The sequence below is a fragment of the Leguminivora glycinivorella genome, chromosome 11, assembly GCF_023078275.1.
Source record: "Leguminivora glycinivorella isolate SPB_JAAS2020 chromosome 11, LegGlyc_1.1, whole genome shotgun sequence".
In the NCBI taxonomy this organism is placed as follows: Eukaryota; Metazoa; Arthropoda; class Insecta; order Lepidoptera; family Tortricidae; genus Leguminivora; species Leguminivora glycinivorella.
The window spans coordinates 15,408,915-15,646,370 of record NC_062981.1 but is presented as its reverse complement, the minus strand read 5'-3'; the positions used below and the strand labels follow the sequence as shown (position 1 = coordinate 15,646,370).

Below are 237,456 nucleotides of genomic sequence, written 5' to 3'. Positions count from 1 at the left end.
AGTATTTTTCTCTTTTTACCTGACTTTATAACTTCTTATATTATTTTAGTGTTATATTCAAACTAGGGTTTCGATATATTTCAAAGAATTATAATGTAATTATTTTGATGCCAATAAATCAAAGATTTGTATAATTAAAAAATACGTTCAAATGGGTATTAGTAGATTTGGTAGTAACTTTGAAAATTGACTGGTATCCCCAATGTATATATAGTCCTCCACATCGATTTCGATGACGGCGACCAGCAATCAAAGTTGTTTTCTCGTATGAGCTCTTATATGGCTGGCCAGGCCAATGTATGACAATGATGACGTCACTGAATAATGTTGACATTGTCAGTAAGTGCGAGAGGGACACCAGCCCAAACAATGACCTCTCATGTGGACACACTTTTTGACCTATCTACTATTAGATATTACGGATTATAAACGACATTTTAGGCAATAGTAATGTAATATGTATTTTCGAACGCACATTTAGTTTGTTTTCTTTAAATGACAAGTGAGTCATAGACATTGCCGCGGATTTTGAGGAGGCTTGACACTGACAGTTGTTGACGTCAGAGGTTTTTGCTTTGGAAACAAAAACGCCGGTTGTGTTATAGAGATTTTGTTGTCTAAATATTGTTAAACCTATATTATACCTACTTTTGTTCAATAAATATTGATTACAAAACAGTGTGTTTTCCATATCGTCTATTATCAGAAGCGGGGATGAGATTGAGAAGATTTATTGGACACCGACGCCCGCCTAGTGGATATTGTGGAAAGGATGCTATTTTTATGAATTTCAAGCTACAATCAGAGAATCCTATCTGTTATCAATCAAGAGCATCAAGATAATGAAGCCAAGAATTGGAATCAGTGATATTAGGCAGCGGAAAAATAACCTATTAAAAGATGTAGGTATCGTACCGCGACTTGGTGGAGGTACTTTCAAGAGCAAATTTCAGGTGTTTAGTGTTTGTGTGTGCGTTTCTGTGTTTTTTTTATATCTGATAGTACCAAGTGAAGTGATCAATCATATGTGTATCAGTGAGAGTTGATATAGTATTTAAAAATCGAAAGGAAATTGTTGTATATAGATATATAAGGAGGGTGAGGATTTTGATGTACCTACTGTTATCTTATCAAAGAATAATATTCGAAATGAAGTCATAATTGTTCTCGTTAAGTAGTATTCTAATTTACTGGTATCAAATTATCACTCCATTTTCAGCGACATGTATATTAAGTTAAGGGTAAAACTGGAAACGGTAAGAACTTACAGTGTTTTAAACATGAACAGAGAATTATGAGAATTAAACAATAATAGCAGAGAAAGACATAAATGATGTGAGAAAACTAGTTTAATATGCATTTTGTTTTAATTTAATTGGGTAAGAACTTTGATCAGCCGAGTTGTTGCAAAAGAAATGAATTCTTAAACTGTGCGAAGGAGTTCATTACAAATATTAAAATGTTTCACAGTAAGTTAATCCAATTAACAGCAACTAGTGCCTACTAGGTATTATATGATTTGGGTTTTGTGATAATGCTGAAAACGATTATTGAAAATTTATTATTATTATTTAACATTGCTGAGGGACTTGAATTTCTAAGCCTGAATGTGGTAACTGTACAAGTTAGCTATGTTAGCTAGTCATTAATATATTGCAGAGTTTTATATAAAGAATTTCACATTTTAAATATGAACAAATGTGAAAATAGTTGATAACCTGTTGTGATCTAGTGTATACATATTATAAGTATGTCATGTTCAGCTCTTGTAATGTTTGTGTAATAATTTTAAGTAAGCAATGATATACTTGATGTATAACTTAGAGAGAGTTGTGTAATTTCTATCATCAAAATACAACAAATGAATCAGTGAAGGCGAAGGTTATATTCCGAGAGATGTTAGGAATTGACAAATATTAATGATAATTAAATTAAATAGAGAAAGTGATACAAATGATGTATGTTTTAAGTTATTAATTTTAATGTGGTTGTCAAGTTATAAAATTTAATCATAGTTATGATAATAAGGTAAACAAGAGACTGACATGTGTTACATTAAATGCTGTCAGATATTGTACTTTTGAGTTTGCAGATAACAAGAAATACTGTTTTATGGTGTTTTCTTTTCAGTATATTGATAAGTGTAGTTATTTTCAAAAGTTCTGATTTTTATAAAAGTAATTATTGAGTGAAATGGAATCTGTTATACTAGTAAGATGTTGACAAAAATAATGAATGATAGATGCCTGAAATCATTCAGGGACTCAGGGTTGAGAGAAATAAATTACCTGTTTCATTATTATTTGTGATACCTACATAATCCTTGAAAGTGAATTTATATTAGAGAGTTTTTTTTTTATGAGTTTGAGTTTCTTGATTATTTGAGACAAAAATAATGTGTAATAATACAAAAGAAATGTAATAATGAGCCATATAAGTCAGTGAAAATAAGTACATATTTGTAGTAAATAAGTCTTAAGACTCTTAAGTGAATTCTATTGATCAGTGTATTCATGAAATGTTTTCGACGATTTGATATTAAACAGTGAGTTATAGAGGTCATGTAATGATGAACTAGAGAGGTGAATTAAACTTTATTATTATTTATCATTCAGATGCACAAGATATAAAAGTGAATGCAATAATGTTCTTGGTTATTTGATAAATTGAGGCAAAATAGTGATACTGAAAATACTAAGTAAGATATGTAAAATGGCACATACACCCAGCACAGTAAGACTTGCTTGTGAGTTGTGATTTATGATGATGAACAATAAGTTATTGACATGATTTGTGAGTTATATATTGATGTATAAAATGATTAACAGTGAGACAGGGGCCCATGAGTTGTGATCTCTGTATTAATATATTTGATATTTAACAGTGAGTCAATGACATGGGACCTGTGATCTATGTATTGATGTATCAGGTGATTAACAGTGAGACAGTGGCACATGAGCTGTGATCCCTGTATTAATATATTTGATATTTAACAGTGAGTCAATGACATGGGACCTGTGATCTATGTATTGATGTTTCAGGTGAATATGAGATGTTATGTACTGGATGGGGAGGTTCACACGGACACACTAGTGACTAGTGATGTTCGGAGTGAAATGTCATTCAGGTGAATATGTGATGTTATGTACTGAATGGGGAGGTTCGCACGGACACACTAGTGACTAGTGATGTTCGGAGTGAAATGTCATTCAGGTGAATATGTGATGTTATGTACTGAATGGGGAGGTTCGCACGGACACACTAGTGACTAGTGATGTTCGGAGTGAAATGTCATTCAGGTGAATATGTGATGTTATGTACTGAATGGGGAGGTTCACACGGACACGCTAGTGACTAGTGATGTTCGGAGTGAAATGTCATTCAGGTGAATATGTGATGTTATGTACTGAATGGGGAGGTTCACACGGACACACTAGTGACTAGTGATGTTCGGAGTGAAATGTCATTCAGGTGAATATGTGATGTTATGTACTGAATGGGGAGGTTCACACGGACACGCTAGTGACTAGTGATGTTAGGAGTGAAATGTCATTCAGGTGAATATGTGATGTTATGTACTGAATGGGGAGGTTCACACGGACACACTAGTGACTAGTGATGTTCGGAGTGAAATGTCATTCAGGTGAATATGTGATGTTATGTACTGAATGGGGAGGTTCACACGGACATGCTAGTGACTAGTGATGTTCGGAGTGAAATGTCATTCAGGTGAATATGTGATGTTATGTACTGAATGGGGAGGTTCACACGGACACACTAGTGATGTTCGGAGTGAAATGTCATTCAGGTGAATATGTGATGTTATGTACTGAATGGGGAGGTTCACACGGACATGCTAGTGACTAGTGATGTTCGCAGTGAAATGTCATTCAGGTGAATATGTGATGTTATGTACTGAATGGGGAGGTTCGCACGGACACACTAGTGACTAGTGATGTTCGGAGTGAAATGTCATTCAGGTGAATATGTGATGTTATATACTGAATGGGGAGGTTCACACGGACACGCTGGTGACTGGTGTTGTACGGAGTGAAATGTCATTCATGTTGATGTTATAGACTGTAGATGATACATAGACTGATTGAAAAGGACTAAGTTATATATAACTACATTAGAGATAAGTGTAGTGAAGGGTGAAAATGTATGATGCAATTTAGGTTGTTGAAGCAATTCGTTCATATTGGTTCTGAGTATTTTGTAATATATTTTAATATGCATAATGATGATGACTTGTGATATATTTGACAAAATAAAGTAATGTAAACTGCTGTACCAGACAGAGTTTGGGGACAAACTCCTAGATTTGTCAGGTTGGCCGAATATTAGATATTACGGATTATAAACGACATTTTAGGCAATAGTAATGTAATATGTATTTTCGAACGCACATTTAGTTTGTTTTCTTTAAATGACAAGTGAGTCATAGATATTGCCGCGGATTTTGAGGAGGCTTGACACTGACAGTTGTTGACGTCAGAGGTTTTTGCTTTGGAAACAAAAACGCCGGTTGTGTTATAGAGATTTTGTTGTCTAAATATTGTTAAACCTATATTATACCTACTTTTGTTCAATAAATATTGATTACAAAACAGTGTGTTTTCCATATCGTCTATTACTACTCATTCTGGTTTAACTGTAATTCTGTGTACAGGACATCAAAGGTCGACTTCTCTTCTTTCTGAACGAAACGTAACGTGCTGCTACTGCAGATATTTTATTGAGGATACATGCCTGCAGTAATTTGTATTCTTATTTAAAAGGAATTTAATCTTTATCTTATATCTAGTGTTTAGTAAACAATTTTAATGATTTAATTCAGTCACTAAATATACAAATATAATCAATATCAAATATGGTTCAGATCAGTTCAGTTAAATTCTATTTGTTGAATATGTGCCAAACATGTACCTTTGTTTTGTTGACGATACCATAAAAGATCTACCAATGTGTCAAACAAAAAAGAAAAAAGTGGTTGCTTAGCAACAATCGTTTTAAGATGTTTGTCATGTTTGTGGATTTCCCTAAACATTGTGCTAAACATTGGTGTCCTTAAACCTTAAATATTGTATGTAAGCAATTACCGTGTAAAACTCTGGAAGACAACAGTTATTCAGGGAATTTTATTACTCAGAATGGCACAAAGTTCTGTTTCCGTGCGAGATTACACTAGTAATTCCAACGACAACAGTTTGTCCACCAAAGAGTTTTTACAAAATGAGCAATCTTGTGAAAACTTTAAAGACAGTGACGATGAAATCAAGATGATATTGACTGAAATTAACAAGCTTTCTGGTGGCAACAACAACAACAGTCTGCTAGGTGACACAGACGATGTTGATGTGATACTCAAGAGAGCGGAAGACATTGCCTTTGAAACAGAGAACCTATTGAAAAGTAGTCCTATAGCATCCGTTCTAAACGCAGCGCCCGACGCTAGCAAGAATGAAGTACCAGAAATCAAAGTTACAAAACCAGCTGATGAGCTTAAGACTGAAAATAAAACTCCTGTGCATAAGGTAAGTTTTTTTAAATAATCTCTAATAATTTATTGAAGTCACTTTTACTTATATCTAACAATTAAAAATAAATAATTAAATACTGCCTAAGTATCTTGTACAATTTGTCACTTACACAAGCAAGCTTTGTAAAATTTGCCTATTTTAAAATTTTCTTATTTTTCTATGGCATACTCGTCTGTTCTTAAATAATAATAAATTCTCATTTTATTAAATGCAACATTAACCATGATGAATGATCTTCATGAGTGCCCGAAGTCCTGCTAAAGACTCCTTTGCCACAGAATCAATATATGATGTGGGCAAGATGAAACCATAGCGACCGGTGTCGCTCAGTTCAACAGTGTAACTGTACTTAATGCCTTGGGCCTTGGCCCAGTCGTCGGAGCCCCCGGAGGCTGGGTACAGGAGGCCGCTGGACGATCCTACTGAGTATTTGGAACCACCGGTTTCTTCAATAGCCTGAAAATAATATTGCAAATATTTGTAGATTACAGTTAAAGACTATCAAGTTAGCTGAAGCTAGCTTTTTTACATAAACAAATTGAAAGATAAATATAATGCAGGAGTAAAAAATGTACCAACAGTAAACTTAATAAAAAAAAAATTAAATTACAAAAACATTACATGTTCTCATATGGGATTCAAAAATTTTCATATTAAAAATAGAAATATGTGAAAATTTATTAACTTGATTAAAGTTCAAGTAAGTAGGTTTTCTAACAAAACAATTTGGGCAGCTATACATTATACTGATATAACATGACATTATATGTTTTACCATACATCATAATTACCTTAGCAATAGTTTTGCCGACTTCTTCAAGATCCTTGTAGTCTGGCGGCACCACATTGTCATAGCCCCAGGGGTACAGCAGGTACTGACCGTAACTGTGGTATGTCAGGTATGCCGAGAAGTTGGCACCACTGGCTTTGATGAAATCCTGAAGGGAAGATTTTTTCATAAGAATAATGCAGAATACAATATTTGCCACATAAAACTATAATATGCTATGTACTGTACTATAGCTGAGCATCAAACTAGAGGAAATTGTTATGTAATCTAATAATTTTACGACAGTAACAATTCAATAATTATAAGTATTGATAATAATCAATTATTGTTTTAAATATAGTGCATTGATAACAATCTTCGACAAAGACATGCACTTTCCAATTGAACCTAAGTATGCAATTTATATGAAAGCGCGCGCTGCAAAAGCGGCAGATATTTATCACCTGTTATCTTATGAAGTATGGGAAATTGGTTTTGTTATCTTAATAGTGGTTCTCGAATCTCGAGAGGCGTTTGAGAAAGCCTTAAACAGGGGACTCCAAACTTTATTGCCACAGGATCTGCTCTGCCACAGAAAATTCTCATGGGCCACTGTATTGTTTCTAGCGAGACACTTCCGCTCTCGCGCGGGTAGGACCGTAGGAGACTTTGCGCGCCTGATTTGGTCCGCTGGCCGATGTTAGACCCCTGTTCTAAAAGATACATATGGAACGTGTGAAAACAAGCGAAGCAACCTTGATTCTTTAGGGGAAGGGTTTGTCATGTTGATGGGTGACTTATCCGTGTTCTGTGTCCTTATTTGATGAATAGGGTACTCACAGAGAGGGCCTTAGATTCCGGTTCCGAGAAGGCAGTTCTGCCGCGGAAGGTTTCGCTGCAGGGGTTACTGGAAGCTCCTTTGCCTCCCCATCGGTATCTGTAAAGAATAGATGTTGAAATATTTCTTCTGAGCCCTTACATCGGTTGCATCCTCCGCTATTGCTCGCTCAGTGGCGAAGGTTACGCAACTGGCTCTGTCGCACCAATACGGAAGAGCGATAGAGAGAGATATCTAAAGTATGCTACGAAGCGTCAACTGACAGGCCCAAGAGTTCGCTTTCCTGCTTTACGTATTCTACTTTTTACGGTCTTCAGCATCCACACCAGTAAGACCATTAGCAAGCATATCATCTCTAGCAGATTTTATAGTGGGTATTATATTATAGGACGTTTAGAGAGGTTTCTGCCAAGTTATGGATGACGTCGATGTCAAAATCTCGCTGACTTTCTACAGACTCTACTATCTCAGAGCATAAAATACTATATATCGGTGGTTTCTAAATTACGGGTACCTACATCACAATCATATGCGTTGTTGCAGCGAATGTTTGTCTATACGGTCGGTGTGATATATTCTTTAAATTTTAGATTAGGTTTAGTACCCGAAGTTCCTGTTGAGATCTGTGCCCGAGCACACTCTAGCCCCGATGCTCTGTTTCCTGTTCTTCCGCCACAGCCGATCGGTTGTGTGCGTATACTCGTAGCCATCAGGGTTCACCACGGGCAAGAAATACCTGGAAAAATAAATTCATTGGTTTTATAGCAACCAGAAGGTTTCCCAAAACACACCTTTGGATGCAACCCTATTAATATCATTTGTTAGTCGTATACCTCGAAATCAAAAAATCCTTGTAGCTTTTCACCTATTCGCGTTTTGCCGCGATAGCGTATTTTGTTGTAGCGTGTAATATCGATAGTATATTTTGTTACTTGCATATATTATCAATAGATTTTTACAACAGTAGCAGATTTTAATGTAGCGTTTATCACTAATAGTCTATTCAGTTAGCCGCAAATATTTTTAGTCGCATTTTACCTGGGTCTCATACTATTGTATTAATGGTTTTAAAAAAAGGCTACATCACTGGGATATAATACGTGGTCAAATGGACATATATCAACATCAACATTTGCATTAGTAATATAATATTTTATTAGTAATATCAGTGATATGCACAACGAGGTTATAAATAACCAGGAGAAAACCTACAAATGCGAAATGCATTTGCAAAACAAAACTAAAGTGCTAAAAAAAAGGAAATATCACAATATCTAATAACGCATTACAAACAAATATCTATTGAGGTGAAAAGCGACTACAGTGAAAAAAGGCAGAATAATAAATATACTATGAATTTTATACACCATTGTAATTGGCGACCAAAAATCATACTACAAGAAAAAAATATTGTTCAGAAATTTTGAGATCGCGGCGAAACGCGAATAGGTGAAAAGCTACAAGGATTTTTTGATTTCGAGGTATACGACAAACAAATGATTAATATATCCAAATTGTGTTGCTGGACAGCAATGTTGAAAAATTAGCAGGTACCGTAGCTTCAAGGAATAAGGGAGGGATAGCAATAGCATTAGCACTATTTTACTTTTACCGAAGCATATGCGGCATATGCCCAAGTATGCATGCGTGGTGTGACTGTGGTGACTCGTCCGTATGCATAATCATGCAAGGTTGCAAGATCTTTCTTTGACGTTGTATACATTTTCTACGTTTGTGTATCGTCAATACTCAAGTATAGGTACGTCATGCCACGCCCGTCTCTTTAAGAACGGCGCCTCCCGCGAGTCCCGACATTATCGCATCGTACATAAATAATCAATAGGTATCAGATATCGGACCAGTCTGTGTTTTTGATGTCATCCGACTCCTCATCGAAGTTCTCCGCGAACTGGTTGATGAAATAGGTGACGGTCGCCGGACTGATCCACTCCCGGGCGTGAATACCGCCATCGATAAACACCGCCTTGTTTGTTGGCTTGCCGTCGGATATTCTTAACACCTAAAATATAGAATCAGTTGTAGGTAACTTTGCACCGACCAGAACTTAAACAGTTTGCCAAAGTGAAATGTCACCCCCACCCTGATGGGTGGCTCTACTTAATAAATCAATGTATATAGCTATCCATGCCGTAATCGGCAACGGCGACCCTAGCTAGTTACGTTACGAGCGTGTGCTCGGATATGGCTTGCAGATTAGTCTTGAAAACTCTGTCGCACGTGGGGCAGTAAAGTTGTCCAGAGCCATTGTAGGTGTAATAAAATTCTGTTTTGTCAGAAAAAACCATATTTGGACTTTATGTAGGTATCAATCACTCAATCGTAGCACTCAATTTGGTATGTATTAAGAAATTTCCATTCTAGGTTACCCGATGATTATTAGCTGCTTAGTGGATTTAGATACATTTTGTATAAATTCCAAGATTCTTAGTATCGCTTAAAAGCAATTAGATCTTAAAAGGATCATTATTGACTCGCGAGATCACGATCTTGAAACGAGTACCCGCATGTCATTATAAGCAGTAAATAGAAATACCTTCAAATCACGACCTTCATGAGATTTTCCGATTGACTTCGTGCTAATCAGAGTCGGATACGTTTTAGCTAGATATTCCATAAATCCGTGAATGTCCTCCAGCCTGTGATACTGTTTCCAGGTCATGCGATGTCCTGAAAACAAAAAACATACTTAGTCTTAAAATCCTTATCAATATTAAAGGTGTCGAACGAGTTCTATCACACTTGCAGTTAGTTACAAAGTCATGACTTGCCGGACAATTGGGTCAGTGGAACAGAACATGCAACCACAGGCAATATTTTAGGTGTTTTTAGACACAGTAGCTCGAGCCTTATTATCTTTACATCAAGTGATTATCTCCTTTATCTTATTCGATGTTTTTCATTTATATATTCCTTATTGTTCATAATGTAAAGCTGTTTTTGCAAATAAAAGTTCGAATAAAACTTTGTAAATAAACACTCGATGCGACTCATGATCGTGCTAGCTGAATCGTGCAGTTGTGTCTAGCAACGAACCCCAATGGGCTTCCGGCCAATATTCCATGGGTATATTAAGAGAATTATACCCCATATAGGCACCCACTAAACCTAGTCGGCGATGGGAGGCCCTGTAACGCCAAAAAGTGTAAGCTCTAGCTGCAACAGAACGATATGGACCCATCGAATATTGGTAATGTAATGGTTCCCGGCGAAAGTACAAGCAATCTTTGGCCAATGAATAAAGTTTCCGGATATTTAGGCAAGGCTCTTAAATTAATGAATTGATGAATTCTATCATGGCAGCTTTAGTTTTGCGTTATTTTCTATGATAAACAATGATCAGTAAAGTCCATACCTCTTCTATCGTGAAGCTCCATCTCCTCAGGGCTAAGAGGCGGGTTCTCTTCATCGATTCTCTTCTGTAAATCCTCAATGATGACAACATACGAGATGTTTTCCCGCTTGAAAATCCTCGTCACCTCATCTATTGCGTCTTGCCGGACAACTACGTCGGCGGACGAGTGATCGCCTCCCCATGTTGAGAGCACTGTAATTATACAAAAGGCCATTAATAGTTATTTGTTATACAAGGGGGCAAAGTTGTATTTTAACGCCGAGTGTGGAATTGAAAAACGAGCAAGTGAAAGGATTCTATAGTTGAACCACGAGCGAAGCGAGTGGTTCGAGAATAGAATCCTGAACTTGCGAGTTTTTTAACACACGAGAAGTAAAATACATTTGCACCCGAGTGTAACACAAAACTTTTCCCCTCACTATAGCGAGGAAACAACAACGCAAAAAATGCGTTTATCACTGCTTCTAGTAGTTCCACAGGTGGTAAATCATCTTTATTACTAGATTCACCTACTTTTATCAATTTTAAAGCAGTTAATTTGACTTTATTCAAGGTCAAATCACTTTACCCACTAGTGGATAAAATGCGTTTTTACCCGCTGGTATTAAAGGACAAAACACGTGTTTCCGAGCTAGTGAGGGGAAAAAAGATTTATTGCATTGCTGCAAATTGTTTTACGTACCTTACATTATTTAAAATATTGTATGCTAATGTGCAAAATGCGTCTAATCGTGACTTTAACTACTCAACATGTCAGGGTTACAATTGGCATTAATGATTACTTGGTGTACTTTTCAATATGCAAACTTTACATAGTAGAAAACGTAATTACTTACGGTTTCTACGTCTAAGTCTCGTTATAATACCACGAACTCCAGTCCTGTTTGTACTGATTTTCCACACCTGAGCTCCAGTATAGTCGACTCTGACTTCATTCTTTGTCACATCACCTATCTTCGGTATTAAAACTGCTGGTTGCTCTTCTATCACGGGATCTGCGGGTGCAACTGCAGCTTCTTGTGACTCTGTTTTTGTAGGTTCAGATTCGTTTGGGCTATCTAATTTGATAGAAGCTTCATTGGGTAAATCAGAATTTTCCGGTTTTTCTTCAATGGGGTTTACAGCATCAGGTTTAATAGCTGGTTCTGCGGCTACGGGTTCGACTTCTGGTTTCACGGGTGTTTCATGAACTTTGTCAACTATGGAGCCTACAGGCTCAGCAACGGTGCTTGTTATTTCTAATACAGAATTTTTCGGTTTTTGTTCAATGGGGTTTACATTATCAGGTGTAATAGCTGGTTCTGCTGCTACAGGTTTCAGGTCAACTTTGTCATGGAGCCAACAGGCTCAGCAATGGTGCTTGTTATTTCTAATACAGAATTTTCCGGTTTTTGTACAATGGAGTTTACATCATCAGGTTTAATAGCTGGATCTGCTGCTACAGGTTCGACTTCAGGTTTCACGGGTGTTTCGTCAACTTTGTCAACTATGGAGCCTACAGGCTCAGCAATGGTGCTTGTTATTTCTGATACAGATGGTTGAGCTTGATAAGTTAATGCATCTTCTGTGTTAGATGGCTGTCGAACACTGTTTTTCGCCGGGTATTCTAAAAAAAATAGACATCCTTAGCTTTCAAGAACTAAATTTAGAGAATTATATCCGCAATTTCAAGTCATAAAATAAGCTTTTCAATATATTAACTAATAGTTCTTCTACAAAAAAAAGATTGATCGTAAAACCCAGTCTTGTTATAAGTCAGATTTTAAATATAATTAACAGTTGCTAGCGCTAATACTCGTAACGTGAGTATACCTAATATTTTACATAAATATTTTTCTTTTCTTTTTTAAGATCCTATTCCCTCCTAATAACGCCCTTATATGCCCTTATTCAATTGATTACAAACTCTCACTTTTTTTAAAATATTATTGATTATTAATAAAAGCTTACAAGACCTAAGTAGGTATATGCCAATGTAAATGGCGTTGTCTTTACCTAACTCACCCGGAAGGAACTAAACACATTAAAACCCCGGCCGAGTTCAGTGATTCTGGATTTGCCTTGGTACGTGAGCGAAATCTAAACCAATTCCGGTAGTAACAAAATCAAGTTCTGCACCTAACTGTTAAGACAAGATCGGGTGGGCAGTGGAAAAGCACGGGTCTCTCGCCCTCGGTGTTGCATATTTATGAGACGCTCACCAGGCTTTTATTTTATTAAAGCGGTAAACCTATTTAATGTGAGAAGACTGAGAGAGCGACCTTTCATTACAGTTGTAACCAATAAAAAAAAAACCGGCCAAGAGCGTGTCGGGCCACGCTCAGTGTAGGGTTCCGTAGTTTTTCGTATTTTTCTCAAAAACTACTGAACCTATCAAGTTCAAAACAATTTTCCTAGAAAGTCTTTACAAAGTTCTACTTTGGTGATTTTTTTCATATTTTTTAAACATATGGTTCAAAAGTTAGAGGGGGGACGCACTTTTTTTCCTTTAAGAGCGATTATTTTCGAAAGTATTAACATTATCAAAAAATGATTTTAGTAAACCCTTATTCATTTTTAAATACCTATCCAACAATATATCACACGTTGGGGTTGGAATGAAAAAAAAATATCAGCCCCCACTTTGCATGTAGGGGGGGTACCATAATAAAACATTTTTTCCCATTTTTTATTTTTGCACTTTGTTGGCGTGATTGATATACATATTGGTACCAAATTTCAGCTTTCTAGTGCTAACGGTTACTGAGATTATCCGCGGACGGACGGACGGACGGACGGACGGACGGACGGACGGACGGACGGACGGACGGACGGACGGACGGACGGACGGACGGACGGACGGACAGACAGACATGGCGAAACTATAAGGGTTCCTAGTTGACTACGGAACCCTAAAAACATGTAGTTTCAGTTTCTGAACGGGATGGTGAATAACGGTCCACCTTCTTTAAGTTAGCTCAGAAAATGGTCTTGGTATAGTATACCTATACCTAGGTCTAGTAAATTTCGTGGTCAATGGAACTGATCTCTCTCATAAACGAACCCAACTAAAAAAGTAAAGGTAATAGTTTACAAATAATTATAATAAGTACAGTACATATCTCTATTGACTTTTTTAAATTAAAAATATCTACCGCTGCCGCACTTAATTGTTGTACGAAAGCATCTAAATCATCTACTTAATATAGATTTTAAAAAGCTATTACAGAATTTGATGTTTTTGACACGTACAGTTAAGTTGCTCATCGTATAAAATCTGAGGTTACGGAGACTCTTGCGCAGGTGAATGACTTTGACAATATATTGATTTAAACTAATCGACGTCTTTGACCTAAACTACAGTATATGTATAATATAGAATACTATACTATCGTACAATATGGCCACTCCCGCTCCCCGCTGAAAGTGCCGCCCACCCGCTCTCGGATACCTCACGGTTACCGCCTGTCAAAAACGCGACCAGTCGACCTGTCATACCTCACTCATTCAAGTATTGGTAATACGCGTTTACCTACACGAGGTTAGACTGTGTGCGTAGGAAACGCGCCTCTTTCATATATATATGTATTTGAACCCCATTGTCCGAGGTGTGCCTAAACTTTAACGCGGTGTCTAAAAGAGATATTCTAACGTGGAAAAGCACGGAGAAAGTCATTAAACATGTCACAGGTAAAGTAAAGGCTACATTTGAATATTTTACTAAGTGGCGTAAATTAGTATGCCGACCGCGGGCGCTCGCAAATCGATTCAGAATTAGAGTGCACCATTGGTATTGGTATTCGAGCTGGCGGCCAACACTTTTACCTTTGATTTATTGAGGAGCTACAACTAATTTTAATTAATTATTGTTATTTTATTAGACAGATTTTTGCTATAGTACTTTGGTCTATGGGCAAAGCAGGATCCTTTTTGTTTCTTCTTAAGTTCCTTAATTATTTTTCTCAGTATTTTTTCTGCTATTATATATAGGTTAATATGACGAGTGTTTTTTTTCTCGGACAATTGATAATTTCATCGACAAAGCGTTGCTTTTAGTTTCAGCAATCAAAAGAAGATTATGTTTATGGTTGTAAAATAAAAGATTACCGCTATTGAAATTTTCCTTTAATGGCGATAATCTATGTTTAAAAGTATTGTTACCACACCAACTGGTAATGGCCCTCTTGATACTTCAAAAACGAATAGCAAAGTTGCATTTAAGTAATCCACAAGAGTGCAAAGTAATTTCATACATATTTTAACTTGACGCCCATGCAAAGCTGGCTTGAAGAATTGACGTTTAATTGATGACAATGATGACTTTGAGTCAAAAATGTTTAATAAATTCTCGAATGTGATCTTTGAAAGTGAAAATGTTTGTGTTTCACTCGGTCACAAAATTTCCCTAGCAATCTTCAAGATTCCACATTCTGGAGTTTTATTGGAATCTTTCGCTTACTCGAGTATCAATATTGGCACGTGCGGTTAAACAACAACTTTGCCCCCTGTAAATAAATAACCTATTGTTTGTGTGGTATCCATTCAAAGGTAGAGTCACGTAATAAATTAAATAACAAGAATCAGCTAAGTATGAGTTCTCTAATGTCTATTGTGAATAATTAATATTAAAAAAAAAACTAAAATATTTTTGGACATATCGCACGTATCTGCTTGATAAATAATTAAATTTACTTATTTTAGACATGGTTGGGTTATGACAGCAAGTACCTAAGTTAATGGTCAGTATGACCAAAATCACAATAATATAAGTACAATAGAATTTAAATACTATAAAAGCTTCTTCAATAACTTAAACCCGCTTACAAAATTCAGTTCACCAGATAAAATTTGCAAAGTTCTTAACAGAACAATACAGTACCTTAAACAGTTATTTATGAATAAATTTTATTACCTTGTCCCGGAGCGAGTTTGTTGATAAACGGAGTGGCCAGGGCCCCCGAGGCCGCGAGAAGCACGACCAGCAACGTCCACGACTCCATGGCTACTGACAGCTCTTGGCAGTGACCGCTTGCGCCCGCGCCGTAACTTGGAGGCTTTTCAATATCAAGTGGTTTCGGTGTCATTGTTATTCAGCGTGATGTGATGTACAGTCAGCAACAAAGCTACGTACAGCCAAAGTGCCAAAATATTTATACAGAACTTTGTTTCCTGGAGATTAAGGTGTGTATACATGTTTTGCTACTTTGTATTCACAGCTATGTTGTTGACTGTATGGGGGCTTTTCAATATCAAGTGGTTTTGGTGTCATTGTTATTCAGCGTGTGATGTATTTGGGAGTAGTCAATTTTCTAATTTTAAATTTTCTAATGATGTCGATCTAGTTTATAATTAAGATGCCACAAGGTAAAGCAGCAAGGGACCGATTTTAGATCGTCGATAGCTATTAGCGTATTCGTCTAATGCGTTCAATAGTAGCTCTACAAATAGCCGTTTAAATTCTACCCATATAATAAAAAAGAGTAATTAATTCCACTAGATTCCCAATCTATCTCTCTTGTATTAAAAAAATACGATTTTGGGCGTTTTCTACAGATTTTCTGGTGACTTGTGCGCTCGAAATCAACAGTCGAACCCTAGAAGCTCATTGCCAAGGCCGCAATTCTAATCTTGCCACTAAATAGTGGTAGCAGCAGTCTTCGTAGCCTATAGACGCCTACAACTCCATAGGTGTTAGGTACACGCGCGTCGCCGACCCTAAAATCCCACACCCTCGTTGCCTTAACCTCTGGCAACCTTTACTAACTTACAATTTTGCTCAAGAATATTTTCGAAATCTAAATCTCATTTTCATTTAATGGCATTTGGGGCGTAGAATTTTAGTTTTTCAGCTTTGGCTTCCTTGCATAACTGACAACTAACTAGACAAAATAAGGTGGAGGATTAGCGTAAAAATAGAACATAAGGCAACATTTTGTATATTTTTACATCACATCATATATTTAGACATGGTAGGTCAGGTAGGTACGTAGCAATAAATATTAATACGTACCTAAAAATTTTGATTGATTCACGGTTATTTTTCATTATACTATAAGTCTAATTTCTTCTTACTTACTTGACCGGGAACGAAACAAAACATAATCACGGTCTATATCCCGGTCGGTATAAGTCTAATAGGTACCTAGTTTAGTTTAGATACCTACCCTTTAATTTTCTTGTGTTTTTTTGCTAATATTGAAGTTTTCCGATGTTAATGTCCATTTCGGAACCAGAATGACAACAACGTAATGAGGTGCCCGCTCGGTCACTGCCCCCAGTTGCAGTTATTTAACACTGTTCACTGTTGACAATCTTCTCAGGAACGGGTTTTTCTTCTTTTTCGTATTTTTAATATTAGATGAAACCTGATAGAAAAACTGTTTGCTCTGAATATAGTTCATGTTACGGTAAAATGGTGTTAGGCTTCGAGTTACCTACTCACTTTTAAGTTTAAATTTTTATTACATAATTGATTTAAACTTCATTGCACAAATTTAAGTACATAAAAAGAGGAAAGAACTTAACGCCATGGTTTTGTAGGTATTTAATTGTGTTACATAGGTAATTACTTATATTAGTTCATCGATCGATGTATTTCAAATGGGATTTCTTTACATGATGATTTACCTTATTAGGTGATATTATAATATACAATATTACCTAATAGCAGACGAAAATAAGGATATTAGGTTACTTGCAATACATTGCATTATTTTAGGTAGGTATTTGTCATGCAGTAATAAAAGGATTTACCGAATTGTTCACAATAATGAGTGTACAGTCAAAGAAAATAAACTGGGGTAATTCAGAAGTTAGAATAAGCTTTACTTTCCGCATTAGGCTAGGTAACCATTAATTTGTATGTAGATACCCTTTCATAATTGATTGTGGATATCTTTACTTTTACAGGTGGTTAAGCAGACTAGTAAAGAAAACGAAACACGACGGAAGCCCAAAGCGAGGCCTTATTCAGCCGGCGTCATCGATTCCAAGAAAAGAGAGTCCGCGAAAGTCGCCAGGTTCGTCACAAATTCACCAAAACGTGCCGCAACTTGCAAACACGAACATGTCATTGAGGAGCTAAAAGACACCACTGAAAGAGCCAAAAGCCTGGAGCTCGCCAACGTACAATTGACGGATGACAATAAAGTTTTAAGAAAACAATTAGAAAAAGTAAACGAAGAAAAGCATGTTGCTGATCTCAAGTTAGTAGAATGTGAAAAGTTTATAGGACGATTAGGGAAAGAATATGAGAATAGAAATGCTGAATTGAAAGCAGTGAGACAAAATGAGAGCAAATTGATGGCGGAGCTGCAGAGGGAACGTAATGAGAGGAAGAATTTGGCGTTGCAGCGAGATAAGGACTCTGCTATTACTCAGGATTTGCAGAGGCAGGTCAAGGAAATGGAGATGATTTTGAGGAGGAAACATCCGGACTCTGTTTCAGCGTTAATAGGTTAGTATTCAAAATATTATTGTGTACGGCTGTGCTAAGAGATAAGTATCTAACTGAATTTTATTGGTTTGATATTGAAATTTAAATTAGAAAAAAATGCGCGTCATCATTAGTGACTTTAAAGACTCCTAAGCTTTGAAGGTGTCTATAAGGTTTGTAGCATTTAAGTCTTAAGAGCTTTTAATAAACTAGATCCTAAGGTCAACAGAAGTAAAAAAAAGAGGCCAAGTGCGAGTCGGACTCGCCCACTGAGAGCTCCGTACTTTTTAGTATCCTGAGATACATGAGATACAGCGTGGTGACGTGACCGGGCGGACGGATATCTGAGTCTTAGTAATAGACTTACGTTTTTACCCATTGTGTACGGAACCCTCAAATTTACCAAACCGACACCGTCAAATTAAGGGTTAAAAATAAATAATATCTGCCTATAAAGCTCGTTGTTTGAGCTCTTAAAGCTTGACACAGGCCTTCGAGGTTTAGGGGGCTTGAGCTCTCTATGAAGCCCGAGTCTTAAAGACTCACTCTTAAGAGCTCATAAAAAGCTTGAGTCGTTAAGGTTCTGAACCGTTTCTGAGCTAAAACCTTTAACGCTTGAGTCTTTAAAGCGTGAACCTTTAGGGTTTGCAACTCTTTAAGGTTTAAAAGTCTTCAAGACTAGTCTTATAACAACACTATTAGTGACTCGATCCATACTTACTCCTACCAAACGTGTAGGTAATTTATCTGGCAAGAACGAATATAGTAGGCGAATATGTAAGTAGTAGGCTAAAATTACCTTTCGCGGCTTCTAAAAGTTTAAGCAAACTGTAGATTGAATAACTATATCCTTTTTTCAGTTGCTTCAAAATCGTCAACTGTCGAGGATAATAAAAAAAAGTTATTAGAAGAGCGTATCGCGCGTTTGGAGCAAGAACTGAAAGACAAAGAAACGCATTTCCAGGGAATTCTGCTGACCCTCCAAGAAAAGTTTGGTGACATGAAACAAAAGTACGAAAACCACATTATAGACGTAGAACGTCAATTAATGGAGGACCGAAAAGTGAATACTGAATTGAAAAATAAGCTAAATAAGCTTAATTTGGTGGATACAGCTTCTCAAACTGTGCCTAGAGGTTTTCATACTGTTAGTACGCAGACGGTTCTCAAACCTGACAGGGCGTCTTCGGCCGTGAGCAGGATGACGCAAAATTCGGCGCTGCTTATAAACAGACTGAAGGAGGACAGTTATCTTTGTGCTACTATAAAGGGTCTGCAGGCGGAACTGACGGCCAAACAGAGGACTATTGCTAAGATAAATCGGGAAACGGAAGAACTGAGGAAGAATTTACGCAGTCTGCAGAAGGAAAAGGAAGGTGCGTTTTATTTCATTACTTGTACCTATATGTAACATGTTTAGTTTCATCTCGTATATATCTATATTGGCGAAAAACCTGTACTTAACGTTTAGTAGGGACATCACCACGGAAACTCACTTTATAATATTGACCAAATAGGCCTTAGGCCGATAGTCCACTATCATATGTTTATGATAGAAATATGATCATAGGCATCAACATGCCGTCCTTTTTCGTCACGTTGGAGAAAAAGGGAGGCATACAGACCTATGATCATATTTCTATGATAAACATATGACAGTGGACAACCGGCCTTAGTCCTACCTAGTTGTTGTTACCTTTTTCTTTTACTGTTTAGGTATTTAAGCTTTTACTTACGTGTGTTACAATCCTTTACCTTTTACTTATCATTAAATAACTGTAGATGACTGTTTACCTACTTCGCGAGGGCATACGGCTCATACGGGCATGGGCATCTGAAATGGTGTCATCAGCAGTACCGCTGTTAGTCAAGCGTGCAGTCTATAAGACCAAACGCGCATGTGATACGGACTCGTCATCATCGACCAATTGCGTTTTAGCGTTCCACCAAAACGCAACAACTAAAAATGTACAGTCCACTACAAAGACATGTATCCATTTTTTCACCTTATTGCACTGTATTAAGGTGAAAAAGTGTATACATATCTTTGTAGTCGACTGTACCTACAATAAAAATTACGGAAATTGCGCTTTATCCTTACGTTTAAAATCTTGTATGCTTTATTTTATTCCAGTGCTCCTCCATTTGAATCCTCAAAAGAAACCAGGCTACAGGCCAAGCGCGAAATCAGCCGAGAACATTCTAGTCAAAGTGACATCCGAAATGGAAGCGGAACTATCAGAGAGTAAAAACATCAAGAGGTGCTGATGCAGGAAAGAAGCAGTTTGCTCGACTCGCTCAAGCGGACCAATGAGGAGTTTATACTGCTTAAGAAGAAAAGGATTCAGGATGTGAGTAGAAAAGTTTATCAGACCCCATTTTGCGACCACAATAATAAGAGCAATAGCCACGGAGCGTAAACTATTCCATATGTATACACTTGAGTACCTGCGGGCTCTCACTTGCGTAGGTAGTATATCTCACTCATTTAGGGCCAGTTGCATCAACCACATTTGACAGACACATCATCGTCACGCAGCAGACGTATATGGAACTTCCCATACAAATCATACAATAAAATTTAACGAACGCTTTAACCACACCTCGGACACTGGCGATCAAATATATGAAAGAGGCGCGTTCCTAGCACACAGTCTAAGCTCGTGTAGGTGAACGCGTATTACACTTGTATGAGTGACATATGACAGGTCGACTGTTCGCGTTTTTGACAGGCGGTAACTGTGAGGTAACCGAGAGGGGGTGGGCGGCACTCAGCGGGGAGCGGGAGTGGCCATACTGTACGATAGTACTCTTTATTATACTGTGCTTTAACAGTGAGAGACTGTTTGATGCAACCGGCCCTGAATCTTCCGTAGTGCGACAGGGACATTAGTTGTTCGTTCGTCAATTTTGCCTTATTTCAATGGGTTGTCTAAAATGTATATGTTACTTTTACTACTACTGCGTATAGAGGCTATATCAATATCTCTTCTACAATCCTTTAGTACCTAGTAGGGAAGTACTAATTAAGCTTATTAATTGCCCATTATTAATCACTTAATAAAATATTGCATCAAGTTGCATCATACACTAATCGCAATTAACTCGGGAAAGCGTCTTAACTTTACCTATTGTTTTGGAACGTCTTATACGTTCTCATGTTACCAGAAGATTATTTGTTCGTATCGCTATACCAAATACTTCCGTATAGATATAGATCTACTTAAGAAAAAAATGTACCCACCTCGGAACTATCAAGAAAAATGTATGGTCGTCTAGGTGGCGTTATAGAGGCGTTATACCTTTGGTTGATTTTCGGCTAGATGGAGCTAGTATTAATATTTGACAATTTTAACACATATCGAGTTAAGAATATGGGCCAAATGGAGAGATGGCAGTTTATCACAGTGCATAAATAAAAATAAAATAATAAAAAATAAAAATTGTTTATTTCGGACCAATTAAAAATCCATAGACCTTGTTAGTATAGACTTAATATCTAGGTTGTTAGTTACTTAATATCCTAAGAGTAGTTTTACAACTATATTTTAAAATTAAATTAACTAGACTAAACTAAATTAACTAAACATGTATGCGACATGCATAAACTGCCATTTCTCCATTTGGCCCATACATTACATATTTTACTTTGACATTAATCCATACTAATATTATAAATGGGAAAGTGTGTGTCTGTTTGTTTGTCCGTCTTTCACGGCAAAACGGAGCGACAAATTGACGTGATTTTTTAAGTGGACATAGTTGAAGGGATGGAGAGTGACATAGGCTACTTTTTGTCTCTTTCTAACACGAGTGAAGCCGCGGACAAAAGCTAGTTCTCTATTTACTCGATCCTAGGTTATCTATACGAATAAATTGTTGGAGCGTCGTTATACTTTAGTTATACTAATACTACCAATAGTATCTTTCGCTCGAGAACGCCAACTAACAAGATTTTTCATTTGTAGCTCCACACTCTTCAACTAGCCCACGAAAAAGAGCTGATGCAGATGAACATGCAGGTCTACCCCTTGCAAGAAGAGATCAAGCTCCTCACCAGAACCGTGGAAATACTCCAAGAACGTGTCAGGACTGCCGACGACAAGCTTGTGAAGTACCAGGCTAACGCTAAAGAGTATGACGTGCATGCGGCCGGTGACAACCCTAGTTTCAGAAATAGGAAGGATACTGCGCGCTGATTTGGTTTGAAGGAAAGAGTTTTAATGTTAAATGAAATGTAATGTGATAACGTTTGTGCCTCGAAAAAGTACCAGTGATCGACGGTGTCAGACCAATCTTAAGTCATTGTCAATAATGTGGCCTTCTGTGTCATGTCGGGTCATTAGCGTGTCGAGAATTGATACTTTCATCTTATGTACATTACAGCTGAATTAAATGTCGCTATCCTAAGTTAGTGTTGAGGGTTTATATATAACTATAAAAACAAACATTCCATTTGACCCGTCTGATACCGATGTTAAATAGGGACCGAAAACTGAATAGCACCATTTAGTTCAGTTGATATCGTAGATTTAAAAAACGTATTACAGATTAGTCTACTTTTCAAACGGTTTAAATGAAATAAATACGTATTTTTCGTGTTGTGTTAGTTGATATTGCTTTTAATCGGTATTTTAATCATAGCACAAGTGCTCGTGCCTTCAAGTCGTATCTTATTTTACATTAAACTATAAGATTAATATGTATGTATTAGGTAATTATAGTCATTAATAGCTTGGGACCATTGTCGATGATTTGGAGTGCAAATAAAAAAGAAGAATTATGGAGTATTAATACTCGTATGAGTAACGGTTTATCATATAAAATTGTGTTCAACACCGATAGCATGGTCGCGCGATAAATGATAAAACATCAGGCCGTCTCTATCGCACTATTAAATAGTACAAAATTATTTTTCTCAAACATGCAATGAAATATTGTCTTTACGTTCCTTAAAATGGGCTGGGAAGTTTCGCTTTTTGGGCGCAACAACTCGAGAGGACTGTAAAGGGATTTCATATTATTTTTCAGGCCTAGGCCTGCAAAGTAACTTTTTTTTATAAAATATTGTCCTTTAGAGCATTTTTTTTATTTCATTGTATGTTTGAGAAAAGCACTATACATGCCTCGGCGATATACCCACTTGGCCGGAAATCCTCATTTTCCCGGCCTCTGATGTAATGTACTATTGTAAGCCCGATGTTTTATCGTTGGTCGCGCGATCGCTTGCCTGCCAGGTTTAAGGTATAATTATATCTAAGCGTGGATTTTAGAAATAATAAACGTAAAATGGTTATTTGGATGATGGATGTTAAATAGGGTGCCCTCGGTATTTAGGGTACCTACGCTACAAATATATTTTTCCCCTCACTAGCTCGGAAACACGTGTTTTGTCCTTTAATACCAGCGGGTAAAAACGCATTTTATCCACTAGTGGGTAAAGTAATTTGACCTTGAATAAAGTCAAATTAACTGCTTTAAAATTGATAAAAGTGGGTGAATCTAGTAATAAAGATGATTTACCACCCGTGGAACTACTGGAAGCAGTGATAAACGCATTTTTTGCGTTCTAGTTTCCTCGCTATAGTGAGGGAAAAAGTTTTGTGTTACACTCGGGTGCAAATGTATTTTACTTCTCGTGTATTAAAAAACTCGCAAGTTCAGGATTCTATTCTCGAACCACTTGCTTCGCTCGTGGTTCAACTATAGAATCCTTTCACTTGCTCGTTTTTCAATTCCACACTCGGCGTTAAAATACAATTTTGCCCCCTTGTATAACAAATAACTATTAAGAAATCGTATCGTGGTTTGACATTATGTGCAGTAGATAAGCAAAGAGATAGAGTGTGCCTGCTCGTTCACTGAAAAGATCGCTCCCAACTAGCACGATCTCCAAAGTGTACTAGTTCGTTCTTTTAGGACATTTAGTACAGTAGTACACCGAGAGAGCGAGAGACAAATTGTGCTTATGGCGTACAGTAACGCTCGTTCGTAGTAGCCGAGAGCTGAACGGCCATTTTCGCGCGCTCTCGGTCCGAGTCAGTTGGTTTTAGTTCGGTTGCGGTCGGATCACACGGATCGCTTTGCTGTCATTGTCACTCCTCGGCTCTTCGCTCCCATTCTGTTGCGCGTGTGTGAGTGTACTAAATGTACTAAGAGAGCAGAATCATTTGGGAGTAGGTCGGTCTAGTACAGTGCAGGGAATCGTATCTTTTATACTATTAGTATACATGTCCTACACAAGCCCATAAAGAGAATCTAAATTATATTTTAAACTAAAAACCTCAAGGTTTGTCACATTATTAAAATGAGAAAATCCTAAACTTACCTAGCTTCAGTAGGTGGACAGTTACAAATTGCAGTAAGAGATGTGTAATTTTTCCAATAAGTTTTATACAAATGGAGTCAAACAGTTACAGATCTGGCGGTCTAATTTAACTTGCGTTCTCGCGTGAGTCCATACTAGAATTCGCCTTGGTGTATGAAATCTCGCGAGCAAGAACGCAAGTTGGAACGCTGGATTTCTGAAAATTGCGAAATCCTATAGAAATCGGGAAGCTAGTAATTAATGGCCACTTGAAAGTTACTCTCGTTTGTGGCTTTTCTAGCCCAAAGGACCATGGGCAGAAATGTCCCCACCCACCAACAGAAATGAAACATGTCTCATTTAATAGATCTTAGCAACCTGATGATTTTTAGGGTTCCGTACCAAAAAGGTACAACAGGAACCCTTATGGTGCGACTCTGTCCGTCTGTCACATTGTTAAATATCTCGAGAACTACTTATGCTATCGATATGAAATTTGGAATAGTTATAAACATTGTGAACCTCTACAAGTTGAAAGATTTTTTTTTTAAATTAATTAATATAAATGATAGAAAATGGCCAAAATGAAAGGGGGTCAAACTGAAAATTTCAAGTAACTAGGTCAAGTGGGGTATCGTTAGAAAGAGCTCAAACTGTACATATCAAAACTATTTTTTATAATTTTTTTGTTGTGGAAAAAAAATGTTTTTTGAAGGAAAATGTAAAAAAAAATACCGTTCCCCCCCCTTATCTCCGAAGTTTACCAACATAAATTTATGAAATTTTCACCAAACATGGCTATTATAATGAATATTACAGGAAAAATAAAATCGTACACGTATCTTGAAAACTTTTTTTTTAATTTATAAAAAACCTTTCAGATTTACATTTTCAATTTCAACACCCTTGCAGGTGTTTATTGTACCTGTATTTTTTAACACAATAACAATGAAATTACCTGCTTTCAAATAGAGGCAAAATGGTTAAAATCGGTTCACGCAATAAACAATTATTCTATAAAAATCATCTTCCATACTAGCTCGCGCGCATTAGTTTACTCAATTTGCCGATAGATGTCGCTGTACGTTGAACGCTCATTTCCTGATATAATGAGGTCGGTTCAGGAGCGTCCTTGCGACATGTCGTAAGTCGTAAACTATTGAAGTCGAATAGTCTTGATTTTATTTGGACGTTGTCTAACAATAAAATTGTATATTAAAATTAAAATTGTATATTACAATAACAAGTAATATGTGGGAAATTGAGTCTTGAGGGATTTAGTCAAATCTGTAGAGTTCTATGAATAACATTTTGATGATTCAACTATTGAAAGTTTGTACGGAACCCTCGGTGAGCGAGTCCGACTCGCACTTGACCGGTTTTTTTTACTATGACGAGGATCGCCATATGTATGAGGTTTTCTAGGAAAACCGTGTTTTGTTTTTACATATTTTTTGCTCATTGCATTGAAAGTTTTTGTTTTTTTATTGTACTAGTTGATTGATAAACAAGCATGCGGGGCTGCGTGATGGTAAACAGTCACCGGAGCCTATAGACGGATGTAACAACTCATTCTGTCCTAAATATATATTTGTGAAGTATTATTGTTAGTAACATAATATTTTTTCAACCTTCTCTTTGTAACTTTCAATGAGATGAGCAAAAAATATGTAAAAACAAAACACGGTTTTCCAAGAAAACCCCATACATAGGGCGATTCTCGTCATACTAAAAAATCATCAGTTTGCCAAGATCTATTAAATGAGACATGTTTCATGTCTGTTGGTGGGTGGGGACAGTGCCCATACAAATTTGCCCATGGTCCTTTATCATTAGATACATCTTGTATACTATACGATACGAAGAATACGAAATATAGCGGTCGAAATTTTTAATCGGCGCCCAAATTGACCATATATTTGGTAATATAATTTTATCAACGAAGGTTTTAGTCATACTAACATAAGCACAAATTAGAATTTAATGACTGTTCAGTGAGGTTCCTAAGAAGATTATGTATTGTCTAATCTAGTCAGATAATTATTTTTGTGAGTGATGCTTTACGATACCACCGATGTCGCCTTATGTATTGTGGTGCCTTCTAGTATAATAAATGGTGATATTTCATTATGGATCGCGTTTTATTTACTTGACTCCAGTTCGAAAAAAAGAATAGGATCAAATATTTAATCTTCCTCCTGTGTGGGGGAAGTCGGTAATAGTTAACAGTAGGTTGATGAAGTTCTTGTTCCACCTAGGCTTGTTATTTGACATGTAGAATTGTAATGGTATCTTGAACAAACAAAAGTACGGTCCTAAGTCTTATCTAATCATTACGTTTAGGAAAATGAAAAAGAAATGAAACTGATGCCAGTAATACATGTTTATTAACATAGCTCTATATACATTCATTGTAATTTGAAAATATAAATATACTATGTAGAAATTCACAAATTTCATAAAAACGTTGCTATAATAGAACATTAGGCTTGGTGTTTATCATTATTGCTGACGGTCCCGACGGTCTTATATTATTATGACCGATCAATACGGGCACATAAAAAAATAAACGCCACGTCGAACGAAAATCAGCAACACAGATCAATCGGTATCGCTCACACATTATTGCAATCTAATACATATCACAATCGATGCACTTATCATAAATAAATTATAAAATTGTCAACCGAGTCTGTTCAAAATTCATTAAGAGTACCATGTCAAAAGCCGACTCACTCGACGGTCACGCGGTCCACGGTGCTAAAACGCAAAAGTACCGAACGTTTTTAGACACAGCCTCACCGATAAGTCAACGGGTACGACACAGAAATCGTCTAACATGTCTTCTAAGAGTACATACACACTAAAGTTAACGTTCGCGCAGCGCACTCGGCGAGTCCGTTCGTTTGCGGGGGGCTAGTCGGCGTCGCCGTTGGGAACCAGCGGTTCCTCGTCCTCGTTGTAGTCGAGCGACAGCACGGAGGCGCGGCGGCGCTTGGCGGGCGCGCCGGCGGCGTCGCCGCGCGGGCTGTAGGCGCGCTTGTCGGGCGACAGCCGCGCGCCGTTCACCGCGCCGCCACCACCCCGCGCCGCGCGCAGCTCCTGCTGCAGGTACAGCACCGTGCTCTGCATGCCCTCCACGTCCTCGTCCAGCTCTTGTATAAAATCGTCCAGTTCTGAAAGTTAAAGCGGCCCGTTATATTGGTTACCTTACTTGTGAACGGGATTATTAGCACATGATAAAACCGAGACGTCACAATGAATTGAAGGGCAAAATTTACTACAAACATTTCAAGCCATGTATGGATCGGGGGGCCGATTTTTGAATCTCGGCCATTCGATTTCGTGAAATTCGTTCAATAATATCTCCACTACTAGCGATTTAAATTTTAATAACATAATCGAAATCGAGTGGTCATTACTACTAGTTTTAAAATTACTAGCCGTCCTTTTTCAAAAATAGCATTAGCAGACTTCCGAAAGGCGAATTCGTGCGTTCGAAATTCAAAAATCGATCCCCAGATGTTTAATTGAATCTAAAGACCTCTCAGGTCTCTGAAGCCCCAAGGGAAGATAATGACCTCTGAGCTAAGCGTTTCTTAACCGACTTCAAAAAAAAAGGAGGAGGTTCTCAATTCGACTGAATGTTTTTTTTTTTTTATTTTTTTTATTTTTTTGTATGTATGTTCCTCGATATCTCCGAGAATTGTGGACCGATTTTCAAAATTTTTTTTTTGATCGAACGGGTATAACCCCGAGATGGTCCCATTGGCACCAAGTCAGGGTCTGATGATGGGATCCTGGAGAAATCGAGGGAACTCTTCAAATGTTATAGGCACATGTAATGTTTTCAGTGTATTTTTCAAAGGTAAACCAGTATTTACGCCTGATGGTAATAATTTTTCTTAGCGCAAGTTTTTCACATGCTTTTGAAGTTCTGATTGTTGTTAGTTTACAATTCACAACTTCATTATAGTTTGAATTGTCGCACTTGGATTAGTATACATTTCTTACCTGATTGTGACTTTTTAACTTCTTCGCTAAAACTTTTTTGCAACGCGAGATCGCCCTCCAGTTTCGCTATTCGCCCACTCGACGTCATTCGCCCTAAATCTTCGTTCTCCTGATGTAACAGTCTACATTTTGCCATAAGTTTCTTCCCAGTATTCGAGTCTGGCGTGAATTTCCACGCTGATAATTCGTTCTGTGTCTCTTCTAGTCGAGTCTTAGTGGACGTTAGTTCTTGTTTTAACCTTAATATAAGTACGTTGACTGCCGGGTCTAGTAGCGTTGGTCGCCCGTTTAGACTTGCGTGTGATGATTTGAGCTCAGCAATTTGACTCTGAAAATTAATAATTGTTTGAGGTAATAGAGATGTCTTGTTGACCTATGGATAGGAGACAAATCGACTATGCATTCGGAATAATTGTTACTGCAATGAGGATACGTATGCGATAAGGCCAGATAAAGTATAATTAGATCGATATGGGGTTGTTACTCCCATCATTTACGTATCGCAACGCCTCTGGTGCGAGTTTTATTGAGTATGATTAATAGGAATGAATGTCAGTGGTTTTTAGGCCAACATAATTCAAGCAGGAATAGGTACTAATCATTGGCTCTCAGCTAACTTGCCATACCGTTTAGTCTTAAGAGGGCTTTCGTGTGAAAAACAGTGAAATCGCAACCGAGCGCTTGATCATACCGTGTGTGGTATCAAATTAAAGGGCTTTGCGAGTAGTTTACAAATATATATCACATTATATGGACTTTTTCTTCTTGGTCTAACAAAATATGAGAAAATGTCCAAAAGTGGTAATAAATTGTACCGGTGAAGGCTTGTTTTCAAATAATTGCCAAAAATAAATAATAGCAATTTATAATCACTAAATCACTAAGTAAACGTTGCAGATTAATTAAGTACAAAAATTACTTCGATGTGATGTAGATTTTCAAAGAAATTGTCACTTAATTTTAGGTAATTTCTGAAAAAAATTGAATTCGTCTTAGCCTCGTTTATTCTTTTTCAAAACCTTATAATAAAAATGTAATCTGAGAAGATTGTAGTACAGGATATACGAATTATAAATTTACCTGTTTTAGTATTCAAAATTGTCCAAATTTTACAAATAAGATCGACTAATTCAGCTCTATACGTGAGTTTTTCTAAACGTGCATTAGAGAAAAATTCATAATTAATTTAGTGAGTTAGTTTTCAAAAATCCAGTGTTATAAAAAACAAGATAATAAGATGCTCTAACTGAAACTTGAATTAAATAAATCTATGGGATAACGGAAAGTGTAATATTTCACCGACTAAAACTATCAATTTTACATTCTTTTGACGTTTTTTTTTAAAGCACCCTTAAGTATAGGTTAAGCTGGCTAACATTGGAACGCGCAAGTGGCTCCTTACACATAAGTATGAAATATAACAAAATTACAACACTTACAACATAATCTTGGATCTCCTGCTCTTTAGCAGCGAGCCGCCTAACAAGGACTTTCTCTCTATGTTGTGATTCTGCATATTGTTGTTTGATTTTATCTTCTACCTCTTTCGCCTTTTCCAAGCTACCTGAAGATGGTTTACAACAACATTAGTTACAGAGTTTACCTCTACATTCTTTAGGAATAAAATGTATGTGATACAAAAAATAATGGTTAGGTACTTTGTTAATTATGAGATAAATACTTAGGTAATAAAGGTACCTGTTTATAGTTATTTGTTATACAAGGGGGCAAAGTTGTATTTTAACGCCGAGTGTGGAATTGAAAAACGAGCAAATGAAAGGATTCTATAGTTGAACCACGAGCGAAGCGAGTGGTTCGAGAATAGAATCCTGAACTTGCGAGTTTTTTAACACACGAGAAGTAAAATACATTTGCACCTGAGTGTAACACAAAACTTTTCCCCTCACTATAGTGAGGAAACTACAACGCAAAAAATGCGTTTATCACTGCTTCCAGTAGTTCCGCAGGTGGTAAATCATCTTTATTACTAGATTCACCTACTTTTAACAATTTTAAAGCAGTTAATTTGACTTTATTCAAAGTCAAATTACTTTACCCACTAGTGGATAAAATGCGTTTTTACCCGCTGGTATTAAAGTACAAAACACGTGTTTCCGAGCTAGTGAGGGGAAAAAAATATAAACATGTTACGGTAGACAAAATTACATAAGTCCTGGACAATATTATAAAACAAGATTTTGGTACTAAATGAAAGTAAATTTCAATTTAAAATATGACACAATTATTTAGTAACTAAATATGTATATACTTTTTTGTTAGTTAATAATGATAAATATACATAAAATAAAAATCACTTTGTGAATTTGATTTTTAAGCCCTGAAGTAATTAAAAGCATGTATGTACATTTATATTCTGGTTAAAAAGTGCAACATAATGTGACTTTTGGTGGTAAATAAACATAAAAAATACGATATCAAATAAAATTAAGAAAATTCAAAATTTTAAAATATTCATCGCATAATATGATTGGTGAAACTATTTTAAAATTCAGAACATTCTATGATCCAAAAGAAATGACATTGTCCTTAAATATTTTGTAGCAGTAATACAATAATCGACAACACCTTAACAAATTCACAGTAATCTGTTTTTCTGCCATCTTATGTCTTAAACCACACAAACTTTTGGTTGTTATAAGAAACTTAGTAGGGTTTACAACATAAAAAGGCAGTACTTATAGTAAAGCTGAATATCGATAATAAAACATCAATATTTAAAGGAAACTTGCCTGCCTACTTTAGATTTTTTTATTTATTACTTATTCCTCTCTCTCCTAATTTTCGTCTCTAAACATAATACATTTTTTTTACAACCAAACCAGTGCTCTATCGTCTGATTTTTGTTTATACTCTTATTAAATTTAGTCAAATGATCAGAAAAACTCAAATAAAAGGGTATAGCTAAGGTTAACACATTCACTGCCAGTAGGTATGATTTAGTACGAAAATGAACACAAGGTACTATCAACTGCAAAAGTGCACGGCGAATTTACCAAAGAATTCATTCACAATTTCTCCATGCACTTTTGCAGCTGATAGTACATATGTGTCGCTGGTAGAGAATGTGTTAATATCTATCAAATTGCATAAAAAAAATTCAATATTCAAATAAGTACATGGGGTCTGTTTGTATACAGAAGTGGTCATCCACTTTTTAACTAGGCTGCTCTCTTACACTTAAATATAAATGTAAAAAAACAGCTTTCTCATTAAGAGGGTTTTCTATCTCTAATCATACATGTAGATAGGTATATATAACAAGTATGAAAGTATTCACAAGAAACTAATAAACATTATTCAAGAAAAGAAATGGTAGGTAATTTCTGGGATCTACAAGTTCCCTTTAGAATGATGATGACAGCATTGGTATTATAAGTTGCACTAATTCATTAGTATTAAAAAAAAAAATTTCTTTAACTCCTCCTTTGTAAGAGAAAGAGATGCAACTACTGCTCTTTGCTAAATAAATCCAATTTGGAGACTACTAGTAAGAAAAATTCACTTCTCCCAGGTTGTATCTTCCTCAGCTATAGCTATAGCTGTGGCACAGATTATTAATAAGTTACTAACGTAACAGATCCTTCACTTGCCCGCAAAACGACAAATGCCTACGATTTATTTAACTAATACTAATAAGTTACTTCGTAAAACTCAGAAGAATAGTAGGTACGTGCCACGCCACTACACAGGCGGGCGCGTGGCGCCTCTCAGCCACTTCTTGTTACCTCGAGGCAACTGCTAGCGGGTCCACGAGCGAGTGACGTAGGCCTGGCTGTGGCTATGGTTATATTGGATCAATTGGATGTGAACATGTTGATTATCATTGTAAACATGACACATATAAGGAAAATAAGAATGCAGCCATTTAGTGACCAACAGATATGTTACAGTCGGGTATTTACAATCCATTGTTAGAAAGATGTGCCATCGCACTCAACTTGTTTAATTTATAAAAAATACATGCATGTCAAAAACAAGACAACAAAAATAAAATCCAGCTGTACAGTGCCATCTGGTTTGAAGCAAAAAATGTCATACAATTAATACAACTCTAGTACAAACGAACCTCTATTTAAAATATTGCACATATTGAGTTCGTGAATGGTTCAAAATATACATATAAAAAAAAGGATTATGTTGATATAACAGTAGACTCCAAATTTCTTTAACCTTCTGTATACTCTTAACTTCATGTCAAACAAAACCAGTTGGACTTCAGTTTTCGTTAAAGGTAAATGTAATGATAAAAATTTTGACCACAGTATACAAAGTTCTTTTAACACATTCACTACCAGACAATAAATGGCGCACTATATCAGAAACCGCTTGTAATTTACAACCGCCCGCTTGAGTATGGCGCTGGCATCTGAGCAAAGTTCTCGAGTGCCCACCAGGCAGGTGTCAAAGCATGTGCGGATGCGGTCATGAGGGTCATGACCCCCCTGGAGCCTAGGTTGGCCATACAAATAGACCACGTGACCCCCCCCCCCCGGGCACGAAGCTGAATCCGCGCTTGTGCCAAAGTGTTAAATGTTCATAAAGATTGTTGGGTTTCTTTAGGGACAATTTGTAATAACATTTTTTTATAGCAGTAGCACTTTACACAACTAGCAAAGTTGCATCTGTTTCTTAAAAATAAAGAAGTATGTTGATTTTCAATCTTAGAACAAATTAAATTATACTCATAGAAAATAATTTAATTTGTATAGTTGCACTATTATTAAAATTAAACGATCAACTGAAATATTGTATATAAATACAAAGAAAAAATGACCAAGGCCTCCCAAGTGTCCAAAGCTGGATTTTTTGTGGTTCAGGCATCCGTCGGGAAATGGAGGATGCCAGTTCAAATCCACTTTTGGACACTTGGAGCCCTTAAAGGTCTTGGTATTTTTTTCTTTTTTATGACATTTATTTCAGTTTTTATTTTCATCTTAATTCATATGGGTTGGTATGTCTAACTCAGGCAAACATTGTAGATTTTTGGAGTAAAAATCTCATGAAGTTCAGTTATCATAAAATTAATTGGATTTTTTTAAAACTGATAAAATCCATGTTTGTCTGAATTATTAAATTATGTAGTTAATATTTGCTTTATTGAAGCAAAACTAATTTTGAAACTTGAATGAAATTTCTGATATCTCACTCAAACTTCTGTCTATCCTGAGAAGCAATATTTGTGCAACATGATTTAAAATGCACCTCTTAACTAAAACAAATTGTTTACACAAGTGCTTATTAGCATGCAGGACAGATTTAAAGAAATGCTTCATGTAAGACTGACCTTCTATATTCAGTCATGTTCTAGAAAAAGGAATGCTCCTGCGACTAAATTAGTTTGTGTCCCATTTAATGAATGGTTGTTGGGAACAGACACATTCATATGGAACAATCACATTCATTCATGGCAGGGCATATAGGGAATGCACAAAATACAAATTTATTTGGCAACAACCCAGAAATGTCAATTACAGGGTACCTTGTTTTGTTCCAGAACTTTAAAAGAAGGAAGGTCAGCCTTAATATACTACTAAATTTATAGTATAAATAAACAATATCTTAGTGAAATTTGACAATTGGTATCACAAATTAAAATAATGTTGAATCAAGTGACATTTACAATAACATTTGGAGATAAGAAATAAATATACAAACAAATAAAGCTTGTAAGTACCAAATAATCTTATAAATAGAGCAAAAGAAGAAAAGAAAATCATATTTACTTTTTCATGTGAACATAAATCAGATGAATCGGCACCAGGAGCCCCGAAGGCTGCCATCTTGGACAGAGTGAAAGCACTAAAACACTGGCACAGCTCCGGCTTGCGGAGAGCACTAGACCTCAGGTCGCCTACACCATGACCATTGTAAGCACTTCCACTGAACACTCCACTGCTAACACAGGACACCATCTTCTGAACCACCTTGTTTAAACTTAAAACACCTATATACTCCCTTGTACCACAATTTTTCAGCATAACATTCCAATTTCACAGTAACATTTTCATTTAACATGTGTCATAACAGTATCACTAGAATTTTAGTTAAAGCATTGTCGATATACAGAAGAACTAAGTAATGTTTGCACATAAACAATCCGCGGGCGGATCACAGGCCGACCGCGACGCTACCAAGCCGATGAAACTGTCGTAAATACCTTCCAGCTGCTTGTTCAAAGTTTCGAGGTGGTCAATGTATGAGTCCTGCGAGGCCCACGCGGACCGAAGCGTCTCCGCGGCAGCGGCTTCGAGTTGGTGCGCGGTCAACACAACGCGCGCGGCGCTCGCCCCGCCGGTGCTCGGTGACGCCGCCGCCGACTCGCCATGCCGCTCCGACTCCTCGGACATTGCACTCTTACAAAAACGTTTAGAGGGCTTTTCGACTGAAACCAAATAACTGCTGTTAACGCCGCAAATTGAACACTCATTTGCATTTGGCCGCCGTTATCAGAAACCTGGAATTGACTTTCATATACAACGAGAGGAGCTAACAGACGAAGTACTTACACTTTTTAAGCGTTAAACATAAAACTGTGAAGAAAAACTATACATTAGTTATTATTTTATCATTTAAATCGTAATTGAAATAAAAAATTACGAGGACACCGAACGGTACTCTATAGACGCCATTTTATCACGTAGCACTATAATGTTGCCATGCCAGATTGCCGACATTTAAAAAGTCAATGATGTTGTGCATTACAATTTGTTATCTTTTCGGAATTACACTAATTAATAAACAGGGACTTCTATTGAGACGACTGATAGAATCTATTCAAAAAATATAATTCAAATAATTTTTTAATAAAAAATTTTTAAATTTTATTTAAAAACTGTTTTTTTTTACCACTAGCAACACTGTTGTTAAACAGTATTTATTTTTATCGCCATCTATCTCAAAACCTAAAAATTGATTTGGAATGGACAGTGGCTAGTGTTAACCTATCGCCTAAAATACCAATAGATGGCGCTCTGAACCATATCAGTAGTACAGTCAACAGCAAAAGAAACTGATGAAATAGGGTCCTAAAACAATATACATATTATAAGTCGACATCCATGTTACGCAATCAACCGATCGCGTCATGTGTCAAATTGGTATAGAGATCCACCGGGGTGCCTTGGAAACGTCTCTTAAGGGCATCGTTATACTATGTGCTAGTCTGGTGCTAGGTAGGGGGGTAGGGTAGGGTAGGGTAGTTTGATCCTCAAGGCCGCAGATATACTGATAGATGATATACCTACCTAATAACGACAACTTATAACACGACACTTTCCTGCTTTTCTGGGAAGTTTCAGTCTTTTGCAATTTTTTTTTTCTTTACTACATTTTAAGCTTAAATTTATTTCACCCTCCTTCCTTCCTCCTCTTTCCTTTTTGGCTTGGGGCCACACCAACCATACTAACCACTAGTCTGTTTGGAAAGAGAAGAACAGACTCCATCTCCATACTTACTCATAAGCAATTTACTACGGCACTAATTAGTTCTCTTTATCTTTCGTTGTGACATTCAGAGTTAGTTGCGCCCCTAGAATAATTTTAGACTTTTTAACCCCCGACGCAAAAACGACGGGGTGCTATAAGTTTGACGTGTCTGTCTGTGTGTATGCCTGGCTGTCTGTCTGTTTGTCTGTCTGTCTGTGTGTGTGTCTCTCTGTGGCAGCGTAGCTCTCGAACGGATGAACCGATTTTGATTTAATTTTTTTTGTCTGAAAGCTGAGTTAGTTAGGAGTGTTCTTAGCCATGTTTCGTGAAAATCGGTCCACTATGTCGCGGTCGGGGGTTTTTTCAAAATTTTAATTTTGTGGTTAGGTTGTGGGTAAGTACTTATTTGTACTTTTTATGTTTAGTGTAGTTCTTAGTTGTAATTCGATATTTAGAGACCTTCTACATCTCTAATTAATTGTAGTAGAGTTAAATACTTTAGTTAGAACTTAGATTTAGTAGTATCAGTTGTCATTTCAATTCAATTTTAAATCTTTTCTAAATATATATATGTACATATACATGTGACGTGTAAAAGTGCCCTGTGGCATATTTGCTGAATAAATGATTTTGATTTTGATTTTTAGATTTCGAATACTTAAACAAAAATTTGTGACACAAAGGGTTAATCCTAGAGCCTACTGCCAGTCAAATTAGAGTTTTTTCGAAGAATTAGTTAGATTATGGAATGGTGCGCTTTTTTGTTCTCAATATTAGTATGAGGGGTAATCAACATAACAGCTTATACTTAGATTAGGTAGGTATCTAAGGATCGAAATGAAATATTAGCAATATATTTTTATATTTTAATTATCTTACTCATCATCTAATAGATAATCAACATTTTAATTAAGTAATATAATTAATGTTTAACATTAATTGAGCTTAGATTATTTCTATACAGTTATAAATATATATCAACTAAGTAAATATTCTAAAAGTGTGCCCATTTGAGCAACCTAAGCAAGTCAGACATATAATATTGCTCGTACCGATGCGATGCCGCTCAAATAGGGACACCTCTTAACAATTGAACATGTTACATCACAATATGTACAATATTAAGATTGTCTTTTGTTCTGACGAAATGTCAATAGGGTCTCCACACTTGGTCCTGATTGCCACCGTAAAGTCCATGTTTCGCTTCATCATTGCTCTCGCAACTTGGAACTAGCCCGCTGGCTTCACCGCCCTGTAGTTCAGCCGTTATAGAAATACCGCCATCTATATCACTAATTTTGATGTCTGTGGGTATTGTGTACTGTTCTAAGTTATGTTTATCGCCTGCGCTGTGTAAATGTACGTGTATTTGGTTCTGATTTACAGTTGAATAGAGGTTGGGTAGGAGCATCTGTGGGTTCGAGTTTATGTAGGGTGTGTGCGATTGTAGACAGGATGGATTGTTATTTATGTTGTTGTATTGGTAGTTGTTGAAGTTGTAGTTGTTCGTGGGCCAGGAGTTGTAGTAGTTGGGGTCGTAGCGTTGCGAGGTGGTGGGGTTGAGCTCGGTTAGAGCGCCCGCGCCGCTCGGGCTTCCTTTTACGAAGCCGGAGCTGGGGGATTGGAAGCCGCTGTAGTCACTGTGAGGTAGGGGGAGGTCTTGAAGAACTGTGGACAAAAATAATTGATTAATTATTTGTATTGCACATTTTTTAGAGGAGGATTATCGAATGATCTGTACACCCCACATTGTTTATGGTCTCTATGAGACACTAACTCTATATATATCTGTGGTTAGCTGTCACTGCTCTCTTGATTCTCCTCCGCTGAGCCAACAATATGGCTCCTATATTTTTACATTAAATCGTAGTTAATCCATAATACGAATATTATAATCTGACACACAATGTGATGTTTTCAATATATAAACAATATTAAAAACTGCATTGGCTGGATTTTGGGTGTTTCACTTAATCTCATGTAAGTACCAACCATTCTTTATATTTCACATGTCGGCAGCGACGCAAATTCACTGCGCCCTTCGTCTGCTATTAAGGATTGATTCTTGCGTTACTTATAACAAATTATTTAACTAAGTAGGTTTAGGGTCTTAAGATTTACCGGATATGTAGACCCTGACCACCTTTTCGTTTTTGCCAAGCTCCCGATATTTTGACGCAGTTACATGCATCATCGTAACCCGTAACCAATATTGATTGGTCAGAAGAGTATATGAGTATATTGACGACCGGTTTGACTCAGTCGGTAGTGACCCTGCCTGCTAAGCCGCGGTCCCGGGTTCGAATCCCGGTAAGGGTATTTATTTGTGTGATGAGCACAAATCTTTGTTCCTGAGTGGTGGGTGTTTTCTATGTATATAAGTATGTATTTATCTATTTAAGTATGTTTATCGTCGCTTAGCACCCATAGTACAAGCGTTGCTTAGTTTGGGGCTAAGTTGATCTGTGTAAGGTGTCCCCAATATTTGTTATATTTATTAAAAAAAAATATAAGTGCGTTTTCACATTATCCGATCCGATATCGGATGTAGAAAGGATTTCAAAGGCAAAAATCCAACATGGCGGCTTAAATATGAGATATCGGTCCTACATCCGATATCGGATCGGATAATGTGAAAACGCACTAAGCCAGGCTGGGTTTACGGTATGCAACAGTTATAGGGTAGGAGTATCCCGTGTTTTACCTCTGGCCTCACGTGTCTGTACCCCAATGAACATAGAAGATATGTGTCTGGAAGTGATATGTACCTGTAGGTATATGTATCGCTGGCTCAGGCTTGTAATAGGTAGGCTGTAGAGTCCCATAGGCTGGGTACACGGCGGCAGTTGAGGAGTACCCTGTGTTCCATTCGCTGGCTCCAAGGATGTTGCCGCCCGTTTCTGAAAAAAAAAGAAACTCGTGTTACTAAAGAAGTGTAGGTAGAGAGATAAAATCTGTAATTAAAAAAAAAGTCTGTTGACTTAGAACAATTAGGCATTTTAAATAAAACTAAATAAGTATTAAGTTCCGGTATTAAATACAATATACCTTTAAATTATCTGTGGCATTAACATTAATAATTGTTGTTCCACTGAATACTATAATAACTACCCAAAGGAAAACTTTACAAGAATCACACATAATTTCTGAATTCAACGTTGAAAAAGTTCCATCAAGTGTTCTCCTCCAATTTTACGAATTAACTATCCAATCGGACCGACCAGTTCTGAAAAGTAGTAAGTTCGCGTTCTTGCAAGAAGTTCCTTTAATTACAAATTTTCATTAACATAGAAGAATTAAGTATTCTAATACTAATTGAACACTCCTAATAATCGAGAATAAAATTGATTGTTTTGTGAACACACGAACTGACGATTTATGGTCGGGTAAATCAATCGGTTATTGTCAAAACTCATCACTATGGAAGTCACGCGACTGGGCTTATTCCGGCTTGGACCGCTGAATTTCCCGCTTTATCTTAACGTACCTAAAGTGAAACAAGAGAAAATGCACATTATCTAAAAGTGTACACATAAGTTTAATACATACTTAATAAGACTTATATTGACCGTGGGATATAAACCGTGATTACCTTTTTGATTTACATACTTTATGTTTGAGTGTGACATTCATATGTAAACAAATTAGTTAAACAAGTATGTAGAATTTACAATTACGCAAAAATCCTGATAGACACGGGGAATAAACCTAGATCATAATCAAGTAAACGAACTTAATTTATACAACGCAAGCGTAGTTGACTACTCATACATTAGGAACCATAGGAACATGCGTAAAGTACTCACACCATATAAATATAAACATGGAAATAAAGCTAACAAATTTCCCGATTAGCACACACTGCTAGGTAGACATGAGTAGAATTAAAATCCTACTAACAGAGAGGTAAACAAAAGATTACAAAGTAAACAGTGCTGCCGTGGTACAGTCCCCGACCGGTGTTACCCGTTTACGGACCTAATACTACGAGTGAGTGGGTGTAGCTGGGAATGCCGCTGATTCATACACATCACACACACGACAATTCTAACTTACGAGTACACTTATATCGTTACCACATCTAAAAGAATATCATTCAGATATCGGATAATACAGCTCGTGCTTGTAAGAAGTTGTATTAGCACAAAAGAGACGCACGATGACAATCTTTCGGATGTCGATGTCGTTCTGTGCCGGTGTATGTTTGAATGGGCTTGTTAGTCATCGAGGTCGGACATTGCCGAATCTTGTTTATTGGTGAAATTCGCTTGTCAGGGTTATGATACGCAATTTTTAGAGTTAGATACGGTCATGGTTTGCTGACGAATCACGTGACGTTCACTGAGAGGATATGTAAACAGTATCTAAATTGTGAATAAAAGATTGTTAAATAGTTACTAAATATCCAGAGGCACTAAGTCAAGATACGATACAATACCTAATGTTTTTAATAACTTTTTTCACGTGAGAATAATCACGTCTTAGACACAATTTAGATCAGCCGTACGCTCTACTCGTACAGACACTAAGCCCCAATCAATTAGGTTTGACGTCATCTTGCGCGGGAGTACAACAAACGGAAACCTGCGTAACCTGCGCAAGGGCAACGTACGCAATGTCGTATCTTACTCACCAGATAAATTAAAATATCAACTGTAACTCTACTGCGTAAGATCCATTTAAAATGTGAGCAAAACGACGTGATAAGAGGGAGTGCTGACTCTTGGTGTCAATGAGCGCTGCGCTCCTGACTAATAAGATTTGATGTCGTGGACGAAACGCTATGGTAATGAGTAAGTACCAAGCTTTGTATGTATATTTGCGGTACATGTCTCGTGACACGTACACACGCCCTTACTGGCATTAATAAAGAAAAAATCCCATTTAAATTGGGATTTTCGAAGGACAATGGATTTTTGTTACTTGTGTCTGAATTCCGCTTTCACTTGTTTTTTGTAAAGTAATGTGACATGCATTGTATTGTACTTTAAGCATGTTATTTGCCAAACAATATTTTGATTGTATGTGTACTTTCGATATGCTAAAACAACTGTTCAGGGATAATTGTGTGTTACGTATGTGTTAATACACTTATTATCTACCTTACCTACATTGTAGCTTGGTATACATATACCCGATTTAGTAGTGTATGCAAAGCTACATTATCTTTAGGGAAAGAATTATAGGAAGGTAAAAGTCACATTAAAAACTTCCTGTTTTTGACATTCCATAATTACATGTGGGTATCAAAAATATGTATAGTTTTTAACTATACAGTTATATATACATATATATTAATATAAGCAGGTATGCTGAGCAATTGCATTTGTAAATCATTTGACAAAAAATACTATAGCGGTTTGTGGTAAAAATGTGTCAAGCATCGAACTAAAGAGGTGCTAATATTTTGTTTACACACTTACTTATAGGCTCGCCGTAATATATGGCAAATTCATTTAATTACTACAACATGCGGTTTCTCACAAGTGACAACTCGTTATTTATTCAACTTAATATGAGTCAGAAAAACCAGCATTAACTGAACTTGACAACCATAACAAATATACGTAGTCAGAGTTCAGTAATATTTTAGTCTATGTAGATCATATATGTATTACATCACTGACGTAGATATACATATATAGAGGTAATTCCCACGTTTGCAGAAACGCATAGATTATGATTAGACTGTTTAATGGTAAATGAGAAACCTGTTATACGGAAATAACTTGTGATTAAACAATGAGACTTGAAACATACAGGGTTTTACGAGGATTTAGAAATCACGAAGGGGGTTTATTGGCACGAGATGATGGGGATTCTCGATATTTCTTATATAGGTCCTTTATATAATCACCTGCAAGCATTCCATACCTACACATCTATCATATACATAGTATACCTACATATGTATCTAGGTAAAAGTAAGCAACTCTTAAGTCCGTTTTCAAGTGGTCCGATCCGATATCGGATGTAGAACCAAGCTAGAAATGGATAAGGTCATCAATTTTGAATGACTGACCTTGAGATTTCATTTGGAAAGTAAATCTTTGCGTTTGCGATTTCAGTATTGCTCTCTTCATAAATGTTGGCCTTCGAAAAAGGTACCTATATGATCACTCCAAAATATTGCAGGTCGTGTGTTGGCTGTAGGCGCCATGCGCCAATATTACCTAAGACCCATTTTTTAGGAAAGTAATTCCACATCCTATTATTAAATTTATTTACTGAGCGGTAGCGAAAGTACCTAAGGTAACGATGGGTTCGTTACCTTAGGTACTTTCGCTGGACCTAGAATCGGATGAGAAATGTGACCTGCCTGACCTGACCAAGAAGCGTTTTTGCCCAAGCCACAGCACAGTATAATAAAGAGAACTATCGTACAGTATGGCCACTCCCGCTCCCCGCTGAAAGTGCGGCCCACCCCCTCTCGGTTAGCTTAGCTCACAGTTACCGCCTGTCAAAAACGAGAACAGTCGACCTGTCATATTTCACTCATACAAGCATAGTACCCGTCCACCACCACGAGCTTAGACTGTGTGCTAGGAACGCGATGCTTTCATGTATTTGATCGCCAGTGTCCGAAGTGTGCCCAAGCTGAAACTGATAATTACTTATACAACTTTTTTTTTTTAGAATTATGAATTTTAAGACTGTCTGTTGCCGGCCTTAGGCATCTTTCTCTTTAGTAATTCCTTATCTCTTTAGATATTAATCGTCTTTGAGTATCCTTAACCACTGGAATAACTATCAGGATAACTTTATCATTAATTTATTATTCGCGCCTAAACAAAGACTCGCGGTTAAATAGTGGTTTTATAAATTACAAAATGTCCGCTTCTTTGTTTCACGTATCAGTAAGTACGATGGGTGAATCATGGTAACGTCAAATATTTACTCATTCATTTAATTACCAATATTATTATAAAGTCTTGTTGCCTTTTAATTAAAGGATTGTGTTTCATTGTTTAATTAAACTTGGTTGATAGATATCGAGGAATTTACTGAAATTAGCTATAAAATTGTTGGTCTGTGGGTTTTTCAAAGGAGTTACGTTCTATTTCATGAATATAATTAGAGATGGGCCGAATATTCGGTAAATATTCGGTATTCGGCATATTCGGCAAGTTTTTCAATGTTCGTATTCGGCCGAATTATTCGGTTGCTTTGCCGAATATTTACCGAATAAACAAAGTAAATAACTAATGAAAATCTTACGTATTCCATTGGATAATGAGCTCCTATTTTAGTAGCTTTTCAAGGAACTGCTAAAAAGAGAGAAACCTATGCATCAAAATATAAATACAATTGTTTTGTAAAAAAGTTAAAAACCTTAGTTTAAGGGTTGAGAAGAGTTCCGAGTTGTTTTAACTAAGTTTTAGTTATCCATTAAATCATAAAAACATAGTTGTTGTAACATATGTAACCATTATCAATCATTTAATAGTTTTGATGAACATCCTCTTTAAAAATATGGCGTAACCGAATATTCGGCCGAATGTTCGGTTCGGTAAAAGCTGAACCGAATGTTCGGCCGAATATTCGTATTCGGCAAAGTCCATATTCGGCCCATCTCTAAATATAATCATGTTTATGCAAACAGTTCCTTCTATTAGGTATACGTATATACACTGATAATTTAGCTGGAAATCAAAGTAGACAAATTTGAATTTTTCAATTTGTTGAGGTATTAAATGGTTTTGACACGACCTTAGTCGTCTTTGTAATTGGCGCGTTTCTGAAATAATTTCTCTTCGTATTAAATATTTTATTACTGTATTAAAAATATATATATTTCTCTTTCATTTATATTATTAGGGATTTTCGAGTGACAAGTAATCCATTCTAATATATTATGTATTATAAATGAGAAAGTGTGTGTGTCTGTTTGTTTGTCCGTCATTCACGGCATAACGGAGCGACGAATTGACGTGATTTTTTAAGTGGAGATACATAGTTGAAGGGATGAAGAGTGACATAGGCTACTTTTTGTCTCTTTCTAACACAAGCGTAGCCGCTGGCAAAAGCGGGTATAGGTATTTCAATAGAGTACCTAAAGGTTCAAATTATTTGTTACAGGAATTTCCCAAACTCATAGTTTAGAATACGTCCTAACTAATCTGGTTAGAAAAAGCATAACAAAAGCAACCCCACTTGCCACACACCCATATCACGCCGCCACACTAGATTGGAAAATGAAAAACCAATTTTGTTTAGGCAACAACATTCGATTCAACTTCGCAATTACGTGCTAACGTTAAAAGTGTCTGATAATGATTTTCATTCGTGTCGATACCATTGCCGCTCAGTCGGTCGAGTCCACTTCATTCTGCGGTCCGACCGTTCAGTGTTCCTAATTTTGTGCGCTCGGACATGAAATTAAAATCGGGTTAATGTATAAATGAGATATGCACTTAATAAATATTTAATTAGGTGTCTAAATAAAAGCGTTCGGTGCATTGGGGGCTTGCGGTTCGAGCGCACCGCTGTAATATAGTGGCGTGCAAAAACCGCGGATTTTGCTACGAATATCGCTGCGAGAATTGACTTTGATTAATGGTGTTTGATTTTTAGATTTTGTAGTACCTACTGACACACATAATGAAGAAAAGAGGCTTAGGATGCTTGAGATAAGAATGCAAAAAAAAAAAACAGTTGAGAAAGCATGAAAGCGGAAAGACTGAAAACTCACGAAAGTTTTGACCGAATAGGGGTGCAAAAAAGTACAATGTAGGTAGACTAGGTAGACAGTCTTACTATCACTAATAAGAACGGCATCTAATTGGATTTCGTTTATGTACAAAAGTCGTGATATGTGTATACTTGTATGTTGATATCGTAGAGCAGTGTGGCTCAAACAGAAAATTCCCATAAACAATTAACTGAAGAAAAAAAAAATTTTTTTTACGCCAATTGGTACCTAATGCGATAAGATGTTGCTAATGAATAATGATAAATAGAGATATATTACGGTAGGTTAGTGGTTCGCGTGATTTGCTAGATTTTTTAAGGACGAATAAAAATTTAGAATGATAGGTTTTGTTATCCGTCTTAGTGCGTTTTCACATTATCCGATCCGATATCGGATGTAGGACCGATATCCCATCCGATTCAAGCCGCCATCTTTGATTTTTGCCTTTGAAATTCTTCCGACATCCGATATCGGATCGGATAATGTGAAAACGCACATTAGACAAAGAAACGAATGTTGTGTTGACGTCTATCGATAGGTACGTTTTAGCATAAATCAATTGAAAAATATTGCAATTGTTTGCCAGTATTTTTCTCTTGACCTACAAAGCAGTGATTAATCGTTATTCTCTAATAATTGCGTGACAAGTCGTCCATGATTCTTTGGGTTTTCCCTACTTACGCAGAACGTACGCGTTTACGAATAAAAGCTCAAACATGAATAATTTAACTAATACTGTGAAATAATAATCTACATCGTCATCGGCAGCCGAACTGAATACTAAATAAGTTTTTTATAAGTCCATAAAGTATAACTCTTTATGGATGTTTTGTAATGCACTTATTGGGCTGCCATAATACCTAACCAAACGTGTCTCAAATCTGACATAAATACACCTAACCATAACCTACACCAATTCACCATCATCATTATCATACTAGCTTTTTAGGGTTCCGTAGTCAACTAGGAACCCTTATAGTTTCGCCATGTCTGTCTGTCCGTCCGTCCGTCCGTCCGTCCGTCCGTCCGCGGATAATCTCAGTAACCGTTAGCACTAGAAAGCTGAAATTTGGTACCAATATGTATATCAATCATGCCAACAAAGTGCAAAAATAAAAAATGGAAAAAAATGTTTTATTAGGGTACCCCCCCCTACATGAAAAGTGGGGGCTGATATTTTTTTTCATTCCAACCCCAACGTGTGATATATTGTTGGATAGGTATTTAAAAATTAATAAGGGTTTACTAAGATCGTTTTTTGATAATATTAATATTTTCGGAAATAATCGCTCCTAAAGGAAAAAAAAGTGCGTCCCCCCCCTCTAACTTTTGAACCATACGTTTAAAAAATATGAAAAAAATAACAAAAGTAGAACTTTATAAAGTCTTTCTAGGAAAATTGTTTTGAACTTGATAGGTTCAGTAGTTTTTGAGAAAAATATAGAAAACTACGGAACCCTACACTGAGCGTGGCCCGACACGCTCTTGGCCGGTTTTTTAACGCAGTACACACCATACCCCAAATCAGATTTGGAAATGTGGCGAAAAATGTACGATATCTATGAGTTCTATGACAATGGATCTACCAATAATGTGCGCACTCAAGGTCTTTACAGACATAGGTAAGTATGTCTATTACGGCTCAGCCACGATGTCTATTACGTGCGAATGAAAAGAGAATGTATAGCAATGAATAGTTGTTTGTCCGAATATTCGGTATCCGGCCATCGTAGATTCGGCCAGCAGAATTTTACCTACAACACCTACGAATTAAGCAGGGAGCGGGCGCGTCGTGTAGGTTTTGATTTGTTGCGTAGTGAACTTCGCGCGGAGTCCGTTTTAAGTGCAAAAAACTAGTTTTGTTATAATTATTTCGTTCAAGGCAAAATGTATGTTTAAATGTTTATTTTTTAATAATAAAGGGCTATGATTATAAGTATTACAACCGTAACTGTTTTTTTACATTTATTTTCCCCAAAATCATTCAATCAAAAATATCACATCCGGTATCCGGCCGGATTATACGTCACTATCCGGTATCCGGTCGAATATTAAAATAAGGGCCGGATAGGCCGGATACCGAATAATAACCGAATATTCGATGCATCTCTAATGTCTATATTATTCGTAAGTACCTATAGGTGCTTTCGAAGAGAAGGCAGAGACACTTAGGTATTAGGTCCGTGTCAGATATTACTAACATCTTTAACTACATAAGATTTGTAATCTAGCTTTTGCCCGCGGCATCGCTCGTGTTAAATTCGAAAATTGCGAAATGCTTCATACAAACTTCCACCACCCCTTTAAGGGAAGTCGAGGGTTAGAAAGAGACAAAAAGTATTTAGCCTATGTCACTCTCCATCCCTTCAACTATCTCCACTTAAAAAATCACGTCAATTCGTCGCTCCGTTTTGCGCTCACGAAACGCTCACGAAACGAAACGCTCGTAGACGTTCTTAAACGTTCGTAAACGCTCTATCTCCATCGCTCTTGCGTATTGGCGCGACAGAGCCAGACTACCTTTCGCGGCGTTTACCCCTTTCCGACCGGTTTGATATAATCCTGCAAATTATTTAAAAAAAATCTTGACAGAAAGTAAATTGTATTTTCGGGCTCAAACCTATACCGATCGAATCTGCAGACACTAGCAACACGTAATAATAGTAAATACCTTAGGTTGGCCGGGTCAGTCGGTCGCAGGACATGTTTGAAGATGGTGCGGTATTTTGGTGAGAGTAGTGACCCACGTAAGTTCATAATTTCGTATATTTTTGGTGACAAACCTTTTATTTAATGCATGATTTTTACTGTTAAAGAGCTAGTGGTTTTATTAATTATGAATTAAGACTAAAATTAAGTGATTTCGTGTTATTAATAAGATCGTAAAAAAGAAGTGCACGAATTTGTAGGTTCGGTCGTAGCCCGTAATCCGTTTGCCATAAATATCTGCACGTTTATGTGCATTCGGCCTTTGGGCGTAAAATGAATTTCGAACAAATAATCAAATATTTTCGCGGTTTATTACAAATTTCGGTTTGTAATTCAATATTTATATTCTATAGGGCGTCCATTAAGTGATGAACAAATCCTTGAAATTTTGTGCAATGGTGAAATATCAGATACTAAGGAATTTGACGAGGGCCTTGAAGAATCAACTTATTACCTTTTTGAATGGCGTGACAACGAAAGTTTGGAGGTTGACCAGCTGTTTTTTGAACCTTCGTCTTCAAATACTTTAACTGATTTAAAAATACACGATCCGTCAATTGTTTCTGAGACGCAATGATAATGATTTAGCTTTGGTGAATGCATGGAGGGCATACGTACAAAATTGTTTGCGACGCCATGGGCTTCCCTAGACGCAAAGTACTTAAATATACTAGATTTCCGCTTGGAAATCTTTGCAATGCTCATTAAAGCACCAAGAAAACGGCGTAGTGAATAGAGAAGCATGTTCGAATGACGTTTCACATGGTAAAACACCTGTGAGGCCCAGAAAGTGTCAGAGCTCGCCAGCCCTTTGCATCTATCATATTTGATAGTTATTAATCATTTTCCTAAATTTGACGATATGAAATCCCCCAAAACCTGCATTCCCCATTCGAATCCTGATCCAGTCGAACTAATACACGTTGCATCAACGTTGCAACAACGTGTACCTTTGCATTACACGCAAAAATAAATGTTTGAAAGATTTACATACGAAGTAAGTGATAGTTGGAATGAGATTTTTTCGTCAATTGTTTTTTTATAGTTTTTTAAACGTTGTATTATGTAAAAACGAATAATAGATGATTATAAAAAAGTTTTATTATGTAAAATAAGATATTTAGTCATTTTTTTACGTGTCCTTCCGAATTTGCACTTTTGTGCATTTACATATAGGTCCTGAACGTCACTTTCCTGCATGCGATTTTTTTATTGATTAAAGGCAATACAATTTTTTATATTATTTTTTACGAGTATTTGACGACCATTGAAAACTGTTCACATGCATTTTTTATGAGATTTTAGAAAATAATTTTCTCGGTCGTAAAGGGTTACGGCACCAGACACACACACTTTCCCATTTATATTATTAGTATGGATTTCCATTCATAAAAGAGACTGTTAAACAGTTACTGCTAAGCCCAAATAGCGTTAATTACCTGGCGCCTGAATCGGCTGTAACAAGAACGAGGCTGATCAAAGGGCCCTAATTACTCCGTCTAATCAACGACGTCCAGACGTTCGCGCCAGATGCGACTAAATCATATTAATAATATTATATGAGTACCTAGTGTCAAACAAATCATATCAATGAGAGAGTCGGTAAAAAGGAGGACTCTGGGCGTCTTACTAAAATAAAAGCTGTTTTTTGGGCGTTTTCCAAAATAAATCTCGAATATCGAATTTCACCAGATCTAGACGTGTTTGGGCTCATTCTTCTCAGAATCACGAGCTGATTCTATCCCGACAATAAAAAAATGTACCTATCTCAAATTTTCCATACAAAATTCGAGTTTCCAATACGTCACGCACGTAGTAAGTTCATAAAAAGGAAAAAAATAGGACACATTTTTTTTATCGTCAGGATCGAACCAGCTCGTTATTCTGAGAAGACCCAGGCGTAGACACGTCCAGATCTGGTGTCAAACGTTAAATTCGATATTCGAGATTTATTTTGGAAAAGCCTTCTAGAAATTTGGACATTCATGGGCTCATTCTACTTAGACAATACCACACTGAGAGAAAAAACAAAAACAACCAATTTTCATGTTCGTTCAACATGTTTTTTGGTTAAAATAGCGCCTACGTGCTCTTTGGTTCAAACAACAAGTTAGATTTTGTTAAGTGTAACTAGTACATTCTACAAGTTTCATTTTATTTGAATCAACAAGTCGATTTTATAAAAGCAACATGACTCATATTGTTTTAAACATATGTTTGGCTGATTAAATATCTTTTAACAAGTTTGACCTTGTTGTTCGAACAAATTCGACTTGTATCATCAACATTGTGATTTATTCCGTTTACTAAAATACTTTTCAAACGGATAAACCCGCCAACAAGTCGAATTTGTTAAATTCACAATGCAAATTTCTCTCAGTGCAATAACACCATTATCCAATTACAATGTTATTAAAAGAAAATATTATGTCCCAATAATAATAAAATGTGTATGTTATCGGTAAAGGAAAACATCGTGCATGCATCTGCAAAGGAATTCCAAGGTGTATGTGAAGTCCCCAAATCGCATTGGCTAGCGTGGGGACTATAGCCCGAGCCCTTTCATGTAGGAGAGGAGGCCCAGGTAAAGGCTCAATTTTTTTTTAAATATGTCAGTCCTATTACGTCATGTGTTAGGGCCGGTTGTATTAAACCGCCGGTCACCGTTAAAACGTTCGTAAATTTTTTATGTATGGAAAGTTCCATAGACGTCAGTGGCGTAGCATCTATGCAGCTCGATTCCCCACGGGTTTCCTAAAATTCTCCCGAAACAGATCCCGAAAACCCCTCCGGCTTTACCAACGAAAATTTCTGTCAAATGTGGTCGATGCAACTGGCCCTTAATGTGACAAATTAATCGAAGTTTGACGTCTTAAAATAACATTTCAACTTTCAAATTCATCTTAGTTAACCAAATATCGTCATTCCGGTGATAAACAAAATGGCACTTGCCTGAAATTTAACACGATTCACATCCACCGTCCAAAAGTCACTAGCACGTACCTCCCATTGAATTCCGAATAAATTCCCTCTCATTTGTAGCATATTTGTTAACCAGTCCCTGTTTTGACAGCCCGCGACGGCCGGGGGTGTTAATGTGACATTACGCGGGGGGAGGGAGGGGGGAGGGAGTAATTATCTCACGTCAGGCACAGGCCTAGGCGCTCTACCTACGCTAGCCTTCATAATGGTAAGTAAATGCCGGTGGATGCAGATCAACTAATGGGAACAGAATATATTAAGGTTTTGGAATTGATGGGTAAGTTTACTTAGACTCAAAGAGACACAACACAAGCCTTCTTTATGTTAAAGTGACAAGGTTTACACTCATAGAAAAAAAAATTTTGTTTATTTTATGACTTTGACATCATAAAGTACCAGTGCAGTGTCAAGCACTTGTACCTTACTTAAATATAATATCATAATGTATCAGATCCAAATGTATCGTACCAATGAGTTTTTCGGAACTTATGTGCGAAATGTCATTTGATATTTTGCCAGTCTCTTTTCGGTGAAATCGGACTAATTCCAATCAGGCCTAGTTACCCTTCGGGTGGGAAGGTCAGATGGCAATCGCTTTCAAAAAACTAGTGCCTACGCCAAATCTTGGAATTAGTTGTCAAAGCGGACCCCAGGCTCCCATGAGCCGTGGCAAAAGCCGGGATAACGCTATGAGGATGATGAATGTATCAGATCCAAAAACACAACATGAAATTCAACGGATGAACTTAAAAACCTGGGTGGCTAGCCGAATGGCACAATCGCTCACGAAACGCTCACGAAACGAAGCGCTAGTAGATATCTATCTCTATCGCGCTTGCGTATTGGCGCGACAGAGCCAGCGGCGTATCGCTTTCGTTTGGCGTCGGAGAAATGCCATTCGGCTACGGGGCCCCGTACGCAATACGCAATACGCAAGCGCGATAGAGATAGATATCTACTAGCGCTTCGTTTCGTGAGCGTTTCGTGAGCGATTGTGCCATTCGGCTAGCCACCCTGTACAGAAGCCCAATATTAAATCACGTGAATCGTACTCGCATACTTTTCCCATCTTAAGGTTTTGCTCTTTTCAGTATAATAAAATACCTGACTGAAGCTGTATAAATCTCATTAAACTCCCATAAGAATATTCTCACCCCTCGGGGTCTCTTGTTCGTTTTGTACAGTTTTTGTATCCGATCGCTTACAGCGCGAGTCGTAATTCGATACATCCTGTGCAGACGGCCTGCTTTGGAAAGGGAATAACTGCCCTTAAAGATAGGGTTGCCAGTTGATTTCATAGATAAAACCTGTGGAAGATGGGCCGAGAAAACAAACTCCAAACAATAGGAGTTGAATCATTAGTTTCATTAGACTTAAATTGACCGTGATGACCTTTTTAATTTTTGTCGAGCTCTCGATATTTCGACGCAGTTGCATGCATCATGATCACGGAAAACTGAAGATGGCGGGTGGTGCGTGTCAAAGTTGACCCTCCTGACTAAGTACCCTCATTCGTTTGGAGTTAGACTTAAGTATATTCACTGTCTATATCCCGGTCAATATAAGTCTAACTAAAAGCAAAGATTAACATTACCTCACGAATTTTGAAGTAAATGTACCTAACACGTAACAATTCTTGCCTGTTATTAGTGGTTACCGTTTTATGAAAAATTATGCTACTTACTGAAATTATGCAAGCATGCATGCAGTCCATGTTTGTAGGTGGCATATAAAAGAAAGGGCTTGTTAACATCAGAAAAATGCATGTTTGCATAGTTTTGCATAAAACCAACCATATATGGCAATAACAGGGAAAAAAAAGTTGATTCACCCAATTACAAAAAGACGTCAATGGCTTTCTGCCTTGTATAACAATAACACTGGGTTTCCTAGCTCAGCATCTCTGAAATTGTTAATTTACATAATAAACTTTTTTCATCTTTTTCATTATTTAACACATTGTGTTAAAAATTAAATACAAAAGGAGGCAACCCTGTTCAGATGCCCTCTTCCAGCCTCTTATAAAGGGGTCAGCCTGGCCCTACGCAGTCTACGGGTACAAATGGCTTCGAACACTTATTTTCGCTCTTCAACTTTTACATTGCATTGCTTTGGATGAATTTAAACTTAACTGACCTAGGGTACAGCGGGGCAAATATCGACTGGGGGGGAATTGTAACTAATCAAGTTTTTTCCATTATTACACTGTGATGTTGAGTTCTACATGTATAAACTGAACACGCCTACCATATATAACCGGTGGACACTCTATTTAATAATGCAAACATTGTAAAACATGGAAAAAATGGACCAATTACACTTGCCCCGCTGTACCTTATAGTGGATCTTATGTACAGTCGCCATGCGCTCACAAAATCTAAACACGCTTTTATTATCAAGGCTTTACAGTGCGTGTTCAGATACTTTTGAGTACCTCAACAGCTTCGACATAACCGACGTCGATGGTAATAACACTAATAACAATTGAGTATAAAAACCGGCCAAGAGCGTGTCGGGCCACGCTCAGTGTAGCGTTCCGTAGTTTTCCGTATTTTTCTCAAAAACTTCTGAACCTATCAAGTTCATAACAATTTTCCTAGAAAGTCTTTATAAAGTTCTACTTTTGTGATTTTTTATATATTTTTTAAACATATGGTTCAAAAGTTAGAGGGGGGGGGGGGACACTTTTTTTTTCCTTTAATAAACCCTTATTCATTTTTAAATACCTATCCAACAATATATCACACGTTAGGATTGCAATGAAAAAAAAAAATCACTGCCACTTTACGTGTAGGGGGGGTGCCCTAATAAAACATTTTTTTCCACTTTTTATTTTTGCACTTTGTCGGCGTGATTGATATACATATTGGTACCAAATTTCAGCTTTCTAGTGCTAACGGTCACTGAGATTATCCGCGGACGGACGGACGGACGGACGGACGGACGGACGGACGGACGGACGGACGGACGGATGGAGGGACGGACGGACGGACGGAAGGACGGACGGACGGAGGACGGAAGGACGGAAGGACGGAAGGACGGACGGACGGACGGACAGACAGACAGACAGACAGACATGCCGAAACTATAAGGGTTCCTAGTTGACTACGGAACCTAAAAATGCCCGTAAACCGTATCGATGCTGGTACAGTCAAGATATTTAATTTAGATGCGGACAAAGTACCAAAAATATGTATATCATCATCATCATTTTTTTAGGCGTTAATCGCCCACTGCTGAGCACAGGTCTCCCTTCGTGTACGCCACTTATCCCGGTCCTGGGCTAATCTCGTCCAGGGTGCGTAGCCGAATGACACAAACGCTCACGAAACGCTCACGAAACGAAGCGTTCGTAGATTAGATATCTATCTCTATCGCTCGTGCGTATTGGCGCGACAGAGCCAGACTAACTGGCGCGGCGTTTCGTTTTCGTTTGGCGTCGGAGAAATGCCATTCGGCTACGCACGCTGAAGTGCCCAGTGCCCCGCAAATTTTCGAATGTCGTCCACCCAACGAGTCAAAAACATGTAAGATCCACAACCTAAACGCATAAGAAATAAAGTCATGAATATATATTTTAAGCACTACTACTTGACGATGACGAAGATTCGTTGTACCCAGTAGCAGATTCTTGTCGTTTTTTTGTGAGATAAGATTTTATTTACGTCTTCGTAATGTTATACTAGGGATAATGAAATTAATATGTGGTCATGTCGTGTTGCCAATATCACGTTTTAACTTAATGTTGAAGTAGGAAGTATATTTTTTATAGTAAAGAATGAAAGGTACTTAATTTTGTCATGATGGCTAAGTCTAATAAGAATAATAAGTAACAGTCCAGCGCCTATCATTTATTTACTTAAACTTTATTGCACAATACAAAAAAGTACAAATGGCGGACTACAGATAGCATTCTCTACCAGTCAACCATGGGCTAAACCGAAAGATCAAGTTGATGCAGGGTCCTAGTACAATTAGAATATAATATCATGCTTCCAATTTTATCGTCTATCCACGTGGATAAGACATCTGACGCTCTTACACTGACATACTTGCCAAAACGTGACAGATGCTTTATCCACGTAGGACGTAGGTGATAAAATTGGAAGCATAATTAATAGGCGGGCGGTCCATATTAGGAGAATTTATTTAATATTTATTATGGAAGATCAATAGTTGGGTGTTTTTTAATGTTTTATAATTCAAGTGCACCTATGTGCAAGAAGTTGTTTCGTGGTTAAGAAAAACACTGACACTGCCACTTAACATTCATGGATCTTGCCTTTGCAATTCAGATATTTTTATGAAATGTCATTCCAAGATGGATAAGGATATACAAGCATTTTAAGTTTATTTAAAGAACGACACTACAGTACAGTTATTATGATGATACTCCAGTTATCACAAACTTGTACCTTTACTCATTATCTTCTACTTAATATGCCATTTAATATTAAAATTACGTTTTTAGCTACACAGCGACATGCTTAAGCTACAGTTACTTAGCTCGTAATCGCGCGAACGCTGCCCAGAAGATCTTTCAAGCTGATCATAAAGAGACTCTGTCTCTTTGAGAATAAGGTTCGGGATGGAAGGTATTTAAATGGTCGTTGGTCCGAGTAATGTTTTGTAATGATAGCGTACCAACCGCAGCCCGGGAGCAGAGTCTCGCACGTACTTTTAGGATGTGATCATTACGCCTAGAGGAAATTATTCTACGTGGTGAAAGCATGATGATGGAAAAGTGGATGCTTCTTGAATTTACAGGAGCGAAGGAATATCAAGATAGTTTGATGACTTTGCTCTCAATCTCAAATTATTTTCGTTAAATATAAAGAAAAAACCTCTATAGAGTTTTGAATGATTCGCGTTCATTTTCATTAGACTTATACTAACCGGAATATAGATCGTGTTTATCTTTTTGATTTTTATCGAGCTCCTTATAGGTATTTATTTTGACGCATGATCTCGGAAACCTCTATAGATCTAATATTATGTTTGAACACTTACCTAGGATTCGGATATACATATTTGACAAATTTGGTATGAAGTATAATCTGTATTAGAATCCCCGGATAGACGTTTTTTTTGGAAATGACACAGTAGGACGCGACGCGAAGCGTCTCGCGTCTGGGGAATGCTCGCGGTACTGAGTTTATATGTATGAGAATAATTAACGGAAGAGGTCCCTAATACTGTCCCTAGCCATTTCTATGGAGAAACGACATAGACGCGGAGGTCCATAGGCTCCGCGTGATCACTTGAACAGTAACTGTGGGACTGTATTTGGCAACGATGTCCGGTGCTAAACCCAGCCATAGTACACCTACTTTGTTATCTTATGCAAATAATTACCTATGCATTATGAGAAATCTAATGCAAAAACATGAGTTCCAGTAAAATAAGCCGTAAGTGATGTTTAATTTAAACTACACGTGTAAAGTCTGTTAGGTACTCTATTAGTAGGTAATTAGTGGTTTGTCATAAACTTATTGGTTTCAAGAAGCATATTAGAGAGATTGGTCGAATATTCGGTATTAATTAACCTGCTTACTGTAAGTTCAATAAAATTTGAGTTATTGGTAAATATAAACACATAGAAGATATCCATGACTCAGGCAGAAATATCCCACAAATAAATGTCCTTGCCAGGATTTGAACTAAGTACAGTCAACCAATTATAACCCTAGGCCACTATAGAACTATGTCACAGTGACGTTATAAATCAGATTGTAAGAAATCTCTTGCTGCTTGTCATTTTGATCGTAGTATAGCCTAGGGTTCCAATTGACAACGTTTCAAAATTTTCAATGTCCCTAAATCGAAAACCATTTCGAGATATACGCTTGTAGATCACATAAATCATTTTTTTTATTTTTTTTCCCGCATTTTTAGTATAAAAAATCTTAAAAATAGTTTAAAAAGTGACATCAAATAGCTGATTTAGAGCTGCTACTATATCAAATATCTTCTCATCATGTCACAAAGTTTGAATGCCCTTATCACAGTTCGTACCCAGGACCGCGGCTTAGTCTATGATTCGTAGTCATTCACTAGTGGTTGACAGACACTTCGACAGTCAGACATACCGGACTGTTTAAGCTGACTGTTAAAACTATTTTTTTAAATGAATTTGTCGTTTTCTTAGGTTTGAAACAACACATGTGACGTCACGAAGCTGTGTCTTGACGTTTGTAACTTACGCTCTTTCTGCAGAAGCTAATAAATAGTGAATTTCTCATATAAATAGCAGATTTTGGAAAAATAAAAATACGTGTATCTTTTAGCTATTGAGTTCTTTCAAACCAAACAATAAAAAGTAGTACTCAAAAATATGAAATGTTGTCAATTGGTTGACTGTAGCTACCAAGATTCAGACATGTATGTTACATATGTAAATAAAGAGACATTTATTCGCCGCTGTGACACTAAACGTGGGAGAGGAACTCATCAACCTAATAAGCAATTACTTAAATTCCACTGCAAAATAGGAGCTTAGCGACTGAATTCCCTGGACCCGCAACTTTATTGGATTCGTTGCATGTTCAGTAGTTAACGAGTGCTACTCTACAGAATTACTGTTCCGACTCCGAACATTATAACTTGACTTGATATTTTATTGAAGTGCCGTTCTACAGTGCTACTTAAATGAGCTTGGTGCGCTGAGATTGATTGTCTTGTCAAGATTTAAATTGAATGGAGTCCGAGATATGTAACCAGACTTGAACCCAGCTTGACTAAAATCCTTTGCTTCGTTCAGGAGTCAATATAGTCATTATGCTCACTTGTGACGCAAATAACTATTTCTTTCTTCTGTTTTTTACGCTAGTTGCTAATGAACTAGCTAGTCATCAAGTCATCACTTCATCAGCGTCAAATTAAGATTGTTTGAAGCTAGAATAGGCGTCCAGGCCGTGTGCGCGCTCCCAGCCGGCATAATCAGATCACAAGCTTCACGGGACACTCGTTCAAACGCGACTGGCCTTAGGATAGTGGGCCGCTTAAAAAACAGGGGTAAGCAGGGTATTTTATCTAGGGTCTCCCAATTTTTTTAAACAAGCCTCCATGTTGTTTAAAAGAAAACGTCCACGCCCCTCACCCCCGTGACAAATGGAATACATCAAGAATCTGAACTATTAGTTGTCCACTTGTCCCACGACCCCGCGCCCCCTTATAAAGGAGGAGAGTGCCCCACACTTTGAAAACCCCTGTGGTGGATAAATGAGCAATATCTGGAAAACATAAAAACTCAAAAATGCAACCCGCATTTTTGAGTTTTTATGTTAGAGATATAGGTAACGAGCTCATATAACCCGGCAACCTTCAAATCAAGAGTGAACAGGCATCTTCTGGGCGAGCTCACCCCATCGTAGGCCACGTCTTTGCCTTTGGCTAGTCTGTGACCAAGAGTAAGCCCTAATAAAAATAAAATAGGAAAGCCCTCTTAGTAATTACTTAAATATGTTTGTAGATCACAGAATTAGGTGAGATTCGTGTTTGTTAATTTTATCATGTTGATTTGTCCATTTTAGGCGCATTCTACGAGAATGTCCTTTACGAAATACTTTTGCCTTGTACGGCAGCTACTTCAGTGAATTACGTAGGCAAAGCTCGAGAAAATACTGCCAATTTCTTAGCCAAGTCATGAAAGATCGTCATACACAAAATCGCTTTCTTAGCATTTTCAGAAGTGTTAGAAGAATCTTATTTCGTAAGGGACATTCTCGTGAAATGGCTCTTTTAACAGTCGGAGAAATTGTAGTTAATTTTGAGACCGCCTTAACGAGATGAAAAACACACGTAGGTACACATTGCCAGCATGAAGCGAGAATTTGATTACGTTTTATGTTTGAGACTTGTTACTTTGTTGACCTCATCAGAAAACTCTTTAAGGTACAACTGAAAATGCCAGTTACCACAATGATACTGTTCCCGGCCATTAAAAGTCCATCGAAAATTACTATCATCAACTTTTCAGACAGAGCGCGTAAAAACTGTCCTAGAAACTGCTAGTTTAAATCCTAGAACATTACCTATATTGCTAGCTATAACAAAACAGTATACATTCTTGTAGAGCACTAGCCGAGATGTGATACGCGTATCGCGTGTTCACCGTATAGTATTACGCGATCGGCGGGCTGTATCAACGGTCCAATCGGCCGGATCCATTCCGTGTAACAATACCTCCGGGTGGCCATGAGAAGAGCGGAGGAGTAAGCGGGAGAGGGTTTTGCGCGCGCGCCACGCCTGCTTATCTTCAGTGCAGTGGCGTAGCGTCGATACAACTCGATTCCCAACGGGTTCCCTAAAACTCTGCAGTATCTGTAAAAGTCCATACAAAACAGATCCCAAAAACCCCTCCGGCTTTACCAATGTAAACCTTCACGCCTCTCGCCACTGTCAGTGACCCTTCTGGCCTCGCTCCAGTTCAGTTTGACCGCTGTTAGTTCACTCTCATCTCTAATCGTCGACAATCTTCACATGGTTTGTACAGAACGGTTGGAGCCATGTCTCCCGACTAGCGGTTTCCATCCGAAAGCCATTGCATTATGCGTTACCTTCCCCAACTACTTAGTCCAATTCAATAGGTTGTTACGTCTTTGGATCAACATATATCTAGATTTGCCTAATCTACCCTGTAATAGTAAGACATTACGAGCCAAGCGTGCATCATCGTCACAATCAATACAATCTTAAATTTAATAGGCTCATGGCGTCCACTTAGGCAGAATCGAGCTGCGTCGAATCGAGACCTCATACATTTGAATGCGATTCGACGCGTCACTAATGGACGCAGTTTCTTAAAAATGCAAAGAGCGAATTAACGAGGCTTAACTGGGCGAACCTAGTGGACGCCAGGCTTTACAAATGTCGAGACGTAACAGTTTCCGCTAGTTTAGTGGCCTCGCCTAATCTCGGCAAGTCACATTAGCCACAGCGAGCGTGTCTTGAGATGCGAAGCACTGAACCGGGAAATGTTACCGTTTGTATGTTTCTATTGGAAGCTGTCAACGTTTGCACTTTTTATAAGCGATTCGATATTTGGCGACGGAATAAAATTTCTATTTGATTACTATTAATAGTTTGTTTCTATTTGGTTATTAGTTTGGATTCAAAAATCTAACTTCAAATTCTGGTGTCTGTGTAAGAAGTCTGTGTATATATTATGTTAATTATGTAGTTTGTAGAAACCGAAACACTTGAATAGATTTGCACATAAAAGCTCTAGATATCTGTAATTTACCTTATACGAAAGTTAAAACTAAGTATATCTAAGTTGAGACGAGTCAAATATGTTTTAGAATCATATATTTTTCTTGTTCCTCCAATTTAAAAATACTGGTAGTACCTATTTTACTTACGCTACGCGAGAAAGTACACGACTAGTCTGTCGAGCAGTTGCCATACAAATTACATGGTTAATCCCTCGAATTACCTTCCGCCCGTAAACTGCCTACGCAAATTACACAACTTATAATTTTAACAATAAACTTTTTTCCAAACTTCTGCACATTACCGACAGAAGGCAGCCGTGTAACACGTAGAACAATAATTGATTGTATTGAGCACCTCAAAAATGTATCAGATAATATTGAAAACGATTATTCATTCTTCCCTTTCTTACGCTTAAGTTTGAGCGGGAGAGAGAAGTTTGCTGGATGTTATACGATACGTATTTTCCTCTGGATCGTATCCTTGGTACGTGATTCGGTGTTTTTTTCGTGGGTGGAATTATTTGTAAGGTTTCGTTATGTGTTGCTCATTACTGAACAAGCAGGCATCCTGCGGCGACCGCAAATGCGGTGCTTTCGAGAGCGGCTGGACGAACACCTGAGCCCTGACCTGATGTGCTTACTGCTAATGCTCCATACGTGCCGGCTACTACCGATGTACGGTGGATAGTATTTTTTATAGAGCACGGATTGTTAAATGGCAAGGTTGAAGTGCAATCCACTTTGGGACTACTATTTAGTCAAGAAGTGATCTGTGCAGCTTCAGATGTAATTTTCTAATGAGTTAACTGTATAAATAAGTATGTATGTATATATGTATAACCAATAACCATGTCGTAATACGAGTAAATATTAGTGTTATGTAGTCACTAACTAAAGCTCTAAATCAGTAGGTAGGTACAGTCACCGGCATAAATATGTCATGACTTCTGTACCTTATCACATTAACATCTTGTTTGAAATGTCATACGAAATTGTCAACCGATTAAAAGTGACAAGGTACAGAAATCACTTCTTTATGCCGGTGACTGTACCTATCAGTGTTTACCATATGCATAAGAAAGAGGTATCTACTTTCTACATACCAAATACCAATAATACATTATTTACATGTATTGATTTCACAAATAGGTACAAATTATTGAACTATGATTGACTGCGCTGACCTGACTTCAATAAATCAGAACTATTCAATGTCTGCTTCTGCTTTGTATAATTATTTAGGAATTTATAAACACAGTAATATTCTTAAGGAGAGTGATACAAGAAATCCGATTTCTTCGCAAAGCGAAAGAAGCGGCAAAACGTTGAAAAAGCAAAAAGCTCCACGTTTTAGTGCAAAATCGACTGTTTTGCGTTCCCATTCCAGACTGCATAAATAATACAAGACCAAGAATTTCTTCAGACGCGCTCAGACTTGCGGTCGACGCGTTTTACCGCCGATTACAAATTTACCGTAGAAAATGGTAGAAAATGGCCACCGAAAATAGTGGTCGCTAATGAGTGAGGGGAAAGGCACAATTAAATGAATAACTAATAGACATGGTCGGGCCGCGAAAGTAGTTAAAACTATGCTGATTGGTGATTTGTGATATATTATGCAGGTTGATGGACAATGGACTATCTACTATCTAATCCGAATTGAATTGGTATTATATGTATATAAAGTATAGAAACATTAGAAACACACTTGGCTGAACTTTTGACGACCTTATATCTAAAAGCAAAAGGTTTACCAATGTTAACGAAATTTCACTTTACTTTTTGTATTGATGTATGATGACTTGATGAGCAGTTAAGTGATTTTTTTGGTCAATTGAAAGGTCAACGCGGAACCGCAACAAGTACTGGCAAAAAACGAAGAGTTCAATAAGGAATAATAAGGATCGAGAAATACTAGTGTGCATCATATTGACTGGTCAGTACTCACATCATTAAAATAGTTACGCTAGGTAATGTTTCTACGTTTTTTACATAGTTGACGTCCTACCACGATGTTGGGTTTCCTCGTTAAAAAACTAAGCAGACGAGTGCGTTGAATTTAGCACACCGAATGATTATAATAACAATTTTCTTCAAACGCTTTGATTTTTTCGAGAGTAATTCACAATATTCATAATAAAAAAAAACTTTATTCAGTTTAAGAATGACTTACATAATATTAGTTGTGGATACCCCTTTTTAAGTAAACATGTACCTGTGGTAAGGTGTACCGCTTAGGTAAGTAATGTAAACAAGAATAATTTGGATGAAACATTGAAATTTAAACAATTTGAAAACTTAACAGGAGATTAGTAATAAATGAATATTAATAATAATGACTGCTAGTTTGTAATAAAGTATATATATGTAAACCTTTCATCCCCTAAGGAGGCGCTAAGCAATATGTTTCAACGCAAAATACAAATCACATAATGATGTGAATATATAGGATAGGTACATTCTGTCATCGTGATTTTTCTACTAAGTCGTGTTATAAATTTTCATATTAGCTTCCGCGCCTTTCGCCTTTAAACTCAATCATAACATAACATAAATGTAATGCAGGATGTATATTTTTTGAATCAACGAAATTGATTTACCATCGAAGGGCCATTCTAATCACACACAAATGTAACATCTCTATTTGGAGTCGTAAAAACTTCCAATCTTAATCAGAATCTAGCAATAATCGATGTACCAGCAACTTAAGACGCCCACTGACATTCAGTCCGCCGGACGGCAGGGTATGTAGCCAAATGCACAAACGCTTACGATTATTATCTCCATCGCTCTTCCGTATTGGCGCGACTGAGCCAGACAGCTTTTCGATCGGCGTCTAGCATCAACGATTGTCATTGTCATGTTCTTCAAGGCCGGCAGGGCTTGCCAGTTCTGCACTTTCTGCAGCCCTGTACTGCACTTTTTACTTTTAACAACTGATAGGCCTTTGCCGTCCGACTGATTGTCAGTGGGTCCCTTTAGGGGCATTAAAACTATTAAAATGTTGCAAGGGCGGGCCTGCGGGTAGAATTAAGCTCTCGGCCGCAAACCGCAGCTTCTGGACGATCTGGACTGATCCCTATTATCTATAAGTATATCTTTATAATCGTTGAAGGGCTGCTCCAAGGTACCGCTTCGTCAATCCAGTTTAGGATGAGTTTTATAGGATTTTGATGATGGAAATGGGACGCTACTAAGACAGCTAAACTTATAATGCTATTACAATAAGGATTTATAATAGTATCGCTATACATTCACTCGCGATTAAAATATAATAGGTATTCGTATTTCTTGCTAAAAAACGCCTGTTGTCACCTAATGTTGAAAAATAAGCAACGACTAATTTGACTTATCGTCCAATTCTGACCTCGTACTTATCGTCCAAATTGACAATGTACTCAGTTATTATGTGGATATAGACCTTAATAATCACCAAAATTCGTGACTCTTACATCCTCCTAGATGCGGCAACGGAATTCCAAAACTTGACGGTCTAGTCATCAGTCCATTTCGTAAAATTGCAACGCCATCTCGTCTGACTAATCGTTCAATCCTTGTTTCAAAACCTTGTTTGCAGATTGTCAATGTCATTTAGTTCGCATCTGGACACATGCCTTCCTAAATGATCACTTGAATTTTTGGATCCTTTCTGGATGAGCCAACGGAATTCAGCAACTTGAATACATCGACGACCCATCTCGTCAAAATATAATACTATACGTCGAGTTTTTTGAAATCCAAGACTCATGTCATGTCGTCCAATCTAAGCCTGTTTGAAAATTGGCAACGTCACCACTTCGGATCTGAATAGATCAGCCTTCCTCAATAATCAATATAATTTTTAGATGCAAAGGTATCTGTCGAGCTTTTCGAAACCCATCTGACTAATCGTCCAATCTAACCTTGTTTGCAGATTGTCAATGTCATCAGTCCGCATGTCGGGCGCGTGCGGCGGCGAAGGCGGCAAGCCGTTTATTACCTCCCACAGTAGCACACCGATTGAAACCGCAACCGTTGCCCCTCGATTTCTGCAGCCCCATCGATCTATAGTTTCGTTATCAAATTTTCACACGGGCCGCGCCAAGATTGACTTTATTTGAGCAAGTGTAACCACAAGGCTACGCGTTCCATTAATGGATCAGCTACAACGCTCCGATAGTTCCACTTTTAAACAATCTACAATCTCAAGCGTTGTATTGTAAATCGAAATCGTAAATCGTGTTGGATTAGGTTAGGCCGGTAGCCAATCACGGCGCCCGAGTTGATCATCGAAATTGGTCAATCAAATCGAAAATATTGTACCGGAAATAAGGCGCGATATTATATTACACTGTTCGTTCAATTGAATGCTTGACGAAATAGATTTCTGTTTCTGGGAATCGACTATTAAGTACCTAATGATGGCGAAGTGTCAGAAAACGTAGACATTGAAGGAATTAACAATTTTGCTGGTGTCTTCGTAGTACTAATAGGAATGTTATTTCACATTCGTCTAACTTAATATCAAAAACATGCGTGAATATTTTCAAACGGTAATGAGATTGTACGAGTATGTAGAAGTGATGGAGTTGCCACTTTGATTGCTACTTCGCTTTCAGATGATAGACTAGAGAAGATTGTTGCAGAGCAGAATACAGTAAGGCGGACTAAATATTGGTAAATTTTTCAGTAGATAAATATAAATGTAAATATATGCAAAAGAGTGGTGGAACATTTAGTCACAGAAATTCCAAGAGGGTATAAATTAAGACACTAACGAACTGCTACTCTTAATTTCGGGAGGCAGGAGGAATGCCTCACATGTGAGATGCCATGTTATAGCTTTTCAAAGCATCAGACTGATTTGTGACATTTTAACAGTTTGCAAAATTATGGTAAGGTTTTTCTGTGTACGATAAATTGTTATAATGTAGCCTGTTCGTTGAAATGGTTGAGTGCAATGGTCTATTAGTGCGTAGGTCTATGGCGCACGAAGCCAGTAATGACATTGTGCTAGCGTCGGTTTTTTCTCGAGAGTTTGATGTTATTGTTATTATATCGCATCCCGGGTGAACGACCTAAGTCGGCATCCTGATTTCTTTACAGAAAGCCGTACAATTTGACCAAGTTTTTTGTTGAAGCTTTTTTCGTATTATGACGGAACATGTGTTATAATTGGTCGGCTTATTAGTAACTAAATTGTTTATAATTAAATTAAACATCCAAGGCGAAACCTTAGGGATTATTTGTAATTGACAATAACTAGATATGCGTAGCAGGTAATACATAATGTAATGACATTAATATTCTTAGTGGCTTTATACAAGTAAGTATGTATTTACATGACACAAATTTAAGTTCAACAAGAATATATAGAGTCAGATACCAATAGATGATAAGTTTTAGTTATTCCTGTTACAAAAGACTTCGTCTAAAAATTCCTAAAAATAAAAAGGATACCCCAAAATGGCCTAATGAGGTTCAAAATCGGAAATAACGAAATAATCTGATAATCCTTGAATTACTTTGGTTATCAAATGGAATAACCCATTGTCATAGTAATATCCTGCATAGTAATATGTCGAATTGTGCGATTACGACATATTACTTACTCGTACTATGCAGGACGAGAACGCAATGGAGCCAAGTAGTGGGTTATAGGTCTTTCAGATACTGTTACAGTAATATTAATTCACAAAACGTAAAATTAGCAAATTTACATTGTCCGTCCAAACAATCCGTGTCAGCCTCTCAAAACGTTTTTGTTAAAGTTTTTCTTCACAAGGGAACAAAAGAAGCCATTCTGTGCGGTAATGGCCGGCTTCCTGGCTATAAAATATAAAAATCATATCAATTTCACCTCGATCGAATGCCCTGTTAAGTTTTTTCTTTATTACTTGACACGGACTGAACTTACCTATACAAGCTAGTTGGATAACAAATGGAAAATCCTTACTAATATTATAATATAAATGAAATAGTGTGTGTCTGTGTGCTTGTCGGTCTTTCACGGCAAAACAGAGCGACGAATTAACATGATTTATTAAGTGGAGATAGCTGAAGGGGTGGAGAGTGACATAGGCTACTTTTTATCTATTTCTAACCTCCACTTCCCTAAAATTGGGGGTGGAAGTTTGTATGGACCATTCCGCAATTTTCGAATTTAACGCGAGCGAAGCCGTGAAAAATAGCTAGTATTTTATATTTACTTTTAAAATAATAGGCTTCCTTCTATGAAAACAATTTTAACCAATATATTTATTGTTTTCCCAGCGGTTTTAGTATTTTCAGCAATCGCGGTCATTGTAATAAATACATATCGCGCAAACCGAAGATAACGTAATGAATAATGATAAATTTATTTCTCTATTTTATAACTTATTTATAGACTTTGGTACTATTAGTTAGGTCCTTTTGGGTGAATATATTTTTTGTGCACTTAGTTGTCGTCGCATATGACCTTAAAAAACCAAATCATTCAAAATTTTACTTATTATGCAGTCGTTTTTTTAGAAAATAAATTCACTAGCCCTTATGTTGGCAGTGGTTCTAAATTAAAACAAAACACTAAATCAAAATCACCATGGCATTCTAGCGCTAAATTTCCATTACAATACAAGGCAAACAAAGCTATAGGGTTGTTACCGACGCAGACGCCGTACGATCGGAACTGGCCAATTACCTGCTGATCGAACACCTTGTGCCAACCCTAGCGCGGGGATTTATGTTTTGATGTGATGGGTAGGTAATTTATGTCGATTGTCGAATACTGATTTCGCTGAAGGATGTGAGGATTATCATTTGCTGATGTTTTTTTTTTTTTTGTGTACAGGTGAACATTCAATGGGGCTTAATCCAAATACAAAGATGAACAAACTTGCTATATATAGCAAAATAAGGGTCACCGATCGATCTTGAAACAAAAATTATGTAATACATGTTTGGCGAAAATTAAAGTTCAAATCGAGCTGTTATTTAATAGTTTACGTTGACCGTGTTACCGTGTAAACCCGGGCCTTTTAGCCATTACCATGACACGTACCTACTATGATTGTACCTCTATAAATCAAAAATAGGCACTGAATCGATTTTTATGCGCCTTTCAGATTTTCACCTATTATGGGAGTGATTTCTGATGGGATGGGTCTAGAGATGGGCGGCGGGAAAATATGTGTTTGTTACCTCCTCCTCCTAAACGGCTGAACCGATGGGGATGAAATTTTGTGTGCTTATTATAGTTCCTCTCAAGTAACAATTTCTGGTCCTATAGTGGTCGAGGACATCAAATTAAATCACACTAAATGGTCCTATAAATAGTCTATATTGGTACTGTAGAGCCGATTTGGCGCAATTATGCAGCCATTTAGTGATATAATAGGCCTATAGCAGTATCATCCGTGACGTTTAAGGTCTATAATGGTGATGTAATGATGACTATTGTGCTAATTTGTTGACATAGAGGACACAGTAACGCTATTATAGTATCAATTTATGCTATAGTAGCATTTGAGATTCCGTTATACAGGTTATTTTGTTCTATAATAGCAGTTGCCGTCCCTTTTAATGCGAAATTTCTAAAATAATTTAATGTGTGTAATATTTAACAAAAACTGTTCTAAACGAGGAACTTAACGAAAAGTGGCGTGTGAACTTGTGAAGTTTAGTGTCAATTAACATAATTTGGATTTCGTATACTTCCATCATTACTGCAAAAAGGTATGCGATGGAAATTTTACCGTTAAAAGAATATTAGTTTAATGGAGTATTTTAAATGCGCCCTCGATTTATAATGTTTTGAATAAAATAAATAAATATAATTTAATACAATAAAATTATTGGCACCATAGTTTCTACTATGGATCCAAGAAGTAAAACATACGCTTTTATAGTTCGACTATATCACTTATCATACGCATTCACTGCCATAAGCCCGCCATCGTGGATTCAATTAGGGTTGCATGAGAATTTAACTATGATCCAGTTTAACTTATAAGTTCTTTATATAGAAAACAATACTTGTTTTCAATGTTTTACTATAGAAAGATCTTTTAAACAGTATTAATAAATACAACTAGGGAACAAATCAAATTATTTTATTGAATATTTTTCGATTTGTTAGCCGCGTAAGCTGAAGACCCGGGTTCGATTCCCGGCTCGGCCACCAGTGGGCCTTGTCGTTTTTTCTTTCGTGTATGATATCTATTTAAATTTATAGTATTAATAAATGTTGTTTTCTTTTTAGTATGACAAATCTAAACTACAATTGGTCGCTATGTGTATTTTTAAAGTTAATTTCTAGAAAAACACTGTACGGAACCAGATGATCTTTGGCCTGATTTCATAATTACGATGTATAAACACCATAAAGCAGCCTTTTAAGGTCAAAATTGTCATTTAAAAGTAATCGTTTTCTACTCTTATATATCTGATTTGGTTTATAAAACATATAGTAAACTCAGCTATAACGCTATTGTGTTTTAAAAGAGATACCGAAACCATTATTCAACAGGTCTGTGATATTTAAAGAGTCATTGTGGCGTATACGGCGATGAGATATAAAAGGCATTAGAAAACGACTATAACCTTTTCAAAGCTATATAAACGTATCCTGAAAACTTCATTATACAGCAAAATAGCTCTATAATGGTATTCATATCACTACTATACAGTGTTAAATACTATAGCAGTGTTTTCCAAAGCCACTATATCCCATAATAGTGGTATACTTAGGTTTTAAATCTGTTAAAACACAACTACTAAAAATACTATAAGCGGCTTGTTGGTAACCTTAATAGCGCAAATTGATTGCATAACAGTGATTTCTAACACCATTATACAGTAATATTGTTCTATAATAGTCATATTTGATCCTGTTATAGACCAGGCCTATAGCGGCTCTATAAAATGGTGATATAAACGTTTACATCACTTCCTAATAACACCTTTTAGCGGTACAAGCTTATAGAGCTAAAAGGTGTTACTGGAGGCTTTTATACGACAGGCGGTTACGCCGAAAACCTTTATACGACATCTATAGTAGCTTTTAGCGTCGAAAACCAAAATTATAGCACTAAAATGTTACTTGCTGTTTGTTTGGTAAAGCCTATACTATCTAGCCGAAGTCCAGTATCTAGCCGAAGTCACATAGAAGGCATTATTACAGTCCGAATTCAAAGCAAGTGTTAATTAAAATCACACGTGGACGTGGCGCTTGTTTAGCTAAGTACAAACTAAAGTATAAGAATCCCATAAATAAAAATAAAAAAAAGTAACTGACCGGTCAAGTGACTTATTGCACCCTTTCAATACGGATGCACCTACCTGGCGTTTTGCAAAGCTGTGACCTCATTGGCTAATGAATTTGAATTTGTCTGTCCACCGTGTTTACGTTAAGTAAGTTATTTGAATACTTAGTGGGCCTAAAACATCTGGGGAATACAACTTTTTAATTGAATGTGGTAAATTACACATGATATATGGAATATTTGGAATCTCTGTTAACATTTTAATATTAGTTAGTCAAATATATATATTTATTTTAGTAGAAAAATATATTTCATTCATGTAAATTAAGAATAATCTTTAATTTCATAGATTATTTTTTATACCCGCTCATTTGGGTAGATACGGGTAAATACCGGGTAGATTGGGTAGATATGGGTATTTTCCCGGTATTTACCCGTCAGCGCCCATCTCTAGATGGGTCGCTAGATACCAGCAGCGGCTGACCCATACAAGCCCATTCTCACCGGCTAAAATTGATTACTAGCAAAGTACCTAATGTAAAGGTAGGTTTCTTTTTGCTCAGTGTTGCCTAGCAGAAATTTTCACGAGCCGCCACTGCTAGGTACTGAACATAGAGGAATAAATACTGGTGTACCTTTGAAAAATTCACTAAAAACATTGCCTATAACATTTGAAGAGTTCCCTCGATTTCTCCAAGATCCCATCATCAGACCCCGACTTGGTGCCAATGGGACCATCTCGGGGTTATATCCATTCGATCAAAAAAAAAATTTGAAAATCGGTCCACAATTCTCGGAGATATCGAGTAACATACATACAAAAAAAAAAAACATTCAGTCGAATTGAGAACCTCCTAATTTTTTTTGAAGTCGGTTAATAAGTAAGGGAAGAGTTGTAACTCCATACTCCATACATCAGTAAATGCGAGTTATTTGTAGGCATAGTTATAATGACATCTAGCGTAAATCACGCGTCAATCACGCGTCAACTAGCGTAAATTATCAGTACTGCTACTTGTCAATAAATGTCACCACCAATCCATGTCTCACCAATTTTTAGCTACTATCACAATATTATTAATCAGTATTCTGTTTTAAATTTTTTCTGCTTGTAATATAACTTGTAAACTTTTCTAATAATACGTTTTTGGCAGACGAGACACTGTTGACACCTTAGTATCGAGTAGTAGTACTGATAATTCAGCAGTTCTCGAAAAGTTTGTACAAAAATTAAGGAAAAAGTTACATTTGTTTTTATTATTCCTATTTTGTTACCAAGATTTTCTTGATGAATTGAGATTTTAGTAAGTTTTATTTCGTCATTAAGGTTCTCTAGTATTTATCTATTCTTTCTTAATTATAACAATTATCCTGTATATATCTTACGAAAGTCAACTTATATTACTAAATGTTGGTAACAAAATAGGATCAATTAAAATTTGCTGACGTGGCTATGTACAAAGTTGACGGGAACTGTTCAATTACTGCTATTTGACGCGTGATTGTCGCTAGATGTCACTAAACTATGCCTATACAAATAACTCGCATATATTTACTGATGTAACTATGGAGTTACAAATTACAACTCTTCTTTTACTAATTCCTCTATGGTACTGGGGGGTTACCATGACGTGCTAAAGCCGTTCAGTTTAGGTTGAGAGAGAGGGACGGAGCCTCTATAGCTGTGTCCCTTTCTCTCAACCTAACTACGTCTTTAGAATAAACCCCTGAACTACTGAATAAATCTGTGCGCTGCGGGGCGGCGCGAGCGCAGACGGGCTAATAATGTGCGTAATGGCCGCGTCATTAGGCCCAGATTGCCGTCGTGGTGATGAAAGTCCCGAAGCTAGGAACGAAGATGATGTAGAGGCGACGTTCGATTTTTAGTCAACTAATTTTACTTAGAATTTATAATACGTGCCGGTAAACCGAAACCCCAACTTAAATGCACGTACTTTCGAGATTTTATATGTATAACTTTCTTTGATAAAAAAAATCTTTGTTTTCATAATCATGTGTTATTTTGTGAATTTTTTTTTTTTATTAAAAAAAACTTACAATTTGAAATAATCTAATGATGATGGACGCAGTCCGAGGAAACTCTATTAAATATGATAAAATTACGCAACGTAATTTACCTAAATATATATGGTTTGGATTTGTTTGAACTGTCTTTATAGGTACCTACTGCTAATGAGCGAAAAATATAATCACACGGAACTACAAGTGAAAAAAAATTGACAAAAATATTTTCATTTAGTGAATGTCTGTTAGATCTCTGCGCACGCGCAGAGGCTCGTCTCGGCGGCAAATAAGCCGGCAGTCAGTTAGAGCTCGTGATTGTGAGCGTAATGAGCGACCGGCATTAATACATTTAACGCAGGCACAGTACACAGACTAAAATATGCACGTCGGATTAATACATGTTTGAAAATATATTTTTTTTAAAAAAAATATGTTTTTGATAAGTCTCTGCGGTCTATTTGGCCTGTTTACATAGGTAACATATCTTTTTAATATCTTGCAAGAATCCCGTCTTCGCAGGTAAATATATTCGTCCTATTGATTGCAAGTAGATTTTTTTATTGCGTCTTCCCATGCTAAACTCAAGTAACTAATCGTGTAACGGTGTACTGTCTAAACGTGCTGAAATTACTAAATAAATATTTGTCTAAGGCTCTTGACTAGCCTTTGTATAATCTGTTCACTTAAATATTTATAATATCGAAAGTTGTTCATAAGTATAAAGATTGTCTGACACCTACAGATTCAACATTTCTAATAATAAAAAATATTAATAATCCACCTAATGAAATAATAACACTGTCAATGAAAACTTTAACAGTCTCTCGCTTTGCCTGAGAAGTCTGCTCGTTACGTCCGTGCATTACATTTAAGACGCTACGATACCCCTCATTTCTCCATACAAACGCTCTCGCCTGTTTCCTCTCTGGATTTTGAAGCTAGATCAATGGTTTTTTCAATACAGACTTTTATTATCAATATCTGTGTCGGACCGTTTTGCTTTTTTTGATATTTTTGTTTTAAAAGGAATTAGAGCCTCTCAAAGTTGGCCAAAACGGCTTAATTGAATTTGCCAGAAATAAAGGCGTGGTATTCAAAACTGAGATCAATTATCCAAAAAAACGAAACGGTCCGACACAGATAATTTCCTTGTCATTCCGATTTCCAAATTTCGTAACGATTGGTTAAGTTTTGGAGGAGGAAACAGTCGAGAGCGGAACCTCGATTTTTGCAGTTTTTACTCGGGATTTCGCGCCTGAGCTGCAGTTGTCCCTATCGCACCAAATTTAGGGGCGGGGCTAAGTTTTTATATACGTACACTGAAATAAAGTGATGGGAAATACTCGACATCTAATGTCAATAATCTAGTGATGTGAAAAGTTATCGATATACTACGTTGAAATATCGACATACCGTGTTTGACGAACTTTTTAGTTATATGTGTGTGTGTTAGTACTATTATATGTTCATATTTAAAATTGGTGGTCCAAAAAAGACCAGTCTGCTCCGAGACCACGGGGACAATGCCGTCCTTGAAACGTCGGAGGTTAGTGTTTAAAACATAGTAAATACGCGATTAAGTCCCGTTTGCAATTTTAAATATGTGTTAAAATCGTGAAAGTTTGAATCTGTATAGGTACGTAACAATTGCATACAGGTATAGGTTTATTTTATACATGCATAACTTTTCTCGTCATTGGTTTACTAGTAACAATTATAAAGTTATGCTGTATTTTACGATAGATTCCACGAATATTAGGCAACTATTTGGTATTCGGTCTTTTCAGCCATTTTGCCGAAAATTTGGTATTCGGTCATCATTGTTTATTTATTACTATTCTGCCGAACACCAATTAGGTAAGTAGTTATATTAGTCATATATGTACTTATTTACACACAATAAAAACAGACATAATATTAATAATTTAAGTCATGTTTTAAAATATTAAAAAAAACGATGGGCCTTATTTAGTAATACATAGTTTGTTCAGGTTGGTACCAGTACCTGCCCTTAATAAGGCCCAGTGCTTATATTTTTTCTAAGTTTTATCAATCATGCCGTTTTGTATATTTTCTTCGCAGACATAGAATCAAAAAATGCCCTAAATAGTTACTTCTCTAAATAAGGCCCATCGCTCGCTTCTTAAGTTTTATAACTTTGTGTAAACATTGTGTTCATGAATTCAATCATCAATTTTTGTGATAAGTATTTATACTACGGTCTGTCGTCTAAAACACATTTATTCAGGACTATGCATTTAGGATATGGTACTCTAAATTAGAGGGGTTCAAGTCTTAACAAGCAGTGCGTCAAGGTCAATGTGGTCAAGATAGGCAGACTTTATTTCATATTAAGTTTAAAGGGACAAAATTAGGTACTTAATTAAAGTAGTGTGGGGTAGCCTGCTGTCCTACGGGGCAATAAATATTATAATATATTGTGTTTATGTGTATTGTGTATCATAAGTACTGGGCGTTTGCGGGGTCGCCTTCCACTCTGAGGCCACCACTCAAATACTGGCGCTGTTGATAGCTCATCTTTGAAGATTATATCCGATCCATCTCTATTTCCGCAGCGCTACTTCTTGGGTATCGAAGGTTGTGAACATGTGGACACATGGGCGGCATGGGCCTTATTTCATACCTGCATCAAATAAGACCCATAGTTTTTCTGTTTAATAATACTTACTTTTTACTTTTGTACTTCCTGCACGAAATTTTTGAACCATTTACACTTATCAAGTTATAAAATGTACATAACATTTCGAAACTTAATAGCCGGGCCTTGTTTGCATTGACATTACATATGCCCTTAGTAGGTAGATGAAATGAGTATTACCAACGTTTTAATTCTGCGGTAACAAAAATGCTTTGCCGAAAAGTATAAATAAGATCTAAATAATAAAAGTATATAAAGTATCTAAACGTTTAAATAGCCTAGGTTTAAATTTAGCTGGCAAATTAGTTAAGCATTTTTATGGTTGGTATGCATGTTGGTAACCACGAAAAAATGCACATTTTATTACATTATGATTATGGTAAGTAATTAAATAATTAAATAAATATTGGGGACACCTTACACAGATCAACTTAGCCCCAAACTAAGCAAAGCTTGTACTATGGGTGCTAGGCGACGATATAGCGCAGGACACCATCGCGAGCACAGACTTCTGGCCGAAAGGTGTGGTTTTTCGGCGATTCCGGGGCAACTTGCCGAATCCTACACCGGGGCAAACGACGCAACAGAGCCACGCTGTTACGTCATCGCCCAAATAAATTGTTTAGTTTTAAACTTTATTGTTTGTTTTTTTTTTTTCATGTTCTTACTTACTGTTTTTTTTTTCTTTTTTGTTATCTAAGTTTCGTGACGCATTGGTTTTACTGTAATGTCATGTAAACATGTTTTTACTAATAAATAAATAAATAATACATACTTAAATAGATAACATACATACAAACAATCACGCCTGTATCCCATAAAGGGGTAGGCAGAACACATGAAACTACTAAAGCTTCAGTGCCACTCTTGGCAAATAAGGGGTTGAAAGAAAACGAAACTGTGACATTGCAGTGACAGGTTGCCAGCCTCTCGCCTACGCCACAATTTAACCCATATCCCATAGATAAATACAAAACCATACTTAAATAGATAAATACATACTTATATACATAGAAAACATCCATGACTCAGGAACAAATATCTGTGCTCATCACACAAATAAATACCCTTACCGGGATTCAACGAACGACGACCGACGACGGGAACAACCGAAGACAACATTAAAATTAGGTAGTTAATTAAAGTACTTTGAAGTAACCTGCTGTCCTACGGGATAAATATTATAATATATATAGGTATCCATATATTTTTATTCTTTTCCTTCCGGCGACCGTCCTTTGTCACCCATGTTTCACAACTAAAGAGTAAGACGAAATTGACGAGTGAAGATTCTCTGACTGAAACAATTACTTTTCATATTATTAATGTTTACCATTACACACAGAGCACAATCTCATCATCGGTAAATATTGTCAATTTTACTTTATTTCGACGTGCGTTTATCATAGCGCTCTTGAATAATACGATTTTGTAAAGAAAATATCTCCTAGATACATACTATCAATTGTGTCGCTTAGTTTCAAACTTGGGTATTTAAATCCATTCTGCTTTAAGATTGAATATATAAAAAATATATATTAACCTTGTAGCAGAATGGATTTATCCAGGTTTGAAGTTAAGCGACACAATTACGCTTAATTCGGTATGTAAGAAATACCTTATTTTTTGTTAAGTTACTGATGGGCCTTATTTCATACATGCAGCAATTTGGGAAAAGTGCACCTACTTAATGCACAATTGCACATGGACCCAATTTTTTGACCCATTTACACTTATCTAATTATAAAATGTACATAACATTTCGAGACTTTTAACCGGGCCTTAATTGTATGTAGATTACAGATGCCCTTGGTTGGTAGATGAAATGAGTGTTATATACGTTTTAATTCTATGGTAACAGAAATGCTGATATGTAAGTATAAATAAGTTTTAAATAATAAAAATATCAAAAGTATCTATACGTTTAAGTACCGATACCTAGGTTTAAATTTAGCTGGCAAATTAGTTAAGCATTTTTATGGTTGGTCTTGTTCTGTGCTAAGCCTAGTATTTCTAATGCTAGGTAGGCAATATGTATATGTCGCAGTAAGATAGATAAAGCCGTTATATAGTTATAACCCTAGGGATATAATTATATGTCGTAACATAGTTAAACGAAATCAATTTATTGCTATCTTACTAGGAATATAACTATAATACGTTACTAGTTTAGTCAAATAATTATTTGACTGGATTCAGTTTAGTGAAATGATTGTAGACAGGAGTGTGGCGGTGCGGCGGAGGTATAGTTATAACCCTAGGGATATAATTATATGCGTTAAACAAACAAACCACAGTGGAGAATTGTTTAGGGCAAGAATTTGTTAATTATTTCCAATTCAATGTGCTTATTCTCTCTAAACACCCAGACGGATGGACAGAGTCGCGACATAAGGGTTCCTTTTGATTTTTTTTGGTATAGAACTATAAAGAACCGGGACTTCCGGTTCCAGTCCCACTTAGAGACGTATTATAATTATATCCCTAGATTAAGTTTAATCCAGTGATATAATTATATAACTAAACTAGTACCTACCGTATTATAATTATATTCCTAGTAAGATGGTTATGAATTGCTTTTGTTTAGCTATGTTACGGCATATAATTATATCCCTAGGGTTATAACTATACCTCTGCCGCACCGTCGCACTCCTACCTACAATCATTTCACTAGACTGAATCCAGTCATAAAACTATATGACTAAACTAGTAACGTATTATAGTTATATTCCTAGTAAGATAGCAATTAATCGCTTTCGTTTAACTATGTTACGACGTATAATTATATTCCTAGGGTTATAACTATATAACGGTTTTATCTATCTTACTGCGACATATACACAACCCTAAAAAATTAGAAATATAAGATGCATATGTAGCTTTCCATCTGAAAAAGGTCCTTATGCTTCATATGCAATAAGATTTTGTTTGGCAGATTTTTTGTTAGAATTCTGCTAAAAAGTTCTAATTACCTTGGAACATAATCCGGTGTCAGGTAAGTATAATAGGTACCAAATTGTTACCTAGTTAAATTTTCCTACGCTGTCACTTCTGTCAAACATGTGCAAAAAATAAGAATAAGATTCACATACATTTTTGGTAGGTAGATACTGTCAACCAATTATGTAGAATCCTAGGCCACTCTAGAACCCTGTCGTATTGACACCGTCCTTTATTTGCTACAGAGTCACTTTTACTTTTACTGTGAAAGGGTCTAGATTGGCCTAATATGACCTAGGATTCAAATTAATTGGTTGATTATACGTACCTACTCCTATAATATGGCTTCTCTTTGAAATCGAAACGGTTTTAGCTTTTTACATACCGAATAACTTTATTTCGCTAACAATGTGACTATCTTAAAATAAATCATCTTTTAAGATAATCACATTATGTGTAAGACAAGGAATTGTTTCTACCATTCCTTAAAACATTACAAATTTGCATTTTAGTCAAATCATTACACTTAATATCTTCACGGAGTCCAAAACATTATGCATCAGAAGTCCGAAACTAGACAAATATAGAGAGCACTTGAGCGCGAGTAAGTACTCGCGCCGGCGGCGGACGCGGGTGTGTGCGTGCGCCACACGCACGCACACAGGGCCTCTCTGTGGGTTCCACCCCCGTCAGCGCGACGGCGATAAAGACCTAAAAATCTCAAATTTGAATTCGTGCTTCGGTATCGTATCCTCTTAATGCACGAATATTTCGATCTGACCATTTCTGACGTCACATGAACTTGTGGCAGTTGGGCGTGCATTACACGTAATGCACGAGCAGTCAATGTGTTAATTCTGTGTCCTACTGTTTTCAAGCGTCGAGTGTGATAAGCGCAATCGCAGCTTCGGGACACTTTACAGTTATTTACGATATAATTAAGGCAAGAAAATTAGTTATCTGCCTACCAATTTTTGCCAGAATAGTTCTTAGATTAAATTTGCAAGATGACAGTTGAGTGGACAGGAAAGTAATGTAATTTTAAAATAATTTAATTTTATACTATGAAGTGAATTATCCATCACATTTGTTGAAAAAAAAAAACAAGTTTCCTTACGTCGTCGTCTTTCACCGGAAACTGGTAAATGTTCAAAGACATTTTGTGTGTACGTAAATTCTCAATGAGGTTCAAACTGTTCAAAGTGAGCATAGTATCCTAAAGCGAGCACAGGCCAAAATAATTTGCAAAATGGCTTGATTTGCCCGATTTAGGCTGCGCACTGAGGTTCAATTGGCACTCATAATTTTATTGTATAATTTTCAAATGACTAAAATATTAAGAAAAATAATAAATAATCTACAATAAGAGATATTTTTCTGATTCTACTTTTTTATACTATCAATGTGAATATAAGCGTCGAGGCGTAAACTACAAGACTAACGGCAACTGCTGAGTCTACATACAAGCCTCGAATCTTAATCTTAAATCCTCAAGTGTATACCTAAGTGTATACTTTAATGTTCCTGTCATCTAATCTAAGGTTAGCTGGAAGAGATCCATTATAGGAATAAGTTCGCATTTGTACCTCTGTTCCTGTAAACTGTATATAAATCTGTTGTGCACAATAAAGTGGCCACTACTACTACTAAGCCTCAAACTAAAATGTTCGTGTTGCTGCTTAGGAGCGCTGAATGATAACCAGATTAACCAGTGATCGGAACTATGGGAGCAAAAGTTTAACAAAACTTGCTAAGTGGACATTATAGAGTGCTTACATCCCTGAAATTATTAATATCCTTGTAGTAAAGTATTGTAAATCTTGGATTCAGGAATATAATCAAATTTAAAACTGATCTGAAAATAATAATCTTAGTTTGATTTTTAATTTACGTTTGCTCTAAAGCTTTGTTTAAAATAACGTCTGCGACAAAGACCACTTTGCAGGCTAGCATGCATCGGGCCCAGGATCGAGTGGCGTGGAGATAACTGGTGAAGAGTGTCCACATTCGTCACGTCCCTCAGCCATGAGGATACGACAAAGAAGAAGAAGGTTTTGTTAAAGTTCCACTCCCATAGTTCCGATCACTGATGATAACCGTATCTCTATAGCGTCTCCTCCCTAAAACCTATAAATTTTAGAGTTACAACTCACCTCCAACGGGTAGGTTGGCGTTGGTCTTGTACTCTCTCTCCTCGTGTGACAAGGACCGCAAGCTCCTGGTGGCACTCTTGTACTCCATGTCCCGCATGGGGAGGGACGTGTCTAGGAACTGTCTGTGGAAGCCTATGCTTCGGATTTGGTGCGGTGATACGTTTGTACCTGGAAATAATCATTGTAATAAGAATCAGGCCTTGATCCTAACATAGTTTTTGAAGCTAAGATACCTATACTCTAATAAATAAAGTAATTTTACGTTTTTCTGTAAACATCTATTAAAGCATTATGGAGTGCAAAAATAGCTGAATGGTTGAACTGCATTGAGATCAATAAATGCGCACACATGTACTGTACGTATTTAGAATGGTAGGTACATGTAGGGACAGAAAATGAAAAAAAAAAAAGTTCAAATATCTGAAGCCGAAAAGAAGGTCTTATTGACTTACCTATACAGATGTTGTGCGAAAAGAATTTCCTTATTTTGGCGGAAACGCACGAACATGTCATGCTGTTTCAGTCAGTCTCAGTACAACACGTGCTAACACTATCTGAACAAGTATGACAAATACGATCGTTTCCGGAAAAATACGAAATAAAAGCTTTTCGCACTACATCTGTATCAGTGATGAGATAATAAATCAAACCTGACTAAAAAAACATTATTATGTTAGTGGGTAATTTTTTTTATCATTGATGAACATTTTCTTGTAACTTTATTTATAAAACATACCATTTCAGGTTCTACGAGTTCTCTCCAGTTTATTAATTACGTAACAAAATAAGCTCAACCACAAAACAGTTTAATATTTCATATTTATTAAATTTCATATTTATATTAGTTTTTGGTTTATAGTAGAAAACTTTTGTGAAATAGTCTTTTTGCTGATGATACATCACTGCTTTTTAATGTTGACCGAAAATCTACGGATTACAATGTAATTAATAGCACATTAGCTGATGCACTGCAGTGGTTTACTGTCAACAATTTACTTCTTAATTCTAAGAAAACCAAATGTATTCGATTTTCTCTTCCGAATGTTAAACCAAGCGATACAAAAATACTTTTGAATGATGAATGCTTAGAGATGGTAGATACAACACTGTTCCTTGGTTTAAGATTGGACAAAAATCTACAATGGAGTCCTCATATAAGGAAACTAGCAAACAAATTAAGTTCAGCCGCATACGCCGTTAGGAGAATCAGGCAACTGACTAATGTTGAGACAGCTCGCCTAGTGTATCATAGTTATTTTCACAGTGTAATGTCATATGGTATTCTGGTTTGGGGCAAAGCAGCTGACATACAGACTATTTTTGTATTACAAAAGAGAGCCATTCGTTCTATTTACAACTTAGGAACACGTGAATCAGTAAGAGAACTCTTCAAAGAAATTAATATCTTAACTGTAGCTTCCCAATACATCTATGATAGTATCATTTATGTTGTTAAGAATTTAGACTGTTTCACTAAGAATTCTGATATCCATAATTATAACACTAGAAACTAAAATAAGCTTGCCATAAAGAAGTTTCGTGCCCGTAAAGTACAGAAGTCATTTGTTGGGCAATGCATTCATTTTTATAATAAGTTACCTGACACTGCTTTGAGATTACCCCTCCCAGCTCTTAAGAACTACTTAAAAAAATCATTGATGTTAAAGGCCTATTACCAGAGATCGGACGGATTTGCGACATTCTTAGTGACTTACGTCATTTTAATGACTTTTAGTATGAGATGACGCACAAAAATCCGATCTCTGCTTATTACAGAGTCGAGGACTATTTGACAGACAAACATGCATGGCCCGAACCAGAAACTACAAAAAACGAATAGCAATTAAAATAATTGTATTATGTCTAGAGCACACAGTTCAGATAAGAAAGCACATCAAATATTTTATATTTTATATTGTGTAAATTACATATTTAATGACATTGAGATTCATATTATCTTTTTCTTCTGTGACAATTTGATATGTTTTCTCTAAAGAAGAACGACGTATTATTAAGCAATAATATAATTTATTGAAATTAATTTCCATAGAGACCTATAGTCTGTTCATATTCTTTGATGAATACTTTTGCATGTTAAATTGTATCTTGTTATTTAATGCATGTTAATTATAAGATGTAATGTTTTGAAAAGAAGTTGCCCGCCGAGTTTCTTGCCGGTCCCATAGTGGATACCCCCCTCCCAACTGAGGGGGACTGAAATCTTCTCGAGGCTGAGGCGTAGGGTTAGAGCCGGCGTAGCTTTATTTGACGTTCATATGCGCATTGTAATATGCCTACTTGAAAAATAAATGTTTCATTTTCATTTTTATTTTCAAACGTTCCAAATATTTCGTATTTATAAACCGTTTCAAAAAGCAACCGCTATTCCGTTACCGGATCTGCGTAGTTAAATAATAAATGGCAAAAATTAAACCTTCTAAAGTTTCAAGCTCGCCCTTTACGCATGCTACCCAAATTAGAAGGGCATTCTATCCGCATGCCGGCAAACCTTGTGTCAATCACCTTATTAGGGACAATAGATTTTTTTCTAATTTTTTGTCCGAAATTGCCCACCGGGCGCTGTTAGAAGACGAGCTTGCCAATTACTCTTGAGGCAAAAAAGCGTAATTAGATTACAAGTTTACACAATGCAAGCAATCTGTGGTTTTAATAGGATTTTTATTAGCTGTGTTTTTTTTTTCAGACGGAATAGTAGTCAAAGTTTGTATAAATATTAAAAAAGCAATTAGTAGGTAGGATTTTTAAATGGGCATCTCTTTACATTTATCGATATTTTTTGGAAGTAAGCGCATAAGGAACATCAGTTTGTTAAATTAAAATGTGTCAGTCGCAAAAAAAGTGCCTACAGTGCAGCAGAATAAGGCTATCGTGTAGCAAACTGGTAATCTTTTGGTATTTTACGAGTAGGTATTATTTGACTATAAAACACGCAAACACGCAAACATATTTAAAAATATTTTAATCAGGTTACTCACGTGTTAAGTCGATATATGTAACGTTCGACACGTTTCGATCCTCGGAAATATCTTTCTCAGGAGTATCGAACGCTATATCGACTTAACACGTGAGTAACCCGCTTAAAATATTTTTTAAATAGGTATTATTTGAGCTAATTTTTTTTTTATGAAAACAGATTCATTTCAAAGTGTAAAAGAACACATTGTTGCAGAAAATATAATAATTGTATTAATCAGTAAAAGCGAGAAGTATAGGAAGCGGAAGTGATAATTTGTAAATATTATTGCTACGCTAAATTTCCAACGGATGTAACTATAATAATACATAGAATTTGTTAAGGAAATTAAGTAATTTAATGTATTTTTACTAACCTAAATTATGTGTATGTATTTAACAAAAAAAATGCTTTTGCCTTAATACCTAGGTATTTCAGCAACTATTAATGAACGTCGTCTGAATACTAACATACATAAATAAAACCTACAATAGTGTTGTCTCGTTTTTGATTCTAAATTATCGACAACATGCATTTTTATATCATAATTAATACAATTAATTAAACGAGAAATATTGTCTAATACAAAGTTCGAATCTATTCCAAAAATTCAAAAATCATAATTGCGTTTTTTTTTTCATGGGCCAGCGGCATCATATTATACTTATAAATTATATAAATTGAGATCGGATTATTGTGCGTCATCTCATATTAAAGTCATTAAAATGACGTAAGTCACTAAAGAATGTCGCAAATCCGTCCGATCTCTAATATAATATATAAATATCATCTCGCTCGAATCTAGAGCAGAGCCCAACTGGGGTAGTACCTTACAGAAGACCGCAGCCAAATAGCACTAGACCCTACTCATAGTGTTGTGTTCCTGCCGGTGAGTAAGGCTGCCAGAGCTCAACGAGGGTGCGGTGTGCTGATAACGGGAGGACTTACGGAACTGACTTATTCCGTCTATTGTCCTTTGAGTCGTCGGCAACCCGAACCCTCCTTTGAACTTGTGCATTCCTTTTTACTGTGTATTTAACACAGCAAAAGGGAATGTACAAGTTTCTAATGGGGTGGCAATGCGCATGTGACACTTTGTGTCGCAGGCGTCCATAGGTAATGGTGCCCGCTTTCCATCAGGCGGGCCGTACGCTTGTTTGCCACCGACGTAATATAAAAATAATTTTTAAGAAAAAAAAAAACCGCCTTCCTTTGGGGTTCTGGTGATAAATACTTTCAAATGTTGGATTATGTTATCAATTCGTCTGTATATTTTTTAATGTTTGTTGTTCGATATCTCCGTCATTTCTGAACCAATTTTGAAATCTGGATGATTCTGAAGTACTTACAGATGAGAATGATTATCAGAACGGAACTCTAACCATGGGCGGCTCACTCTTCATCAGCAGTTCCACTGCACCAAATGTCACTGTTCTGGACGTAAGTGCATGCTGTTCTTATAAAAATACCAAAGTCACTATAAGTGTGCCGTTCAGATTTGAGGAGTTCCGTTCTGACCATCATCAGCAGTTCCACTGCACCAAATGTCACTGTTCTGGACGTAAGTGCATGCTGTTCTTATAAAAATACCAAAGTCATTATAAGTGTGCCGTTCAGATTTGAGGAGTTCCATTCTGACCATCATCAGGAGTTCCACTGCACCAAATGTCACTGTTCCGTACGTAAATGCATGCTGTAGTAGTAGGGTACCCCCGTTAACTGAGTTTCACCTACTTTTACTTTTATTTCTATAAATGTAGGTATTTATGAAATGTATTATAATTACGTTTTAACTTAAGAACTTCTGAGTTACATTTAAGTTTATCCAAATACCTAAACTTAACGATCCTATCTAGCGTATCTTTCTTTTTCTCGAATATTTATGATATCTTATACCTATTTCTATCATACATCTCTTTGTTGTATTACCAAATTTGTACATATGATTAATAAGTCAATTTTTTGATTACGTCTTAATAAAAGTTAATTTCCCATCTTATCAAACTTTTTTTTTTACATATATTTCAATGTTTTGTATCTGAATAAACCTCGGTAATTTTGTGAAGTTGCGTTTTTGCTTAATTGCTTTATTTATTGTACCTTCTTTGAATAATTTACTTACCTATGTCTATTATTATTTTTTATGACTTGTGTATTGTTTAAGAGAATGCATACTTTCAATAAACTTGTTACGACGTGAGAAACTGAGAACCGGTTAAAACATGTTTAAGGCTAATTCTATGTGAATAAAAATGTCTTTTGTGCATTTTTAAAGATAATATATATTTATTGTTTCCGTTTATTTGAATAATTCGGGTTTTAGGTAAAGAGATCCTTCGACGAACATGTCAAGGCATGATACTTTCTATTCATATTTAACAAAGAGCATTAACTGGTGTAAACATGTTTTAGACTAACGCACCGGTAATTCTTGTGACTTGAATTTATTATTGTAACAACTTAGTTGCTTTATTATAGATGTTTATTGTATTGTAAAATGACAAAAAGTTTATTGTTTGCGTTCAGGTATAAGATGAACTGGTTGAAACAAGATTTATGGTACGTTCCCCTGCTCTCTACCATATTACGAGTATAAAAGCCAAAGAGAGTCGAGGCTGAATAAGTATTCCTGTAGAGGCAGCCTTCTGTACCAGAGCTCCTTGTATCTAGTGTGGTATATAGAGAAGTGGAGTGTGCGTTCAAAAGTGAAGTGTTTATAGACAGATCCAACAATGGACGTGAGTATGTTTTTCTTTTTAAATTACTGTAACCCATATTGCCTTTTTATAATATTGTTTCGTCTAGTGTTCTTTGTATTTAATTAATAGAATTGTTAATAGTGTTTAAAATATTGTCTTTCATTGTTTCAGTTCTCTGAAAATACTTTCAAGAACTATTACTACCCGGAAAATCAGGGTGATTCAACCGATGAGGAAGGTACAGCTGGTTTCAAAGTTAAGCAAGCCCTCGCAAAGAAACGTCCTGGAAATAATATTGACAGCTTCTTTGAACGACCTAAAAAGCAGTGTAAAACCTTGAAACGGTCTTCGAATGTAAGCAAAAGTTCGCCAGAAGGCGTGGCTAATTTATCATCTGGACAAGATGATGAGGCGTATTCATCTCACTTAATTAAAATAGAGATATATGATATGCAAACAATCAAAAACATCCCACCCACGGAACACTGGAAGCACGCGGACGTCAGACTGAAGTATTTTGCGTTGGAAGACGACTTGGAATTACAAAATACGCGAAATATTGTATATAATATTACAAAACAATTAGCTTCTAAGGACACATGTGTAAAATATTTTATAGATAATAAGAAACAGTGATAAATATAATTTTTAACGATAGCAGTAGGATAGTGTTAAAGTGTTTCACATTTCTTATCTTTCCTTTTTATGATTTAAGTAAATTTCCTTGTAAGATATTCTTTTGCATTGTTTCACATTCCAAACAAAATAAATAAGAAATAAAATGGTGTCAAATGTCTGTAGTTTTATAAAGGTAACTATGTGAGAATTAAAAATAAAAATCATTATTACCAGTACACGTATTTTTATTTATTTCACAAAAAAGGTCTTAAACATATTTCGTAATACTAGATCATTACATAAAGAATTATCAGAAAACAAGTTAAGCATATGTTTCATAGATTTTCCATGAAACTTAAAATACAAATAAACTAAACAATATTCACCACAAACAGAAGTGAAATGGTTTTGAAGTGATTTATTATTGTAAAACCACCGTCTCGTATTTCTATCTAGAAATGACTTATGATAACCGGAAGGTTTCCTGCCAAAGGAGTCAAAATATTCACCTACACCATTTACATCAATGTGTATAGCAACCCAATGGGAACCCGGTTTTGAATCAGGGTCCAAATTACTGACAATAAAGGTAGGTAGATTAACCCGAATAGGTATTTTGTTGGCAGCAAAAACATTTGAATTAAACAATGGGTTTAGTTTCCTCATACAAAATTGAATTTCTTTAGTATCCATAGTTAAGTAACATATACAAATTATTGATGATCATGCAAACAATGATGAATTCCAAATAAAATAAATTAAAGAGAACGGGGTATTTATATGTTTCTTAACTATTGTAATCTACAGATACATCACGATTTTTATTTATTTCAATTATATTATCAAATTCTGCATACACAATACAGTTAATGGTACTAGTTAGAGCGGAATCAAAACGTACTTCTATCCGAACGCTACCATGTCTAACAAGATTCCAGTGTGAAGTTGAATTAGCAGATAAATCAGGAGTTAAATCAAAACACAATAAACAATAACCTTGACCAAAATCTGTTCTGCTTATTCCATTACCCTCGTTATGGAAATGAATACCAGTTCCAGAAAATAGAGTGTGATATGCTGCTGCTATTGTACCAGAACTAAATGAAGGTTGTAATGTTTTAGAAGGAACTTCATGACCATCTACGAACAAACTAAATGAATTCATATTATAATGTTGAAAATTAAACGGATTTAATGCTAAATTACCATTAAAACCTGAATTTGATACAAATCCAATAATACATCTTTTAGGAATTTGTCCGAGAAATATATTATCTAATGTTTTACCCTGAACCCCCGTCGGTATTGTGAGAACCTTAACTTCTGCCCTCGTAATGGGGTACTTCGCAGTTGTTGTGGCTAATACTTTTTGATGGGCTAACAAAACACTAGGATTGATTCTCGTTCTCCTTACAATGAGGCTGGCATCCATTATTTGTACTTTGAATTTTTTATCTTGGTGGCAAATAAGATTGAATGATTCTTTTGAGCGAACTAACTTAATACGTAGTTCTACACCATTTATTAAGAATTTCTCTTGATTAAATATATCACCATGTAAATGACCAATCATTTCTACTTCCTTACTCTCCTTGATAAATTCCAGCCTTTTGTTAAACCCTTTGTTGTTAACGTCAACAGTATCCATATAGCCCGGCGTATCTTCATACCACAATCCACAAGTAAGATGAGTTGTTTTGGCTGCTGGTCCGTAGTTGAGAAGATTTTCCATATAAGCACGGTAGGCATATGTATTGTTTGGTGGTGATATGAGTTTTTGATTTAAATATACATCAAGTTGATTAAAAAGAGAATGTAACCAGTTATTGGTGGGTCCAACTGCAGCATCTGCTTTTAATTTAGTACCATCTTGGTTCAAGACTTTAGCAGTAATGTGTATCATTGTGTGTGATAGATCTATGTAGTCATCACCTGATCCAGGTACTTGAAATTCGATTGGACCGTCATCGCTTAAAGATGAAATTGGTTTATAATGAATCCACTGTCCGCTTTCAATGCTTGTTTGAGTTGATGGAAGGGCAAATATATCTAATTCAGATTTCGCACACTCACATGAATGATTATGTAAAAATGACATTATTTAGTTTGAAAATATATCGTTATTTATATCTTTTTTATTTTTTTTACTTCCTCTTCGTCGCGATGCTTTTAGAGCAATGAGCGGTTCCCTTCTTTTATTGGACATTTTATACCCAGATCCTGACATAAGGGAATCAATTTTTTCATCGGCCTTTCTTTTCAGGTTTGCACTTGCTTCCTTGAATCGTGATCGTATGGAACTGTCTATAGGGCGAGCATTTACCATATCAGATAAGAGTCCAACTCCTGCTCCTAAAGTTTCTTTTCCAATGGTTCTTAAACCACTAGATAATAAAGGGAGTACGGATCTAAATAGGCCTCCCAAAAACTGCCTATACCATGTCCTCTTTGATATGGAACTCCCTTATAGACAATTCCTACACCAGAGCCGGCTTGGTGTGAATAATAATGTTCGTAAGGACAAGAGGTTGATGATCTGTTATACATCATTTTACACGTTGAAAGTGTAGTTTCACGCAAGAAGACCCAAATTGAAATGGTACTCTAACACCGGTTGTTGTTCTTATATCTATTTCAATTGTATCAAACTCTCTTCGTAAAACTGGTACATAGTGAGCAGGTGAGAAAATATGTGTTTTATAAGCTCCATAAATGAACTTAGTTGGATCTAAAGGTATTATTCTAAGTAACGATGTTATAACATCTCCAACTACTTGTGGATGAATGATATCTGTATAAACAAATATTTGAGATGGTAAACCTAAATATAAATTTGCTGGGTTTTTTCCCAATGTGATTTGTTTCAAATTTGTTCTTGGTTTAAAACCCATTTGAAGACTTAGTATTGGGGTTGTTATGATAGAAGTGATATCTTTATTTGATGTTGTTACTCCTATCATTTTTGTTAGTTCATCATAACGAAATTTTACATTATTTTTTAACTGAGGGTTTTCATTAAACGCTTGAAGAAAGTGATCTATATTATCGTAAGTAGTGGCTGGTATATGAGTTTTTATATCCACAATTTTTGAAGTCTTGTCAGCAGGCGAAAACACTTTTTTCTTTATATAAATTATGTTTTCATGCTCTTGTACATTATACATAGAACAAGGGTATTGAAATTCCACCAAACCAACTACCCATTCTCCATCCAATTTAATGGTCTTTGGTAATTTTGTTAAAAAATGTGCAGTCGTATTATCTGTGTAATAATCGGATGAACTATTACTTAACAAAGTTAAATAAAAGCTATTATCACTCATATTTTCTTTAAGCTTGATTCAGGTATCCAAGAATTAAATTTATTAGGATAACCTTGCCACTTCACTAGTATTTCCTTTCTGCCAGCAACTCGACGTGAACGTAATATTTTATCAATTTTATACTCGTTGGAGGGGAGGTAAGTTACTTTTTGTAATTCTTTTGAATAGAACGTCCCAATTATGCGTTCGCCTTCCAAATCCCTTAGTGTATAAACAATCCGAGGAGATCTTTTAATAATTGAATTAATTATAAATATTTCATCACTCCAATTACTTTCGTAACCTTTTTGAAATATATGTTTGTATTTAGTGATTCTAACATGATCTCCTACGTTTAGTTTTGCAGTTTCTAGTGAGATTTGTCTATCTGTATTGCGATCATATAAATTACACCAAACAGTCATAATATTATTAGAGTTAACATCAACTGGACACATTTTTATGCTTGAATGATAGCTGTGGTTGTAAGAATAAAGAAGATCTTGTAGAACATTTATGTAATTATATGTATTCTTATGAGTGAAGTAACGCCACATTTTCGTTTTAAGAGTTCTCTGGAACCTTTCTACTATACTTGCTTTAATATCAGGGTTATTAGTGGTATAATAATTAATATTTTTACTTTTGAAATAATCTCTTACCACCTTTGAAACGAATTCCGTACCTTTATCAGATTGGATATGACGAGGAACTGAGTTGGCTTCAGTAAATATGCTTTCAAAACAATGTTTAACTGTTGCTGAATCCTTCTTCTTCATGGCTCTTGCAAAAGCATATTTACTGAATACATCGATAACACAAAGAATATATTTGTAACCATCATTAAATTGACTATATGTACTCATGTCACTCAAATCAGCTTGCCAAAGTTCATTAAAGTTAGATAGAATGTATCTATTTCTAGTAAACCGCCTGTGAACAGGTTTATGTAGTGTATACGTGTCTTGAGATTGTAACCATTTTTTTACATCTTCTTTATTCATTTGACCTTTCATTTCCTTTGTTAAATTATTTAAACTGCTATAACCAGCGGGATGAGAGATATCATAGTAGATTCTGTTAATATCTAATAAGGAGTCCATCTTTCCCAATTTATAGTTTTTGCAGATGATTTTTGTACTCGTGTAGTAAGAGGAGTAGATGTGTTGTTTTCTTTATCTAACGAGGCTCGTGTTCTTATAGAAGTAGAGGGGGTAAAGGGCTCAATCAAAGGAGTGTCATTAATAAATGCTAAATTTGTAGGATTACCAATGCATGACTTAGGAACTTTGATATCTTTTAAAAGTAAAGCAAACACTTCCCACCCAATTGGTTTAGGACGTTTAAGACATCTAACCGTGTCGCTCACCAAATCGGTAATATTGCTATTTTGAATAGTCTGGTTGTTTATAACAACTTCACCAGTCTGCTTCCACCAAATTTTAGGTTTACTTAAAACAATGTAATCTAATAGCGTTCTAGCTTTTTTTCATAAGATTTAGGTAATATCTCTATTATTTTTGATGGACTGATCGGCATTGATTCTTGATTTATTTCACCAGGTGTCGTGTTAAACAAAGATGGTGCAGCTATCTCAGTTACATCACCTTTCGCTGATTCCTTATATTCTGTCTCCTCCTTTTTGGGTATCTTTGAATTTATGATATCATTACTTTCTTTGTTGAATTGATCGAACCCCTCCATTACTATAGGTATCTTAAACGGTTTTCGATCTGTTTCAATAAAATGTAGAAACCGCTGCAATGCTTGAGAATAAAGCATCCATTTTTCACGATCGTTCATTTTACTTTTGAGAATTTTTTGCATTTCTTCATCTAGCCGAGATGAGGAATTTTCAGGAGGGTTCTCATTGCGTTTCAACTTTTCAATAAAGTCCGATTCAACTAATAACATTTTTTTCGTGTTTTCCATTTTGTTTATTTATGATAAAGAGTTAACTAAGGCACTTAGAACTGCTCCTAAAATAATAGGTAAAAAGGCACCTCCTTTTTGAATTATAACCGTTTTTCTTAATTTATGTTTACCTTTTGAAACTAATTTCCTTAATATGTCTTTGTACTTTTTTAACTTTGTTTTTTCCTTTTTTTCTAAAGGAATTTTCCCATTCAGAACATTATAAATGCACTCGCATATAATGTTGATCTCTTCATCATCACAAGATTTAAGTAATGCAGTACGATATTTGGGTTTAAGCAAGTGCAATGCTTCTAATAAATGTTTATATGTGTTTACTCTTGCATGCATCATGTAGAACTGACTAAAATTTGTTGATTTTTATCATATTTAAATCCTTTTTTGGGTACATACACTGTGCAATGTCCATCAAATGGAAATATTTTTGTTTTAAAACGACATATGTCATTTGTATTTTGTTTCAGATCAATCATAAGGTAACCATGAGCATCCTTTGTAGCATCTTTGTAGGCTTCATCCACGAATTTTGAGTTTTCAGGACAAACTTGTCGTGACAGGTATCGTATTTGAGTTTTATCTCTAGGGTTCTTAAAAAATACAATGTAGCTTGTGTTCAGTGAAATATCACGTTGACCTCTTCCTTGATGAAATATGTTTTGTGTTATATAAAAAACACTTAAATTTCTATGATGACTTCCTTTAGTAAAAATATCAACAACTCGTCCATCTGATTCTCTCATTAAATCATCTATTATTAGAAGTTTAGGTTTTTTCCCATCGAAAATTGAAAAATCTGGTATTCCTTGACTATAATTTACATTTTCTAGATTATAAAGAGGTTGCATTTCATCATAACACCAAATAATTTCATCAAATTCTATGTTACATATCTCTTTAGTATTATTCAAAAAATTTGTAACAAATTGAGTTTTGCCACACCCACTGGGACCTGCGACAATGGTAGTGAAAGGATGATAAAAATGAATCATCTTTGAATGCTGTAATATGTTTAACAGTGTTGATATGAATGCGGATAGACATTAAATGGTGCTATTCAATAAACATATTACTATTTAAACTAAAGTAGAGTAAAAAAAAAAAAACCTGATAAAAAATATGTATATTTATTTTGATATTAACACTTTTCTTTATAATCTATTGTTACATTTTATATACCCAACCACCAATTTAAATTTAAACATAAAAAACAATAAATCTATGTTTACAATATTCTTATGCCAAAACACGAATAAATGTTAAATTAGACAATTAATTAAAATATAATTTACAATTAAATTTAAGTTAACTATTCAAATTTACATAAAAAATATATATTACAAACAATAATTCGAATTTGAATGTTCTGTCATTTACATGACAAAATTTAAATTATTTTTTTATTTTACAATGTCCCCACGCAAGGGTGTCACAAGTGTTTTCTAATAAGTAACGTTTTGTATCATCATGAGATAATGATATTTTATTAATTTTTTGAGTGAATATTACATGTTTTATAGATTTAAATCTTAGCATTTGAGCACGTTGCACATTTTTATTAAATAAACATGTTTTGAAATTATTTAGAGTAAATTTCTTTGTAACACATACATTGACTCCTTTAGCTTTTGATAAAACACCATATTTACCTTTTTTGTCATCATTCTCATCATACTTTTCAACATCTAAGGCATACATTTTAGATTTTAGACCAACGAACTCTTTTAAAATTCTACCATTATTTTCATCTTTGAAAAATCCTAATCGCTTTTTATTTATAAGTGGGAAATTATATTTATTGATAGGAGGATAGTCAGATGTATCAAAATAGAAATTAAGATCTTGTTTTATATCTGCATAAAAATTTTTAGTGAAAATTTGATAAATTAAACTATCTGTATCTGTATAAAGAAGTTTGAGTTTGTTAGGATATTTGATTTTCATGTAGTTGTAGTGAAAGTCATACATTAAAGTTTTTGATATATCTAATACACAAAACCCCAAATAAATCGGTTTATTATAAAAGACTTTAGTTTTTTTCAATTGAACAGCTACTAAATTCTCTGAGAATATGGATAGACTGTGGAACTCAGGTCTAGCTATCAAAGACTGAACCCCTTGCGATTTCCCTCGATTTTCCCAGTGATTTAATAATTTGACGTTTACACGTTTTGCAACATTTTCCATAGTCTTACCGAACACTGAATTGTTCATTAGTTTAAAAAAATCTTTTTCAAAATCAGATGATGCCAGCGATCTCATGTGGGTATTTAAATCTATGTAACTTTTTAACCACATAGACTGCTGAAATTTAAGAATGCGATGTATTTTACTTAATACCAAACCATTCTTCAAACACTGTTTTAGATTTCGATAATGAATTACATAATTAGTTTTTCTATTTAAATTAGGAATCAGTTTTTTTCTTTACTATTACCCAAACAAACGTTTTCAGGACAGAATGGTAAATCTGAATGTGAGTCATGAATTTCGTTAGGGTATTCGAGGTCAACTTCTAATATGAAACCATGATCAGCGTCATCGGCTATATTGAAGTCTGTATCTACATGAACCCATTCAAATTTACCTGTAGGGAGACATTGAGACATAGCCCATCCGTAAAGGTTGTTTGCATCAAAATACATAAGATAGGACGATGGTATGTTTGAATCAAAATCATCCATAAATTTATTATTAGCTTTCGCATATCTGTTACTACATTGCGATATGCCACCTCGAATATTTTTTGCAATGAATGATATTTTATCTATATCAGTTAGGAGTTCTAATTTTATTTTTGTAGTAAATAACATTGCATCCCAACTTAATCCTGGAGCAGTATAATAATGAGCGGGATCTAAACCATAGGTCTTAAGACAAAGGTTTCTAAAATTTTCAAATACGTCAGCCAGTAACAAAACATCTGTTTTTAGGTATAAATCGGAATAATCGCCCATATTTTTGCAACGAAAGTGGGACCAAACATCTTTTGCATGATTATAATCATCTTCTGAGATGTGACTATCAGTCAAAGAACTAAAAAAATTGTCTTTAGAGGGAAGATCAGTTAACTTTAAAGAATCGTATGATGTCATGTATTCATACGGATACACACCCTTTCGTAATAAGCGTTTAAAATCGTCCTCACAAGTGAAATTCAATTTTAATTCATGAAATTGTTTAGGAAACAAGTTTTTTGCTAGTTTATCAAGACTGCTGGGCATAAATTTAAGTGAATCTACAAACCTCAATTTGATTGTGCGATTATTTATTTGTAACTTCTTAGAAAATGAAATGTATTTTTCTTTGTTCTGTGGAATCAATTCAATGTCCCCTTCCACCAAACCAAGTCCATGTACTATGAAATGACTATCATAGTTACTCAAATTATGAAAAAATACAGGTATAAATTGAGGTGCTTTGTATTTTTCAGAACAAAATGTATGTGCTACGCCTTCGTAAAGACCAGTATGGAAATTGTAGGAAATGATAGAATCACTATTTAAATTTCTATCACAAATGTAACATGTCCTACTCTGAGCAATATGTTTATTATTTTCAGTGGATAAAGGCAATGGAGTTTTTCCGAAAGTATTCCTCTTACAAATGCTTTTTAAATCTTTTTCTATGTACTTCATAAATACCTGGGTGCAATCTTTACCTTTGTATGTTCTATACACAGACAATTTATCATTATAAGAACACTTAATATAATATCCAAAACTATATACCTCATGTTTTTGAATATTTGTAGTAGAAGATGTTGTAGGGTTATTTGACTGTGTTGCTATTGGGTTTAAAAAGGCTTCAAAATCAGCATAAACAACAAAAGGCACCCTTAATTTACGTTCGTAATTATCGAAGGTAACTTCATTGGTGGGAACGTTTTCATTGAACCAGTTTTTCTTTTTATCTTGTTCTGAAGGTAAATGTGTGCAAACATGGAAACAATCGTTTCTTTGATGTTTCATTAAATTTTCATGAGTTGTGAAGTTGGATAAGCATCCATCGCAAATATGAACAGCATGCTGTGTATTTGATAATTGCTTAGATACTAATCTAGATAAGTTTTTGATAAAGCAATAATGTCCGTTACTATTTTTGGATATATACAATAAGTTCAAATGGATATCTTTTCTACACTTTGTTAAATGCAATGGCCCTACTATATCATGTTTTTTATTTTGAGAATTGTATTCAATTCCAAAAACGTTTATGCTCATATTATTATAATTTTCAAATTTTGGAATATCCCCCAATTTTATTGGAAAAGTTAAATCTCTAAAATTCAATTTATTTTTATGAACAATATACGATTTAGTACAGTTTGAACGATGGTTTGTTGGGGGGTATAATCCTGACAATACTGCCCATCTAAAACATTCTTGATCACTATTTTTTACATTAATAACTGCTTTTTTATTTTGAATATCTCGTGGTAACTCAATATAAGAAGAACCGCGCAACGGATTAAATTTGTTAACATTAACATCTAGATAGTTAAATTTTACTAAACCCCACCCACTGTCTTTTCTTTCAAAGTTAGATAATTTTGTTAATATATCCTTAACCACGGACTCGAAAATTTCATCCTTGTCGCTACTAGTATCAATAATATTGTTACATAGTTGGAAATCAAAAGTATTATTGATTTGTTTGCTCTCTTGTGTAAAATCGGCATTTAGAATAAAGTTAACTTTCAATGCAAAATGATTACCAAGGGAACGATCCAATAATGCAAAGATTTTATCTCTATTCTTTTGTAAAATAGTTTCAGGTGTAAAAGGTTGGTAAACTTTTTCATTAAGTAGTATTCTATAAGTGGCCACCCTATTCTTAAACGCATTCTCAATTAATTGAACATCAATCCATTCTAAGTCAGATCTTATAACATTATTTTTATGAAGATTACTGTTTAAATGATTTTTAAAATATCTTTTAGACACTAACTTTTTACATACAGAACATTCAATTTCAGCATTATTATTTGTACTTACAATGACAGAAGGGGTTGGTTTAGATGACGTTGATGATGTAGGCTCAACAGCTAGGCGACTTTTCTTAACAGATACTTCTTCTTCTTCTGTCTCTAAAACTGTAGCCGACCTTTTCAATCCACCTCCTATTTGAGAAGATCTAAAACAACGAAAACATATACATTTATAAATACTCTGATGCGAGATATAATTAAAAATATTTAAATGTTACTTCATTTATACTAACTCAAATCTTTTCGACACTGCTGACAATAGGCTTGCATCATTAAAACACCGTCAATTACATCTTCAGATACAGTTTTCTTCTTGGAATCGTTGATATAATGACCACTACATGGTGTAAAGTATGGTTTAATATCAAAATCTTCCACTAATGTAGAAGGTAACTTATTTTCTGTGTACCAGAGCCTTATACTGTTATGGAAACATTTTAAAATAAATTCTTTACTTAATTGTGCAATCTTGTCACGAGGTAAAGTGGGACCAATATGATAGTAAGTAAAAACCATTTTGGAAATGAACGTCACAAATAAGTATTACAATTATTGAAGCACGGTGGTAAAACACTGAATGATAACAATCTCAGATACCCCGTTTATATATGTGGGCTCTCCCACCTTACCATCAACGTAACAATAAGATCAAGTATCGCCTCGTTAAAAAACTATCCTATTGTTCAGCAGGTAATGGAATAATCGCTACAAGTAGAAACAAGATCCGGTCATAACAAGTTAAAACTCAACATGAAGCAGGTATTCGTTAAATGGTTTGAACATGCAGGAACATGAATATTTTAAGTGAAAATAACTTACGTCTCTCCGTGACATTGGCTCACAAGTCGGGCGGCTTCATATAACTCTTCATCTAGTTCGATTACTTCACAGAGTCTTATAAGTTCCGCATCATAAACATCACAGTTCAGAGAATCCATTGTCAAACGAGGCCGCCTCCCCACATTGAGTTTCTGCGTTAAGTAATTCAATAAAGAGTATACATTTTATAAAACAAAGAGGGTTATTACATATTAACAAATGTAGTGGACCGACTTAACACTTTTCGTCATTTTTAATGTGAAACAATGCAAAAGAATATCTTACAAGGAAATTTACTTAAATCATAAAAAGGAAAGATAAGAAATGTGAAACACTTTAACACTATCCTACTGCTATCGTTAAAAATTATATTTATCACTGTTTCTTATTATCTATAAAATATTTTACACATGTGTCCTTAGAAGCTAATTGTTTTGTAATATTATATACAATATTTCGCGTATTTTGTAATTCCAAGTCGTCTTCCAACGCAAAATACTTCAGTCTGACGTCCGCGTGCTTCCAGTGTTCCGTGGGTGGGATGTTTTTGATTGTTTGCATATCATATATCTCTATTTTAATTAAGTGAGATGAATACGCCCCATCATCTTGTCCAGATGATAAATTAGCCACGCCTTCTGGCGAACTTTTGCTTACATTCGAAGACCGTTTCAAGGTTTTACACTGCTTTTTAGGTCGTTCAAAGAAGCTGTCAATATTATTTCCAGGACGTTTCTTTGCGAGGGCTTGCTTAACTTTGAAACCAGCTGTACCTTCCTCATCGGTTGAATCACCCTGATTTTCCGGGTAGTAATAGTTCTTGAAAGTATTTTCAGAGAACTGAAACAATGAAAGACAATATTTTAAACACTATTAACAATTCTATTAATTAAATACAAAGAACACTAGACGAAACAATATTATAAAAAGGCAATATGGGTTACAGTAATTTAAAAAGAAAAACATACTCACGTCCATTGTTGGATCTGTCTATAAACACTTCACTTTTGAACGCACACTCCACTTCTCTATATACCACACTAGATACAAGGAGCTCTGGTACAGAAGGCTGCCTCTACAGGAATACTTATTCAGCCTCGACTCTCTTTGGCTTTTATACTCGTAATATGGTAGAGAGCAGGGGAACGTACCATAAATCTTGTTTCAACCAGTTCATCTTATACCTGAACGCAAACAATAAACTTTTTGTCATTTTACAATACAATAAACATCTATAATAAAGCAACTAAGTTGTTACAATAATAAATTCAAGTCACAAGAATTACCGGTGCGTTAGTCTAAAACATGTTTACACCAGTTAATGCTCTTTGTTAAATATGAATAGAAAGTATCATGCCTTGACATGTTCGTCGAAGGATCTCTTTACCTAAAACCCGAATTATTCAAATAAACGGAAACAATAAATATATATTATCTTTAAAAATGCACAAAAGACATTTTTATTCACATAGAATTAGCCTTAAACATGTTTTAACCGGTTCTCAGTTTCTCACGTCGTAACAAGTTTATTGAAAGTATGCATTCTCTTAAACAATACACAAGTCATAAAAAATAATAATAGACATAGGTAAGTAAATTATTCAAAGAAGGTACAATAAATAAAGCAATTAAGCAAAAACGCAACTTCACAAAATTACCGAGGTTTATTCAGATACAAAACATTGAAATATATGTAAAAAAAAAAAGTTTGATAAGATGGGAAATTAACTTTTATTAAGACGTAATCAAAAAATTGACTTATTAATCATATGTACAAATTTGGTAATACAACAAAGAGATGTATGATAGAAATAGGTATAAGATATCATAAATATTCGAGAAAAAGAAAGATACGCTATGCTGTTCCTTTAAAAACACAAAAATCACCATATGTATGCCTTCCAGATTTGAGGAGTTCCCTCGATTTCTCCAGGATCCCATCATCAGAACTGGGTTCTGAGAAAAATCGGACCAATCTGTATGCATATACATTCAATAAAAATAAAAAAAAATATAGAGATAAAGAGATATCGAGGAACAAACATTAAAAAAAAAACAGACGAATTGAGAACCCCTTCCCTTGAGATTTGGAAGGCGGTTAAAAATATATAAATGATGCACTCTTCGAAGTTAATAGCTATTTGATATTCAATTGAAACAGGACTCCTGTTCCATTTAATTCATTTTCAGTAATTAATTTGAGAAATGAAAATTGCATGTTGTCTTCTCAGCTCAGGTTTTAATCGTGGGCCGCTCTAGAGTTTTGGTAGACAGTTCGACGTTTACGTTTGATCAGGGGCGGCTCACTCCGCGATTCTATCGCCGCGATACAAGTACATGCCGGCGGCCGTGAGTTCGCGGCCTATTCAGTGGCGACGACCTTTGCGCGGCGCAATAGAATTCAGTGTCGGCTGTACGCGGGCGGTCTGTTTGTTAATGTAGTTAAGAATTTAGAATGGCGGCATTTTGTGAACATGAAAGGAGTGAGCCTTCTGTACTTGTACTATTATAAATTCTGTGGTTTGACGATAAATTCGTTCGCTACTTAATAGAAAGTATTATTTTATCGACAGTCGATAACTAAATCGATGTCGCAGGGGCCAACACAATTACCTCACCCGAAGCGACTTGCCAGTGTCATAATTTTATACATACATATTATTACTCGTAGTGTCAAAATATTTTTAATAATGGTAATAATATCCAGGCCAATAAAAAGGTGTCGATAGTGTGTAAATGTAATTAGTGCGGCTCGTGTACTCTCGTCTTAACACTAAATCACATTTTATCGACAGTCGATAACCCATTTAATTTTATCGATATCGCACCGGCTAACTCAACTGGCCCACCCGAAGCGGCTTACAAGTACCAGGGTACAAAGACCATTAAGTCAAACTTTTAAGTCCATTGCATCTTCCTTTCTTGTTCGACTGAGTTTGGGGCTTATTCGCTAAGTACCTTTTGTCCATTCATTCGTTTAGTGTACCCACTTTGATTGGTGTTTGAAGCGTGTCCCTTTTTAGGGTTCCGTAGTCAACTAGGAACCCTTATAGTTTCGCCATGTCTGTCTGTCCGTCCGTCCGTCCGTCCGTTTAATTCAGTAACCGTAAGGAAAGCTGAAATTTGGTACCAATATGTATATCAATCACGCTGCAGAAATGAAAAAAAAATGTTTATTAGGGTCGGTACCTATTATGGTTAAGTGACTATTTTGATGTGATTTGTTTGAATTTCGAAAGGGGATCGTGATTTAGGTACTTATATCATAAGTTAATAAGAGCCACGTCTAAATAAATTACATGAAGCACATTCTATAATAAAATGCTACGAGAATCGAGAGATTAGTAACCTGAGCATAGAGAGATGCACGAGAGATGGATTCAAATGTGTTACGCCCAAGATGGAAATAATTTTGCTACCATGTGACTCACACTGCTTTTTGCAGCATTACATAGAAGAGTGTACCTTTCTCCCATACAAATGCCATTTCTGCAAATTAGCTGGTGTTGGACGATCTTTTTCTAAGTCAGTGTGCTGAATTATGCAAAGATAAGTGATCGTCTGCTTTAAACGCCAAAAAATCGCTCACACTTAAAAAAAACGCAAATATGTCCTGTGTCATACGCAATAATATTGCGCCAGCCCAGCCCATGCAATGCTCCTTTTACATGGCCTTTGAAAAAAAAACACTCGGGCCCCCCTTTTTTTCCCCTCACATCGGATACCCAGCGGGTAAAATCGCATTTTATCCACTAGTGGGTAAAGTAATTTGACCTTGAATAAAGTCAAATTAACTGCTTTAAAATTGATAAAAGTAGGTGAATCTAGTAATAAAGATGATTTACCACCTGTGGAACTACTGGAAGCAGTGATAAACGCATTTTTTGCCCCTCGCTATAGTGAGGGGAAAAATTTTGTGACACTCGGGTGCAAATGTATTTTACTTCTCGATTCAATTCTATTCTCAAACCACTCGCTTCGCTTGGTTCAACTATAGAATCCGAATGGCGTTAAAATACAACTTTGCCCCCTTGTTAACAAATAACTATTTCCGAATGGGCGTTGTTCTAACTGATATTTTCTCGCAAATCTAGCAATATCTTAGTCCTTTATTATAATATATTTCTTTCGAATTCGCTTTCAAAGCCGGGAGCAGTTGCGGCGTGCGTGAGCCGGACTTATTACCGGATAATTCCGCTTTTGTGCCGGCAGCGCTGCTCCATATGGCGTAACGTGTATTTTTTGCCTGACAGCCAATTTTGTCGATAGTCTTTTGAGTCCTTAGTTTTGCGTGCGTGTACGCAGCTACGCAATGGTCAGGGAGGGCAGCGGGTGCACTTGTGCAGAAAGTCTTAGTTTAAACAAATTAGTTTTGGAGGAAATTGACAGTTAGTTCAGAAAATTATAATTTTGCGAAATTGATAATATTGTCTTGTCAGTGCTATAAATTTGCAAAATTGACAATGTCGCATAGACCTGTATAATACAGCTGCGTTTTTTCTTTTTCGTTGTTATTTGGTACAAATATGTTTTGCGAAATTTCCAATACATTTTTCCTCTTACTACATAAAAAAGGTAGAAAAAATGTTATTGACACACTTTTGTTGCTCCAATATACCTCGGAATTTTCTCACATAAGTAGGGTTTGCAATCCGGATATTCGAATATCCGAATTATTCGAATATCCGCCAATATTTTTATCCGAAAATATTCGAATAATCCAATTGAAATTATCCGGATAAACGGATAATTTCTATAAACATTATTTTTTATTTATAAGTAATATATTTAATAGATAGACGTCACTGAAACCAATTTCGATCAATTCTTAATACGGACAATGTTATTGCTAACAAGTCAACACCTATTTATCTTCAAAATCAAACTAATATTTACAAAACAAAGAAAGCATTCGACAAGAAGTAAGCAGAATGCCTCACCCCACGCACTTAGTTCTTATCAAATATTCGATTAATTGGATGATTTAAAAAACAGAAAAACGTTCAAGTATTATTTTTTAATATGAAAACGTTACCCCAACCTACTTTCATTACTGCTAATAGCTAACGTGAAGTTATCTGTAAAACCGTACTTAATTTTTTAAAGGGAGATTTATACCTAGATTTCCTGGTCCCTTGTTTTTTTGAAATTGAAATTTAGCGCCTCACTCCGAATTTAGCTGTTATCAGTTCCATGGCAATTTAGTACGCCAGAATTCCCTCCACTTCACTAAGAAATATAAGGCATTTTCCTTTTAAGTCCTTAGTTACATTCATACACAAAAATCGGTCTAATTACTACTTATACTTTGAAATCTTAGTCGATCTACTGATCAACTTGGAAACTAAAACCCATCAAATTGCTGCCGAGCAATTTGAGGCGTTTTGGATTTGAATATTTAAATAAGTTCGCCTTTGTACCTCCTCCTTCTTCATTTTTTTTAAATTTATGTCTTGTATATTTTATGTTGGTGGTACAATATTTATTTATCGCCTCTTCCCTTCCATTGGTACTTTGGTACCAGCCACTGTGCAACTAAGGTCTAAAATGATCCACACCTGGATAGGAAGTGTCTTCGACTAATTGGTCTTCTCTTTTTTTGGTTATTCTGTTTTGAAGGAGTACCTATGCTCAGTTGCTTATTCCTGTTCTAAGACCCTAACCAGGACGCTTTTGTTTAGAGCCTACGAAAAGAGTTTTCAACTTTTTATATTAAGTATCCGATCCGGTCCAAGATGGCATCTGGTATGGGCGTAGGCATTTATGCAAATGACTAGTGACTACAGTGGTAGTATTAGCATGGGCAATTATGCCACTGTCTTTTAAGCCGAGACATACGCAATAATTACCTGTGTACATAAGAATATAGTTAGACAAACCCAAGGAAAGAATATCTATATACTCAGCGACAGTCAGGCGGCACTCAAAGCCTTCACATCGCACAGAGGTGACTCTTGACTGGTATTAAACGGCATCCAAGCTCTTAACAAAGCTTGGAAGGCAAAACAAGATACAACTGGTATGGATACCGGGGCACGAAGGCTTCATTGGCAATGAAAATGCTGATGAACTTGCCAAGGCCAGGTCTGAAGACAACGTCACAAGGAACCATTAAAACGGCTATGAAGGACCATACAAAGGCTAATCACAAAAAGAGTGGGATGCCCTGGTAGGTCTGAAGCATTCAAAGCTCTTTATGCGGAGGGTAGAATCTGGATGGAGCAAAAAGCTAGGAAAGCTAGGCAAAAGACAATTCCAAATTATAACGGGGGTGTTCACAGGCCATTACGGGATCAAAGGAATGTTGGCCAAGATGGGACACGCTGACTACACAGATTGTCGCATGTGCGGCGAAGAGGAAGAGACCGTCAGACATCTAATGTGTGAATGTCACGCCCTCGCCAGACAAAGAATGAAGAACTTTGGAGCAGGCTACCTAGTACCAAAGGACATCAGAGAGCTACCCATGAGCCTCATCATCCGATACGTGGAGATGGTCGAGAAGCTCCTGAATAGCTGAAGGATCTTAAGATCTAAGGGGTAATTGCACAAAAGATCCCGATGGGTCGAAGTGTATCCGGAAGGGCCCCGCAGATTTAAGATAAGATGAGTATCCGATCCGATCGAGCGAAGGACCGACTCCTATACATTCTCGAAATCATTCAAGGCGCCATCTTTGATTTTTGCCTTTGACATCCTTCCTATATCCGATATCGGAACGGATAATATGACAACGCTGTATCGCCTATAACCATCATCATATCCAAATTTCCAAGGTAAAGGTGTTGTCAGAAAAACTTCTCGTTATACCTAACACCTAACTAATCACTACTACTAACTGTCTTATATCGACAGCTCACTATCTGATTGCAAGATTCTAGTCATAGAACTAAAGATAAGAGAGCAAGGTGTGTTTTAATTTCTACAGTTTGCTGATTTACGCAAAAAATAAATAAAAATATAGGTAAATTTTGCATTATGGCGCTCATCTATCTCAGCCGTTATCAATTCCACGCTTATACGCACCTGTAACATTAATTTTGTTCCATTTAATAAATTATCCGAAATTATCCGAATTATTCGAATATTCGAATAATAAAAATTGTATTATCCGAATTATTCGAATATTAAAAATCCGTCGGATAATGCAAACTCTACACATAAGGTAACGGCGGCTATCAACGCGGGTATCGAAATCGACGTCCATTACCGCCGCATTTGCAAATACGCATTTTATAGGCAAACCGACCAATTTCTTAAAAAAAGTTACTTACACAAAGGAAGCCTGTTTAGTTGACTAACGCACATATAGGCGATAGAGAGTGTGAATGAAAGAAGACGCTCGCTATTTGACAGTTTTTGCCACGGGGCCGCGAGAAGAGGTTGTGTCATACTAACGTGTGACGCTAAACCTAAGTGAACTCCAATCTCATTTAGTAGTTTACGTAATAATTATGGCAAACAGGAGAAAGTTATGCATTTTAAATTATTGTTTATAGTTTTCTACATGACTTCTGAGTACTTTTTACGTATTGTTTAGCCTGGAAATGTGTTTAAAGTGGAAATTAAAAGACAGCGGTGAAAGGCGCCATTTCGTGAGTAGATTCTATTACTGTGGTATACCACGGTAATAGTTAAAGTAGTGATATTAGTTCTTTTTGCTTTATTTTAAGTATATGTGATCAGTTATATAATGTCTTACAGTTGTTTCAATCTTGATCTATTCACGCTATCAAAGAACTATTTACGCGGTATGAAAATTATTCAACAAAACCTTAATTTTTAGCAAAAACTTCATGACTGATTTCGTAGTTTCTATGAAAACCGTTAATTTGTCAATTTTTTTAAACATTGACATAAAGTCTGATGCTTACTTACCAGTTATGTAAACTTGGTTTTAATATAAGGTTGCAATATTTTATTTTGATTTGTAATGAAAATACATCTGTATGAATTTGTTTTTATGGGTCGGAATTAGATTTTATAATACTCCAATTTATGCCTATTACCGATGGTACGATCAGATAACCCTCGGTAATAGAATATATAAGAATCTATTACCGATCCATGCAATATTTGTTTGGGTCGGTAATGGGTTCCTATAGAAGTATCTATTACCGAGCGACATATTAATCTTGTATCAAAATATGACATTTAGTGTACCGTAAGTACAGATTTCTTAGGTGAAACTGAGTCTTCTGTGGGTATTCATAAAGGAGGATAGTATAGGTATATGTATTTGTCATAATTTGTATATTCAACCGTCGGTATTAAGCTCCGAATTTTGAGATGGGTTTCTATTTACCGATGGCAGAAAAACACTGTCATTCATACACTCGGTAATGAAATCTCAATTCGCGTTAATAGAACTGCAACCTGTTCATTACCACGGTAATAGAAAATTTAGGTATGTTGACTTCAATAATCATTTTATGACATATAATAAACTAAAATGATCCTAAAACTCTTCAAAACTAATAGTTCAATAAATACTTTTCCATAAAAAAAATATTTGTGGTCGTTAATGAGCTTTGATACCCTTAATTTTTTGGTATCTTTTGAAATCTGCCTTAAGTACCACGTTAATAGGCGCCATTACCTTACTGCTAGATATTCTGATTTGAAACACAAAAAAATAAGATGTAGTAAAACTTACATCCAAATCGAGTGAATAGTCTGTTCTCCCTGGACACCGCAGGTATATTCTGCCGAAAGTGTCCTTCAAACAACATGCTTGACAGTCAGGTGAAATGGATCAAATCAAATGACGGTGTTGTCTATGGAGAATCAATTGAGATGTGAAACGGTGGAATTATTAATTGCATTTAATCAACAACTTCTTTTTTTTAAACCAAGTCAACCGCAGGAGCTGAAGCTATTGCTTGCAAAAATTTACTAAACATTTTAAATCTAACAATTTTGATATCTAACACTTTAAGTTCTCGCGCTTTGTACACATATTTAAAGTCACACACAGGTCGAACGCGATTAATTAACATTATTTTTACCTTTTTTCCCAACGTTTCGGCCAGGTTGCACTGGCCGTGGTCGCGGAAGACTGACGTCCCAGCAAAGTGTCACCGGAGATGTAAACAACACAAAACCACCCGATATTAATTTATATAAATGTTCGGGGTAGACAAATAAATATAATCTACCCGCTTTTAGTTATTGTTTATTTCCCACCGCACGACACACAAACACACACACAAAATAATGTTAATTAATCGCGTTCGACCTGTGTGTGACTTTAAATTTTGATATCTATAAGCACTGCAGTGTCTCTGCCTATAACACAATAAAGATGGGCTCTACCTTGTCTCGATATACTCCATACATAATATAATTATGTTGCTCAATAGACCAATCTGTACTTGTAAGTCTGCAATTACTGAAATGACAACAACCGCCCACTCAATGGGCAAACCAGGAAAAAACTCGCGAATCACAGATAGCGTGGGCTCGCGTAAAATATCGTAACAAAATAAACTCAAAAACGTCACGATTGTCCTTCGTCACATTTTTGCTTATCACAACGTCCCGTGGGAAGAAAACATGTTATCAACAAGCCTTGATAACGCGACCACGTCCATATTGCTATCAAATACAGAGGCAAAAGCTTAAATAGTCTATTATAAGTTTGTTATATGACTTCGCATTTTTGTTACGAAGCTTGGGGGTTAGTTATATTGGTTTGCCTGAATGTTTGAATAGCTTCAAGTGAGAATATGTAGCCAGTAGGTATGACTACTGAAATATCATATGAAAATTTAACGATAATAATAGAAATGACAATATAATTTAATTGTTTACGCGTCGTGTGCGGTTTTTATGCTCGAATAACAAATTGGCCCTCGGATCGTGACGTGTCCAATCAAATTATGATCAATTTCAGTTTTGATAGGTAGGGATAATTATGTAAGAATGCTTTTTCTATCGTATTTATTTAAATTGAGGTATTTTGAGAATCCGTTACGGGATCATGCAAGGATAGACTGAGTTAGAGCTTCCTGAACGAACGAGAATTAACAATTATTGTGTTTTTTTTTTCTATTTGGTTATATTTCTTTAGGACCATAATTTGTATAAATGTTATAAAGCCCTATTAACATGTTTAGTTGGTTAGTAGGTCATGATGTTTGTAATTAATTGCCTAAGAAGTTGCCCCTCGAGTTCCACAGAAAGCTGATCTTCGGAAGTGACAAATATTTGTGCGATGAGTATACAAAGTTGATTCAAAAGCTTGGGTATCGTTTTTTTAGAGTGTATTATTATGTATCATAGCCGTAAGGACTATGAATGGGAAAGTGTTGTTGTGTCTGTTTGTTTGTACGTCTTTTAAGGCAAAACGGAGCGACGAATTGACGTGATTTTTATAAGTGGAGCATTGGAGATAGTTGAAGGGATGGAGCGTGACATAGGCTAATTTTTGGAAGTTTGTATGGACCATTTTCAATTTTCGAATTTAAAAAAGCTAGTATAAAAATAAACTTACTAGTTTTAGATCGAGGCTCCCTCGGTCCGTCGACGGTGACTTTGATGGCTTTTTGGTATGTTGCTACTTGCGGCGGTGATGTCGATATCGTGATGGTTAGCGAGAAACTCTTCCCTGTAACAAAAATAGGATTTATTTAAAAATATAGTCATTCATGTCATGTAACATAATCATAAATCAGCCATTTGATCAGATTTTTTTGCTAGAAGATTTGATAGCGATTAGCTTGTGTGGGAATAAAGAAGAGTCGTGGAACTCGTGGAATGTAAGAGAACCAATTGAGAGTCTCCTCCTTTCGCACTGACTCTAATAATGGTGTGTTTGTTTTGCGGTACTGTATTAGGAGCAGCCCATATACTACAACAATGGTCTAAGGGTCTCTCTAATGTTTTACTAAGTAATGGGTACCAATTGGATATTTGTTTTTGCCCGAATTCTTTTTTGTGAAAACACAGTTTAGTTATGTATCCATAAAACACAGTTTAGTTATGGCCAACTTGCACCAACCACTTAACTCAGGGTTAGTGGGCTGTCATCTGTCGAATTCCATATACAATGGTGGATTAACCCTCGAGTTAACCTTCCATTTTCGATGGTGCAAGTGGCCCAAAGCATCCTAACTTTATAAAATTAGTTACTTTTTTTAGTTTCGAAAACCATTTACTGTAACCCGTACATTACTGTTACTATGGGACCAACACCCGAAACGCGAAATTTTACTCTCCCATTTTTACTTAAAATAAAACTACCTAAAACTGTCAGAAATATTTTCAAATCAGCATTATATAATACATCTGTAAATCGTAAATCATTTAGGTGGATCATAAGCCAATGAAGTTTTCACTAATAGGTAACAATTATGTGTAAAAGTATGAACCAGTGCTGCTGGCCAGTACTGCTGTATTGTTATTACTAGTCGTGTAGGGATCAGTATTTTAGGCAGTTGGAACATTTCATATTTGGTAAGTATGCACTATCTGAAAATTTATATTGAGGTAACAGTTAATTATTATATATCAAATGACAACATATTTACTGTTGCAATGTTATTACGAAAACCAGCAATCACGCCGGCACACATTGAAGTAATATTGTCGCCGCAATTTTATCGAAATAATTGGACACAGTTGATAAAATAGAAAACGCATATTTACATGAGTTTGTTAATTATTTACCTGCCAAATGTGTTGGCGTGTTTGGCTGAATGAAATTGGACGGTGTTATAGAATAGCGAACTAAGCGCCAAAATCCGAAAAAAAAGTTATGAATGCAGTTCGGATATAAATGTGATAATCTATAGTATTGATTATTTCTTTGTTGAAAAATCATAATGAGAACATATTCTAAATCGCAAAATCGAGTTAAACGCCATAAAGATGTTATTAATTCGTTTTGGTTTAAAGTTTTGATGATTTATAAACGCAATATCGATTTAACCGCCCTATTGGTGTCGTTTAATTCGTTGTTACATATTTGAAATTGCAGGATATTTCGCTTAATGAGAACTAAGTATCAAGAGGTTTTGTTATATCATAATATCTTATGTGTGTAATCCTGGCTAGTACTAATGAATTATTATTAGTTACAATGCCAATTTTGCCATATATGCTGATTTTTATGACATTTATTAAAAAAAGTTGATTGCAGAACAAAACTAAATTGTTAGACGGATTAGTCCTAATCATTGTGGAGGAAAACATTGTTGTTAATTTATTTACAATAGCACTATTTACTCAAATATATGGAATTTTATTTTATTCCAGTATTCACTAAAGTGAGATGCAAATTGTTAGAGGTAAACCTCTAACAATTTGCATTAAAGAATCAAGCGACAAAATATGTCTCATAGTACGCTACGGCGAAATAAATTAACCTCATCGCAGTATTAGTTCAATAAAGAATCAAGCGGAAAAACGTTAATAACTTCGAAACTTGAATAGGTATGGTGTTATTTTTTTTATCAATTTAAATTATGAACACTTTTATAGGTTCAATGTCAAAATTAACTTTTTTGCTTTATAAATGAACTTACAACTGATTCAAATTTCAAATCTTTCTAGCTCATTTTCTCGATTTCAACTAACTGTCGCTTGATCGCTTATTCCATAACACTGTCCAATTAGTCTTTTCTGAGCGGTGCGCGTACCGGCGACACAGTAAATGTGGATCTTACAGTAGTGATTTTTCTCAGGGTAATTCCTGAATCTAACAGTCAACAGTTAAGATTGCTAAGAACTCTGAGCTACAAAGAATATCACCTAGCTTAATGTATTTATATCAGCAAAGTTTATTTTCAATGAATAAGTATGTACAGGTCCCCACAGAAAACCAGCGTTGAGGATGTCCGCGGCATTATGCTGAGTGGGGGGTCCTATTTTAGCGTTTAATGTTTTTTTGTTTGCATGTGTTCTGTTTTATTTGCACTTTGTTGTGACGTTAAATAAATGTTTTCTATTCTATTCTATTTTAGCCCATGTAGGCAGGTGATAAAAAGCTTTGCAAAAGCTTCCTTGATATTTATTAGGTAGCTATTACAAATTAAACCATTTAAAACCATGCATGTCAACGGCTATTAATAACATAATATGAAAATAAAGTTGCCAAAATTTTATCGGTGAGTGAGAGGGAAAGGCATAACGAAAATATTTTCGATAAATAAAGTAAAATTTTGGCGTTCAATTTTCACTCTTAGTGCTTTATATGAATTAATTTTCACTCTTAATCAGTGCTTTTTATAGTTACTCGCCCAGTGGTGAGCTGAATTATGAATTAAGGCACCTGTTTCTTTATGAATTAGGCGTCTTTTTCTTTCCAGAAGCTAATGTGGTCACAAAAACACAACATTAATAAGATGGCTTTCCTGGGGCAAAAGTAGTAAAGCAAAACACAAGATGGTTTGACAGATAGATGAAGAATTTGATACTGACTAGAACATCTCCACTGTGTCGAAACTATTGCGTAGCGTTCAGGGAAAATAGCGAGCTTTTTGGGCGCCCGATTTGCGGTCAGCAGTAATGAATGCACCGATAAATACGGAATAAAATTACAGTTAAAATGAGTGGATTAACATGTCTAATGCAGATAATTCGGGTGTGGTGCACTCTATGTTTAAATGATTGATTTCACCTGGTTTCGAGTGGTGTTTAGAATGTTCATAATTTAGAATCAGTATCGATCAAAACTCTGTGTTCTGTTCATAAGTTTAGATGCTATCAGAGATGAAGTTTAGCAATGCTTTTGCCTGTAATAAATAAAATAAATATTGTAAAAGATTCTTACACAAATTGACCAAGTCTCGCGGTAAGCTCGAGAAGGCTTGATTAAAAAGTCATTGAATATAAGTAGCGTAGAGAACAAACTAAAAAAAACAAAAAAAAATGGTAAGTATAAAAATATGAAACATGTCTTCGAATGATATCCATAAGATGATGAAGGTAAAAAAAAATCCGTTTTATAGGTTCCCGAAGGCGTCAAAAATAGCACCTACCGACATAAATCTAAAATTGGTCTTTACCCGATTTAAAATTGTAATGTCCAATCCAAGGTTTCAACTAGCTACTTAATTACTAGTAGGTATATTTTATTTACTTAATTTCTACCTACGCTTACAAAATGGAATCGCGTTGACCTAGTTACCGTATACTTATATCAACCCTACGTGGTGTTGTATATTCATGTTCACAATTATTGTAGTCGACAAGTCGTTACATGTCAGTAATATTATCACACCTCGATTTCACGCTTCATTTATTTTGTACATTATATTTACAGTGTAATATGATGCTTTAATAATGTATAGTATGCACCTATGTTGATAAAGGTCGTATTTTATGTAGGTTTATCTGGTTAAATTAAAAACCGACATAAAATAATGCTTAAGTCTTTGACTATTATTAACACAGCTTTAGTGTTTTTCGATCTTAGCGGTAAAGGTTATTTTGAGATCTCAATATCCATGTCGCAGATTTCAAAGGCGCGTTACAAAATCGAGCCGCACTGCATTATAAGGAAACAAATCATCATAAAATATAAGTCGCTAAAGGCGTGCCTGAACGATGTGAAATATTGCTTTTAAAATCGCCATTAAACTTAATGCATTTCGCGTGATCACTCATCAACAGTTTAGGACCTAACACAATGTGCGAGGGGCCATAAAACATAACATTGTAGCCCTACGATGTTGGAGGTGTTGAGAGAGATGCGTGAAATATTCAATTATTCTGCCCAGGCGCAGGTGGAGGAAAGGAGGGGGGATGGCAGCCATCTTGATTTACGATCGAGTGTAAATCCTGAGTGACATTTGTGAGTGAAGACGCACTACGTTTCGTCTCTTTGCAACCCGCTACTACGATGCGCTTTTCAGGAAAAAATATTCGCAAGTTTCATGCTTATTGCTGCTTTTATTTGGCGCTGGTATTGAGAATGAGGTGTCGCAGCGTCAGTGGAAAGCGAGATTTAGCAAGAGTAGTTTGTCTGTGAGATCACGGTTTCTCAATGCAGTATTGTTGACGACCAATGAGCATAAACATAAAATGTTATATGCCCTAGACGGGCGAATGGGTGCGGCGACAAAGAGTTTGTTCCTTTCTCCAATACCTACTTATATGGGTAAAGTCGTTATCTTGGAAACCTAGTAATTTACGGTAGATTATCCGTGATCAGTAGTATCTTTTGGTGCGCTGTCGAAAAAGCCTATATGTTAATGAAATGTTACGGCCGATAAAGTTAATATTAGGTACATTTTTACGCTATCTTAAATTTCGAAATGTTACGTTGGTCCGCTAATGTCTTTATTTCAAAATACAACGTCATTATTATACTAGGCGCATAAAAATATGTCTAATGATAGTAATGATTATTGAGTCAACTTTGTTACGCTATAAGAAGAACATTAAAATTAGACTTTATATGAACCGGGATATAGACCGTGATTACCTTTTTGATTTTTATTGAGGAACCGATATTTCGACGCAGTTGTATGCATCATGATCACGGGAAACATTCAATATATAGTCAAATGAAACTAACCGTGATTCATTTAAAACATTGAAATTAGGTATACTAATATTTGGTACTTTCGCACTCATTCGTAATACATGCTTCGTAACACGACTTTCATCCCTCCGCATCACATGACCGTACCACGCTAAGCGCTTCGCCCTTACTTTCTCTATTATAGGCGCAACTTTCAGGCTTCCTCTAATATAGAGGAAACCGGGGCTAGTTGACTATAGGGGTAGGTTGACTAACTATTAAAAAATTGAGCCAAAAATCAAACTTGAGCCAACCAGTGAGGTACGAAAGTCCGTCACTTCCCCCGAACAGTCACCTCTCGTACCTCATATCGTATCATTGGTAGGCTCAAGTTTTATTTTTGGCTCAATTTTTTAATAGTTAGTCAACCTACCCTACAGTCAACTAGCCCCGGTCTCCCCTACTCATTTCTTATTATATCCTATTTATCCACTCTCGAATGAGTGTGGAAGGACGAATGTGGACGGAGGAAGCGGGAGAGGAAAGCCGAAGAAAAGGTGGATGGACTGCGTGAGATATGATATGGAACGAATGCAAGAGACTGATGATGAGATGACGACCGATAGAAATGTATGGAAGAAAAAGGCATGCTGCGCCGACCCCAAGATTTGGGAGAAGGGCAAGTAAACGATGATTTGGTACTTGCCCCTATGTATGTAACAATTGTAAATGTTCAACTAGGGAACAAATCAAATTATTTTATTGAATATTTTTCGATTTGTTCTTTTTTCAAGTAGTCACACTACTATATATAAATTATAAATTTAAATTGATATCATACACGAAAGAAAAAACGACAGGGCCCACTGGTGGCCGAGCCGGGGTTTAGCCGTGTAAGCTGAAGACCCGGGTTCGTTTCCCGGCTCGGCCACCAGTGGGCCCTGTCGTTTTTTCTTTCGTGTATGATATCTATTTAAATTTATAATGTAAATGTTTTTAAGTTGGTACGAATAGGTTCAGAAATAACTTTAGATATTTACTCAGTCAGTCGAATAATTATTGGTAGGTATGTCTTATTGCATAGTAAGAAAGTCTGGGTTCCAAAACTTCCAAAATCTGCATTTTGATCTGGGCCTAGTTAATGCCATCGTTTTAAGTATTTTACTTATATTTAACGAGATTAAATTTTTATAACAGTATACAGAGCTAAAATTAAAACGTACACATCTGATGACAAGCGTCACACTTTGATGACCGCTACACAAAATGATTTGGTCACATTCTGGTCACGCCATTTACTTCCCGCTCCTAATGTGACTTCACTTTGTATCTCCGTACGGCTTCATCTCGTTTTGAGATGTTACTTTAGCTGAAGACAATTTAATCAACCGTTATTTTTATAGGTCTGTTCTTATTTAAGATCATATTTTAAATTGTCATCCTCCTTGCGTTATCCCGGCATTTGCCACGGCTCATGGGAGCCTGGAGTCCTTGACAACCAATTCCAAGATTTGGCATAGGCACTAGTTTTACGAAAGCGACTGCCATCTGACCTTCCAACCCGAAGGGTAACTAGGCTTTATTGCAATTAGTCCGGTTTCCTCATGATGTTTTCCTTCACCGAAAAGCGACTGGCAAATATCAAATGACATTTCGCACATAAGTTCAGAAAAACTCATTGGTACGAGCCGGGTTATGCATTAAATTTATATGCATTAGCAACTTGTGGTATTTTCTTGGGTTCATGTATTAACTAATAATACTATTTGTGAGAATAATTGTACCGTTTGTACCCAAAAAAAAACATTTAAACATTATGAGCAAAGCATTATATAAAAACAGTTATTCGCCCTAATTTTTACAAAAATAAAAAATAACAACAATCAAACTTAAGAACATAGTTATGATGCCTATGATTAAATTCATCATTAGTGTGTCGTCCTACTAGAATACTTTAAGGGAATTTCCATTGTAATATAAGGTTGTCTGGAAGAAATCGCTCTTTAGCGATAAGACCGCCTGTTGTTTACCTTTTGTATTGTTGTTTTTTTGTCAAGGTGTGCAATAAAGAGTATTTGTATTGTATTGTATTGTTGTAAAATAAATATGTGCTTATGTCATGATACGTGTTAATCATAATTAAATTAACTAATACTAAATATACTTTAAAATATTTCCATTAATTTGCATTGTTTTAAAGTTGGAATATTTTGAAATATAAAATAGTTCAATGTAAAGACATTTCTTTCCATTAAGCAGTTATTTTTAAAATTGCATCTTAGATTGTATAACTTGTTTTGCCTCTGTCCAATTAAAATTTAATTAAATTAGTAATTAAATAAATGGAAGACGGTCATATATCTGTACATAAGCCTTTATATGATTTTCAACTTTGATAAATCGTGTTTAAGTTAAAATTCATATCAAATTGTTGATTTACATAGTGTCTTAAAATTGTTTTGGTAGGGAAAATGTAAAAAGTAATTTGTAAATACTTAATAACAAATTAATGATTTCGCAAGCAGGTTTCTACTTATAGACATATTTTCTGCCTATTATATTTGTTTAAGGTAGAGCGGGGCAAATCTCGACAAAAATCTCGACTGGAGGGCAAATATAACTGGTCCATTTTTTCCATGTATTACAATGTTTGCATTATTAAATAGAGCGTCCACCGGTTATATATGGTAGACGTGTTCAGTGATTATGTAGAACTCAACATCATAGTGTAATAATGGAAAAAAAAATAATTACAATTGCCCGCCTAATTAAATTAATCTAATTAGTTTTGCTTTAGGTTTTCTTGGCTCTTTGTTTAGATATGTAAGTACATACTTAGTTTATGTAAGTTTTTCTACGTAGTGTCGTCAAATTAATTTTATTTTATTGTAGGTTTATTTTATATTATAGTCATAGTTTTAATCATAAATTTAAATAATTTGTGTTCAAAACAAAGTGTAGTTTCTCAAATAGGTACATAATGTTGTCAGAAAACTCGAAATTTGTATCAGACAACACTAACCTCTTGTAAACCACCTACAAAATTCGAAATACGAGACCCAGCGATCACAAACCTTTCCACATAACGCTTTCGGACATGACCTTCTCAACAAAATTCGGTGTCCAATCATACGTATTACTTCCACTTCATTACGAGTTCCGTGCATTAATCACGTCATTGCTTCAAACCAGTTCAAAATGACCCTTTCATACTGTTTCGTTAGTTGTTTAAATCAACATAGAGGTACAATGATAGTGAAAGACGGATAGAGCGTATTGGGTAATGCGACAAAATTAGAACACATTTTAAAGTTACTGGCAAGTTGCGAAAAATAAACTGCATAATTTTGTCGGGTTAATTGTTTTCCACCAGCACCCAGAGTAACGAAGTAACAACAATACGTTTACCACAGAGGTCACTTTGAGCTTAGCACTTTTGAAAAATAGGATTGAAACTAAAAGTTTCATTATGGCCAGCACCGGCCTGAGCACTCAATCAGGGTACAGGAAAATGGAGTTCCAAACTTTTTATCATTTACCATTGTGGCGCCCCTCCTGTAGTATGTCGCCTAGAACGGCCGCTCCACTCGCTCTACTCTAGATCCGGCCCTGATGATGACCAGCCTATTTTATAAATTCTCCCGCCCCATGTCTTGTCCAGTAGATTCTAATTCATGTAAGTCACTAACAGTTTTTATGGGTCCGATCTAGTAATGCTGGTGTCCAAATATGTAACCGGATAGCGGTTGTCATCGGTTGTGACGTGATTATCAAAACAGTGCGTCGGTAATGTGATGAGATGGGTGGAGTTAGTCTCGATTCGGTGGCCCGGGGTATTGACGAACTGTTCAACATGGTAATAGATCTGTGTACTTATATGAATCTGTATACTTGTAGAGGCACTTTGTGTTATTAAAACTGTTTATAATACGAGGCGGGCAACAAGCTTACAACTGTTGTTGCCTTTCGAGTTTGGTAGTTCCATATTTCACGAGCAATATGTAACGTATTAATAGGTCTCTTCGTTCCTGAGTCATGGATCTGAGGGATGGACCCACAACACAAGCCTTCTTGAGCTTACCGTGGGCCTCAGTCAATCTGTGTAAGAATGTCCTATTATATATATATATATATTTTACATCACTCTACACGGCAAATTCCTTATTTCAAAAGATACCTTATCAAGTTAAAATGCGTTTAAGCATAAAGGTATGCGTTTAGTTCAGTCAACTGCTCCGAGCAATCCTAAGTCTTCAATCCTGTTCGACTGAATGGACTTACATAACCGGGATAGTCTAGTCCGGTTTTTAGGGTTCCGTAGTCAACTAGGAACCCTTATAGTTTCGCCATGTCTGTCTGTCCGTCCGTCCGTCCGTCCGTCCGTCCGTCCGTCCGTCCGTCCGTCCGTCCGTCCGTCCGTCCGTCCGTCCGTCCGTCCGTCCGTCCGTCCGTCCGTCCGTCCGTCCGTCCGCGGATAATCTCAGTAACCGTTAGCACTAGAAAGCTGAAATTTGGTACCAATATGTATATCAATCACGCCAACAAAGTGCAAAAATCAAAAATGGAAAAAAAATGTTTTATTAGGGTACCCCCCCCCCCTACATATAAAGTGGGGGCTGATATTTTTTTTCATTCCAACCCCAGCATGTGATATATTGTTGGATAGGTATTTAAAAATGAATAAGGGTTTACAAAGATTGTTTTTTGATAATATTGATATTTTCGGAAATAATCGCTCCGAAAGGAAAAAAAAGTGCGTCCCCCCCCCTCTAACTTTTGAACCATATGTTTAAAAAATATGAAAAAAATCACAAAAGTAGAACTTTATAAGGACTTTCTAGGAAAATTGTTTTGAACTTGATAGGTTCAGTAGTTTTTGAGAAAAATACGGAAAACTACGGAACCCTACACTGAGCGTGGCCCGACACGCTCTTGGCCGGTTTTATATCCTCTATCTGCCCATAGGCCTAAAAAAAGGTCTTCCGTTTTATTTTGTAACTTTAAAAACAAATGGAATTGCCTTCGTCTTGTCAAGTTTTTTTTTGTGCGGGACAAAAGAAAACTTGCTTTGCCTTTTGGCCTATAATTCAATTTGGTACCTAATATAGTTGAATGGTTTTATAATAACAAGGTACTTTATATTGTGACTATTTACTTATTTACTAACAACTATGCATGCAACTGCGTCGAAATATCGGGAGCTCGACAAAAATCAAAAAGGTAATCACGGTCTATATCCCGGTCAATATAAGTCTAATGAAAATAACCGTGAATCATTCAAAACTCTTATTTATAACAAGTCTTACAATAGCACATGATGTTACCCTGTATCTATGTAGTACACATAATATGTACACGCATACATACACATATAGACTCAAAGTCGTTGTCCATGATATTCAGTGAAGACGGAATGATCTCGTTTTACTACTCCGGCGCATGGGGGCCATAATATATCTCCAACCCAATAATATATGTAGTTACTACCTGCAGAAACACTCGAAATATACCCTTATCCGTACACAAGAAGGTACAGAATTGAAAGTATAGAACGATGGAGATATGTAAAATTGGTGGATAAGTCGTCTGGATGCAACACAATAGAACAGTAAAGTGCGAACGTCGTTTATGTGCGGTTTGAAAATTAAAATATGTTCTCGCACAATCCGGGGACTATCGGGGTGAAAGTGGGAAAGGAATCTGCGGGCGTAGCACACTAGTGTGATAAACCTTATCGTCGTCCGTCCCTATCGCACTTACAAAATGAGAAAAGGACGGCCTGACGTGATAGGCTTTGTCACACGACGCGACAGCCCTTGTCCGCCTGATCCTGAAACGTTGATTATTCTTAGGATACATCGAGATGACAGTTTTGACAAAGGAAGCAGGGACCAAAGCAAGAATCGATTTTGATTTTTATGGCGTGAGGAAATCTTAAGTAGGTATTTAATATTTTGACATTATAGAAAATTAGTTTTCTGCGCCAGTGAAATTCAAAGGCCCTATCAGCACACAGAATATATACGTATATGTATCTTTTGTACCACAGTTTGCTATTATCAAAAAGTAGTTTACGTTTGATTTATAATTCAAAACATTTTATAAACGACTATTATTTTTGAAGAAAGTAACATTATTAACTGGTTCACTGTAATAAAATGAATCACATTGAATGAATACCTATTTATTCACAAATTCAAGAATATGTATTGACAAAATTAAACAGCTAAATACGACTATGTAGTGTCTATAATGTTGCACACAGAGTGGCAAAAATACGGGATTACCCAGAGATTACAGAATCAAATAAGTCCTGAAGTATGTACCTACATAACATTTTAAATCGTTATTTTTTTATATTATTCACATTTTTACTTACCTTCTAAACGACTAAATAGTATTTTCTTTAGTTTATTTAGAAAACAAACAGTACCTATTGAGGATGTTATGACCACGTATCCTGGATAATATTTTGAATTATATTTTCGTCGGCTAACATTGACGAACAAAAATTATCAACATAATTGAATACTGGTGGATCAATTTAGGTGTACGGTAATAGAAAATAAATTGATATTCATTTTACAGCACCAATGCTACGCACTCTTCAGACAGTAAACAAGTCAAAAACAGTAAGCGAGAGATGTTGTAAAATTGAATAAAAAAATAACTTAATGCAGTGGGAAAATTTAATACTGTGTAGAAAATAAAGCTGATGATCTTTTAATTTGCATAGAATTTTACAGTAAGATGGTACCAATCAAAGTAGGGTGTAGGTACCTACTTACTGGTAGGTTTTTATGTAACGTCGGAAAGTAACTAAACTTCAAAATTTCCACTTGGAAAATATTCAAAGTTAGTTTAATACCTATTTTATAGGAACAGAAAATTCATTTCCAAAAAGAAAGCCTAATATTATTCTGTAAGTAAAGTTTTCCATAATTTTACTTCTCTGAAACATTCCACAACTTAAGCTATTTGTAGCAAGGATCAGAACTCGGAAATCGGTTATTACTCCACACGAAAATACCGGTATTTTTTTTTGTTCTTTGGTTTATTTTTTTCTAATGAGACAATCTTGTAAGTTGTAATTAGTTGTTGTTACGTAAATACATAATTCAGCCCTATATATAAGCTCTAAATTATCCAAAATATTGGTGTGTTTCGGGGGTTTTTTAAAATACCGGTTAAGATCCCTGATCTGTAGGGTTATCTCTGTGACAAGTTCTGTGTACTGCGCATCGCGAGTTTTCACATTCGTGATTTAGAAACTGTTCGTCCCTCACCGCAGACGATTATTTTGTTCGTCGCTGTCGCGGCGTGACGGGCCTTAATCGCGTGATCGTTTAGCGGAGATTTTCTTTTATTACTTGATAACGGAACGCGCATATTTCATAAATGAGTTGTGCGTGAAAAATATATAGAAATGCGAGTTCTACATCGACTTGTCTCCGCCACAGATAACTAGGAGGATGCGACTGATGCGAGAGGCCAACTTTACTTGGAGAAAGGAAAAAAACCGGCCAAGAGCGTGTCGGGCCACGCTCAGTGTAGGGTTCCGTAGTTTTCCGTATTTTTCTCAAAAACTACTGAACCTATCAAGTTCAAAACAATTTTCCTAGAAAGTCTTTATAAAGTTCTACTTTTGTGATTTTTTTCATATTTTTTAAACATATGGTTCAAAAGTTAGAGGGGGGGACGCACTTTTTTTTCTTTAGGAGCGATTATTTCCGAAAATATAAATATTATTAAAAAACGATCTTAGCAAATCCTTATTCATTTTTAAATACCTATCCAACAATATATCACACGTTAGGGTTGGAATGAAAAAAAATTCAGCCCCCACTTTACATGTACGGGGGGTACCCTAATAAAACATTTTTTTCCATTTTTTATTTTTGCACTTTGTCGGCGTGATTCATATACATATTGGTACCAAATTTCAGCTTTCTAGTGCTAACGGTTACTGAGATTATCCGCGGACGGACGGACGGACGGACGGACGGACGGACGGACAGACAGACATGGCGAAACTATAAGGGTTCCTAGTTGACTACGGAACCCTAAAAATGGATTCGAACAGCAACCTTCCAAGACACCAGTCCAATAGCTCCGACCTACCAACTAAACAACTAAAATCTCACAGATATGTACGATTTTTTTCCCTGCCTTTCCTCAATATTACAAACTAGCTTTTTTCCGCGGCTTCGCCGGCGTACTAAAAGGAATCTTATGCAAACGTTGAACATTGAACTTTGGACCCTCATTTCATCCCCTTAGGATGTGAATTTTGAAAAATCCTTTCTTAGTGCTCTTCTACACCTTATAAGGAACCTACTTGGCCAAATTTGGCATCTCTAGGACCAGCGGTTTCGGCTGTGCGGTGATATGTCAGTCAGTCAGTCAGTTTCTTCTTTTATATATTATAGATAATAACTAACAACAGTTACACTTTTATTTTTATTTTTTGTCAAGTTTTAAACCAAGCAAGTGATATTTTTGATTCTCTTGGGTGAGTGCAGATGCCGTGGAATTGTATCTACCTGGTAACTCGTTTGTCATATGTTCACGTAGCTAAATTACGAACATGTTGTTATAGTAAGGCGGCGGAATTGAAAAAAGTCGTCTAGTTTTGAAGTTGATGTGACTGGAGAGTATACTGCTGACAAGTGGTATCGTTGTGACCGGTAGACTTTACTGAGTACGAAATAATGACTTGTCACATTCTCAGACTGTGGGGGGGTTAACTATGACGTCACAAAGATCGCGGTCCCGGGTTTCAATTTTTTGCCAATTTGTCTAGAACCTCTTATCCAATTTTGAAAAATGAGGTGTCGATTGAAAGCATATAACATGCTCATTAAGATTTCTTATATGTGAAAAGTATACTTTTGTTAGTTATTTTTTAATTAACAATAATGCAAAAAATACTTTTTTTTTACTCTCTTTTTTGATTTTTGTGACTCAAAAAGGCAATGAAAACGGCCACTTAGCTAAAAAATAGGTGATATAAATCATTTAACTACATTATTAAGCTATCTGTTGCTTTTTAAATTTCTACGATCGGATAATAAATAAGCAAACTACAACCACATACATGTAGGCGGGGAGCACCGCTTGACACGCGTTCCCATACATTCGGCGTCTACCAAATTACACCTCGCGCAAAATTCGTTTCAAGCAGATATACCTCTAATCTTATTCATCGTAACCTATCAATATTGGTATCATTTGAAAGTACAATCAAAGTGCTTTAAGATACAATGTCAATCATTTTCTTAAAATCAATAATCGCCAGTATGTGGTGGTTACAAAGGAAAAAAGTGGGTATGCAATTTGACTGGTTTCCTAGGTTTGATACCCTAGACGAGTTTAAAAGGGGAGGTAAAAGTGACATATGGGTTGTTCTCTAGCCTAAAAGCTACACAAAGGGTCAGGGGAGAAAAAACTAGGGTTTAAGTTTAGTTTTAAGTTATTTTTTCTTTTATTTGTTGATTTTATTGTGTTTTTTTTTTGTAATTTTATCAAGGATACACGTTGGTTTCTTTTGCTAAAAATTCCCTTTTTTATGAGAAATGTTAGGAATTTCATGGCATTTTCTGATAGAGACTAAAATTAACTTTCAAATAAGGCCACATAGTCATACTTTTACTTATATAATATTAAGGGTAGCCCCGGCGAAGTACCTAGTGCAAGCGGGACAGCAGTGTAGCAATCCATAGACCTGACTTCACTGGTTCCTCAGTGCCACACATAGTCTCACGAGGCGGCCTGTGTGCCCTGCTCTCTAATATGTGGGTCAATACTGCTTCAACGCAAACGATTGAGATGTGTGATTTTTTTGACACTGAGTGTATTTGCAGGAGCTGCATGTACTTAACAAGTGTACCTCAACAACTATTTCATGTTTCTATCGCATTATTAATAATAAATATGCTCTTAATGTTATCTTGACTTCTGTTGAATAATTATGTTTTGAGAAAAGTGGCTAAAAGTGAGGATTATAATTACTAAAGCATTATAGGTAACTTCATTTTAGTGATTTAATGTTTATAACGACCGAAGCCCAATCGTTTTGATTTTACGATTCCTTTTTAATACCTATTGGGTCAAAAAACCGCACCTCTAAGTCGTTTGAGTTCAAACGGTATTACTTGGTATTACCCTTAATATTATATAAGTAAAAGTATGACTATGTGGCCTTATTTGAAAGTTAATTTTAGTCTCTATCGGAAAATGCCATATAATTCATAACATTTCTCATAAAAAAGGGAATTTTCAGCAAAAGAAACCAACGTGTATCCTTGATAAAATTACAAAAAAAATAAACACAATAAAATCAACAAATAAAAGAAAAAATAACTTAAAACTAAATTTAAACCCTAGTTTTTTTCTCCCCTGACCCTCTGTATAGCTTTTAGGCCAGAGAACAACCTTTACCTCCCCTTTTAAACTCGTCTAGGGTATCAAACCTAGGAAACCAGTCAAATTGCATACCCACTTTTTTCCTTTGTAACCACCGCAGACTAGCGATTATTGATTTTAAGAAAATGATTGCCATTGTTTCTTAAAGTACTTTAATTGTACTTTCAAATGATACCAATATTTATAGGTTACGATGAATAAGATTAGAGGTATATCTGCTTGAAACGAATTTTGCGCGAGGTGTAATTTGGTAGACGCCGAATGTATGGGAACGCGTGTCAAGCGGTACTCCCCGCCTACAGGTATGTGGTTGTAGTTTGCTTATTTATTATCCGATCGTAGAAATTTAAAAAGCAACATATAGCTTAATAATGTAGTTAAATGATTTATATCACCTATTTTTTATCTAAGTGGCCGTTTTCATTGCCTTTTTGAGTCACAAAAATCAAAAAAGAGAGTAAAAAAAAAGTATTTTTTGCATTATTGTTAATTAAAAAATAACTAACAAAAGTATACTTTTCACATATAAGAAATCTTAATCAGCATGTTATACGCTTTCAATCGACACCTCATTTTTCAAAATTGGATAAGGGGTTCTAGACAAATTGGCAAAAAATTGAAACCCGGGACCGCGATCTTTGTGACGTCATAGTTAACCCCCCCACAGTCTGAGAATGTGACAAGTCATTATTTCGTACTCAGTAAAGTCTACCGGTCACAACGATACCACTTGTCAGCAGTATACTCTCCAGTCACATCAACTTTTTCCGAGACCCTCTCGCCGCTCTACTATTATTCCGATTAGTCAAATTATTCCGTACAGAATGGGCAGTTAGGGCCACGGGACACTGCGGGCATTACAGAGACGGTGCCGATTAGGAGCGGCCGTAATGGCCTAATCTCCCCTAATCCGGGTGATTTGCTCCGCCTGTCTAATAACCGGGTTATAACCGTCTAATAACCGGGTTATTGATTTAATTGAGTTTAGATTGGACTGTAAAGTTCGGCTGATTCAGTGTACGGTTCCTACTAGTGTCTGAATGAAGTTTTTGTATGGACAAAATTGGCAAAAAGCAGCTGAATCTTTTAAATGATTGTGTGTGTTTATTATTTAGCAATTTGCGGGGAACTTCTTCAGTTTAGGTTTCCGAGTAAAATCCAGATTTGGTCGCACAGTACTTTTCCTTAATGTGCTTTCTTGACGAAGATTCCATGGTGGTGTAACTGATATGAGAAACGCAGGAATTTCACTTTTTCCTTGTCAGTTCCGAAGGTGACTAGCGTTCTTTTGATGATCATGAAATCATGTCCAATAACTGTGGGCCTCCACCTTTAAAGCCACCAGAGAGGGTCTTTTTTGATCGGTGGAATTAAGGTCGAAGGAATTAAGGAGCGGTGAAGTCGAAGTCGGGGGAAGATTGAAGATTTTTTCTTGAGGGGTAAGATGAAATATGTTGCATATAACGAAGCACTACCGGCGTCCTTTCTTACCCCGCAAGGAAAATCCTTCAATCTTCCCCTTCCTTACCTTACAGCAGCTTTGCTGACGTTCGCTTTTAAACTATAAAGGAAGAATGGAACTCACCTCTCCCGCTTCTCCCAACGAATCGCAAATCATTAAACTTCGCGACCCTATTCTTCATAACAGCAGTGTTATTCCTCAGTTCAGCGGAGCAGTTCTCATCGTTCCCAGCTCGGATAGTGACCAGCGTCCCGTCGATGACGTCACTCAGGGCTACCACCTTGAAGCCGCCGGGAACGGTGGTTGGAGCGTCTGTGGTGATCTTCGCTTTTAAACTATATGGATTAGAACTCACCTCTCCCGCTTCTCCCGACGAATCGCAAATCATTGAACTTCGCAACCCTATTCTTCATAACCGCCGTGTTATTCCTCAGTTCAGCGGAGCAGTTCTCATCGTTCCCAGCTCGGATGGTGACCAGCGTGCCGTCGATGACGTCACTCAGGGCTACCACCTTGAAGCCGCCGGGAACGGTGGTTGGAGCGCCAGTGGTGATCCTTCGCTTTTAAACTATATGGATTAGAACTCACCTCTCCCGCTTCTCCCGACGAATCGCAAATCATTAAACTTCGCGACCCTATTCTTCATAACAGCAGTGTTATTCTTCAGTTCAGCGGAGCAGTTCTCATCGTTCCCAGCTCGGATGGTGACCAGCGTGCCGTCGATGACGTCACTCAGGGCTACCACCTTGAAGCCGCCGGGCACGGTGGTTGGAGCGCCAGTGGTGATCCTTCGCTTTTAAACTATATGGATTAGAACTCACCTCTCCCGCTTCTCCCGACGAATCGCAAATCATTAAACTTCGCGACCCTATTCTTCATAACAGCAGTGTTATTCCTCAGTTCAGCGGAGCAGTTCTCATCGTTCCCAGCTCGGATGGTGACCAGCGTGCCGTCGATGACGTCACTCAGGGCTACCACCTTGAAGCCTCCGGGGAGGGTCTTGTTGGAGCGCCAGTGCTGGGGCAGCATCGAGCACATGTAGTCGGGACTGCCGGTGCGGACTGAAAATAAGAAAATTTTGTTGAATCTTCAATTTTTCGAAGAAGAAATGTAGGTCTTTGAAATCAGATATTTCTCAGCGTTTAAATGTTAGAACTTGTATTGGACAAAGCAATATAACAACACTAAATAGTATAGTGTAGATATATGTTCGATACCACAAGTTACAAAAAAATCAACAGATTTAAGCTAACAATGAGTATCTGAACCTCTTGTCTGTATTATTAAGAGAACAGCCTACATTTTGAATGAAGAAGAATTAAATGAAGCTACTTTATTCTTGTCACATCCTATAGAAATAGAATTTAAAATGCTGGACTGGGTAATTTATACTCTAATAATAAATATTTGCATCTAACTGGGAAAACGTGCACACATCTCATGTTTTAAAAGGAAATATTAATTATAACGCAGTCACACCGAATAAAAATGACTTATACTGTAGAGGTAAAATCAATAAAACTCCACATAACACAGTCGTGATTGACATAACTTGAGTTCGAGTTCAAGTATGCGGTTTACATAATAAAGTATTATCACACGCTTGGGTTGCTACTAATTAACACCGCTTAGATAAAAAGCGATTGTTTGAGGAAAACACTGTGTTTACACTTACAGTAGTAGCCGCAAGCCGAACCGAGGACCGGGGTCATATCATTATAACTCGACCATATTGGTTGACAGCCAAATTACGAGTATATTCATAGAAAAAAAAATTGTTGAACGCCGCTACACACTGATTAAATAATTATTATGATACAAAAACATTGGACGGTTAAACACGATCGCTATTACTCAGCACTTCAGTATTGGTAGTTCCCGAATGTGTTCGGTTGAAATTTAAATTATATGGAAAGAAGAAAGAAAGAACGCATATCGTCACTATGAAAAAATCTCGTATCTCACGCTGCTCCTCAAAGTTAAAACGCAGTAAGTCTATATGCATTCCATACATACTTACTACAATTTTCTTTTCATTGACAGACGAAGATACAAGTTTTTTTTAGTAGTGACGATATGATTAATGGCACAATACAGCTTACCAAAAGCATATACTTACTCGTAGTTATGAAACCAAAACAAAAACATATCACGGATTCCTACTTGGAATAATGCCGCGTCACTTCGTATATATAATTTTGAGTGAGGACTAATAGACTCAGATTCAGATTTTTACAAGTAACACATGCAAACCACACAGAAAAAAGGTAAGCTTCGACCTAGGTCAGGGTGACCTTGAACTATCGGAAGCTTGGTTTTTAGCAATGTTCGCGGCGGCATCAAGTGACTCAACGGACAACGTAACGTTTTTATTTTGTTTTTTTTTTTAGGGAATTTTAGGTCAATTTTACTCAGAATCACGAGTACTTTCAATCTCACTGGGAGACAAAGTGTCCCAGAATTAAATGGTAACAAAATAAGAAAAAATCGTAAGGGACAATTTTTTTAACTACTAGGATTGAAAAAGCTGTGATTCTGAGTAGAAATACCATATTTTTTTTCAAAAATATCACATTTCATAAAAGTGGCGAAAAAAAATGCTCCTAAGTGTTTGTAAAGTTAACTAATTAAATAAAATGTAGTGAGAATCGTATTTAGGATTATTTGTATTTATTTAAAGTTTACTGTGCAAAAAACAAACTTAATGCCATGATGCATTCTCTACCAGTCAACCTTGAGGCAATAGAAAAGATGTAGGTGGTATATTGGAAACAAAAGAACAAAAATAGAAAATCTAGAAATCTAAAAATAAATTAATAATCCCATTCTTATTTGCTGTTGCCGATACAGTAACTACGCAAGGGAGAATGATAAACGTCAGTTTGGCTGACATAGTGGTAGTATTAGGTGTGTATTAAACTTGTATGGATTTTGTGGTCCGAAATAAATGTTGTGAAAAAAATCCGAAATAAGTGACTGATCCGTATCGTATCTAGATAGAATATTTGACGTATATTAAATTGCGAATCGGGCAGATAGTAAAGTCAAGCGTACGCGCATGTAGCGCCATACACGGCCGAAAATATCAAAATATTTCGGCATTTCCGGACCCCAGTCGACCTTTGCCGTATTGCAGAGATAAAGTTGACGATTTGTAACTAAACTCGTTCCTTTATAGAGTTGGTAGATGTCATTTTTCTGAGAATGTACTGAAGTAGGAATCTGTCCTTTTGGTTAAACATTTTTACTGAAAAAAGACTAGGGAATTCAACTAAAGTGATCTACGGTTTAGTATATACCTACGTATTTAATTATAAACTACTGATAATAACATTAATGTACCTAACATTGACTACAATAATTGCGTTATGCTGTGGCACTGACAGGATTAAAATGAACTCATGGACTATCGGAAAACTGTAGGTACGGGAAGGCTATTAAGCGGTATAATTAAATGTATTAGGAATTGATTATTATCCTCCTTAATTTAATTTCGATAACGCGCGGATGTATTTAAATGAAATTAAAACGCACACACAGGTCCACAGACTCTAGAAACTGTAAAAACAAATATCTAGACGAATAGAGAACCTCCTACTTTTTTAAAATCGGTTAAAAAAGGTAGAAGTGAAAAAACTATGAATTACATATTTTCTATATACCCAAAAAAACTAAAATTATCAGGGTACTTCCCGTTGATATTTCATTGTGAGTAATTAGAAACTATAAATTGAGACAAATAAACAAATAATAAAAACAAAGTTAAAAGTGTATATGCTACAATATTTTCTTGTCAAATTTTACAAGTTTCATAATTTAATAAAAATAAAAAGTATGGGTTGTACACTTCGCAGAAGAAACTGTATTCAACTAACTAAATAAGTTATGCTGAGTACACTTAAAATTAAGTCATTTTAAAACATGGACGAAATACATGTAAATGTTATAAGTACATATATAGTCATTACAGGAAAAATATACAGTGGATACATTTTTCCTCTTTTCATATACGTACATATGACGCCAGTTTTCTGGAAATAATTTATTTATTTGCGTTAATGATGGTGAATTTAATAAGTCCATAATTTGATTAATCGAACCAATGTATATACCTACTCTGATTCTGTAGACGATATTCTTTGCAATACTAATAATGAATGAAGCTTAAAATTTGACAAGACTTACTATTGTACCAAATGAAAGCTTGCTCAATATGTCCTTAAAACTACAGGTGTATAAAATTGCTTAAAATTATATTCGAAGAAGAAACATCTCGTCATCTTATTCTAAGAAGCGCTGTAGCCTGTGTAGAGTGCGTATAGGTACAGTCGAGTTCATAAATATGAGTACCTACATTTCTTCATCTTATTGCAAGGAGTTAAGATGAAGAAATGTGCACACACACACAGAAAGACAGATGGACAGACAGACAAACAGACAGAGACGAACAGTTTGACAGAGCCTGTTGCGGTTATTTCGTTTGGGTTATATAGTTGACAAAGCGTGTAGCTGATTTGTTTTATATCCAAGATATTCGAAGAAGCGCTGCATCACGATCAATTTTTTTCTTTATTGTATGGGTTTTGGGTTTAGTTTTAATTTAGGTTTTTTTTTATTGTATTTAATTTGAAATGAATAAATAACTTGACGATAAAAAAAAAGTAGGATATTGAATTTCACTTATATTTAAATTTGCCCTGAGATCGATAAATTTCAATGTCGCAACTCTTAAGATATTGAGTCTTGGATGATTTTGAGCTGATTTTAATATGGGACAATTACATCAGTCTATTTAGGTAAAAGTAGCAACAAAAATATTCCAATATTTCTTACGTTGTTACGTATTTAGCTCGTCAATAATATTAAACAAATATACTTGTAAATATAGGTATGTTTGTTTGCCTGGATCACACACAAACAAAAGTCACTATTTACCTTATTCTTTGGTGTTCATTAAACAATAGTTGTAAAATAGGTTTATTACACATTTTTTGCAAATTGACGCTCTTGCATAGCTCAAGTGACCTACTCTCGAGTCTACTAATCAAAACAAAAAAAAAGCTTTATCTAATGTCGCCATTTCTGGACTTACGCGAAAAATATTATTATGACCTGCGGGCCGATTTTTGACTCTCACGCGTTCGAATTCAGAAAATTGTCACTGAAAATAATAAGCAAGTCACCGTTTTCAACCGGTATTTTAGTGACAAAATCCCGTACGCGAGATTCAAAAATCACCTCCCAAATAATGTAAGACTAAATTTTTCTGACAAACACAATTTATAAACATATTTGAAATACATAAATGCTAGCTGTAACCTAATTATACATTTAAAAAACATGAAAATAAAATATGAAAAACAAATATACACACCACACACACACAATGAAAAAGTACCCACAATGCTTGCCGTGTTATTGCGTTGAACCGCGATAAGTAGGTAACCTTTGCATCAGGAAGGACTCAGAAAGAGATATTTCAATTTCAAAATACCCACAACTCGGTATCAATTTTTAACCAGCAAACTAGTTAGTGGAAAAACTAACTGTGCAAAGGGAAGTCATAAAAAGCATTAATAGTGTAACCGCGGTTTCTATATTTACGGAAGTTGTCTATACAAATTATAGGCCGCAAACCGCTGCGGTCGGATAAGGGCCAGGATGCGCTGGCGACTGTTCAATCACTACACCAGTTCATTCATCAAGGGTTTAATTAATTATTATAGAGGGTAATTATTATACCTAGATATTTTTCTGGTCGAACAAAGTGACACTAGTGACTTCGTCCGATATTTAGTTCATCGATAACTTACATTATAATATGTCATTAAGTATTATAATTATGTCATGAATTAACCACCCCCTTTCTTTCCGTGGGTGTCGTAGAAAACGACTATGGGATATGGGTTAAATTGTGGCGTAAGCGAGAGGCTGGCAACCTGTCACTGCAATGTCACAGTTTCGTTTTCTTTCAACCCCTTATTTGCCAAGAGTGGCACTGAAGCTTTAGTAGTTTCATGTGTTCTGCCTACCCCTTTATGGGATACAGGCATGATTGTATGTATGTATGTGTGTCATGAATTATTGCCGTGGCACTGAATCTTGAGTAGTTTCATGTGCTCTTTAGTTTCCCGTTTAGTCGCGTAATTGTCGCTAGATGTCACTTAACTATGCCTATACAAATAACCCGCATTTACTAATGTATGGAGTTACAACTTTACTAATGTATGCGACCGTCGCCGTCGCGTCTCATACTTCCATATCGATAAGGTTTGATTTCTATGCTTCCCGTCGCGCGACCATCGCGCGACCGTCGCCCATTCCTCTATGGTACGTACTAAGAATGGGACAGGATGGGGCTGCTAAAAGGACATATCTGGGAAGACCAATTTTATTGGTGGCAGCCCACATACCGCTAGGGAAAACAGTGTGAAGCTTCAGGAAGCTTCGCAGGATCGGGATAAGTGGCGTGCTCTTGTTGTGGAGGTCAATATTCTCTTTGGATCACGGAACCTTATTTTGATTTATATATATTTTTTAGAGCTACGCAGAGGATTTCGGAGGATGACAAAATCACTAGTTTTAGTTACCTTAGCTCCTTGGAACCATTAAGTTATATTCTTATGTATAATTTATTGTTATAGAGCCGCAAACCGCCCTGCGGTTGGATAAGGGATGCGCCGGCGACAATTCAATCACTACACGAGTTCATTAGTTCATTCATAAAGGGGTTTGAAGACGTTTAATTATAATTAACTTGGCATAAGAAGACGTGAACTAAGTACATTTTATTGACTGAGTAAGAACTAAGATATACGTTTGCTTTCATCTATTTTGCCTATGTCGTATTAAACATGTGAAATCGGGTAACTACGTAAAATTGTCGAAGGTCGCTCGACATGTTTCGCTCCGTAACGAGGAGCATTTTCATTGAGCACGCACCATGCCGATGGTATCCCGACGCAAACTACCCGATTTACGTGAGTTACCCGATTTTACATTGTCAGTGTCTCACGGTAGTTTTATTATTATAATTTGCCTGTGTCGGTCTGTGATTCTCTACAGGTTCTCGTGAAATTTTGAGAGCAGGCCGCATAGGCATTCCTTAACACTAGAAACGAAACGCAATGGTCAGTGTTGCACTAATGGGGTAAAGTGTTAAAGAGACAATGTGTTTAGTTATCTAATAGCAAACGATGGGGACATCGGATAGACAATGATGACTAAATCCTACCCCTTTCTTGCTAATTCGGCGCTTGTAAAATCACCTTCTCTTATCTGAAATGCATTTATATAAATATATAAAAGAAGAAACTGATTGACTGACGGACTGACTGACATATCAACGTACAGCCGAAACCGCTGGTCCTAGAGGTCACAAATTTTCTTTAAAACCACGTATCCGATTAACTTGTTCTTTGGATATTTTATAGATATATTAGGGATACATCAATTAAAAATAAATGAACTTCCTGACTTTTTGTTAAGTACATTTTTTAAAATTTATGTTTTAAATTATTTTTTTTTACCACATACGAGTTAGCGACACCTACTATATTTTCATATAATAATCGCGATTTTATACTCTATTACATATATTTTTATCAAAAATATTAGTTTGGATCAACAATGTCAAAATAAGTTATTTATATATTATTACCCTTTAGTACTTAGTACGTTGCTCCTGGAAAGAGATGTATGAAAATTTTGGCATAATTAATGGAAGATTTTTTTTTATTGGGATATGTACATTATAGTCCGAAGTTATTTTTCATCAACCCTCCCCACCCCTCCCCCCTCTGCGTCACCCATCTACCCCCCCTTAAAGAGCCGAAAATGCGATTTTTCTCGATTTCTGACAAAACCGATTAAGATACAGAAAAAGCGTGTAGCAACGAAGTAATCCTTAATAAATTTACTACAAATCTCTCATAAACACTTTAGTGCTAGCACTTATAGTTTTCGCGCAATCCGTCACGAAAGTTGCTCCTTTCTTCAATTTTCTTTAATGAATGAAAAGTTTTCTCCTTAAATGCTTACGAAATCGTCGGTTTGATAGTACTAAAATATTATAAACTCAAGAATTAATTTCAGGGGAAAAAATCACTACCATGGGCGGGACTTGAACTCACGGCCTCTAGATTGATAGATATGATAGATGAATAACGCTAGGGGTACCATTGATTCATATAGTAGAAAGCTGAAAGATTCGCTAACTAGAGATGAGCTTTTGGTGGCTCAGTTGGTAGAGCCCTCGAGTTTCTATCCAGAAGCCGTGAGTTCAAGTCCCATCCATGGTAGTGATTTATCCCCTTAATTTAATTATAGCAAATTATAGTCATGAGTTTACAATATTTTAGTCGTATCAAACAAATTTCGACGATTTCGTAAGCATTTTGGGAGAACACTTTAATATTCTTTAAAGAAAATTGCAGCAAGGACCAAATTTCGTGACGGATCACGCGAAAACTATAAGAGCTAGCACTAAAGTGTTAATGAGAGATTTGTAGTAAATTTATTAAGGATTATTTCGTTGCTACACGCTTTTTCTGTATCTTCAACGGTTTTGTCAATAATTTAGAAAAACCGCATTTTGGGCTCTTTAAGGGAGGGTAAAGGGGTGACGCAGAGGGTGGAGGGGTAGGGAGGGTTGATGAAAAATAACTTCGGCCTATAATGTACATATCCCAATTAAAAAAAAATCTTCCATTAATTATGCCAAAATTTTCATACATCACTTTCCAGGAGCAACGTACTAAGTACTAAAGGGTAATAAATACATAAATAACTTATTTTGACATTGTTGATCCAAACTAATATTTTTGATAAAAATATATGTAATAGAGTATAAAATCGCGATTATTATATGAAAATATAGTAGGTGTCATGTGGTAAAAAAAAATTATTTAAAACATAAATTTAAAAAAAAATGTGCTTAACAAAAAGTCAGGAAGTTCATTTTTTTTTAATTGATGTATCCTTAATATATCTATAAAATATCCAAAGAACAAGTCAATCGGATACGCGGTTTTAAAGAAAAAAATAAAAAACAAAATTTCTTTTTTTTAATTTTTTTCATAAACGGAAATAGTTTGAGGCATAATATTCAGTAGTAGTACATGTAGTAACAATACGATAATCCTGCATATCAATATTTCATATTTAGCCAGGGGCGATTTTACCATGGCAGTCCGGCCAGGCCCTTTGGCACGTAGGTTCCTTATAAGGCCTTGAGGAGCACTAAGAATGGATTTTTCAAAATTCACCTCCTAAGGGGGTGAAATTAAGAACACGGGCGAAGCTGCGGGAAAAAGCTAATAATATAGCAAAATGCGACTATTTTTATTTATAGAGGGACGCTTTGGATGCAAATCAGCGGTGATACATCTGTGCAGTGACGATGAACTTCATTAATAAACGGGGTTTTACGTGATACGTGATAATCATGACGTCAATAATTTAACATAGGTACCTAATATCATCTCATTGAATGACGGTCCCATCTATTTCTGTATTATGGCTAATTTAATTAATCCATACTAAATATTATAAATGGGAAAGTGTGTGTGTCTGTTTGTTTGACCGTCTTTCACGACAAAACGGAGCGACGAATTGACGTGATTTTTTAAGTGGAGATAGTTGAAGGGATGGAGAGTGGCATAGGCTACTTTGTCTCTTTCTAACGCGAAGCCGCGGGCAAAAGCTAGTGCTTAATAAACCTATTTGAATGATATCTATACATTTTAGATGTCCTAAGTGATATCAGTTCTAGTGATATCAGTGTAAGTTAGAATTAGCTTGTTCCTCTATCCAGTCATTAGAATCAGTTGATTAGTTTCCGTGACGTGTGTGATGTCGGAACAAATTATCGTTAATGCACCCGCGTAACGAGTTTTTCGCCTCGCTAATGGGCTGGCTACTGATTTTATTCCTTAATTTTATTCGTCTTGTTCTATTTTGATGGAAGTACCTAAAGGCTAAGTTGAATTTGAGAGTCTAACAAATAAGATAAAAATAACACCTCTTTTCTTATATTTCAAGCAAACAGTTCTGAGATTCTTGACCTGAGCTATTGGGAATTGGGTAACAAATAGTTTTTTTTAATAATATTTCATTTGTGTCATGACTGCCATGGTAATAATTTGGTATTTATATATATTTTCTGTCATTTACATTTTGATCATAATAAATACCATTAACCTAAACAGAAAGAATGTACCAATTGCTCACGGCTAATGTCTAAAATTAGAGATGGGCCGAATATGGACTTTGCCGAATACGAATATTCGGCCGAACATTCGGTTCAGCTCTTACCGAACCGAACATTCGGCCGAATATTCGGTTACGCCATATTATTAAGGGGATTCATGAAAACTATTAAATGATTGATAATCGTTACTACAACTATGTTTTTATGATTTAGTGGATAACTAAAACTTAGTTAAAACAACTCTGAATTCTTCTCAACTCTTGAACTACGATTTTTTAATTTTTAAAAACAATTGTATTTATATTTTGACGCATAGGTTTCTCTTGTTTTAGCAATTCCTTAAAAAGCTACTAAAAAGGAGCTTATTATCCACTGGAATACGTAAGACCTTCATTAGTTATTTACTTTGTTTATTCGGTAAATATTCGGCAATGCAACCGAATAATTCTGCCAACAATTAAAAACTTGCCGAATATGCCGAATACCGAATATTTACCGAATATTCGGCCCATCTCTATCTAAAATGAAAAGAAATGATAAAAAAATGAAGTCATAAATGAACTGCGTCCACATAAAACGAATTGAGTACTCGTATGCCTCAAACTCACTGATAGAGAGGTGTGAAATCAATGACATTACATAGGGCCTCTTTTTGCAGTGGGTAAATGACCGCTAGACATCTGGTGGTTTTTCCTTATTTATAAGATTCGTGTACACTTGACAAAAAATATACGTAATGTATTACCGAATATTGTTTAGCGTGATTTAACCCAATTGTTAGTATAGGTAAGTGTCCCCCGGATTTTCTATATACATCATATTTATAAATAAATAAATAAATATTATAGTATTCTGCCTGAAACACAGGAACTATCCTAGCTCAGGCATCTGTATAAAACATCTCTTATATGTATAACAATTCTTAGCCTTTAATGTACAATTATGTTTTTATTAATAAATTATTTGTATTTGTATTTGTATTATTCTTACACAGATTGACTAAGTCCCACGGTAAGCTCAAGAAGGCTTGTTGAAGGTGCCCACTCAGACAACGATATATATAATATACAAATACTTTTATACATAGAAAACATCCATGACTCAGGAACAAATATCTGCGTTCACCACACAAATAAAATGCCCTTACCGGGATTCGAACCCGGGACCGCGGCGTAGCAGGCAGGGTCACTACCCGCTAGGTCGTCAAAACTTTATAAACATTATAGGACAATCTTACACAGATTGACTAAGTCTCACAGTCAACTCAAGAAGGCTTGTGTCGTGGGTACTCAGACAACGATATACAGGGTGTAACAAAAATGGTGGTGATCCGTTTAAGGGCGTATTCAGTATCGTATTCTCATCAGGAAAAAGTAGGATAAAAAATTGTTTCGCAAAAAATTTTTTTATCTTTGTATGGAGATTCGACCGATTCGCGCGGCCCGGCTCATACAAAAGTGAAAATTTTTTAGCGAAAAAAAAATTTTCTTCTACTTTTTCCTGATAAGAATACGATACAGAGTACGCCCTTAAACGGATCACCACCATTTTTGTTACACTCTGTATGTAGGTATATAATTTACAAATACTTATATGCATAGAAACATGATTTAAAGTTAATATTTGATAAATATTTTTATGTAGGTACAGATGGTGCTTTTTTCCCGCCCTAGTGCTAGTGCGCCCTAGTGCATTATCATTTCTTGTCGGGTCGAACTTAAGAGGGCCATCTGCGTGCGTAGCCGAATTCACAAACGCTCACGAAACGAAACGCTCGTAGATATCTATCTCTATCGCTCTTGCGTATTGGCGCGACAAAGCCAGACTACCTTTCGCGGCGTTTCGTTTTCGTTTCGCGTCGTAGAAATGCCATTCGGTTACGGGGCCTGTACTGACAAACATCGTTTGATACACGCGCGGAAAGGAAATTCTTCTTTTCCGCACTTGCATCGTAGTGTACTATTATTTTAAGACCAGGCAAGTTCCATATCAGGCTCTTTAGGATGTTTCAGATACCTACCTAAAGGCCAATAACCTAGAAATAGAAGAGCGAGGCTTACAACTCAGGGAACGATAAAACTAGAGGTGACGACTGGTCTGGCTCAGTTGGTAGTGACCCTGCCTGCTAAGCCACGGTCCTGGGTTCGAATCCTGGTAAGGGCATTTATTTGTGTGATGAGGACAGATATTTGTTCCTGAGTCATGGATGTTTTCTATATATATTTAAGTAAGTTTATCGTCGCTTAGCACCCATAATACAAGCTTTGCTTAGTTTGGGGCTAAGTTGATCTGTGTAAGGTGTCCCCAATATTTATTTATTTTATTTATTATTATTTTATATCCACGTTTTACGAATCGCCTAGTATTTTCACGATCTGCCGGACCTTACAATCGGCCAACACTCGTCGCCTTTCGGAACTCATGTAGAAATATCGACGCTTATGTCGAACAAGCGGTCATTAGGGCTCATTCAGCGATCTCATTACCGTGAGTGCCCTAACCCGCGGTGATTGTCGCTAATTGTAATAGGTTTTGTCTCTTCGACTGTGGAACGGTTTTTGGACTTGGGACTAATTATACTAGTGTGATAGAAAACAGGTTGGTAATTAGGCGAAAATAAAGTTCAGGTGTAATAGAATATCGAGTTATTAGTGCAAATTATATAAGTGAACTTTAAGGTACAATACGTTTTTTGCAAAAATTTCATTTTTGGCACAAGCTTTTATCGCCGACTGTACCTTTCTTTCAAGTCATCTACTGCTCTCCGAGACGTTTCTAAAAACCCCTTACTCGATGGGGATACGACGTTTCATAACAGAGTTCCTATGACCATCTTTCTGCTCCATCATCAGATCAGCTCCATGATACCACAATATTGCATTGTCACGTGATTTACATATGTGTGCAAAATTTCAGCTCAATCGGAAACCGGGAAGTGGGTCAAATTTAGCTTCTACGTTTTGACGCACACTAACATTACTAACAAGGCAAGTTGAATAAAACAAATTGTAAAAAAATTTGGACTTTGGACAATTATATTAGGATTGGGGTACAAAATAGGTTTACAAAAATAGGCTTCAGAGAGTTTAGAGTAATAAAAACAAGGGGATTTAGTTACCAGAGACACCGATAAGATATTTTTGACACTGAGGGATCAGCATCATAATTGCAGTACCTACAATTGGAACCCTAAGCCACTGTAGAACTATGTCATAGTGACGTTATAAATTAGATTGTTAGAAATGTCTTGCTGCTTATCATTTTGACATGATTGTACTGTACTACTACTACTACTGTACTGTACTGTACTATACTTACTTCAACTGATCGAATAAGCAGCCGGTCAATAACGTCGTTTGATCGTTTCGTTAACATATTATTATTTTTGGAACCTTTACAACTTGCGTCAATGTTTTCAAACTGTACAAGAACTGTTTAATAATTAAAAAAAATAAGAAGATACAGTTTCGTGTTTTTACTACAGTAAAATATATACATATTTAAGACACGGCATCCACGAAAGATATCATATCAGATACCGTCTGCGTTGATGTCTTTTCTTTGAAGTAGCTAATATCTTCATCGTATCTGTATATCATTAATTCCTCAAACTCTTTATACATATTATAGATTGTTACATAAAATATCTACTTATAATATTATAGCATAATAACACTTTGTAGAATTTAACGACCGAAGTTCGGGAGGAAATATTTTTCATAAATTAATTTTGTGTACCTAAGTAATAATTTATTGTTATAAAATCGGGGTTGGGTTTTGTCAGTTTTATTATTATATTTAGGTATATTTTATGTGCAGTAATATCCTCAAACTTTAAATATGTATTTGTAACAAAATTACTAATTTTGAAGTCTATATGACGTAATGTACATATTGTAATTTAATACTTATAACAGTAACAACGGATACAATAAATGTAAAATAAAATTATTGTAGACGGCTAATTACCTACCAAGAAAGAGAAATAATTTTTGTGAGTCCATGAACAATAAGTTAGATAAACTGTTCAATATTCTAAATCATTCCCCTCGGTTGCTAATTATAACCTAGCGTTTTCCCGGCCTAGCGCCACATAAATTTGCCCGGTCTTCGGCATCCTGAGGTGAAAGATTAGTTAATTGCAGACTAGTTTTAAATAATAATAACCTAACCCAAACCACAAAATTAAAATTTTGAAAAAACTCCCGACCGCGACATAGTGGACCGATTTTCATATGGCTAAGAACACTCCCGACTAACTCAGCTTTTAGACAAAAAAAAGAACTAAATCTAAATCGGTTCATCCGTTCGGGAGCTACGATGCCACAGACAGACACACACACAGACAGACAGACAGACAGACACGTCAAACTTATAGCACCCCGTCGTTTTTGCGTCGGGGGTTAACAAAATATAGTACATATTACCTAACAATGTCCTTTCTCTAAAAATATTATGGATAGGTATTTATTTATTGCGTAGGTATCCTGATAACACATCATATACTTAAATTTATGAAAATATAATAAACTATAGTAGAAATGTATTGAAATGCTACCACTTCTATGATTTACTTTAGTTACTTACTTCTGGCAAATAATGATAATTAAGTGCTTGCTTTATCTGTCTTATTAATTATGTATACTCGTATAGTTCAGTCTAAAAATATTCTTACATAATTAAGTGTATAACTAGAACTCAACAGAAATGGCAAAAATGTAAACTCTATTTAACTCCGTCACTCTGTAATTAAAAGATAGTCATGGACACAAAAATTCACGAATAAACCATAATATGTATTATTAATGATTATTTAGTACAAGTAATTTCAACATATTACGCTAATAAGTCCACTAATGTTTATGTCCGCCATCTTTGTTTACATGCCCCGCCATTTTTTTTCAACTTTACCTAGATGGTTCTCACCGAGGTCAGGGTGCTCCGCCAGCGTCTCGTCGACGACGGACTGAAGCCACCACGGCTCCGGGTCCATGTCCCGGCGGCGTCGGCCCCGCGACTCGTACGGCAGGTGCATCACTGCATCACTAGACAACACTGATTTGTGTTACTCTGGCGCGGGTAACTAGTCTGTGTCTAATTGTTACTCTGATTTGTTTAATTAGTCTTTGTATTTGATCACTTCGCGGCGTGTTACTCTGACTTTTTTTTGTTAGTCTGTGGATTTTGACTGTTTGGGATCTGTGTATGGCGATACTTTCTCTAATTGTTTTTTTTATGGTAATGTTTGGCGCACTTCCAATTGGATTCTTTTGTTGTAACGTCTTTTGTTTTTCCCGATATAATGAGTATTGTTTTTATTGCTAATTATTCTTTGGATTTAATTAAAATGTCTATTACTTCAGTCTTTAAATAGCAAGAAGTCCGTTACAACTAATTAGTCTTTATACACAACAAACACATAAACTCACAATTAAAAACAATTTTTCCTCAGTTCGTTCACATTCTACGTCGCCCTTGGCTTCAGTTTGACTTTCGTCATCTTAGCTGAGTCACGAGGCGTCTAATAATTTTATACAAATTCGACGACATTCGGATTATAAGTTCTTAGAAGCGCGAGTATCTCGAACGTGCGCGGGCGAGATGCGATCAGCTGTTGCGTCCGAGTTTCCCGGTGCGTCAACTTCGGGTATGTCCGTGAGCGGTCGGGTAAGCTCGTGAGCGCGCGTGGTGCCTCGCCGCCCGACCGTGTTCGACTGAGCCCGTCTGTCACTCTGCGGTCAAACTGCGGTCCGGCCACGCTTCATTTGTTGGGAAAATGCAACTCTATCCTATTCACACTCGTCTCTTTATGCCATGAGAGAGCGGGATGTAGAAAAGTTGTGCCATTAATATTTTTGTTTAGCTCTATTGTTGCGGGGGAAATATTATAAGCTTTTTCATTTCGTAGATATGTCTCGCTCTTCTGCTCTAGGCGTTGCGGTTTGAGTGAAAAGAGACATCAAGAAAGACAGCGTTCGTAATTATTCTCAGATTTTCAAACAGTTTAGTTTGTTAACAAGTGACATGATATTATGTATAATATTTATAATTAATATTTTAAGCTGAATAATATGAATAATTCTAATAACGTTTCACGCTCAACTACAATTAATAATGCTTGTGGTCAGTTTATTATATCAGGGACTTAATTATGTTGTCGACTGAATTTGAAATTGTACGTTTTAATTATCAGTTTACTCTGTACAGTTAATTATTACATATACTACCTACATAGGTACTAAACTAATCCAATTTCCAATGTAAAATGAATTCTACACCGCGCAATAAATATATGTTTCAAGTGCGCGCCAAAATACCGTGAAAAACAAATGAATAGCGCTCGAGTTTTTTTTTTTTTTAACTTAGCGCCATGGATGCTACTCCTTTAAGCCATGGCGAACAATTCTTTTCGCAAAGTTTCGTAAGACGGCGGTGGGCGTGGCGAGCGGTGGGCGTGGCGCGGGCCCGCCCCCGTCGCGAAGACGCGCGGACGGAAAAATGCACCTGTTGCGTCACGCCGCGGACGTCCCGGGTGAGGAACGGAGTATTGGAGTACCTGAGAGTAAAACTAGGTAAGTGCCTTTTGGGGGTTCTAAGGCGGTTTTAAATTTAGATGTTTTTTGAATGACAGATTGGGCCAGTCAATAATAATAATAGGAAGAGTTTGCCACGTATAAAAACATTAAGCCCGTGTGGTGACGGGTTTAGAATTTCACCACCCCCTTTCTTCCCGTGGGTGTCGTAATATGGGTTAAATTGTGGCGTAGGCGAGAGGCTGGCAACCTGTCACTGCAATGTCACAGTTTCGTTTTCATTCAACCCTTTATTTGCCAAGAGTGGCACTGAAACTTGAGTAGTTTCATTAGCTCTGCCTACCCCTTTATGGGATACAGGAGTGATTGTATGTATGTATGTACATATTTATGTAAAAACATTAAACAAAATAAGGACCAGTTCACATTCAGAAAATGATTATTAATGGTACGAGTTTTCTACTTCTCTAGTCCTTTTCAAAGTTACGTAACGTGTATATTTTAGGCTCCTGCTGTTTACAGAAAAAAAAGATAGAATATGATTGCATCACATTAATACCATACTTGTCATATGATAGTAAATATAGTATACTCTAATTGACGAATCGAATGAATGAAAACACGCGGTAAGTATAGCAGTAGTACGCCTCGGTGACCTCAGACCCCAGTCGGCGACCACAATGTTGTTATTTTTCCCAATATCGGGGGCTTACCTTTACCAGTTTATACAGCTCTTTAGTTGTTAATAACAAGGATTATTTATATAGGATTTACAATCTTCATTCTAAGAATCTTACCTCCATTTTTAGGGTTCCGTAGTCAACTAGGAACCCTTATAGTTTCGCCATGTCTGTCTGTCCGTCCGTTCGTCCGTCCGTCCGCGGATAATCTCAGTAACCGTTAGCACTAGAAAGCTGAAATTTGGTACTAATATGTATATGAATGACGCCAACAAAGTGCAAAAATAAAAAATGGAAAAAACATGTTTCATTAGGGAACCCCCCCTACACGAAAAGTGGGGGCTGATTTTTTCCCGTCATCAGCACACCGACCCTAACGTGTGATACATTGTTGGATAGGTATTTAAAAATTAATAAGGGTTTGCTAAGATCGTTTTTTGATAATATTAATATTTTCGGTAATAATTGCTCCTAAAGGAAAAAAAAGTGCATCCCCCCCTCCTCTAACTTTTTCAAAATGTGTATTGACATGATATTATGATATTAAAATAAAGAAATATGTCGTTTGTTTTTATAAAAAATAAAAACACGTATAAATATTTGGGGAACATATGATTTTGGCCACTTCCAGGCTAAACAGCGCCATCTAGTTTTATGCCTAAAAATCTCATACATTTCAGGGGTATGCTTTTTTGTATGGGCTTTGTCAGTCCCGTATTATATCGTTCTGTGCTTTATATGCGAATTGGGCCGTCGATTCAGGCAAAAAAAGTAATTCCCCGCTCAGAGTCATTCCTGGTGCAAAAGCTGTCCATTAGTAATTCAACGCGTTAATACCGCGAGCGTCTTGGGCACTTTTGCACCGAGAACGACAGGGAATAATTTCTTTGGATAGTTTATGCTCACTTCTGGAAAGTTATTTCAACCCCTTTGAATAAGTGAACTGAATTTTAAAGAGTGGTACTGATACTTGAGTAGTTTCATCTGCTAAATCTGCTTTGCCTACCCCGTTTGGTTATGACCAAAGCAAAGTAGAATAGATAAATTTAGTAGATATTATAGGACATTCTTACACAAATCGACTGAGGCCCATAAGGCACAAGCGTCCATGTTATCTGTTTATAAATGTATGCCCTACGTAGAATAGATGAATGAAGCGAATGGGTGACGCCGCATGTTTACTCAAGCACCTGGGTGACCTCAAACCTCAACAGTAACCACAAGATTGTTATTTTTCCCCAATATCCGAAGCTCCATATCTATAATGCTTACATATGTTGTTCAATGTTATCAATATCTACCTAATTATTACCTGAATGAAGTAGGTACCTAAATGATTGAACGACACGTGCTAGGCACTCAACTAGTGACCTAAGTAAAGTCCTCACCACAGTGTTGTTACATTCCCCAATAAGTACCTACCAATATGTGGCTCCATGCTTTTAGCTAGCAGCTAACGATATTTTATCCACAAAAGAATTTTGATATTAAGTAAGTAAATATTCTTTATTGCACCACAAGGATAACAGATTACAAATAGCAGACATTAAACATAGGTAGCAACAGGCGGTCTTATCGCTGTAAGCGATCTCTACCAGACAACCTTAGTTACCTGATTAAGAAGATAATGATCCGGTGATTCGCTGGTAAGCGCAGTACTGTCGCAGTTCCGCGGCGGAGATCACACTCGTCAACTGAAAATTAATAAGATTTTCATTCGTTTTTAACTTAATTTTATTCAAATCGAAATGGATACAATACACCAAAGAATAACGAGGCATTTCTTAACATAACCACAATTTTTTTTTAATAAACCCCCGACATAGTGGACCTATGGTAGCTACGATGCCACAGACAAACACACACACAAACAGACAGACAGACAGACAAGCAGACAGACACGTAAAACTTATAACACCCCGTCGTTTTTGCGTCGGGAGTTAAAAAACGATCTAGTCACTGGTTCCATCCATTCCCTTCGCCACCAGTGAATTTAATCAGTTTTGGTGTATGATATATATTTGGATTTATATTTATAATTTATATATATTTTTTAAATATAGTTGAATAACAGTGTGCATGTGTAGATGTCTGAATTTAGGTAGGTATGGCCAAGTTTACAAACATCGGTACCTATACAAGCTGACATGCCAAAAACATGTTTACACGAATTACTCTTCTTTAAAGCGCGCGGTTGTTTTATGCGGAGATCGCAGCGTCAGACGAATGCGATCAACGGATGCGTCTACCGCGCCTGCGTTCCAAAACAAGGCACCCTTTTCTTTACGGCAAACGCATGCGCTAAACGCTGCTGCGAGCGCATTGTCATTTATTCTACGTGGGTGCTACATAGTGCAATATTGTTTTATGCGTTTAACGCTCCGTTCGCAGCGCTTTTTTAAATTGTTTGCGATTACCGCAGCGATTACTTGACAAGGTTTATTGTTAGGAAATTAGTTTTAATGTGTCTTTTAAGCAGGTGAACCTGTGGCAAAACAAAGAAGTACTAGCATTATTATTATTAGAAGAAGGAGAGGAAGATTTTTATATTTCTTTACAATCATATCGCTACACAGTAAAGTCGACCCTATGTACCCTAAAGAAATTCGAAATCATTTTTATCAAGAACAATGATATTTTTTTATGATTATTTGAAAAATACATAAAAAAGTTTAAAACTCACCAGACTTTTCGATTATTTCGCCTATTTCCATCCACTTTCGGTTGCGATGTTTGATATTTTTGTAATGTTAGTGTGAAAGATCATAGAGTACCGGTCCATTGTGATGCAATTAATAAATAATTAATGTCATGTCACAATTAAACTGAGTTGAGATGCAATGCTAAGTGAATTATTCTTCCTAATCTTCCTCCGTCAAATGCGGGTAGACGCACAAAACAACACGAATATGCGCAAGCGCTAGCCGCTTGCGTTGAACGGACACGTTTCACGCAATAAACAAGGATGCTCCTACATAAACTATGAAGATAAAATATTTTTATATGTGCGTTTGACGCATTGCGTCTCACGCTGCGCTTGCCGCTGCGTTAACCGCGTAAAACAATGGTCTATCATTATATTACCTGATTTGAAATGATCTGCGTCTATCGCATTGCGTGTAACGTAGCGTTTATCGCATAAAACAACCGCGCGCTTTAGACATTGACCATATTTGGAATAATGGTTTGTAAAGATGTTTGTGAACTCGATTTTACAGTGAGAGGTCTGTGATTGAAACCTGAAAGTGTGAAAGGTAGACGATCAATCCCGTAAAACCACGGAGGTCACGACCACAGCTGTTTCCAGTGTTTACTAAGTAGCACACAATAATACTGCATTTTGTTTTTATTAACTTAATGTTTATTTTAATCCATACTAATATTATAAACGGGAAAGTGTGTGTGTGTCTATTTATTTGTCCGTCCTTCACGGCAAAACTGAGCGACGAATTAACGTATACTATTTACTTATAACGAATGCTATTTACTTAATGTTGAAATGAAAAAATGTCATACAGTGTAATCCAGTTTTTTTTAATGCTGCCATCTAGTGTCGACTGGCATAACCACTACACTAAGAGCCCTTATTCCTTAGAGCGTTCATCAATTTCGTGAAATAGCCATTGATAGATGGCGTTGGCGCTAGGTACGCGAGCCACCGGTAACGCAACACACAGGCAAGAATGATCTTGATAGTTTTGAATTTAATTGCTAGTAACAATTCTTTTGGTTTCATGTGTTAACTTTTTTGTAAAGTTTACAAGAGATAAGAATATATTATTATTATATGGTACCTACTAATTGTAAGTAACTTAAAATAAACAGTTTCAAAGAGCTGAGCTGTGTGCAAAAAAATACATGTGTTATTGGCCCGGCTAATGAGATCAAACATGGTCGAGTTACGATAAATAGAATAGCAGTTCTGTTATTCATTTCCTGACTCGATCATGTGACCTTGGACATCATCGAGATCGACGCTGCTCATCAGCCCAAATGTAATAAGCCCAAACATAGTGGAGTTATTATGAGTAAAATAGCAGTTTTGTTGACCATATCTTGACTCCACCATGAAAACCAGAACCTCATCCTGGGGGCCGGTTTTTGAATCTCACATATGGGATTTGTCACTAAAATACCGGTTGAAAACAGTGAATTGCTTAGTATTTTCAGTGACAATTTTCTGAATTCGAACGCCTGAGACTCAAAAATCGGTCCCCTGGTCCCGAAATATAATAATAATTCAAACTCTCATCAGATGTCAGCAGTGTATTTTATTCGAATTTTATGTGCTTTAAAATAGTACATTACGATACAAGTGCGTAAAAAAGGAACTACGAAACGAGTGGCGATAAATTAAAACACGACCGAAGGGAGTGTTTTAAATCGACACGAGTTACGAATTTCCTTTTCGCACGTGTATCGTACGACGTTTTTCAGTACAGATGAGCCTCCGAAGTTTCGACCTGGCATATAATGAACCACTTCTCGCACTAGTGCGTAAAAAAAACACCATCTGTACTGAAATAGTATTTTATGCAACAGGCGTTTAAAGGAGATCAAAAAAGACGAGTGGCGTGGGTAACAATTTGAGGCGAAGCCGAAAATTGTTATTAAGACGCCACGAGTATTTTTTGACTCAGTTAAACACCGTTGCATACAATACTTTTTCTACGACCATGCACTTAGTTTTTAATAGTTTTCTTGAATAACTTTCGTGAAATTCACACTGTTTCCTGTATTTTGACGCAAAGGTTTGCACTGTCAGCTCAGCTGTCCAAAGCCTTCCCGCGCACGCGCACTGTATCGTTATAAGGCGTTGCCATGGTTACAGAGCCAAACAATGCGTTTTCAGTTTTTTCGATACTGCGCGCATGCGCGGAAAGCCGGCGGACGCTGGCTTTGGGGAATAGACTTTTATGTAGGGTTTTAAAGATCTATGCAAGACGCTGTAAATGACGAATAACAGTTCGGGAGTAGAAAAAATATCTATCGACACAAAGGTATGTCTTATATGTATTTTTTTTGTATATGGCAACAAGAAGTTCTGGTTTAGGATAATATTATTATTTAAGAGTTACAATAAATGCAGGAATCGCAGGAATTACAATGAACGCCCCTTAAAGAGTAGTCTAATTATATTTTTTTTGTATGGGTACCTTTCCTTGTTAGTATAAAAGCCGGAGTTATTAAAAATAAAATTAAAATAAGAATGAAGATTCTTACAGAAAGAAAAAAGTAAACAATCAAATAATAGAAAATAAAAGAAACAAAAATAAAACTGCAAAAGCACGCCTCAGCCGAGGTTCGAACTCACACCGCTGGCGCGGCGTCCAGACGTCGAAACCGCTAGGCTACGAGCCCGTTGTAATTACTAGTTAATTTTGTGATCCTATTCACCAAAGTCAAGTGCTAGTACATATATCGTAAGGTCATCGCACTAGTGTTTCATATTTTTAGTTCACACTTAAATTTTAATATTTTACGCAGACAATCTCGTATCACCGTGCACATAATCAAAGGCTGTCAATACAAGTAACAAAAGTTGTAATTTCCTTACTTTTTAGGCACATTACTCTTTTGGTCAACTTATGTTAATTTGAATATTTTGAATTTTTATTATAAGAAAATATAAAGAATGAAATGTGAGACTAGTAATCAATCGTTATTTCTCTAGTCCGACCGTCTACGTATTGAATTTGCTTCTAAAAATCAAATAGCTTGATCGCGCGCCCATCGCCATCGCATCGCGTCGCATCGCCGTCGCGGGCCGTCGTGGGCCGTCGCTTACGCAAGACACTCCCATATGAACACAGCGGTTTGATCGCATCGCGTCGCATCGCGTCGCTTAACATTCGCATGTTCATCGCTAGTTCGTCGCGTCGCATCGCCGTCGCGTTCCGTCGCCCACCTAAGACAAGTCCATAGAGATAGAAGGTTTGATTTCGTCGCATCGCATCGCATCGCGTCGCCGTCGCGGGTTCGTCGCTCACGCAAGACGCGGCGTAACAAACCGAAGACTTGCGGTAAATATGTATATACTCAATTACTCAGACACCCATTTGGTCAGTACAAAATGTGGCAAAATTTAAACGGTATCGTGAGTTAACTCTCCACACCTACAAAATTTGAGTTTTTAACTGTGTGTGTGTGTCTGTCTGTGGCATCGTAGGTTCCGAACGGATGAACCGATTTAGATTTAGTATTTTTTGTCTGAAAGCTGAGTTAGTCGGGAGTTATTCTTAGCCATGTTTCATGAAAATCGGTCTACTATGTCGCGGTCGCGGGGTTTTTTCAAAATTTTAATTTTGTGGTTAGGTTAGTCTTCAGACAATATGTCTTCCTATTTCTACATATAGGTACAGTGTGAGATTAGTGAAACCCGAAAGTGTGAATGGTAGATGATTGCTTCCCGTAAAACCACGGAGGTCACGGCACAAGCGTGGTCGCCCACGGCCACAGCTGTTTACTAACAAAACCGAAGACTTGCGGTAAATAAATATAGTCAGTAACAACCGCTTTGTTAGTAGAAAAATGCGGCTAAAAATGTAGACGTGGTCACGTGAGGCTTCTCATAGAAAACTTGAATTTCGCGAACTTACTTGGTAGATATTCCGCGCATTAGCACGAAGCGCTTTGCTTCTTCTTTTCTTAGCGCACTGCCAAGGAGTGGAATTCCTTGCCGGCGGCTATATTTCCGAGCTCATATAACCCGGCAACCTTCAAATCAAGAGTGAACAGGCATCTTCTGGGCGAGCTCACTCCATCGTATCGTAGGCCACGTCTTTGCCTTCGGCTAGTCTGTGGCCAAGAGTAAGCCCATTTATAATAAAAAAAAAAAACTTTTTAACTGGTATAATTGTGATTAAAACCTGCAAAACCACGAAGGTCACCTACAAGCTTCGGACATGGTCAACCACGACACTGTTTACTAACAAACCGGAGGCTTGCGGCGTCACCGAACCATGTGCTCCGGTAGCGACGGGAAAACCTTTGACGCAACATCGCAACTGGTCTAAAACGCAAAATGTCCCGGTTTAAGTAGGTTAGGTTCGTTAAGTATCTTCAAATGGCCGATGGCCAAACTGCACAGAATACTCCGCTGTCGATAAGTTAAAGTTAAAATAAAAAGGAAAAAATATTGTGGATATTTTGCGTTTTAGACCAGTTGCTGCTAACAGTGCTAACCCCGTAGTAGGTATCAGAAATTCTGGAAAACTGTACCCCGACAATTTGACCCAAGATTAAAAATAATAGTTAAATGGTGACCTTATTTGAAATAGTTGACCTTTAAAAGTCTAAGCGTACCTACAATAAAGAGTCGATGGCTACGCTATGAACAAATAGTTATACGCACTCTTAGTGGTCACCTAACGCCGCTTCAAGAGCTCACCTAACGCCGCGGGGCGTCGTGGCAAAACCTTCAGCTCTGTGACACCCTGACACAGAAACAACGCTGCTTTATTAAGATCCTGTCAACAACACGGCTACGCTGCGACACCCAATTACTAGACAGTGTATAGCCTGGAAAAAAAGAGTAGACATGGAACTTTTTTCTTTACAAGATTTTATTTAACTTGCCTTGTTAGTATGTTAGTGTGCGTCAAAACGTAGAAGCTAACTTTGACCCACTTCCCGGTTTCCGATTGAGCTGAAGTTTTACGCACATATGTAAATCACGTGACAATGCAACATTATGGTATCACGGAGCTGATCTGATGATGGAGCAGAAAAGTGGTAATAGAACTGTCATGAAACGTCGTATCCCATCGAGTAACGGGTTTTCAGAAACGTCTCGGAGAGCAGTAGATGGCTGTTGAAAGAAAGGTACAGTCAGCGATAAAAGCTTGTGCCAAAAATGAAACTTTTGCAAAAAACTTATTATCATAGCAACACTTACTCTTCTTCTACAAAGGTTACTCAATAGGTAATAGTTGCCACATGCAAAACGGTTATAGAGACGATGGAACCCCTTTTACTCTTTTTTGCCAGACTACACTTGCACAACACAGCGATTTGTCTTGCCAGGTCCGATCCAAAGCTTCCGTAGTGCTACGTTTTCTATGGACCCTCCTCCTCTACTGGGGCTACTCCACTGGGACTCATTTTTCGAAATTTATTAGTATAACAATATTAGTGTGTTGTCATGGTAGCCTATACGATTTGACAGTTCGTGGACTAATAATAATATTAGTCTAATAATTTCAAGAAATGGGCCCCAGGCCACTCTGTCACAGTAAACTTACGTTAGCGTCGGAAGTTACGCCTCCTCTTTTGTAAATAACAGCCTTTTTTTATGAAATAGGCAGCAAACGAGCAGACGAGCCGCCTGATGGAAAGCAGTCATCGCCGCCTATAGAAGAAGCCTCTTTCTTAATTCCGAGTAGGTATTATAAGGATTAGGATCTTTTGGTCGTCTTTTATTTGCTGTATAGCCCATATGGATTGGATCAACAATTTTGACCTTTTTTGACCAAAACACATTTATATGAACGTATAAATAACCTAAATTCTGTCTATTTTAATCTAAACATACTAAACAACTTAAACGCACCCTTCAACCCCGCCGCCATTCCCATCCTACGCTTTCAACCCGTCTTGGTCATCATTAATCGGGTTACCCTATCCCCTATCCAAAAAGCACTAACCCCAAACCCATTCAATACACATACGACCTTTCAGTAACCCGTTGGTAGTTAACGAAGGCACGTGGACAAAGCTTTGGTCTTTGATCTTAGTGCCCTTTTGTGCAAGTGCTTTGTTTTGGGATGCAGTCTGCGGTCGAATTAGGAATTAAATTGATTATGTTTTTTTAAGAGTTTTAAGCTACTTAAAATGCATAGGTACGGTTTATAAGTTCACTTAGGTATAATAATTCTGGAAAATAAACGAAACTTTCATTTTGGAAACGAAAAATATCTATTCTCTACAATTCAATACCTAACCAAAGTAACCTACCTACAAATCAAATTCACCATGCCGTGTATAGAGTAACTACTTAGGTATTTACTAGAGATGGACCGAATACGGACTTTGCCGAATACGAATATTCGGCCGAACATTCGGTTCAGCTGTTACCGAACCGAACATTCGGCCGAATATTCGGTTCCACTATATTTAATACCTGGCTTAGAGTTAAAAACTTTTCAATGGTTGGTAATGGGTACTAACTAAGGCTCTTAATGTTCCTATAATTTAGTGCATAAGAGCATTTTGATTTTTGATTCTTAAGCTTCGCTATTTTTACTTTTTTACATAATTATTGTAGGTACTTATATTTAACGCATTTTTAACCCCCTTTAGTCCTTAGAATCCTGAAATAGGATGTTATTATCCCATAAATTACAAAACAACTTGTGCTATTTATTTACTTTGTTTATTCGGTAAGTATTCGGCAATGTAACCGAACTATTCGGCCGAATACGAACATTGAAAAACTTGCCGAATATGCCGAATACCGGATATTTACCGAATATTCGGCCCATCTCTAGTATTTACTTATCTAAGTAGCGTAACTCGTGTCGATTAAAAACACTCCCTTCGGTCCTGTTTTAATTTATCGCCACTAGTTTCGAGCTACCTTTTTCGTACTTGTATTAACGAAATATATTATATTATTTTAGGTTTCAGTGCTTTTCTGTCAAATATCCAATAGGATTCCATTAAGTTTTACCTAATATTAAGGGGAAGGATGAAATTCTTATAAGAACTTACTTAGGATAGATTTTCTAAATTGATTAATTACTTATCAATTTGCAATATTACCCTAAACCTCCTAATACCTAGTTTTTATTATTATTTTGCAGTAGGTAGTTACAAAATACATATTACCTACCTACTTATTTAGGTTCAAAATATTGAATACCTAGCGAATTAATTTTCTTTCATATTTGCTAGTTTTGCTACCTACAAATGAAATACTTACAGTTTAGTAGGTACTTTGTTTTTTTTTTTAGAGATAATGTTTCTTTCTGTACAAAACGATCATGTTTAAAAATATAAAGGTGGTGGTGGTGGTGTTGGGGTTGGAGGAATCTTGTAGCTCCGTCTAATATCAGATCCGGCCGATATGCAGTAAAATAAGGACTATTCCCATTTCCAGAATTCCTAAGGACTAGGGATGTACCGACTAGTGATTTGGCCGACTAGGCCGACTACCGACTAGTCGGCGTTTGGGTGGCCGATTAGTCGGCCGACTAGTCGGCTAGTCGGCCATTTTTGGATCTTTCGCGTTTTCATTTTTTTTTTCAGGTTCAGAGGTCTATGAGAATAAATTATACACATTTTCCATTTTTTAGCTTAAAATAAATAGTGGTCTTGCCTATGAGACCCATAGTCTTAGGCACAGTACCCGTCGATAATGTGTGCACATCGGTTTTTCGTCTTCGTAGAGCGTTGTCTCTTTCTTATGTGACGTGTATCTTGCTGATGTGACGTTAATTGTCTCTTTCCAAAGACGATGTGCATTCTTTATCGCTGTTCACTGTAGAAAATTTAGAATACGTACATAATACGACCATAAATCACCCCTTATTTTATTTTTGTACCTAGTTACCTACTGTTTTCCTATCACTTATTAAGTGCCGACTAATCGGCCTTTTTTGCCGACTAGTCGCCGACTAATCGCCGACTACAAATATGGCCGGATAGTCGGCTTTCCCGACTAGTCGGCGACTAGTCGGTACATCCCGACTAAGGACGCTTCTGTAATACGCCAAAATAAAATATTGGTTGTTATTCTGGTAATCTTTCATAATTAATTTAAGCGCCATCTATGTTTCTTTAACCGAAGCTTTTTAGTTTCTACGCCATCTAGTGTGAATAAGTTAAACTATCTGGACTACAGATGTAACTCCAATGGTTATGCTATCCTTACCAACTTCAAAGTTCTCCATACACTTCATAGGTGGCAGCACTGAGCGTCATGAACAAGAGTTTCAAATAGTTCCTAAGTGTATTCACAGATGGCGCACGGAGTCAAGTAACAAGACAAGTGGCATTTTTATTTTAAAGTTAAGTATATGCATACTTTTTAGCCGGCAGTGCAATGGAGGGGTTAATCTATAGTATCGATTAGGTACCTAACTAATACATTTTACTAATAGTTTAGTAAATAAGTTAAGTAAATAAACTGTAAAGTTTTCGTAATTTAATAAGTATTAAATAAGTAATAAATAAGTATTATACCTTGTACATTTAGCTGTTGAAAAAAGTGTAAAGAAACCGGAGCCGTCAAATTTGACAGATCCAGGGGTAGTGAACCTTTTAAGGCCAGATCGAAGAACAAAACTGTAGATGGCTACTTACTTGGTACTTTTTATTCATGGTGAGCCAATTTTAATGATTATAAACGCATAAATGGTAAGGTGAGAGTAACAATGCGATTCCTTGTATTTTTAGGTATTTAAAAAGGTTATCAGGTAACGTTTGGTTCCTGTTAAAATTTTCGTATTTTAAAATAATTGAGCTCACTACTATAGTCCGTTCCATTCCAAAAACATATACCTACTTTCGCTTAATTTTACCAAGACAAGACGAGTGTAAGTACAAGATTATAATGGGTCGGCAAACGCACATTGCTATTGTGAAACCAGAAAACTGGAGAAGATGCGAAGAACATGTCATCAAGGAAGAGAAGAAAATGAAAGAGTTAGACAACAAAATTGACGATTTGGCCGACACAATAATAATAAATGTGACAGAATCATCTTCGTCTTCATCCTCATCGTTGTCATCGTCCTCACCAGAATAAAATAACGTATATAAGGTCCTAATTTATTAGTTGCAGATATTTTAACACATGATACTTTACATTAAAATAATTAACTTTAAATATAAATTAAGAAATCTTTTCATGTAACTTTTTTGATTTCATTTTCCTAACAAAAAAATTAATTATAATTTCGTCTAAAAAAAATCATCATGTGCATTATCTATCACATGTCACAATAACACTGTCTGTCACGTCAACAATTGTTTGTTGTAAATGTCGTAAAGGTTCGGCGGGAAAACTGCACATGTCATTGAAGTGGCCAGTTACAGTTAAGTGGTACGTAAAAGAGGTACTAGAATCTGTTCAATGAGTTTTCATTTAATAATCACATAAACAGGGTGTTTTTACGTAGCATATTTGTTTTTCCGTTTTCTCCAAAAAAACATCGTAAAAGCTATAATGTTTCACGGTTTAATATACTCCAGAGACCGAGTACTATCAGCTGTAAAAATATCTGCATCTAATAAATTAGGACCTTATATATATAAAGTATTGCGTTTTACTTAAAAATATACATATGTTTTCACCATTAAACACATAGAATAGAACGACATATTTTTTTATTATTTCATGCACAGATAATCTTAATTTTATTTCTATTGCTTTTTTATATTTCTCTGTCTTTCATCAAAATTTAGTGTGATACCTATAAATATTACTGAATCAACTAAACTACCATCTAGTATAAAAAAATACAAAAATATAACAATCATCATCTCATACGGAGAAACGGAGGCTCGAAAACACAAATAATATCAAATTTGGAACAGATGATGATGATGATGATGATGATTGATAACAAGCAATGGAAAATGTCAGATAAAATAAAAATCGCGTAAGGTCTAGTACCTTTATATTTTAATAGTGTTATATCCAGATTAAAAAGCAACCATGAGTTTTAAACCTCTGCCAAATTTGGTACTTTTTGGTTGATGATTCCCTGAAAAAAAAAAAAAATAATAATGAAATGTATTGACGATATGCTTGTATTCATGAAGGTGTATTATGTTTCGTCTAATTAAACGAAATTACATGTTAGTGGAATGAAATGGAAAATAGTAGTGAACTCAATTTATTTTTAAATAGAGAAATTTGACAGCTTCGGTTTATTTACACTTTTTTCAAGAGCCAAAAGTACAAGGTTATAGTTGCGTTGCCCGTGTGGTGACACTCGTGACAGGTTAAGAATTTCACCACCCCCTATCTTCCCGTGGGTGTCGTAGAAAACTGAGGGGTTAAATTGTGGCCTAGACGAGAGGCTGGCAACCTGTCACTGCAGTGACATAATTTCATTTTCTTTCAACCCCTTAATTGCCAATAGTGGCACTGAAACTCGTGTACCAAGTTTTATGTAGTCTGCCTACCCCTTTGGGGGACACTTTTTAGTTATTTGGTTAATTACTACACTTGATATTATGAGAATTTCACTAGATACGAAATATTTTAAAAAAGCTTTTATAAAAACGTGAAAATAATCCGTGAAAAGGTGTGACGGGCAATAAATTTCCCAAGACAGCATAAAATACAAAAGTGAATGTTCGCCTACAAAGAAACGCATTGTAAGTAAATATTTTTGGATTCGGCGATTCAAAACATTTTGGAATCGCGGAACATTAAATCCTTGGGCCGAATGTGGTCACGCCCTCTCTTGGTCACAAAAGGAAGGTCGTAGTTTCACCAAAACTGCAAATTGTTATTTCCGCGCCATAAAATTCTTTAAGGTTTTTCTTTAAAGAATGAATGTAATGAATGTAAAACGCGTGAACTATTAATCTTGTTCGTGAATGGGTTCGCGGCAGATGTTCGCAGTAGGTTTGAGGGAAAAAAGTAACGTCTTATTTTGGTTTTTTGTTAATTTTATTTTATTTATTATACCGCGGGTCGTGTGGGTTATAGGTACTTATGATTTAATCCGAATCCTACATTTACTGGTACAATTGTTCTTTTTTGTAAAAGTGCCAAGTAATATTGAAGATCAGGGGGCCGATTTTTGAATCTCACTTTCACTAAAATACCGGTTGAAAACGGTGAATTGCCTATTATTTTCAGTGACAATTTTCTGAATTCGAACGAAGTGAGACTCAAAAATCGGCCCCCGGGGGACCGATTTTTGAATCTCACGGCGTTCGAATTAAGAAAATTGTCACCGAAATTGCCTACTATTTTCAGTGACAATTTTCTGAATTCGAACGCTGTGAGATTCAAAAATCGGCCCCCTGGAGGGCGATTTTTGAATCTCGCATACGGGATTTTGTCACTAAAATACCGGTTGAAAACGGTGACTTGCTTATTATTTTCAGTGACAATTTTCTGAATTCGAACGCGTGAGACTCAAAAATCGGCCCGCTGACCTCATTCTTAATCCCAGGACGTAATTTAAGAGAACATACCTACTTTGAATTTTGAAACATTAGTTAGCATACCTAATTCAATAAAAAAATTGTATGAAATTTGTAATTTTCACTATACCTGTTTATTTCTTTATGTGTAAAATAATGTCGAGATTTGTAATTACTTATCCCTTAATTCTAATAAATACTCAAAATAACTCATATAAGAATGTACTAAGGTTATATATAATTATATAGCTTTTACCCGCGGCTTCGCCCGCGTAATAAAAGTATTCATTAAGATTTTCATTTGGATCCGTAGGGACCGTAGGTTTCTCTGTAGGTATATTTATCTGCGATTATTTCGATTGCACATAATACTTTTGCTTGCAATGATTGTAGAAATATTACACATCGACCACAGCGTAGGTAATTCTATATACGCTGGGGAAACCTTTATAAACATACCACATAGCCCGTATTTCGACACTATGATCGGTGGGTAAAAAGTACTTTTTTCTATTATCCCTTACAATTTTTTACATTTTGCTTATACTTATCGCAAACGTAACCTTCAAGCAAGCAAACAACGATCGTCTTAGAGCAAATTGATTGTAAGAGACCGCCGACCGATTATCCGTATCCCTCTAACGATACCCATATTATCCGTATCCGTATCCGTATCCGTATCCGTATCGCTATCGCTAACGCTATCGCTATCGCTATCGCTATCGCTATCGCTATCGCTATCGCTATCGCTATCGCTATCTCTATCGCTATCCCTATCGCTTTCCCTATCGCTATCCCTATCGCTATCCCTATCCCTATCCCTATCCCTATCCCTTATCAAGATGTTTAATGATATAACACTTTAAGTTCTCGCGCTTTGTACACATATTTAAAGTCACATACAGGTCGAACGCGATTAATTAACATTATTTTTACCTTTTTTCCCAACGTTTCGGCCAGGTTGCAGTGGCCGTGGTCGCGGAAGACTGACGTCCCAGCAAAATGTCACCGGAGATGTAAACAACACAAAACTACCCGATATTAATTTATATAAATGTTCGGGGTAGACAAATAACTATAATCTACCCGCTTTTAGTTAATGTTTATTTCCCACCATGTTTATTTGAAAGGTAAAAATAATGTTAATTAATCGCGTTCGACCTGTATGTGACTTTAAATATATGTTTAATGATTTCTTATCAAGTGCTAAAATATAAAGTTTCATGGTTTTATCATTTAAAATTAAGAAATCCCATACAAACTTTAAACCTCTTTTTCAACCCCTTCAGCCCTTTTTTTCGAAATAGAAAGTAGCCTATGTTCTGTCTCAGGGTCTAAAGATTGTCTGTTCCAAATTTCATCAAAATCGGTTGCGTGGTTTAAGCGGGAAAGCGTAACAGACAGACAGACAGACAGACAGACAGACAGACAGACAGACAGAGTTACTTTCGCATTTATAATATTAGTATGGATGGATAGTATGGATACTATGATCACCTGCACTATTTTTGAAACTAGTGACTAACTATTTATACATACGTATATCCCAAATATATTAGGCTCTTATTTCTATATAAGTAACTAGCTTTTGCCCGCGGCTTCGCTCGCGTTAGAAAGAGACAAAAAGTAGCCTATGTCACTCTCCATCATCTCCACTTAAAAAATCACGTCAATACGTCGCTCCGTTTTGCCGTGAAAGACGGACAAACAAACAGACACACACACTTTCCTATTTATAATATTAGTATGGATACATCCCAGAACATTATTTCAGAATCATTTAATATATAAAATTCCAAAAGCCTAGAAACTAAAAATAACGGCTGATATCGGATTTCTATTAAGATACAAATGAAAAGTCCAATTGTTCAGGTTTAATTTAAAATAGATTTATTGGTACCTACCTACTCGTTTTAATTAGGCTTTTTCGGACGAGAGCTAATGCGGCTAAATGTGATAGCTGGTCAGTAGCAGTTAAAAGCTTTTAAATTATGTATGTACCTATTTTATTCATATTTCCATTCGGAAAGTATTTATAAATGTACTAGCTTTTGCCCGCGGCTTCACTCGCGTTAGAAAGAGACAAAAAGTAGCCTATGTCACTCTCCATCATCTCCACTTAAAAAATCACGTCAATACGTCGCTCCGTTTTCTCGTGAAAGACGGACAAACAAACAGACACACACACTTTCCCATTTACAATATTGGTATGGATATCTTTTCTTTTTGATTGATAATTATAAATATGTATTTACTCATTATGCTGATGTGTACGTTGTGCGAGGATGTCGCCAGCTCTTCGGTGACCAGGGGCCGTAGCCGAATGGCATTTCTGCGACGCGAAACGAAAACGAAACGCCGCGAAAGGTAGTCTGGGCTCTGTCGTGCCAATACGCAAGAGCGATAGAGATAGATATCTACGAGCGTTTCGTTTCGTGAGCGTTCCGTGAGCGTTTGTGTCATTCGGCCACCAGTTACGCCAACCAGACGCTTTGCGATTTCTGCGACAAACTTCGTGTGCTCTGGAACCCCATGGACCTACGTCCTAGAGACTTGAACATGAACAATCCAATTTATAAACTGAAATAGATATCAAACACGAAAGAAAAAACGACAAGTCCCACTGGTGGCCGAGCCGGGAATAAAACCCGGGTTTTCAGCTTACGCTGCTAACGTCATTAACATTAGACCACCCGCCGTAGTACTCAACGAAATTTAACACTTTAAGTTCTCGCGCTTTGTACACATATTTAAAGTCACACACAGGTCGAACGCGATTAATTAACATTATTTTTACCTTTTTACGAAATTTCTCAAAAAAATCCAATTTATTAATTTAGTAAATTTTGTTCTTAGTAGTAGATTTTTTATTTTTATCCGTGCTATGTACAGATTCTTCTACGCATGTCTTGTCAGTCTTGTACGCGTGTTCGATCCGCTGCTGGAGCTACTGACAGCATTGGTGTGGCTGTGGGTTTGCACCAGGGCTCGGCATTGAGCCCATACCTCTTCGTGCTTATAATGGACGCTCTGACGTCGGACATGCAGGAAGAGGTGCATGCTCTTTGCCGACGACATCTTGCTTGTCGGAGAAGAGGGACTCGAGGTACAAGGCAGGTTAGCGAAGTGGCAACAGAGGCTGGAAAATGTTGGCTTGAAGATCAGTAGATCCAAAACAGAGTATCTTTACTGTGACTTCGGCGGTCTTTCCGCCCCTGTTGCCATGACACTAGATGGCGAAATATTGCCTACCTGCTCGGATTTCAAGTACCTGGGTTCCCTCATTCAGGGAGATGGCGAGATCGACAGAGCAGTTCAGCACAGGTTTAACGCAGGATGGATGAAATGGCGACAGGTTACAGGCACAACCTGCGATCCCTGAATGCCTCTCAGGCTGAAGGGGAAAATTTATAAATCAGTTATCCGACCTGTCGTCCTGTATGGAAGTGAGTGCTGGGCCACCAAGACGAATGATGAGAGAAGACTGCATGTGAATGAAATGAGAATGTTGCGATGGATGTGTGGTGTGACAAGACTGGATATGATTCGGAATGAGTATATAAGAGGAAGCCTGAAAGTAGCGCCAGTGACAGAGAAATTGAGAGGAAGTAGATTAGCATGGTATGGGCATGTAATGCGGAGGGATGAAAGCAATGTTATAAAACGAGTGGTAAATATGAAAGTGGATGGATACAATGGTAGTGGAAGGCCTAAGAAAAAATGGATGGAATGTGTGAACAACGATATGAGAGTGAAAGGGATTAGTATGGAAATGACGGCTGATAGAGAGAAATGGAGGAAGATGATCTGCTGCGCCGACCCCAAATAATGGGAAAAGGGCAAGGGAATGATGATGATGAGTAGTAGATTTTTTATTTATAATTTCCCGTATTTTAGTTTTTGGAGTATTTAAGCTCTTTGATTTTAAGCCAGAAGTTTTTTTGTTAGTGAACCATTCGTATTATTGAGACATTAATCATGGTGAATCAATAGATCAGAAATATCCTAAGATTCACTATTAACTCACATGGTCTCTGGCGTCTCTGCCTCCACACATAATAGAGTTATCGCTGCCACATTGTCTGCCAAGTTATTTCTTTATCATTTCTGATTCCCAGCCGATTGACTATCGTTCTAAATCCACTACAATAAGGGTGTATTAATAGAAGACATATTTTAAAGAAGTAGGCGATAAAGCACGTGCAAAACAAAGTGAATTCGCGGCATAACCTATAAATCAAGCATTATTATAAAAGGGCTTGTTCGAGTGGCCGTATTGTCGCTTTATGGATGTTATGCCATTCATTACAGGCCATTAAACGTATTATAACGCGTGCAGACCTACGTAGACCCCTGGTGACTCCGTTGTTCAACGCAATTTTGTACTGCCAATGACATCGTTAATGTGGACTCATGGGTCTTCGTAAACTGGCCGGGTTACCTCAGCAAGCTTTGTTTGCGCGGAGCGACAAGCCATTCATATATGGGATAATAAATGGCGGAGTGTTGATTGAAAACAGACACAAAGCGATACCGAAACGCCTCCGTATACGCGTTTGATAAGAATTACTGTGTGAACTGGCGAAATATGCGGTATTCCTTGCCTAAAGGATCCTTCTCCTATAGGGACGAATTGCTGTTAGAATTTCAGTTAGAAACAGCCTTATTGCAAGTAGTGAGAGGACACTCTGGACATGGAACGTCATATATTGTGATGTGCGGGGGCGTGATGGTGTAGTTATCATAACTTAGAAAGTCTCAATGAAACTGCTCGATTGAAAAATTGTTATGGGCAGTTTCATAAATAGACTATGTACTTAAGGCGAATGAAAAATAGAATGAGATTTGTTTGGAGGATGTGTTGTGTGGAGGTATATATCAATTTATAAGGCTTAGAAGACGTTTTGTCTAAAAAACATGTGGACGAAAGAAATAAAAACAACTAATTATGTTCGTTTTCGGCAAATAAATTACCATAAAATTTTAACAACTTATTGGAATACTTACAAACAGTCATATCGTCACTACTTTTAAAAAATCTCGTATCTCACGCTGTTCCTCAAAGTTAAAACGCAGTAACGCCGTGGCTTGCGTGGGCGACGGTCGCGCGATGGTCGCGCGACGGCGATGCGACGCATACGAAATCAAACCTTATCGATATGGTAGTATGAGACGCGACGGCGACGGTCGCGCGACCGTCGCCCACGCAAGACACGGCGTAAGTCTATATGCATTCTATACATACTACAATTTTCTTTTCATTGACAGACGAAGATACAAGTTTTTTTTTAAAGTTAGTGACGATATTAAAACAAACATCAATTAAAAGGTACTTACTTTGATTTGATGAATTGATCACTAATGATGAGTAATAAATAGCACAAATTCAAACCATAATGTAGGCAGTAATTAATATTAAAATGTTCGTTGTGAATTTCTATTACGTTTTGAGTTTTTTACTATTGTTGACACTCAAGACGACTTCATTTGATGACACTTACTAAAGCATAGAGTATATGATAGAGTAGGCATTACCTATATGTAGATGAAAGAGCTCGATTGAGATGTCAAAAATACGATTTTACTTTTTGGTTAAAATAACTGTCACTTTGTGAAAAAGAGGCATTAGATTAAATAATTATCCTGGCGTCGGTTTGGCGACGATATAATAAGTAATTCATGTATCTAATGCAAACATAGGATTTTTGTGCATGTTAACTGACTAAAGGTTTAAAAGTTCATAAAGTAAATCGAAGAATATAATCAAACACAAACCAGGTAAGCATCAAACCATATGTTTTGGTTGTGTTTCAACAAATATGGTAAAGGCATCAATGCATGAACCCTGCCATATTGTCAGGATTACGAGCGGCCACAAAGGAAGGATTTCGCGACTGTGATGATAAACGTATCAATGTTTGATCAAGCCGTCAAAGTGTTTGCTCTTTTTATCTCTGCTCTTTAGGCACAGACATATATAAATAATAGATTACGCAAAGTGCCCATAGAGAAGACAGTAGGTAGCACAAAGGTAACGATTTTCATTTGAAGACGTTTATTTGTGAGTGTGCACGAGAAAACGTCGCACTTTGTCGATTGCTATAAAGCCGCTTTGTCAGTTTATTCGTTTAAATATACAAGTAAATCTCGCCTTAATGGTAACCGACAAAGTGGGACGTTTTACTAAACACACTCACATTTTATTTGTATCCATATAATTAATCTTTGATGTTTTGCTATTATCTTAAAAGGTCATTATCCAATTCAAAAATATATGTTTCGTCATAGTTTAGGTAGTAGAATAAAATATTTTAGTGATAGATCATAAAATATAGGTATGTATCTCATAGCCCTGTTTATATAGTGATACATATTTTATGATCTATCACTAAAGTTATTTAAAACAAAATCGATTATATTACTTCAATTATCGACCAAGACAAATCCGGGGTTTTTAAACATTACACTCTTATTTACTCCTTGATATGTGTGTTTTGTCTGTGCGTATAAATTATCAACTTCATTTAGCGCAGCATGGAGAACAGAAAAGCATTTTTAATTTAGAAAACAAGAGCATTTTTATAAACACCATGAAAATATACAGAAGGTCGTCATTTGTGTTCGAGTAGGTACTAGATAAAGAGCTAGTTCGTTAGTTCGTGACAAAGGGCGAAACTCGTGACGGTCGCGAGAACTATTCCCATAAATATCTGTGATTCCCTCTTTTTACCGCACCCCAATCCACATGTACAGCTGTCCATCTCCATGTAAAACATCTTAAAAAGCCGAATAAAAAGTCCCGTATTCGAACAACACCTACGTAACAAGGCATTGTCAAGACAATGGCCGCCAAATGTGACGTGAAATCTGTTGAAGGTATAATCCACTTACGAAGGCATGTTGCTTTTGTTGAATACGGATCATTGAGTTGTAAAAAGACTCCGCGGGAGCCCTATGTGTGCAAACAGAAGGTATTGGAGTACCTATAGATGGTTTTATTCGCGAAGCGAGCTTTGATTCGCTTTGACGCGCTATTATAGCTATAGGGGACTTGCCTGTACTTAAAATAATAAGTACATTACGATACAAGTGAGCAAAAGGGAAAGTTCGAAACGAGAAATTAAAACACTGAATGTTTTAAATCGAGACTAGTTACGAATTTCCTTTTCGCACGTGTATCATACAACGTTTTTCAGTAGAGATGGCCCTCCGTAGTTTTGACCTGACAAGAGATAAACCATTTTGCGCACTAGTGCCGCCAAAAACATCACGTGTACTGAAATAGTACATTACGATACAAGTGCGAAAAAAAAGCGGCGATGAATTAAAACACGACCGAAGGGAGTGTTTTAAATCGACACGAATTACGATTTCCTTTTCAGTAGGTACATAATTGGCCCTCTGAAATTTCGACCTGTCAAGATGAACCACTTTCTGCACTAATACGGGAAAAAGTACTATATGTACTGTACCTACTATAAATTGAATTTTCGGTCGTCAGTCTGGGAGCATACCGCCTATGTTAAGGCAAACAGTGGGTATGTACGCGTTGACCCCTCATTATGTGCTGCGTTTGCATTTCAAAGGTGTCTGCGTCAATATACATATACGATATCAGTATATCTGCATAATATAGCTACGTAGACTTTATTTTCAGGTGTCTCTAAAATATTTTTCCAATTGGGATGAGTTCTGGTAACATTAGTTAATTTCGAATAGATACCATCAAATAGGTACGAGAGAAAAATATTATTACTTTTGAATAAATCATGTAATTCATGTATGTAATTGAACATCCGCACCTATACTCCTATTTTGAATTAGCCGGAATTATTGTAAACAAAAGTGTGGCCAGTGCTATAAAAAAATTGCTCCATTCGAGGTATCAAAATTGCCGATTTTTTACAGGTTTATTAAAAATCTTTACATATTCCATTACACAAATAATGACAATGACAAACGTTTTGGTATATTTATTGAAATTAAAAATCCGTTTTTGTCCAATGTTATTATTGTTAAAGAAATAATTATTTTTATAGCTTGAACCTGCTAGAAATGAATAGGACTGGCAAATAAAACAAGAGTTGGTATTGTTGGCAACTTGGCAGAACCATGAAAGTATGGCTTCAGTTCATGACTCTTGTGACTCTTGTGAGGTAATAAGTTTTTATGTCAGTTGAAAATGACATACCAGGCCCCGTAGCCGAATGGCATTTCTCCGACGCCAAACGAAAGCGATACGCCGCTGGCTCTGTCGCGCCAATACGCAAGCGCGATAGAGATAGATATCTACTAGCGCTTCGTTTCGTGAGCGTTTCGTGAGCGATTGTGCCATTCGGCTAGCCACCCAGGGTGCGTAGCCGAATGGCATTTCTCCGACGCCAAACGAAAACGAAACGCCACGCCAGTTAGTCCGGCTCTGTCGCGCCAATACGCACGAGCGATAGAGATAGATATCTACTAGCGTTTCGTTTCGTGAGCGTTTCGTGAGCGTTAGTGCCATTCGGTTACGCACCCTGTATCAATAACCAAGCCAACGTCACAACCGCTTGCGTCCCGTAGCGAACGAATTACTTTATGACGAAACGCAACTGGCACTTTCGTGCTAAAGCCTGGTGCCGTAGCCGAATGGCATTTCTGCGACGCGAAACGAAAACGAAACGCCGCGAAAGGTAGTCTGGCTCTGTCGCGCCAATACGCAAGAGCGATAGAGATAGATCTACTAGCGTTTCGTTTCGTGAGCGTTCGTGCCATTCGGCTAACCAGAAATATAATTATGACTATTGTCAGGAGGGCGCTGTTATTCTGATGTATGGGATGACAGTTCAGTTTAGTATGAAGAAATTAGTTCGAATGAAATTCCGCAACAGGGCGCGTAGTCATATAATTATTTCTGGTCAGGCTTAAATTCTTTAAAGTGTGATACACACACAGAACACCCCACTAGAAGCCAAATGCAAGCGATATTGTTCGAGACGCAAATCACCAATCCTTGCGGGGTGAGGCGGGCGCGCACGGTGCTGCCATTGGTCGTTTCAAATAATGGCGCGCCTTTATGATTAGCAGTAGGGATGGGAATGGGACATGTCTATTATAGACAATGGTACCGGTACCAGTACTGTGGTGAATTTGTTTTGCAACAAATTATAATATTATAATTAAATTATAATAAGGCCTAGTTACCCTTCGGGTTGGAAGGTCAGATGGCAGTCGCTTTCATAAAACTAGTGCCTACGCCAAATCTTGGTAGTAGTTTCCAAAGCGGACCCCAGGCTCCCATGAGCCGTGGCGAATGCCGATGCCGGGATAACGCAAGGAGGATGATAATTGTGATAGCATCTCAATAAAAATCATTCTAGTAACTAATAACTAAACTGTGCATTTTTACTTACGTTTACTAAGTTAAATAACCAACTAAATATTCTAAACTAATCAATGAACTAAATACCACTACAGACTCTACAGATTCTAGATAATTATTCGCTATTACAAATCTGCTTTCTTTTATATTTCATAAAATGGTAGCACATGGTACGAACGGCAGTACGAAGTTCCCGCAACAGACATAAACTAACATGGCCCCATGCCTAGTCGTTTACGTGAAAGGGATAGCATATCACATTGTTAACTCGGTAAAGAGGGATGGACGCGCCTCGGCGCCGCTCAGCACAACCATATTGACCAGTATAAACGAACTCCGCGGACAATAAACAATATTCAACAAAATAATTAATTTGACTTAACTGTGGAATGTTGTTCCATCTTTTTTACATGTAGAAGTGTTAGAAGACTTGCCACACCACTTTATGCTGTAAGAGACCATTGTTTGCAACCAAAATTGATTATTTAAGATTTTTTCCCGAGCGGACACGGACACTGTTAGTGGGTCGTATACTTGGGCGCTACTGATCGGTGTCGCACGCGTTCAAACTTTTATAAACCTGATTTGTCGTATGCTTGGTGACCGCGAGTCGCCCTGTAAGGGCCATCTTGTTGTATTGATCTGTGGATACACATAATATACCGGGTGCCCGGTAATTAATGGACAACCTTTTAACCACCAAGAGGGCACCTTATACTGGTCACAGGAAAATCGACTTTAAGGTTTAGTAAAAGTCGCCTGGTTTTCGAGATTTTCACACTTTTTAAAATTTTAGGTAGTATTAAAATTTTAAAAATTGATGTCGATTTTCTAAGGGCCTTTTAAGCACCAAGAGGGCCTTGGTGGTTAAAAGGCCTGTCGCCTGGTTTTCGAGATTTTCACACTTTAAAATTTTAATACTAAGGTCAGTGTGGGGAAGACCGTCTACCCGGAAAGACCGTCTATTGACTATAACTTTTGTGTTTATATATCTACGCCTCTCACACCTCTGGAGGTATAGCAGTTTTTCATCCTTAATCCATTGGTCTTCAATACATATCCCTAGGACGAACACTAGTTAACAATAAACTTGTTTCTCGTTTCGAACTCGAACATCGAGTTCAACATGGTTCCGCAAAAAAATAAAATAAAATAGAAGCAGTCGGAATATTTGTATATCATATATGTAACGCAGTCATTTAATAACCGTTATTTCTGACTAGTACTAATATTTTACTCAAAACGCGCTCAATTTCTAGTTTTATGTTCTGAAATATGTAACTTAGAAATTGTGCCTAGTCAGAAAGTCCGGCATAAAAGAGAAAGGCAAGACCGGCATATGATAAACAAGGAGTTGCCAACCTCTTTTAGGCTTTATTGGAAATAAGTCGAGTGTAAACAATATCAATATATAGGTACGTTTTTGGCTTATGATAGTTGTACCGTTTTTGATTTTAACTTCGAAATACAGTTTTGATAATTATTCGTATGGTGTTATTAAAATCATTCGAAAGTATTAAGTAAAAATAAAATATATGTGACATGGTTGTGAAGAATGATAAGAGGTGAACAGAACTAAGTCTACACTGCATTATTCATCATCATATTTAAGTTGGTAGAATTATCGTAAGCTCTACCCGTTTTTTATTATTTTTGTTTAAGTATATTTAGATTGTGCAACATGCGGCGACAAATATTTCAAAAGAGAGTAGGGTTTCAAGTTGGTCATTATTTTTATAATCAGCATTAAACAACAGGGACCGTATGGGTACCCTTTAAAACGGTTTTGACACCTTTGACCGACTATTTTACGGCTACCCGACCGTTAATTGACATTGCTGGCTGTCACTTTGACAAAAAGTCGTCATGGGTGTCGTCAAATAAGTTTTCAGGGGTGCTGATTACTAAATTAATGACCAATTTAGAATTTGACATCGCTGACTGTCACTTTGACACAAAATTTTCCATGGGTGTCATCAATAGGTTTTCGGGGGTGGTAGCTCAGGTAGGTGGTAACTCTGGTAGTAACTATAGAAAAACCAAGCATTGCTAAGAAATGTTACCAAACCAATTCACGTACCTTAATATCCTATTACCTTTTCTTAATAAAAAAGTTTAAAAAACAGATAAGTAGTTGGATTTATATGAGCCTGTAATATCGTGACTAAATTGTATCGCAGGTGTTCGTTGGAAAAACAGTATTATGCAATATCTGGACCTGAAAAGAAAAGGTTATGAACCCCATCTACGGGACTTATGCCGGTCTTGCCTTATAAATAGAAAAATGCTTATATGTTCAAAATTTTAACGTTATTTTATTAATTATCTAGCACATCACATTCTGCCCTGTTATTACGTGAAATAACAATGATCATGATTTTGGAACCTAGTCTCATATGAAATTACGCGACAACAAGCACTAGACGGTCTTTCTGTACTCATCGCGGGAGGACGGTCAACCCGCCCAGTCTTAAAAAATGTGATTTTTATGACTTAAAAGTACCTTATTTCACCAAAATATTATAAAAGCTTGGTAAAAGATAATAGATCAAGAGCCCAGGCCCGCCAGACCTTCCTCAAATTCTCAAGGATGAAACTTTGGGACAATGTAGAGTTCACATCGGCGTTTAATGTGTGCATATTTTCCAGTTCGGCCCATCGGCCAATTTTTTGCTATCAAGTGATGAAGGTGAAAAAAAAAGTGCTTACTTTCCTTAAATTCTCAAGGCTGATTTTTATATATGTGTTAGAGCACGTTGTTAGAAATTGGTTATCATCAATGCCAGACCGTTTCCGCCGGCCATAACTTTTACCAGACGCGACAAAGTTGGCAAAAAACGACTCTAACTTACCTCATTTTCTCAAGCCTGATTTTGATATATGATACGCAGAGACCTATAACTAGACCGTTTGTAAGCAGCCAGACCAATCGGATGGACCCAACCATCCGCCAGACCGACTTAAAGTTTCGATATGAGCATTAGTAGAATTGAAATATTCCGGGTCTATAAAAGCTAAAAACTTGAATTTTCTACATTAAGCTACGTGTATATTGTATACTTGACGTAATAAGCGACTTTCAAAAATTTTACTTCTAAGGAAATAAAAAAATGAAAGTTTATATGTGGTGCAAGATTAATTTTAAGCTATGAATTTTATTTACACTGCGTAAGTACATGTGTATTTTATTATAAATATAACTTTTACCAGACGCGACAAAGTTGGCAAAAAACGACTCTAACTTACCTCATTTTCTCAAGCCTGATTTTGATATATGATACGCAGGGACCTGTAACTAGACCGTTTGTAAGCAGCCAGACCAATCGGATGGACCCAACTATCCGCCAGACCGACTTAAAGTTTCGATATGAGCATTAGTAGAATTGAAATATTCCGGGTCTATAAAAGCTAAAAACTTGAATTTTTTACATTAAGCTACGTGTATATTGTATACTTGACCTAATAAGCTACTTTCAAAAATTTTACTTCTAAGGAAATAAAAAAATGAAAGTTTATATGTGGTGCAAGATTAATTTTAAGCTATGAATAATAATAATACTTGTAAACTTGTATATTCATATTTTCATTTTCATTTTATATTATAAATAACGTAAACAAGGAAAAAACAAATTGGTACAGTGCATTATAAATTAAATATTCAATTCAAAGAAGTAAACAATCAATGTTACAACGGTATATAACTAAACGAATTTCCTTTCTCCTACAAAACATGGTAACATACCTAAGTGACGAACTTTAGAATTACAAGTTTAGGAAGTTTAAACATTTTGTACTCAATACGAACATCATGAACCCCGTTATAACCCATGTCGGAGATGCTGAATTTTCAGACACGAATACATTTTTGGCATTCTTCAAATACATGTATGCCGTTATAAAAAGTTTAGAATACTTTACGTGTGTACACAACATATACACTTATACTTTCCACCTCATTTTAACTGAACTTATATAAATGCTTAAATAACTTTTGTAGTATGCGAGGGATTTGACATTATATGCAACATACACATAGTGCCTTTATACATAGTGTGAGGTCCCTCGCCCACAAATTAAAAAGGATCGATCTTAAAACTAATTTTAAACCACCTTGTTCGACGACCGAAAAAAAAGTTTAATTTACTTTTCTTCTTTAAATTTATAATAAAATACACATGTACTTACGCAGTGTAAATAAAATTCATAGCTTAAAATTAATCTTGCACCACATATAAACTTTCATTTTTTTATTTCCTTAGAAGTAAAATTTTTGAAAGTCGCTTATTACGTCAAGTATACAATATACACGTAGCTTAATGTAGAAAATTTAAGTTTTTAGCTTTTATAGACCCAGAATATTTCAATTCTACTAATGCTCATATCGAAACTTTAAGTCGGTCTGGCGGATGGTTGGGTCCATCCGATTGGTCTGGCTGCTTACAAACGGTCTAGTTACAGGTCCCTGCGTATCATATATCAAAATCAGGCTTGAGAAAATGAGGTAAGTTAGAGTCGTTTTTTGCCAACTTTGTCGCGTCTGGTAAAAGTTATATTTATAATAAAATACACATGTACTTACGCAGTGTAAATAAAATTCATAGCTTAAAATTAATCTTGCACCACATATAAACTTTCATTTTTTTATTTCCTTAGAAGTAAAATTTTTGAAAGTCGTTTATTACGTCAAGTATACAATATACACGTAGCTTAATGTAGAAAATTCATTTTTTTAGCTTTTATAGACCCGGAATATTTCAATTCTACTAATGCTCATATCGAAACTTTAAGTCGGTCTGGCGGATGGTTGGGTCCATCCGATTGGTCTGGCTGCTTACAAACGGTCTAGTAACAGGTCCCTGCGTATCATATATCAAAATCAGGCTTGAGAAAATGAGGTAAGTTAGAGTCGTTTTTTGCCAACTTTGTCGCGTCTGGTAAAAGTTATATTTATAATAAAATACACATGTACTTACGCAGTGTAAATAAAATTCATAGCTTAAAATTAATCTTGCACCACATATAAACTTTCATTTTTTTATTTCCTTAGAAGTAAAATTTTTGAAAGTCGCTTATTACGTCAAGTATACAATATACACGTCGCTTAATGTAGAAAATTCAAGTTTTTAGCTTTTATAGACCCGGAATATTTCAATTCTACTAATGCTCATATCGAAACTTTAAGTCGGTCTGGCGGATAGTTGGGTCCATCCGATTGGTCTGGCTGCTTACAAACGGTCTAGTTATAGGTCCCTGCGTATCATATATCAAAATCAGGCTTGAGAAAATAAGGTAAGTTAGAGTCGTTTTCTGCCAACTTTGTCGCGTCTGGTAAAAGTTATGGCCGGCGGAAACGGTCTGGCATTGATGATAACCAATTTCTAACAACGTGCTCTAACACATATATAAAAATCAGCCATGAGAATTTAAGGAAAGTAAGCACTTTTTTTTTTCACCTTCATCACTTGATAGCAAAAAATTGGCCGATGGGCCGAACTAGAAAATATGCACACATTAACCGCCGATATGAACTGACATTGTCCCAAAGTTTCATCCTTGAGAATTTGAGGAAGGTCTGGCGGGCCTGGGCTCTGGGTCTATAATATTTGCTATCTCATTGGACCATGCGCATTACGCCAGACTACATTAATTATAGAGTTTTATCCACTCAAACTTTATTTCAAATAAGCTATGCCGGTCTTCCTAAAATTTCAAAAAGTATGAAAATCTCGAAAACCAGGCGACTTTTACTAAACCTTAATGTCGTTTTTCTGGACCAGTATAAGGTGCCCTCTTGGTGGTTAAAAGGTTGTCCATTAATATCCATTGAAATTTTAAAAAGTGTGAAAGTCTCGAAAACCAGGCGACTTTTACTAAACCTTAAAGTCGATTTTCTAGACCAGTATAAGGTGCCCTCTTGGTGGATAAAAGGTTGTCCATTAATTACCGGGCATCCTGTAGAAGCGCAAGAAATTGTCACTCTGTAGAGTAGTCCGACAGTAGTATCGGAGTGAAAGCACCTATAGCAGAGCTGCCATTTGGCCAGAATCTCGTGTTACCCTCAATTGCCATTTACCCACACCAACTGAATAGAATGCCAACAGTCCGGCCGCAAAGGCCACGGCCGTCATTCGGCCATTCAGGTCACTAGTATAGTGACTATAGTATAGTTTTTGTCACCTCTAACGTGCCAACGTCTTTGACATTGACGTTAATATCTTGTTTGCGTTGATTTATGGCGATTTCGTGTGAATTAAGCTGGATTTTGGTATTTTGTTAGTTTTTTGGCTTCCGTATCCTAATAAAATTCTCGTGCAGTTTTAAGGTGAGATATTTTTACTAAAGCGAATGGGAGACGACGAAGAACTACTTGAATCACTTATTGGAAATTTGCGACGGTAGAAATTATTGTTGTGCAGGGTTTCACTTTTTACAAGCTTTTATTCAACTTGCCTTGTTAGTAGGATGTTAGTTTGGGAGGTCAAAACGTAGAAGCTAAATTTGACCCACTTCCCGGTTTACGATTGAGCTAAAATTTTGCACACATATGTAAATCACGTGACAATGCTAATATAATATTATGGTATCATGGAGCTGATCTGATGATGGAGGAGAAATACGAAATGTCGTATCCCCATCGAGTGGGGAGTTTTTAGAAACGTCTCGGACAGCAGTAGATGACTGTTGAAAGAAAAGTACATTTGGCGATAAAAGCTTGTGCCAAAAATATTTTTTTTGCAAAGAAACTTATTACCTCACTAGTTAAAGGTACCTACCCTGATAATATGCTGCTATGTTATGTATACCTATTAGTAAACTTTAATTGCTTGATTGTATCTCTGATAGATAGAGAGCCTGCCCTTGTAAATTTATTCTCTTAGTTTCATTTTGAAAAATTAATTCAAAACCGTCAATTTTGGAAGATAGTTATTCACCCGATTACGCGTAGATATTATACATATTACAAAAGCTACATTCCAACATCCTAAAAATGGCTTTAGAAACGCGAACAATGTTTACTAACGTTTTGAGCAGAATTTCACGGCCCTTAAAAGGCTGTGGGCGCTTAAGGGCTATTTAGATGATTAATGATATACTTGTGAATTTATCGCATGGCGTTGATTTACGACGGTGTATTATCATGGGTTTTTGACGTCGGTTACAAGTATGAAATCGAATCGGTCGTTTTTGCGTGTAATGCAGGTACGGACAAGAAGTATTTTTTAAACCAATAGTTGAACATTTCTGACATATTTTAATGAAATAAGGGCAATAATTTAACATATTTATATTTAAATTGAAATAGATTATAATTTATATATGGTAGTGTGACTACTTGAAAAAAGAACAAATCAAAAAATATTCAATAAAAATAATTTGATTTGTTCCCTAGTTATATTTATATTTGATGCTAGCTGGTGCATTTGGTGATTTAGGTAGGGTATAGGTACCTACAACTAAGTGCGTTTATCTGATCCGGTAAGTATCGGATGTAGGACTGAATTGATATCCATACTAATATTATAAATGGGAAAGTGTGTGTGTCTGTTTGTTTGTCCGATTCCGTTCTTCACGGCAAAACGGAGCTACGAATTGTCATGATTTTTTAAGCGGAGATAGTTGAAGGGATGGAGAGTGACATTAGGCTACTTTTTGTCTCTTTCTAACGCGAGCGAATCCGCGAGCAAAAGCTAGTCATTATGAATATTAACCACAGCTAACCCTTTTGTATGCTTTTTTTCAATATTTTAATAAATCTAGAGTTATAAACATTAAAGCTCATATGAAATTTCGCCTCTTACTTTATAATAACAAAAATATAAGTATATAATGTAAAATTGTGATTGTTATTTCTGCCCCCAACTTCATACCAACTACCAATATGAACCTAATAAAACTCCCCGGATCTTTAACCGTTCCAATCCGGTCTTTACCCATAAAACCGAATCCGATACAAATCTGTACCCACCAGTAAGTCGCGCCCAACTTTATGTCGCGCGGGATATCAGTTTTGCGACTTTACCCAATAAAGGGTAACCCCTGAGCCGTTAAGTAAACAGAAAAAGTGCACGACTAAAAATTGTTTTTTGCCGAAACCGAAACAGAAGGTCTTGATTCTAGTTTCGGACGAAACCCAAACTTACATATCGTCACTACTTTTAAAAAAACTTGTATCTTCGTCAGTCAATGAAAAGAAAATTGTAGTAAGTATGTATGGAATGCATATAGACTTACTGCGTTTTAACTTTGAGGAACAGCGTGAGATACGAGATTTTTTAAAAGTAGTGATGATATGTATATTACCGGTTATGAGATATCCGAGCGAAAATAATGCACAACATTTGCTGATGTTGACACTGAAACTTTGTCCGATGGCTGTCGAAACCGAATCCGGTACCGAAACGTCAGCCAGACACTAGAACAAAAGAAACCGCAACTTGCGAGGCGACGCCGACATAACAAATAAAATTCACGGTGAGGCCCAATATAAGGCGAGGAAGGAACTATAGCAAGTAACTTAATTGCCAGATTAAGGAGCTAGCCAAGCGCGATCCGTGCGTAAAGAAAGTATACAATTTCGGCCGAAACCGGTAGATACTGAACTTCAGCCAGACACTAGAAAAAAGAAAAGGCAAGCCTGCGAGGCGACGTAATGAGTAAATCACGGTAAGCTTCAAAACGAGGCGTGGCTGGCTCACTAATACTCCGGCTTAAGTTCCGAAGCTAGTCGGTACGATTCGAGCGAAATGAAAGTACAAAATTTCGGCGGAAACCAAAACCATTGCCGAATTTTCTGTCAGACACTAGAAAAAAGAAAAGGCAAGCCCTCGAGGCGACGTAACGAGTAGGCTGGCTCGCTAAGTTAGGCACTCATTAGCAGACCTCCGCTTAAGTTCCGAAGCCAGCCGGTACGATCTGAGCGAAATTAAAGTACAAAATTTCGGCCGAAACCAAAACCAGTACCGAATTTTCTGACAGATACTAGAAAAAAGAAAAGGCAAGCCTCGAGGCGACGTAACGAGTAGGCTGGCTCACTAAGTTAGGCACTCATTAGCAGACCTCCGCTTAAGTTCCGAAGCCAGCCGGTACGATCCGAGTGAAATTAAATTACAAAATTTCGGCCGAAACCAAAACCAGTACCGAATTTTCTGACAGACACTAGAAAAAAGAAAAGGCAAAGCCCTCGAGGCGGCGTAACGAGTAAATCACGGTAAGCCCCAACACGGTGCGAGGCTGGCCCGCTAAGTTAGGTACCTACTCATTAGCAGACCTCCGCTTAAGTTTCGAAGCTAGCCGAGCGCGATCCGGGCGAAACGAAAATACGAAATTTCGGCCGAAACCGAAACCGGCACCGAAATTTCACCCAGACTCTAGAAAAAAAGAAAAGGCAAGCCCGCGAGGCGACGTAACGAGTAAATCACGGTAAGCCCCAATACGAGGCGAGGCTGGCCCGCTAAGCCCTTAAGCCCCGTAACCCCTTGAGTTCACCTTCCCGGGACATTTGCTCTTTTTCCGTCGACAGAGATAAGTTAATTTTAAAGATTGAAGACGTTGCTTTGGCGTCTGTCAAAGAAGACATTTACATACTTGCAGATGGGTGAATCAACTTTCCTTTGCCAGCAAAATTTCGCATACTTCGACTACATGTGGTCAGAAAATTTAATTGGGATTTAGTCTAATTAATGTATACTTATTATATTAAAGACAAATATACTAGCTACGCAATACAACATGTAATTATAGGATTTCCTATTTTATAACTTTGTTTCGAGCAGTGACCCAGTGGACATAGCTGTCCCTCACTTTTGTATGAAAAAAGTGTCTCTTCCACTGGGTCACATATTGTTTTAATTAAAAATGAATCGTTTTTAATTTTTTCCCTAATTGGTATACGTGAAATAAGGATCTTTATTCACGATGGTAAGGTTAAAAATCACAAAAGTAGACCTAATAAATTAATAATAAGTAAGGGTAATTCTTGCAAAAAGCAAGAAAAACTGAAAAAGTTGATTAACCCAGATAACAATGTTGAAATTGATTTCATTGCATGAGAGCAAAATTACATATTTATAGCGAGGGCTTAAATTGAATCATGAACAAAGCGAACGATTATCAATTGCATCCTGAGCGTAGCAAGGGATTCTAAAATAGAATCCTGAGCGTAGTGAGAGATTCAAGTGTTGAACGAAAGTTAATTCGCTAGCTTTTATCGACTACTCTTGTTTTGTCTTGTCTTGTCTTGTTGTCTTGTTGTTGTTGTTGTTGTTGTTGTGTTGTCTTATCTTGTCTTGTCTTGTTGTGTTGGCTTGTGTCTTGTGTTGTTGTTGTGTTGTGTTGTTTTTGTGTTGTAGCAAAAAGTTGTAGCTGTTGTTGTCTTGTCTTCAACAACAGTCTTTCCATCTTCTTGTCTCTGCTCGAGTCCCACAACCCCTTAACTTTACCTTACTCGGGACATTTGCTCATTTTCCGCGGCGTTGACGCGGCGATGCTGGTTAACGATTAATTAATTTTATCCCGTAATAAAGTAGGTAACAATGGCACTTTTGTTGTAAACGAAGTGGTATTCTATCCCACGGTCTCGCAGACTCATAATTTTAGAACAAAACGGGACTTAATCGCATTAACACTTACACATTTATATTTGGCCCGACGTTTCGAACATTACATTATGTTTGTGGTCACGTCACAGGTAGACTGGCGAGGAATTGCATCAACATCTTCTAGCCGTGCGAGTTTTTCGAACTACCCGCACTTGTTCTTGATTATTCACTTTTCAGCTAGGGTTGTCACTTTGCCTACACAACAACACTCACGATGTCAGCCTATCAGTGCAAATCGTGTTAGTTTAAATCAATATGTCTCTCAGAGTGTTAAATATATCTACCCCTTGCCTAGGTTTTCAGGGAGTCGGTAATAAGTTAGTATACCTGCTATTGCTTACATTGAATTGGCATACTTACAATGAAGAGCCGTAACACGACCATGCGTTAAGAGTACCTATGTACGTTATGCCACAGCGACCTCAAAAAATAAAAATGTATTTTAGTTCTTGTAAGTATTTGTGCGCCATTTTCTCTATATAATTTCCGTGATATGGTTGTCTGAAATTAGGATACGTACATAAGATATGCAACTATTTGTAACCCCACTGCAACCGCACGGAAGTGGCGATGGATAGGGCACGTGCTACGCAGAGCAGACAATCACCTGGCAGTAGACGGTCGGGACGGCCTTGTACCACGTGGAGGCGGTCAGTGGAGAAGGAGGCTGGCGCAAGTGGACTAGGCCGGAAGGATTTGGAAGCAGTCGCCCAGGATCGTGAAAAGTGGAAGATTCTTCTAAGAGCCCTAGTGAGGGATAACAGGAATACATCATCATCAAAGTACTATGATAGTTGTGGCCAGAAATGTCTCATATAAAAGACCTCGTGCTTCATGCTTTTACGTTCTCTCTAATGCTAAATAAAACGAAGTATATGCATTTAAGAAGCCAATTTCTTCACTACCTCAATACCAAAGAAAGGAACCCTAGTTCATAAAACGCGCGATCTAAAGTGTCCCAATCCCCGAAATAGCAAAGTGGCGTTACCAATGAAAAGGCACGTACTTTCTAAGGTCATATTAGTGCCCACGCGGGCAACAAAGGCCAATAACGCGGAACCACAGATCAATACAACAAGATGGCCCTTACAGGGCGACTCGCGGTCACCAAGCATACGACAAATCAGGTTTATAAAAGTTTGAACGCGTGCGACACCGATCAGTAGCGCCCAAGTATACGACCCGCTAACAGTGTTCGTGTCCGCTCGGGAAAAAATCTTAAATAATCAATTTTGGTTGCAAACAATGGTCTCTTACAGCATAAAGTGGTGTGGCAAGTCTTCTAACACTTCTACATGTAAAAAAGATGGAACAACATTCCACAGTTCAGTCAAATTAATTATTTTGTTGAATATTGTTTATTGTCCGCGGAGTTCATTTATACTGGTCAATATGGTTGTGCTGAGCGGCGCCGAGGCGCGTCCATCCTCTTTACCGAGTTAACAATGTGATATGCTATCCCTTTCACGTAAACGACTAGGCATGGGGCCATGTTAGTTTATGTCTGTTGCGGGAACTTCGTACTGCCGTTCGTACCATGTGCTACCATTTTATGAAATATAAAAGAAAGCAGATTTGTAATAGTGAATAATTATCTAGAATCTGTAGAGTCTGTAGTGGTATTTAGTTCATTGATTAGTTTAGAATATTTAGTTGGTTATTTAACTTAGTAAACGTAAGTAAAAATGCACAGTTTAGTTATTAGTTACTAGAATGATTTTTATTGAGATGCTATCACAATTATCATCCTCCTTGCGTTATCCCGGCATCGGCATTCGCCACGGCTCATGGGAGCCTGGGGTCCGCTTTGGAAACTACTACCAAAATTTGGCGTAGGCACTAGTTTTATGAAAGCGACTGCCATCTGACTTTCCAACCCGAAGGGTAACTAGGCCTTATTATAATTTAAGTATAATATTATAATTTGTTGCAAAACAAATTCACCACAGTACTGGTACCGGTACCATTGTCTATAATAGACATGTCCCATTCCCATCCCTACTGCTAATCATAAAGGCGCGCCATTATTTGAAACGACCAATGGCAGCACCGTGCGCGCCCGCCTCACCCCGCAAGGATTGGTGATTTGCGTCTCGAACAATATCGCTTGCATTTGGCTTCTAGTGGGGTGTTCTGTGCGCGGAACGAACGGGGTTAGAGTGTAGGGACATTACAGTAGACTGTCGTTCAACTTTTTTAACTCCCGACTCAAAAACAACGGGGTGTTATAAGTTTGACGTGTCTGTCTGTCTGTCGGTCTGTCTGTCTGTCTGTCTGTCTGTCTGTCTGTCTGTTTGTCTGTCTGTCTGTCTGTGTGTGTGTCTGTCTGTGGCATCGTAGCTCCCGAACGGATGAACCGATTTCGATTTAGTTTTTTTGTTTGAAAGCTGAGTTAGGCGGGAGTGTTCTTAGCCATGTTTTATAAAAATCGGTCCACTATGTCACGGTCGGGGGTTTTTTCAAAATTTTAAGACAATCTTACGTGAGTTACCCGATTTTACATGTTTAATACTTTTGTACCTAGGTACTTATATATAAGATTTTGTTTAATTGTTAAATACTGTCTTTAAGATTAAATAAAAATCATTTTTACTTAAGGAATGCTGTATAAAAAGTTTAATAAGCGTTGCACAGTTCTTGTAAATTACAATGTAAACACTTTTTTTTATTTGCATATTTTTAAACAAGATTCGACCACTATAATAATTTATTACCAGCTACCCCTTCAACAATTATTTTAACAAGTTTGTAGGTATGTGTCGTTTTAGTCGTATATTCTATGCGTGTCTCAGGACCAGAGATCGGACGGATTTGCGACATTCTTAGTGACTTACGTCATTATAATGATTTTTAGTATGAGATGACGCACAAAAATCCTATCTCTGCTCAGGACCGAGAGAAGTGGCGTGCCTATTAGAAGAGAGGCCTATACTCAGCAGTGGGCGATAAAGGGCTGATATGATGATGATGATTGTATGAGTGTACGGGTGTCGTAAAAGTCAACAACATTGCATTGAAATGTGATTGGTGACTTTCACGAGCTTCCGTTGATACTAATAATCGAATAGGTAGATTGTAATTTTTAGATAAGATGGAGCGCATCGCCAACAAACTGTTTTACAGTTTGGCGAAACTTTAACGATATGCTTGTGTACATTGTCTTTTTTTTGTTAAATAATAATAAAAAAAAAACTTTTATGCTCCATATAATGTTGCGTTGATATACCTTGATGAACTTTGTACCGTTGTAATGCCATGTAACACGCATATTTTCAATAAAAATCTTTGAAAATATTTACATAAATACTTAATTAATAATTAATATTAATTCAACCGTGGCGATCGGTATGCAACTGCCTGTGTCGCCCTGCCGGATAAAGAAATGAAAGTCGTCATCGTTTACAATAGACGTCGAAATTGTATGACTAATACTTAATATTATGTATAAAATAAATATCGGGGACACCTTACACGACACAGATCAACCTAGCCCCAAATTACTGTACTGTAATTACTGTACTGTACTATGGACGCTAGACGACGATATACATATCGTCACTACTTTTAAAAAATCTCATATCTCACGCTGCTTCTCAAAGTTAAAACGCAGTAAGTCTATATGCATTCCATACATACTTATTACAATTTTATTTTCATTGACAGACGAAGATACAAGTTTTTAGGGTTCCGTAGTCAACTAGGAACCCTTATAGTTTCGCCATGTCTGTCTGTCCGTCCGTCCGTCCGTCCGTCCGTCCGCGGATAATCTCAGTAACCGTTAGCACTAGAAAGCTGAAATTTAGTACCAATATGTATATCAACCACGCCGACAAAGTGCAAAAATAAAAAATGGAAAAAAATGTTTTATTAGGATACCCCCCCTACATGTAAAGTGGGGGCTGATATTTTTTTTCATTCCAACCCCAACGTGTGATATATTGTTGGATAGGTATTCAAAAATGAATAAGGGTTTACTAAGATCGTTTTTTGATAATATTAATATTTTCGGAAACAATCGCTCCTAAAGGAAAAAAAAGTGCGTCCCCCCCCCTCTAACTTTTGAACCATATGTTTAAAAAATATGAAAAAAATTACAAAAGTAGAACTTTATAAAGACTTTCTAGGAAAATTGTTTTGAACTTGATAGGTTCAGTAGTTTTTGAGAAAAATACGGAAAACTACGGAACCCTACACTGAGTGTGGCCCGACACGCTCTTGGCCGGTTTTTAAAAGTAGTGACGATATATAGGTAATTTATAAGTTGTGCTACTCTACATATTGATACTCTGATAGCTGACCCCGTCACCAAACTACTTTCCTGGGCCTTTACACAAATTGATTTTAAATGGCGATTTATTTCCGGGCCATATCGCCGAGCCGATCTTCTATGAGTTTTACGGCTGGCTTTACGTGGGGTTAAGGAAGTTCACGTTATAAAACGGTTTATTTCTTTTTCAGGGATCGAACCCCTAATTATGGAGGATTAGGCCTGAAAGTATTTCGGGTAAGTGGCTTAATACTTTGGAGATTAAGTATTGGTCATTAAATAAATGTTGGTACTTAGGTTAAGGGAGAACCCAAAATCGATATACCTACCTACAGCTAAATTCAGATCTTATCATAGTGTTATATCTATTTTCGGTTTAAAGATCTTTATTTCTCAAAAGAATAACAATAATTCACTTATTTGAGAAAAAAATAAGAAATATTTACAAAAATAGATTCGTGAGCAAAACACTTCTTAAACTTAATGATCATTTCGTGCGGGGCTAGTAAGTTGCTATTACAAAAACATAAAGATTTTATATAATTATAACATAATAAAGGTGGTGTTTAGGTAGAACAAAATACATGCAAAACAAGTTCCATAGAGCGTCGAGCGGTGCAAGCGCAGCTCGCAGGAGTCGCAGGTAAGTAGGTACATGCGCTCTGTAGTAGATAAGAGTATTACGCAGATATAGTGAGGTTGGAAGTGACATAAATTTATAGCTTGTTTACTCCTCAATTATTAAAATCGCACTATAGTTTCACTTGATGTTTCAATGGATCACAAATGATAAGAATATAATGCAAACAGCCAGAGTCAAAGATCAGTAGCAGAACACCTATACTTGCTTGACACAGCTCTTGGCGATGGCTCTTGGTATTCGAACAAATATAATATATTAAAATTTTGAAAAAAACCACGACCGCGACATAATAGACCGATTTTCATGAAACATGGCTAAGAACATTCACGAGTGTCCCGACTAACTCAGCTTTCAGACAAAAAACTAAATCTAAATCCAGATGCAGATGCAGATGTTTGTCTGTCTGTGGAGACAGGCACACACACAGACAGACAGACAAACAGACGCGTCAAACTTATAACACCCCGTCGTTTTTGCGTCGGGGGTTAAAAACATATTGGCATCAAAAAATTTCAAGCTATCTCGTTTTGAAAAAGTTTACTACGCATTACTACTAGGATGTAGGAGAACCTCACATACGCGTACGGATTCTAAAGACATATTATTACCTTTGGCTTCAATTTCTGAGCAACTGTCCCTTTAGCTTTGCCATGCAAAAAAAACCAGCCAAGTGCGAGTCGGACTCGCCCACCGAGGGTTCCGTACAAACTTTCTTTCAAACTACCTAGTAAAAATAATCTCATATTTTCATATAACTCTTATGACTTGACTAGAAGACAAAAGTATAGGCACTAATGAGTATTATTGTGTATAGCGCCATCTCCCGGTCAATTTGCTAACTAATTTGCGCGACCTGGTTTTTCAGGGATAATTCTTTATAATGTTAACCGATTTAAACAGTTTTTACTTTATTGGACAGAAGATAGTTTACGTAACATCTCGTATTAATTTGAAGTACGATGTGCATCCGCAAGGGTGGGTAAATTGAAAGTAAAAATCTGAAAAGTTTTTTGTGAATAAAAAAAAAAGTATTCAAAATACAAACACGATTATATTTTTCCTGTAATATTTAGCATAAAACCAATGTTTACTAAAATTTTCATAATTTTTCGTTGGTAAACTTCGGAGATAAGGGGGGGAACGGTATTTTTTTTTACATTTTCCTTCAAAATTCATTTTTTTTCCACAACAAAAAAAATATAAAAAATAGCTTATTTTCGTTAAATTTGAGCTCTTTCCAACGATACCCCACTTGACCTAGTAACTTGAAATTTACAGTTTGCCCCCCTTTCATTTTGGCCATTTTCTACAATTAAAATTAATATATTTAAAAAAATTATACTTTCTATTTGTAGAGGTTTACAATGTTCACAACTATTCCAAATTTCAAGTTGATAGCATTAGTAGTTCTCGAGATATTTAGGAATGTGACAGACGGACAGACAGACGGACAGAGTCGCACCATAAGGGTTCCTGTTGTACCTTTTTGGTACGGAACCCTAAAAACCAACATCACAAACCCGTAATACGAAGTTAAACATGTCGAAACAAAGGCTAATTTACACCCCGAAGGCTAAACGAGTTATAAAACTAAAACTAGCGGGACCGACGCGATTTTTTACCGAAACTCAATGCGTAACGGGTATTTCAAATAAAAGTTACCCGTTAGTTGAACCCTTTTGCGAATTTGTGCAAATTACTTTATGAGATACCTAGTACAATAGCGAGCTTTTTGCGCTATCGTTTACAAATGCGACGAGAAAATGGCTGTTGTAAAGTTGGCCGCAGTTTTATGGAGTGCTTGTATGTTTTACTCGACAAAGAGCCAAGCATAGAAAAAATAATTTTATGTACACATACACACTGCAAGTATAATGTGTAATAGCGAAAGAAACAACGGCCCCAAATTGTCTTTATTCTCGAATAATCAGTGAGATGTATTATGATACTCTATATCTTTGGCAGTTTGATTGTTCTATAGACATACAATGCATACCTGCATGGTACATGTTTTTGATAATCTATCACGTAATGCTAAATACTTGCCACGTTAAGTCTGGTTTTTTGAAAAGGGGCCGTTTTCTGTCCATACTACATATATGAGTCGACATATCGGCGAATCGTCAGGCAGGTGACAATGGCCACCGTTATATAATTTATTAGATACATAATTGAGATCAAACTCACTCATATGTTGTTAGCGAAGGAGTACATAATTATGTATGTCGCAGAAAAAAATAGGTATGTATTTAGATACTAAGGGAGAAGTACCTGAGACTGAGACTTGTCAGTCGGGTTGTACTATGTATGTTCATTTTATTACTTTGTCGTTTTATCTACCAGATTCTATTTTTCCATCTGGCCAGATTTTACGACATTCGATTTGAAAGTGGCCAAGCTGGAACCGTCACTGATGGGCTATAGAAACAGCGGCTTCGCCAACCCTTCGGTGGCGGTGCGTTTTATTGCCAGCTTTCTACACCCCTTCATAATTGCGACATTGCGAGGGTTGAAAAAAGCGTTTTTTCTCTTGCTAAAATTTCGCCAATTGTTTTTATAGTCGTAGCGGATTTTTGGCGGGCTATTAGACGCAATAACAGTTAGTTTTACCGTTAGACGAAAAACAATCGGGAAGGGTAATAAGCCTTTTGCGAAAAGAAAGTTTTTGCAAGCTATAAAATAACTCTTTGGGGACTGTTTTTGCGAACTGCTTCTTTTTTATTGCATCTTAATGTTTTAAGTTGCGGGTGGGTTACGCTATCAATATTTGCCTAAAGTTGTTGTCATGTAACTATTTATTTTTTCAAATCGTATGTTACATTATTTTACATCATTTACTACATGTTTTGAAAGGATTCTCACCTGTATTTGGTCGTATCTGACCGTGAAATGAGCACAATACAACTTGCCCCACTGACCATCAGTAGCTTACCCAACAACCATTTTTTTACCTTCTAACAATAAACAACCTTTCACTACTTTCAACCTAATCGTATCTACAACTCAAGCGGCAAAAGTCAAATAATAAGGTCTTAATAAATTCATCCTCTCAGCAGGCCGTACCTGCACTCATGTCAACATTAATGGTATCACACTAACATAAATATAGATGTAAGCGACGTTAAATATTCTATACACTTACGTCGTTTAGAAAGTATTGTAGTTTCAAAATACTTGGTAAACAGAAAAAACTAGATTGAGACATTTTGCGACCGCAAAAGACTGAGTCGGCGGGGGGTGCCGAGTTGCCGACTGACGACTTTTTCACGTTTTCTGGTAAATGTCAGTCACTTGATGTCGTGAGTAATGTCGATAAATGGGCATTGCGATGAGAACTTTTTGCTGACAAAAGCAAGTTTGCGGTCAATGATTACAATGCAGTTGCGTAAAGTGCAGGTGAACTTGAAATTCGGTTTCTGTAGAGCAATATTTTCTACGGTTTAGGTACTACGAGTATCAAGAAGTATTGTTATCAACCGGAACAAAAACATTAAACTCAGTCATAGCGATTGCAAAAAAAAAACAATTGAAATATTAGTCCCAATAGTTTCAATTTTCTTTACCTAAAGTTAAAAACGCGCTATTGACAAAAGATGATGAAGGTTAAGTCGTTTGGAAACCCTCCCACTATTCATAAACAAGCCAAGTTAACTGATTTAGTTGTTAATAAACCATAGAAAGTTATAATTACAATTTAAATTGATTTCGCAACATAAGATTTTATGTCCATAGCTGCCCCGCCCTAGGGCCACCAACATTAGGACGCTCTTCTCAGAGTCTGTCGAAGTCTTTATCACTTCTAATTAAATTGGTTAACGGGAAAATGAACGACCCCGTCTCCATAAACAGTTTATTCATACCTACTGTCTAATGTTGTAGAAAGGTGCATACTGCTAAATATGTTCACACAAGTTGATGTAATGATGTTTGACCATTGTTATGCCAATTCGTTTTCCTTTTTATATATTTAGATACTTAGATCTAATTCTACTAGAGCTTCTAGAACTTGTACAGATTTTTTTTTCAAAGCTGTGTCTGATGCTGCGTCTGATGTGCTGTGAAATGATGTGCGTCAAATTTAGCCAAATAATTTTCAATAATGTAAAATAGAGAGGAAAATAGGGACTAGGCTCCGTAATCGAATGGCATTTCTACGAAGCGAAACGAAAACGAAACGCCGCGAAAGGTAGTCTGGCTCTGTCGCGCCAATACGCAAGAGCGATAGAGATAGATATCTACGAGCGTTTCGTTTCGTGAGCGTTTGTGCCATTCGGCTACGTACCCTGGTTTGTTTTGTCATTTGTATGGAACAGCGGTCTCGGGTTCGTCTACTTTCATCTAAATATTTAGGATTAAGGTAAGATGGATAGCAGAAAACAAAAGAATGATTAAGTGATACGGTTGGGTGATTAAGAAAGTAAAGGGAATGGCTAAATGGGTTCTATTCCAGAAATAGTGTGACTGTACCTCGATTGGGCTTACATGCCCATACATGTACAGTCACGGACTTTAATTGTTGATCCGCTTCTAGTTCATTTTATAATGGAATGTAATAGCTTAACTATGCTTAACTACGAGATGTCCGGTATATAACTTTTTAACAAAAAATAAAACCGCCTTCAAAAAAAGCGTGTTACAAAACACGGAGAAACTAAAAAGCCAAAAATAATAAACCTTCGAATTCAGATTTCTTATCGGATTGCAATAATCTAAACATCCAAATTATAAACAAATCAATTATTTTTGTAGTCGGTACCAGACCTGTTCGTCGCCTTGCTATTTCCTGTTTGCCCCACCCAACCATACGCAGGCTGGCCCCGACTCCAAAAATAATTGATTTGTTTATAATTTGGATGTTTAGATTATTGCAATCCGATAAGAAATCTGAATTCGAAGGTTTATTATTTTTGGCTTTTTAGTTTCTCCGTGTTTTGTAACACGCTTTTTTTGAAGGCGGTTTTATTTTTTGTTAAAAAGTTAATTTATTTGTTGATTTTTAGTGGTTCCTAGTGATATTATATGTATCAGTCCGAATATGTGTACAGTAGTGAAAGAATTATCCTTTAACTCCTAACCGTTGAGGAGTTGACCTTCCATCATCAGCTCAGCCACATAAAATTATTACCATCAGGCGTAAATACTGGTGTACCTTTGAAAAATACACTAAGAACATTACATGTGCCTATAACATTTGAAGAGTTCCCTCGATTTCTCCAAGATCCCATCATCAGACCCCGACTTGGTGCCAATGGGACCATCTCGGGGTTATACCTGTTCGATCAAAAAAAAAATTTTGAAAATCGGTCCACGATCCTCGGAGATATCGAGTAACACACATACAAAAAAAAAAAAAAAACATTCAGTCGAATTGAGAACCTCCTCCTTTTTTGAAGTCGGTTAAAAATGAGCTAGAAGTGGATCAACAATTAAAGTCCCTGAACGTACTTTACATGGTGGGAGTGGGACTAAATTTAATAGAAAATTAACAATAATTGATTGTGTACCGTTACTTATGCATAGTCACGTAGGACATGTCACTTTAGTTTTAAAAAATTTCTTTGCAAATACCAATTTTCTCCAAGATTAACATTACTACCATACTACCATGGCATTTTTAAATTTATTACGTAAACATGAAGGATTAAGCAAGTGTTTTAAGGAGTAAACAAGTTGATTACTAATAAGTATCTTTTGCAATTAATATTATTTGTATGCTTGAGTCTTTAACATCTAACTGTGAAGGATATATATGTCGCAGTAAGATAGATAAAGCCGTTATATAGTTATACTTCTAGGAATATAATTATACGTCGTAACATAGTTAAACGAAAGCGATTAATTGCTATCTTACTAGGAATATAACTATAATACGTTACTAGTTTAGTCATATAGTTATATGACTGGATTCAGTCTAGTGAAATGATTGTAGGCAGGAGTGCGGCGGTGCGGCAGAGGTATAGTTATAACCCTAGGGATATAATTATATGCCGTAACATAGCTAAACAAAAGCGATTCATAACCATCTTACTAGGAATATAATTATAATACGGTACTAGATTAGTTATATAATTATATCACTGGATTAAACTTAGTCTAGGGATATAATTATAATAAGTCTCTAAGTGGGACTGAAACCGAGAGTCCCGGTTATTTATAGTTCTATACCAAAAAAATCAAAAGGAACCCTTATGTCGCGACTCTGTCCATCTGTCTGTGTATTTAGAGAGAATAAGCACATTGAATTGGAAATAATTAACAAATTCTTGCCTAAACAATTCTTCACTGTGGTTTGTTTGTTTAACGCATATAATTATATCCCTAGGGTTATAACTATACCTCCGCCGCACCGCCGCACTCCTGCCTACAATCATTTCACTAGACTGAATCCAGTCATATAACTATTTGACTAAACTAGTAACGTATTATAGTTATATTCCTAGTAAGATAGCAATAAATCGCTTTCGTTTAACTATGTTACGACATATAATTATATCCCTAGGGTTATAACTATATAACGGCTTTATCTATCTTACTGCGACATATATATAAGGGTTTTTAGGTAGGTATCTATTACTTATGAATAGAGTCAGAAAGCACCTCAAAAAATTACAAAAAATCAGCGAATTAAGAAAATAGTTGGTTTGGGCTCTATGGCCTCCATGTAACCCTCCCTTTACCCTAAACGCACGGCATCCACGCGATACGCGGCGGCGTCAGAAAGCATCCAAATCGTGCTCTCGTAAAATTTTATCGCTTCTAATGGGCACCCGAGGAGATTTGTAGCATTTTGTATCGCCGGTGCTACGCCATGCGGCCGAAATGGCCGAAAGTGTAATTATTAATAGTTTCTGAATAGCAATGGAACTTGAGGTAACGACGTAATGAGAGAAGAGGTAATGTGGAAAAATCTTACCAAATTTAGTTACGAGGTGCTGCAACAACAGTGCTACACAAATATCCTCCTATATCTAATAAAACCTAGTAGGTTTGTAAAAATACAATTAGTTTTTAAATACCTACCGATGGAGTGTAGAGGTATTGCAGAAAGTACCCTAATTTTTTACCTTTTACCCGTTGCTGCAAAAATAGTCTCAGAAAGCTTTCCCTAAGTTTAGTACCTACCTTATTAATGATATTAAATACAATTTGGTACACAGATTTAAGCTATACGTATAGGTACGAAACGATTATCGCCTATTCATTGGAAGCAGTAAATAATAATAGATAGTATTTAAATTTTAAGTATTGTAACTAAACACATTGAATAGATAATTTTATCTTAGGACCAAGAATGCTATTGAAACATATTATGCTATTCTGGTTTAAAATTTCACATATAAACCATCAATCCAAATCGATAACAGCGAACAAAGCTCAACCTGCAAAAAAGTCCATCCGAAATATTTTATCACACGAATATATTATTCGTATTTATAGTTAAAAGATCATTTGTTGAAACGGAGCCAAATTTCCGGCGGGCTTTCAACGGAATTTACAAAAAGCCCCATAAATTGGCAAATAATCCGCCGCATACGCAACCTTTGTTTGGCCACACGTGCTTTTAATATCTGGGTACGTAGCCAAATGCACAAACACGCACGATATCTGTTTCGTAGCTATCTATCTCTATCGCTCTTGTTTATTGGCGCGACAGAGCTGGACTGCGTTTTGATCGTCGACGATTGCCGTTCGTCTAGGCCGGGTGCCTCGTATGGCACAAAGCCGGGCTTAGTCTTTGTAACGCAACCTAAAGTAAACATTGGCCCTTGGAAAAAGTTTTAGGCGTCGTTTAGCGATCGGGGGTTCCGTGCTGTTTTGGTTGGGTAAATCGCTGTAACTTATTTTTCTAAATACTTAGGCACAAGAAAATCTATATTAGTTTACTTAATACACATGTAATAGCTTTTGTCCGCGACATCTGAATCTCGGTATCCTTGCGCTGTCTTCAAAATTGAGAGAGAGAGAGAGTTGATTGGCATAATCGTGAAGTTGAAACTTTCGCTTATAAAATACTAGCTTTTGCCCGCGGCTTCGCTCACGTTAGAAAGAGACAAAAGGTAGCCTATGTCACTCTCCATCCCTTCAACTATCTCCACTTAAAAAATCACGTCAATTTGTCGCTCCGTTTTGCAGTGAAAGACGGATAAACAAACAGACACACACACTTTCCCATTTATAATATTAGTATGGATTAATAGAGATTTTGCGTGACAGCGAGCAAATCTGAAGAAGCTGACCACTTGAAATAACGTTATAATTTATAAATCTTCTTGGTGCTTGCCATGTAGACTTTTCCTTATTGTTTCAATACCAAAAAGTGGATTTTTTTTTAATTTGTTGTATAAGTAGGTACAGTAATACTTAAATTTATTACACTTAAATTTAAGTATATTACTTTATTACATTTATTATACTTAAATTTTAAAATTATAATACGCCGCCGTAGACCGAGTCATGACACACCAATTCCCAACGCATCCCAAAATTCGCGCCGCGAATGTGTTAATAAATTACATCAAACGACACGACAATGCATCTCAGTCATTGTCCGACAACAATCCGTGACGAATTTGTCATGGAACTCCTTTGTCGTCGTGAGAAGGAAGAGCTTCCGGTCGAGCTCGAGGCGATATGTGGCTGCCTTGTTCTGAAGTCCCCTTATTCTCCATGTGCATTAAGGATGATTCTATCAGAGAATCTGTTGGGGTCTACAGAAATATGGCCGGTTTTGTATTTGGAGCGTAAGGACCCTTGTGTAATAAAATGCCACATATCTTACCGACATAATGCGTTTTCATATCGACATTGGTACAATAACATTTTTTTTACAAATTGCTTGATATGGCTCCATTCATAGGAAGTGATACCTGCTTAGTAGCGTACTTGTGTACGCAGTTTTGTCGAAAAAAGTTGATAATAAGGGTTTCGTTACAAATAACATGTTTTTTAATGTGTAAAACTTCCGTAAGTAAACTTGGAATCTTTAAGCTTTTTATGGAACTTATTTTTAAGGCAAACAAAAAAGGTTTCTGATATGCTACATATACAAAATTTATTTTTGAGTTCTGAGGTTAAAACTATAGATAAAAAGATAGAATACTCTCGATTGCCACACCTTAGCAAAAGATACAGAAAAAAGATACAGTGGACACAAAACAAATGATTATAAATAGAGGCAGACAACAGGCGGTCTTATCGCTAAAGAGCGATCTCTATCAGACAACCTTTGGGTAGCGGAAATAAAAAAAAATCTAAAAGAGAGTAGCTGCTTCGAAATACAAAATCCTAATTATTCTAATTTCCAACACACAAATTGAATAAACATACACATACTATGATACTTATTGTGTCTTTTTTATTAACTATAAACTTTTTATAGCTTCTTTGTACCCCTTTTCAGTCAATCTCAAAAACACGCAGTACAAAACTACGACTACCGACTACTACCATCTACTACGAATACTAGAATACGATAGAAAATTATTATATACCTAGTATGTACTCTGTTAATGTTGATATACCTATTATTTTGTAAGTTCATACCACTGTGGATCTGATTTACCTTTAAAACAAACTTGCAACCCTTGCTTTTCCCTTGCTCTTCCCTTAAGGAAACGAGTACTTTATTGTCTCTTATTTATCTACGACTGAGGTCAGCAACCTTTCAATAAAACTAGCATGCGTTCCCGAAAAGTAACGCTAATAATATCAGTGTTCCGCGAGTGAATGAACGAATGAAGGCTAATTGACGGGTGAAGTAGTGTTGCTGGCGCGTTGTCACCGAGTCGCTCGAAATACTGTCATTGAATACACTGGAAAACCTGATTTTTCAAATACAAGTCTTGATACTACAATAAATTACAACCATGAAAGAAAAAGTGTCAAAAGTCCGTAGTAACAGATTTTTTTTTTAAATAAATTTAGGTAGCCCTAGTTGCTTTAATATCGTGTAGTAGTGTGTTGCTGCCGCGTTGTCACTGAGTCGGGCGAAATACTGTCATTGAATACTCTGGAAAACATGATTTTTATAATACATACAATTACCCTTGTCCGTTACCCGTGTGGTGACGGGTTAAAATTTTCTCCCCCCTTTTTCCCGAAGGTGTCTTAGAAGTCGACTTTGGGATATGAGTTAAAATTGTGGCGCAGGCGAGAGGTTGGTAACTTGTCACTGTAATGTCACGATTTAGTTACTGAACTTGAGTAGTTTTATGTGCTGTGCCTACTCTTTTATAGGATACAGGCGTGATCGTATGTATGTATGTAATTAAAATTATGTATATGGAATGTACCTATGTATTAGATATACAAAGTTAATTTTTAGTACATGGTGGCCAGTTATTTTTACCCAACTCTTTTTTTTAACGATTTAGGTAGCCCTAATAGGTTTAAAATCAGTGTTGCGCGACTGAATAAGCAAATGAAGGTTAATTGACGCGCGGAGCCGTGTCGCTGTCGCGTCGCCGCCGTGTCGTACGTAAATATATTTAAATATACCGGGAAACGAATATTTAACATTTAACCCATATTATATGCCCATAGGGTCGTATTCGACCCATTGCTGAAAACACGCTACTACTCATTAAAATAAGTAGGAGAATGAGGTTGTCACCTCAAAAATAGGAGAAAAATATAGGTGTTGGGCACATACAGGTTAATTTTTATAGTTTCAAAGATTTTTTTATTTATTTAATTCGATTAGCATTGCCGCTGCTTACATGTCAAGTTTGGCCTTTAAAGGGTTTATTCTTTAAATAAAATGTCACTAAACTGCTTAAATAATAGAAGGTAATTAATATAATTGGGTACCTACCTATTTATATCCAAGCGATACTTTTAGCTTTCCGAATTACCCAGAAAAACTACAATGTGACAAAAATGTACAAGAAAATGAAATGTACAAAGCATGAGTTTGTTACGAGTACGGTATCTGTTATCTAGTACGGTATAAAAAATTTAATAACTATGATATTTCGCACAAAAGCATTCGCAAATGTCAAAACTGCCCATCGGCTCCACTGATAGTTACCGACGCTGCATTCTTATTCAAAAACTATAATTCTTTTTGATGTTTATCTAAATGCATCTCACTCACATTTACATAATACAGACGAGATGCACTGAGAGTCATATCAAATCTGGAATGAAATATATTTTTAAACGGATCAATGCTTGTTGGTCAACTTATGGATGCGTGAAAAACCGGCATCAAAATGCCCATTCGATAGTTTTCGATGCCGTGTTGCTCTAACTCTAAGCCATTTATCGTTTTACGTTGCCGTCCTTTTTTAATGTATTGGCATAGAAAGAGATAGGATCAATGGGTCACGCGTGAAAATGTTTTTTGTTCAACTGTTTTAAAGCTGCGCTTAACCAAAGGACGTATTCTGATAACGCTTCAGAAAAAAGTTTTTAGAATTAAGGTCAGTGTGGGGAAGACCGTCTACCCGGAAAGACCGTCTATTGACTATAACTTTTCTGTTTATATATCTACGCCTCTCACACCTCCGGAGGTATACCAGTTTTCCATCCTTAATCCACTGGTCTTCAATACATATCCCTAGGACGAACACTAGTTAACAATAAACTTGATTCGTGTTTCGAACTCGAACATCGAGTTCAACATGGTTCCGCAAAAAATTAAAATAAAATAGAAGCAGTCGGAATATTTGTATATGATGTATGTAACGTAGTCATTTGATAACCGTTCTTTCTGACTAGTACTATTAATCTACTCAAAACGCGCTCAATTTCTAGTTTTATGTTCTGAAATATGTAACTTAGAAATTGTGCCTACTCAGAAAGTCCGGCATAAAAGAGAAAGGCAGACCGGCATATGATAAACAAGGAGTTGCCAACTTTTTTTAGGCTTTATTGGAAATAAGTCGAGTGTACACAATATCAATATATAAGTACGTTTTTGGCTTATGAAATTTGTACCGTCTTTGATTTTATTTTCGAAATACAGTTTCGATAATGATTTGTATGGTGTTACTAAAATCATTAGAATGTATTAAGTAAAAAAAAAATTGTGACATGGTTGTGAAGAATGATAAGAGGTGAATAAAAGTAAGCCTACACTGCATTATTCATCATAATATTTAAGTTGGTAGAACTATCGTAAGTTCTACCCGTTCTTTATTATTTTTGTTTAAGTATACGTAGATTGTGCAACATGCGACGACAAATATTTCAAAAGAGTAGGGTTTCAAGTTGGACATTATTTTTAGGATCAGCATTACCCAACAGGAACCGTATGGGCACCCTTTAAAACGATTTTGACCGACTATTTTACGGCTACGTGACCGTTAGTTGACATTGCTGGCTGTCACTTTGACACAAAAGTCATCATGGGTGTCATCAAATAGATTCACGGGGGTGCTGCTGATACCAAAATTAATGACCAATTTAGAATTTGACTTTGCTGACTTTACTTTGACGCAAAATTCGCCATGAGTGTCATCAATAGGTTTTCGGGGATGCTGATTTAAAAATTAAATACTACTTTGGAATCTGACATTGCTGGCTGTCACTTTGACACAGAAGTCGTGGGTGCGCGGTCGCCGCTGTCTAAGCAAAACACCTCGTAATAACCGTTTAGCTCAACTTTCGGTCGGGTACCCCTACAGCTACTTAAAACGGTTGAAACGGTCAACATAAGAGTTCAATCGCCCGTTTTAGATTCACACCCACCTATGTTACCAAACTAATTCACGTATCTTAATATCCAATTACCTTTTCTTAATAACAAAATTTCAAAAACAAATAAGATAGTTCGATTTATATGAGCCTGTAATATCGTGACAATTGTATTAGCAGGTGTTCGTTGGAAAAACAGTATTGTGCAATATCTGGACCTGAAAAGAAAAGGTTATGAACCCCATCTACGGGACATATGCCGGTCTTGCCTTATAAATAGAAAAATGCTTATATGTTCAAAATTTCAACGTTATTTTATTAATTATCTAGCACATTCTGCCCTGTTATTACGTAAAATAACAATGATCATGATTTTGGAACCTAGTCTCATATGAAATTACGCGACAACAAGCACTAGACGGTCTTTCCGTGCTCATCGCGGGAGGACGGTCAACCCGCCGAGCCTTAAAAAATGTGATTTTTATCACTTAAAAGTACCTTATTTTACCAAAATGTTGTAATAGCTTTGTAAAATGTAATATTTTCTATCCCGTAGGGCCATGCGCATTACGCCAGACTACATTAATTACAGAGTTTTATCCACTCAAACTTTATTTCAAATAAACTATGCCGGTCTTGCCCGCACTGACTATTACAGTGATGATTTTCAATGAAATAATTATAGGTAAACTTATTATACAATGACCGTTTTGTTTAAGCACCTACTTGTACTACAGTCAACCAATTGGAACCCTAGGCCACTCTACAACCATGTCGAAATGACAAGCAGTAAGAGATTTCTTATAATCTGATTTGTAACGTCACTATGACATAGTTCTACAGTGGCCTAGGGTTCCAATTGGTTGACTGTACAATTGTACATAGGGACTAATCGATTTAACCAATTCGTAAATAATCGCTAGATTTGGCAAACGATAGGTACGTCTTATCCACATCGAAACATACCTACTTCAAAACAAATGTGTCAAAAAGAGAAACTTACAGCTTCGGGATAATAGTATCTCAACGGGATGTGTACTTAAGAAAATTAAACAATTTATAAAATAAGTTCTATGACTCCTATGTTCGTTTTTGTCCGCCTCGACTCAGCAGAGTAGGTAGCATTATTCTGGAAAAACTTTTTTCCAATTAAATGTTGATCGAAACGAAATGAAAAATCGTACGATCGGGTTCAAGTTTTACTACTTTCCTTCCAGAATAAGGTCTCCCCGATATGACAGATACGCGGCTGTTGTTCAGCCCAACAACGTATGAAACTTTTTTTACATCCGCGCGTGCGACGGTTCGATGGGAATTTATCGGCGGATTGTGTATCATTCTAGGGGCTTGGATTCTATAGTAATGGGACTAATTGACCCTGCCTGCTGAGCCGCGGTCCTGGGTTCGAATTCCGGTAAGGGCATTTGTTTGTGTGATGAGCAGTCCTAAGCCTGTGTCAAGAGGTGGCAGTCTATGCACTGTGATTAGTGATTACACATTTTACTTCGACGGTAACTCTCTATAATACTCTTTGATCCTGGCTGAAACGTTTAAAAAAAGTTATATAAAATAACTAGCTTTTACCCGCGGCTTCGCCCGCGTAATAAAACTATTCTTATTGAAACGTTTACAAAAAATAAGATTTTCATTTGGATCCGTAGGTTTCTTTGTAGGTACATCTGTCCGCGATTATTTCGATTAAGGTAAAGCGGGGCAATTCTCGACTGGAGGGCCATTGTAACTAATCTATTTGCTGTACGGTCCGGTTTTGGCTGACTGTACCTTACACATATTAATATTGTTTTAAAAGAAATTCTTGCAATGATTGTAGAATTGTTACACAGCGACCACAGCGTAGGTGCGAATATGTATGTATTTTACCTATATATTTTTACCTATACTGGGGAAACTTCATACAACCCACATAGCCAGTATCTCGACGCTATGGTCGGTAGGGTAAAAAGTACTTCCTTGCATTATCGCTTACAATTTTTTCCATTTTGCTTATACTTATTGCAAACGTAAACATATAAAAGGCAAGCAAACAACGATCTTCTTACAGCACATTGAATGTAATAGTTTACGGATGCAGGATACTCGCCGATGCCTACTTACTAATACCTTCCCACTGGGCCACCTGCATTTTACACTGCCTAAATATCGATTGCCGACCGATTATTCCGACCCCAATCCCTATTCTTATCCCCGTCCCTATCTCTATCTTTGTCCCCGTCCCCGTTCCGTCCCTGTCCCCGTCCCTCCCCTATCCCTATCCCCGTCCCCGTCCCCTATTTTTATCCCTATTTCTATCCCTATCCCTATCCCGATCCCGATCCCGATCCCGATCCCGATCCCGATCCCGATCCCTATCCCTATCCCTATCCCCACCCCTACCCCCCCTACCCCTACCCCCACCCCTACCCCTACCCCTACCCCTACCCCTACCCCTACCCCTATATCCCTATCCCTAATCCCAATCCCAATCCCAATCCCATCCCTATCCCTATCCCTATCCCTATCCCTATCCATATCCCTATCCCTATCCCTATCCCTATCCCTATCCATATCCCTATCCCTATCCCTATCCCTATCCCTATCCCTATCCCTATCCCTATCCCTATCCCTATCCCTATCCCTATCCCTATCCCAATCCCAATCCCTATCCCTATCCCTATCCCTATCCCTATCCCTATCCCTATCCCTATCCCTATCCCTATCCCTATCCCTATCCCTATCCCTATCCCTATCCCTATCCCTATCCCTATCCCTATCCCTATCCCTATCCCTATCCCTATCCCTATCCCTATCCCTATCCCTATCCCTATCCCTATCCCTATCCCTATCCCTATCCCTATCCCTATCCCTATCCCTATCCCTATCCCTATCCCTATCCCAATCCCAATCCCAATGCCTATCCCTAACCCTATCCCTATCCATATCCATATCCCTATCCCTATCCCTATCCCAATCCCAATTCCAATCCCTATCCCTATCCCTATCCCTATCCCTATCCCTAACCCTATCCCTATCCCTATCCCTATCCCAATCCCAATCCCAATCCCAATCCCAATCCCAATGCCTATGCCTATCCCTATCCATATCCCTATCCCTATCCCTATCCCTATCCCTATCCCTATCCCTATCCCTATCCCTATCCCTATCCCTATCCCAATCCCTATCCCTATCCCTATCCCTATCCCTATCCCTATCCCTATCCCTAACCCTATCCCGTTCCTGTCCCTGTCCCTGTCCCTGACCCTGTCCCTGTCTCTGTCCCTGTCCCTGTCCCTGTCCCTGTCCCTGTCCCTGGCCCTGTCCCTGTCCTTGCCCCTGTCAAATTATCATGCTAGGAGGTGAACTTTGAAAAATCCTTTCTTAGTGCTCCTCTAAGGAACTTCCGTGTCAATTAGAAATCTCTTGAACCAGAAGTAAAGATAAAAACTAAAGCTATACTTATGGCTATTTTGGATATTTTAACCCCATTGCACAATAACAGGAGAGAAAATTTCTTTTCCACCTCATTAGATTTAAAAATCGTTGTATTTATCGTGATCAGCGACCCGATAAACCATAAAAACGATACCCATATTGTGTTTTTGACTTTACCCCCTTTGCACCCCTTTAGGGGTCAAATTTTCAAAAAACCTGAAACATGTATTTAGTCATATGTCTTTAGGAATCCTCCTGTGAAGTTTCGAATAAAATAGTCAAACTAATCTTGTTTCCCCATACAAACTTTGAACCCCCATTTCACCCTTTTAAGAGGAGAATTTTGAAAAATCCTTTCTTAGTGCTCCTCTACGCCATATAAGGAACCTATGTGTCAAATTTGAAATCTCTAGGACCAGCGGTTTCGGCTGTGTGTTGATATGTCAATCAGTCAGTCAATATCTTCTTTTATATATTTAAACCCCATTGCACCACAACAGGGGAGAAGGTATTTCACTTCCGCCTCGTTAGATTTTAAAAAACGTTGTATTTATCGTGATCAGCGACCCGATAAACCATAAAAACGATACCCATATTGATTTTTTGACTTTATCACCCCCTTTTCACCCTTTTAGGGGTTAAATTTTCAAAAAACCTGAAACACGTATTCAGTCATATGTCTTAAGGAATCTTCCTGTGAAGTTTCGAATAAAATAGTCAAACTAATCTTGTTTCCCCATACAAACTTTGAACCCCCATTTGACCTCCTTAGGAGGTGAATTTTGGAAAATCCTTTCTTAGTGCTCCTCTACACTATATAAGGAACCTACGTGCCAAATTTGAAATCTCTAGGACCAGCGGTTTCGGCTGTGTGTTGATATGTCAGTCAGTCAGTCAATATCTTCTTTAATATATTTTTTTGATATTTAAACCCCATTGCACCACAACAGGGGAGAAGGTATTTCACTTCCGCCTCGTTAGATTTTAAAAACGTTGTATTTATCGTGATCAGCGACCCGATAAACCATAAAAACGATACCCATATTGATTTTTTGACTTTATCACCCCCTTTTCACCCTTTTAGGGGTTAAATTTTCAAAAAACCTGAAACACGTATTCAGTCATATGTCTTAAGGAATCTTCCTGTGAAGTTTCGAATAAAATAGTCAAACTAATCTTGTTTCCCCATACAAACTTTGAACCCCAATTTGACCCCCTTAGGAGATGAATTTTGGAAAATCCTTTCTTAGTGCTCCTCTACACTATATAAGGAACCTACGTGCCAAATTTGAAATCTCTAGGACCAGCGGTTTCGGCTGTGCGTTGATATGTCAGTCAGTCAGTCAGTCAGTCAGTCAGTCAGTCAGTCAGTCAGTCAGCTTCTTCTTTTATATATTTAGATGTTAATTTATCGCATTCGACCCGTGACTTTAAATAAAAAACGCGAGCATTTAAAATGCATATTACAAAGAGGAAGTAGGTAGGTACAGTCGACTACAAAGAATTGTATCCACTTTTTCACCTTATTACAGTGCAATAAGGTGAAAAAATGGATACATCTCTTTGTAGTCGACTGTACATAAATCCAAGAAGGAAGAAGTGAACATCTTGTCTTTTCGGACTGGCAGGGAAAAGGCTAAAAAGAGAAACACTTGAAAATTACTTCACTGATAAAAGCGAAAATCATAAGTTACTGATGATGAAAAATAGTGGTATCTACTTAGGTTAGCTTGCTGGTACAGTGATAGTTTTTCAGACGTGTAGATAACTTTACCTTTATCTTGGGCCAAAATTATTTTTCAAACTTGTAGGAAAAACTAGTTCTGATAAAGATAGCAGAACCCCCGTGCCCGTGTGGTGACGGGTTAAGAATTTCACCACCCCCTTTCCTCCTGTGGGTGTCGTAGAAGGCGACTGTGGGATATAGGTTAAATTGTGGCGTAGGCGAGAGGCTGGCAACCTGTCACTGCAATGTCACAATTTCGTTTTCTTTCAACCCCTTATTTGCCAAGAGTGGCACTGTAACTTTTGCAGTTTCATGTGGTCTGCCTACCCCTTTATGGGATACAGGCGTGATTGTATGTTGTATTGTATGTTGATAAAGATATGTGTATGGATTTGATATCAAAGTTTTGATTCTCCACTCCGCATTGATTTCATAATGTTTAACCAGGCACGACCCCAATTGAAAAGGCAGTAAATGACAGCACCATAAAGACGCTGCCGCAGCTATCGGCCGATCTGTTCAATGGAGGTTATTTACATACCAATAAGGCGATAGAACGTCTCCTTTGCGCTTCTTTGCTACTTACAAACCCCATACACTACGTCGACAGACGCCGACCAGTATATATCTAATCTACAAGTAATACAAGTTGGAACGAGCGCAGAGGTCAAGTTACGATAGTCGGTAGCATCTAAGGCCAGTAAGAGAGCTTTTTGAGTAGATTAGGCTTATCTCCCTTATTGCCAGCGTGTGCGGGCTTATGGTCGGGAAGAAATCAACCGGGGCGTCTTACTAACCAAGCAAAAAACGACAAAAACACGTCTAACAGCATACCCGCTTAGTACGTTTTTCCTTCGCGAGAAAGATCGCGGATAAACGGTTTTTTAAACAACCCCCGCTGATTTATTTTGAAATTCGAATGCGGACACGTTTCAGGAAAACCGTCAATTGTTTTCGTTAGTCAATTGTTTTTCATCGTTATTCAACGTTGTTGCGAAATGTACATGAGCTTGACATACCTATGACACGAAACTAATTCTGTTCACAACGTGTTATTTAGAAAATAATACATATGTACAGTTAATACATAACAAACGTAAAATGCACTCGGAAATAAAAATACTGATATGTAGATAAATGCATACTAATGTTATAAAAGGGAAAATGTGTGTGTCTGTTTGTTTGTTCGTCTTTCACGGCAAAATTGAGCGATGAATTGACGTGATTTTTTAAGTGGAGATAGTGGAAAGGATGGAGAATGACATAGGCTACTTTTTGTCTCTTTCTAACCCCCACTTCACTAAAATGGGGGATGGAAGTTCGTATGGAGTATTCGACAATTTTCGAATTTAACGAGAGTAAAGCCGCGGGCATAAGCTAGTTCCTCAATACATGTTGTACTGACCTTGTGAATAAAATTTTTATATATTACCTACTCTATTTCAATTTTCGTCCATCAGATCGATGGCAGAGAAACATTTGTTATGAATTATGAATTCCAATATTGGACAAGCAGCACTCCCTAGACAATGTTGTTCAATGCTATGTCGTCATTTAACCTATACGACACTAGAATTATGTACGTATTGCCATCATGCGATATCATAATACAATATATAGAAATATCGTCTTTTGTATGGAAGTTATGGAACCCAAGAGGATTAGAACACCTATAATTTTTATTGAATTGAAAAACTGTGCGACCACAAACAGCTGTGAATACCGATCTACAGTCAGACAAACACCTTAAATAGGCTACTTAGTTTCCTACTAGTCAAATCAGCTTCTTTTTAAGAACTGTCAAAACGATTTACTAATATGGAATTACTATGAAATACTGAGGAGTGACGTCACGGTCAATTCCTTTACTTTATATTTTTCTCTTTGATTTATTAAATAGAAATTATGTTTAAGCGTAACTACTGTCCATATATTTCTTCTAATTTTGTGATAAACGCATTTTTTGCGTTGTAGTTTCCTCGCTATAGTGACGGGAAAAGTTTTGTGTTACACACGGGTGGCATGTATTTTACTTCTCGTGTATTGAAAAACTCGCTAAGTTCAGGATTCTATTTTCGAACCACTCGCTTCGCTCGTGGTTCAATTATAGCGTCCTTTCACTTGCTCGTTTTTCAATTCCACACTCGGCGTTAAAATACAACTTTGCCCCCTTGTATTGGGTTGGTAAGAAAGTAATGAGCGAATCATAAGCAATATTGTAATTTTTATTTAATTTATTATTTTAATCATTTATCAAAAATATAACGGCCTTCGTTATCTACTACTTGTCTCCATCGTTCTGGTAAAGAATGAATAGCATCGGCGAAGAAGTTCTTAGGTTTAGATTAAAAAAACTCAGCTTTGTACTGTCGTAGATGGGCTTGATCATCGAACTTTTTTTCATTCAAGGCATTGCTTAGCGATCTGAACAATGCGTAATCCGTAGGTGCCACGTCTGGAGAGTACGGTGGATGAGGTATCACTTTCCAACCTAGCTCCAATAGCTTTAGCCGAGTCACTTTTGCAATGTGTGGGCGAGCATTGTCGTGTAAGAAAAAAACTTTAGCATGCTGTGGACGATTCTGACAGATTTTTTGGTTTAAATTTTCAAGCTGATTACAGTATACTGATGCGGTAACAGTCATTCCACTTGGTAGGAGTTCCCAGTGAATAATACCATGAATATCCCACCAAACGGACAGCATAACTTTTTTCGGGTGAGGCTCTGTTTTCGGTGCCTCTATTCCTTTTCCGTTTGGAGCTAGCCACTGACGTTTGCGTGTGTGATTTATATATAAGACCCATTTTTCATCTCCAGTGATAAGATGGTCCAACCAGTTGAATGTGCGGCGAAAAGACAGAAGTTGTATGCAGATATCGGCGCGGCGGTTTAGTTGATGTCTATCAAGTTCGTGCGGTATCCAAACACTGTATTTGTAGTTTTTTCCCAACTCGTGTAAATGTGTTTCTATGGTGACATGAGAGCAGCCTGACTCGGTAGCAAGAGTACGACTCGTTAGCCTCGGATCTCCTTCAATTAAGGTTTTTAATTTGGCTACATCAATCTTCACCGGTCGACCAGACTTAGGTTGATCTGATAATGAAAAGTCGCCACTACGAAACCGCTGGAACCATCGTTTCGCCGTGGCCTCAGACACAACTTCAGGAGCAACACGCTGACATATATTACGCACTGCTTCGGCGGCTGAATGGCCAGACTGAATTTCGTATAGTAAGCAATGCCTTACATGCACTTTTAATTCGTCCATTTTCTTCCTTATATTAGCTCGGCGACAGCTAGTGAATGACTGACGAGAAACTGTGCGACTCGCCCTTTATATACTTTCGACCATAGAAGATTCTAGAACTCTCTCAAAAATTTTATGTGGAATTCAATCGATCGCTCATTACTTTCTTACAAACCCAATATAATAAATAACTATTTAGTATAGGAAACTAGCCTATTTTAGTTAAGCTACAAATTATTTTGACGATTGTTGTCGTCGCCTGTCGGTGGACCTTAAAACAGTGGCGGAAAACCGATACAGCAAAAAAACTGGAAAATTACTGAAGCCAAGACATTAGAGATTCATACAATACAATTCTGTCATATCTATAATGTCCTGGGGCAGCTCAAATGGGGACACAGCTCCTGTGTTAGTCATGGAGTCGGCAAATTGATAATTCCCGCGACAGGGGTGAGTAAATATTAAATCAAAATTTATGAGGTGCGACGTGACCGGCGACCGTGGCGAACCGATTTGTATGGAAATTTATATGGAAATCTGTATGAAGTCTCACTCAAACGGTACCGGAGGTGCCATTTGATGGCATAATTTGGGACAACGTAAAACGGAGGATTTATGTGTGTTTGTCGCATTGTATGGTTTTATGGGATTGTGTTAATGTTTGTGTATGTGGGGTTGCGTCTTTGTTAGAGGATTGAGAATGTAATTGAATTATTTGTGAATTGTATTAGCAAATATTAGAAGCAGTTGAACATGTTGGGGTACTGAAGAAATGATTGTGCTGATGTAGAAGCTAGTTTAGGTTATACTATTAGATTCATACTAAGTCAAAAGTAGTGTTTTAATTTATCGCCACTCGTTTAGAACTTCCTTTTTTACGCACTCGTATCGTAATGTACTATATTATATTTAGTTTTATTTCATATTTTAAGAAACTAACAAAAAAGTTGGTGCAATTTCGTAATTATTTATTACCTACTTACTCGTCGATTAGATGTGTGAGTGACCTTAGTTGGTGTGACTCAATATTTGTGAGACAGGCTTAAACCATGCATTAATACAAGTACCTACCCTTACACTGTAAATTATATTCAAAAGTTTCATTTGTTTTTTGACGAATAAAATGATTTATGTTTGCATTAAAAAAAAACAGTTATTGCTATGGCAGTAGGTACCTACTTCCAAGGCATATTTCATGGGAAAATGATCTCAAAAAGTTTATCAAAGGCAGTTGAAGTTACAATTTTACATATCCTCCTAATACCCTTAATAATGCCATTTTTCCATCTCACTATTAATGTACAAACTAAGCCTGGCTGATGCGAAATAACAAATAATCCATCCCACATTTCGGTCCGAAATATCCGAGCTGAAGGACAAACAGAAAAACTCTAATGGCCTTCCAGCAGGGTTAGCACATGATTGCCGCGAGAGTATGTCGCCGCGAGATAGACTACCCGTCCTTATGTCATTAATACAGTTAGAAGAAGACGTGTCATCTATCTCGCGGCGACATACTCCCGCGGCCATCATGTGCTAGGCCTACAGACCATACTTCATCTCCATAAGGTTTCACATAGACTACAAAGCTTGTACAGTAGATGTATATCATCCATATCATTTCGTGATGCGCACTTACTTAATGTTCTGTTCTCTGTTTTTTGTCCTATTCTTGTGTGTACATGTACGTACGTGTTTGTGAGCGTCATGAATAAATGTATTTTATCTTTATCTTTATCCATACTAATATTTAATAATAAATGGGAAAGTGTGTGTGTCTGTTTTTTTGTCCGTCTTTCAAGGCAAAACGGAGCGACGAACGTGATTTTAAGTGGAGATAGTTGAAGGAATGGAAAGTGACGTAGACTACTTTCTGTCCCTTTATAACGCGTGCGAAGCCGCGGGCAAAAGCTAGTATACGATACATGTATACGGGTAAAGGTGAAAAGCGTGTACCAGCGTGGATTCGGACCGGGATTGTGAAGCGAGTGACTGCGGAAACGAAAATAGAATAAAACCGCGGCCGCAATCTAACCCAGCAACTATCAGTGTTCATTTCTCGTCCTATATCGGGGATTTATTTGGCTGGCGGGACTTCAAAAGCTGACGGAGTTAAATAACCAGGGGCGAAGCTGCGCGAATTTTCGGGAAAGTTCTAAGTTTTGACAATTTTTGTGGCTATTCGTGCACAGGACATCGTCCCACTTTGTCGATTGCTATAATACGCTTTTTCAGTTTATTCATATAAAGATACAAGTAAATCTTGCCTTAATGGTAACCGACAAAGTGGGACGTTTTACTAAACACACTCATATATATAGTACTTCGGCTTCGCTCGCGTTATAAAGAGACAAAAAGTAGCCTATGTCTCCATCCCTTCAACTATCTCCACTTAAAAAATCACAATTCGTTGCTCCGTTTTGCCGTAAAAGACTCCGTCTTCAAACAAACAGACACACACACATTCCCATTTATAATATTAGTATGGATGTTTAGTGCCAAATCTATTGTTGTTTTCGTTAACGATCTAAGTCGGTAGTAGGTACCTAGGCACATAATTGAATTTGTAACAATGATGCATAAAATTGTGAAAGTTCATAATGTTCATATCAGTGGTTAACGTTCTGAATGCTCAAATGTAAAAAAATATATAAATAAAGCGTGCCTCCGCGAATGCGCTAATTCTATTTAATTTTATTATCATTTTTGTCGCTGACAGATCGGTATCAAATCATATCATATTCAAAATAATGGGTTTAACCCAAAGTGTAACTTTGGGTTCGAACCCCGGCTCGCACCAATGAATTTTTCGGAATTTATGTGCGAAATGTCATTTGATATTTGCCAGTCGCTTTTCGGTGAAGTAAAACATCGTGAGGAAACCGGACTAATTCCAATAAGGTCTAGTTTACCCTTTGGGTTGGAAGGTCAGATGGCAGTAGCTTTAGTAAAAACTAGTGCCTACGCCAAATCTTGGGATTAGTTGTCAAAGCGGACCCCATGCTCCCATGAGCCGTAGCAAATGCCGGGATAACGCAAGGAGGATGATTGAAAATAATGACAGTAAATTTCATGGTTATGTGGCCATTGAATAGTTTTGTTCTACAACGAAACCTCAGTCTAATTCGCTACGATATAGTGCTACGTCCCGTAGCCTTTCGTAGCGGCGGACTACGTTTTACGAAGTGTGAGCCGTGTGAGTGTTACGGATCGTGGTGTTTGTTAGTTTATGTTGTATGTTTATGTATCGTTTTACCCCCCCCCCCCCCCGTCCCACTCCGCTCTTCCCCCCCCCATATTTCATTTTATCTCATTTTCTTCCCCTCGCTACTCCTGCTATATTTTTTGTCTCGTTTTAATAGTACAAATATGTTTTTTCTATTGACTTTTTGTTATGGTTTTAGTGTGAATTGTATCTCTAAATGTTATCTTACTGTACTGTACCCTCACTTATTGTGTTACACTATCGACCGACCCTGGGCCCCACGGAAGACCAGCGCTGTGGCACCATCTGTGCCTGAGCATATGCTGAGTGGTGTCCTTTTGCGACCACTATATCAAACATTATGTATTTACATGTTGTGTTTATGTACTCTAGTATATAAGTAACCTTCTGGTCGTAATAAACGTATTTTCTTTCTTTCTTTCTTCTTCTTTACTAAAAACCAGATGGAATCTATGTCGTTGACATATGAGCCGGAATTCTAAAATATGAGACCATTTACATAAAATAAACCATTATCTAACGGAAGCGCATTCGCCACCTATCTTTCGGCAAATCTGTCCTCACAGGTACTCGGATCGCAGATGCGAAAGATAAAACCGTATCATTTGCTTAAAAAGCCCCATAAAATTAAAGAACACAACAATAACACGCTGAGACAGACAAAAACGCTTACAATGCTCTGTTTTTTCCCGTCCGCATTATGGGATCATCTGTCATTGTGCCGCCGGCTCACAGATGGCGCTGATAAGTGGGCGCATCGTTTTATTAATATCCGAACCTCAAAAACCAAACGCCCTAGGTGTCGTCCACCTCAATAGCCGCTTGCGATTTTCTTCCGCTAAGACTGTACGTAATAAAACCAGTATATGTTGAGCTCGTGAAACTAATACTTTTAGGTTTGTTATGTTAAGGCAGGTGAGGGTAAGAAGGTCAGGGTAGATTGGTTTGATGATGGAGATAATCGGACGTTTGATCTGAGGGTTCATTCAGCGGTGTGCAGTGGCTCGAGATGTGTAATACCTTCCCACGAGGACGCTGCGCACGCGTTCTCTGTGGGAAATGATCTGGTGATACCTTGATTAAATAAAAAAAAGTAGGGTGTAGTAGGGGTCGGTAAACTTATTAGAAAGAGAACATTGATTTTAGGATTTTTTTCAAGCATTGTGCCGATCAGCCGAATATTGTAACATGTGTACTTATGTTTTTTTCAAAGCAGTGTTAATGGTTATAAATATGAGTACAGATATAGTGAGAAATTATTTTCGTATTTTATCGGAAACTTTCGTATTTGTCGTGCTAGTTCGGTCAACGTTAGAAATGTTAGTATTTCTTGTACTGAGCTTGACACGTTCGTAAGTTTCCGTGAAAATACGAAGGGAAACATTTCACACTACACCTACAATTTACAAGGCAGCAAAGATTTTACATCATTTCCAATCGGATATTAAAAAATACGACTAAATCAAATTCAGCACCAAAATCAGGTCCATATCTCCAAAATTAACTGCCACATAAAGCCCCCTACACATAAAACACATACGTACGGCATGTTAAGAGCGCTCCTCGAACATTTATTAAAAGTTACAGGGGTAGGGTAGCCGCATGAGCCCTAATTAAGCCTCTTTTTACAAAAACGAGAGGGCGAGACCCCTGGACTCTTAATGAGACCAAAAGGTACGATTGAAAACGCTTGGCGACCTTTGGTGAATAATCAATCTCAGATAAACAGTTTATGTGCTCTTTAAATGTTCTACATAACTACCCATTAAAAACTTATGCGACAAACAAATAAGGCTGAATCGATAATGCGTGCTTTCTGTCTATTTTACCTAGACGAAAAAAATTACAGCAGCATCATTTTCGAGAGCATATCGCATATAATTATTATCTTCATCATCATGTCAGCCTTTTGTCGTCAGCTACGGGCACTGCTGGGCATTATTTTCCGTGTTTTGTAGTATTTCGGTCCTGAGCTAAACTTAGAAGTGAAGTGACTTGAAATATTCTGAACATCGTCTCCCGAACTTTAAATTTAGTTAACGTTTTAATCCACCTGTCGTTACTCTGCCTTGCAAAATGTCCACTCCATTTTAGTGTAGTAATGATGGCCATGATGTTTATATTCAATTCTGAATTCTGAAATGTCACACACAGATCCCGAGGTCAAACTAAACCGGTTCTCGGCTCCAGATCTTCCCTCGCCTGCATTCTCCAACCGATGGGATTACATGGTCAAAGGCCGTCGTGTGGATTTCACGGGACCCCTTCCTTATATTGCGTGGCCAGCTTTAAAAGAACATTAAAAACGGACGTAAGATTAAAAGCGCTTTTTGACATCGTTACGTAACCATAAGGACTGAGGAAGTGGTTCACCAACTTAAAAAGGAAAATACAGTATCCATTTTCAAACGTAGGAATGCGGAGGCACACTCAAAGGATATGACAGATGGCGCCACCCTATTAGTCCATATGTGAGAGAGAGAAAACACCGTGTGAGGGCGAGAAGATGATATGGTGTTTTCTCTCTCTCTCACATATGAATGACAGTGACATGCCTAGACACTTCCACAGGCGCTGCCTGGCGGGATGAAATGTCAGTGTGCCTCCTCATTATTAGCATATTAAAAGTTATTAAAAATAGTTAATCCTGCATAGACATAGATCGAATATTTTTTACAACGTTTAATTGGTAGGTATGTGGTGTCGATTAGAAAACTTATTAGTTGCTGGCGTAAATCGGGCTTACATTACTTAGAGCGCGTTGCAGTAAAGTTGTGCTACTTATCTCTAAGTATATAATGTATCAGCAATTTTTTTCAAATAAAATACTTCACTCGAACATAATTCTGCTTCATAAAAAAGGCGAGAAGAACAATATTGGAAATTATCGTCCCATAAGCCTGGTGTCCCACATTTACAAAATTTTCATCAAACTTATAGAGTGTCGTATTGCTGGCCAATTGGATAAACACCAACCTCCAGAGCAAGCAGGATTCAGGCCCAGTTTTTCAACCACCGATCACCTCCAAACAATAAACCAAGTAATAGAAAAACACAACGAATTTAACATACACCTTTACATAGGATTCGTAGACTATGAAAAAGCGTTTGATAGTTTAACGCATTCATCCATATTTTCTGCACTTCATAACCAAAATATAGAGCCCACATACATTCAACTCATCCAAACAATATATGACAATAGTACCGCTAATATAAAATTGCAGTCATCCGGCCAGTTGTTTAAAATAGAAAGAGGGGTCAAACAGAGAGATCCGCTATCTCCTAAACTTTTCACTAGCACCCTTGAACAAATATTTCAAAACCTAGCGGTATCATGGGAATCCAAGGGAATAGTCGTGGGCGGAAGAAGATTAACAAATCTTCGGTTCGCGGATGACATCGTTCTCTTTGCCCCTTCAGCTGCAGAACTTGAAACAATGCTACAAGACCTTTGCTCGGCAAGCCTTCAAGTTGGCCTTAAAATGAACCGGTCCAAAACCCAGGTAATGACCAACAGCACCAAAAGTGAGATTGTAGTAAACGGGCAAAACATACACTATGTCGACGAGTATACGTACTTGGGGCAAATAGTCTCATTCGACCAAAGGCAGGACAAAGAGATCGAAAGGAGAGTCCAAAACGCTTGGAAGAGCTATTGGTCCCTCAAGGAGCTATTGAAGGGAACCCTTCCACTAGCTCTCAAACGGAGACTCGTCGACATGTGTATACTGCCAATCCTCACTTACGGTGCTCAGACATGGTCACTTACCGAGTCGCAAAAGACAAAATTGAAGGTTTGCCAAAGAGCCATGGAGCGCAACATGCTTGGGGTGAAAAGGATTGATCGGGTCCGAAACACTACGTTGCGCGCCAAGACAGGCATTGTCGACGTTGGGGTCAAAACCGCCAGGTTGAAGTGGGACTGGGCAGGCCATGTACGGCGTATGCATCCACAGCGGTGGGCTAAGCTAGCTACGGAGTGGGTGCCAAAACGAAAACGCCCGAGGGGTCGGCCCGGAAAGAGATGGCGGGATGACCTGGACTCCTTTCTTAACAACTGGACGGATGCTGCACTTAATCGGGAGGATTGGAAATCTAGGGGGGAGGCCTTTGCCCAGCAGTGGGACACTAGGTAGGCTACTGAAAAAAATAATACTCTAATATATTCTCGCGTTTTGTACACATATTCATGTCACAGATTCGTTTTATTTTAACTCCTTATTTGCCAAGAGTGGCACTGAAACTTCAGTAGTTTCATGTGCTCTACCTACTCCTTCATGGGATACAGGCGTGATTGTATGCATGTATGTATGTATGTATTCGAAGTCACATCACGGGACACGGGTCGAACGCGATTAATTAACACTATTTTACCTTTTTCCGACGTTCAGTTAATCATGTTCGGTTAGTAACTTTATTTTGTTTTTCACCCCCGACGCAAAAACGACGGGGTGTTATTTTGGGGTACTAGTTTGACGTGTCTGCCTGTCTGTTTGTTTGTATGTCTGTCTATCTGTCTGTCTGTCTCTTTGCCTGTCTGACTGTCTGTGTGTGTGTGTCTGTCTGTGGCATCGTAGCTCCCGAACGGATGAACCGATTTAGATTTACTTTTTTTTTGTCTGAAAGCTGAGTTAGTCGGAAGTGTTCTTAGCCATGTTTTTTTTGAGTATTTAATTACTTTTAAACCTGAAATAAAACAACATAAAAAAAAATCAAAGCCCCGTCTCGCAAAACATCTAGCATTAGAAAATCCTAATACTTATTAATTAGATAGGCAGCAGGCTAATGAGAAGATGAGCAGTATAAACCCACTGGTCATTAGGGGTTCTTAGGTCAGACCCTTAGAGGGACTCTGACCTCGGTCCATTGCTACCATTACTGGCGGCCCGTAAATGACTTTAAATAAGTACCTACCTGTTTTTTAGCATTTAGTATTTCCGTTTCGTAAGACAACAAATATAACACCTAAGATGGTCCGGTTTTTGCTTTTCTCCATTCAAAATATCATCGATTTGTAAGTGTGAATGATATTAAATAAATTTAATACCATAAACCACCATAAATAAATATGTAAAAAAAGTCTGGATTTTACACGCACCATACTACAAAATTCCAATATTCATTAGATGGCAGGTTAATGAGAAGATGAGCTATATGAACCCATTGGTCATTAGGGGTTCTTGGGTCAGACCACTCAGATCCTTACGGAAGGTCTCTGACCTCGGTCCATTGCTGTAATTACTGACGGCTTGTGTACCTAAGCTAAGTATCTACGGATTGGTGCTTAAGAACGACTCGACTGTTAGAGAGTGTCACAAGACTCACAAGGCATTAAGTCCGCCAACTGTACCTACTTTTTTTAATTGCGCAATAAAGTTTAAATAAATAAATAAGAGGAATGTAACGAAGAATGAACTCATGATCCGCTTCCTCTTCGTACAAACATAAAAAAGTTTGGGGTTTTGTTCATTGTCACTGATATTGATTTCAATAACTTGTAGTAGTAAATACGACACATATTTAAAAAATGTATTGGGACCAATGTCAAAGTCAGTATGTACTTATATTTAACGTCTAAAAATAAATCATTCGCGGTCTACTAATCCTCTAGGTACGACATGTAAAATTGCCATACATCATCTGATAAAATAAACAACAAACCTCAACATTATGAAAAAAAATCATAACAAGGTGAATCATAACAAGCCAATTTACCTCCACAAAGAAACTTCCCTACCCGCAATAAAAACACGGTAAACTCCTTATACCTTACTCTTCCTTGACCCGAGTTAAATACAGAGTATATTGTACTTACATAAATGCAGTAATCCATCTTCAAAATACAGTTACAAAAGAGAGTTGTGTGAAAAATAGTCACTATTTACGCCGTGTCTTGCGTGGGCGACGGACGGTCGCCGTCGCGTCTCATACTTCCATATCGATAAGGTTTGATTTCGTATACGTCGCATCGCCATCGCGCGACCATCGCGCGACCGTCGCCCACGCAAGCCACGGCGTTACACTTTATTGAAACCTACCAAAATATTAATGTCAGTCTCGTACAAAAAAACTATGGCAGAAATATGTATAGATGTAGTGCGAAATTAATGCTTTTTCTTCATATTTTCATGAAAACTCACGAACGTGTTATGCTATTTCAGTGAGCCTCAGTGAAAAAGTTCTAACGACGATCGATATTTATAAAAAAAAATTGATTAAGGTGAAACTATCTTCCTACAATTCATAACCTACAAAGGCAAAATCTTATTGAGAAGACCATCTGTTACCTACCCGAGGTGTTTAAAATCAGTATTCCCATAATCTAATAGAATTTGTTCTTTAACAGCCGATGATAGCTTACTGCTATACTTTATATAAAGGGTAGGACGGGGTAAGACGTAGACCGTCTTGCCCCCGCCTTGGGCTGAATGTGGCCAAATTGGGCGAGCGGAAACCGAGCGCCGCCCGCGACTTGACCGGAACTGCGCCGCCCGCCCACCGCCCGCCTTGGGACCAGTTTCCATTGTACTGGACGAAATGTTTATGTAACTGTAAGAAATTTTGTTTCTACTTATAATACGAAAAGGGTCTCAGCCTTTGAAAATTGAGCTTTTATTTTTTCAATGTCAGGTAAGTTTTTATTAGCCTACTCAATCAGTCTAGCAATTTTTTCAGTGTGCTCTGTTTTAATTATTGTTTGTCGCCTCACGAGTCTCACGACTTATTTGAAAGAATTAGGTACCATTATTGACGTGTGCGAATCAATGGAGCTCGAAAGAAATCTATTTAGCCATTTAAATTTTGGCAATTTTATTCAGTAGGTATCCTGTTTCTACAAGAGTATCTAAATGTGCGTAATATTGCGTGCGTAAGTTCTTACATTAATAACGATGAAATATTGAAGACACTTAGCATTTTTATCCAGTTTAATTTCATCGTGTGGTGGTAATGTTTTTCTAACAATATATCGCTTCAAGAGATAAACGTAAAACAGGCTTTTACAAGAGCATCAAAAACTGTATTAAAATATCACAAAAATATATGTCGTACCGTCAGACAATGGACACACGCGCCGAATCCGAGCAGTTTGTTCAGGTGAGGTTCGACACGGCCTCGCTTATTGAGGTAGGACGGGCCTCGCAGTTACATAAGATTTATACGGACTAATAAACAACTTTCTCAATGAATGAAATTCCATTTAATTTTTAGTAAAAGTTGTATAGGTCTTTGCATTCGCTTCATGTTTTCAATTTAACAAATCCCATAGCATCCGCTTTTGAAAATCTAAATATGTATTAAGAAATGATATTTTTTATTTGTAGATAAGTAGTATAAGTTTTTATTTGTAAGATTTGTAGTATGATTGTTTATTTGTAAGTTTTTGCTATGTTGTTATTTAAATAGAAATGATATTCGTTTAATGTTTCTAAGACTTCTAAGAGTGCGTTCACACATATTGGTAGGTATTCGAATGTTTCCTTAACGGCATCATCATCATCCTCCTTGCGTTATCCCGGCATTTGCCACGGCTCATGGGAGCCTGGGGTCCGCTTTGACAACTAATCCCAAGATTTGGCGTAGGCACTAGTTTTTACGAAAGCGACTGCCATCTGACCTTAACGGCATAACGGCATCTCTCGAATATTGTTTGCTTTTCCAAACGTTCATCACGAATATCCACAGAATACATACATATTTTCGTAATTAAAGATAGAAGAAGATAAGGATCCTAACATAAGGCAATGGACTTTAAACATTTATATCAAAGTTTAAGACTATTTTTGACACACACAGACGAAGGGTTAAATAAATACACTAAATATGAATCGTGTAATTTTTACGACACGCAACTTTGGAAAATTTAATAGCAATAGCAATAGAATTTTATCAAACACGCGTCTTCCTGAAAGACACAATATGGGTTTACTGTTTATTGCATCTTGGCGCCATTATAACATTTGAAACCATCAACAAACCGCTGTAAAACAAACAGTATAAACACCACAAGCCGTCAGCGTCCTAATAAAATGGTGCGAAGTCGGACCGTCGAATCGTCAGGCAATTAATAACGCCCGGCGCCGCCCGGTCGCCACTGCACTGCCTACGCGTCATTTTTACCCGTCATCGCTAATTTGCCATTGTTTTGCCCACTGACGCCATAGTTTTTTGTCAAAAAACCATAAAACTGATAAACTTCGGCACCCATTATTGATTATAAAACTTCAAGAAACCGGGCAAACTAATTAATAATGCGATAAGAAACTGCAATAGAGATGTCGAATATCTAAATGTTTGCGCTGGCTATAAATGGATTTAGGCTGAGTAAGGGCCGGCGACTGTAATAAGTCAGGTGCGCCTCGGTGCAGCGTCAAGGCAAGAGGCCTGGGCTGCATAAAGCACGGTGCAATAAAGAGAATGGATGCCGCCCATCGGCAGGCAGCCGGCCGCCGGCAGGATTACTCGAATCGCCACTATTTATCGCTCAAGCCTTCCACCCAGGTGCCATCAATCTATTTAATGATCGGGTCAGCACGTACTCTTGTTCTTTTTGGGGCGCCCGGGCACGGGCAAAAGCTGAGAACGGGAGATGGACGTTTGATGAGGCGCTTTTACGTTGCCGCTAAAAGCGTTTTGTGCACTGTCGCTGGATGCATGCGACCATGGTTAAATTTTCCTTAGAAATTCTACTGCAGTGAAAGTTAGACATCTTAATTTGAATGAGATATCTCACTCAGTTTTTATTTAGGTGCGAAAGCGTAAATCATATGTTTTGGTATTGCTTTTCAATACATTTATTGAGAGAAAAGTGTTATTGAGGAGTCTTGAAACTCCTTGTTGGGGTCAATACTATTGAAAATTTACTTGAAATGAGCTTAGTATTCAAAAAAGTTTTCAAAGTTTTTATGCATATAAAGTAAATTTGTTACGTCCAATAGAGGTAACAGTTATACAGATCCATATACTTGACCATCTTTTATTGTTGAAAACTGAGAAGAATATCATGCACTTAGGTTTGTTTGTATCAATCTATGACAAGAGTATCTCAAAAATTAATTGGGCATCTCTATTGGGTAAGTTGCATTTGCGATCATTCGCTAAAATACTTTTTACTTTATCTAAAGATCAAGAATCTTTTATGTCACCTATAAAATAGACGAGACTGTTATAACTAATAACTTATAGATGAATAGCCATTCTTGAATAGACTCCACACGTGTCACCACCGTCACTCAAATCTTTTATGGAACGTGAAGAGTGGCCTTTACAAAGTCGTTGACCACGTCGCTCAAGCGACAAAAGTCAATGGCACTAGACACAATGCGTCCGGAGTCCGGTCCTATTCTGGCCCTTTCCGGACTTCCGGATCTATGTGACCGTGTGACGGACGAGTGTGCGGCTCTGGCCCCGTAGCCGAATGGCATTTCTCCGACGCCAAACGAAAGCGATACGCCGCTGGCTCTGTCGCGCCAATACGCAAGCGCGATAGAGATAGATATCTACTAGCGCTTCGTTTCGTGAGCGTTTCGTGAGCGATTGTGCCATTCAGCTAGCCACCCTGGGCTAATTAATTAACAACGTTATGTTATTGTCGCTTATAGTAGCGCTGGTGGCCTAGCGGTAAGAGCGTGCCACTTTCAATCCGGAGGTCGCGGGTTCGAACCCCGGCTCGTATCAATGAGTTTTTCGGAACTTATGTGCGAAATGCCATTTGATATTTGCTAGTCGCTTTTCGGTGAAGGAAAACATCGTGAGGAAACCGGACTAATTCCAATAAGGCCTAGTTACCCTTTTGGTTGGAAGGTCAGATGGCAGTCGCTTTCGTAACTAGTGCTTACGCCAAGTCTTGGGATTAGTTGTCACATTGGACCCCGGGTTCCCATGAGCCCCGGCAAATGCCGGGGTAACGCAAGGAGGATGATGATGTTATTGTCGCTTAAAATTTGAAGACAACTGTGTTCAAATAGTCACTTTTATGCAGAATAATGCAATTAGTTATTATAATAAAAGGAAAAAGGAAAATATTTCTATGAACCAATTAAATACCATTTTATAAAGACAGTCGTTGCCCACTTCGCTCAAGCGACAAAGTCAATGGCGCCAAACACAATGCGTCCGGTCCAATTCTGGCCCTTTCCGGACTTCCGGATTTTATGTAACGAGTATGCGGTTCTGAATTGTGTCAATTAATGAAATAAAGCATAAGTATTATCAAAGAGGATTGAGTATTATACAGAGTTACTGTCAAAGTAAAACGTGTAATCACATTGCATAGACTGCCATTTCTCGACACAGCCTTAAAACTTTTGAACCTCAGTTTTGACAATTTGGCCCATATTTTTAGCTTGATATGTAATAAAATGTCAAATATTAATATTAGCGCAATCTAGCCAAGCGTCCCCCATAGGTGTAATGCCATCTAGTCTACCGTACCTTTGTCTTTATAATCTTTATAGTCTTAGTAGTCTGTCTATACGTAGTTACATATGTCTTACCGGCTTACAGACCCCATTGACCTAATATATGGTAGTTTCGATGACTTGGTTGAAGTCTTGGTGGCTCGGGCTATAATCCTTGAGTTAGGTAGTACGTCCCCTATAGACAACTCAATCATTTTACAATAATGTTCATTATACCGGAATAGGGCAGCCGCTACGATACATCTGCGTGGCTCGTGAGTCATTCAATGGGCGCAAGGATTTGACGGCTTTTTGTTTATAGGCGAACCATCAAGACCACTGGCGGTTAACGCACTAAAAAAATACAAAAAAATACAAAATTAACTTGATAATAGGCTAGTTTCCTACTAGTCAAATCAGCTTCTTTTTAAGAACTGTCAGAACGATTTGCTAATATGGAATTACTATGAAATACTGAGGAGTGACGTCGCGGTCAATTGATTTACTTTATATATTTCTCTTTGACTTATTAAATAGAAATTATGCTTAAACATAACTACTATCCACATCTTTCTTCTAATTATGTGGTGTTTTATTTCGTGCACTGCATAAAATATTTTATTTTAAGTATAGGAAACTAGCCTATTTGCCAAGAAGTGGGTTCTCCTTAGTTATGTATATTTTAGACTGCATTTAATCAAATCAAATATTATGCATAATAAGTTGAAATAACTGTAGTGACTCGATAATTTTACAACGATTCCATCCTGCATACACTAGCTTTTACCCGCGCCTGGGCTCGCGTTACATTCGACATTGCTGAATGCTTCATACTTCAACTCCTCATAAAGAGACAAAAAGTAACCTATGTCATTCTCCATTCCTTCAACTACCTCCCCTTAGGCGGCCAACAGACAGTCTTAAAATTCATAATCTGAAAAAATCACAATCTTCCAAAAATCAGATCGAGTGCGCGGAGTTCCATACAATTTCGCGACTGTCAACACACACTCATTTTAAGATTATGAATTTTCAGATTCACCTGACAGATTGCATACAAGTCTTTTTTTAAGATTATTAAATTTTAAGACTGTCTGTTGCCGGCCTTAAAATCACCTCAATTTGTCGCTCCGTTTTGCCGTGAAAGACGGACAAACAGACACACACGCTTTCTCAATTATAATAATAGTATTATATAGAAATAGGGCAGCCGCTACGACCGCGTATGTTACATCTGTCCGACTCGTGAGCCAAGCAATGGACGCAAGGATTTGACTCCTCTTTGTTTATAGGTGAACCACTAAGACCACAGGCGATTGTAGACCTTATAACGACGTAGGAAGGGTTTGATAGGTTACAATTGTAACGTCTTACCCAGGGTAAGCTCAAAGAAATAATGAAAGCTACTTCAATAAGATTATTGACTTTACTCAAGCTTTAATGCTTACCATTAACTAAAAGTTGAACCTATAATTATTAGGGTGTAAGCTACGAGGGTGGAGTATAAAATAAACAAAAGATTAGGTACTAAAACATTTCGATTTATTGTATCTATAATCATTTATACTTTTATCAGAAAATAATTATTATAACTCTGTATTCAATTAAATCTGATTAGGATCTACTTGAATACACCGCCTTCATTAATAGGGCCAAGTCCCTACGTCAGGAAAAGTAGACGGAAACAAAAACCTGACTGCCCAAGTTTAACCTGTACACAAGCATAATAAAATATGTTACGGACAAAGAAGTAAAGCATATTAAAATACACAAACAATGTATGGCAAAATCATCTAGGGTAGTATAGACTAACGTTATGATAAGTAGTAGCCAAAGCTCCTGAGGTGTGAGACATGTTAGTGATACAACCAGTGATATGTTCCAACAAGCATAATCCGCATCCTTAAAGCGATCTAAATTATCTATTAATTACAACCAAAGATAGAACTAAATACTTCTAAATGTATGGCATAATTAACGCAACTAGAAGTATATGAAAGGATTTTGTGGTTTATAATTTAATAATTAGAAAACCACGATAATAATAAGTTATTAATGGTGTTTGGTTAAAATATTGGTTTATAAACACTGTTGAACGATAGTGAAATTTAGAGATAAATTGAGATATATAAAATATGTTTGTTGAGATTCAAGTTAAATAACATATTAATATGTTATAAGATCAATAAACCTGACAGGTAAATCTGGCTTATGACTAAATTAATATTCATTTATATCAATAAATAAAATAGCTGGTTGCAATCAACGTTAAGGCAAGCTTTGAAATCTCATAAAATTATCATGCATAAGTCGTTATTATGGGTACTAAAAATATGTCTAGCCGCAAGCCCCTACGTGAACGCACCCATACGCATGGTATTATAGTCACTTGGACCCGCATCGTCTGCAATACCGTAGACCCGTCGTCTACATGGACTACGTCACGTAAGGTTCAGACTAAAGAGTACTGAAACCGGGACCAAATAAGTAAGTAAGTATGTGACATGAGCACCCATAAACGATCATAAACAAGACAATGATATAAGCGTTGCCCTTGATATCATGAGATCAGCCATTTCATTATGCACCTGTAACATCGCGCAAAAGTAAAATACAATTGTTTATTAAATTAAGCCAGTTGAATAAGACGTTAATACGGAATTTCATGATATTTCATGAAATTCGAGGACACAAATAATAATATTATAAACCATTATTCCTGCTTATAAAATGCTATTGTGGGATTATCAGTCTGATTATTAACCATAAAATAAACAAGACCAGTATCTATAAACGTGGTTTAGACATGATGTTTTTATTAACATCTATAGCACGCTTATATTGGTCAAACAAAATATATCATGAAAATATATATATATTTTAGACTTGGTTGGTTGGGTAGGGATCTGGCTTTTGTAACTCAGACTATAATTGTATATTATGTACAAAGAATAGTTGTTTGCAATTCACTGAAAGGCCAGGCTGTGATTCTTATAAAATTACTATGCATACGTCACCTCTATAGACAACTATGTCAACCAAAGTCCTACATGAAGCACTCCACACGCTACCAGAAATATATTACATACAAATACAATCATTATGGGCCCTACCTAGCCCGGGTGTATGTTACATAGTAACTTGCATAATTTTGCAAACCCTTGGGTAATAATATCGATCATGCAACCATAATGAATTCGCCATTTACTCGACTGTCCGAGTATTTTTAGACGTGTAATTGGCTATAATACGTTTCAGTATGAACCCTAAACCCTTTTTTTCGTGAAAGTGCCTCATGTGAATACAGTAGCGAGTACAGTAGATAGTTAATCGACAAATAGTGTCCAAGAGAGACTATAAACACAGCAATGATATAAAACTGACCGACAACGTCCTGAAACCACCCATTCTTTATTTCTTTACAGATACAAAGTACTGAAAATCATTTAGAATTATCGAAATAATACAAATAAAAGCCAGTGGAAAAGGATTTGATTAAATTACCCATTACCACAAAAATGCCAAGCATTTTCAATACAGGCCTAATTCCAGGTTGAATCATACTAAATATCTTACTAACTAATTTTTGTCCTCATTACCGAGGTATGGCCAAACCAAGACTCAGTAATAATTGAGTTTCATTGAAGAGGTAAAGGGGTTAGCGCTCCTCCAATAGATTATATTATCGTTGGCCCCGATACAAGACTATCTCATCCATATAAAAATATATAGTTGTTTAATATATACAGGAGTCTTAGACGACTTGTACCAGTAAACGATGAATACAATTATCGTCAACCGGAGGTTAATAACTTATTATAAGGATCTAAACGGCTTTTGTGTGTGATATCCGGCCAGATTCCGATAATGAGCCATATAACAGTCCATGATCACACGCGTCTCTAATATAGTAGAGGGGAGGTTAGTAAACGTTTTGTATGAATCATAAGATTACTACAAACAAGATACTTAGCAGCTCCACTACACGTGTTACGCCACCGTAGCCCTCCCTTTTCAAAGATTACTTTCAGTGGGTACGTGACCTAAGGAGAAGCCCTCTTCAAAGAAACAGAGACGGGGGCCCTATAATAAAACACATGGTTCGTATTTCCTCAACCTGGAATAGAACCATCGCTCAGCTTAATATTACATGAATATAAATTTGGGTAGTACCGAAACCTTTGTCATAGCTGGAATAAGTCAATATGAAGACAGTTCCAGATATAACTAAAATTACCTCATTGTCAAAACAGCCACATGTATAATAAAGCCACTGTGACCGGTTTCAACAACTACAAATTAGCAAATAAATATAATATTATTTCAAATGAACGTATCGGCCGCACGAATGACTTGATTCAAAATGACACGTGAATTGGATACGTATAAAATTCGAATTATAGAATATCACACCCACAAGCATTTCATGACTCCTGAACTTCATAGCATAATAGCTGTTTGCGAATCATGCTGACTCGAAATTGAAGTTTAAATAAGACCATAAATATCTATGCCAATCTGTTTAATGAAAGATGCGCTAATAATAAATATAACATTACACCTTAGCAATGTCATTGTAATGCACTGATAATGATTCATGATTCGCAACCAGCCAAGGCTGAATTAACGTGTGTGAAGTATAGATATCGGAATAGCTTGAAGCTATGTATGTATTCTTATGTATTTAAATATTATTCTTATAGTGAAATAAATGTGAATTGTTATATTAGAACTTGAATACGAAATATATTTGGATAAATGCCTACATAATTATATGGTACCTAACATCTTACATCTAAAATGAATACGTCATCATGATCATTAAGTAGGTGTCAAATATTATTAATTATCAAACAGATGGCTTCACAAGATAATCAAAAAGTCTCGTAATATCAAAAATAGATTCAGGAATAACTTCATTTGTTATGAGAAATGTCTACTTTCACAGTCAATGACTAGACATGTAAATCAATAATTATCATTAATAAATACGAGTGTGGCTGAACCGCAATAATGGAAATATACAAATATACCTAACACGTGTCTTAATCTTAAACAAATATGCCGCAATAAATTTAATCATTTAAGTAAATAAAACGTACCTAACGTCAAAACTAACACGCCTAAAATATCGGAACACGCAATATAATTATTACGCAACTAAGCAAATCATCTAAGTCACCGCATGGACTAAAGCCGTCAGTGTTGGCAACTGTCCGAAATCTCACGGTTCATGACGATGACGACGGAGTGGCTCACACGTAGCTCATCGTAAAGAAGCTTGCGCCTGACGCCCGTCGTGGCAGAGAAGGGCACGTCGTAGCGCCGTAGTAGCTCTGCATGTCGCTGATGGCACCAGGCTGGCACCCGCAACCGCTCGTGAACCGGAAATGTAAATAGGCTTGTGTTTATAACATATCTACATATTTGTTCTTGAGTCAAGGATATTTTCTATGCATGTAAGTATTCATATATTATACAAATCATTGACTGAGTATCCACAAAACAAAACTCCAGCTTACTGGGACTAGTCAATCTGTAAAAGTGTACCATAATATTTATTTATTTATTTAATTTTATGGGTTAAGTTTGATATTTCCAATTAAAATCAAAAGCAAGTACCTACTATAAATACTGCACAATATAATAACCTCAAGAGTGTTAAGAATACGGAAATTACTTTTACCTAAAATACCTAAAGGAATTATCATTTCGCTATGTAATTGTAAATTATAATTATTTCCAATTAAAATCAAAAGCAAGTACCTACTATAAATACTGCACAATATAATAACCTCAAGAGTGTTAAGAATACGGAAATTACTTTTACCTAAAATACCTAAAGGAATTATCATTTCGCTATGTAATTGTAAATTATAATCATACCTTAAAATGGACTTCAAATATTAAATAACTTCTCTTAATAAGGAAATAATCAATTACCGTTTACAACAGGATTCAGGCATAGATTATGCTCAGTATCACGACCGTTTGTATTCTCTTCGGTAATACACCATTTTGCATTTGCACGTCGTAGCCACGGCACCTTGGCTAGATGCCGGCGAGAAGCATCTTGGCCCGATGTATTTTGCAAGTGGCCCGAGGTGACGGTAATGTGACCGCATGTCCATGTAGAAGGGTTCCCAAAACCTCGACGATACACTGGTAAACTGGAGGTCTGGTAATCCGCTGACGGAGGTGCTCGTCGATTCTCCTCGCCCATGGACCGAGAATTGAGAAATGAACAATTTGAATAATATAGTAAATAATAAAGGAATGCAATTACCTACAACGTCCGTTTATTTCAAATCCTATAGGTACTATTTCTTTACGTTTATTCATATTAGGTAATATTACGATTAAAGTAACTATTTGATAAATTTCTGATCGTTTGAATGAAAGAACTTAACGCTACCTAAAACTGTATCGAACACATCTACGATTCAAATAAACCATTGAGAACCATACATACACTACTCACTTCTATAATGTAATTAATCGCAAATTGAATGTAATAATTATGTGGTAACCATTACAAAAAATCACGCATATAAACAAATCACTAATAGTACCAGAAAGGTTGCAAACACACGGCCGCTATTTATAGACTACACCTACTTCTACCATATCTACACGTAACTAAATAGGTAAATACTCGTCATCATATTACCAAATTAACATACACACGATTGCAATTTATTACGACACAAACCCTAGTAAATATTACAAAGTCACGCGGGTAATCATATCACTAGTAATACTAAAAGGTTGCAAATACGTGACCGGTTTTTATGATAGTACTATTCTTCTACAGCCTTTACGCGTATAAGGGACAACTACTATAAACATACATACTTTGAGACTTACTTCCGTGAAACTAGTGCCTACGCTAAATCTTGGAATTAGTTGTCAAAGCGGACCCCAAGCTCCCATGAGCCGTGGCAAATGCCGAGATAACGCAAGTAGGATAATGATGACGTTGAAACTTACTTCGTGAAACTAGTGCCTATGCCAAATCTTGGGATTAGTTGTCAAAGCGGACCCCAAGCTCCCATGAGCCGTGGCAAATGCCGAGATAACGCAAGGAGGATAATGATGACGTTGAAACTTACTTCCGTGAAACTAGTGCCTATGCCAAATCTTGGGATTAGTTGTCAAAGCGGACCCCAAGCTCCCATGAGCCGTGGCAAATGCCGAGATAACGCAAGGAGGATAATGATGACGTTGAAACTTACTTCCGTGAAACTAGTGCCTACGTCAAATCTTGGGATTAGTTGTCAAAGCGGACCCCAAGCTCCCATGAGCCTTGGCAAATGCCGAGATAACGCAAGTAGGATAATGATGACGTTGAAACTTACTTCCGTAAAACTAGTGCCTACGTCAAATCTTGGGATTAGTTATCAAAGCGGACCCCAAGCTCCCATGAGCCGTGACAAATACCGAGATAACGCAAGGAGGATAATAATGACGTTGAGACTTACTTTCAACTCCGATTGTACGCACTAACCCAATAATACGTTCACTCTTCATAATCGTTCCCGAACTCCGACCCACGTATATTATTTATAAATCGTCAAAACATAAACAAGTATCCGTTACACTGTTAAAAAGAATCAAACTAAACTGAAAAGTTTCACTTCGAACGTTATAGCATAGCTGGTAACCTAAAACAATCAACAACATTTAATTTATTGCAAAATACAAGGTATAATCTAACGTGACCTATGGAACTACCCGCCATTCCTTCAAGACAAATATTACGTTCCGTTTTCACTACGCCCATTATGTTTTGTTTATGCTATGACGAACTATATCAAACCAACTACAATCCTACTAATAATTACGCGGTCACTATAACCTATGGATGTGCACAAAGTTGATTAACAACCAACAACTCAATATTTAAATTAACGTAAGGAATAAGCTAACGTGACCTATGGAACTACCCGCCATTCATTCAAGACCAATATTACGTTCCGTTTATACTACGCCCATTATGTTTTGTTTATGCTACTACGAATTCTATGAAACCATACGAACGATATATGATCTTACTAATAAGTACGCGGTCATTATAACCTATGGGTATGCACAAAGTTGAATAACAACCAACAACTAAATATTTAAATTAACGTACCATGCCAGTGTTATCCAATGTCACGTCCACCTCGTGGTAGGTAGACTTACGTGGCTCCACTCGCCCACGTGAATGTAGAAGCCCCAACCATGTGCCGTGCATCTTTGACACAAGCTCTGTCCTAGTCTCCCTCACAAGGCGATAGCAATTAGATACTCACTCCCATGTTAGGACTATATGACGTGTCTCGGTCAGCATGCCTTCAGGTTTAAGAATACTGAATACTCACAGTAATCATGACGCTAATGATAAGTAGTCGTTGTGGAAGCTGCCTCGATAGCCACGCTGTCTTTGGAATTCCTCACGAAGATAATAGGTAGCACTTAGATATTTACGCCCATAGTTAACTATGTAACTTACATTTCAACCGACATGGCTGCAGACTATTCAACAGTGACCCAAATCTTACAGATGGTGTGCTGTAAAGGAAATAGATAAGGAACCTGAACACTCACAGTAACCCCGGAACCAGTGAAACGTAGCTCTTTTGAAACCTCATGGCGGCATGATGCTGTCTTTCGTGCCAACGCTCAGCTTGCCACGACATGCCGCATGCAATGTCTCGCCCGCCACAGCCGTTGGTTTTCTTCCTCCTTTGAATCTTCTGATGGCGGCAGCTAGACCTCGTGCCTGTGAACAAGCTTATTACACGTTTTCCTTACAAACTAACACTCACAGAATTCCCTACTGTCTCGACGCTCTGCCGACGGAAAAAGCCCCTAACTCCCCCGTGTCATCCATCTTCTCACCTCGGTTGCTCCCCGTAGTTCCTACCAATTCCTAATAGGTCCTATCAAAATACCGCGTCCTGATTGGTTAATATCTTCGACGCTAACATATGATTGGTGGTTATAGTTCCCGCGCATTTTAATCGATCTCCCGGCATAACTTTAATAAGAAGGTCGGTAAAACAGAAATGTCCAATATTTTCAGATCAGTAATTATTTTGTTGAACAAAGATTAGATTAAATAATTTATTTTAAATGTTTACGTAAATTCCGCAGGGTAGCAAATAATGAATCAAAACGAATCGACCTAATAGTTCCCTACACCATTCATAGATGGCGTTCAATTGAGCGTCACGTCTACAATCCCAAAATAACGCGCGAAATTCAATATTGACAAGTTAAATTATCTAACTGAATTAAAACGTTAAATTATTGACTTTAGAGGTCGGTCTGTTACACAATTGAGGCCAACGCGTGCTTTGGTTTAACAACTATTGAATAATATGTCATCAAATCGAGTGAGATTTAAATAGTGATGGATTGCTCAAGGTGTGTGGCTAGGCTATGTTAAGTACATTCGTAGAGTTATACAAATTATGATATTTATAATCTTACTAGCTTTTTCCCGCGGCTTCGCTCGCGTCAGAAAGAGACAAAAAGTAGCCTATGTCACTCTCCATCTCTTCAACTATCTCCATAAAAAAAATCACGACAATTCGTCGCTCCGTTTTGCCGTGAAGGACGGACAAACAAACAGACACACACCTTTCCCATTTATAATATTAGTATGGATAGATTCTGCAGCTGTAACTATATATATATCATAAAAAATCTTTGAAATCACGTAGCAATTATATTCTAACAGACTGGAAACACTCGGTTATAAATGTTATAATCCAGCTTATGCCTACCTATAAAAATATTCTAGGAAACTTCTTAAAAATCCATTTTTAAGGCCCAATTCGAACTTAAATAAGATACATCAAATATTAGCTCTAGAAACGACATGGGCCGGACATATAATTATGTCAGTGAGAAACGTGACGCTTTTATTTTAATAATAAATATAAAATAAATATTATAAGTAGGGTTGCAAAAAAACGGTTTTTTTTCTGGCTTGAAAAAAACATGAAAAAAAACCGTGAAAAAAAAACAGTTTTTTTTCTGGAGTATGTTTTTTTTCTAAAGTACGAAATCTCAAAATTTGAAAGTAGCTAATACTTTTAAACGGTTTTTTAGACTTAATGTTAACTATTAAACGAATTTAATCAAATAACTTTAATTTCTGGTCTTATAAAAGTAACATTTACGAAATCTGTAGTTGGTCACTATCACTTTTTACTGTTGGCAACACCACCGCCTCTCCACGCTACACGCAGCATCGGGGATTCCCCAATAAACGTTTGTATACTGAATGTTAATTGAATTAAAATTTACGTTATTGTTATACGTTGTGTTACACGTTACAACTCACGAAAAACCGTTATTGTCGTATTATTTGTTCATCTGAAAAAAAAACCAAGGTGCTCGGTTTTTTTTCATGTTTTTTTTCACAATTCTGAAAAAAACATTTGGTTTTTTTTCTATTTACAACCCTAATTATAAGACATTCTTTTCCTACACACATTGACTGAGTCCCACGGTACGCTCAAGAAGGCTTGTGTTGTGATACTTGACGAAGTACCTACATAAAGTTTGACTCGGGTCAATTAACCAATATACAATACAAATACAGAAAAAAAATACAAATACATTTTATGCAGGGGATGGAGCCGCCCGGTAAGCAGAAAGTGCTTGTGTTGGGAGGCACCACTCAATAGTTAGCATACTTAGGAATTCGCATCTCCTTATCTGCCCGGGCCGTGGTGACAAGCGCTTTAATTAATGGCCACCGCACAAAGGAGCGTTTTTGTGCCGTGCTGCGCCAGACATCAAGATCGTGTCTTATGCCAACTGTCACCTACATGTTGTCTCAGACAACATGTAGGTGACAAACAAGAAACAGACAACTTGTCTGTACATTTGTAAGCATTCATTTGATGGTTGTATTATAATGGGTAATATTTGTGCAATTCCCGAAAAGTTTGTACATTTGGATCACGTCTCCGTGAATACATTCAATAATACATTTTAATAAAAATTGGTAGGCTGATAGAGTCCGTGATGCTGAGCAAGATCCACTAGGTTACCCAAAATGTCCTATGTAGTTTGTATGAAACTTCCTTGTTTGTTACCAAATTTCTATACATTTTCGGTAACAAAAAAGAAAAGTTTCATACAATCAACCTAGGACATTTTGGGAAACCTAGTGGATCTTGCTCAGCATCATAGACTCTATCAGCCTACCAATTTTTATCAAAATCGGAGACGTGGTCCAAATGTACAAACTTATCGGGAATTGCTGATTTTTAGACGAAACAAGATATCATATACGAGAATGGCAGCGTTGTAATCAATTTTAAAGAAAAAATAGACTGTGCCAAGAGAGTCATGGCAGCCTTAAGATCGACGACCAGAACTGGGAGAAGCTTACGGAGAAGCGGACAAAGTGCGTTGAAGATGATCGCAAGTTCGTCGATGAGACCTGGGTACGTAGCCGAATGGCACAAACGCTCACGAAACGAAACGCTCGTAGATATCTATCTCTATCGCTCTTGCGTATTGGCCCGACAAAGTCAGACTATCTTTCGCGGCGTTTCGTTTTCGTTTCGCGTCGCAGAAATGCCATTCGGCTAGGCCGGCTGAAAGAAAGAAGATACCATAGCGAAACGTCGCAATCGGTTGCAAGATTCCCTTGTCAGCTATGTGGAAAAATGCATATGTCGCTCTCGCATAGGTCTGTTTAGCCACCAAAAGCGAGGTATCTCGGGCATTGCACCATAAATCGTCTGAAATAGACGCTTAGGCCAGTATGGTATACAATACAATACAATACAATACAATACTCTTTATTGCGCACCTCACATAGTTTACAAGTAATACACAAGAAACAAAACAAATTAAACAGAGGTAACAACAGGCGGTCTTATCGCTTAAGAGCGATCTCTTCCAGACAACCTTTGGGTACTGGAGTACCCAAACTGGTATGGTAGATTTTGTGACGTTAATTTCTCTTAGATATATCTTGTCTTGTAAATATATACATTCTGTCATTATTATCATCCTCCTTGCGCTATTCCGGCATTTCCCACGGCTCATAGGAGCCTGGGGTCCGTTTTGATAATTGAATAATGTACTTCCTGTATTGCTACCTACGAAAAACTTTCTAATAGGTATAGGTATTACGATGAAGTAATTGTAACAACAATACTTGTTTTCATGTTTTAAATAATAATTACTTGGACAAGCACTTCTATCACACCTATCACATCTATGCCAAACAAAATGAAAAAAAGTATTACGCAAAACATACAAAAACACATTTTTGTTTTTTTTTTAAACTTCCTGCAAACTACCAAGCTTGACCAACAAAAATGCCGTTCTGAATTTCAAACTTCATAAAGACTTGTTACTCTATAACAAACACTCGAACCGCATTTCGAAAAAAGAAAAAAAAATCGGCATGTGTCGATGGTACATCGACGGGCGCGGGCCGCGATACGAGTAGAAAAGAAAAAACCGGCCAAGTGCGAGTCGGGCTCGCGCACAAAGGGTTCCGTAGCAGCAAATATTTAACCAAAATTACAGTTAAATCAACCTATCTCAAAAACTATAAGAGATACTTTGATCAAACCAAAAATCGTTGAAAGAGTTAATTAGCATGCATCACCTCTATTTTTTTTAGAATTTTATACCCCGTAGTTATAAAAATAGAGGGGGGGGACATACTTTTTACGACTTTGAGAGCTGATATCTCAAAAACCGTTCACTTTAAGAAAAATGTTTTTTAGAAAACTTTATATCATTTTAAAAGACCTTTCCATTGATACCCCACACGGGTATGTACATCGAAAAAAAAATTTTCATCCCTCAGTTACATGTATGGGGGGCCCCACCCCCAATTCTTTTTTTTACTATTTAGTGTCATAATTTTGTAGCGGTTCATACAACACATATTCCCATCAAATTTCATCACTGTAGTACTTATAGTTTCCGAGTAAATCGGCTGTGACAGACGGACAGACGGACAGACGGACAGACGGACAGACGGACATGACGAAACTATAAGGGTTCCGTTTTTGCCATTTTGGCTACGGAACCCTAAAAAAACAGAAACCGCTACCGGAACAATCGAAGCGAACTTATAAAATATGTATCCTGTTCCTGGCTTTTCAAACTTGCTCTCGTACTATTTTGACCGCGATCGGGATTTTTCCATGGCGACAATAGAATAAAAATGATAGGCTTCGCTGGCCGAATATCTATTTCTATACAGGCCGGGAAAATCGGGTAATACTTCTCGTGGAATGTTTTGATGCGAAAAGTTGGGTGCTTGTCTGATTTTTTGTTAGGACCGTGGAAGTTGTGAACATCAAACTGCTGTATTTTGGTGACGGATTGGTAAAGCTGTGAAAATTTTAATGTGTTATCAACTTGGTATATGAAGTGAAATTGCTTTCGACTATCAAAATGTTTATAAAATTACGTTTCATACAGTCACATTTGTATTTTACTTGCCAAGTGACGACGAACTATAGAAGGAGACAGTTGATTATATTTAAAATCTTTGTGCTATTTTAGGCTGAACGTAATAACCTAACCATAAAATTAAAATTTTGAAAAAACTCCCGACTTAGTGGATTGATTTTCATGAAACATGGCTAAGAAAAATCCCGACTAATTCAGCTTTCAAACAAAACAAAACTAAATCTAAACCGGTTCATCCGTTCAGGAGCTACTACGCCAAAGATAGGAACACACAAATAGACAGGCTGACAGACAGACAAACAAACAGACAGACAGACACGTCAAACTTATAACACCCCGTCGTTTTTGCGTCGGGGTTAAAAAGTATAAAAACACATTTTGATGTAACGACATTGCTACGGATTCTACCGTATTTTGGTACGAGTGATACGAGGACACGACCGTGTCGAATATTCTTCAAGGCGCATAAGGACGTCTCAAAATCAGTTCTACGCCTTATCACTTTGTAAAATCTGAATCCGCCTACTATTCAAAATGACACCGTAAATAAACATTTTATTATCTAGCTTTATTTTCCATTCGTTAATACCTTTCCACCGATCCATTCTGCGGTCCATGTAACATAAAAACATTGTAGCAAATGTTCTAACCCGTTGATTATAAACATAGTGGGATCGCGGAAATGTTTGCAATTCGAATAGTATTTACGCGAAACAATGTTATTCAAAATAACAATATATGAAAAGCTCAAATCCCCGTGTTGGTTATCAGCGTTCTTCTTTCAAAAACTTGCCAAGTCTTTGCTTCCTAAGAACCGGTGTAATAATGATCTCATATTATAATAGATTTGATGGATCCAGAGGTCAAGGTAATACTGGTTTAATGATGGACGATGGGAATAGATGGGTTCGTATTAATGGAATGCTCATGCGTTCGGTGGAGCGAAGAGCATTTATCACGGCGCTGGTGAATCTGCCCAGTTAGGACCTGATACTATGTTGAAACAAATGTTGAACAGCGGTAGAATCAGTACTTTGAGCGGAATCAGATGGTCGCAACATTCAGATTGTTACAACCGCTATCTTCTGGACTGTTAGAACCTACGTAAGTTTATTAACTATGAAGTTCGTATGTGTACCATTATAAACTCTACTGGTTGAATAGAATCGTCTTCTAGACAATGTCACATTATGTAAACATGTCAGTTCGTTTGCCTGTGCGGTCGGCCGGCCGCACAAATATACATTGGAAAACTATCTAGTATTTTATTTACTGTGTCCACGGATATTTCCAACTTGGTAGCAGAATCTGTGGTAGCAGATCATGCAGTAAATTTGCTATGATAGTATTAATTTTCCGAAGTGTTCGCGAGAAATTTCATCAAATTATTTTCAAAAATTTTCGCAACAAAAACAAAAGATGGCATCTGCCAGTCAGAATGGTTTCATCGAAAAACTGTCTGGAATACAGAATTATTCATCTTGGAAGTTTATGATGCGGATCGTGCTTATCCACGATGATCTTTGGGAATGTATAAGCACGCCTGAAAATAAAAATGAAGACGCGAAGAAGCAGGAGAAGGCGCTCGCGAAAATCGCCTTAAACGTACAGCCTTGTGTGTTTCCACAAATTAGAAATGCCAAGACGGCTCGCGAAGCGTGGAGCAACCTGCAAAAGGCATACGAGGACCGAGGCTTGTCACGACGGCTCGGACTGCTACGCATATTGTTCGCCATCAAGCTGAGCGAATGTGGTAGCATGGAGGTTTACGTCAACAAGGTCATGGATATATCGCAACAGCTGAGCGACATCGGGAAGGCATTGGAAGATGACTTCGTGGCCGTGATTTTACTCAGTGGCTTGACAAGCGATTACGACCCGTTGATAATGGCTCTAGAAAATTCGAACACGTCACTGTCAAGCGAAAATGTCAAAGCCAAATTGCTTCTAGAAAATTCAAGACGCAACGAGAAAAGTGAAGATGCTACGGCTTTTGCAACTCGGAAAGCACACAACCCAATTAAATGCTTCAGATGCAAAAAGAGTGGACACACCAAGAAGGATTGTCCAGAAAACTCTGACGGCAAGAAGAGTGGCATGAAAAGCCAGACGATGCTTACTGCATTGGCCGCAGGAGCCAACCGTGACGTTTGGTACGTCGACAGTGGTGCGGCACAGCATTTCTGCAACGATTGCAGCTTTTTATCAGATTTTACTACTGATAAACCAAAGAAGGTATACATCGCGAATGGTGAAGCCTTATTGACAGCTGGGAAAGGAACTGCTCAAGCTTTGTTAAAGGACAATAGTGTGAGATCTATAAGTAATGTGTACTTAGTACCTAAATTGTCTGCAAATTTATTATCTGTTAGTGCTATGGATAGGAAAGGTTACGAAATTGTGTTTCGTTCTGGCGTGTGTAAAGTTTACGACAAAGGGCAGGTTTTAGCTACAGCTACTCTAAGAGATGGTATTTATCAACTCGATGCCATCGAAACTCTTTCTGCTTTGTGTAGCGAGCCATCTTCGCAGGCTATGTCTTTGTCTTTGGGTACAGGTGACAGCGTAGCGGTGCCGACTGCTGCCGTGAGCGTGAAGCAAGCGCCGCAGTTCCCTGCTACTGGAAGCCAGTCAACACAACAAGTTTGGCATCGACGTCTATCTCATCTGAACGCCCGCAGTATGGAGTTACTGAGAAAAGGTATGGTCACTGGTATTTCTTATGACAACAATAATTTTGAGTCGTGTGTTTCCTGTATTTTAGGTAAACAGACTAAGTTGCCATTTCCGAAGAAATCTGAGACCAGGCCCCGTAGCCGAATGGCATTTCTCCGACGCCAAACGAAAACGAAACGTAGTCCGGCTCTGTCGCGCCAATATGCAAGAGCGATAGGGATAGATATCTACTAGCGCTTCGTTTCGTGAGCGTTTCGTGAGCGTTTGTGCCATTCGGCTACGCACCCAGGGCTAAGGAAATCCTTGGGTTAGTTCATAGTGACGTCATGGGACCACTACCGTGTCCGTCCATAGGTGGGAAAAGATATTTCCTGTTGTTCATTGATGACTTGTCAAGAAAAACATTTGTTTATTTTCTTAGGCGGAAGGATGAGGTTTTTGAGATGTTTAAAGAATTCAAAGCTCTCGTGGAAAACCAAACCAATAAGAAAATAAAAGTTCTTCGTAGTGACAATGGTGGTGAATATGTCAATTCTAAATTTCAGAAGTTCCTGAAGGCGCATGGAATTCGACATCAGACCACGGTTCCAAGGTCATCAGCTCAGAACGGAGTCGCGGAACGCGCGATAAGAAGCGTTACGGAGAAAGCCAGGTGCATGCTTCAGGAAGCAGGCTTGAAAAAGGAATTCTGGGCAGAAGCGGTTAACACCGCCGTCTACCTTAAGAATCGCTCTCCGACTAAGGCTGTGATGGGCAGTACACCAGAAGAAAAGTGGACAGGTAAAAAGGAGAATCTTAGCTACCTGCGCATTTTTGGCTGTCAAGCGTATGCCCTTCAGCACAAACGGGACAAACTGGATCCCAAAAGTAAGAAGTATATTTTTGCCGGATACTGTGATGACACCAAAGGTTACAGATTGATAGATCCGGAGAACCCGAAGACTGTCATAAAAGCTAGAAACGTGATTTTTCTAGAACATGCTTTTTGGAATGACACTTCATCAGATGAGTATGACAGTTCACGTTACACTCAAATTAGTTTGACGAACAATGTAACTGTCACTGATAATACTCAGGTGCAACCCGCTTTACCCGTTTTACCCCAAGAGCCCGCAGAAATATCTGATGAAAATGCTCAAGATAACAGCGTCATTACAACAGATGATTCTGAGAACAGCAGTGAGACCCCAGATGACCCTGCGGATGAGACGTATGTCCCAGGAGATTCAACATTGGAAGACTTTGAAAACTCTACGGACGGAACGAGTGAGTTTGAGTCTGCTAATATAGCAAACACTGTATGCAGTGACACAGGGGACCCTCAAACAGTTCGCAAGGCGCTGAGTGGCCCGAATGCGAGTAAGTGGAAAGCCGCGATGGCGGAAGAGTATAAATCCTTCATCGATAATAAGTGTTGGACTCTGACTGACCGCGATGCGAAGCAACGGCCTGTCAAATGCAAGTGGATCTTTAAAAGAAAGCTTGGCCTCGATGGGGAAATACTGAGATACAAAGCGCGCCTTGTTGCAAAAGGTTATACCCAGAAATACGGTATTGATTACGAGGAAACATTTTCTACTGTAGTAAGATATTCAACTATACGGACGTTACTAGCTTTAGCAACGGAACATAACATGAATATCGAGCATCTTGATGTAAAAACGGCGTTTTTGAATGGAGATTTAAAAGAAACCGTTTTTATGGAGCAGCCAGAAGGCTATAAGATTAAGGGCCAAGAAGATAAAGTTTACAAGTTAAATAAGGCCATATACGGACTGAAGCAAGCTTCGAAGTCTTGGTATGAGAAAATAAATGGCGTTTTGACAAACAAAATGAAGTTCAAACGTTTATCTTCCGAACCTTGTGTTTATGTCAAGTCGAGCGGGAAATCCATTATTATAATTGCGCTCTATGTTGATGACATAATGTTGTTTTCTTCAGCGGATTGCCGAGATACGGCTGGAATCAAAGAAGAATTAAAGAAGGCCTTTGAAATCAAAGATTTAGGGCCAGCTCACCACATTCTTGGAATGAGGCTTTGCAGACAGAATGACGAGATTACTCTAGACCAGTCAAGCTATATTAAGAAGGTGCTAGAACGATTTCATATGTCGGATTGCAAACCTGCGCGAACACCTATGGAAACAGGTCTGAAGCTCGTGAAATCTACAAAGAAAGATTGTACGCACGACTACAGAGGCCTGATAGGATGTCTAATGTACATAGCGGTATGTACGCGACCAGATATTGCGCATGCTGTCAGCTCACTCAGCCAGTTCAACGACGCGTACGACGAGAACCACTGGAAAGCGGCGAAACGCGTTCTTCGCTATCTGAAAGGTACGCTTAATCATTGTTTAACTTTTCAGAAGTCAGGTTTAGACATCGTCGCATATGCTGATGCTGATTTTGCGTCAAATGAGGTCGATCGCCGATCTTATACCGGTTTTGTGTTCAAAATCGGAAATTCTACGATCTCATGGGAGAGTAAAAGACAAAAGACAGTCGCTCTTTCAAGCACGGAGAGTGAGTACATGTGTCTGTCAGATGCTTGTAAAGAGGTTCTCTTTCTACGCAAGTTTCTGTTCGAAATTTACGGGGTACAGTATAGGATTACTTTGTTTAATGACAATCAGTCTGCACTGAAATTGTGTGCTAATTCTATGTACCACGCCAAAACGAAGCACATCGATGTACGGCATCACTTCATCAGAGAAATCGTTGAGGAAGGTACTGTCGTTTTAAAATACCTATCAACTGATGAAATGGTGGCCGATGTTTTAACGAAACCGTTAGCAAAAGAAAAACATGATAAGTTTGTTAGTCATTTATTTGTATCATTAAATAAGTGACTTGACTCTAAGCAATATACTATATACTTGTGAAGGTATAGTTTGTTTTAGATCAGTTTCATGTATGTTTTGACTATTTCTAGTTTTATATGTTACGGATACTTTACGAAATTTACTGATACCTTTGCTATGCCTATTTTTGTGTTGTAGGTAATGTTTTGTTTTTAGACAGCGGATGTGTCTAATGTATTTGCTTAGATTACTATGTGTTTAATGTATGTGATGTACATGAGTTTATATTGGTTCAAGGGCCAATGTTAGAACCTACGTAAGTTTATTAACTATGAAGATCGTATGTGTACCATTATAAACTCTACTGGTTGAATAGAATCGTCTTCTAGACAATGTCACATTATGTAAACATGTCAGTTTGGTTCAGTTCGTTTGCCTGTGCGGTCGGCCGGCCGCACAAATATACATTGGAAAACTATCTAGTATTTTATTTACTGTGTCCACGGATATTTCCAACTTGGACATCCATTTTATGTGAAAAAGTAACCTTGGCACGAAAAGAAGAAAAAGCGATGGAATGTAAGCGATTGCTGAAACTGCTAAGCAGATATCTGTGGGAAATCAGATACCTACTTGAAAAGTTTATTTCGCAAATATAAATAGGCTGTATTAGTTAAACTGCCGGAAAAATTGTAAGGTCCTTTTTGCGTTGCTATAGTCTGGTAAAAAAGTAAATGAAATACATATCAGTATATTTTGATGCAATACAAAGCTGACTCTCTATTACACGAACTATCAATTAAGGACATATTGGTACCAAGGTTCCTATAATTCAAAATAAAAACGAAATCAAATTAGCATATTTTAAATCTTGTCAGTCCACTAAAATAAGCATCGAGAAGCGCCACCAAAAAAGCATTTTGATTTCTAAAAACGTGTTAAAATTCTAACACCTCGCGCGGAGCGTGCGAATTCATTAATGTTATTAAAAATGCACATCAACTCATACTGGCATATTTCGCAACAGTCAAAATCAAAGCCGATACGTTTGCAGCTGCATGCACGCTGAATGCAAATGTTGGTGGGGTGGTCAGACCTCCCGGGCTATATAGGCTCGAGATAGTACGAGAGCCGGTACAGAGTTCCGCCGTTTCGTTGCCGCGCCCGGGCGTTGTGAACGCACAGTTGGCTGCATTGTGTGCCTCCCACGGGCCCCGCACATCCCGCCAGAGTTTGTTTTTCGGAGCAAATAGCTATAGCCTTGATAATGGCCTCGCGGGGCGCGACTTGACTGGAATGATACTCTGTTTGAGTACCTTTTAACACATATTTAGTTAAAATTAAGTAAATATTCCTTTACGCTACCATGTTTCAACTAATTATTTTTATTTTCATCAAAAAATTATATAAAAGGTGCAGCGGGGCATTAATAAAATGTGAAAGTACGATGGAATACCCACTCAAACCTAGATATCACTACTACAATGTGTAAAATTTTGTCCACAACGAATAATCAAATCACACTGTAAATGGTATCTACACCTAGCCGCAGCCCTAAGTGGTCGTTTGAATAGTCTATGCAATTTGAACAGTTTAATGTAGGATGTAGGATCTTATAATAGCAATTAGCAATCCGCAAAAATAAGCCCCAGGGCAGGAGAGTAGAGTAACCACTCCGTCAATGCTACCGAACTCGAGTGGCGGATGGGTTTTGATTTTTGTAGTTTCGTATTATTTGCGTATTTATCCGCCCGCCGCCCGGCAGATACATTTATTTGCGCCTGCCCCCCTCCCCACCCCAGTTCGATTGATCGCGATATCATTGCGATAATAGGAGCAGCGCGATCGACGCGCGGTAACGTCACGCGGGTTCAAAAATATGGCCGACGCGCTACCCGCTACGCGCTACCGTAATGACTGTAAAATCGACCGCCGGCTCTCGCACTATTTATTAAGAGCACATTTCGGAGTTTTTACGGCGTTTTTATCTTTATTAATTTGTTGCATATTAATAAGAATGGCGGTTTCGGTTCGTTGATGTGAACTCATATTGTAGGCTTTTGTAGAAATGATCGGTAATTATTTATTTTGTGCTTTTACGTGGAAGCATGTCATCTGTATTCATTGCGTGCAGTTTGTGGAATACTGTTCATTTTTATTTTGCCAATAAAATGTAAATTAAATAGATTACAGGAACTTCTTTTGTGATGGAAGCAAATTCACCTGCAAAATAATTATATTCCAGATTGATAATACATTGGCTATGCATATTTTAAAGGATGATCTAAATTATTAAATATTTAAGTGAAGCATTAGACGGAATTCATCTGTTTTGTCGTAAAACGTGACTACAACAATTTGATGCAAAAGGACATAGCACTAATAGACCCATACTATATTTTTTACTATTTTATTGAAGTGCGAAATGCGGCCTAGCCCATTGGCCATCAATCATAGCAAACATTTCGGGTAAGCCGGTGGCAAACAAACATCCACAGAATATGCAAATGATCACTGACAATAGTGACAATGGACTCCGCCGTGTGTAAACAAAATGACTTCTTCTTACAAGTCATGTAAATTGTTTAGGGTGATCTGAGTGAGACTATAGTAGTGAAAAATGAAAAAAAAAAACGGAAGTGTTGGATTTGGTAGGATAGTAGATTTTTTGCTGAAAACAATAAAATTAATTTTTCTAAACGAAACAGGAGAGGGTAAATGTTGGGCCACGATAATTACAACTTTAAACTAGAATTGAAGGAAGAATAAAAAATGAAGTGAATCGTAATAAGACAACTTATAAATAAGAATGGTGATGATAATAAGGAGAGTAAACTTAGCAAATACTCTGATTTTGAGTCGGATTTCACACAAAATTGCTTATGACTTATGGAGGTAACAAAAATACTTTAAGAATGGCTAAGTCAGTAAGAAAATTGTAATAGAACGAATATGTACCTATTCTAATAAACATTGAATTAAAAAAAACTCACTTTTTTATTATAATAACAGCGACGTATGTAGATTAGACAAGATAATAATACACTTGCGTCACCTATTGAAGCACATCTTTTAAAATAATTACGGTAAATTAAACTTAATTCAGTTTCAACATGGATTGAATTAGAATGACAAAAAGTTATACAAAAGGGCATGTCTATGGCGGCTAAACACAAAGCTGGTTTAAACGGTTTGGTTAAAATTAACCAGATAATGTTCAGTAGCGTTTAAAGAGTTGAATTAAGTAGCTTTAAAGACATTTATTTAAATGTTCTTACGAAAGGAAGTTCTGCTACTTCGGCTACCCCATGACATGAATGTACAAGCCTAAGTTGACAGCGATTTTGTTAGGTAAGACTGGATATTTTTTTTATACCACGTCGGTGGCAAACAAACATGACAATATAAGTTTGATGTTTAAAATAATCCTAGATAAGTAGCACAAATTGTAATACCTAACTAAATAGTTGTAAACTTAATTTCTTGATCTGATGATATAATGGTTGCTATTACACGTACATAAAGTTAGTATTCTTGTTAGTACATATGTATCTACCAGCTGCCTAAGCTACATTTTAATTTAATTAGCAAAATTGTATTCTCCTCTTTAGGTAGGTATGCAAAAGCTCGTGCAATAAATGATAGTTAGGTATACATTATAAAGCATTTTTATTCAATTTAAGAACAATAAGTAATAAAATATTGAAATTTTTGTAGGGGTATGTTAAAAGTAGTAAGACCATTTGGATTCCGGGTAAGACGGTGGCAAAGTTAAACAAATACAATAAACGAACAATTCTGGAGGATAAATTATGCAAATGATATAGGTGATACACCAAATATGCCTTACTGAAAAACATTATAGAGGGAAAGATGGACGGAAAGAGAAGTAGAGGAAGACCAAGAACATCATGGTGTGGCAATATAAGGAGTTGGACCGGTATTGCAGACGCTACCACTCTGAGTAGAGTGGCTAAACAGTAAACACAGAGAAGATTTTCGCATGGTGATCGCCGACATCCGTTAGGATATGGCACCTTAAGAAGAAGAATATAGGTACTAAGTACTATTTTACGATGTGGTGTGAGAACTTCAAAGACCGTACTGAATCGTAATATTTAATGATGACGTCAGATATGTTCCGATAATTTTATAGATTTATTATTATTTATAATTGAGAGCCTGCGATGTCCCACTGTTGGGCAAATCCCCCGCTTTTTCCATTCCTACCGTTTTTGTGCAGTCCTCTGCCATTCTTTAAAAAAGGAGTCCAACTCGTTCCGCTATCGCATACGTGGTCTGCCGGGTCCCCGCTTTGGCCTGGGCTGCCACTCTGTGGTATAATCATAGGGCTTACGGAAAAAAACTGCATTTTATGCAGAAAGCAAGCCACTTTGCACAGTGATACTAGGGACCAATACAAATGATTTCATCCGAGGAAACACGATTATCATCCACTAGA

General features: G+C 36.9%; 4 protein-coding genes across 6 annotated transcripts; 1 reads left to right on the top strand and 3 right to left on the bottom strand.

Moving 5' to 3' along the window:
* Positions 1-4,989: 4,989 nt before the first annotated feature.
* LOC125230833 (centrosomal protein of 162 kDa) lies at positions 4,990-22,042 on the top strand. Its single transcript, XM_048136062.1, has 5 exons — positions 4,990-5,537; positions 17,412-17,958; positions 18,798-19,313; positions 20,072-20,288; positions 21,906-22,042. Exons 1-4 carry the CDS (start codon positions 5,154-5,156, stop codon positions 20,203-20,205), a joined length of 1,581 nt encoding a protein of 526 aa, XP_047992019.1. The 5' UTR covers positions 4,990-5,153; the 3' UTR covers positions 20,206-20,288; positions 21,906-22,042.
* LOC125230832 (carboxypeptidase A1-like) lies at positions 5,532-15,554 on the bottom strand. The gene is made up of 10 exons (XM_048136061.1): positions 15,415-15,554; positions 11,863-12,129; positions 11,360-11,731; positions 10,524-10,715; positions 9,705-9,838; positions 9,010-9,170; positions 7,755-7,886; positions 7,153-7,249; positions 6,335-6,481; positions 5,532-5,999 (listed from the first exon to the last, which is right to left on the bottom strand). The coding sequence occupies exons 1-10, from the start codon at positions 15,500-15,502 to the stop codon at positions 5,760-5,762; spliced, it is 1,830 nt and encodes a 609-aa protein (XP_047992018.1). The 5' UTR covers positions 15,503-15,554; the 3' UTR covers positions 5,532-5,759.
* A 4,570-nt stretch (positions 22,043-26,612) lies between the features above and the next one.
* LOC125231222 (pre-mRNA-splicing regulator female-lethal(2)D) lies at positions 26,613-34,913 on the bottom strand. Its single transcript, XM_048136601.1, has 5 exons — positions 34,786-34,913; positions 34,437-34,661; positions 29,698-29,822; positions 28,259-28,586; positions 26,613-27,420 (listed from the first exon to the last, which is right to left on the bottom strand). The coding sequence occupies exons 2-5, from the start codon at positions 34,624-34,626 to the stop codon at positions 27,161-27,163; spliced, it is 903 nt and encodes a 300-aa protein (XP_047992558.1). The 5' UTR covers positions 34,627-34,661; positions 34,786-34,913; the 3' UTR covers positions 26,613-27,160.
* Positions 34,914-36,556: 1,643 nt separating this feature from the next.
* On the bottom strand, positions 36,557-138,903 carry LOC125231265 (protein lozenge-like). Of its 3 annotated transcripts, none has more exons than XM_048136659.1 (6): positions 138,115-138,903; positions 123,815-124,054; positions 106,133-106,246; positions 78,304-78,471; positions 38,473-38,604; positions 36,557-37,372 (listed from the first exon to the last, which is right to left on the bottom strand). In XM_048136659.1, exons 1-6 carry the CDS (start codon positions 138,236-138,238, stop codon positions 36,855-36,857), a joined length of 1,296 nt encoding a protein of 431 aa, XP_047992616.1. In that variant the 5' UTR covers positions 138,239-138,903; the 3' UTR covers positions 36,557-36,854. The 3 variants fall into 3 exon arrangements, with proteins under 3 accessions (XP_047992616.1, XP_047992617.1, XP_047992618.1); XM_048136660.1 differs by having other exon boundaries at positions 138,130-138,903; XM_048136661.1 differs by lacking the exon at positions 123,815-124,054.
* Between the last annotated feature and the right edge of the window lie 98,553 nt (positions 138,904-237,456).

What these genes read in the sequence shown, in the direction of transcription:
- LOC125230833 (XM_048136062.1), top strand. Translation starts at nt 5,154, where the DNA reads ATGGCACAAAGTTCTGTTTCCGTGCGAGATTACACTAGTAATTCCAAC. An exon ending in ATAAAACTCCTGTGCATAAG is followed by an intron (nt 5,538 to 17,411) that starts GTAAGTTTTTTT and finishes TTACTTTTACAG; the next exon opens with GTGGTTAAGCAGACTAGTAA. An exon ending in TCTGCAGAAGGAAAAGGAAG is followed by an intron (nt 19,314 to 20,071) that starts GTGCGTTTTATT and finishes ATTTTATTCCAG; the next exon opens with TGCTCCTCCATTTGAATCCT.
- LOC125230832 (XM_048136061.1), bottom strand. Translation starts at nt 15,502, where the DNA reads ATGGAGTCGTGGACGTTGCTGGTCGTGCTTCTCGCGGCCTCGGGGGCC. An exon ending in GACATCAAAAACACAGACTG is followed by an intron (nt 7,887 to 9,009) that starts GTCCGATATCTG and finishes TTATTTTTCCAG; the next exon opens with GTATTTCTTGCCCGTGGTGA. An exon ending in TCGGCAAAACTATTGCTAAG is followed by an intron (nt 6,000 to 6,334) that starts GTAATTATGATG and finishes TATTATTTTCAG; the next exon opens with GCTATTGAAGAAACCGGTGG.
- LOC125231222 (XM_048136601.1), bottom strand. Translation starts at nt 34,626, where the DNA reads ATGTCCGAGGAGTCGGAGCGGCATGGCGAGTCGGCGGCGGCGTCACCG. An exon ending in AGGAGATCCAAGATTATGTT is followed by an intron (nt 28,587 to 29,697) that starts GTAAGTGTTGTA and finishes ATTAATTTTCAG; the next exon opens with AGTCAAATTGCTGAGCTCAA. An exon ending in AGTTAAAAAGTCACAATCAG is followed by an intron (nt 27,421 to 28,258) that starts GTAAGAAATGTA and finishes TTTAACTTTCAG; the next exon opens with AACTGGACGATTTTATACAA.
- LOC125231265 (XM_048136659.1), bottom strand. Translation starts at nt 138,238, where the DNA reads ATGCACCTGCCGTACGAGTCGCGGGGCCGACGCCGCCGGGACATGGAC. An exon ending in CCTCGGTGAGAACCATCTAG is followed by an intron (nt 124,055 to 138,114) that starts GTAAAGTTGAAA and finishes TCTTATTTTCAG; the next exon opens with TCCGCACCGGCAGTCCCGAC. An exon ending in CGCCAACCTACCCGTTGGAG is followed by an intron (nt 38,605 to 78,303) that starts GTGAGTTGTAAC and finishes TTTTTTTTTCAG; the next exon opens with AAACGGGCGGCAACATCCTT.